The sequence below is a fragment of the Oncorhynchus tshawytscha genome, linkage group LG16 (assembly GCF_018296145.1).
Source record: "Oncorhynchus tshawytscha isolate Ot180627B linkage group LG16, Otsh_v2.0, whole genome shotgun sequence".
NCBI lineage: Eukaryota > Metazoa > Chordata > Actinopteri > Salmoniformes > Salmonidae > Oncorhynchus > Oncorhynchus tshawytscha.
In genome coordinates this window covers 20,994,865-21,240,614 of record NC_056444.1, presented here as the reverse complement: position 1 = coordinate 21,240,614, position 245,750 = coordinate 20,994,865, and the positions used below count along the sequence as shown (strand labels likewise).

The window sequence follows — 245,750 nt, the reverse complement described above, 5'->3', positions numbered from 1 at the left end:
TCAAGGGGCAAAGTATTGACACTTTTTTTTAAATTGAGAGATGAGCTTAAAGGTTTGTTTAACTGACCATGATTTTCACTTGTCGTACTGCTTGCATGAAGATGAATTTCTCACACGACTGGCCTATCTGGTTGATGTTTTTTTCCGCCTGAATGATCTGACTCTGGGATTACAGGGACTCTCCACAACCATGCGGGACAAAATTGAGGCTATGATTAAGAAGTTGGAGCTCTTCTCTGTCTGCATTAACAGGGACAACGCACAGGTCTTTCCATCATTGTATGATTTTTTATGTGCAAATTAACTCAAGCTTACAGACAACGTCAAATGTTATATAGCGAAGCACCTGAGTGAGTTGGGTGCGCAATTACTGGAAACGGATGCACAAACAACTGGATTCGTTATCCCTTTCATGCCCTGCCTCCAGTTCACTTACCGATATCTGAACAAGAGAGCCTCATCGAAATTGCAACAAGTGGTTCTGTGAAAATTGTATTTAATCAGAAGCCACTGCCAGATTTCTTGATTGGGCTGCGCTCAGAGTATTCTGCCTTGGCAAATCGCTCTGTTAAGACATGCCCTATGCAACCACGTACCTATGTGAGAGTGGTATCTCGGCCCTCACTACCATGAAAACTAAATACAGGCACAGACCGTGTGTGGAACATGATTTAAGACTGAGACTCTCTCCAATATAACCCAACACTGAAGAGTTATGTGCATCCTTTGAAGCACACCCTTCTCATTAACCTGTGTTGAGTCATTCACAATTTTCAATGATGTTCGATGTTTAGTGTGTGTGTGTGGCAGGCTGACAACGATGGCAAAAAAACAACATTTGAGAGTGCGCTGACCCTGGTGCTAGGGGGGTACACAGCTGGAGGTTGAATGTTTGAAGGGGTACGGGACTATACAAACTTTGGGAACCACTGGCCTAGACAGACCTGAGGATGAGTTAAAGATGGATTGGACAAAGATGGTGTCATGAAAGAGACAGGGAGCTATAGGATAGCTATAGAGTTCCCACCGTAAATCCACTACAGAATAGATTTACTAAACTGCAGTTTTGCAGACAATCCACCATGTTGGCATGGAATGCTCAATGAGAAAACATTCTAATCAGCATTCTAGAATGGCATATTTGTTGCCAATATGGCAGCAATTCAAAATCTAAATCTCACCCAGATTTTGCTGAGCTTCTGTATATCTGCGGTTCAGGTGTATTCTGTTATACACCTGGGAGACACTGGGTCTATGGAGTTCAATAATTTCCCCTCACTGTGTCTTCCACAGCAGAAATACTTATTGGAGAACCTTGTTGTTTATGACATTATTGTTCCAATCCTTCTTCCTCTGGACCATGGCAGTTAACGTTACACAGGACATTCTGGGTCTCAGATGCTACAGGGACGTCTCCCTCGGCACCGCAGGGACACGGCAAGGCTGGGTAAGCCTGAGAAATCAGCTGCTCTTGGACCCAGTGCAGTGTGGGATGGCTCATTGGGCCCACGCAGGTACAGTAGCAGGGTGAAAGATGACTGCAGAGATTCACAGCTGGTCAGCACTCCTTCCTCCATCCCTCCATTGTTCATTCCTCTCCTCCTTTTTCTTCCTTCCGGGGACTATGCTTGACTGCCTCCATTACCCAATCCTCACCCCCTCTCCATCACCTTTTTTCCCAATCCAATCTGACCCACGGTCCATATACACAGTACCAGTCAAAGGTTTGGAGACACCTTTTTCTATATTTGTACTATTTTCTACATTGTAGAATAATAGTGAAGACATCACAACTAGGAAATAACACATATGGAATCATGTAGTAACCAAAAACATGTTAAACAAATCAAAATGTATTTTATATATTAGATTCTTCAAAGTAGCCACCCTTTGCCTTGATGAAAGCTTTGCACACTCTTGGCATTCTCTCAACCAGTTCATGAGGTAGCCACCTGGAATGCATGTCAATTAATAGGTGTGCCTTGTTAAAAGTTAATTTGTGGAATTTCTTTCCTTCTTAATGCATTTGAGCCAAAAAGATGTGTTGTGACAAGGTAGGGGTGGTGTACAAAAGATAGCCCTATTTGATAAAATACCAAGTCCATATTATGGCAAGAACAGCTCAAATAAGTAAAGAGAAACGACAATCCATCATTATTATAAGACATGAAGGTCAGTCAATCCGGAAAATTTCAAGAACTTTGAAAGTTTCTTTAAGTGCAGTCGCAAAAACCTTCAAACACTATGATGAAACTGGCTCTCACGAGGACCGACACAGGAAAGGAAGACCCAGAGTTACCTCTGCTGCATAGGATAGGTTCATTAGAGTTAACTGCACCTCAGATTGCGACGAAAGGATACCAATAAGAAGAACCGACTTGCTTGGGCCAAGAAACATGAGCAATGGACATTTGACCTGTGGAAATCTGACCTTTGGTCTGATGAGTCCAAATTTGAGATTTTTGGTTCCAACCGCCGTGACTTTGTGAGATGCAGAGTAGGTGAAAGGATGATCTCTGCATGTGTGGTTCCCACTATGAAGCATGGAGGAGGAGGTGTGATGGTGTGGAGGTGCTTTGCTGGGGACACTGTCTGTGATTTATTTAGAATTCAAGGCACACTTAACCAGCATGCCTACCACAGCATTCTGCAGCAATACTCCATCCCAACTGGTTTGTGCTTAGTGGGACTATCATTTGGTTTTGAACACGACAATGACCCAACATACCTCCAGGTTGGGTAAGGGCTATTTGACCAAGAAGGAGAGTGATGGAGTATCAGATGACCTGGCCTTCACAAGGCTCACAAGGCTTCACAAGAACTCCTTCAAGACTGTTGGAAAAGCATTCTAGTTTAAGCTGGTTGAGAGAATGCCAAGAGTGTGCAAAGCTGTCATCAAGGCAAAGGGTGGCTACTTTGAAGAATCTAAAATCTCAAATATATTTTGATTTGTTTAACACTTTTTTGATTACTACATGATTCCATATGTGTTATTTCATAATTTTGATGTGTTCACTATTACAGTTTTTTTCGATTGCTAAACGACAGTGGGCACAACTGGAGTCACATGTGCAAAACTCTAACTACAGTCTGCACTACCAACAGTCACCTGAGCTAAACAGTTCACATCACCTGCAAAACTCATTCCAAGCAACACAACTCTTAACACATGGCTCAAAACACGCTCAGTGCAGCCAAACACAATGCACAACCCTCACTGAGATAACACAGACTGTCACTCAGAACACACAGAGAGTAAAAACACTAGCATCAAACACCAATACAGAAAATACAAACTTTTCATCTTTACAGTTTGAACAATTTCAGTGACTTCATACAAAGTAATATTTTCTTCAAAGAAAAGAGTGACATTCTTTCACATGATTTATTAAAATTTTTAGAACATAACAATTATTTAAGATAAATTAAAATTAGCAGTTTGCTTCAATAGTCTGTAGTAATTTACAGAATTACAGTAATGAGAAAAAAAGGTAGAAACTAAAAGTACATACTGTAATTCGAACAAATAATTGAGGGGCTAATCCTGCCTTTCTCTAGCATCAGGCCACAGGTTTTCTTCAACATCACATCTAATGTTTTCTCTTGCCATGCACCTGGGGAAGAACCTTCTGGAGTGCCTTATCCATCCCTGGCAGTCCTCTGGACCCGTGTCCTCACAAAACCATAAATCTGTGATGTGCTGCAAACCAATCTGTGACAGCTGCAGAGTGGTGAAAAGCAACGTTATCGCAAACTATGACAAAAACTTGGGGTTTCTTACTTGCTCCCCTGTTCTGCTGGCACTAGCTGAGCATAGAGCTGTTCTAGGAAAGCTATAAGCCTTTCTGTGTTGTATGGGCCAATGAGTGGTGTGTTGAGAAGCAAACCATCATTGGCCATTGCAGCACACATGGTGATATTTCCCCCTTTGGCCTGGAACCTCCACAGTGGCCCTTTGACCTATAACATTCCTTCCTCTGCGCCGTGTTTTGGCAAGGTTAAATCCAGCTTCATCAATAAATACAAATGAATGTGGTCTTTCCAGTGCTTCCACCTCCATTACTCTCTGAAAAACAGTAAGTGCACAGTTTTACTGTAGAAATGCTAGTGTTTTTTTACTGTAAATATTTTGTATAGCTGTGTACGTAACCTCAGACGTCTTACCTGGACATATTGGTATCTTTGCTCTTTTACCCGTTCACTGTTTCTCTCGAACGGTACAGTGTATAACTGTTTCATTGTAACTTGGTGTTTCTTTAGGACTCGAGCAATAGTTGTTGTGCTGACAGAATGAACATTTTCAAATATATCATTATCAGCCAGCACTCTATCTTGAATCTCCCGCAGTTTTATTGCATTGTTGACAACAACCATGTCAACAATAGCATTTTCCTGCGCATCTGAAAATATTTTTCCTCTTCCCCTGTTGGGGGCAGCCTTTGGGTCCTGTTGTAAAAATATATTTTACAGTTAAACTTACTGTAATATATATCTGTGTAAATATTCTATAATTGCAATACAAAATAGATTCCTGTAATGTTTTCATTTACTGTAAGGATGTAACTCTCACCTGTTTGCATGATGGAAAATTCGCATTACAGATGCCACTGTGGATCTTTGCAGATTGGGTTGCACCCTCAACCCTGCCTCTCTCAATGAGAGACCATGGTTCACGACATGGTCTATAAGTGTAGCCCTTATTTCATCTGAAATAACAGCTCTTTGTCTTCTTTGTCTTCCTCCATCCGCCCTCTCCCTGCCACCCTTCTCCCTCCACGAACCCATCTTCCTTGTTCCATTTCCAAAATGAGTCTTTTCTGAGCTCTACCTATATATACTGTAATATGTGTGTATGTTCACTAACAAGTCTAAAACAAGACACCTGCTTAGCCTTTCAGCTGAAATTGCAATCAGCAGTGTTTGAAAGGCACAAGGCTGAAATCTATTCCGTTTTGAATGTGTGGTTCACAGTTTTGACAGCAGTATGTTAGCATTTGAACAAAGTGCTGTAAATCCACAGTGTTGTGCAGGTTGTGGTTAAAGTCATGGGATAAGTGTGTAGAGTTTTGAAAACTGTGTTCAAGCAATGAAAAACGAACTAGAGTTTGGTCCACATGAACTGCTGCTGTGCAGACTGTAGTTAGAGTTTTGCACATGTGACTCCAGTTGTGTCCACTGTCGTTTAGCAATCGAAAAAAACTGTATTATACAATGTAGAAACTAGTAAAAATAAAGAAAACCCCTTGAATGAGTAGGTGTATCCAAACTTTATAATGGTACTGTACACAAACATTAAATGTATGCATACACCCGATCTCTGAAGACTGTTTTTTTTCAGGTGATTGAGTCATTGTTGCAGCTGCTGTACACTTGGTGTGTGTGTGTGTGTGTGTGTGTGTGTGTGTGTGTGTGTGTGTGTGTGTGTGTGTGTGTGTGTGTGTGTGTGTGTGTGTGTGTGTGTGTGTGTGTGTGTGCTTGTTGTTTTTAGGGTTCCCAGAGTCCGTCCAGTCCTGAGCTGACCATAGGCTGGGTAACAGTAGCTGTTTGACAGATGGACTGTTTGTTGCTGGAGAGCGATTTGGGAGTTATATAGAGGTTGGGTAGGCAGAGGTAAAGCTCACAAACATGTGCTCCTTCCCACACACACACACACCTTTTCAACAGTAAACACAGTTGGGCCAGGTGAAGGGATGGAGGAAGGGATGGATGGAGAGCGGGATAGAAGAGAGGAAGGGGACTCATGCCTAGCCTAGATTTTTGGTGTGTTGCTTGGCAACTCCAGTTCATTAGAGTGACTGGCACCCAGTGAATATGTGTACTGTTTAGGAGACACACACACGCGTGCACACACACACCACACACCAGAGAGGACTGGGGGACACTTGAATACGTGTGTGTGTGTGTGTGTGTGTGTGTGTGTGTGTGTGTGTGTGTGTGTGTGTGTGTGTGTGTGTGTGTGTGTGTGTGTGTGTGTGTGTGTGTGTGTGTGTGTGTGTGTGTGTGTGTGTGTGTGTGAGTGAATGCTCCCCTCTCCATCCCCCTTCCATGCCCTGATGCACTAACAGCCATCCATCAGCAGGCCCATTTATCTGGGAACTCAGTTAAGAACCACCATTGTCTGGTTAAAGAATCTCACTTAAAGCCAGAAGGGGTTTTGGGGAGTTCTCCGGCTGGAGAGGATTTTGGAAGTTCTCCGGCTGGAGAGGGTTTTTGGGAGTTCTCCGGCTGGAGAGGGTTTTTGGGAGTTCTCTGGCTGGAGAGGGATTTTGTTGGAGTTTAGGCTAGATCCAGATTGAGGCAGAATCAAACAGTAGGTGATATGCTACACATTGGGGGTGAATGTAGTGAGTTACTACTGTACCTCCATATTCTTTAAACCTTGTGCAAGGTGAAATATACATTTAAGTCATTGTACGTTCTATGTTAGAGCGCAGTTGTTGAGTAAATAAGATGTTCTTCGAAACACTTTGACAGCTAGTGAGTAATGTGTACAACTAGATGTCACAGTGGCATTTGTAGGATCAATCAGTGGTTGTAATCCCCCATGTGTCCTGTCTGCTCTTTGTCCTTCCCTGGCATCGAGGCACAAACGCATCATACATCTTGTAGGGCTGCCTTTTCTCAGCCCTGTAAATATGTTAACGTTCTCTGACTACTGCCATTTTGGGTTGGTCGGCATTCTGTGAGAGAGAGAGAATTCAAAAACAAATCCAATTTTGATAAACTCCCACATCTATTGGGTGAAATATCACAGTGTGCCATCACGGGAGCAAGATTTGTGACCTGTTGCCACAAGAAAAGGGCAACCAGTGAAGAACAAACACCATTGTAAATACAACCCATATTTATGTTTATTTATTTTCCCTTTTGTACGTTAACTATTTTCACATTGTTACAACACTGTATATAGACATAATATGACATTTGAAAAGTCTCTATTCCTTTTGAACGTTTTAATGTTACCTGTAAATTTTTTCTTGTTTATTTCACTTTTGTTTATTATCTATTTCACTTTCGTTGGCAATTTAAACGTATATTTCCCATGTCAATAAAGCCCTTTGAATTGGAGCGAGAGCGAGAGAGAAATACCACTTGAAATGTAAATCTCAGCTTTACTTTATCCTCTATTGGGGGAGGTTTGCATTTTTATATGAAATGTTCCTGATTTGAATGTAGATGTGTGGATACAGAGAGCCTATCATACTGTATCTGTATTCACCCAGGCCAGTATATGAAGAGACCGTCTGTGTTTGACTTGAATAAATGCATCTGTCAAAGCAGCAGACGTCGCCTCTCTGTCATAGTGTCAAAAACAGGATGACTGTCACTCGCATTGGCCGTGTGTGTGCATAGCTTGACACATGTTAATTTGGCTGGAGGGATAAACATTACAAGGAAGGTATTGAATTAAAGATGTCACACTCAAGGCATGTACATGTACAGTGGGGCAAAAAAGTATTGTCAGCCACCAATTGTGCAAGTTCTCCCACTTAAAAAGATGAGAGAAGCCTGTAATTTTCATCATAGGTACACTTCAACTATGACAGACAAAATGAGGAAAAAAAATCCAGAAAATCACATTGTAGGATTTTTAATGAATTTATTTGCAAAATATGGTGGAAAATAAGTATTTGGTCAATAACAAAAGTTTATCTCAATACTTTGTTATATACCCTTTGTTGGCAATGACAGAGGTCAAACGTTTTCTGTAAGTCTTCACAAGGTTTTCACACACTGTTGCTGGTATTTTGGCCCATTCCTCCATGCAGATCTCCTCTAGAGCAGTAATGTTTTGGGGCTGTTGCTGGGCAACACGGACTTTCAACTCCCTCCAAAGATTTTCTATGGGGTTGAGATCTGGAGTCTGGCTAGGCCACTCCAGGACCTTGAAATGCTTCTTACGAAGCCACTCCTTCGTTGCCCGGGCGGTGTGTTTGGGACCATTGTCATGCTGAAAGAACCAGCCACGTTTCATCTTCAATGCCCTTGCTGATGGAAGGAGGTTTTCACTCAAAATCTCACGATACATGGCCCTAGCATGACAATGGATCAGTCGTCCTGGTCCCTTTGCAGAAAAACAGCTCCAACACATGATGTTTCCACCCCCATGCTTCACAGTAGGTATGGTGTTCTTTGGATGCAACTCAGCATTCTTTGTCCTTCAAACACGACGAGTTGAGTGTTTACCAAAAAGTTATATTTTGGTTTCATCTGACCATATGACATTCTCCCAATCTTCTTCTGGATCATCCAAATGCTCTCTAGCAAACTTCAGATGGGCCTGGACATGTACTGGCTTAAGCAGGGGGACACGTCTGGCACTGCAGGATTTGAGTCCCTGACGGCATAGTGTGTTACTGATGGTAGGCTTTGTTACTTTGGTCCCAGCTCTCTGCAGGTCATTCACTAGGACCCCCGTGTGGTTCTGGGATTTTTGCTCACTGTTCTTGTGATCATTTTGACCCCACGGGGTGAGATCTTGCGTGGAGCCCCAGATCGAGGGAGATTATCAGTGGTCTTGTATGTCTTCCATTTCCTAATAATTGCTCCCACAGTTGATTTCTTCAAACCAAGCTGCTTAACTATTGCAGATTCAGTCTTCCCAGCCTGGTGCAGGTCTACAATTTTGTTTCTGGTGTCCTTTGACAGCTCTTTGGTCTTGGCCATAGTGGAGTTTGGAGTGTGACTGTTTGAGGTTGTGGACAGGTGTCTTTTAAACTGATAACAAGTTCAAACAGGTGCCATTAATACAGGTAACGAGTGGAGGACAGAGGAGCCTCTTAAAGAAGAAGTTACAGGTCTGTGAGAGCCAGAAATCTTGCTTGTTTGTAGGTGAACAAATACTTATTTTCCACCATAATTTGCAAATCAATTAATAAAAAAATCCTACAATGTGATTTTCTGGAATCCCCCTGGATTTTTTTTCTCATTTTGTCTGTCATAGTTGAAGTGTACCTATGATGAAAATTACAGGCCACTCTCATCTTTTTAAGTGGGAGAACTTGCACAATTGGTGGCTGACTAAATACTTTTTTTGCTCCGCTGTATATGAAGGTGTGGATGTGAGTTAAGATTTGATATGGACCAATGACTTTTGACAGAGTTTTATATGGGTATTTCCTATTCACGAGGAAGCTGCTGTTTCTCTGAAAGGCCGATTAAAAACATGTTGCTGTTCGTATCTGACCTTAATACAATTTGATTTGGACTAGTTGTGATATTAAAAACATTTGCAGACAGTTAACTTAATAGTCAACAAATGTTGGATAGACCAACACTCTTTCAAATTATTAAAGTGCAATTATCCCAATGTTCAACCTCACCCATCTCCAGCAACAAACCAGTATCTTATGTGAAAACAGCACACTTCTATGATCTGTGGTCAAATAGATAAGAGGAATAGTTCTAAAAAATACTCATCTGTGACATCACAGATAGTATTACTACAATTTTGTCAAAACCGGCAGTAGAATACTTTAACTATATTTTTCTTCTACAAAACGTAGATATTTGCCGTTTTCACATGCAGACACAATTGTGTTGGAGATAATGAAAATGAGGTTTAAAAGTGTTGGAATTGCCCTTTAATGTGAAACAAACATAAACCTGAATGCATAAAAGTGCCTCCTAGAAAATGCACTTTGCATAGTCCCCCCAAAACATTGGGATCTCATGGGTCAATGTTCGTTACCCTATTGTATCCGTCTGCAGTACGTAATCTACCTGCAGGACAGCTGTGCGCCGCTGCCTGCCACGTCTTCCAGAACCATGCGAGAATCATGGCCAATTCATCCAGTGTGTGAATGAACGGACGCGGCAAGGGGGGGCGCACTCTTACTTCGGTTCTTTTTTAAATCCTGCGAACCCGATGGCTATCACAGAGCGCTCTCATTGCACGCAGCAAATCACATAACCGCGCGTTCTGCAATGCTCTGTCTGATCTCCCTTCTTGCTACAGTTTTAACAAAGTTTTAAGAGTTCGCGTCACTTGGTTTGCGTCCTTGTCTAGCCGAGGCTATTGTCTGTGAGGTGAAGCGGAGCGCGGCAGTGCAATGCGGTGTAGTGTCCAGTTACAAACAGTGCACTGTGATGCTGCGAAGAGGCACCGCGACAGAAATATATGGCTCTAGAGAGACGGCCGAGAGAGAGAGAGAGAGAGTGAGAGAGGGGGGGGGAGAGAGAGATCTGAGAAAACTGCACAGTAGTCAGAGACTGACCCGGAGTTACTGGATTTTGTTTTAAATAGGAGAACGCAAACTGGGATTACTCCACCTTTACCGTATTTTTCCCCCCTGAGCCACAACAACACTCACCTTCTTCAGACTGGTTGAGACTTGCAGTTGTTCTCCTGCTAGATGAATAGGAGTAGTTGGAGACTTCACTAGGTGAGTGGTTTACACATATTGGCATTTGAAATGCTTTACCATGCCATGTTTTCTTCTTTCCAAATCAGACCTTTCACTGGACATGCTGAACTGGTTAATTTAGCCGTTTTGCAGTCTGAATGCTGTAATCTCTGGAGTAAATTGTATTACTGGTGAAATATTTAACGTTTCCACCTTCTCTTTTCCATTGCTGTGCATAATTCACGACTTCATAGGATACAATAAATACGTATAATACATATAATTATGAAAATAATGTTGACCGTATGATATTATTCACATACTAATATGAATAGCCCGGTGTAGAAGTTTACTACTATGGTTATCTAAAAGGTTTTAGTGCCGCTTGGCGGTGCTAACACTGTGAGTATTCACTCCTATTACACGCACTTAAAAGATTTCTCGCCTCTGCGCTATGCAGATGTATTGCCTTTTACACATGAATTTTAATAACAAAATGTCCACGGGTAGTGATAGTTCGTTCCTCGTGCTGTGCAAGCACTGTATTTTGGTCTGTGTAATTACAGAGGTAGGCTACTGGTCCCGTTCTATACTTACATTGTCAGTTTAACTCTGAAAGCATTTACTTCTTATAATATCTGTTTGTCTCCTGGTCCCATTACATGTAAACAAAACAACAGTAAGTAAGTCAGCTTTAATTGAATGCAGAGTAAGTCACTTACTTTTGGGGTGAAATATGGTTGGATATCTTGGCAATTATTCTAATTGACTTTGTTAATAAGCTATTGCTACCATGTTGGATGGTGTTTACAAATTGAACAGAGAAGGATAGATGTAAGGTTGTATTTTGTTATATCGCTTTATTTGATATATATCGCTTCATTTTTGTTGACTACTTGACAGTGATTTTGATGACATACAGCAGGTGTTAAATTCTTCCATGTCCCTTCTTTTGACTTGTGAATGCACCAGGATTGGCACTTGCAGTGTGGGCAAATTTTTCCTCTCCTCAGTAACAGTAGGCTACAGTACACTGCCATCCATTCTAATTCAACACCACAGATTCTGTCTTGTCAGCCCATTACATATATATTTTTTATTTCACCTTTATTTAGCTAGGCAAGTCAGTTAAGAACAAATTCTTATTTACAATGACAGCCTACCGGGGAACAGTGGGTTAACTGCCTTGTTCAGGGGCAGAACGACAGATTTTTACCTTGTCAGCTCGGGGATTCGATCTTGCAACCTTTCGGGTTATTAGTCCATAGCTCTAACCACTGGGCTACCTGAACTCCCCACATATATAACCTTTAGTTAGTATGAAGGACATTCACATTGAGGCTGGGATTGTTTACAGTAGGCCTGTAGTGCCACATTTGAGACTTCAAGAGAAAACAAAGACAAGGAAATTCAATGCCTTTTTTCAAGACAAACTATTTACTCCAACACCTTGTCTTTCGAAGCAGGCTTTACTCTATAAAATGCACCCCAATGGTGGGACATTTGAAGGGTTTGAGGTAACAATATGCATGTGACCAGTTCAGTGTGTGTGAAACCTCAGAAACATAACTGTCTAGCTCCCGGCATCGGCTCCTAATTGGGAATCCCAACATGTAAGTTATGATTCATCTCAATTGTCTATTTCCATATGCTAAGTGGATTAAAAAATGCATCCCAACGGTGGTTTGTTTAAAAGGGGTTCCGGTAACAGTATGTGTGTGTGACTGTGTGAGTTCACAGTACCTCAGAAACCTCACTGTTTAGCTCCCGGCATCGGCTCCTAATGGGCCTCCATGTCTACATGTGAGTTCTGATGAATCCTGAATGTCTCTTTCCATCATACTGAGTGGGGTATGATGATGAGGTATCCACTGTGGGTTAATACCTTACTTACAGATGCATTTTGCGAGCGTTGAGTGCATTCTGACACCCTCAGACCCTCAGAGAATATGAATGTGGCTGTAAAAATCACAACTACAAAAATATCCCTTTTTATCACAACAGAGTAATCACAACATATGCTGTTTTTATATAACAACTCAACAATATGTCTTAATGCCATTTCCATTATTTGACACAATGATGGATGCTTCAAAGATGTATTAATGTGTTTTTTGGCTTGAAGGAAGTGGCTCTCATGAACACAGCATTACTGTAATCTCAGAGCCTCTCCTTGCTGTGATGCTGTGCACGCGGTACTGTCTCATACTGTGCGCTCCGTGACAAACAGTGACCCCATCCAGATGGTTGAATTACTCTGAGAGTTTGGGCAGAGAGAGTTCCTCGAGTTCACCCCTCAGAAAGGCCTGCTCGGCTCGGACTGCTAAAGTCCCTGAATACATGAGATAAAGTGAGAATGAGAGAGAGAGTGAGAGAGTGTGAGTGAGAGTGTGTGAGAGAGAGAGAGTTACAAAAGGAGGGTGAGAGAGATAGAGAGAGAGAGTTACAAAAGGAGGGTGAGAGAGAGAGAGAGAGAGAGGGAGAGAGAGGGAGAGAGAGAGGAGACTGGGGAAGAGAGAGGGTTGGGGAAAATTGCTGAATCGAGAAATGATCTGATGGGATGCCTCTCGGCAAAGTTACTGGGTTTATATTACAGCTGAGTTTCAACAAGGGAAACTGGACAGAGAAAAAAACAATATATGCTCAAAAACATCCCTCCTCCCTGCTCTTTCCTTTCCCCTCCCAAGCTTCATAACAAAGATAACCACCAGTGTGAACTGTACTTACAGATAAGTACAGAGCAGCTGAGAAGCATCTCTCTCAGCTCTTTCTTTCATTCTCTCTCTCCCCCTCTCTCTCTCCTCCCTCTCTCCCTCTCTCTCTCTCTCTCTCTCTCTCTCTTTCTCTCTTTCTCTCTTTCTCTCTCTCTCTTTTTCTCTCTCTCTCTTTCTCTCTTTCTCTCTTTTCTCTCTCTCTCTCTCTCTCTCTCTCTCTCTCTCTCTCTCTCTCTCTCTCTCTCTCTCTCTTTCTCTCTTTCTCTCTTTCTCTCTTTCTCTCTCTCTTTCTCTCTTTCTCTCTTTCTCTCTCTCTCTTTTCTCGTTGTTTGGTGTGAATAGCAGCATATGATTAGCTGGTGTGATTGATATTTGCGCGGTGCTGGTAATTTGCCCGCTCACTGACACGGAACACCAGCACAAACATAGCAATTAGTCCCTGTTCAGAGAATTCTGGAATGAAAGTGACCTCACGGACCCCTGCGTTCTGTGCGGTCACTATGGAGACAGATTGAGTGACAGTGCCATTGTTGACCGGCTTTGTGATTGGGCACCTCTTTGGGGAAGGGACTTGGGAGCATGGGGCGGAATGCTGTTCAGGATTAAAAGAGACATTGTCATGCGCGTGTAACCTAAACATGCATTACCCTCAGTCCCTCAGTGCTCTTAAAAAGACTTTAGTTACTCATTCAACTGACACAGGCTAGAGCCACTGAAGACTGGCCTTACAGAGACAAACCTCACAATAAGATAATAGATGAGCTTGTATTCATTGGTTTGAAATAGGATTTTAATCTGACGTAAATTCTCTCCGGCATTGATTTACTGCTGGTCAAAGCAAACATTATATCCCAAAGAAAATATATCCTCCCTGTCCCCCACACCTCTAGTGCTCCGTTCTATCATGTCCCCCCTTTAAGTTGAAATATAGATCCACTTCGTCAATATCTCTTCTCTTCCCTGTCCGGTAGCCTCTTCTAGATAAAGTAGAGGTCTTTCTGTAGGCTGGTAACCAGTAGACACACACTGGAGTATCAAAGAGCCGCCCGGCTGAATGGTTTATTACCTTGGCATAGACAGCCTGCCTCTAGGGATCTCGCCCCTAGGGATCACCTTTGTGGATCAGGGTAGACGTTGCCCGTACGCACAGATCGAGCATCAGTTTTCCCACCCCAAAACCTAACCTTAACCATTTGGCCGAGAGACGAGTGTAAGGTTGGAATGACCTGACCTGGTTTAAGCACTATTTCAATTTCAATTGTATTTGTCCCAGAACATTTCTGTCAAAATAAGAAGCATGATTATTTTTCTCATCTCCTCTGTTCATCGCCTTGTTTATTTATCTGTTTATCGAGATGGGCACATTGCCATGTCTACCCCAGGGGTTCGGGGAGGTGATTGCTTTCCGCGGGATACAATGAGAAATGGAAATGTTGACAATATGATAAAACTTGATCATCTGTAGCTGGCTCGCTGTTTAAAGGCCAGCGTTGTTAGGGTGACTGTGTTACCATAGCTACTGGGGAAGAATGCAACATGTTGTTTGCTGAGTGCTTCTATTGTTGAGATCCTGTCTGAATAACATATTGCGTCAACCTGTTTGTTTTGTTCAGCATTTGCGTCAGCTGTCAACACTATAAACGTCTATTGTTGTTATATGCAAGGCACACCATGTGGTTGATTCAAGTCAAGGTCTGACACATAATTATGCTGAAACAAGTGCTACTTAACGAACATCAGCAGCTTATCTGTGAATAGTGGAAGCTATTTAGTGAGATTGTATTCTATTTCTGGCAGTGGATAGGGGACCAGTTTATGCAAAAAAGGTGAGATGGAACACTGTTTGAGGGAAAGAGGAGGGGAAGAGGAGGGAAAGACACATGTATCAATCAGGTACCGGTGTTCCATTTCAGAGGTTTCCTCTAAGGTGACTTGAGTCCTGCATTGTCATGGTTTGGGGCCCCTCGCTCTCTCCTATCTCTTCCCTTCTCTCCCCTCCTGTTCCGTCCTCTCTCTTCCCTCCTCTTCTGTACTCTCTTTCCCCTTCTCTTCCATCCTTTCTCTTCCCTCCTCTCCCCAACTCTTCCCTTCTCTCTCAGCCTCCTCCATCCTCTCTCTTCCCTTCTCTCTCCTCCTCTCCCCAACTCTTACATCCTCTCTCTTCCTTTCTCTCTCCTTCTCTCTCCTCCTCTCTCCAACTTTTCTGTCCTCTCTTCCCTTCTCTCAACTCCTCTTCCCAACTCTTCCGTCCTCTCTTCCCTTCTCTCTCCTCCTCTCTCCAACTCTTCTGTCCTCTCTCTTCCCTTCTCTCTCCTCCTCTCTCCAACTCTTCTGTCCTCTCTCTTCCCTTCTCTCTCCTCCTCTCTCCAACTCTTCTGTCCTCTCTCTTCCCTTCACTAAACTCCTCTTCCCAACTCTTCCGTCCTCTCTCTTCCTTTCTCTCTCCTCCTCTCTCCAACTCTTCCGTCCTCTCTCTTCCCTTCTCTCTCCTCCTCTCTCCAACTCTTCTGTCCTCTCTCTTCCCTTCTCTCTCCTCCTCTCTCCAACTCTTCCGTCCTCTCTCTTCCCTTCTCTCTCCTCCACTCTCCAACTCTTCCGTCCTCTCTCTTCCCTTCTCTCTCCTCCTCTCTCCAACTCTTCCGTCCTCTCTCTTCCCTTCTCTCTCTCCTCCTCTCTCCAACTCTTCCGTCCTCTCTCTTCCCTTCTCTCTCCTCCTCTCTCCAACTCTTCCGTCCTCTCTCTTCCCCTTCTCTCTCTCCTCCTCTCTCCAACTCTTCCGTCCTCTCTCTTCCCTTCTCTCTCCTCCTCTCTCCAACTCTTCTGTCCTCTCTCTTCCCTTCTCTCAACTCCTCTCTCCAACTCTTCCGTCCTCTCTCTTCCCTTCTCTCTCCTCCTCTCTCCAACTCTTCCGTCCTCTCTTCCCTTCTCTCAACTCCTCTTCCCAACTCTTCTGTCCTCTCTCTTCCTTTCTCTCTCCTCCTCTCTCCAACTCTTCTGTCCTCTCTCTTCCCTTCTCTCTCCTCCTCTCTCCAACTCTTCTGTCCTCTCTCTTCCCTTCTCTCAACTCCTCTTCCCAACTCTTCCGTCCTCTCTCTACCCTTCTCTCTCCTCCTCTCTCCAACTCTTCTGTCCTCTCTCTTCCCTTCTCTCTCCTCCTCTCTCCAACTCTTCTGTCCTCTCTCTTCCCTTCTCTCAACTCCTCTTCCCAACTCTTCCGTCCTCTCTCTACCCTTCTCTCTCCTCCGCTCCCCAACTTTTCCGTCCTCTCTCTTCCCTTCTCTCCCCAACTCTTCCGTCCTCTTTCTTCTCTCCTCCTCTTCTGTCCTCTCTCTTCCCTTCTCTCCCCTTCTCTTCCGTCCTCTCTCATCCCTTCTCTCCCCTCCTCTTCCATTCTCTGACTTCCCTTTTCTCTCCTCCTCTTCCGTCCTCTTCTCTCCCCTCCTCTTCTGTCCTCTCTCTTCCTCTGTCCCTTCCTATTTCCTCACTCTACTCAGCTTCAATCTCTCTGACAAGAAATTAGCTACGACTTGCACACACACCGAATGACCGCACGAAAAAGCTACATCATAAACTGTAGCAATTTCACACCGGGTTTTAGTTTGAAATGATTTAAATTCTCACCAGAGAGGTAGAAACAGAGAGAGAGAGAGAGAGAGAGAGAGAGAGAGAGAGATATGTTACTGGCTGTGTGATTATTCTCACCGCTGTTTGGGTTCCTGAATGAGTGAATGGCTGTGGGTTGTATGGAACAGGCCTGACATGTCTACACGTCAAACAGAATTAGAAGCAGCAAACCAGCATTCTATTATCCTCCACTAAAACACGACAGCTAGCTCTGCTTCCTGCACCCAAACCTGAAACCTCACTTTCTTACTGGAGCATGGAAATCTGTGTTGTGTTCTAAATCTGAAACATTGTTAAGAAATCTTAACAATCTTGCCTGTTTTCTCAGGAGGGATCGTGTCAAGGGGTGTTTGTGAATGAGAAGTAAAATAAAAATGGACTTAAATCGTTACTAACAGGGGTCGATTATACAGAATTAGAGGTGCTGTTGATCTGTTCATCTGGAGTCTGTTCTGCTTGTTGGACTTAGAATCTCAGACTGCTGAGAGAGGAAGAGAAAGAAAATCTATTCAATCAATTCAAATGGTATTTGTCACATGCTTCATAAACAACAGGTGTAGACTAACAGTGAAATGCTTACTTCCGGGTCCTTTTTAACAATGCAGAGTTAAATTATAAACAAATATATATAATAATACACCATTATAATAGAAATATTGACAAAAAAAGAGAGAAAAGACCAGAAGAAAATGTAGCAAAAGCAGTTATAAGGAGTAGTGAGTCAGGAGAGAGCAGGTAGAATGATAGACTATTAGAGAGAAAGAGAAGGAGTGGAAGAAAGAGTGAAAAGGCATATTGATTGCCTACCAGTGTATCAGTACAGAGGTTGCCCTTGAAGGAGAGGTAAAGAGAGTCATTATGTCATTGTTTCTGAGTCACTTTCTGTTTCTCTCTCTCAATTCAATTCAAAGGGCTTTATTAGCATGGGAAACATGTTTACAATGCCAAAGCAAGTCAAATAGACTCTATCTATTTCTCTCTCTCTCAATTTAATTTCAGGGCTTTATTGGCATGGGAAACATATGTTTACATTGCCAAAGCAATTTAAATAGATAATAAATAAATGGGAAATAAACTAGAGGTCGACCGATTAATCGCAATGGCCGATTAATTAGGGCCGATTTCAGCGTTTTCATAACAATTAGAAATCGGTATTTTTGGACGCCGATTTAAAAAATATATATTAAAAAAATTACAACTTTATTTAACGAGGCAAGTCAGTTAAGAACACATTCTTATTTTCAATGACGGCCTACCAGGGAACAGTGGGTTAACTGCTTTGTTCAGGGGCAAATTTTACCTTGTCAGCTCTGGGATTCAATCTTGCAACCTTACGGTTAACTAGTCCAACGCTCTAACCACCTGCCTCACTAGGAGACTGCCTGTTACGCGAATGCAATAAGAAGCCAAGGTAAGTTGCTAGCATTAAACTTATCTTATAAAAAACAATCAATCATAATCACTAGTTAACTACACATGGTTGATGATATTACTAGTTTATCTAGCGTGTCCTGCGTTGCATGTAATCGATGCGGTGCGCATTCGCGAAAAAGGACTGTCATTGCTCCAACGTGTACCTAACCATACACATCAATGCCTTTCTTAAAATCAATACACAGAAGTATATATTTTTAAACCTGCATATTTAGCTAAAAGAAGCAGGCAATATTAACCAGGTGAAATTGTGTCAGTTCTCTTGCGTTCATTGCACGCAGAGTCAGGGTATATGCAACAGTTTGGACCGCCTGGCTCATTGTGAACTAATTTGCCAGAATTTTACATAATTATGACATAACATTGAAGGTTGTGCAATGTAACAGCAATATTTAGACTTAGGGATGCCATCCGTTAGATAAAATACGGAACGGTTCCGTATTTCACTGAAAGAATAATCGTTTTGTTTTCGAAATTATAGTTTCCGGATTCGACCATATTAATGACCTAAGGCGCGTATTTCTGTTTGTTATTATGTTATAATTAAGTCTATGATTTTGTAGAGTAGTCTGACTGAGCACCAGCAGGCTCACAAGTATTCATTCAAGCAGCACTTTCGTGCATTTTGCCAGCAGCTCTTCGCAATGCTTCAAGTATTGCGCTGTTTATGACTTCAAGCCTATCAACTCCCGAGATTAGACTGGTGTAACCGAAGTGAAATGGCTAGCTAGTTTGCGGGGTGTGCGCTAATAGCGTTTTAAACGTCACTCGCTCTGAGACTTGGAGTAGTTGTTCCCCTTGCTCTGCATGGGTAACGCTGCTTCGAGGGTGGCTGTTGTCGTTATGTTCCTGGTTCAAGCCCAGGTAGCGGCGAGGAGAGGGATGGAAGCTATACTGTTACACTGGCAATACTAAAGTGCCTATAAGAACATTCAATAGTCAAAGGTACAGTGGGGCAAAAAAGTATTTAGTCAGCCACCAACTGTGCAAGTTCTCCAACTTAAAAAGATGAGAGAGGCCTGTAATTTTCACCATAGGTACACTTCAACTATGACAGACAAAATGAGGGGAAAAAAATCCAGAAAATCACATTGTAGGATTTTTTATGAATTTATTTGCAAATTATGGTGGAAAATAAGTATTTGGTCAATAACAAAAGTTTATCTCAATACTGGGAGAACTTGCACAATTGGTGGCTTACTAAATATTTTTTTGCCCCACTGTATATGAAATACAAATCGTAAAGAGAGAAATAGTCCTATAATTTCTATAATAACTACAACCTAAAACCTCTTACCTGGGAATATTGAAGACTCGTCTTAAAACGAACCACCAGCTTTCATATGTTCTCATGTTCTGAGCAAGGAACTTAAACGTTAGCTTTCGTACATGGCACATATTGCACTTTTACTTTCTTCTCCAACACTTTGTTTTTGCATTATTTAAACCAAAATGATCATGTTTCATTATTTATTTGAGGCTAAACTGATTTTGTTGATTTATTATATTAAGTTAAAATAAGTGTTCATTCAGTATTGTTGTAGTTGTCATTTTCACAAATACATTTTAAAAAGCGACTATCGGCTTTTTTGGGCCTCCAATAATCGGTATCGGTATCGGCGTTGAGAAATCATAATCGGTCGACCTCTAAAATAAACAATAAAAAATGTACAGTAAATATTACACTCACAAAAGTTCCAAAAGAATGAAGAGAATTCAAATGTCATATTATGTCTATATACAGTTTTGTAATGATGTGTACCTATGATTTTCTTCCTAGGTTTCGTCCTAGGTTTTGGCCTTTCTAGGGAGTTTTTCCTAGCCACCGTGCTTCTACACCTGCATTGCTTGCTGTTTGGGGTTTTAGGCTGGGTTTCTGTACAGCACTTTGAGATATCAGCTGATGTACGATGGGCTATATAAATCAATTTGATTTGATGTGCAAATAGTACAAAAGGGAAAATAAATTAAAATAAATATGGGTTGTATTTACAATGGTGTTTGTTCTTCACTGGTTGCCCTTTTCTTGTGGCAACAGGTCACACATATTGCTGCTGTGATTGCACACTGTGTTATTTCACCCAATAGATATGGGAGTTTATCAAAATTGGATTTGTTTTCTAATTCTTTGTGGGTGTGTAATCTGAGGGAAATATGTGTCTAATATGGTCATACATTTGCCTGGAGGTTAGGAAATGCAGCTCAGTTTCCACCTCATTTTGTGGGCAGTGTGCACATAACATGTATTCAAAAATTAAATAGCGCCCCCTATATCCAAGAAGTTAACCCACTGTTCCCCCGGGTGCTGAAGACGTGTATGTCGATTAAGGCAGCCCCCTGCACCTCTCTGATTCAGAGGGGTTGGGTTAAAAACGGAAGACACATTTCAGTTGAATGCATTCAGTTGTACAACTGACTAGGTATCCCCCTTTCCCTTTCTTGCCTTGTCTCTCAGATCGTTGACAGCTTTGTGGGAGTTACCAGTGGCGCTGATGTTAAGGCAGAGGTATGTATCGTTTTTTTGTGTGCTCTAGTGCAACCGTGTCTAGATGAAATTTGTATTCGTGGTCCTGGCAACTGGACCTTTTTTGGAACACCATAATTGTTGTCTTACTGAGATTTACTGTTATGGCACAAGTCTGACAGAATCTGTGCAGAATATCGAGGTGCTGCTGAAGGCCCTCCTTGGTTGGGGACAGAAGCACGAGATCATCCGCAAACAGTAGACCTTTAACTTCAGATTCTAGTTGGGTGAGACCGGTTGCTGCAGACTGTTCTAGTGCCCTCGCCAATTTGTTGATATATATGTCGAAGAGGGTAGGGCTTTAGCTGCATCCCTGTCTCACCTGCCGGCCCTGTGGAAAAAAAAGTGTTTTTTTGCCAATTTTAATTGCACACTTGTTGTTTGTGTAAATTGATTTTTTAATGTTGTATGTTTCTCCCCCAACACCACTTTCCATCAATTTGTATAGCAGGCAATGGTGCCAAATTGAGTCGAAAGCTTTTTTGAAATCAACAAAGCATGAGAAGACTTTGCCTTTGTTTTTGGATTGTTTGTTTGTCTCTCTCTTTTTCTCGCTCTGTCTATTTCTCTCTCTCGCTCTGTTTCTCTCTCTTTTCTCCCTCTCTCGCTCTCTCTACCTCCCTCTCTCCCACTTTCCCTCTCTCCCTCGCTCTCTCTCTCCTCTATTTCTCACTATCTCTCTCTAAGTGAGATGAATTGGAGTCAATGAGAGGATCTTTTCATAGCCTCTTGTAGTCGTATTTCAGTTCTGTCCTGTGTGTTTCGCACAGCAGCCTGTGGCCTGGAGTTTATCCTGAACGTAAGAGACATAGCTTTTGCACCTTCTACAGAGCAGCTCAGTACTGTAGAAATGTCAAACCCATCAGGATTAATTTTATTTCACTTTTATTTAACCAGGTTGGCCAGTTGAGAACAAGTTCTCATTTACAACTGTGACCTGGCCAAGATAAAGCAAAGCGGTGCGACAAAAACAACAACACAGAGTTACACATAAACAAACATACAGTCAATAACACAAAGAAAAAATCTATGTACAGTGTGTGCAAATGTAGAAGAGTAGGGAGATAAGGCAATAAATAGGCCATAGAGGCCTATAATTACAATTTAGCTCTGGAGTGATAGATGTGCAGATGATGATGATGTGCAAGTCGAGATACTGGGGTGCAAAAGAGCAAGAAGATAAATAACAATATGGGGATGAGGTAGTTGGGTGTGCTATTTATAGATTGGCTGCTCTGACAGCTTATGCTTAAAGTTAGAGAGGGAGATACAGTGGGGAGAACAAGTATTTGATACACTGCCGATTTTGCAGGTTTTCCTACTTACAAAGCATGTAGAGGTCTGTAATTTTTATCATAGGTACACTTCAACTGTGAGAGACGGAATCTAAAACAAAAATCCAGAAATTAACATTGTATGATTTTTAAGTAATTAATTAGCATTTTATTGCATGACATAAGTATTTGATACATCAGAAAAGCAGAACCTAATATTTGGTACAGAAACCTTTGTTTGCAATTACAGAGATCATACGTTTCCTGTAGTTCTTGACCAGGTTTGCACACACTGCAGCAGGGATTTTGGCCCACTCCTCCATATTGGAGGAGATCCTTCAGGTTTCGGGGCTGTCGCTGGACAATACGGACTTTCAGCTCCCTCCAAAGATTTTCTATTGGGTTTAGGTCTGGAGACTGGCTAGGCCACTCCAGGACCTTGAGATGCTTCTTACAGAGCCACTCCTTAGTTGCCCTGGCTGTGTGTTTCGGGTCGTTGTCATGCTGGAAGACCCAGCCACGACTCATCTTCAATGCTCTTACTGAGGGAAGGGGGTTGTTGGCCAAGATCTCGCGATACATGGCTCCATCCAACCTCCCCTTAATATGGTGCAGTCGTCCTTTCCCCTTTGCAGAAAAGCATCCCCAAAGAATGATGTTTCCACCTCCATGCTTCACGGCTGGGATGGTGTTCTTGGGGTTGTACTCATCCTTCTTCTTCCTCCAAACACAGCGAGTGGAGTTTAGACCAAAAAGCTCGATTTCTGTCATCAGACCACACAACCTTCTCCCATTCCTCCTCTGGATCATCCAGATGGTCATTGGCAAACTTCAGACGGGCCTGGACATGCGCTGGCTTGAGCAGGGGGACCTTGCGTGCGCTGCAGGATTTTAATCCATGACGTCGTAGTGTGTTACTAATGGTTTTCTTTGAGACTGTGGTCCTAGCTCTCTTCAGGTCATTGACCAGGTCCTGCCGTGTAGTTCTGGGCTGATCCCTCACCTTCCTCATCATCATTGATGCCCCACGGGGTGAGATCTTGCAGGGAGTCATCTTGAACTTCTTCAATTCTTGCGCCAACAGTTGTTGCCTTCTCACCAAGCTGCTTGCCTATTGTCCTGTAGCCCATCCCAGCATTGTGCAGGTCTACAATTTTACCCCTGATGTCCTTACACAGATCTCTGGTCTTGGCCATTGTGGAGAGGTTGGAGTCTTACAGACCTCTACATGCTTTGTAAGTAGGAAAACCTGCAAAATCGGCAGTGTATCAAATACTTGTTCTCTCCACTGTATAAGACTTTTTCTTCAATTCGTTTCAGTCATTGGCAGCAGAGAACTGGAAGGAAAGGCGGACAAAGTAAGCGTTGGGTTTGGGGATGACCAGTGAAATATACTTGCTGGAGCGCGTGCTGCGGGTGGGTGTTGCTATGTTGACCAGTGAGCTGAGATAAGGTGGGACTTTACCTAGCAAAGACTTATAGATGACCTGGAGCCAGTGGGTTTGGCGACTAATATGTAGCGAGTGCCAACCAATGAGAGCTGTGGTGGGTAGTATATAGGATTTGGTGACAAAAGAGATAGACTACATCCAGTTGCTGAGTAAAGTGTTGGAGGCTGTTCTGAAAATTGGCCGAAGTCAAGGATCGGTAGGATGGTCAGTTTTACGAGGGTATGTTTGGCAGCATGAGTGAAGGAGGCTTTGTTGCGAAAAAGGAAACCAATTCTAGATTTAATTTTGGATTAGAGGGCCTCCCGGGTGGCGCAGTGGTCTAGGGCATTGCATCGCAGCGCTAGCTGTGCCACCAGAGACTCTGGGTTCGTGCCCAGGCTCTGTCGGAGCCGGCTGCGACCGGGAGGTCTGTGGGGCGACGCACAATTGGCCTAGCGTCGTCCGGGTTAGGGAGGGTTTGGCCGGTAAGGATATCCTTGTCTCATCGCGCACCAGCGACTCCTGTGGCAGGCCGGGCGCAGTGCACACTAACCAAGGTCACCAGGTGCACAGTGTTTCCTCTGACACATTGGTGTGGCTGGCTTCCGGGTTGGATGAGCGCTGTGTTAAAACCTCTTGGGGCTAGGGGGCAGAATTTTCACTTTTGGATAAATAGTGTGCCCAATTTCAACTTCCTGCTACCCAAGAATATAAGATATGCATATTATTCATTGATTTGGATAGCAAACACTCTGAAGTTTCTAAAACAGTTTGAATCATGTCTGTGAGTATAACAGAACTTATGTAGCAGGCAAACCCCCGAGGACTAACTGTTCAGATTAGTTTTTTTTGCCTCTCTCTGTTCCCTGACGTGTTATTGCCAAGGGATATTTCTTAGGAACCTGTTTTCAGTTCCTTCCGCTTCCACTGGATGTCACCAGTCTTTGAAATTTGGTTGAGGTTATTCCTTTGTGCAACGAAGAAGTAGGCCAACTAGGAAATGGGTACACTTTTGTGAGTTGCGCAAGATGTGAGAAGTGGCGCTGGTTTGTTTTCATTCCTGTATTGAACACAGATTGCCCCGTCTACAATTTGATCGATTATTAACGTTTAAAAATACCTAAAGTTGTATTACAAAAGTAGTTTGAAATATTTTGGCAAAGTTTATAGGCAACTTTTGAAATATTTTGTAGTGACGTTGCGTTTTTTGTAAGCTGTTTTTTTCTGGATCAAACGCGCTTTATAAATGGACACTTTGGATATATATGGACGGAATTAATTGAACAAAATGACCAATTGTGATGTTTATGGGACATATTGGAGTGCCAACAAAAGAAGCTCATCAAAGGTAATGCATGTTTTATATGTTATTTCAGCGTTTTGTGTAGTGCCTGCAGGGTTGAAATATGCTAATTCCTTTGTTTACTGCTGGTGTAGATGGTGCAGGCTATCAGATAATAGCTTCTTATGCTTTCGCCGAAAAGCATTTTTAAAATCTGACATGTTGGCTGGATTCACAACGAGTGTAGCTTTAATTGAGAATCTTACATGTGTGATTTAATGAAAGTTTGAATTTTATAGTATTTTATTTGAATATGGCGCTCTGCATTTTCCCTGGCAATTGGCCAGTTGAGACATTTGCGTCCCGCCTATCCCTAACTAGTTTTAAGAAGCAGTGCGGCTTGGTTGGGTTGTGTTTCGGAGGACGCATGGCTTTCGACGTTCGTCTCTCCCGAGCCCGTACGAGAGTTGTAGCAATGAGACAAGATAGTAATTACTAACAATTTGATACCACGAAATTGGGGAGAAAAAGGGGGTAAAATATGTTTTAAAAAAAATACATATATATTTTTGGGATTGGAGATGCTTAATGTAAGTGTTTGTATTTGGGGTTGTCCACACATTCTATGTCAGAACCGTCCAGAGTAGTGATGCTAGTCGGGCAGGCAGGTGCGGGCAGCAATCGGTTGAAGAGCATACATTTCGTTTTACTAGCATCTAAAAGCAGTTGGAGGCCACGGAAGGAGTGTTGTATGGCATTGAAGCTCGTTTGGAGATTTGTTAGTGACAGTGTCCAAAGAAGGGCCAGATGTATACAGAATGGTGTCGTCTGTAGAAGACTATAGAAACACGGTAAATGTTTTAAATGGATCCTAAATCCTTAGGGATGGTGCATCCTGTGTCATATCTAGATTGTGCGTGTCTTTACGATAAGCAAGCCTTTTCATGCAGCAGCGTTTAAGTCTATGCGAGATTCATTAATCGCGTGGCTGCCTAGCCAGAGCAATGCAGAAGGCAGCTAATTTGATCAGTGGATGAGATTTGAGTACGGAGCCTTCTTTAATCTTTGGCTAATGAAAAAAATGTATCTTAGCTTTGAAATCGTTATGAAAGGGTAATTAAGAAGATATCTTCTGAAAGATTTATCGTTAGTGAAAATGCATTTGGTGAATGGTAATGATATTTAAAAAGATGCGCCAATGGATGACAGAAATAAAAACCTCTCAGCTGAACCTTTGGGGAGATTGTGTGATCATATCAAAAAGAGAATACTGTGCAGAAATAGGAGAGGCCGATTGTCTGAGAAAGATGCACAGAAAGAGGTGAGACCGAATAGGAGGACGATAAAGATTGGAAGAGAATGGTGAGAAAAGGAAACAGAGAAAGAGGTTTCCGGTGCATAGCCTACAGGGAGGGAGATGCAGCTTAATGTAGTGGTTTTTTTCTCCATATGCACTGGACTAGGTGTTCCCAGGGGCCCCAGCTGCTCTCTGTCTGTGGACTCCATATATCACTAACACAGACCTACACAGGTGAGGGAGGGAAGGAGGAAGAGAAGGAGGGATGGAGCGTGAGAGAGGGAGGGAGAGAGAGAAAGTGGGATAGAGAGACAGGGGGAGGGTGGGAGAGAAAGAGGAAGTAGCTCTCTGTCTAGAGATATGAATTAATGAAAGGAGCTGGTACGTGGTCTACCAGTCAGTTCTCCACATGTCTGGCTTTAAATACGGTCTGCTTTTCTAATAAGCACACTCTCAGGGCACACACTCCTTGCGAACACCAGTCCACACAGACGCTCACACACACATGGACACACACACCCCCCATTGTGCTCCCCAAACTGTCTCATACACACACACACACACACACACACACACACACACACACACACACACACACACACACACACACACACACTGCGGCTCCAGACAAGGGCTCCTGTGAGTCAGCCCTTTATTGGTGTGTATGTGTGTGTATGTGTGGGGGGGGGGGCATGCGTGTGTCTGTCCCTACATACACAGTGCTGTCTCTGTCCTAAAGGTGGACCACAGGCAGGATGTGTGGTCTGAAGCGTTGGCTCTGCATAACATGTCTCTATTCTGCCCTGAAAGAACTGCTCAGTCAAAAGGCCATGTGGGCATGGGATGTTTTAACAGTAGAAAACCACAGCTCCGTGTTGAACGCACCTCAGTGATATGATAGTTAGATTAGGGAGCTGCGTTCAAGATAAATAGTTATTTGGAGTTGAATGCTACTGTAGTCTGTTGTATGAGTGCAGGTTTAAAGTTACTCACTTTGTGTGGGGTGAGATTTCCTAACAGTATAGTACAGTATGTATGGTACACTTGCCTATCAATCGTCTAGCCATGTATTGTGTTAACCGACAGCTCATGCACTTGAGACAATGTATAACCCTCGGTTAACCCGAAAGACAATTGAGAAACTTGAGCGTTATCACGAGGAGTGCCCCTTTTTCCAGACACTATTAGTAACCGGTACACCAGTCTGATTTGGCTGGTTGTGAAACAAGAGAGTGTGATGCCTATTCTGGTGTATTTGAAACCTCCTGAGATTTGGAGGCAGGTACATTCGAAAGCTGACTCTGTCCTGTTCTTTTCTGCCTCGTGTGCTGGGGATTGAACAGGGTTGTTTATTAAGGATTCTGTAGGTGGCACAGCATTTTTCCTGACAACTGCTGAAGAGTTTGTTTATACTCTTACACAAGCAGGCAGGTTCATGGACACACACACACACACACACACAGACAGACACACAGAGACACAGAGAGAGAGAGAGGTTGTCTTGGTATCTGACAGGTGGACCAGCACCAAGCCCCTGGGCCACAGAGGAGACCTGACAGGAGAGAGGGAGGAAGGAGGGAGAGAGATAAAGAAAGGGATTGAGAGAGCAAGAGAACAAAGAGATGTGCTCTCTGTTTCTGTGTATACTTTGCTAATAACTATTCAATCCGTATCCAAACATTTGGAGTCCGATAATCCAAATCCGGCAGGACCAAGCATGACTCTGATGCTATCATTAACATCCCTGCTTTTCCATTGCAACAAAGCCCTCCAGACATCGGGTCATTTCCATGTAAAAGGACCCATGAGACACTTTTTTCAACCATTTTCCATCCTAAAACTTAGGAATAAGCAAAGGCCTCTGGTCACAGATGGAAAAGGGGTCTTAAAAAACATTACTAATGTAACGGTTTTCTAGTGGTGATGAAGGAGAGTCGGACCAAACTGCAGCGTGTCGATTGCGATCCATATTTATTAAACAAAACGTAAACACGACTAAACACTAAACACTACAAAACAATAAACGTAATGAAAACCGAAAACAGCCTATCTAGTGCAAACTAACAGAGAGTACAAGTAAGACACTAAGGACAATCACCCACGACAAACTCAAAGAATATGGCTGCCTAAATATGGTTCCCAATCAGAGACAACGATAAGCACCTGCCTCTGATTGAGAACCACTCCAGACAGCCATAGACCTTGCTAGACAACCCACTAAGCTACAATCCCAATACCACCACCAAAACCCCAAGACAAACACACCACAATTGCAAAAACCCCATGCCACACCCTGGCCTGACCAAATACATAAAGATAAACACAAAATACTTTGACCAGGGCGTGACAGAACCCCCTAAGGTGCGGACTCCCGAACGCACCTCAAAACAATAGGGAGGGTCCGGGTGGGCGTCTGTCCATGGTGGCGGCTCCGGCGGGGACGTGGACCCCACTCCTTTAATGTCTTAGTCCCCTCTCCCTTCGTCCCTGGATAGTCCACCCTCGCCGCCGACCATGGCCTAGTAGTCCCCACCCAGAACCCCACTGGACTGAGGAGCAGATCGGGACTGAAGGACAGCTCGGGACTGAGGGGAAGCTCGGGAGTGAGAGAAAGCTCAGGAGTGAGAGAAAGCTCAGGAGTGAGCTCAGGAGAGGAAGCTCAGGAAGCTCAGGAGTGAGAGGAAGCTCAGGAGTGAGAGGAAGCTCAGGAGTGAGGAAGCTCAGGAGTGAGAGGAAGCTCAGGAGTGAGAGGAAGCTCAGGAGTGCTCAGGAGTGAGAGGAAGCTCAGGAGTGAGAGGAAGCTCAGGAGTGAGAGGAAGCTCAGGAGTGAGAGGAAGCTCAGGAGTGGAGCTGAGAGGAAGCTCAGGAGTGAGAGGAAGCTCAGGAGTGAAGCTCAGAGGAAGCTCAGGAGTGAGAGGAAGCTCAGGCAGGTAGATAGATCTACCAGCTCCTGGCTGGCTGGTGGTTTCAGCAGATCCTGGCTGACTGGCAGATCCTGGCTGACTGGCAGATCCTGGCTGACTGGCAGATCTGGAAGAGTCTGGTTGACTGGCAGATCTGGAAGAGTCTGGTTGACTGGCAGATCTGGAAGAGTCTGGTTGACTGGCAGATCTGGAAGAGTCTGGTTGACTGGCAGATCTGGCGGCGCTGGGCAGACTGGCGGCGCTGGGCAGACTGGCGGCGCTGGGCAGACTGGCGATGCTGGGCAGACTGGCGGCGCTGGGCATACTGGCGGTGCTGGGCAGACTGACGACGCTGGGCAGACTGACGACGCTGGGCAGACTGACGACGCTGGGCAGACTGACGACGCTGGGCAGACTGGCGATGCTGGGCAGACTGGCGATGCTGGGCAGACTGACGGCGCTGGGCAGACTGGCGACGCTGGGCAGACTGGGGGCACTGGCGGCGCTGGGCAGACTGGCGGCACTAGCTGCTCCATATAGGCTGACAGCTCTGGCGGCTTCTTACAGACTGACCGCTCTGGCGGCTCCGTGCTGACTGGCAGCTCCTTGCAGACTGGCAGCTCCTTACAGACTGGCAGCTCCGTGCAGACTGACAGCTCCGTGCAGACTGACAGCTCCTTGCAGACTGGCAGCTCCATGCAGACTGGCAGCTCCATGCAGACTGGCAGCTCCATGCAGACTGGCTGCTCCATGCAGACTGGCTGCTCCATGCAGACTGACAGCTCTGGCTGCTTCATGCAGACTGACATCTCTGGCTGCTCCATGTAGACTGGCTGCTTCATGCAGACTGGCAGCTCGGGCTGCTTCATGTAGACTGACAGCTCTGGCTGCTCCATGCGGACTGACAGCTCTGGCTGCTCCATGTAGACTGACTGCTTCATGCAGACTGGCAGCTCGGGCTGCTTCATGTAGACTGACAGCTCTGGCTGCTCCATGCAGACTGACAGCTCTGACTGTTCCATGCAGACTGACAGCTCTGGCTGCTTCATGCAGACTGGCAGCTCTGGCTGCTCCATGTAGACTGGCTGCTTCATGCAGACTGGCAGCTCGGGCTGCTTCATGTAGACTGACAGCTCTGGCTGCTCCTTGCAGACTGGCAGCTCCATGCAGACTGGCAGCTCTGGCTGCTCCATGCAGACTGACAGCTCTGGCTGCTTCATGCAGACTGACAGCTCTGGCTGCTCCATGCAGACTGGCAGCTCTGGCTGCTCCATGCAGACTGACAGCTCTGGCTGCTCCTTGCAGACTGGCAGCTCTGGCTGCTCCATGCAGACTGACAGCTCTGGCTGCTCCATGCAGACTGACATCTCTGGCTGCTCCATGCAGACTGACATCTCTGGCTGCTCCATGCAGACTGACATCTCTGGCTGCTCCATGCAGACTGACATCTCTGGCTGCTCTATGCGGACTGACAGCTCTGGCTGCTCTATGCGGACTGACAGCTCTGGCTGCTCCATGCAGGCTGGCAGCTCTGGCTTCTCCATGCAGGCTGGCAGCTCTGGCTGCGCTGAACAGGCGGGAGACTCCGGCAGCGTAGGAGAGGAGAAAGGCTCTGGCTGCGCTAAACAGGCGGGAGGCTCCGGCAGCGCTGTAGAGGAGGAAGGCTCTGGCTGCGCTGAACAGGCGGGAGGATCCGGCAGCGCTGTAGAGGAGAAAGGCTCTGGCTGCGCTAAACAGGCGGGAGACTCCAGCAGCGCAGGAGAGGAGAAAAGCGCTGGCTGCGCTGAACAGGCAAGGCACACTGAAGGCCTGGTGCATGGTGCTGGAACTGGTGGTACTGGATCGAGGACACGCACAGGAAGCCTGGAGCGGGGAGCTGCTACCGGAGGACTGGAGTGTGGAGGTAGCACAGGATGGGCTAGACCGTGAAGGCGTACTGGAGATCTTGAGAGCAGTGTTGGCACAGGATGTGCAAGGCTAGGGATGTGCACAGGAGGCCTGGTGCGTGAGGCTGGCACCAACTTCACCAGCCGACTAACACGCACCTCAGGACGAGTATGGAGCGCTAACCCAGGTGCCATCAAATCCCCAACACGTTCCGTCGGGCGAATTCCATGCAAAAAGCACCAACACAGCAACTCCCTCATTTCTCTCTCCTCCAATTTCCCCATTAACTCCTTCACAGTCTCTGGTTCTGGTCTCCTCCTTGGCTCCTCACGATAAACAGGGAGAGTTGGCTCAGGTCTGACTCCTGACTCTGCCACACTCTCCCTGAGCCCCCCAAGAAATTTTTGGGGCTGATTCTCAGGCTTCCATCCGCTACGCCGTGCTGCCTCCTCATATCTGCGCCTCTCAGCTTTCGCCGCCTCCAGTTCTTCCTTGGGGCGGCGATATTCTCCAGGCTGAGCCCAGGGTCCTTTACCGTCCAGTTCTTCCTCCCATGTCCATTTCTCCAGGTGGTGCAGCCTCTCCCACTGCAGCTGCTGCTGCTCCTGCTGCTGCTGCCTCTGTTGCCTCTCCTGTGGTTCCTGCCTGTTAACACGCTGCTTGGTCCGTTGGTGGTGGGTGATTCTGTAACGGTTTTCTAGTGGTGATGAAGGAGAGTCGGACCAAACTGCAGCGTGTCGATTGCGATCCATATTTATTAAACAAAACGTAAACACGACTAAACACTAAACACTACAAAACAATAAACGTAATGAAAACCGAAAACAGCCTATCTAGTGCAAACTAACAGAGAGTACAAGTAAGACACTAAGGACAATCACCCACGACAAACTCAAAGAATATGGCTGCCTAAATATGGTTCCCAATCAGAGACAACGATAAGCACCTGCCTCTGATTGAGAACCACTCCAGACAGCCATAGACCTTGCTAGACAACCCACTAAGCTACAATCCCAATACCACCACCAAAACCCCAAGACAAACACACCACAATTGCAAAAACCCCATGCCACACCCTGGCCTGACCAAATACATAAAGATAAACACAAAATACTTTGACCAGGGCGTGACAACTAAAATGTATTAGAAATGCATGAAAACACAATAATGTTTTGCAGAAATTATTTGACTATTGTCTTGTAATTCTGTTACCAAAAAACCCAGATATCTTTCAGATATTTTCTAATTTCTCTCCCTCATGAGGAGGGAGGATTATGAAAGTTCATAGAAGTAACAAGGAAAGGTAGACCTACCAATTAGGTATTGTTTTTTTAAATGAAATATTAAATGATTCAAACATTTCACTCTGTTACCAAATCAGTAACTGATTGACGGCAATTGAATTGGGCAAAATGAGAAATCATAGTAGTCACAAACTACAGTGCAGTAGAGTAAAGTACAGTAGAGTACAGTAGAGCACACATGAGTGTGCTTTTTAAAATAATTGTACCAATATGTTATTTGGCTCATTTCCGGAGGTGAAAAGGACATTTCAAATGGTGTCAGCATAATTTTATTTTCATTCATTTTGGAGTAGAATGTCCTTTTGAAATGTAATCAGAACTGAGCTTCTCAGATCTTCGACCCCCCCGCCCCCTTTGACCTTTCCCACTGCTACATATGTTAAAACTGACCTTTCCCACTGCTACATATGTTAAAATTGACCTTAGATAAGTATAGAGGCGATTTGCTTCCTCCTTCACTGGGCTGAGATTCTTGGAGAGACAAAGCACGTAGAAAGTCAATACCAGATCCGCTCTCTAGAGAGGCTGGTGTCATTTATTTTTCAGGCCTGAAAATGGTTTTCCAGTGCTAAATCTATACCGTACGTTTCTGTGAAATGCATTTAAACTCTAAGTGGGATGACTTTTGAATGAAATAAGAGAAATACTTAGAGCTGATTAAAATTGATTCCCCTAATGATAGTGATGAATCATTGTCCTTGTGCTACGATGAGAATACAAGAGGTCCAAAACAAGCCTGAATCTGGATGTACGGTAGATGATGCAGAATATTTATAGATGGCCTGTTTGTTTCTCATGCTTCTCTGTTTTCAGATATTTTTGCTTTACCAGCCATCCTGAGATCCTGAGGACTCACGGCTGGGTTAGAGAGGTCTCACGGCTGGGTTATTGAGATCTCACAGCTGGGTTAGAGAGATCTCACGGCTGGGTACGAAAGATCTCACGGCTGGGTTAGAGAGGTCTCACGGCTGGGTTAGAGAGATCTCACGGCTGGGTTAGATCTCACGGCTGGGTTAGAAAGATCTCACGGCTGGGTTAGAGAGATCTCACGGCTGGGTTAGAAAGATCTCACGGCTGGGTTAGAGAGGTCTCACGGCTGGGTTAGAGAGGTCTCACGGCTGGGTTAGAGAGGCCGGCGGCTGGGTTAGATAGTTCTGTGGCTGGGTTAGAGAGATCTCACGGCTGGGTTAGAGAGATCTCACGGCTGGGTTAGAGGTCTCACGGCTGGGTTGAGGTCTCACGGCTGGGTTAGAGAGGTCTCACGGCTGGGTTAGAGAGGTCTCACGGCTGGGTTAGAGAGTTCTCGGCTGGGTTAGAGAGTCTCACGGCTGGGTTAGAGAGTCTCACGGCTGGGTTAGAGAGGCTCACGGCTGGCTTAGGGTCTCACGGCTGGGTTAGAGGATCTCACGGCTGGGTTAGAGAGTCTCACGGCTGGGTTAGAGAGTCTCACGGCTGGGTTAGAGAGGTCTCACGGCTGGGTTAGAGAGGTCTCACGGCTGGGTTAGAGAGATCTCACGGCTGGGTTAGAGGTCTCACGGCTGGGTTAGAGAGGTCTCAGGCTGGGTTAGAGAGGCGGCTGGTTAGATAGTGGCTGGGTTAGAGAGAGTTAGAGAGATCTCACGGCTGGGTTAGAAAGGCTGGGTTAGAGATCTCACGGCTGGGTTAGAGAGATCTCACGGCTGGGTCTAGAGAGATCTCACCCTGGGTTAGAGAGATCTCACGGCTGGGTTAGAGAGGTCTCACGGCTGGGTTAGAGAGATCTCACGGCCTTAGAGGGTCTCACGGCTGGGAGAGAGGTCTCACGGCTGGGTTAGAGAGGCTGGGTTAGAGAAGTCTCATGGCTGGGTTAGAGAGTTCTCACGGCTGGGTTAGAGAGATCTCACGGCTGGGTTAGAGATCTCACGGCTGGGTTAAGAGGTCTCACGGCTGGGTTAGAGAGGTCTCACGGCAGGTCTCACGGCTGGGTTAGAGGTCTCACGGCTGGGTTAGAGAGTCTCACGGCTGGGTTAGAGAGGCCGGCGGCTTGGTTAGATAGTCCTGTGGCTGGGTTAGAGAGATCTCACGGCTGGGTTAGAGAGATCTCACAGCTGGGTTAGAAAGATCTCACGGCTGGGTTAGAGAGGTCTCACGGTTGGGTTAGAGAGGTCTCACGGCTATGTTAGAGAGGCCTGCGGCTGGGTTAGAGAGTTCTCACGGCTGAGTTAGAGAGGTCTCACCCCTGGGTTAGAGAGGTCTCACGGCTGGGTTAGAGAGGTCTCACGGCTGGGTTAGAGAGGTCTCACGGCTGGGTTAGAGTCTCACGGCTGGGTTAGAGAGGTCTCATGGCTGGGTTAGAGAGTTCTCACGGCTGGGTTAGAGAGGCCTGCGGCTGGGTTAGAGAGATCTCACGCCTGGGTTAGAGAGATCTCACGCCTGGGTTAGAGAGATCTCACTGCTGGGTTAGAGAGGTCTCACTGCTGGGTTAGAGAGGTCTCACTGCTGGGTTAGAGAGGTCTCACTGCTGGGTTAGAGAGGTCTCACTGCTGGGTTAGAGAGGTCTCACTGCTGGGTTAGAGAGGAGCTGGGTTCACGGCTGGGTTAGAAAGATCTCACGGCTGGGTTAGAGAGGTCTCACAGCTGGGTTAGAGAGATCTCACTGCTGGGTTAGAGAGGTCTCAGGCTGGGTTAGAGAGGTCTCATGTTTCTGGGTTAGAAAGAGGTTAGAGAGGTTCACGGCCAAGATCTCACGGCAAATATGGCTGGTTTCAACAGAGACTGGTGTCACAAATGGTAATGAGATGACAGGACTGGGTTTACCCTTGAGATTATAACTTTCTAGTGTTGAGCATCGAAACATCGGATTCAAATCAGGCAGGGTGGTTGTTTTGCCACACCCCAGCAACTTCCTCCTACCTGTTTTGATTGAATAGTGTAATAACACTAAGTAGCTAAGGAGGGGAGGGGCTATTCAGCGGAACCATATCCTGTTGCACCACACTAAAAATAGCTTCCTGCACCCCTCTGAAGCAAAGTTCACGAGTTGTGGGATTCTCTTTCTCTCTCTTTAATGGCACGGGAAACTTATATTTACTTTGCCAAAGTAAGTGAAAAAGATAATGAACAAAAGGGAAATTAACAAAAAATGAACAGTTAACATTACACATTTTAAATGTCATATTATGGCTATATGCAAATAGTTAAAGTACAAAAGGGAAAATAAATAAACATAAATATAGGTTGTATTTACAATGGTATTTGTTCTTCTTTGGTTTCCCTTTTCTTGTGGCAACAGGTCACACATATTGCTGCTGTGATGTCACACTGTGGTATTTCACTCAATAGGTATTTTTGTCAAAATTGGATTTGTTATCGAATTCTCTCTTTCTCTCTCTCTCTCTCTCTCTCCCTCTATGAGCCTCTTCACACTAGACTTTTCATAACAATACAGTCGGCTACACATATTACTCAAATGTAAACTTGTGTACTTACTAAGTCTCGACTGATACCTCCAGAGGCAGAGCATTACACTCCCCCGATAGTTGCCCGCCTTGAAGCAGGGCAGTGTAAACACAATTGTCTCATTGAGCCAACACTCCTACAGTATAAATGGAAATAGCAGAGCAATGTTATTAAAAAAGCTGATATGTATAGACATTTTTCTAATATTTCAGACTTGTTTTTTTGATTTTTTTGTTTTTTTACCTGAAAAAATATCAGCCTGTTACATACTGAAATTATTTTAGTAGCTGCCGGCTGCACTGAACCAAGTAAAACTACGGAAGCCCATCCTCACCACCAACGGTTGTAAAATGTAGATCATACAAATAGGGGGGGGGGGGATTTTTAACTAGGGCCCAGAGTTTTTCCTGATCTGGTAGTAGGCCAACTTAACTAACTCCCGACCCTGGCTGTAGGGTAGGACATAGTAATGAATCAGCTTTATATGGCCTACGATAGGACCAGATTATTTTTCTTATCAGGTCATATGGTTAAAAAAAACTTCTGGAAAATCTCCTGGCCCTAGGGAGGACGAATACATTCAACCCCTTTACACAGACAAAGAGACAACTGCGATTGGACAATAAAACAAACAGGGCTGAGCTGGCTGTATGCAGGTTGAATGGTGTAGGCCTTTGCATCTGTAATTAAAAATATACTCATACAGTATGTCATCACTATTGTGTTGATTGATTCATTCCAGTCAATAATGTTTGATTAAAAAAGCCTAGGAGGCCTAGCCACCCGAAGTTTGAAAATAAACCACATTAGATCACATTCACATTTTCTCAGAACACAAATAAATAGGCCTATTTTAAACTTTAAATACATATCTTAGGCTATGAAAACATTTCCCCTGGCCCAGATGGGATCAGAGTGCATAGGCTTCTCTAGGTTACCTGCAGCTGTGGTTGTTATCAAAAGGAAGCCGGGTTTGTTGTAATTTCATAAGGTAGGCCTCCCGTACATTAATATTCATATGAGAGGGTTAATTGTTCATTTTTAATAGGCTGATGTTTCTTGATGAAGATAGGCTGTTGCCAACTCTGTGCATTTGTCTTGAAATGAAATGTTTTACAGAGAAAATAAAGCAAAGATGTCATGTGAATTGAATTGAAGGTGAAGTAGATAATATACAAAAGTGAAATGAACAGTAAAATTACACTCACAGAAGTTCCAAAAGAATAAAGACATTTAAAATGTCATATTATGTCTACATACAGTGTTGTAACGATGTGAAAATAGTTAAAGTACAAATGGGAAAATAAATATGGGTTGTATTTACAATGGTGTTTGTTCCTTTTCTTGTGGCGACAGGTCACACACCTCGCTGCTGTGATGGCACACTGTGGTATGTCACATTGAGGGAAATATGTGTCTCTATGGTCATACATTTGGCAGGAGGTTAGGAAGTGCAGCTCAGTTTCCAACTCATTTTGTGGGCAGTGTGTACATAGCCTGTCCTCTCTTTAGAGCCAGGTCTGCCTACGGCGGCCTTTCTCAATAGCAAGGTTATGCTCACTGAGTCTGTACATAGTCAAAGCTTTCCTTAAGTTTGGGTCAGTCACAGTGGTCAGGTATTCTGTCACTGTACCCTATGTTTAGGGCCAAATGGCATTATAGTTTGCTCTGTTTTTTCGTAAGTTCTTTCCAATGTGTCAAGTAATTATCTTCTTGTTTTCTCATGATTTGTTTGGGTCTAATTGTTTTGCTGTTATGGGGTTCTGTGGGGTCTGTTTGTGTTTGTGAACAGAGCCGGTGATGGCTTTGTTATGGAAGGTTTGGGAATCGCCCCCTTTTAGGTGGTTGTAAAATTTAACGGATCTTTTCTGGATGTTGATAATTATCGGGTATCGGTCTAATTCTGCTCTGCATGCATTATTTGATGTTTTACGTTGTACACTGAGGATTTTTTTGCAGAATCTCAATTTGGTGTTTGTTCCATTTTGTGAATTCTTGTTTGGTGGGTGAACCTCAGACCTCACAACCATAAAGGGAAATGTGTTCTATAACTGATTCAAGTATTTTTAGCCAGATCCTAATTGGTATGTCGAATTTTATGTTCCTTTTGATGGCATAGAATGCCTTTCTTGCCTTGTCTCTCAGATCGTTCACAGCTTTGTGGAAGTGACCTGTGGAGCTGATGATTAGGTCAAGCTATAGCATGTCTAGTTTTTTTTTGTGTGCTCTCTCTCTCTCTCCACTCTACTCTCTGTTTTCTGGGAGTGAAAGAAGCCTCCTGGCACCAGTGGTTAAGGGTGGAGACAGAGAGGAAGTGTTTCACTTCACATCTTTGTATTGACTTTGGAAAAACAGTGAGACGGGAAGAAAGTGTTAAGGGTGAGTGAGGTTGAACTCAACTCTGTGTAGCTGTAGGCTATTGATTTCTATAGGTACTGAAATTCCTATTGAGTTAAGTTGAGACTTCCCCTCCCTTGCTTTCTCTCTTTCACACCCTTCATCCCCTTGTACTGCTTAATTGTTTATATTCAAATAAGAGTTTATTCCAAATTGAACAAACACCCCAACCTCTGTCATGGTTTAAACCATATTTTTCCATCTTGCTTCACTTGTCCTCTCTGGACAGTCCTGTATCTCAGTGCCATTTCAGGTGTCCCAACTTTTCTACAAAAAAGGTCATTTTGTCAGCGAGATGCATCAATTCATTCAGGCTACAAGAGTGTAGGCCCAATGACAATCGCTGAATGTCCTTACACTTTATGGTGTTTTGTAACAGCTGTTTCTTTCCATTCATCAAGTGGTGCGAGTGCACAGTGCTCTGTTTGGATGCTCAAATTATTTTGGTGTGGACAGGCATGCACAGGTAGCCTACTTTATACAGTGATTTGTTTGACAATAAGATGAAAACATCAAAACTGATTGTGTTCATGCCAAATTAAAAGTTAATACAAAATAAAAGATCTTTAAATGACATGTCTTTTCGATTAGGCCCATACATGTTTTGGACTGGGCCTAATAGTAAAGACGTTATTTCACGGTAAAAACATGTTTATAACCAAATTAAAATGAGACCTACCGAATGTCACGGTATAATTCACACTGGTGTTAGGTGTTACGAAATACAGAACAGCAAGCCCCAGAACCCATTGCTGTTAGGTCTGTCTCTGATAACTCTCAAAAGTCCACTTGGGTTCTCTCACCTTACCGGAGACAAAAACTCAGACCTGTTATCTGTGGCACTAAATCTCACTCACTCTCTCGCTCTCTCACACACACTCACACTCTCTCACTATCTCACACTCTCTCTCACACACTCACACTCACACTCACACTCTCTCTCTCTCACACTCTCTCTCTCTCTCTCTCTCTCTCTCTCTCTCTCTCTCTCTCTCTCTCTCTCTCTCTCTCTCACTCTCTCACTCTCTCACTCTCTCACACTCTCTCTCTCACACTCACACTCTCTCTCTCTCACACTCACACTCTCTCTCTCTCACACACTCACACTCACACTCTCTCTCACACACTCACACTCACACACATTCACACACTCTCTCTCACACACACTCACACACTCTCTCTCACACACACTCACACACACTCTCTCTCACACACACTCACACACACTCTCTCTCACACACACTCACACTCTCTCTCTCTCACACACACTCGCACTCTCTCTCACACACACACACACGCACACTCTCTCTCTCTCTTTCTCGTTCCCCCTCTCACCTTATTTCTGTCGCTCCCTCCCTCCCCCTCCCCCACTCTCCATCACTGTGCATGTCACAAATATCATCTAAATGATTCCTCATTCACTAAGTCAAATACAGGTTACTTTCTGGCCTGGTCCCATTGAGATATGAAAGAGGTATTCATGACTCACGGTAATTGATAGCTTTGAATGTGTCTGTCTCTGTGTGTGTCATATCATGGGCAGCCAGATAAGATACAAGATAGAATTATGGTCATTTGCAAGTTCACCTTTTCATCTTTTCCACTTGTTTGATTGTGATTTAAAAAAAAAACATGTCTGGCCCCCTCTCCCTTAATCAATCATGAAACTCTATATGAACCGAAAGACCCCTTATACCTTTGTGTGATTGTTGTAGTTGTTAAGAAAAGTCTCTCCTGTAATTGACAGACAGCTTCGTGGTGAGTGGTGACTGAGCCATAGAGAATGTTCTAGTCAAGCTGATGGAGGCATAGCTGATTGTTAAGAAGGGAGATAAGGAATGAGGGAGAGCTAGTGGGGATAAGGGGATAATGAGGGAGGGAGTGGTAGAGGGGGATAATTTATTTATTTTACTAGCCAAGTCAGTTAAGAACAAATTCTTATTTTCAATGACAGCCTAGGTACAGTGGGTTCAGGGGCAGAACAACAGATTTTTACTTTGTCAGCTCGGGGATTCGATCTTGCAACTTTTCGGTTACTAGTTCAACGCTCTAACTACCTAGGCTACCTGCCACCCCATAATGAAGGAGGGAGTGGTAGAGGGGGATAAGGAAGGAGGTAGAGGTAGAGGGGATAAGGAAGGAGGTAGAGGGGATAAGGAAGGAGGTAGAGGGGATAAGGAAGGAGGTAGAGGGGATAAGGAAGGAGGTAGAGGGGATAAGGAAGGAGGTAGAGGGGATAAGGAAGGAGGTAGAGGGGATAAGGAAGGAGGTAGAGGGTGATACGGAAGGAGGGAGAGGTAGAGAGGGATAAGGAAGGAGGGAGAGGGGATAAGGAAGGAGGGAGAGTGGATAAGGAAGGAGCTAGAGGGGGATAAGGAAGGAGGGAGAGGTAGAGGGGGATAAGGAAGGAGGTAGAGGGGGATAAGGAAGGAGGTAGAGGGGGATAAGGAAGGAGGTAGAGGGGGATAAGGAAGGAGGGAGAGGGGATAAGGAAGGAGGGAGAGGGGATAAGGAAGGAGGGAGAGGTAGAGGGGATAAGGAAGGAGGGAGAGGGGATAAGTAAGGAGGTAGAGGGTGATACGGAAGGAGGGAGAGGTAGAGGGGGATAAGGAAGGAGGTAGAGGGGGATAAGGAAGGAGGTAGAGGGGATAAGGAAGGAGGGAGAGGTAGAGGGGATAAGGAAGGAAGGAGGGAGAGGTAGAGGGGGATAAGGAAGGAAGGAAGGAAGGAAGGAAGGAGAGGTAGAGGGGGATAAGGAAGGAGGGAGAGGTAGAGGGGGATAATTGGGGTTAAGTTCACAAACTCTCTTGTACCAACCAGGCCTACAGTGATGGAATGTTCCACAGAAACATTTAGGAAGCATGTTCTGTTATTTCTGCCTGAGTAGTCAAGAGTTAGTTTCAGTGTGTGTGATCTCACATCTGGTCCCCCCCTCATCTCTCGCTCCCACGCACACACACAAAGGAAAGGTGACAAGTTAAGGAGGATATTTAATCGGGACTCGAAAAGAGTAGATTGGAATGTGTGTGTGTGTGCGTTCCGGGAAAAGGGTGTTGTACACCTGGAGACCACATGTAGCCCCCCACACACACACCACTGTGGACTTCAGTCATGAAAGTGAAGGGTGGTGGTGCTCATTAGGACGTTATTTATGAGAGCTCCACTACTTAATCACCTCCAGACACACTCATACAGCACAGTCAGCCCAATACTATACACAAACACACACGCGCACACACAGGGACAGGAACACACATGGTCTCTCTTTCTCTCTCTCACACACACACACACACACACACACACACACACACACACACACACACACACACACACACACACACACACACCATCGACAGAAGGATAACTCAAAGTCTAGAGAAAGGGGTGCCCCCAAGAAAAACTGCTGACATTAACAGTCTAGTCATCAGTGTGAAAGCTCTGCGTTTCTCTGTTGATGGAAACTTTGTGTCTTGTTTTGCACCTGGTTTTATTTGTGTTTTATTTACGAACTGCTTGGAAAATGAACCCCCACTCATTTCCCAAATTAGTCCAATTACACACACACACACACACACACACACTCGCCGAGGAACTTTTACAGGCAATTTCCTCCTTACAAGGGTAGCATGTTTGTCTGATAAACCAGGGTGGAAACAAGGCGAAAACATAGAGACTTTGAATCTCTCCCTCTCACCCAATTTGAGGCTGTTTTATCTGGCTGTTTTTATTAGATTGGAGCTGTTTTCACAGTAAAATTAGCATATTTAGACATTCAAACGTAACAGATACTTTAGGTTTTAACAAGGTGTCTAGTTGGCACAACTTAGAGGGCTCTATTCAATCAGATCCGCTTTAGCCGACTTTGGCATAGTGGTTGTTTTGGCGTTGGAGGTGGAACTGCGTTAGAGCTGTCAAATCCACAAGCGGTTCCTGGCATTGTACTTAAAGTGGACATTGCCTTTGGCTGCACGGAGTCACATTAACCTTCTACAGCACACATTTAGGGTCCTATTTTTAGAAGGTTCTGGCATTATGATAATGTATCAATAACAATACAAATAAAACGTTTACCCCCACCCAGAATTGTTTTTTGTTGTCTCTGAAAATCTGATATTTTCAGAACATTTATGAAGTGAAACATAGTAGAAACAAGTACTCTTTTCATGAGAAAATAAAAGTTGGGCTTATAAAAGAGTATTTCACTGCCTTTCAACCTGATTATTGGGTCCATTCTTCCTAGCTGTCACTGTCCTCAAGTTCACTGTCCTCACTATCAGAGGGTAACTGCCCGATTTGGCTCCTTTCACCCATAGAATGTCCCTGTATCCATTGCCTGTGAATGTCAGTGGATATGGTGGCACAAACATTAACCAAGGCCATCATTTTACAACAAATTACATGTCTTTTAATGAGCATGATATTGCCCTGAAAAGTAGCCTGGAGGCAACAACAAAAAGATTTGCTTAACTGCACAATGTTGCCCTGAGGCAACAAATAGTAATTATTATTTTTAATTATTATTTTTATATATATATATATATATATATATATATATATATATATATATATATATATATATATATATATATATTTAAATACGTTGAAAACCTATCAAATATGGTTCTTAAAAGGTTCCTACACCAGCATTTTTTATCGTCAAGTTATCTCTATTTAAACATTCAAAAGAATGAAATGTATCTTACCCTTTGCTCACACCATGCGCTCACGTTGCTCTGCTTCCTGAAAGAAGGTCCCTCCCCCGTTTGATTATATCATACCAACTTCCACACTGTGTTGAATTTTTTTTTACAGACATGTCATCACATATTGTCATGTCAGGGGCAAAAAGGATTTCTGTTGTCTGAGGGCAACGATGTTTAGTAGAGGGTTAAGAAAAATCCCATTCAGCCTTGTTTACAAATTTGAGCACTGGAATGTGAGATGTAATCTACACCTCGATTAGGCTGATAGAAATCCTCATTATTTAGTTTAATGATTTTCAATTTGAGCGTCATTATTTCTATAGAGCCTACACTTCGTTCTGGACTTCAAACACCAGTGGGACGAGTTTGGATTCGTGACCATGATCAAGAGCAGCGGCTCACCGATTTGACAGCTCCAGCAGTTCCACCTCCGACACGGCCAAAACATCAGCTGTGGGGGTGTCGGCTATCTGTTTGAATCTAGGCCTTAACCTCTTGACCTGGTCTATCCAGTATGATAACATCTAAGCTTAATGGATTTGGGTAACGGTTTTATAAAGGATTCTGACATTTGTAATGTTTTTTCCCTTGATTGGACAAAATACCTATTCTGGCATTCTAGAGTATTTTAGTAGAAATAACAGAAATAAAATGTAATAGTATCTTAAACCGTATACCCTGTAGGTATTTATAACTGTTATGCTTCTGTGTATAGCAAGAGAGAGAGAAAAGGAGCGAGGTAGCTAGCATTATGGCTTCAGGCACTGTAGGTTCAGGCTCGTCCAAATAACCACCGTTTCTCCTGGTGTTTCCGTTCAGTGTAGAAAGTAACTCTTGCTTTTCCAGCTGCGTATGTCCAACTGCCGGTCTGCCTCACCCCCGGTCTGCCTCACCCCCGGTCTGCCTCACCCCCAGTCTGCTGAGATTTACTGTCAGGGCCCAGGTCTGACAGAATCTGTGCAGAAGATCTACGTGCTGCTGTAGGCCTTCCTTAGTTGGGGACAGAAGCACCAGATCATCAACAAACAGTAGATATTTGACTTCAGATTCTAGTTGGGTGAGGCTGAGTGTTGCCGACTGTTCTGGTGCCCTTGCCAATTCGTTGACATGTTTCACCCCACGGCCCCGTGAAAAGAAATGTGTGTGTTTTTGCCAATTTTAACCGCACACTTGTTTTTTGTGTTCATGGATTTTATAATGTTGTATGTTTTCCCCCAACACCACTTTCCATCAATTTGTATAGCAGAGCATGAGAAGACTTTGCCTTTGTTTTGGTTTGTTTGTTTGTCAATTAGGGTGTGCAGTGTGAATACGTGGTCTGTCATAAGGTAATTTGGTAAAAAGCCAATTTGACATTTGCTCAGTACATTGTTTTCACTGAGTCTGCTATTAATGATAATACAGAGGAATTTCCCAAGGTTGCTGTTGACGCATATCCCACGGTAGTTATTGTGGATTGGTGTGATCAGTCCTTGGTTCCAAATATTGGGGAAGATGCCAGAGCTGAGGATGATGATAAAGAGTTTAAGTATAGCCAATTGGAATCTGTGGTCTGTATATTTCATAATTTCCTTTAGGATACCATCAACACTTTTTGGGTTGGAGGGTTTGTATTTTGTCCTATAGGTCCTTCAATATAATTGGAGAATCCAGTGGGTTCTGGTAGTATTTGTCTGTCTGACACACACACACACACACAAAGAGAGAGATCCAAAACAGCCATCTACTAAAATCTAATCCAAGTTTCAGACATATAGCAGGTTTCAGCATGTTAATCATACAGCAGACCTAGACAGGAGATATAAGATATGACACACATACTAATACATCTGGTATACGTCTTTGTCCACATACAGCTCAGCGTTGGTCATGGTTATAAGTATCCTCTTTAGACATCAACCACAGTATGATAATAGAATGATGATGATGATGATGATGAACTTGTGTGTTATCAGCAGAGGGGAGAAGGGGTAAGTCCATACAGGTAGACAACTTTAGACCAGTAAAACTCCACTGTTAAACTGTAACTGCACCCACAGTGACACCGATTCCACACTCCAGTGTGGTTAAACTGACACAAAGACAAAAACACTCTCCTTCTCTAGACAGACATCTGCTCCTACCCTACAATCACACACATGGACTCAGGGGCCCAGGGCTGCTGCTGCTCCACTGTGTTATCCCAGGTGCTCTTTATAGCAAGACACTCTCACCTCTTCACCTCCTGCTCCTCTCTCCCTCTCCTCACCTCTCCTTCCACACTCACCCCTTCACCCCCTGCTCCTCTCTCCCTCTCCTCACCTCTCCATCCACACTCACCCCTTCACCCCGGCTCCTCTCTCCCTCTCCTCACTTCTCCTTCCACACTCACCCCTTCACCCCCTGCTCCTCTCTCCCTCTCCTCACCTCTCCTTCCACACTCACCCCTTCACCCCCTGCTCCTCTCTATATGACGGGTACTTGGAGTTATTTTCCAAATTAATTCATGGCATAATCTAGGGAGATTTAGGTCAGTTGCCAAGGCCAGGAGATAAAGAGAGGGAGAGAGAGAAAGAAAGAGACCGAGAGAATGAGAATGACAAAGACAGAGACAGAAAAGGAGATTAAGAGAAAGGGAGGAGAGAAGAGATATAGTGGGAAAGAGGAAGAGAAGAGTAGAGACTCAGGTGTGTTGTAGTTCGACTATCATGAATATACATTGTTTTTCTCTCTGGCAATATGGGGCATTACATGCTAAAGATAGATGTTGAATGAATACATTGGAGTTAAAGTTGAAAGTGATGGCATCTTCCTTTGAAGGGAAACATAGCATCAAAGGCATCGCTGATTAGGTCGGCTGGGCCGGACTGGAATGTATATTTAGCAGGGAGACAAACTGGGGCTGGAATGTATATTTTGCAAGGAGACCTGACGAAATGGAGACATGCCATACCAACACACATCTTCATTCAGGGTTTGTGTTGATTTAGCTGTGTGTTGTTTTGACAGAGTTGTTCAGTTGTGATGATATATGATGTCTGGTAGACCCCCAAGGTGTGGGAGTGTTTGTTCCAGCCTAACACTAACACACCTGGCTCAACCAATCAGCTAATCATCAAGACCTTGATTGGCTGAATCAAGTGCTGAATCAAAGTATGTTAATGCTGGGTGAGAACAAAAGCCCCCACAGGACTGGGCGTGAAGAAGACTGGGCAGAAGAGGAGTCTTCAGCAGTTGTTGATTTGGGATGTGTTGACGTTTCCCTCTAGTCTCATCAGACAGATATACAAAGCCCTGGGACACTCAAACACCTGGTGTAGTCCGGGTTTAGGATCAGAACACACACACACACACACAGACTGCATGGTTTTGTTGTCTGAATGGCAGGAATGTAAAACACAGATTAACTGCTATGTATAGCAGTAGTTTACAGCCGGGCTAAACGGTTTGATATGTTGTTGGGGTTGATCTGGCCCAGACAGACAGACAGCCTTGTAATCAGTTTTGTAAAGGATTTACAGGGGCTTGTTATCTAGCGTCTCACACATGCAGACAGGATATGTTACACCTATTCACTGAATGAATTTCCTCTTCGTCTTGTCTTTCTTGCTCTCTCTCTTTTTCTCTCTGTTTCTCTCTCTGTTTCTGTCTCGGTCTCTTGCACTTTCTCTCCCTCTCTCCCTTTCTCCTTCTCTCTCATCCCAGTTGAATTGAATGTCTGTGTCTGTCTGTGTAGGGAGGCGTCGCCGACAAATTATCACAGTGCTTTGTAATTCGTACAACATGCATTTAGTTCAATTAGGAGAATGTCCTTTCATGTTGCCTGTATTTTGGAGAAGTGCTGTTGTACCCTGAAGACCTGCTATTAGCTGTCTGCTGTTTAAAAGCGATCAAATATTCACAACATTTAGCCTAATCTTTAAAAGGCTCTATTAATGATATGAGTTGGAAGCCTAAAGTCTGTGATCATGCGAGTGGTGTTCAGCAACCCCACTCCAGGCTCTCGTGTGTGTGTGTGTGTGTGTGTGTGTGTGTGTGTGTGTGTGTGTGTGTGTGTGTGTGTGTGTGATGCAGATGATTCACTACTCTCCAGTACAGTAGATTAAAGGTTTAGTATGTCCTATCTGTCTGTCTGATGTTTCCTGTGTCAGGGGGAGTGTGGGATTGATCAGACAGATCGGAAGTGATGTGTTATAGTGGGTCCTGATTAGATAAGGGTGGGGTGTGAACTGCCTGAAGAGAAAACATTAATAACCCTACCCTCTTAGGAAATCACTTTTGGCTTCATTTTTTCTCTCACTCTAACGTTTGATAGATGCTTTCTGTCCTCAAAATCCTGACAGTGGAAATGGAATTTCTATTGATTGTTTGGTTGTTAACTCTTTGACATTGTATTCTATCAAAGCTTCTTGGATCGGCTCTTGAAACGTGACGTTACATGGCTGTTTACAACAGTGATATCGGTTTTGCCGTTTCTGTAATTACAAGTGGCTGTCTTTACACACACCACAAACATTTTGAAACAAACTCAAATTAGTTGTGTTTAAGGATGATTTATTTTTGACCATCTGTGCTCTCCTGGGGCATTTTCACTCAATTCGGGCACGAACATCACACTCCACTTCACTGGGTCCCCCATCACCTCTCTCCCCAACTTCCCCCAGTCACTTGACCTTCACATTGACATTTACACTGATGTTCCCGCTAGCAAGCTTTCAAAGACAACCTTTCCTCTGTAGCGATGGCTTTGTCGCGCTGGCTAACGAGCTGTGAGAAGGACAAACAGGTACCTCTGATGACCTTAGCGTGTCCGTAACGACTGTCATTGATGTCACAGATATAATGATGGGGACATGAGGGCACAGGGTGTGTGGTCTGAATCTTTTGGACATGATGTCGGCTGAAGTGTAGGTTTTTAACTGTGTAGTGTTAATAGAAGTGTAGGTTTTTAACTGTGTAGTGTTAATAGAAGTGTAGGTTTTTAACTGTGTAGTGTCAATAGAAGTGTAGGTTTTTAACTGTGTAGTGTTAATAGAAGTGTAGGTTTTTAACTGTGTAGTGTCAATAGAAGCGTAGGTTTTTAACTGTGTAGTGTCAATAGAAGTGTAGGTTTTTAACTGTGTAGTGTTAATAGAAGCGTAGGTTTTTAACTGTGTAGTGTCAATAGAAGCGTAGGTTTTTAACTGTGTAGTATTAATAGAAGCGTAGGTTTTTAACTGTGTAGTGTTAATAGAAGCGTAGGTTGTCGAGGTGACTTACACTATTCTGGTGTTGACACTGTGAATACAAGGTGTAGGATGTACTTCCCATCATCAGCTCTATATCTATATGGTTTGGCTGAGATGTAAATGTTTGTGTTCCCATCGCTGGCCACTTTGGTTGCAGCGGTGCAAAGATCAGCATACAGAATACATCTATAAAACAAAGGATGGACAGCATAAACAAAAGTCCGCCTTTGAAGGTTCTCCCTGGAGGAAATGCCATTGGAGATCTTTAAAGCCCAACATGATCGAACATCTACCGGCAGGTGTCAGGAGGTTGTTGCCCGTGAGTGGACCCTAACCATCTCGCTATAAGCGAGTTCTACCAATCTCTTATTAAAGACGGGAGGACCTCTTTTATTGAGATTTATTTTAGGTATTAGTTTTCAACCCATCAGCACCACTCGTTGTAGGCCTACAGTGCTTCATCAGGTTCTACATGATTTACCTATTCAAAAATAGCAGCGCTGCGTTGTCCTTGTTTTTCACCTTAATGTTCTACCGTTTCATGGTTTACCATTCAGCATAGGTATAGGTCTGTGGAAGGATAAATTGGTTTGTTGTGATACTTCAAAAACACTCTGCTTTCTCTCAGGGGAAGAATACATCAGCTCTTAGAAAGGAGGGGAAGAAACACAATTACCATCTCCCTATAGTATCATAATCCCCAAGCCTTGGTGTCCTAAGAAATGTGCTTTTCTAAACGTGTTGAATTTCAAAGACCCTGCAATCGCAAATTATCTGATTTATTTACTCTCCTCTCAGGGATGTAAATGAGCTTATTAGTTAGGAGGCCATTTTGAATCTCTAACTCTACTGTACTTTATTACTGGCTCAGGAGAGAGAGAGAGGTAATCAGTGTGTCATTATTAAGACACATCTTGGAGGACCCAGTAGGGAAGTCATGTGTCATTTACTGTCCATATGTGTCAGACTCCTCGTCCTCATTCTCCTCCCCCTTCCTTCCCTCTTCCTCCTCTCCATCCTCCTCTTTAATTAACTTAATCTAATATACTGCCAGAAGACCAATATGAGGAAGAAGCAGATAAATTACAGAGAGTATATTGGTCAAGATTTCTGTGTTGTTGGTCTAAAGTTTCTGGGCTACTTGTTTAATGGCACATCACATTGTACAGAACCTTTGTCCCTCTTTGTACAGGTTCTCTTAGGACTGTGGTCAAACCTCGGATGCACATTCTCAATTCGAAGACTTCAGTCATTCACTTAAACAATTGACTTTACATATTTTAGCTGCACAAGCTTTACTCAAGATCAAATTCAGGCCTAAATGTGCAATCTGCACCAAAGGAAACCTTTGAGATTTGGGACTCTACAAGTGAGCACGTGACACTGCTCTTACTTTCACTAGCGGTAGTTGAGATTCAGATCTCATTATCTGCACTGTTTCTATCCATCCTAGCAGGGAGCAGAAAGAAGGGAGGGAGCCGAAAAAGAGGGAGGTGGCGCTCAGATCAAAGGCTCTCCTCATTTTTTAGTTGGCCAATTAGGAGTCAAATGCCCAATGCCAGTCCCTATACCCCCTTGGCCCTAGGCACGTCTTCCAGATCTGAGCGGAAGAGATGAGGAATATTGTAATTATTTTGTATGGTAGGCTGGGAGGAATTATTCTCCAGCTTGCTTATGCCTATACTCAATCCTTTCAGATCAAGTTACAAGAAGTGCCTACGGGTTGAGACTAGGGCAGAAGTCAGACACCAAGCTATGATTAGAAAATGTACAATCCTGATTTAACTAAATCCTTGTCTGTGGAAAACAATTCACCAAACTGCTGTCATCCTCTTCCAGATCTCCCAGTCATCAGACAACCCCACGCAGGCAGACATGCAGGCACACACAGACGCACAGACACACACACCAGCTAACAGGAGACAAAAAAAGTCCTCTACATCTGTTTTCCCCGGTCTAGTTGGGACGTGATCAGATCGGATGCCTCTAGGCTCTGTCTCCATTCCTCTCCTTCACGGACTCCTCATGTCCTGAGGAGAACACCCACACGCTCTGCTTAGTCTCTGTCCTGTTCGAATGTCTCTCCAATCCCGTCTGTGACTCTCCCTCCATCTCTCTCCTTCTCATTATCTTTCTCACTCACTCACTCACTCTGCGCTGTTGTGCCAGTCTGTATTTTAACATTTTAACAGGACAAATTATATCCTCTGCGCTTGTGCAAGCGCACACATACACACAGGCACGGGATGATTAATTGGTTCCACTGGTACCAATTGCTTATTTGATTTGACCCTCCACATAGTCTCAGTATCGTGACACATCAGGGCTGCTCAAGGCTTTCAGATGCCTTATGATCCTCATACTGCCAGGCTGTCCTTGTAAATAAGAATGTGTTCACAATTGACCTGTCCGGTCAAATAAAATCCATGTACAGTAAGCCTCATTCACCCTTTCGTGTGGGACTAGTGTGGAGACAGTGAGAGAGTTATGTTTTGGGGAATATAATTATGTTGGATTTGGGGTTTGTCAACTTGTTATTATCTGTATGTGTAGACAAGTGGGCGATTTTGTGTTTTGCAACATATTCTCATGTGCTCTCCCTCTCTCACTCTGATTTGTACTTTAAAAAAGATATATATTTCACCTTTATTTAACCAGGTAGGCCAGTTGAGAACAAGTTGGAAAGCATGGCCAGCCGTAGAATAATGCTTATTGAAATGATCGATTATCGTAGAATGATCAGTGGTGACATTGTTTCCTTAAGTTTCGTCTGGTTACGGGTTTTGCACACATGTTGATTTGGCAGTGTAGCCTAAGTGTCCTCATCACCAGAGATCTATTAGTCCTTAACTCACACCTCTTCTCACCTCTCCTGGCGGTGTCTCTGGAAGATTATTATCTTGGTTTCATTGAACCGGGAAGTTGGTTAACTTTTACTACTCTCTAATTTATGTGTACAGTACTGACAATGAGAAATGTGTTTTTTCAGCTGGCAATTTACAGCGACTTATAGGGTGGCAGGTAGCCTAGCAGTTAAAAGCATTGGGCCTGTAACCAAAAGGTTATCCCCGAGCCGACTAGGTGAAAAGTCTTGAGCAATCCCTAATTCTTCCTGTAAGTCGCTCTGGATAAGAGCGTCTGATAAAATGTCTTGGCTATTGTTTATGCACAGCTGTTGCTTCTGGCTTTGCTGTCATGCGGATTTGAAGAAAGTAACTATTATGGCCTGGTTGAAGTGCTGCTAAGAATAGATTAGATTGCTGTACTTAATATGTCGACTCCCAAAAAGGTCAAACTTTGACAAAGCAATGGTTGAAACATGTTCTGCCATTCTGAAGTCCTTAGAATAACACTTTATTCTAAACTTTAAGGAGACATACAGTAGCACCAGTGGCCAGTCCGGGTAGCACTCCTGTGCTTTTCAATTAAATCCAGTCACCTTAGGCCCTGGTGCTGTGTCCACGCTGTATCTAACAGAAAGAAAAGACAGAATCCTCTTCCTCTCTGCAGCTGGAGACACTGATAGACTGTGTGTGTGCATGTGCGTGTGTATGTGTGTATGACAGTGATAGTGTCATTTCCAGCCAGAGAGCCACTAGGCTCACGTTAGCCAACCATGTAATTAAAGCCTTAAAAATGTCACCATCCCTCGCCAGACAGCTTTATGTCCCTTATCACAGCATTACCAGGTGTGTGTGTGTGTGTGTGTGTGTGTGTGTGTGTGTGTGTGTGTGTGTGTGTGTGTGTGTGTGTGTGTGTGTGTGTGTGTGTGTGTGTGTGTGTGTGTGTGTGTGTGTGTGTGTGTGTGTGTGTGTGTGTGTGTGTGTGTGTGTGTGTGTGTGTGTGTGTGAGATTGGTGAAAGAGTATCATGGTATTGGTCGACCGAGGGCTCACATTTCATTGTCCAAGTTATCAACTCACCACCAGGCAGCAACAATAAAGACCTCTCTAAATTGTATGGGTTGTGACTGAGGCGTTTTAATGTTGTGGTATAGGACACGTTGTCTGTCTTTTAAGGAGAATCTACATTTAGATTATTGACATCAGACTTGCTGATGGTAAGTGTATTTTTGTGTCGGTGTTGTTATTGCTCCAGGCATGGCATTATTCCAAATAAAATGTAAAGTGGAACTGACAGCATTTTAGCAACATAAAATCTTATTAAAATGTGTTCATATACACCCCCTGGAAGAACATGACATTTCATTTTTTTAACGCTTTCTGACAATTGAGCACTTAAGCTGTAGTGGGGCGGGTCGAGACTTGTACCCCCGCACATTGACTCTGTATCTCCTGTGTATAGCCTCATTGTTGTTATTTATATTGTGTTACATTTTGTGTTTGTGTTTTCTACTTTAGTTTATTTAGTAAATATTTTCTTAACTCTATTTTCTTAAAACTGCATTGTTGGTCAAGGGCTTGTAAGTAATCATTTCACAGTAAGGGCAACCTGTTGTATTCGGAGCATGTGACAAATAACATTTGATTTGTTATGGTCATTTTCACGTTTTCATAAATTCTTAGTATACGCAATTCCCAAATATTCTAAGGCATTTGTGAAAATTCTATAGGAATGTAGAGTGGGAAAGCAGCCGTGTGTTTGGACAATTAATATACACTGCAGTAAATAAAACCTAATAAAAACATCTGTCTCGTCCAGGACCGGAGTCTATGCAGACCGGTGCGCTGTAGCCAATCAGAGGCCACAAGGGCCTGCATCATTCAATTTGAACTGGTCTGTGTGTTTACAGGAAGTTGCAGCAGCGTGACTTTAGATCATTAGAACACATTTGGCAAAAGACATAAAATACATTTCTGCAAATATGTAGCTAAATACCACAGGAGTCCTCTTACATTTGTGAACTCTACAGTCCTATTGATTGAACAACCATAAAAATGGAGGCTATTTTCCCCTATTTATACATCAAGACCAACAACTGATGCTAGCCAGAGCAAGATTAGCTCAAATCTAACGAAGGAACATTAGATAAAGTCTCTCAAACTTTTTTTTAGCTTGTTGGCTGTCAGAATTGCACTTATAAACGATGGGGAATAGCCTGCTCGTCCTTCTGCAGCTTGCCTGCCAATGCATCCGTTGTCTCAACCAAGCACCCAAGCTAACTGGTTAAAGTTGGCTAGCTTGCTAGCTAGCTAGCTGCTTCAAGACACAAATAAGAGAACCTCACTCTGACCATTTTACTCACCCTAAGAGAGCTGGTTAGGCTGTTTAGATGTTATCTAGAGCGTTTGTGACTAACTATTACTTTTTTTTAAACGTATGTTTACTGTCACAGGTCATATTCGATGGGTGTGGCGCGTTTTTAAATTCATCAGTTATGCTGTGCTCTGGCACACTCAGACAAGAGTGCCCTGAAATCGGAGTAGGTAGCTAGCCAGAATGAATTTGTGAACACAAGAGATATGCTAACTGGAAAACAGTTGTTCAGCATAGCTAGCTACCAAAGCAATTCACATTTCTTGCTAGCTAACCAAATGCTGAACGACTTATCTCTGGCTGTGTAGCCGCCTTTAAATGATAGGAGTGGAAAAAGTCACTCACCCACTCCTCCAATGACATGATGTCCTCCTGTCAACTAGCTAGCTATCTAGCTAAAGTTAAGCTCTGTGTTTTCAATGAATAGGCTAGCATATTAGCTACGTTATGACTGACTTGCCCGTGCTAGTTTGATCATTGCCCTTGCTAGTTTAATTGTATTGACATTTTTAAAACGTCGTATGAAATTGGTTTTTGTAGCATAAACTGCGAATTTTATATTTTTTACTGATATTATGATTGTCTGTTTGTTTGATATCTGCAAAGTAGTTAAAACGCTGTCAGTTCCACTTTAATAAAATGGCATACACAGATTAGCAGATGCTAAAGCAGGTGCAGCAAAATGCTTGGGTTTCTAGCTGTCCGCGACAGCAAACCTAGAACAAATGAGAACGTTTGTATACTAGAACTGAATATACCAGAACTGAAAAAGAGTATGCGAGCAAGGAGGCCTACAAACCTGACTCAGTTACACCTGCTCTGTCAGGAGGAATGGGCCAACATTTTCCCAACTTATTGTGGGAAGCTTGTGGAAGGCTACCCGAAACGTTTGACCCAAGTTAAACAATTTAAAGGCAATGCTACCAAATACTAATTGAGTGTATGTAACTTCTGACCCACTGGGAATGTGATGAAAGAAATAAATCTGAAATAAATCATTCTCTCTACTATTATTCTGGCATTTCACATTCTTAAAAGAAAGTGGCGATCCTAACTGACCTAAGACAGGGCATTTTTACTAGGCTTGAATGTCAGGAATTGTGAAAAACTGAGTTTAAATGTATTTGGCTAAGGTGTGTGTAAACTTCCGACTTCAACTGTATGTGTGTTGATGTAGACTCCTCTGGGTCTTCATAGTGGCCAGCTCTCTCTCCCTGTCTCTCCCTCTCTCTCTCCTTCTCTCTCTTCCTCTCTCCCTCTCTCTCTCCCCTGATCACCTTCCCGATGACACTCTTCTCCTTTCCAAGTTTCAGTCTATGGACATGTCAGTCTTTGAGGTAATGTGGATCTTTGATGCCGAGGCATTTCCTAAGCATTCTAATGTCTGGAAAACATCAGAGTTTGTGCAGGAAATACTTCAAACTATGTCAGAGATCACTGTGAGCCATCTGTAGACACATTTAAATGCCATTTTAGTTGTTTAAACTAAAGCTTATGTTTACCAATGAGATTGTGTGAAATGTGCATTGTCACTCAAACACAGAAGGAGAGAAAATACTTTGGAAACACAAATAAACATCAGTATATGATTTGACAGCTAAGGAGTCATTTTAAAATCCTCTGGATTGCTGATAAGTTGCGTCCTAAGTTTTTGCTCACCACGTGACCTGAACCAGAAAATGTTTTCCTAGTCAGGTTAAGTGGTCTCTACCATAGACTTTACCTTGGCATCCACTCAGAAAACATTTTCATTACATGTCAGGGTTTCATAGTTTGATTAACTGAAGTTCTCCTTAACTGCGTACACAGCTTTATTTGACCTTGACCTCAACCTACTGTAGTTCTGGAGTCTCTCTCTCTCTCTCTCTCTCTCTCTCTCTCTGTGTGTGTGTGTGTGTGTGTGTTGGAGGTAGAGTCACCTGTTATAAAGCCATGAGGCCAGATCCCCCAAGCATTATTTAATGGGTTTAACTCCCATCTCATTCTGGGATACCTCCAGAAACCACAGGGCAAGGTTACACAGGTAATTGCTTGCTTGTGTGTGTGTGTGTCCAAACATATATCCCCACTGCTACAGGTACCCTTCAACTCTGTATTGTAGGTGAAGGACTGCTCTGTCTAGTGTCAGTCATCAGTCCTCACTGTGATTGTTATCCCCCTTTTCTGACACACACACACACACACACACACACACACACACACACACACACACACACACACACACACACACACACACACACACTGCTGGAGGCTGAGGAGTGATGGGTAAAAATAACATCAGGATTTGGGAACCTCTGAGAGTAAGGGCGGGACACAGCTGAAATTGCTGGGTTTATTGTGATTGCGTGTGCGTGTGTCTGTGTGTGTGTGTGCTTGTGTTAGTGTGTCAGATTTAAATGGGACCAAGGCTGTGGCCAGTCAACTCAGGGTTAGTTCAAGAGTCCTTCGGACCTTTGTACAATACAGTCTGTTACCACAGTGGGTGTGAGAGAGTTTTTCTCCAAAGACAAAGATTTAGTACAGTTAAATACAGTATTTGCGTAGTCATCAGGGTTTCAGTACATTTGGATATTCCAACAGTTGTCATTGAATACGGTTGCTTTTAGTTTTATTAATTTTATTAGTGTTTTAGTTTTTCCTCAACCTTTTGACCTCACCCTCAACCACACACTTGCAACAGCCCCTCTACAGCCCCTCTACAGCCCCTCTTCAGCCCCTCTACAGCCCCTCTTCAGCCCCTCTACAGCCCCTCTACAGCCCCTCTACAGCCCCTCTTCAGCCCCTCTACAGCTCCTCTACAGCTCCTCTACAGCCCCTCTACAGTCCCTCTGCAATTCCTCTGCAAATCCTCTACAGCCCCTCTTCAGCCCCTCTACGGCCCCTCTACAGCCCCTCTACAGTCCCTCTACAGTCCCTCTGCAATTCCTCTGCAATCCCTCTTTAGCCCCTCTACAGCCCCTCTTCAGTCCCTCTACAGTCCCTCTGCAATTCCTCTACAGCCCCTGTTCAGCCCCTGTTCAGCCCCTGTTCAGCCCCTCTTCAGCCCCTCTACAGCCCCTCTACAGCCCCTCTGCAGTCCCTCTGCAATTCCTCTACAGCCCCTGTTCAGCCCCTGTTCAGCCCCTGTTCAGCCCCTCTTCAGCCCCTCTACAGCCCCTCTGCAGTCTCTCTGCAAATGCTCTACAGCCCCTGTTTAGCCCCTCTTCAGCCCCTCTACAGCCCCTCTACAGCCCCTCTTCAGCCCCTCTACAGCCCCTCTGCAATTCCTCTACAGCCCCTCTTCAGCCCCCTACAGCCCCTCTACAGTCCCTCTGCAATTCCTCTGCAAATCCTCTACAGCCCCTCTACAGCCACTCTACAGCCCCTCTACAGCCCCTCTACAGTCCCTCTGTAATTCCTCTACAATCCCTCTTCAGCCCCTCTACAGCCCCTCTTCAGTCCCTCTACAGTCCCTCTACAGTCCCTCTGCAAATCCTCTACAGCCCCTGTTCAGCCCCTCTTCAGCCCCTCTACAGCCCCTCTACAGCCCCTCTTCAGCCCCTCTACAGCCCCTCTACAGCCCCTCTACAGCCCCTCTACAGCCCCTCTTCAGCCCCTCTACAGCCCCTCTACACCCCCTCTGCAATGCCTCTACAGCCCCTCTTCAGCCCCTCTTCAGCCCCTCTACAGTCCCTCTGCAATTCCTCTGCAAATGCTCTACAGCCCCTCTACAATCCCTCTACAGTCCCTCTACAGCCCCTCTACAATCCCTCTACAGTCTCTCTTCCATCCCGCCACAGTCCCTCTAGCCTCTCTTCAGTCCCTCTACAATCCTTATACAGTCCTGTTTACAGCCCCTCTACAGTCCTCCATCCATGTGTTCCATTACTCATGCCTTACACCATCCATCTGTCCACAGCAGAGAACACTCACTGTATAACGTTTCTGTTTTAAAAACCCTCCACTCCAGAGAGTCAGCTACAAACCAAACAGATTGGAATCTCAGTGTGGTTTTCCGAGGGGACGTACATACATACACACACAGCCCACACTCGAGTGTTTATTCCACCGGAATACTGTTTGTGGAACAGATTGGGTAGAAGCAATCCTGAAAGTTAGTAGAGTTAGGTTTGTGATGGGAAATGTTCTAACTCACCGAGGGAAATATCAACATACGCGCACAGCGTTCCGTCTGACTGAGGAGAAATACGCACACACAGCTTTCTATCTGACTGAGGGGAAATATCAACACACACACAGCTTTCTATCTGACTGAGGAGAAATATCAACACACAGCTTTCTGTCTGACTGAGGAGAAATATCAACACACAGCTTTCTGTCTGACTGAGGAGAAATATCAACACACAGCTTTCTATCTGACTGAGGAGAAATATCAACACACACAGCTTTCTATCTGACTGAGGGGAAATATCAACACACACAGCTTTCTATCTGACTGAGGAGAAATATCAACACACAGCTTTCTGTCTGACTGAGGAGAAATATCAACACACAGCTTTCTATCTGACTGAGGAGAAATATCAACACACAGCTTTCTGTCTGACTGAGGAGAAATATCAACACACAGCTTTCTGTCTGACTGAGGAGAAATATCAACACACAGCTTTCTGTCTGACTGAGGAGAAATATCAACACACACAGCTTTCTGTCTGACTGAGGAGAAATATCAACACACACAGCTTTCTGTCTGACTGAGGAGAAATATCAACACACACAGCTTTCTGTCTGACTGAGGAGAAATATCAACACACACAGCTTTCTGTCTGACTGAGGAGAAATATCAACACACACAGCTTTCTGTCTGACTGAGGAGAAATATCAACACACACAGCTTTCTGTCTGACTGAGGGGAAATATCAACACACACAGCTTTCTGTCTGACTGAGGGGAAATATGAGTTTGGGATAAGAAGCTTGAGGTGGTGAAATGCATTATGGGCCTGAAAGCAGTAAATGTTCACACACTGACACACCTGGGGAGAATACACACACACACACACACACACACACACACACACACACACACACACACACACACACACACACACACACACACACACACACACACACACACGCCACCTGGTCTAGAGAACACTGAGCTGTTTGCTCAGCCCTGAATTTCTCTTTACCACTCTCTCTCTCTCTCTGTGTGTGTGTGTGTGTGTGTGTGTGTGTGTGTGTGTGTGTGTGTGTGTGTGTGTGTGTGTGTGTGTGTGTGTGTGTGTGTGTGTGTGTGTGTGTGTGTGTGTAATCCCTGTTCCAACCGCACAGACCAGGCTTTAACAAACAGCTTTCTAATCTGACTGTGATAATAATCTTCCGTTAGAAATGAATCAACATTTATTCAGTGGCTCAACCCTCACATCATTTTGAGAGAGAAAAGCTGAAAAGCCTGCTTACTGACCCAGTGACTTTGATGCTGATATCATCATTCTATTCTTAATCATATTCTTATTCTCATTATTTTACAAACACACTGATTCACACTTCACATCGGACACACAGTTCATATAGTTCATGTATTCTAGACTAACTGACAGACAACCAACCTACCAACTTATTCAAATGACAGAAACACACACACACTTCAGGCCTCTCTTTTTGGTTTTCCTCTAAACTTAGAATGTAATGTGAAGTCTGGGGTTGCTTTATGTGTGTGTGTGTGTGTGTGTGTGTGTGTGTGTGTGTGTGTGTGTGTGTGTGTGTGTGTGTGTGTGTGTGTGTGTGTGTGTGTGTGTGTGTCTGTGTGTGTGTGTGTGTGTGTGTGTGTGTGTGTGTGTGTGTGTGTGTCTGTGTGTCTGTGTCTGTGTCTGTGTCTGGTGTGGAGAGAGGCAGCATCTATCAACATGGTGATGTGACCCCAAGCTAACACCCTACTGTCTGTTTACACAGATGGAACATTAGGGTGTGTGTGTGTGTGAACTCACATGCGTTCGTGTTGACCACTAAGCTGTGGTTCATTTCAGAGGTTATTCATTAACCATGCAATATTGCTACCGTAGACAAACTCAGACATGATCAATATGGGTGTGACAGTATGATTCTCCCTGGTTTTCTGACATATTGATCAGTTCAATTACAACATGTGTAATGGAGCTGGTTTGTAACCACAATCGCAAGATAAGTGACCTTGGCTGAAACATGAAGACTCTCACTGTCCCCCCAAGATATCACCCTGGTTTTAGCCACGCAGGCTTTCACAGTATTGCAACACGCTAGACACCCAGGTTTTAATCCCGATCGGTCTCACAAAGACCTCCCACTCTACAGAATAGTGTGAATGTGTTTCAGTGTGTTTTTCTTTCCCCTGAATTAAAATGTCATTCAATGAGTTTCAGTCCCATAACAACATTTTTACTCTCAAAATGTACATATTTAAAAACAAATAAGTATTCATCTTCCCAACATGTGTTTTTGTATAACTCTTTGAGGGTTGGTGATAGCATTCATCTCCACCATTCTATTTCCATATCTTCTGTAGCTGTCTACATGTTGTAATGGAGATAAATGGTGTGTTGGTCTTAATACAGTCCGTTTGTCTGGGACAACACAGGGTTAAACCCGAGTATTTATGGTCTGTAATGTAAATACATGACCTTGAACACGTGTTCATCTTGTTTAGGGAGGAACACTGTGTGTGGCCTCTAATGCGGTGCTACTCCAGGAGTATTATGCGGAAGATGATGCCATTGAAAAGCAGTGTGCAAGTTATGGTTGTGTGTTTGTGGGAGAGATCAAGAACGGGTTTACACAATCGCCCCTGGATAAAAATGATTTAGACCTGTTTGTATTATTACTGTATACATCTCTTACAATGCTGCTGGTTGATTTATCCGTCCACCCACTGTAACTCATGGCGGCCTCAGCAATGTATAAGGGTGTGTGTGTGTGTGTGTCAGTCGTACTCTGGCCTCCACCTAACAGTTAGCAAAAGCACACGCACACACACGCACGCACACACACACACACACACACACACACACACACACACACACACACACACACACACACACACACACACACACACACACACACACACACACACACACACACACACACACACACACACACACACACACACACACACACACACACATACACACACACACACACACACACACACACATACACACATACACATGTATCAGCACTCAGTCAGCCCAGTAGATCTGACTTGGAATCGTGCAGTCAGTCAATACCATGTCTATGTGCAGATTGTCATGTTGGTGACATTATGAATTCAGGCTTTGAGATAATTGACTGCAGGTTTTCTTTGGAATGTTTAAGTTATGTTTAATGTTTATGTTCAAGTCTTTGGAATGTTTATGACAAATGATGTGCAGCCTGTCAGAAAAGGGGAAAACATCAATCCAGAAATATGCTAGAATGGGTAAATATTACTAAAGTTAAAGGCTTCCTGGCAGTTTCTGATAGAATAGGTAAACCTTCCTTTAGGGAAATTATATTTAGTTTGTCAGATACTGTAGACTAGGCTGTCAAAAGGGGAGGAAAACTTAACTCAAAAAAATTACATTTGGACAGTTTTACTATATAGAGTTGAGGAAATATGCTCACTAAAGGGGAGACAAGCTAAAAGCCATGAGGATATTATTTCTATAGAAAAGGGGAGGAAAGAATTGCTAAATACAGTGGTCTTGACTGGCAGTATTTGACAGGTGATTTACATTAGAAAGTCAAGAGTGCTGTACATTCCACCATCAAGCTTTCCTTCAAAAGAGACATATTTCTCTACACGATGCCAAGACCATGGAGTCGGAATAGCCATGCATGTACCTTTAAACACTTTCATTTTGTGTTTTTATGGGATCCACGTTTCAACGGGCCCCATGAGGAGTAGTGTGTCCCACACGAAGGTCATGTGTACACACACACACGCACGCTCATGCTGTGTGAGGGCATGCAGATCTGATTCATGTGTTAGGGGTCAGAGGTTACAGTTCAGGGGCCATCAGGGTGAATGTGACAGCAGCTGCCTCAGCTCTGACACTAGAACCATATCTCTCTCTTTATCTCCCTTTCTCCGCTCTCCTTTCTCTAGCACTTTCTATCTTCGCTCTCTGCTTTTTCTTTGGTCTTATCTCTCCTCCTTTCTTTTATTCTCCCCTGCTCTCTTTCTGTCTCTTCCTCACTCGTGGTTTATTAAGAGTTCCAATTATTACCAGCTGAAATTCACAGCTCCGTCTTTCTCTCTGCCTCAATAAGACTTTTTTGCAAGCAAACTAAAGGAACTTCTGTTGCTTCTCTCTCTCTACAGGCGTGTCTCTAATGCGATTAGCTCACGGCCCAACAGGAAGTAACCGACGCCCCACCTTCCCATGGCTCCGCCCCCCGTGGGTCGCCTCTCCCTTACCCGGCATGCGGTGCTGCTGCTGCACTGCATGCTGGTCCTGTGGGCTGGGGGCGTGGTTGGCAGGAGAGGGCCGGTGCTGCTGCCTGAGTCGCCCTGTCACCGGGCAGAACACCCCCTCATCTCACACACAGGTAGGTCACACACACACACTCACACACTCACAGTCATGCACACACTCATTCCCTTTCCGTCGTGAAAGTTCATATTTTGTTATTCAGTGTTTCCTGTAATCTAATTTAAAAATATATATTTCCTGCATTAAAGAACATATTTTATGGAGCAGTTCAGCCATAAATAATACTATAAACCTTCACCAGACGAAAACATGGATAGAAATTAATTCAGTTCTCTCCACTCACAACATACCAGCCAAATGCCACTGCGCCCATTCCATCCTAGCAGAGACTGTCAGCTAATCATATAGCTCTCTGTCTAGGGTGTAATTGAGCGAAAGGGCAAGGTCACCACACACTCACACACACACACACTCACACACACACACACACTCACACACACACTCACACATTCACACACTCACACACACACACACTCACACACACACACACACCCACACACATACACACATACACACATACACTCATACACACATACACACATACACACACACACAGACACCATAGTCCTCTGTTAGCTCATGGTTAGTTGGGTTGCCTTCAGCACTCAGTCTATTGAGTGTGAGGACGATGACTAACGGTCTGGCTAATGCTATCTGCTGTCCTCTGTGAGTCTCCGTGGTAGTTGGGGTGACCAACCCGCACACTAGCATTGTCACCTGAGGTCAACAGTTTGCGTTCCCTAATGTTCCAGTCCAAACACACAGTGCCTGCTGCAGTCATGGAAATGCAGTGGTCTTAATAAAGTATGGCAACAGTTTGGTTACTAATCAGATATAAACACTGAACACAGATAAAGAGGAGAAGAGGAGAGGGGTAGAGGAGAAGAGGGGTGGAAGGGAAGAGGGGAGGGGTAGAAGAGAAGAGGGGAGGGGTAGAAGAGAAGAGAAGAGGGGAGGAGAAGAGGGGAGGGGGTAGAGGAGAAGAGGGGAGGGGTAGAGGAGAAGAGGGGAGGGGGTAGAGGAGAAGAGGGAAGGGGGTACATGAGAAGAGGGGAGGGGGTAGAGGAGAAGGGGGAGGGGGTAGAGGAGAAGAGTGGAGTGGGTACATGAGAAGAGGGGAGGGGGTACATGAGAAGGGGGGGGGGTGTAGAGGAGAAGAGGGGAGGGGGTACATGAGAAGAGGGGAGGGCGTAGAGGAGAAAGGGGAGGGGGTACATGAGAAGAGGGGAGGGCGTAGAGGAGAAGAGGGGAGGGGGGGGTAGAGGAGAAGAGGGGAGGGCGTAGAGGAGAAGAGGGGAGGGGGTACATGAGAAGAGGGGAGGGCGTAGAGGAGAAGAGGGGAGGGGGTACATGAGAAGAGGGGAGGGCGTAGAGGAGAAGAGGGGAGGGGGTACATGAGAAGAGGGGAGGGCGTAGAGGAGAAGAGGGGAGGGGGTACATGAGAAGAGGGGAGGGGTAGAGGAGAAGAGGGGAGGGGGTAGAGGAGAAGAGGGGAGGGGGTACATGAGAAGAGGGGAGGGCGTAGAGGAGAAGAGGGGAGGGGGTAGAGGAGAAGAGGGGAGGGGGTACATGAGAAGAGTGGAGGGGGTAGAGGAGAAGAGGGGATGGGGTAGAGGAGAAGAGGGGTGGGGGTACATGAGAAGAGGGGTGGGGGTACATGAGAAGAGGGGAGGGGGTACAGGAGAAGAGGGGAGGGGGTACAGGAGAAGAGGGGAGGGGGTACAGGAGAAGAGGGGAGGGGGTACATGAGAAGAGGGGAGGGGGTACATGAGAAGAGTGGAGGGGGTACAGGAGAAGAGGGGAGGGGGTACATGAGAAGAGTGGAGGGGTAGAGGAGAAGAGGGGAGGGGGTAGAGGAGAAGAGGGGAGGGGGTAGAGAAGAAGAGGAGAGGGGTACATGAGAAGAGGGGAGGGGGTACATGAGAAGAGTGGAGGGGTACATGAGAAGAGGGGAGGGGGTACATGAGAAGAGGGGAGGGGGTACATGAGAAGAGGGGAGGGGGTACATGAGAAGAGGGGAGGGGGTACATGAGAAGAGGGGAGGGGGTAGAGGAGAAGAGGGGTGACTGTAGAGGGGATGGGGAAGAGGAGAATTGGGAGGAAATGTAGTATAATTAAGCAATAAGGCCAGAGGGGGTGTGGTATATGGCCAATATACCACGGTTGACGGCTATTCTTATCCCCGACGCAACGCTGAGTGCCTGGATACAGCCCTTAGCTATGGTATATTGGCCACATACCACACACACCTTATTGCTATTATAAACTGGTTACCAACGTAATTAGAGCAGTAAAAAGTAATGTTTTGTCATACCCAGGGTATACAGTCTGATATACCACGGCTGTCAGCCAATCAGCATTCAGCCTTCCACCCAGTTTATAATATGTAGTATAATAGAACACAGCCACACACACACATACTGCTCTCTATATTCTGTACACGTCATGTCCGGCTGAGTTCTAAAGTTAGGAGGGACATCCCAGGTCCTCCAAAGAGTACGAAGAACTACAAAGACCTCAAACATAAATATGAAAATATATCAATATAATATAAATATAACTCCCTGGAGAGTCAGGTGTTTTCTTAGGGTGGACACACACTGACTGGGCTAGCTGTGGTGGGCCTCGCTATACTCCCATGTCTTCCATGTATCCAAGGGCCATATTCAATCTAAAGCGAAAAACGGATTTCTGGGATTGTTTGAAAATAACTTATCCTGGGAATCTGGTTAGTGGGTTTGATGGAATATGGCACTAAAGCTGTTCCAGTGACACACTGTACTCTACTGTTGTGTTTTGTCTGGTCTGGTGCTTGTGGGTTGCTCAGAGCAGGGTGTGCCACTCTAACACACATGAAAGACTCAACCCTAAAGGGTGGTGATTTTCTGACTTGGCTCTTTGCTCAGCGAAAATAACTGCTACTGTACAGCAATACTCCCTTGTGATATTTTCAAAGGCTGAATTATAGAAATGGTCCATTCCTTTGTCATTCTGGGTGCAGTTTTCATTCCAAGAAAAATGTTTTATAGTGAGAAAGATTTGAAGCTGCGTAGCTCAAAACTGACAGACAGAATTTAGATCTTTGAACTAGTCATAGAACTTCTGATTCTGAAAGGAACCTTTCGGGAATTACTTCTTAATGTCAACCATGATGAAATCAGACTTTAAACAAAAATGTATCCTCTATCAGAAAAACTGTTCTGAAACACAGTTCATTCTTTTGGAACACGTGTGGGTTTATGAGTCAATCAGCAGTCCTAACCTCCAGAGATATATTATTGAAGTTATATGTTTAACGACTGTTCCTTGGCGGATGTTGAAGTTATGGAAGATAGTTAAAACGTGTGCAGTAAACAGTGTCATCTCGCCACCATTCAAGGTCTCGTCTCGGAGGATCTGAGAAGACGTGTCTGTTTAACAGCGGTGTATGGACTTTCACTTTTATCACTCCTCAAAGAGTAACACATTGTTAGAGAGTTGTTGTTGTGTGTGTGTGTGTGTGTGTGTGTGTGTGTGTGTGTGTGTGTGTGTGTGTGTGTGTGTGTGTGTGTGTGTGTTGTGTTGTGTGCTCGCAATCGCCACATCAACGATTGGAGACCAAGACGATTTAATTGGTCCATGGGGAATATTTTTTACAGCCCACTAAGTCCATTGCGAGACCAACTTGCTACATTCTTAAGCATCAGTGCATTCTATTTACGGCCAAACTTCCCACAATGCTGCATTTGAATACTGACACAGGAAATGAAATGTAGTCCACACTGCCTCTACCTTCATGTGTTTTCTTTAAGTCTTAAGTTACAGCTGTGTTTCTTTTTCCCATGTGGCACACAGAGGTCATTAGGTCATCTTGTTAAATGTTCCTTTCTTTCTTCTCTTAAACGGTTTCCCTCTGAAGTGCAGGATGCATTGAAATGTTTTATTGTGGTTTGTCTGTCAGGATTCACCCTCTGCAGTGCATCTTTAAGGTTTTCTTCTCAATTCACAAAATAGTTGTAATTTCACATTTTCCCTTTACCACATGGGACAGCAAACACGCCACAGTCTCCCCAGTTGGACACATCTTGTCAGGCTGAATTCAAATTGAATATAAACGTAGGTACTCCATTTATACCCTCAATGACCCCCGATTTACTCCTAGAAACCTGCAGTATTCTAGTTCCAGTTGTTTCCAAATGTGCCTATTGTTTCAGGTCAGGTTGTTCTTTATACAGTTTGAGCACTCTGAGACTGAACACTGCCCTAGTTTCTGAAGCTAAGGTGTAAATATTTATATAGTCTGTCACTTTGTCATTGTGTGTCAGCCGCTCTGTTTCAAAACCCAGAATAACAAACCTGGAAAGAGTGATGGAGAAGGAAAAAGGCTAAGTTTGGAAAGGGGGATAGAAAGGAGGAAGGGAAGGGGGAGGGGAGTGTGCCGGTTTCGGCTTGGCTCTTTGCCATGGCAGCCCTGGCCGTGTTCTCAGAGTTCTTTTCCCAAACCGTGCACACACACACACACACACACATACACACGTGCACACTGTACGGTTCTGTCTCATCAGCAGCCAAGCCCCCGATGCACCCGGCTGTGGTACAAGCACAGTAATGATTCGATTACATTATCGCACACGCATTAAAAGCATGAAGTAAAAGACTAGAGAAATGCCTGGAGAGAGAGAGCGAGTCGGGGGACCATATTTTAACACTAGAACCGCTAAAGCAATCATTTTGACTGCTCATGATTCCTTTTTTTTACTCTGCCATTTTTAATGTCTTGCAAAGGTATGTCAGTGTGACAAGCAAGTGAAAGTGACAAAAATCCTGTCAATTGCTAGGACAAGGAATAACAGTTAATTGAACTCCAACCAATGCCATGGTGTGAAGATGCACACAAGCACGTAGCTGACAATAATGTTCTGGTTTTGACTGCTGTCATGTCGACACATTCATTGTAATGCAGCTGTTACTTTTGTGCTGATTTTCACTATTTATCAAGGCCACTTGGCACTTATAATGATGTTTTGGCTAATGATGTTTTCATCGTTTGACCACCCGTCTTGCTGACCTCCCGTCTTGCTGACCCACGCGTCTTGGTGGTTGGGGTCTTTATTTCATTTTGTCATTATGAAAAGAAGCTGTTAATGTGTTCCAACACACATGCCTTCTGTTCCATAGTTATTACAAACCCAACCCACAAATAAAATGTATGAAACACTTGAATGTGTTTTTTGTGTTTTATATTTTTACTTATAGCCTAACAATAACAAGCTCATGAAAATGCTATTTAAAAAAAATCATTGTCTTCATAAACACAACCAAATGATTACTTTTTGCGATCGCATATATGAAATGTATTAATTACAGTGTTAGAATGTTGCAGTCAGAATGCTCATTAACTTGAAGGGGGAGGGGTCCCTTGAGGCCCAGACGTTCTACTGTTTAAAGGGGCTATTTAAAAAAAAAACAGATCTTGTTTAGTGAAGAAGTTCTTTAAATCCCATTGGTTCCTTTTGTAGAGGTCAAGGTCAGAGTTAATTTGAGGTTCAACTGTAATATAATGCTCCTAAGGGAGCTATTGCTACTCCCCTAGAGCCTTACAAAACATACCAATGTTATACTGAAGCCCTGAGGTAATCCACCAAATCACTCAATGTTCCATATAACTTTCTAGTATTCTACCAAGATCACTCAACGCTCTACCAAACCGTAATGTCCTGCTGCCATTCTCCAACATTAGTCTGGTCTGTTTCTCATTAGAGCCCAGAGCCCAGGGTAACACATCTGCTCTGGTTATGAATGCTTATCAATGCTTATGAATGTTTATGAGCCCTTCACCTTGTCATAAAACACATAAATCCTCCGTGTGGTGGGCGTTGTATTCACTTAAAAACCCTTCTCTGCCTCCCCCTCTGAGAGGGACCTGAGTGGGGCTATACCCCAGTGGGATCTTAGCATGATTTATGGGGGAAACACAGGGTAACTGAAGCCTTGGTTTCCCTCTGATGGTGTCGCTGCCACATTTGTATGCTCTGAATGCTTCCCCCCGGTATGAAAAACTAGCCTGTCACCGGCACCAGAGAGGCGCATCCCAAACTCCCGTCCCCCTGTAGAATTAGAGGGGAACAAGCCATTAACCACAGCCAAATCTTAGGGCGGAATTTGTCGTGATCTCTCCACAATATTTATTTCACCCAGGCTAATGAAAATGTATTAGCTTTGCGTCTGCGAGTTGAAAGTTCCCTCCTCCCAGTTTAACTGGTGCTCATTCTCATTAATATTTTAGATCCTGGAGAGTGGAAGGAAGAGGAAAGGAATGTCTTTGTTAGCAGTGATGCCATCATGTTAGGCGGAATGAATGTGCTATGATAGTGTTCTGTGCTCCTGCAGTTTGACAAGGAGGTAGAGTCAGTGCTGTATTTTTTAGTATGTAGCTCCTAGCAGTGACTCACAGGAAGGCAGGCCGGCAGGCAGAGATTCCCTGTTGTATTGGGCTGAATGCTTTGGCTTGACAGAAGTAAACAGTGGATTGTTGGTTTGATGCAGTGAAGGGAGACTGTGGTTTCATTTCAAGATGTCTTCTGACAGGTGTTTCACATTTTTGACGCAAAGTTTTTCGAGGTGAGTTTTTTACCTCAACCCGAGCTGTATTCGATCAGTGCCAGGCCCACCCCATATCAGATTTTGTACAGGACAGGTATAGACAGATCACAACATAATATTCACCACAGTAATTGTCCTAAATGGCTTCATTCTCTACCATGCAAAGTGTTTTGAAATCCCTGAGCCACAGTGGCACCAGATATTTAGAAATACTGTATTTAGATGAACATAAGACATACTGCTAGCAGTTTCAAACGGGGATTATTAGAATAGAATACTGTCTAGTATCAGTGTGTAGTGATATGTTATTGTGACTACAGAGCAGGTTATGTGCCGAGTGAGAGGAAACGCCCGGAGAAGAACCTGCCCTAAACCACAGTGTAAGAACTGACGCTGGAGTAGAGAAGCAGGTAGGGAGAAAAGAACATTTCATTTAGCACAGACATGGAACAGGACAGGAACTGCATCAGAACCGGGTAACAAAATGACAAACAACAATTAATGCTGAAGCGGGGAACAGAGCTGGGGAACAGACAGATATAGGGGAGGAAATTACACAGGTGATTGAGTCCAGGTGAGTGCAATGAATTGCTGATGCGCGTGATGAGGGAAGCAGGTGTGTGTAATGATGGTGGCAGGAGTGTGTAGTTCTGGGCAGCCTGGCACCCTCGAGCGCCAGGGTGGGAGAGCGGGAGCAGGCGTGACACACAGACCTAGAATCAGATTATCTTCTCTCCAATGCTTACCTTAGCTATTAGGGGATTGGACTATATCTGACCCAAGACCAGGGATTATGGTACATTTACTCCTAGTCCATATCCTTAACTATTGACTCACTACCTATCAGATTACAGGACAGTAGGGGCCCGACACTAATCGCCCAGCAACCCGACAGGAATATTTGATTCTATTGGTCAAGGGCTAATGGGTTGGGCGCCATGGAGACAGGCGTGTTGAGGGTGATCTGTGTCTGGGGTTTTTGTTGTGTGTGTGTGTGTGTGTGTGTGTGTGTGTGTGTGTGTGTGTGTGTGTGTGTGTGTGTGTGTGTGTGTGTGTGTGTGTGTGTGTGTGATGTACCAATAGGGAATCTCTATCTCTGGGTTCAGGGCCAAGGTCAAGGCACTGACAACCATGAGATGCATCCGTCTCAGATTCACTTTAGAAGGACCTTGGATTCAGACAGGCATGCACATACACACACACACACACACACACACACACACAAACAACCCTCCTCCTCTCACACACGATGTACTGTATGCATTAGTTCCTGCTAGCTGCAGTAATGGTTTAGTAAATGGAGTGGAAGGCATTTGGTTGAAAGCCCAGGTGGGACACTGTACTTCTGTGCCCTTGAGATAGACTACAGCTATCTGGAGACGCACAGGATATAGGGTACATTAGGTCTCCTTGGAAGGCTTTTTTTAACTTAATATTCATTCTACCAGGAACTCCCCTCTGGTTTGAACCTCTTTTGCGAGGGAGTGTGTAACATCACCAGGCAAGAAGCATTCGTTTTCATAAAATCACAATACAGAACGATACACACAAAGACAATATAATATAGGCCTACATCACTTTATTACATACTGTGGCTATTGGCTAATCTCTTTATCCACCCCTTTTTTCTCTGATCTCTTTTCCTCCTGTTTCATTGATTACTGTGTATCTTTCTCTACACTGATTGGCAGATATGGAGCCGTGGATCCACAGGTTCCGGGCTGAGGGCACGGTGGATTACTCCCAGCTAACCTTTGACCCCAGCCAGAACGAACTGATAGTCGGAGCCAGGTAATATGTTTTTTTTTTTTTTTTTCTCTCTCTCTCTCTCTCTCTCTCTCTCTCTCTCTCTCTCTCTCTCTGCTTCTCTCTCGCTCTTTCTGTGTCTATTCCGCAACAAAGCCTCCTTCACTCACGCCACCAAACTTACCCTAGTAAAACTGACTATCCTACTGATCCTCGACTTCAGCGATGTCATCTACAAAATAGCTTCCAATACTCTACTCAGCAAACTGGATGCAGTTTATCACAGTGCCATCCGTTTTGTTACTAAAGCTCCTTATACCACCCACCACTGCGACCTGCATGCTCTAGTCGGCTGGCCCTCGCTACATATTCTTTGCCAGACCCACTGGCTCCAGGTCATCTACAAGTCCATGCTAGGTAAAGCTCCGCCTTATCTCAGTTCACTGGTCACGATGGCAACACCCACCCGTAGCAGGTGTATCTCACTGATCATCCCTAAAGCCAACACCTAATTTGGCCACCTTTCCTTCCAGTTCTCTGCTGCCTGTGACTGGAACGAATTGCAAAAATCGCTGAATTTGGAGACTTTTTTATCTCCCTCACCAACTTTAAACATCTGCTATCTGAGCAGCTAACCGATCGCTGCAGCTGTACATAGTCTATCGGTAAATAGCCCACCCAATTTACCGACCTCATCCCCATACTGTTTTTATTTATTTACTATTCTGCTCTTTTGCGCACCAGCATATCTTCCTGCACATGACCATCTGATCATTTATCACTCCAGTGTTAATCTGCTAAATTGTAATTATTCTCCTACCTCCTCATGCCTTTTGCACACAATGTATATAGACTCTTTTTTTTCCTACTGTGTTATTGACTTGTTTATTGTTGTTGTAAATGAGAACTTGTTTTCAACTAGCCTACCTGGTTAAATAAAGGTGAAATAAAAAATAAATAAAAATAAAATTATCTTTCCCCCTCTCTCTATGCTTCTCCCTCTCTTTCTCTCTGGCTATCCACTCACTTGCCACAGAGTGTTCTCAAGTTAAGCTCATTGTCTCTGTCAAGCACATCATATTTAATCCAGAGTGTCTGTGTTTGTCTGAAGTGTTCTCTGGCCAGCTGAGATTGGGCTTAGATTAACTCTAACTAGAGTGTCTGTGTGTGTTTGTGTGTGAGGGCATTCGTGTGTGTGCCTTACTATGCATGTATTTCACTTCTGCTTATGGCCTAGGTTGTCAATTCAAGCCGTTCTCTCCAGTTTAGCAGATGGCTGAGGAGACAGAGAGCTGGAGGAGCAGGACCAACACAGAGAAGCAGAGCTGGGGGAATAAACTAATGTACTGCATATGGGATACAGGGAAACGGAGAAGTTGGAAAGACCTGCAGGGCCTGACAGATAAGGAGAAGATAGAGTGAGGGAGAGAGAAGAGCTCTTACCCTTTCCTTTCAAACACTAACCTGACTCAGAGGCTTTAGGGTGGTCCTGTCTCTATCTGCAGTTGTCTGGCCTAGTCTGTCTTCACGCTCTCTCTGGAGTCGGCTCAGTAAAAGGGATCTAGGAGAAGTGTCCAGGGCTTGGGGTTGACTTAGGACCAGGCCTCACTGAGTCCTTTCACGCAGGCCATCAGGCCACAGACATACCCTCTCTGGCTAACTACATTTGAGTTTTAGACATTGATGTGAGCCATATTGGCACCAGAAGTTCGAAGGCAATTATACGACTGCTCTAATGTTAAACATCTTGAATTAAACCAACTGTATCCAAAATACAGGTCTAATTGGACTCATGGAAACTCCATGTTAGACAGATTCAACACACAGTGTATTCCGAGCCCATTCACACAGACAGAGAAGCCTAGTACCAAATCAACCCCTAGCTCCTTAAATGCTCAGTGACAGGGATCTAGAATTAAGTGTTTAAGGAGCTAGGGGTTGTCTGTGGCCTGATGGCCAGAGTGAAAGGACTCAGTGATAATGGAGGTAGAGAAGGAGAGGCAGATCGATGTAAATGTCAATATACTGTAAAGAGGTTCTTAGACCACAGCCTGCCCTGTGAGATAGCCACGCTTCAGAAGATGGATCCGTTTGTGTCCGTCTGTGCGTGCGTGCGTCTTCGTGCATGCACCTATGCATATGTGTGTAAGCTATCGAGTCATCTTATGGGAAGAGGTTTCAGCTGATGAATAATATTACAGACTAGATGCATTACTCTGACAAGAGCTAGGAGGGTTGTTATACCTTCATGCACCAAGTTGAACTGAAATAGAAAGATTGATTCTCTGACATTCAAGGCCAAATTTATTTGAAATAAAACGTTTTTTAAAAGGAAACGATAATCTGCTGAAAATGTAATAAAGCTGTTATAACTCAAAAATAAGTACCGAGAACCCGGTAATTATTGTGGGAATAACTTCCGAGGCGAAGCCAAGGGCTGGCAAAACCGCTCTTAGGAGGGTGTTATTCACAATAATTCCTGGTTTTGAGGGCCTTATTGCTTTTATAAAATGGTTGCCAGCATTTCAAAAAAGATGAATGACATGTTTTCATTAAAAACGTTATTTGAATTAGTACATTCGTTTTATGTCATCCTTCCACCATACAATATAGTCTAGTCGTTAGTTCTGAGATTCTGAAGTTCCTAGCCAAATGGGGTGATTGTCCAATCCAATTTCATAGACGTTCTAAGTAAAACATTTTGCTATGGGGCTAGCTACTTCTACTTTGCTAGCTAGCCAGCTAAAGCGAACACACAATCTCATCAAGCAGCTGAAATGACAGCAAGCTATATGCTTTTTTGTTTTACCTTCGTTTTCATTGCCATTTCTTTGGATATATCCATTATACTTATTCTGATAAAATGAATTCGCCTGGTTCAGAGAAGCTGTCAGTTTCATAACGTTCATATGCATGGCACGGTGGAGATCGCCCAAAAAACCTGCAACGTTGTTCCACAGGAAAGGTTTAGACAAACTCCAACTGTTGCAAACCAAATGCTAGGCAAGTAGCATGGGGAAATATTGTATAGACGCTTTTTTCCAGGGGAGATTACGTTTATAAATTGCCTAGCTGGGCTGTGGGACAGTGGCTGCGCATTGATAAATCTAATGGAACAGTTAAATTACCCGGGGATTGTAGTGAATAACTCCCTGCTGTCAAACAATCAGTATCCAGGATCCAGACAATCGTTTTGAAATGATGATTCTGTGATGCAATAATGCTGACTTTACAAAACCATAGTGAGACATTGGTAGTCAATATAGAGACTACTCACTGTCATGTTTCCAAATAAACCGTTTTTTTAGTTGGCTTACAATGGAAACTTCACAATTCAAAAGAGCCTGAGCCAAGGATAGGCTAAAGGTGTTCATTAAAGTGAAGTTTCACTGTTGGGCTTAAGGTTTCTTTCACTGTGGTTTGCACACACACACACACCGCCTCATGGGCCTATGCTCTTTTCAGATTACAGTATATTTTTCTTTAGACCGAGAGAGAAAGATGTACCTGTGAAAGTCTTTATAATCAGACAGCGCCAGAGAGATGCACCTGTGAAAGTCTTTATAATCAGACCAAGATATGTACCCGTGAAAGTCTTTATAATCAGAGCCAGAGAGATGCACCTGTGAAAGTCTATAATCAGACAGAGATGTACCTGTGAAAGTCTATAATCAGACGGAAACAGAGAGATGTACCTGTGAAAGTCTTTATAATCAGACCAAGATATGTACCCGTGAAAGTCTTTATAATCAGACAGAGAGATGTACCAGTTAAAGTCCTTATAATCAGATGGAGACAGAGAGATGTACCTGTGAAAGTCTTTATAATCAGACAGAGAGATGTACCTGTGAAAGTCTTTATAATCAGACCAAGATATGTACCTGTGAAAGTCTTTATAATCAGACAGAGAGATGTACCTGTAAAAGTCTTTATAATCAGACAGAGAGATGTACCTGTGAAAGTCTTTATAATCAGACCAAGATATGTACCCGTGAAAGTCTTTATAATCAGACAGAGAGATGTACCTGTAAAAGTCTTTATAATCAGACAGAGAGATGTACCTGTGAAAGTCTTTATAATCAGACCAAGATATGTACCCGTGAAAGTCTTTATAATCAGACAGAGAGATGTACCTGTGAAAGTCTTTATAATCAGACCGAGACAGAGATGTACCTGTGAAAGTCTTTATAATCAGACAGAGACAGAGAGATGTACCCGTGAAAGTCTTTATAATCAGACAGAGATGTACCTGTGAAAGTCTTTATAATCAGACAGAGATGTACCTGTGAAAGCCTTTATAATCAGAACGAGACAGAGAGATGTACCCGTGAAAGCCTTTATAATCAGACAGAGACAGAGAGATGTACCTTTGAAACACAGTTTCCGTTAGCCGGTAATAGCCGGCTTTTGTCCGATAAAAAAAAATGTGAAAAGGCGATAAATAAAATTGACGCCGGACAATGGTCGGAGAGAAGACGAAAAAATTCCATCCCGAAATAATGCTTTTTAAACTATTAATTGATGGAAATACCAGTTTCTAGGTTATTTTGCCTAATTTAGTGGAAGTAAATTGGCGCATGTGTACAGTATATTTGTTATGTATCTTATTTATCACACACGTACAGAATACAGATAGCCTTTCAGCGGAAAACATGTCTGACAGCGTGAGAGCTGCTGCTACAGCATCTCAAATAGCAAATGCGTAGTCAACGGAAGGCAGGCATCATCAGCGCGTCACACACCACTTTGCAATGAGCTGGAGGCAGTATGCCTTTTAAAAACATATACTTAAATGTCTGAAACCTGAGCGTTTTACTTCATATTATGAGGCATGTCTTACCTTGCTTTAAAGTAGCCTAGACAAAATCAGACCATATCCGTGGAAGAAATGAATTCATATTAACTTTCTTTCTTTGGCCAATAGCCAAAGGCACAATCGTTGTAATAACAGCAATCCGTGCTAGTTGTTGCATATTAGATCTACCTTCTAACGGATATTTTAGTCTCTGTCACGTGAAACCGCTCGTATGTACGGTGTGCTTTTGACAACAGTGTTTTCCCGCTAATTTGCGTTTTGGAAAGAATATTCAAACGTAGCCTGCTGCACATTGCGACTCTTATAATGTGAAATAATAGTAGTTTATCAACATTTTAAGCTAAACGTTGTGATCTGTTGCATCAGACTCATTGCTTTTGAACGTTTTATTTATTTAGTCTAGGCCTATTGGGATCTATCGTCCCACAACTGTCCCATAGTCTGTTTGGAATAGGCTATTTCTTTCTCGACAAGCTGACTAATAGAGTATGTATTCTTTTCACAAAATGTATGAACTCATGTATTAACAGAGACAAATACTCATCAGCAGAGCGGAGAAAAATACTCCTCAAAACTCCCATTCAGTTGGATGAAGTTACCCGTAAAAAATATCTAATGGTTAAGGTTTAGATTTGTCAAGGGTAAGCTGATCCCGCATCTGTGTCTACGGGAAAGTTCTTCCCAGACAAGCGCATATCACTGGGAGAGATGACATAAAGTATGTAATCTTGCAAACTATATTCAGTTCAGTTTTGACTGGGTTTCTATTCAACAAAGATATACCTAGTTTTGGAATGCTATAGCAGCAAAGTAGTCTAATCAAGTGTTCCTATATGTCATTACATCTGAACAGGTGTTTGAAGTGGCCAGGAAACAAGTGTGCTACATCAAAGATGTGTTATTAAGGGAGAGAAAATGACCAAAATAGGGATAAAATAACCCAGAGATATCGTTGGACACCTATTACCAGAAATGCTCTCCTGTCCACTTTTATTTTCTCCGGTGTTGTTCTTTTAGAGAAGATTCTACCTTCATCTCTCCTCCCTCTCTTTTTTCTTTCAGAAACCACCTCTTCAGACTCAATCTGGAGGACCTCTCGTTGATCCAGGTGAGTCTTTACCAGCGTTACCATTATCCCCCCTCTATTTTACTATCTATCGCTCTGTCACTCCCTCTTTCTCCCTCTCAATCCCCTTCCTATATATATATCCCTCTCACTCACTCTTCCATTCACTTCTCTCTTTTCTCATTTTCTCTCTCTTTCTTCTCGTATTCTCTCTCTCTCTCTCTTTGTTCCTCTTCCTTCTTTTCTGCCCCCTCCCTCCCTCCCTCTCCCACCACCTCCCTACTCTCTGCTGGACCACAGTGTCATCTATAAGAAGTCCTGTCTGTCTTGTCTTTGTCTGTAACACAGTTATGCAGTAATTATCGTAACACTTACTGGAACAGCCCAGCTGTCAGGCCCTTAAGAAATGGTCACAAACAAGACACAAATATTGTCATAGCATGCCATGGGAGCTACAGTAATGAAAACCCAGGGAACATTTCAAAGAGTCCAAACGTTTCTCGCTGTTATAGGCTATGCATCTTGACAACATCATTAAGTTAAGTGCTGATAAATGAAGCCAGGATCATTCTTGTTTTGTCAGGAGGTCCTATGGGCTTGGATTGTACCATGGTCTATGTGCAGAGGCCATCTCTAGGCTAAGCTGGATCAGGGATTCAGGAAAGTCCACCAGCCACAGTAGTCAGTCTTAATGCGCCATCTGTCTAACTGTAGTCTTCTTTTCAGTCAGTCTTAATGCGCCATCTGTCTAACTGTAGTCTTCTCTTCAGTCAGTCTTAATGCCCCACCTGTCTAACTCTAGTCTTCTCTTCGGTCAGTCTTAATGCCCCATCTGTCTAACTGTAGTCTTCTCTTCAGTCAGTCTTAATGCCCCACCTGTCTAACTCTAGTCTTCTCTTCAGTCAGTGTTAATGCCCCACCTGTCTAACTGTAGTCTTCTCTTCAGTCAGTCTTAATGCCCCACCTGTCTAACTCTAGTCTTCTCTTCGGTCAGTCTTAATGCCCCATCTGTCTAACTGTAGTCTTCTCTTCAGTCAGTCTTAATGCCCCACCTGTCTAACTCTAGTCTTCTCTTCAGTCAGTGTTAATGCCCCATCTGTCTAACTGTAGTCTTCTCTTCAGTCAGTCTTAACGCCCCATCTGTCTAACTGTAGTCTTCTCTTCAGTCAGTGTTAATGCCCCATCTGTCTAACTGTAGTCTTCTCTTCAGTCAGTCTTAATGCCCCACCTGTCTAACTGTAGTATTCTCTTCAGTCAGTCTTAATGCCCCACCTGTCTAACTGTAGTCTTCTCTGCAGTCAGTGTTAATGCCCCACCTGTCTAACTGTAGTCTTCTCTTCAGTCAGTCTTAATGCCCCACCTGTCTAACTGTAGTCTTCTTTTCAGTCAGTGTTAATGCCCCACCTGTCTAACTGTAGTCTTCTCTTCAGTCAGTGTTAATGCCCCATCTGTCTAACTGTAGTCTTCTTTTCAGTCAGTGTTAATGCCCCACCTGTCTAACTGTAGTCTTCTCTTCAGTCAGTGTTAACGCCCCATCTGTCTAACTGTAGTCTTCTCTTCAGTCAGTGTTAATGCCCCACCTGTCTAACTGTAGTCTTCTTTTCAGTCAGTCTTAATGCCCCACCTGTCTAACTGTAGTATTCTCTTCAGTCAGTCTTAACGCCCCACCTGTCTAACTGTAGTCTTCTCTTCAGTCAGTCTTAATGCCCCATCTGTCTAACTGTAGTCTTCTTTTCTTCAGTCAGTCTTAATGTCTTCTTCAGTCAGTGTTAATGCCCCCCTGTCTAACTGTAGTCTTCTCTTCAGTCAGTATTAATGCCCCATCTGTCTAACTGTAGTCTTCTCTTCAGTCAGTCTTAATGCCCCACCTGTCTAACTGTAGTCTTCTCTTCAGTCAGTCTTAATGCCCCACCTGTCTAACTGTAGTCTTCTCTTCAGTCAGTCTTAATGCCCCACCTGTCTAACTGTAGTCTTCTCTTCAGTCAGTCTTAATGCCCCACCTGTCTAACTGTAGTCTTCTTTTCAGTCAGTCTTAATGCCCCATCTGTCTAACTGTAGTCTTCTCTTCAGTCAGTGTTAATGCCCCACCTGTCTAACTGTAGTCTTCTTTTCAGTCAGTGTTAATGCCCCACCTGTCTAACTGTAGTCTTCTTTTCAGTCAGTCTTAATGCCCCACCTGTCTAACTGTAGTCTTCTCTGCAGTCAGTGTTAATTCCCTATACGTGTATGTCTAACACAGCTCCTAAAACCACGTGTGAAGTTCCTGTGGTCCAGACCCATTCTGTTCTGCTGCATGACGATAGTATTTTTGCAGTTTGCTAAGTTATTTGCACCTTGTGTTCTGCCTGCCAGAGGAAGAAGCACAGATGCTCATTCTCAGATGCTCAATCTCTTCTTAGTTAAGACTGGCAGCACAAAACCAAATCAATTGAATCAAGCAAATTGATTATTTGATTTTTAAAAATGTGTTATTAAAATTATGCTATAAAATAATATCTCTTATCTTTTTTTGTCAACCTTTGATGTTGAAAGCAATAGCATGTGTTTGAGCAGTGCAAAGTGATATTTGTAAACATACTGTACAGTATAATTGTAGCTCTTTCCCTCCCTTCATCCCTTCATCCCACAATGGCATAGTAACCATTACCCCAGCATGCTCCCTCCTTTCTCCTTGATTTCCATGGCTGAAGGCTGTATGTGTGTACTTACCCCCTGTGGGGCTAAGAATCGTGTAGCCCAGTGAGTAACCAGTCAAACATTGACACGTTAGAGGTTTATCTGGATCTCTTCCTGGGGGGAAACAGCAGGCTCCTTTGATGCTCTGGACAGAGGCTAGACACTGGCAGTTTACTGATGCTCTGGACAGAGGATAGACACTGGCTGTTTACACCCTCAAAGACCAGGGGAGAATAGAGAGAATGGGGGAGGGGGGTTGGGGAGAGAGAGAGAGAGAGAACAAAAGACATGAAGAAGACGAGGAGAGGGAAGAATAGAGGAAAAAGAGATCGGAGATCATAATAGACAGAGATGAGAGAAAGAAAGTGAGGTAGAGTGAGACAGAGAGATAAGAAAAGAGATACCCCCCATAGAGAAAGGCAGAGATCCATGGGGAGTCACTCTTTTGTTGGTGCTCACTGGGACAGGGCTGGTTATTAAAGATGCTTCATCCCATCCCTTCTTCTCTCATCCTCCCCCATCCCTTCATCCATCCCTCTTAGCCTTTATCTCATCCCTCACTCAGTGTAGATTCCTCTAGCCCTTATCAACCCTCCTTCGCCCCAGGCAGGCCCCATCTCCAAAGAGAGAAAGCCTTGGTAATCTGGACCACGGGCCAACTGCCAATTTAAACCCCTGACCCTGAGTCTAGAGGCTGCTTTGCATCTGACTGGAACAGGGTTTTAGGCTAGAGAGTTAAGGAGCTACCTATCTAAAAAAAACAGGGCTCAGCTGAAGTGGTCGGAGTGCTATTGTGAGATTTGGTTCTACTTTGGTTGCTACCATCTTCTATTTTTCTCTTCGTCTCTTCTCTCCTTTCTTCTTGTAATTTTCCTCTCCCCCTGTCCTCTTCTCTCTCTCTCTTCTAACTCTCCCCCTCTTCACGTCTCTTCTCCTCTTTCCTGCTCTCCTCTCTTTTCTTATCCTCTCCTCATTTACCTTCTTCTATAATGCCACAGGGCGAGACCCAGATGCAGACACAGGAGGCAGATGGTTTGAGTCTCTGATATTTATTAAACAACAAGGGGCAGGCAAGAGGCAGGTTGAGGACAGGCAAAAGTTCAGTAACCAGGTCAAAGTTCCAAACGGTACAAGGAGGCAGGCAGGCTCAAGGTAAGGGCAGGCTGATTGGTCAGGCAGGCGGGCTGGTGGGCTCAGAGTCAGGGCAGGCAAAAGGTCAAAACCAGGAGGACTAGAAAAACAGAGGCAAGGAAAAAGCAGGAGCACGGACAAACACGCTGGTTGACAAGACAAGACGAACTGGCAACAGACAAACAGAGAACACAGGAACAAATACCCTGGGAATAATGGGGAAAACGGGTGGTGGTGTTGCCATCTGACGGGGGAAGCCCAGTGACAAAATCCAGGGAAATATGGGACCAGGGGCGATGAGGAACAAGGAGTAGGTGAACGAGGCCAGACGGAGCTTGCCGCAGAGTCCTATTTTGAGTAAACACAGTGCATGCGGCGACTAAGGCTGAGACATCAGGAGCCATAGTGGGCTAACAGAAGCGTTGTTGGATGAAAGCCAGGGTATGAGGGGCACCAGGATGACAGGTAAGCCTGGAGGAGTGAGCCCATTCCAGGACCTGAGGCCAGGCTGAATCAGGGACAAACATCCGGTTAGCCCCCCTGGGAATGTTGTGCCTTGCGGACCGGGGTCTCAATACCACAGACAACTGAAGCCGCAAGACATGAGGCAGGGAGGATGGTCTCAGATTCAGAGGGTGTGGCAGCGGAACTGTACAGGCAAGAGAGGGCCTCTGGCTTCACATTTTTGGATCCTGGGCAGTAGGAGATGGTGAAATTGAACCTGGTGAATAACAGGGCCCAACGGGCTTGCCTCGAGTTAAGGTGCTTGGCAGTGGGAAGGTATTCTAAATTCTTATGATCAGTCTACACCCAAAATGGATGGTCGGCCCCTTCCAGCCAGTGTCTCCACTCCTCCAGAGCCATCTTAACAGCCAGGAGTTCCCAGTTCCCAACGTCATAGTTCCTTTCCAAAGAGTTGATACAATGGGACATGAAGGCACCGGTATGAAGCTTTTGGTCCTGGACAGAACGCTGGGAAAGGATGGCCCCCACTCCCACATCGGAAGCGTCAACCTCAACCACAAACTGACGGGTCGGGTCCAGATGGATGAGGAAAGTAGTGAATCGCTGTTTCAGATCCACAAAAGCCCTGTCCACTGCTGGGGACCATGTGAACGGTACCTTGGGAGAGGTGAGCGCAGAGAGGGGAGCCGCTAGGGTGCTGTAGCCCCGAATAAAACGGCGGTAGAAATTAGCAAACCACAGAAACCGTTGTAGCTGCACCCTGGACATGGGTTGGGCCAATCCATCACCGCTCTCAAATTTTCTGGATCCATTTGGACATTCCCTTCAGCGATGACGTATCCCAGAAAGGAGATAGTGGAGCGGAGGAACTCACACTTCTCTACTTTTACGAACAACTGATTCTCCAGGAGGCGCTGAAGGACTTGTCGAACATGGAGAACGTGTTCTTGGGCAGAACAAGAGAGAACCAGGATGTCATAGAGGTAGACAAATACAAAACGATTCAACATGTCCCGGAGCACATTGTTGACCAGGGCTTGGAAGACAGCGGGAACGTACGGCATGATAAGGTACTCATAGTGTCCACTGGCAGTGTTGAAGGCCGTCTTCCACTCGTCTCCTTTGCGTATTCAAACAAGGTGGTAGGCATTCCGAAGGTCCAGTTTGGAAAATATGGTAGCCTCCTGGAGAGGTGCGAAAACCGAGGATAGGAGTGGTAGAGGGTAACGATTCTTGATCGTGATGTCACTGAGGCCCCGGAATTCAATACATGGACGCAGGGTCTTGTCCTTCTTCCCCACAAAGAAGAACCCTGCGCCGGCAGGAGAGGCAGAAGGGTGAATACTCCCAGTAGCCAGAGAGTCCTCAATGTGCTCCCCCATGGCCTTGGTCTCAGGGCCAGACAGGGAATATAGCCAGCCTCGAGGCGGTGTGGTGCCTGGGAGGAGGTCAATAGCACAATCGTAAGAACGGTGTGGAGCAAGGGAGGTAGCATAAGCCTTGCTGAAAACCTCCAGGAGGTCATGGTACTCTGCGGGAACAGCAGAGAGATCCGAGGCTTGGACTTAACCCTGGAGGTGGACGTTCCAGGGTAGGCTTCGTCGCCTTCAAGCAATGTGAATGACAGAACAGGCTCCAACCCAGGAATTAACCAATGGTCCAGTCAATATTGAGGTTGTGCTTCTGGAGCCAAGGAAATCTCAAAACAACAGGGATGTGGGGAGACTCACTGAGGAGACGCTGTATTGACTCATTGTGATTTCCAGATACCCGCAGATTAATGGAAACTGTGCTGTGCGTGACTCTTCCAATGGAGCGGCCGTCCAGTGCCCTGTCATTCTTGGGAACGGAGATGAGTTAAGTGGAGATACCTATTTCGGATACCAGGATAGCGTCCATAAAACTCTCATCTGCCCCAGGGTCAATCAGCACCCGGAGAGATTTAGACTGGTCTCCCCACAGCAGGATCACAAAAAAAAGGAGTTTGGGTAATGGGAATTAGTGAATTCCCAGTCTGGCTCACCAGTGTACTCGTACCTACTAATGAGTCAGGTCTCTTTACTGGGCAGGTGGCTATTTAATTCCTCGCAGCGCCACAATACAGACAACTATTGAAGCTTAGCCTACGTGAACGTTCCCTAGGCGATAATCTAGCTCTGCCCAGTTGCATAGGTTCCAGTGTATCTGACAGACCCATCGCCCATGATTCGAGGGAGCTCGGGTGGCTTCGGATCTTCTCAGAAATGTAGCCTTCGGGGACGTCCGGGTTCCTTCGGAGGTGAGCAAGCAGCAGCAGATGAACGAGTGTTGCCGAGACCTGAGCTCCTCTCATTCCTGAGTTCTGGTAGACGCCCATCAATCCTAATGGTAAGGGCGATGAGGGAATCGAGGTCCAAAGGTAACTCCCGGGCTGCTAGCTCGTCTTTTATCTCCTCTGATAGTCTGTGAAGGTATTGAACAGGACCTCCGGATTCCAGGCACTCTCGGTGGCCAATGTGCGAAAATCTATTGCGTAGTCTGCCACACTATGGAAGTTCTGATTTAATTTCAGTAGTTTTCGGGCCGCCTCCCATGCACAGGAGAATCGAACACCTTCCTCACCTCTGCCATAAAATCCTACAGATAATAGCAAACACCGGATTGTTGCTCCCAAACAGCTGTAGCCCAGGAGAGTGCCCTTCCAGACATTAGCATAATAAGATACGCTATCTTCGACCGATCCAAAAGGAACGAAGATGGCTGTAGCTCAAAAATAAGGGAACACTGGGAAAAAAACGCCCGGCAGGTTCCAGGATCCCCAGTATATCGCTCCGGAGGAGGTATGCGGGGTTCTCGGGGGAAATGGGGTAGGCTGAACAAACCCACCAATGGTAGGTGGGTTACTGAGTGACTGGGAGGTCTCAGATGTGGAATGCTGCCTGTGAGATAATTCACAGACCTGCTCCATTAACGCCTTGAACCCCGTTCTGCCAGAGATTGGAACCATTCCATAAGGTTCTGAAGTAGCTCCTCCCTGCAGGGTTCAAGTCTGCTGGGTCAGTCATGGCCAGTTCGTACTATAACAACACAGGGCGAGACCCAGATTAAGACACAGGAGGCAGATGGTTAGAGTCTCTGATATTTATTAAACAACAAGGGGCAGGCAAGAGGCAGGTCGAGGTCAGGCAAAAGTTCAGTAACCAGGTCAAAGTTCCAAATGGTACAAGGAGGCAGGCAGGCTCAAGGTAAGGGCAGGCTGATTGGTCAGGCTGGTGGGCTCAGAGTCAGGGCAGGCAAAAGGTCAAAACCAGGAGGACTAGAAAAACAGAGGCAAGGAAAAGGCAGGAGCACAGAAAAACACGCTGGTTGACAAGACAAGACGAACTGGCAACAGACAAACAGAGAACACAGGAATAAATACCGTGGGAAAACGGGTGACACCTGGAGGTGGGTGGAGACAATCACAAAGACAGGTGAAACAGATCAGGGCGTGACATCTTCTGCTTTGTCCATCAGCTCCACTACCCTTTACCCCCTCCTCTTGTTTTAATTTCCCCTCTCCTCTCTTTAAAAGATACAATTATTTTCATTGCAATGAGATTTGCATCCTTGGCGTCCTTGGCATGGCTTATATTCTTTCTGTGTTAGGTTTCATTATGAAGGAAGTCTCCCCTGCTGGTGCCTCTCAGCTCATATTAAGAGCATTAAAGATGGATCAAGTTGATTTGTGATGGGAATATTGTTTATGAAACCGCAATACGGGAACTACAGATGAAAATGTACTATCTAGCTAAATCTGGCGCAATGGCATGTTGTACATGGTCCCTAACAAATAAACGAGTAAATAATACATTCCTAGAAAGAATGCACTACCAGAATACTCACAGGTTTAGTTGAATTACTTGTCTACATTGTTGTTGAAAAAATCAAGTAGTCTGCTGTGGGAAATGACCTACAAAACTACACTCTCGTGTCTTGTGTGTCTTGATGAAGCTCAGTGCTGAGAGCTATGCCGTACATGATTTCTTTTTTTTTACAAGAAGAGACGAGGTAGAATTACCATTTGATGTTTAATCAATGCTCAGACGTAATCCTTTATGAACCAAGGAAATATATTTATGAGCATGTCAAAACAGCCAAGGTCATCCTTCAATGTATGAAGGAAAAATAAACCAGCACTCTAGAATGTTTTTCTGGCTTTATTGATTGAAATCTCTCTAATTTTCCCTCAAACTAACCCTCATCACTTAAAATGAAACCTGGAGCATCTTGGCAGTGTTGTGTTGTTTGGAGTTTCAGAGAGCGGTGGCAGTTGATGTGCTGCTAGCCAGCTAACTGCCTTCTGTCTGTCCTGTGGTACTGCAGATATAGAGTTCACCAGGAGATCGATACTGGCTGAGGCCTGCTATCATAATCTCACTGGCCTCTGTTACCTCAGCAAAATGCTCTTCTTCCCTCCCTCCTTCTCTCCCCCTCTCTCTTCCTACTCCCTGGCTGTAATGAACAATAAAGTCAAGGTTTTAGAAAAGCACAAGGGAGAGAAGTGAAGTCCTCTGCTCTGAGAAGAAGGGATAACATTGGAGATGAAGAGAGAGAAAGCGAGAAAGCGAGAAAGCGAGAAAGCGAGAAAGCGAGAAAGCGAGAAAGCGAGAAAGCGAGAAAGCGAGAGAGAGAGAGAGAGAGAGAGAGAGAGAGAGAGAGAGAGAGAGAGAGAGCGAGCGAGAGCGAGAGCGAGAGAACTCTTTTGCAATTTCTGTGTGTCTTTGATTGCATTCCCCATGGATTATCTCTTCAATTGGGGCTATGAACAGGAAGGGTACAGACGACTCAGGCGAGAGATAGTACTTTGTCTGATGAACTGTTTTCGTGTTGTAAACACTCTCAGAATACAAAGCAAAACAATGATTTGAAGTGAAAAGTTTCTGAGAAGTTTCTGATTGCCATCAGATAGAGTGTTTTTACAACACAAACACACACTCAGAATCTGGTTTATATAGAATCTGGCATCAGGTAAAGTAGGCCTACTCTGCAATGACTAGCATGTCTAGTGTGAACAATCCCTATGTCAATACACCACCCCTTACCCCCTTCTACCTCCTAGCCTTACCCCCTACCCTCTCACTGTCCTACACTCACCCCTTGCCAACCCCAGTCAGCAGAGTTAGCCTTGGCACCCTGTACACCCTGTACAGTAGCTGCTGTGGGTTGGACGTAGCACTGCCTTGATGAATTACCTGCTCTCTGTCTGCATTGTGTTCACATCCCATTGTGTTGCTCACGGTGATGGATGATCACCTGGGTTCTAGACCTCAGTGTTCCTTCCTTCCTGTCCTGTTTCTCTCTCTCTTTCTCTTCTCTCTCCCTCTGTTCTATCGTTAATATAATGGCCTTATGAGAGACATGAGAGACTTTAAATCCTTCATTAGTAGGCTATTTCCTCTGACACAGAAAATGTAAACTGGAACACAGAGGCAGTCTAGTTTTTCAGTGTTGTGGATCGAAGCATTAGGCAATTATTGCTGGACAAGTTCTGTAGTAGCAGTAGCATTGTTCACATTCAATGTGGAGTGCAGTATGTGAAATAAATAGCACATATGCCATGAAACATCATTTTTTGCTATAATGAAGACATCTAATGCAAGATGCAAAATAAGTTCCCAGTGTGTTGTATTTCAGCAGCTTCTCTCTTCCCATCACACTTTCTGTCTGAGAGACAATTACCCCTGCTTAGCAAGCACTAACGGAACACCTCTGTTAGCTTCAATAGCACAGCTTCTTTAAATTGGCCAAGTCGGGATAACTCCTCCATTTAAATGCATGGAATAATACAGAGGACTGAGTCAGTGGAATGGGGGCACAGAATAGAGATACACAGCACACTCAATAATAACTTGGACTGGTCCATTAAAGTGGCTGAGAGGGGTGATGGGGTTCGGAAACTAATGGTTTGACCCTGGATGATGGTCAATGTTCACACTGATAGTGACTAATTGACTGTCTGCCCTGTGTATACTGAACACCTTCATATTTGATGTCATACATTAGGGTGAGACGACAGTCTCTGTGGAGTTAGGATGTTTCTCAGTCAATTAAAACATACCCTATTAAGATTTTAAATACCCTACCTGCATGTTGACTGACAGCTCTGCTCTGATGACTGTAACTATCTGGGATTGTTGTGAAACAGACACATATTTTAACATGACTTCAGGGCCAATTTCTTGTCAGAACCTTTCATCAGCTTACATCAGCCAGACATCAGTCAGAATTCTAAATGTCGCGACAACAAAAAAACGGTCAAAAGACATTTCGAACAGATACAGATGTCTCTGCTCTCTGTCTCTCCTCATAATGTCCTAGTCTTACGAAGGAGTCCCTAGACAGTATCTACTCTAGACATAACGTGTGGCTCTCTTTATGCAAAATAGATGCTATCATGTCTGGGTGTCTGGGGAGAAGAACACTTCTCTGTTTTTCTCTCTGTCTTTCCATTCCTCTTCCTTGCTCTCCCTTTTCTCTCTCTGCCTAAGTCCCTGTCCTATGCTATGTTATGTCCCCCCAATATCTCCCCCTCTCTCTCTCTCTCTCTCTCTCTCTCTCTCTCTCTCTCTCTCTCTCTCTCTCTCTCTCTCTCTCTCTCTCTCTCTCACCCGATCTCTTTTTCTGCCACCCTTCTGTTTCTCTCTCCCTCTGTCTGTCCTCTGACCATGCTCTCTCTGTCTCTCTATCTCTCTCTCTCCCTCTCTCTCTCTCTCTCTCTCTCTCTCTCTCTCTCTCACCCAATCTCTTTTTCTGCCACCCTTCTGTTTCTCTCTCCCTCTGTCTGTCCTCTGACCATGCTCTCTCTGTCTCTCCCTAACACCCACCTTAGGGTAACAATGGGCCTCTTAGTAGTAAAGACACACACATGGTCTCTGCACAAAGGCTCATCTCTTGGTTATCAAACAGTACTGAGGACAGTGTAGTGAAGAGAGAGGGTGGGCAGAGAGAACATGCATATCTCCAGATTCAAATCACTTTAAGTCCCAAACACTGAATGCCTGCATGTGATTATGCCCTACAGCTGCTTTCAGACCAGTAGATACTTCTGAAAAGCAGCTTTTCTTTCTAACTAAAAAAGGGCTGTGTATCAGAGACCTAAAGTTGAGAGCTGATAATTAGAATAAATGTCAGCACACTAGAGATTAAATTTCACTTTAAGAGAGCTATTTCGTCTGCAGAGTACAGTGAGGCTAAATAATAGGGTTGTAATGGGTGTTTAATGTTTTAAGATTTTGGTTCTGGACTTTGCATCGATGCACGGCTAGGTATTCTGGCCCATTTGATGTCTTGGCACTGAGGTACTGGGGTGTGGGAGGTGGTAAATGATGCCAATATATTACTGGTTTTTAGGAAAGATGGATAATATTCACTTCATATTTTATTATAGTAGCCGTTTTTGAAAGTGGAATAAGTATGAGTTTTGAATCTCTTCTGAATTTTTCTATTTATATTTGATTATTATAATAAATTTGAATGAGTAATGATTTGTTTTATTGAATCCGTTAGTGCCCACAAAGCTCTTTCGTAATATTATTGATTATGTTACTTCATCATTACTATCTAATACCATATCACAGACGGACCAGTGAAAGTTAGACCAAACTTTTTGGTATTTTCCCTGTAATTTTTGAGAGCACATACTGCACACACACAGCCTACTCATAGGGACAGCCAGTGCTGTGCAAGCTGGGTTGGCATGCTGAGCTGCTAGTGCTTATGTGTGGTTTGTGTCAGAGGAGCACTGTCCCTAAAATAGCTAGCTTTGGCCTGGAATGTCATCTGGCATCCTGACAGATACAGCTGAGTGGTGGCCACGCACACATGCACACACACAATCCACCACCTTCTGCTTCCCTCCACTTTATGCTGGGCCTCTATCCTATTTTCTTTCTCCTTCTCATCCCCCCTTCTCCCGCCTCCTGTTCCCACGTGAACCTGCCAGGTGTGTGGGTAATAATAATAATAATAATTATTAGGGGGGTGCTTATATTTTGTCCTGTTACACACAAGTGTGTTTTTTTCCACATCCCAACTCTCCCTGAGACAGCAACAGATTTTTTCACCTTGCCGGCCCCGGTTTCAAACCAGGAAACTTTGAGTTAATGGCCCAATGCGCTAACCTCTAGGCTACCTGTGCGTGTGCACGTGTGTGTGTGTGCGTGCAATATCTCTACTTCCTGTTACTTCTTTGAGGCCATTGGGACGGTGGAGTTAAGGCTTCCTCATAAAAACCACGGAGGAGAATTTCAGTGCACTGTTCCTGTCTGAGGAGGAAATGAAAGAACGTTTCTGCTGAGGGGTTTCAACTTTACCTCTCTTTCTGTCTGCACGATATACAGCTGATATACAACTTTCAATCCTGAATCAGATGGAAACATTATAATAATGTGTTTGGTATAGTTTAACAGGTTCTTAATGTAAAAGGTGGTTTCAACTCATTAGGCTACCTTCCCCTCATTTCGTCCTTATACAAAGTTGAAATATAGAGTATATTTAAGATGAAAACACGATTTATTTTATATCCTAAAAAAAAAAAGTACCCATACAGTATAAAGTTCCCTCAAGTAGTTTACCATATTGTAAAAATAGAAACTGCTCTCCATGATTTACCTGGCTGAATGAATGATTGGGGAAGGTGGTCTAGAGTTACAGTGAAACATACAATTACAATGGGACTGATAGCTAGCAAGTGGTTCATAAACTCCCGGAGTGGTACATTAAGTTACAGCGGTACAGTAATTATTACAGAAACTTTCAATTCACTCCCTAATCTCTTGGAGGGGCGGTAATGGCTGTTCTCCTCCTCTGTCCATCCATCGTTTCACTGGCTTGACGCCAGCAGTCATTTCATTCCATTACTACAGAACCTTTATCAATGAAAACCCCCTGGAGGACCAGAAGTGAAATTACAGTTGAGGAATCAGAGTGTATTGAATTCTCATCCTTAGAGGACAGGCTTAGGTTTTATCTCCTAAGTCCTCTCTGCTAGTAAAAACGTGAAAAGCATCTCAACATTTCCTCCCATGTAAATCACATTGACATTCAGTTCTGTGCTCGCTCTCTCATGTCTAAGTATCCCTCATTTTCTCCCCTGGTGTAAATCACATTGTCATCCGTCTCTGTGCTCGCTCCCTCGTGTCTGGAATGAGCCCTGGTGGGTGGGCGCGTTAATTGAATTCAGTGTTCATATTTAACGTGCACTGGTACACCGATAGGATGCGGTCTGCTGTGTAGGATGTATTCATTCAGCCTCTGTGTGGGTCGATGAACCACAGCCATATAAATGAATGGGAAAGGGAAAGAGGTTGGTTGTAGTGGCCGATACTATACCACCTGGTCAAACCAACTCAAGACTGGAGGAAATAGTCTACACCGTATTTAAAACTATGTGATGTGGTATACCTGCCTACAGAAAACGGCTATTGTAGAATGTTGTCATTGTTCATTACTAAACTGTTGTCTACTGCTCAAGTATCAGTTTATTGAGTGTTTCTAAAAGCTGATCTTTTTTTTGGTTTACAATGGTGTTAATGAACAGTTCATATTTTTTTGCCCAATGTTTAATTTTCTCTTCGTTTAATGCCTATGTGTTTCCATTGTGCCATGCTGTTTCAGTGTCTGTTTCTAATGCAGTTTAACACCAGTATCTTGTGTTTCTAATGTTATTTTTTGTGTTGACAGGAGGCGGAGTGGCACTGTGATGAGTTCACTAAAGGAGCCTGCTTCAGTCGGGGGAAGTCAGAGGTGAGGCCGTTAACACACTCATCCCAACATGAAACAAACCCACTCATAACTCAGACTTAACTTAGACTTCACTCAAACTGGAGAAAACCCCTCATGGACAACCATGTGTGATTTATGTCTGAAGTAGGTGGATTTATGTCTGAATTTAGTGGGTTTAGTACACACCTTTCATTTAAACTGACTATACACAGACACTGTTTTCCTTTCCTCTGTTTTTGTGTGTGTGTGTGTGTGTGTGTGTGTGTGTGTGTGTGTGTGTGTGTGTGTGTGTGTGTGTGTGTGTGTGTGTGTGTGTGTGTGTGTGTGTGTGTGTGTGTGTGTGTGTGTGTGTGTGTGTGTGTGTGTGTGTGTGTGTTTGTGAGTGAGTGAAGTGTATTTAAATATCACTCCACAATAATATAAAATACAGATTTTTTTAACTACATTGTGGACCGTTCAAATTGAGTTGAGACACTAAACACAATCATGGTCAAACATGGTACATTACATCATCTATACACATGTATGCATAATTATTGTATTTTTATTAAATACAGTGGATGAAAGGACAATTAGGCACTTAAAAGGAAATGTCTCCGTTGGAGGATTTTATTTTATTTAACCTTTATTAAACCGTTGGAGGATAAGATGGCAGGTTTTGGCTCAGACATTCACATGGCTCAGACGTTCACATGGCTCAGACGTTCACATGGCTCAGACATTCACATGGCTCAGACGTTCACATGGCTCAGACATTCACATGGCTCAGACATTCACATGGCTCAGACGTTCACATGGCTCAGACATTCACATGGCTCAGACATTCACATGGCTCAGACGTTCACATGGCTCAGACATTCACATGGCTCAGACATTCACATGGCTCAGACGTTCACATGGCTCAGACGTTCACATGGCTCAGACGTTCACATGGCTCAGACATTCACATGGCTCAGACATTCACATGGCTCAGACATTTACATGGCTCAGACATTCACATGGCTCAGACGTTCACATGGCTCAGACGTTCACATGGCTCAGACGTTCACATGGCTCAGACATTCACATGGCTCAGACATTCACATGGCTCAGACATTCACATGGCTCAGACATTCACATGGCTCAGACGTTCACATGGCTCAGACATTCACATGGCTCAGACATTCACATGGCTCAGACATTCACATGGCTCAGACGTTCACATGGCTCAGACATTCACATGGCTCAGACATTCACATGGCTCAGACATTCACATTCACATTCACATGGCTCAGACATTCACATGGCTCAGACATTCACATGGCTCAGACATTCACATTCACATTCACATGGCTCAGACGTTCACATGGCTCAGACATTCACATTCACATTCACATGGCTCAGACATTCACATTCACATTCACATGGCTCAGACATTCACATTCACATTCACACGGCTCAGACATTCACATGGCTCAGACATTCACATTCACATTCACATGGCTCAGACATTCACATGGCTCAGACATTCACATGGCTCAGACATTCACATGGCTCAGACATTCACATTCACATTCACATGGCTCAGACATTCACATTCACATTCACATGGCTCAGACATTCACATGGCTCAGACATTCACACGGCTCAGACATTCACATTCACATGGCTCAGACATTCACATTCACATTCACATGGCTCAGACATTTACATGGCTCAGACATTCACATGGCTCAGACATTCACATGGCTCAGACATTCACATGGCTCAGACATTCACATGGCTCAGACATTCACATGGCTCAGACATTCACACGGCTCAGACATTCACACGGCTCAGACGTTCACACGGCTCAGACGTTCACACGGCTCAGACGTTCACACGGCTCAGACATTCACACGGCTCAGACATTCACACGGCTCAGACATTCACACGGCTCAGACATTCACACGGCTCAGACATTCACACGGCTCAGACATTCACATGGCTCAGACATTCACATGGCTCAGACATTCACACGGCTCAGACGTTCACACGGCTCAGACGTTCACACGGCTCAGACGTTCACACGGCTCAGACATTCACACGGCTCAGACATTCACACGGCTCAGACATTCACACGGCTCAGACATTCACACGGCTCAGACATTCACACGGCTCAGACATTCACACGGCTCAGACATTCACACGGCTCAGACATTCACATGGCTCAGACATTCACATGGCTCAGACATTCACATGGCTCACAGACATTCACATGGCTCAGACATGGCTCAGACATTCACATGGCTCAGACATTCACATGGCTCAGACATTCACATGGCTCAGACATTCACATGGCTCAGACATTCACATGGCTCAGACATTCACATGGCTCAGACATTCACATGGCTCAGACATTCACATGGCTCAGACATTCACATGGCTCAGACATTCACATGGCTCAGACATTCACATGGCTCAGACATTCACATGGCTCAGACATTCACATGGCTCAGACATTCACATGGCTCAGACAGACATTCACATGGCTCAGACATTCACATGGCTCAGACATTCACATTCACATTCACATGGCTCAGACATTCACATGGCTCAGACATTCACATGGCTCAGACGTTCACATGGCTCAGACATTCACATGGCTCAGACATTCACATGGCTCAGACATTCACATTCACATTCACATGGCTCAGACGTTCACATGGCTCAGACATTCACATGGCTCAGACATTCACATGGCTCAGACATTCACATGGCTCAGACATTCACATGGCTCAGACATTCACATGGCTCAGACGTTCACATGGCTCAGACATTCACATTCACATTCACATGGCTCAGACATTCACATGGCTCAGACATTCACATGGCTCAGACATTCACATGGCTCAGACGTTCACATGGCTCAGACATTCACATGGCTCAGACATTCACATGGCTCAGACGTTCACATGGCTCAGACATTCACACGGCTCAGACATGGCTCAGACATTCACATGGCTCAGACGTTCACATGGCTCAGACATTCACATGGCTCAGACATTCACATGGCTCAGACATTCACATGGCTCAGACGTTCACATGGCTCAGACATTCACATGGCTCAGACATTAACATGGCTCAGACATTCACATGGCTCAGACGTTCACATGGCTCAGACATTCACATTCACATTCACATGGCACATGGCCAGACATTCACATGGCTCAGACGTTCACATGGCTCAGACGTTCACATGGCTCAGACATTCACATGGCTCAGACATTCACATGGCTCAGACATTCACATGGCTCAGACATTCACATGGCTCAGACATTCACACGGCTCAGACATTCACACGGCTCAGACATTCACACGGCTCAGACATTCACATGGCTCAGACATTCACATGGCTCAGACATTCACATGGCTCAGACGTTCACATGGCTCAGACATTCACATGGTTCAGACGTTCACATTCACATTCACATGGCTCAGACATTAACATTCACATGGCTCAGACGTTCACATGGCTCAGACATTCACATGGCTCAGACATTCACATGGCTCAGACGTTCACATTCACATGGCTCAGACATTAACATTCACATGGCTCAGACGTTCACATGGCTCAGACATTCACATGGCTCAGACATTCACATGGCTCAGACGTTCACATGGCTCAGACGTTCACATGGCTCAGACATTCACATGGCTCAGACATTCACATGGCTCAGACATTCACATGGCTCAGACATTCACATGGCTCAGACATTCACATGGCTCAGACATTCACATGGCTCAGACATTCACATGGCTCAGACGTTCACATTCACATGGCTCAGACATTCACATGGCTCAGACATTCACATGGCTCAGACATTCACATGGCTCAGACGTTCACATTCACATGGCTCAGACGTTCACATGGCTCAGACATTCACATGGCTCAGACGTTCACATGGCTCAGACGTTCACATGGCTCAGACGTTCACATGGCTCAGACATTCACATGGCTCAGACATTCACATGGCTCAGACGTTCACATGGCTCAGACATTCACATGGCTCAGACATTCACATGGCTCAGACATTCACATTCACATGGCTCAGACATTCACATGGCTCAGACATTCACATTCACATTCACATGGCTCAGACATTCACATGGCTCAGACATTCACATGGCTCAGACATTCACATGGCTCAGACATTCACATGGCTCAGACATTCACATGGCTCAGACATTCACATGGCTCAGACATTCACATGGCTCAGACATTCACATGGCTCAGACATTCACATGGCTCAGACATTCACATGGCTCAGACGTTCACATTCACATGGCTCAGACATTCACATGGCTCAGACATTCACATTCACATGGCTCAGACATTCACATTCACATGGCTCAGACATTCACATGGCTCAGACATTCACATGGCTCAGACATTCACATGGCTCAGACGTTCACATGGCTCAGACGTTCACATTCACATGGCTCAGACATTCACATGGCTCAGACATTCACATGGCTCAGACATAACATTCACATGGCTCAGACATTCACATGGCTCAGACATTCACATGGCTCAGACATTCACATGGCTCAGACGTTCACATGGCTCAGACATTCACATGGCTCAGACATTCACATGGCTCAGACGTTCACATGGCTCAGACATTCACATGGCTCAGACATTCACATGGCTCAGACATTCACATGGCTCAGACGTTCACATGGCTCAGACGTTCACATGGCTCAGACGTTCACATGGCTCAGACGTTCACATGGCTCAAACATTCACATGGCTCAGACATTCACATGGCTCAGACATTCACATGGCTCAGACATTCACATGGCTCAGACATTCACATGGCTCAGACATTCACATTCACATGGCTCAGACATTCACATGGCTCAGACATTCACATGGCTCAGACATTCACATGGCTCAGACATTCACATGGCTCAGACATTCACATGGCTCAGACATTCACATTCACATGGCTCAGACATTCACATGGCTCAGACATTCACATGGCTCAGACATTCACATGGCTCAGACATTCACATGGCTCAGACATTCACATGGCTCAGACGTTCACATTCACATGGCTCAGACATTCACATGGCTTAGACATTCACATGGCTCAGACATTCACATGGCTCAGACATTCACATGGCTCAGACATTCACATTCACATGGCTCAGACATTCACATGGCTCAGACATTCACATGGCTCAGACATTCACATTCACATGGCTCAGACGTTCACATTCACATGGCTCAGACATTCACATGGCTCAGACATTCACATGGCTCAGACATTCACATGGCTCAGACATTCACATGGCTCAGACATTCACATGGCTCAGACATTCACATGGCTCAGACATTCACATGGCATTCATGGCTCAGACATTCACATGGCTCAGACATGGCTCAGACATTCACATGGCTCAGACATTCACATGGCTCAGACATTCACATGGCTCAGACGTTCACATTCACATGGCTCAGACGTTCACATTCACATGGCTCAGACATTCACATGGCTCAGACATTCACATGGCTCAGACATTCACATGGCTCAGACGTTCACATGGCTCAGACATTCACATGGCTCAGACGTTCACATGGCTCAGACGTTCACATGGCTCAGACATGGCTCGTTCATGGCTCAGACATTCACATGGCTCAGACATTCACATGGCTCAGGCGTTCAGACATTCACATGGCTCAGACGTTCACATGGCTCAGACGTTCACATGGCTCAGACATTCACATGGCTCAGACATTCACATGGCTCAGACATTCACATGGCTCAGACATTCACATGGCTCAGACATTCACATGGCTCAGACATTCACATTCACATGGCTCAGACATTAACATTCACATGGCTCAGACATTAACATTCACATGGCTCAGACATTCACATGGCTCAGACATTCACATGGCTCAGACATTCACATGGCTCAGACATTCACATGGCTCAGACATTCACATGGCTCAGACATTCACATGGCTCAGACATTGGCTCAGACATTCACACACGGCTCAGACGTTCACATGGCTCAGACATTCACATGGCTCAGACATTAACATTCACATGGCTCAGACATTCACATGGCTCAGACATTGGCTCAACATTCACATGGCTCAGACATTCACATTCACATGGCTCAGACATTCACATGGCTCAGACATTAACATTCACATGGCTCAGACATTCACATGGCTCAGACATTCACATTCACATGGCTCAGACATTCACATGGCTCAGACATTAACATTCACACGGCTCAGACATTAACATTCACACGGCTCAGACATTTCATTCACATGGCTCAGACATTAACATTCACACGGCTCAGACATTCACACGGCTCAGACATTCACACGGCTCAGACATTCACACGGCTCAGACATTCACACGGCTCAGACATTCACACGGCTCAGACATTCACACGGCTCAGACATTCACACGGCTCAGACATTAACATTCACACGGCTCAGACATTAACATTCACACGGCTCAGACATTAACATTCACATGGCTCAGACATTCACACGGCTCAGACATTCACATGGCTCAGACATTAACATTCACATGGCTCAGACATTAACATTCACACGGCTCAGACATTCACACGGCTCAGACATTAACATTCACACGGCTCAGACATTAACATTCACACGGCTCAGACATTAACATTCACATGGCTCAGACATTAACATTCACACGGCTCAGACATTAACATTCACGGCTCAGACATTCACATGGCTCAGACATTCACATGGCTCAGACATTCACATTCACACGGCTCAGACATTCACATGGCTCAGACATTAACATTCACATGGCTCAGACATTCACATTCACACGGCTCAGACATTCACACGGCTCAGACATTTAATGGCTCAGACATTCACATGGCTCAGACATTCACATGGCTCAGACATTACGGCTCAGACATTCACATGGCTCAGACATTAACATTCACATGGCTCAGACATTCACATGGCTCAGACATTCACACGGCTCAGACATTCACACGGCTCAGACATTAACATTCACATGGCTCAGACATTAACATTCACATGGCTCAGACATTAACATTCACATGGCTCAGACATTAACATTCACATGGCTCAGACATTCACATGGCTCAGACATTAACATTCACATGGCTCATTCACATGGCTCAGACATTCACATGGCTCAGACATTCACATGGCTCAGACATTAACATTCACATGGCTCAGACATTCACATGGCTCAGACATTAACATTCACATGGCTCAGACATTTAGACATTCACATGGCTCAGACATTAACATTCATGGCTCAGACATTCACACATGGCTCAGACATTAACATTCACATGGCTCAGACATTAACATTCACATGGCTCAGACATTAACATTCACATGGCTCAGACATTAACATTCAGACACATGGCTCAGACATTCACATGGCTCAGACATTAACATTCACATGGCTCAGACATTCACATTCACATGGCTCAGACATTCACATGGCTCAGACATTCACATGGCTCAGACATTAACACATGGCTCAGACATTCACATGGCTCAGACATTCACATGGCTCAGACATTCACATGGCTCAGACATTCACATGGCTCAGACATTCACATTCACATGGCTCAGACATTCACACGGCTCAGACATTCACACGGCTCAGACATTCACACGGCTCAGACATTCACACGGCTCAGACATTCACACGGCTCAGACATTCACACAGGCTCAGACACGGCTCAGACATTCACACGGCTCAGACATTTCAGACATTCACACGGCTCAGACATTCACACGGCTCAGACATTCACACGGCTCAGACATTAACATTCACACGGCTCAGACATTAACATTCACACGGCTCAGACATTAACATTCACATGGCTCAGACATTCACATGGCTCAGACATTAACATTCACATGGCTCAGACATTAACATTCACACGGCTCAGACATTCACATGGCTCAGACATTAACATTCACACGGCTCAGACATTAACATTCACATGGCTCAGACATTCAGACATTCACACATGGCTCAGACATTAACATTCACACGGCTCAGACATTCACATGGCTCAGACATTAACATTCACATGGCTCAGACACATGGCTCAGACATTCACATTCACACGGCTCAGACATTCACATGGCTCAGACATTAACATTCACATGGCTCAGACATTCACATTCACACGGCTCAGACATTCACATGGCTCAGACATTTCAGACATTCACATGGCTCAGACATTCACATGGCTCAGACATTAACATTCACATGGCTCAGACATTAACATTCACATGGCTCAAACATTCACATGGCTCAGACATTCACACGGCTCAGACATTCACACAGACTCAGACATTAACATTCACATGGCTCAGACATTCACATGGCTCAGACATTCACATGGCTCAGACATTAACATTCACATGGCTCAGACATTCACATGGCTCAGACATTAACATTCACATGGCTCAGACATTAACATTCACATGGCTCAGACATTAACAGTCACATGGCTCAGACATTAACATTCACATGGCTCAGACATTCACATGGCTCAGACATTCACATGGCTCAAACATTCACATGGCTCAGACATTCACATGGCTCAGACATTCACACGGCTCAGACATTCACATGGCTCAGACACATTCACACGGCTCAGACATTCACATGGCTCAGACATTAACATTCACATGGCTCAGACATTCACACGGCTCAGACATTCACACGGCTCAGACATTCACACGGCTCAGACATTTACATGGCTCAGACATTTACATGGCTCAGACATTTACATGGCTCAGACATTTACACGGCTCAGACATTCACACAGCTCAGACATTTACACAGCTCAGACATTTTTCTTAATAACATTTCCCATAGTTTATCCAGCAGTAGACATGCACTCCTAATGCAGTATAAGTATAGTTCTAGACACACATAAAGACTCATAATATACCAAAAGTCATAATGCATTGTAAGTATCATCATAATCACTTAGAATATACTGCAACATAGTGCTTCATAATTGCTGATCACTTCTTCCTCAAGGGTCATGCAGCATTATTGACTAATAATGAAGTGATCAGCAATTATGAAGCACTATGTTGCAGTATATTCTAAGTGATTATGATGATACTTATAATGCATTATGACTATTGGTATATGGAATTATGAGTCTTTATGCATGTCTATAACTATACTTATACTGCATCAGGAGTGCATGTCTACTGATGTATAAATGCATTGTCCATGTGGACTTCATAGAAAGTATTACCCAGGTTTGTTAATCACTTGGTACCACCTTAGTTCATTGCTCTCTAAAAGTGATGATTAAAAAGCATTACGGTAATTCCTAGAATACACTATGTCTGCGTGTGTGTGTGTGTGTGTGTGTGTGTGTGTGTGTGTGTGTGTGTGTGTGTGTGTGTGTGTGTTGTGTGTGTGTGTGTGTATATACACGCGCACAACTATGAGGAGTTCAGTAAAGGAGCCTGCTTCAGTCAGGGCAAATCAGAGGTGAGGCCGTTAACACACTAATCCCAACATGAAACAAACCCACTCATAACTCAGACTTAACTTAGACTTCACTCAAACTGGAGAAAACCCCTCATGGACAACAATGTGTGATTCATGTCTGAAGTAGTATTTAGTGGGTTTAGTACACACCTTTTCATTTAAACTGACTATACACAGACACTGTTTTCCTTTCTTCTCTCTGTGTGTGTGTGTGTGTGTGTGTGTGTGTGTGTGTGTGTGTGTGTGTGTGTGTGTGTGTGTGTGTGTGTGTGTGTGTGTGTGTGTGGTTTTCCTGCATACCCTCCTCCAAATAACATGCTTTATTACTGAATGTGACCGTGGGCTGAACTGCAGGGGCCTCGTGGGTATTTCAGTTGTTTGGTTGGAGTCTGAGAGATTTGACTGTTTGTTTATCCCTCTGTGAAAGGTTGTTAGAGGCCTATAACACACACACACACACCTTCTCATGGGCCTATGCTCTTTTCAGATTAGAGTATATTTTTCATAGACCGAGAGAGAAACCTGGGAAAGTCATCATAATTAGACAGCTCCAGAGAGATGCACCTGTGAAAGTCTATAATCAGACAGAGAGAGATGCACCTGTGAAAGTCTTTATAATCAGAGCCAGGAGATGCACCTGTGAAAGTCTATAATCAGACATAATAGGTTTGCAGGGATTGGCCAGTGTATGATTGTCATTCTGAATTACAGACTAAGCTACCTTAGTCCTAAAGACTAGTTTTTCTTGTTGTTGCTTCTGAAGATACACTCCAGTAATGTACAGTAATATTTTGCAGAATGTTTCCCTTCGCTGGCAAATAATGCAGACAGGCAATGCAAAAATAAGCAGGAAGCACACAGGACAATTTTGATTTGAAGCACACGAGACAATGACACAAAGAACAGCATTGAAGACATCATTCTCTGCATATTTCTTTATTTATTTCTCTCTCTTTCTTTCGCTTTCTCTCTCTCTCTGTCTTTCACTCTCTCTCACTCACATTCTCTCTCTTTGTCTCTCACACTCTCTCTCGCTCTCTCACTCTCTCGCTCTCTCGCTCTCTCACTCTCTCACTCTCTCACTCTCTCTCTCACTCTCTTGCTCTCTCACTCTCTCGCCCTCTCACTCTCTCACTCTCTCACTCTCTCACTCTCTCGCCCTCTCACTCTCTCACTCTCTCACTCTCTCGCCCTCTCACTCTCTCACTCTCTCGCTCTCTCACTCTCTCGCTCTCTCACTCTCTCACTCTCTCGCCCTCTCACTCTCTCACTCTCTCACTCTCTCGCCCTCTCACTCTCTCTTCATCTCTCCCTTTTACTTGGCAGAGTTGTTTTTTTTTATTACTTAGTCCGCCGCACAGCAATATACCGTAACTTAAGTTATTTCACAGATACGGTGTCTTTTCCTTGAGTGAATTTACAAGTGATTGTGCTCTTTAAAGCCGGTGTCTGCCTCTCTGAACCGCCTTTGATTTATTTCCACCAGGAGAAGAAAAGGGACTTAAATTGACTTGACGGGAGTCGATCGGCAGCTCTGTCTGGTTTGTCATTCGAGAGCCGTGCATAACAGTCTCCGTGTTACTATAAGGAGCCTGAACGTTTGTCAGGAGGTTTTCAACACTGTGACACAAGACACACATTAAAATCAGCTTTTTATTTGCTGGGGGAACAACCTCCGTGCTGAGTTGAGTTATACACACAGGCAGCCACACTACAAAAGGCAGACACACACACACACACACAGCGAGACACACAAACACACAGCGAGAGAGACACACACATATACAATGTGCTTAGTACAGGAAAATGAATCGATTTACGAGTTAACCTCCATCTTGATAGGGGGAAATAAAATATACCCTACTTCTACCCCTCCCACATACACACATATACTGCTCCCACTAACCCTTCAGCGGTCCCTTGTAACACTCCTAAATCAGGCACCACTGATAGAGAGAGAGGTGGAGGAGAGAGCGAGCGTGAAAGCGAGAGAAAGGAGAAAGAGAAAGGGAGATAGAAGAGCGAGAAAGAGAGGAAAAAAATAGTCAGAGAGGGGCATCTCTAGTACACCAGACAGTCTAATTTACTGGCCCTAAATCTGAACGAGGGCCCTCAGAACCACAAGCTCCAGGTCCCTTCAGACGGACTCAGGGGAACTTACCATACAAGTGGTTTATTTTAAGACTCCAGTCAGACAATGCAAAAACACACATCCACCATGTTCTGACAAGACTTCTCACTGCTAGCATCGTGTTAGTGTTGTGTGTTTTTAACAAAGTCCAATGACTGAGCAGTGTGAATAGTGTTGGGGGAAACAGAGGTCGTGTTGTTACACTGTTTCAATCAATCACATTTTAGTCATTTTTTATTAGTATAGCACTTTTCAACCCAGGCTTTAAGCTAACCCCCAAAGGATTAGCCAAGGCAACAGAGGCAAAGAAAAACTCCCAATACAGATGTAGGGTCTTAATTTGATCACCCTGTTGCAGGAGAACTTTCCTGCAGTGCAGGACATTTAAAACATGAGGTTTAAAAAGGCTTGTGAAGTTTGTAATTTCCACTTTGACATTTTTGACTTGATTTTCCCTTACAAAAAATGTATCAACCCCTACATTTCCTGTTGCTGCAGGATCATTTTACTACTGTAGCAAACTGGCTTGAATTAAGATATTACATCTGTAGGTACTCTAGGGCTGCAGCTTCATTATTCAGAGTTAGTGCAATGTTTGGATGTGACTGGCTAGTATTTACACATATACTTTCTTATCTTGCATATGTAATTATTTGTATTATATGTAATCTTTGTATTTTTTTTATCTTCTTCTACCTTTTTTGAGCTCTCGTTGAAGAGAAATTCCAATGTATGTACTTACAAATGGCAAATACTTGAAACTTGGTTAAGGTGTTTATTCCTGTGTTTGTGTCATTCTATTAGTGCTAATGTCAGCTGTGCTGTTCTGTCCTCTCCACAGGAGGAGTGTCAGAATTACATCAGAGTGCTGCTGGTGAATGGAGATAGACTGTTCACCTGTGGAACCAATGCTTTCACACCCATCTGCACCAACCGCACTGTAAGAATTTATTCATGCCCTCCTCTCCTCTCCCTCTCCTCTCCTCTCCTCTCCCTCTCTCCTCTCCTCTCCTCTCCTCTCCTCTCCTCTCCTCTCCTCTCCTCTCCTCCTCCTCTCCCTCCTCTCCTCTCCTCTCCTCTCCTCCTCCCTCCTCTCCTCTCCCCCTCTCTCCTCTCCTCTCCTCTCCTCTCCTCTCCTCTCCTCTCCTCTCCCTCTCCTCTCCTCTCCCTCTCCTCTCCTCCTCCTCTCCTCCTCCTCCTCCCCCTCCTCTCCTCTCCTCTCCCTCCTCTCCTCCTCCTCCTCCTCCTCCTCCTCTCCTCTCCTCTCCCCTCCCTCTCCTCTCCTCTCCTCTCCTCTCCCCTCCTCTCCTCTCCTCTCCTCTCCTCTCCTCTCCTCTACTTTACTTCCTTATCTGTAACTATCTTCTCTTTTCCTCTCTTCTACTACTCTATGCTCCTCTACTAGTTCTACTCCACCTACTGTATATAAACCTGCAGTTTAATCTGAGGGAAGTGTGTGGGCTGTTGGTTATATTATATGGTGTGTAGGTGGAGGGAAGGACAATGTTTTTATTTTATTTTTAATTTTGTTAGCAGCAAATGCAAAGGTCACCGTCTCATAACGACTACTCCGACAGAAATACATATAGTATAAATGTCAATACATTATTACGATGGTATTTCATCAGCCCTGTTATAGGAGAACACATATTTACTCTGAGTGGGTCTGCTAATATGAAAGATAAGTGCTGCATAGCTATAGAGAGAGGGAGAGCGAGAGAGACAAAAAAATTGAGTGTAACAGAGAGGGAGAGAGAGGGGGGATCGGGAGAGAGGGAAAGAGAAAAGAATTGAGTGTGACAAAGGGAAGGAGAGAGTGGGGGGGATCAGGCGAGAGGTAGAAAGAAAGGGATCGAGAGCGACAGAGAGGTAGAGAGAGGGCAGGAGAGGGAGTGAGGTGGAGGGAGAGAGATAGATTGCGAAGGAGGTAGAGAGAGATCACTAGGGAGGGAGGGAGAGAGATCGAGAGGGAGGGAGGGAGAGAGATCGAGAGGGAGGGAGGGTGAGAGATCGCGAGGGAGGGAGAGAGGGATTGAGTGCGTCAGAGAGGGAAAGGGAGAGTGGGATCAAGTGTGACAGAGAGGGAGAGAGAAAGATCGTGAGGAAGGGAGGTATTGGGTGCGACGGGGGGGTTGTGTGTGACAGAGAAGGAGATTGAGAGGGAGGGCGAAAGAGAGAGGGATCGAGAGCGACAAAGAGGGGGGAAAGAGAGAGAGAAAGATCATGAGGGAGGGAGGTATTGGGTGCGACGGGGGGGGTATGTGACAGAGAAGGAGATTGAGAGGGAGGGAGAGGGAGAGAGAGAGGGATCGAGAGCGACAAAGAGGGGGAGAGAGAGAGAAAGATCATGAGGGAGGGAGGTATTGGGTGCGACGGGGTGGGTTGTGTGTGACAGAGAAGGAGATTGAGAGGGAGGGAGAGGGAGAGAGAGAGGGATCGAGAGCGACAAAGGGGGGGAAAGAGAGAGAGAAAGATTCCAAGGGAGGGAGAGAGAGCGAGAGAGAGGAGAAGGAAATAAATATGCGTTTAGTTATCATAATGTGTGTACATAACCACAGATTAATATCCCGTTAATGACCCATTCACTGTCTTTACAGGCATTTACTGAAATTAATTCTGTCCAAATGTCCTCATTCATGACAATATATTAATTAATTTCAAGACCTTATCAATATTTATGGCCTTGAATGGCAGGATTATTTTTGCCCACTATGGATTTGTCAGAAATTAGAGAATGCAATCCTCTAGTCATGCTTTTGATAATGGCGATGATGATATTGCTACTGATGATGAGTATGATGACGGTGATGATGATGTGATGATGATGAGTATGATGATGAGTGTGATGATGAGTATGATGATGATGAGTGTGATAATGATGAGAAAGGAGGATGATGATGATGATGATGAGAATGAGGAGGATGAAGATGAGAATGAGTATGATGATGATGAGGATGATAATGATGAGTATGACGATGAGTATGGTGGTCATGATGATGAGGATGATCATGATGATGATTTTGATAATGATAATGATGATGAGTAAAATGATGATTATATAGAACTTATTATTGCTGCCCCAATGTCCTCTTTGCTGCCCTGTAGACAGCTATGAATCATCAGACACCTAACACCTGCTTGGCTGTCTCTTTCTGTGTCTGATAACATTTATGAGACGGCTGCAAGGAAATGTAACATGGCAACTGACCAGGAAGGAAGGGAGAGAAAGAGAGATGATCTGAAAGCCAAGTCAACAGCACTGAGTGTGTCTCAAATGATTGGCTATTAGAGGTGTGAAAGTGACCCGTTTCCCCAGCCAGTCCACCCAACAACAGCTGCTGTGTGTCCTGAAGAGAGAACTCATTCACTCCATTGCTTTAATATGCATGATAGATGCAGCCTCTATCTATACTCTATCCCCATTCCACCTGTCTTACAGACCCAGCTCGACCCAAACACTTCCCTCAACACACAGAATCAACTCCATCAATACCCCCTTTCATCGCAGACTTCAGGCCCAGACACAGTGACACTTGTTGGGTCAAGCTGGGTCAGACCGGAGGCCCGGAGCGGAGGTAGTTTGTGTTGACGGAACCAACGGTGGTCCAAATCAACCCACTCTAATAAATCTATACAAAGTGACCCGCTCTTAGGCTGTTTTATTAATGAGCATCACGTACTTTAAGGAAGTGGAAAGTCCATCTCTCATTGATTAATCAGAAACCCAAGCCAGCATTAGAGAGAAGCTTCAGTGTGTCAGTTGGACAAAGCTTGTGTTCTGTATAGTTAGACATCTTCTGCCCGTCAGGCAGGATGTGCAGTTAAGAACACACCTGGGTCGATGTGAGTAATGTGTAGCGTTGCCTCATAGCTTAATGCGATGGTTAGTGGGGAGGGGAAAAGAAACTATAGTGGCCCTAGAATTGACCATTGCAGAACCCCATTTGCAGAATTAGTAAGCATTTAAAGTTTATTGGATGGGTTTCCATTGAAACAAAGATACATTTCTACAACAGTATGTGGTTAACCATAAATGCGAAGTACGGAATGATGGTTTATATAAATAATGTATAAAAATACATCACGGTTTAGATTGATAGGAATGGAGGTGGAAGTCTTGCCCTAAGCATCTCTCCTTCACGGTTACACCATGAGTTTAATTTTCATATTGGCAAATAAAACACTGTGTACATTCCAGCTCTTAAACATATCCAAGGCTTTTGCCTCAGTTTATGTTGGGTGGGTTTTTATTGGTGTACAAGTGTAGGTCGTACTGTAGAGTATTTTTAAACACTGAGAGCTGGATTTGGCCTCGCTTTCAAAGGCAGACAAACCAAACGTCTGAGCTCTGAGCTTCGCATGGAGCTGCTTGTGAAAACGGAGAGGCTTTCCCTAAGTCACTGATGTGGTTTAATAATGCTTTATCAAGGAAAACAGATGTATGTCCGCTAGTCATCAGAACAACCAAACCAGGAGGAATAAAATGTACAGTAACTTCTCCAGGAAGTACAGTGAAGATAGAGGTTTTCTATTAGCATTGGTCCTGTTCCAGATGTTGTGTTCTTGTTCTTAGAGTGTGGTTTTGGATAGGTTAAGCTGATTATAAAAGGCTGTGGGAAGAGTCATATTCTTGCCTAAAAAGATGCTATAGCTAATTACCAGCAATACCCACCCACATAGATATGGCCATAAGAGCTCTGTGCTGGGAACTGCGTAGGTTGAATGTAGGTTGCCTCTATTTTACCTCAGTTGATTCTCCAGCTATTGGTTTTGTATCCAAACTTGATAGCTAAAGGTAGGATTTTAGCTATGGTTCTGAAAATGGTCTTACCGTAACAATAAGAGACAGGCTTCTTCCTAGAGGAGAAACAGCAGTTTCACAGGCATTATTGTTTATTGTTCCATATCCTTCTTTCTAATCTGAGGTCTGTCCAAATGAACTTTATTTCCCAAACACTATATCCACCAATTTTTCACATTTGTGTTTTTTCATCAGAAGTGATTGTTTATGGGTACCTTCATGTGTGTGTAAAATATTACTGTTCTCAGATTTGTTTGCAAAACTATATATGTACATTGTTTCGCTGGAATGGAAGGTTCGTATCCTGTTTATTTGACTGTGATATGTGTTTGTCTCACCTAGCTATCTTAAGATGAATGCACTTACTATAAGTCTCTCTGGATAAGAGCATCTGCTAAATGACTAAAATATCAAATGTAAATGTATTACATACAGATCTCATATTACTGTATTGCATTTTTTTATATTGATGTCACAAATGTACAGTATAATTTCTAAATGTCTTTATAAAAAATGTAGTTATTTGTTGCATTTGACTGTTTAATAAGGATCTGACCTTTTTTTACATTTTCACCTAAAATGACATACCCAAATCTAACTATCTATAGCTCAGGCATTGAAGCAAGGATATGCATATTCTTGATACCATTTGAAAGGAAAAACTTTGACGTTTGTGAAAATGTCAAATGAATGTAGGATAACATAGCGCATTAGATCTGGTAAAAGAAAATACAAAGAAAAAAACAAACATTTTTTAATATTTTTTTTGTCCCATGATCTTTGAAATGCAAGAAAAAGACCATAATGTATTATTCCAGCCCAGGCGCAATTTATATTTTGGCCACTAGATGGTGACAGTGTATGTGTAACGTTTTAGACTGATCCAATTAAGCATTGCATTTCTGTTCAAACTTTTGGGTCAAGACTGCCCAAATGTGCCTGATTGGTAGTAACTTCTCAAGTTCATAACTGTGCACTCTCCTCAATCAATAGCATGGTATTTTTTCACTGTAATAGCTACTGTAAATTCGACAGTGCAGTTAGATTAACAAGAATTTACGCTTTCTGCCAATATCAGATATGTCTATGTCCTGCGAAATGTTCTTGTTATTTACAGCTTCATGCTAATCGCATTAGCCTACGTTAGCTCAACTGTCCCGTGGGGGACCCACCGATCCTGAAGAAGTTTTAAAACCTAATATAGCAGTACTAGTTATTTCTCTGAGAGTGAGGCGGATATATAGCATTTAGCAAAAAAAAATATTTGTCTCTCTGAATTGATACCACCAAGTGATAGATTTTAAACAAGAAACATGTCTGTCATTGAACAACCCCATGCCATCATGATGAGAAAAAACACAATCAACTTTTACTATCATAATCAATTATTCAAGTCAAACTCCAAATCTCTCCCTTGGTTCTGTGGTAACCAAGCAACGTGCTCAATGTTTAGCCTTGTCTCATTGTGTGATCATTCTGCTAAAACTCACAGTATTTGAGAACAATCAATGTTTGTATGGGAGTGACAAATTCCAGTCAAGGAGAGGGGAGTTAAAAATCATGTGATGTGTGCTCACACTCATCTACCCCTCATCTCCTCCCCCTCTCCACCCTCTCTTCCCCATCCCCTCTAGCTGACCAACCTGACAGAGATCCATGACCAGATCAGTGGGATGGCCCGTTGTCCCTACAACCCTCTCCATAACTCCACAGCCCTGATCACCTCCAGCGGAGAGCTCTATGCTGCCACCGCCATGGACTTCTCTGGCAGAGACCCAGCTATATATCGCAGTCTGGGGGGGCTGCCGCCTCTACGCACTGCACAGTACAACTCCAAATGGCTCAATGGTAGGATGGGGTAGAGGTAGGGGTAGAGAAGCAAGCGGTAGGAGATAGGCGGATGCTGCCAATACTGCACTGCTTAGTACAACTCCAAATTGCTCAATGGTAGGCTGGGAAATGGAAGGTGGTTAGGGGGCAGGGGAATATGCAGTAAAGATATAGAGAGGAGGAAAAGTAGTTCATATAGAAGGAGAAAAGGGGTGGATGAGGGGGAAAGGGTAGAAGTTGGTGGTGTTTACAGGAAGTTGGTGGTGTTTACAGGAAGTTGGTGGTGTTTACAGGAAGTTGGTGGTGTTTACAGGACGTGTCAAAATGTCAGTGATACGGACGTCTGTCACTGCCATGCAGTATATTGATGACAAAGAACATATCCACACTTTTTAGCTTCTTTTACAATATATATATATATTTATTTAAAATATTTTGTTCTTTCCTTTTGAAGGATATAAAAGTGACATTTCCATCTGGTACTGAAACAATGAAATCAGTGTGTCGTTCTGAAGAGCTCAGTGGATCGCAGTTCAACAGCACACCCCACCTGGAACAGGGCAGCTGATTGAATACGCTGCTTCAGTCGTTCACTTGCTCTAAAAGAGCAGGTCAATCGCTATCTTGTCAGGATTTTATCTGATTCACATTAAAGCCAGATTGAAAAAATAAATTAAAAGCCACCACATATATAGCGCCGCGACAACCTTTGAGAAAAGGTTTAATAACTAATTTTATGGCAAATTGATTTTTTCTCCCTTTTCTCCTGTGATGCTGTGCAAAGGTGCAGAGGAGAGGAGGGGCTGAAAGAGCAAACAAGGGAAAAAAACTCTTTCATTTAAAAGTGAATTAAATCACTGTCAGAGAGGATAAAGCGTGCGGTTAAGGTCCAATAATGTCATACATAAAAATGAACAGCTCATCAATGAGCGCTCTAGGAAGGTCAGCAGTTGTAGATGGGTTGACAACTATTACACCATTGTTTTGGTCATACCTCATCCTAACCTTTAGGGTTTCCCTGGATAAATAATTAATTTTGAAACACAAAGTCATTAATAACAATGTCATAATTTATTAAGACTAATCCCCTCAACCTCACATTCCTATGGAACCCTAGTCAATCACTCAGAACTCATTGTCATATACAGTGCATTCAGAAAGTATTCAGACCCATTGACTTTTTCCACATTTTGTTACGTTACAGCCTTATTTAAAAAATAATTTTCCTCATCAATCTACGCACAATACTCCATAATGAGATAGTGAAAACAGATTTTTTTTTTAAATGTATAAAATTTAAAAAAACAGAAATAGCTTATTTTGCTATAAGACTTGAAATTGAGCTCAGGTGCATCCTGTTTCCATAGGTCATCCTGTTTCTGTGACTTGATTGGAGTCCACCTGTGGTAAATTCAATTGATTGGACATGATTTGGAAAAGCACACACCTGTCTATATAAGTTGACAGTTGACAATGCATGTCAGAGCAAAAACCAAGCGACGAGGTCGAAGAAATTGTCCTTAGAGCTCTGAGACAGGATTGTGTCGAAGCACAGATCTGGGGAAGGGTACCAAAAATGTCTGCAGCATTGAAGGTCCCCAAGAACACAGTGGCCTCCATTCTTAAATTGAAGACGTTTGGAACATCCAAGAATCTTCCTAGAGCTGGCAGCCTGGCCAAACGGAGCAATCGGGGGAGAAGGGCCTTGGTCGGGGAAGTGACCAAGAACCTGATGGTCACTCTGACAGAGCTCCAGAGTTCTTCTGTGGAGATGAGAGAACCTTCCAGAAGGACAACCATCTCTGCAGCACTCCATCAATCAGGCCTTTATGGTAGAGTGGCCAGACGGAAGCCACTCCTCAGTAAAAGGCACATGTCCGCCCGCTTGGAGTTTGCCAAAATGCACCTAAATACTTTCAGACCATGAGAAACAAGATTCTCTGGTCAGATGAAACCAAGATTGAACTCTTGGCTTGAAAACCAAGCGTCACATCTGGAGGAAACCTGGCACCATCCCTATAGTGATGCATGGCGCTGGCAACATGCTCGGCAATGTTTTTCAGCAACAGGGACTTGGAGTCTAGTCAGGATCGAGGGAAAGATGAACGGAGCCAAGTACAGACATACTTGATGAAAACCTGCTCCAGTGAACTCAGGACCTCAGACTGGGGAGAAGGTAAACCTTTCAACAGGACAACAATCCTAAACACACAGCCAAGACAACACAGGAGTGGCTTCGGGAAAAGTCTCTGAATGTTCTTGAGTGGCCCAGCCAGAGCCCGGACTTGAACCCGATCGAACATCTCTGGAGAGACCTGAAAATAGCTGTAAAGCGACACTCCCCATCCAACCTGGCAGAGCTTCAGTGGAGAATGGGAGAAACTCAGAGAAGAATGGGAGAAACTCCCCAAATACAGGTGTGACAAGATTGTAGCGTCATTATGGGGTAGTGTGTAGATTGATGAGGGAAAAAACAATTTAATACATTTTAGAATAAGGCTGTAATGTAACAAAATGTAGAAAAAGTCAAGGGGTCTGAATAGTTTGTCTCCTCCTTTAACAGAACCTAACTTTGTCTCCTTCTACAATATAACCTAACTTTGTGTCCTCCTTCAACAGAACCTAACTTTGTCTCCTCCTACGACATTGGGAACTTCACCTACTTCTTCTTCAGAGAGAACGCAGTGGAACACGACTGCGGTCGGACCGTGTTCTCTCGCGCTGCCCGGGTCTGTAAGAACGACATTGGGGGCCGCTTCCTATTGGAGGACACCTGGACCACGTTCATGAAGGCGCGGTTGAACTGTTCTCGACCAGGGGAGATACCGTTCAACTATAATGAACTACAGGGGACGTTCTACCTACCAGAGCTAGAACTGCTCTATGGGATCTTCACTACTAATGTGTAAGTGTGAGATGCATACTATACTATATGCACACACACGCGCACACACACACACACACACACACACACACACACACACACACACACACACACACACACACACACAAAGAGGGTATATTCTGCCTGTATTATTAAGCAATGATGCCCGAGGGGGTATGGTATATGGCCAATATACAACGGTTCGTGCAGTAAAAATAAATGGTGTGTCATACCCGTCTGATATACCACGGCTGTCAGCCAATCAGCATTCAGCGCTTGAACCACCCAGTTTATAATGTATGATAAACCTTGAAGTTGCCAAAACACTGAAGTATACTTCAGGTACAGCTTAAAATGAACAGTCATGTTATACATACTATCGTCATTCACACACGTTTAGTTTCACAGTTTGACTTTAAACTCATTTCTTTCATTTTCAATTTTCTCACCTCTTAGAAGAGACATGCTTTTGTGGAAAGTGACAGTTTGAAAAGTCAAAGCTATTTGTCAGGCCCGATCCATACACTTAGCCACAGAGGCAGAACATTTTAAATGAAGCCTGGTGTTAAATTTATAGTCACCTTACACCATCACTCACAGTAGGATCTGAGTCTGTGTAGGGACAGATGTGTAGGTATATTTAGAGGACAAAAACACAGACTGGACATTAACAGTCAGCAGACAAAATCCTAACCATATACAGTGCCTTCAGAAAGTATTCACACTCCTTGACTTTTTCCACATTCTAGCCTACACACAATACCCCATAATGTAAAGTGGAATTCTGTTTTTGTTTTTTTCCAAATTAAGTAAAAATGAAAGCTGAAATGTCTTGAGTAAATAAGTAATCAACCCCTTTGTTATGGCAAGCCGGAATAAGTACAGGAGTAAAAACAAAAGTCACATAACAAGTCATATAGTAAGTTGGATTGACTCACTCTGTGTGCAATTTTAGTGTTTAACATGATTTCTGTACCCCACACGTACAATTATCTCTAAGGTCAGTCAGTCGAGCTGTAAATTTCAAACACAGATTCAACCACAAAGACCAGGGAGGTTTTCCAAAGCCTCGCAAAAAAATAACCTATTAGTAGGTGGGTAAAATAAATTAAAAAGCAGACATTGTATATCTCTTTGAGCATGGTGAAGTTATTCATTCAACTTTGGATGGTGTATCAATACACCCAGTCACTTCAAAGATCCAGACATCCTTCCTAAATCATTTTCCGGAGAGGAAAGAAACCACTCAGGGATTTCACCATGAGGCCAATGGTGACTTTTAAACAGTTAGAGAGTTTAATGGCTGTAATAGGAGAAAACTGAGGATGGATCAACAACATTGTAGTTACTCCACAATACTAACCTAACTGACAGAGTGAAAAGAAGGAAGCCTGTACAGAATAAAAAATATTCCAAAACATGCATCCTGTTTGCAACAATGCACTAAAGTAATAATGCAAAAAATGTGGCAAAAAAATGTGGCAAAGCAATTAACTTTTTATCCTGACTTCAAGGTGTATTGTTTGGGGCAAATACAATACAATACATTATTGAGTACCACTATCCACATTTTCAAGCATAGTGGTGGCTGCATCATGTTATGGGTATGCTTGTAATCATTAAGGGGAGTTTTTCAGGATAAAAAAAACCCAGAATCTAAGCACAGGCAAAATCCTAGAGGAAAACCTAGTTGTCTGCTTTCCATCAGACACTGGAAGATGAATTCACCTTTCAACAGGACAATAAACTAAAACACAAGGCCGAATTTACACTGGAGTTGGTTACCAAGAAGACAATGAAAGTTCCAGAGTCTCACAGTTACAGTTGTGACTTAAATCTGCTTGAAAATTGTTGGTTAGACCTTAAAATGGTTGTCTAGCGATAAACAACAACCAATTTGACAGAGCTCGAAGAATTTAGAAAATAATAATTGGCAAATATTGTACAGTCCAGGTGTGCAAAGCTCTTAGAGTCTTACCAAGACTCACAGCTGTAATCACTGCCAAAGGTGATTCTAACTTGTATTGACTTAGGGAGTTGAATCAAGATATATTATTGTTTTATTTCAAGATATATTATTGTTTTATTTTTCATATTTATTTTTTTCAAATGTAATGTCAAGGTGAAAGAAAATCCACTTTGACATTAGAGTATTTTGTATAGATAGTTGACAAAAAATGACAACTAAAAAATGTTAATCCCACTTCCTAATACAACAAAATGTGTGAAAAGTCAAGTGGTGTGAATACTTTCTGAAGGCACTGTATATTTATCGCTATCCCTCTCTTCCCCCTTCAGGAACAGCATAGCAGCGTCTGCAGTGTGTGCCTTCAACCTCAGTGCCATCACCCAGGTGTTTGGAGGTCCCTTCAAGTACCAGGAGAACTCTCGCTCCGCCTGGCTACCCTACCCTAACCCTAACCCTGACTTCCAGGTAAATACTCACCTACCCCAACCTGGAAGACTGGTTTGCAGTTGGTCGATCAACATGTCTGTAGACAGTTGTCGCAGTGACATCGTGACCATTCTATTATCATCCGACATCAAACTTATCGTCTTCGTTATGAAAATGTATAAATACAAAACGACAGCCTCTGCATGGCATTTTTATTAGATTTTTTATTTCACCTTTATTTAACCAGGTAGGCCAGTTGAGAACAAGTTCTCATTTACAACTGCAACCTGGCCAAGATAAAGCAAAGCAGTGCGACAAAAACAACACAAAGTTACACATGGGATAAACAAACGTACAGTCAATAACGCAATAGAAAAATCTGCATACAGTGTGTGCAAAGGAAGTAAGGAGGTAAGGCAATAAACAGGCCAATAGTGGCAAAGTAATTACAATTTAGCAATTTACACTGGAGTGATATGTGCAGATGAGGATGTGCAAGTAGAAATACTGGTGTGCAAAAGAGCAGAAAAACTAAAACAAATATGGGGATGAGGTAGGTAGTTGATTGGATGGGCTATTTACAGATGGGCTATTTACAGATGGGCTGTGTACAGCTGCAGCAATCGGTAAGCGGCTCTGACAGATGACGCTTAAAGTTAGTGAGGGAGATATAAGTCTCCAACCTCAGTAATTTTTGCAATTTGTTCCTGTCAATGGCAGCAGAGAACTGTAAGGAAAGGCGGCCAAAGTAGGTGTTGGCTTTGGGGATGACCAGTGAAATATTCCTACTGGAGTGTGTGCTACGGGTGGGTGGTACCTAGCAAAGACTTATAGATGACCTGGAGCCAGTGGGTTTGGCGACGAATATGTAGCGAGGACCAGCCATTGAGAGCATACAGGTTGCAGTGGTGGGTAGTATATGGGGCTTTGGTGACAAAACGGAAGGCACTGTGATAAACTGCATCCAATTTCATGTGTTGGAGGCACTCTCTTGTAAATGACATCGCTGAAGTCGAGGATTGGTAGGATAGTCAGTTTTACGGCGGTATGTTTGGCAGCATGAGTGAAGGAGGCTTTGTTGCAAAATAGGTAGCATATTCTAGATTTCACTTTGGATTGGAGATGCTTAATGTGAGTCTGGAAGGAGAGTTTACAGTCTAGCCAGACACCTAGGTATTTATAGTTGTCCACATATTCTAAGTCAGAACCTTCCAGAGTAGTGATGCTAGTCGGGCGGGCAGCGATCGGTTGAAGAGCATGTATTTAGTTTTACTAGAATTTAAAAGCAGTTGGAGGCCACGGAAGGAGTGTTCTATGGCGTTGAAGCTCGTTTGGAGGTTTGTTAAAACACAGTGTCCAAAGAAAGGCCAGATGTATACAGAATGGTGTCGTCTGCGTAGAGGTGGATCAAAGAATCAGCTGCAGCAAGAGTGACATAATTGATATATACAGAGAAAAGAGTCGGCCCGAGAATTTAACCCTGTGGCACCCCCATAGAGACTGCCAGAGGTCGGGTCAACAGGCCCTCCGATTTGATACACTGAACTCTATCTGAGAAGTAGTTGGTGAACCATGCGAGGCAGCCAGTAGAGAAACCAAGGCTGTTGAGCCTGCCGATAAGAATATGGTGATTGACGGAGTCGAAAGCCTTGGCCAGGTCGATGAAGATGGCTGCACGTTACTGTCTTTTATCGATGGCGGTTATGATATCATTTAGGACTTGGGGGTGCCTGAGGTGCACCCGTGACCAGCTCGGAAATCAGATTGCATAGCGGACAAGGTATGGTGGGATTCGAAATGGTCGGACGATCTGTTTGTTTACTTGGATTTCGAAGACCATAGAAAGGCAGGGCAGGATGGATATAGGTCTGTAACAGTTTGGGTCTAGAGTGTCTCCCCTTTGAAGAGCGGGATGAACCCAGCTGCTTTCCAGTCTTTAGGAATCTCAGACGATACGAAAGAGAGGTTGAACAGACTAGTAATAAGGGTTGCAACAAAGGTGGCAGATAATTTTAGGAAGAGAGGGTCCAGATTGTCTAAACCAGCTAATTTGTAAGGATCCAGATTTTGCACCTCTATCAGAACGTCAGCTGTCTGGATTTGGGTGAAGGAGAAGTGGGGGGCTTGGGCCAGTTGCAACGGGGGGTGCAGAGCTGTTGGCCGGAGTAGGGGTAGCCAGGTGGAAAGCATGGCCAGCCGTAGAGAAATGCTTATTGAAATTCTCAATTATCGTGGATTTATCAGTGGTGACAGTGTTTCCTAGTCTCAGTGCAGTGTGCAGCTGGGAGGAGGTATTCTCCATGGACTTTACAGTGTCCCAAAAATTTTTGGAATTAGTGCTGCAGGATGCAAATTTCTGTTTGAAAAAGCTAGCCTTTGCTTTCCTAACTGACTGTGTGTATTGGTTCCTGACTTCCCTAAAAAGTTGCATATCGCGGGGACTATTCGAAGCTAGTGCAGTATGCCACAGGGTGTCATAGGTCAGTCTAGCCTGGAGTTAACCACGGGCTATATCTGTTCTTGGTTCTACAATTTTTGAAAGGGGCATGCTTATTTGAGATGTTGAAGAAAGCACTTTTAAAGAATAACCAGGCATTCTCTACTGACGGGATGAGGTCGATATCCTTCCAGGATACCCAGGCCAGGTCAATTAGAAAGGCCTGCTCGCAGGTGTCTGGCTAGACTGGTCAGGATGATATCTATGAGGGTGCCCATGTTTACGGATTTGGGGTTGTAACTGGTAGGTTCCTTGATCATTTGTGTGAGATTAAGGGCACCTAACTTAGATTGTAGGACGACCGGGGTGTTAAGCATATCCCAATTTAGGTCAACTAGCAGTACGAACTCTGACGATAAATGGGGGGGGGGGCAATCAATTCACATATGGTGTCCAGGGCACAGCTGGGAGCGGAGGGGGCTCTATGACAAGCAGCAACAGTGAGGGACTTATTTTTGGAGAGATGGAACTTTAAAAGTATAAACTCGAACTTTGGGCATAGACCTGGATAGTCTGACAGAACTCTGCAGGTTATCTCTACAGTAGATTGCAATTCCACCCCCTTTAGCAGTTCTGTCTTGACGGAAAATGTTGTAGTTGGGGATGGAAGTTTCAGAATTTTTGGTGGCCTTCCTAAGCCAGGATTCAGACACGGCTAGGGCATCAGGGTCAGTGGAGTGTGCTAAAGCAGTGAATAAAGGACACTTAGTGAATAAAGCAAACTGATGTTAACATGCATGAACCCAAGGCACTGGGCTTCAGCAGCCCAGTGCTCCAAATAGCATACTTGCTCTATTTGAACACCTATAAACCCATCCATTTAAAAATTAACTTGGTAAATGTCAATCTAGCAAGCAAGGCAACTAAAAGCAACTTTCTAAACAATGTTTTGGTTCGTTAGTAGCTTGTTAGCTAGCTAACTAGCAGGCTAACCAGTTCAAATAATGACCGGAGTATAGCTGCCAACACCGTAACTTTATCTACTTTTTATTCATTATTAAAGGAAAATAAACCCACCACAACAACATAATTAATTACAAGGTAATGATGGCAAGTTTTTAGAAATGAGCTTTTGGTTTTGTGTATGACAAGATAAAAGTAGGTCATTCTATATGAGAATTTTAGAACTACTGCACTGTCTTGTCACAGTGGATTTGGTCTTGTTGCTGTAGCAGCCCAGTAACCACGACAACGGGCATTGCGAAGTTTGCAGAGACATTAATTGTTTTCATGTCTGTGCAACAAGGAAACAGTCACAGCGCCTGTCGACAGACATTCCACCAAAGTATAAATTAAATGTTGTTTTGACCAGCGACACTGGTCAGTATGGCCGCCGACACAGCTCACAGGAAAATCTTCTATCTCTATTGTAGAAACAAGGCCTTGAGCCATGAGCTCAGCTAGGTGTTATTCTATCAGGGTTAAGCCAGGCACAGGATCAGATTGGGATATGTTTTGGGAGAGATGAGCCTGAATCAGTTTTTAAAGTTGAATATGACCAATTGAATATAACAAATCAGGCTAATAGCTACTACCATAGTGTGACAAGACAGATGTATGACTCAGGTCAGTGCCTTACAGATGTAGGATCTTAATTTGAGCCAGTTTGCTACAGCAGGAGATATAATTAATGGACGTTTTTGTAGGGGTTGATACATTTTTGTTAAGGCAAATTAAGTAGTTTTTTAAAATTGGAAATTATACACTTTAGAGGTGTTTTAAAAACTCAAATACACTAAGTTTGCATTTCCTGCTGTGCAGGAATTTTGTCAGCAACAAAAGAGTGATCAAATTAAGATCTTACATCTGAGATGGCGACGGACGACCGTGCCTGTGTCTGTTTCCCATGGACAGTCAGCTCTGGTGGACATCTAGCCGTCATGGACACAGATTTTCACCTGGTTATAAGATCTTACATCTGAGATGGCGACGGATGACCGCGCCTGTGTCTGTTTCCCATGGACAGTCAGTTCTGGTGGACATCTAGCCGTCATGGACACAGGTTTTCACCTGGTTATTCTGAGAGATTTTATCACCTCAACAACTCTGTCCAGTTAACCAACACACACAAACATAATCGCATACAACAGAAAGTGTGTGTGTGCATGTGGTTATGTGTATGGGTGGGTATGCGTTTGTGTGTGTGTTTTGTTTGTGTGCGTGTGCGTGTGCGTGTGCGTGTGCGTGTGTGTGTGTGTGTGTGTGTGTGTGTGTGTGTGTGTGTGTGTGTGTGTGTGTGTGTGTGTGTGTGTGTGTGCTTGTGTGTAGGGCTGATGAGCAAGCCTCAGAGTCCCTGTACACTCCCTCTCATTAAATCATTCTCTCTCACTCTCTCTCTTTCAATCTCCTCACAAACCTGTTAATAATGACGACCTCGCATTATAAAACTCACTGATGTGAAATTTACAACATCCCAATCGCACCACTACAGTACTTTCCCTGGAGCCGGAAGAAGTTGCCCCTAACCACTGACCCAGGACCAGGTGTTATTACATCTCCCTTATAGTTTAAGGTTAGGAGTGGGTTGAGAGTAATCTGATCCTAGATCTGTGTTAAAGGGCAACTTCTACCTATCACGAATGGCACTTCATTCTCTGAAGCCTCTCTGACCCATAGCCAAGGAAATTTGTTTGGGGGTGGGGGTGCTGTGATTTTCTTTGCATATTGGGGGATGCAGAATTATTATTTTTTGCCCAAGCTGAAGATGTCTTTATCTGTCCACTAATACAGGACTAGTAAAGGCTCTGAAATGAACTGAAATGGTCTATTCATTCCTTTTCAGTAGACACTCTTATCCAAACCAACTTACAGTAGTGAGTACATACATTTGCATGCTTTTTCAAACCCACAACCCTAGTATTGCAAGCGCCATGCTCTACCAACTCAGCCACATCATCACAAACCACTTGATGTCTCAATGTACTCAATTACTCTACTGTACATTGTTTTTCTTCATGGTGATGGAAAGTCTAGTTACAATCCTAGATGACCAGCTTGTGTACAATACAGTAATGTACATTATGTGGTTTGTAACGATGGTAAATTAATACTGCACAAAAAGTCGTTGTTTTCCATGTTATTTGATCAAGAAAAATATTTTATTTGAAGTGGATGTTTTGTTTTCTTTGCCTATAACTTTGCACTTTTTGATGTAAATGTCAGAGCACAGGGTTTTGTTCTTCGTGGATTCCATTCAAATGACAATCAAAGAGAAAGGGACAGGGCAACGACTCTTACAACTCCAACTATTGAGTCATGTTCTTAATTATACAACTACCTTTTTTTGCCAAAGTGGAGATGCTGAAAACACGCTACACGCTACAGACGTCGATGTCGCTCAACTAATACTACAATGAACGAAAATAGGAATGCAAAATGCGACAATTTCCAAGATTTTACAGAGTTACAGTTCATATCAGTCGATTTCAATAAACGAGGCCCTAATCGATGGATTTCACATGATTGGGAATACAGATATGCATATGTTGCTCATAGATACCTTAACAAAAAGGTAGGGGGGTGGATCAGAAAACCAGTCAGTAGCTGGTGTGACCACCATTTGCCTCATGCAGCGTGACATATCTCCTTTGTATTAAGTTGCCAATTGTACACTCCCTCAAAAGTTGAGACATCCGTGGCATTGTGTTGTGTGACAAAACTGCACATTTTAGAGTGTCCTTTTATTGTTCACCGTGCAAGGTAATGTACAAGGTAATGATCTTGCTGTTTAATCAGCTTCTTGATATGCCACACCTTTCAGGTGGATGGATTAATTTGACCAAGCAGAAATGCTCACTAACAGTGATGTGAACAAATTTGAGCACAAAATTTGATAGAAATAAGCTTTTTGTGCATATGGAAAATTTCAGGGATCTTTTTTTTCAGCTCATGAAACATAGGAGCAACACTTTAAATGTTTATGACACGTTTATAACACGTTTATATTATTGTTCCGCGTATTAAAGGTCCAGTGCACTACTCTTTTAAAATGTTGTTTAATTTTATTTATAAATGTAAAAAATCAGGGGTGCTGCAGTACCTTCAGTACGTTTATACTACTTCCCACGGCTAGGCTCTGACCCCATAGGGCTTTGGAACAGAGGGAGGATTTGGAAGCCTTTGCCTGTGCTTTTTAGACATGACACAGAGAGAATGGTGTATGGCTGGAAGGGCTAGCAGTTCTCAGGGCTAGCAGCTCTCAGGGCTATCAGTTCTCAGGGCTAGCAGTTCTCAGGGCTAGCACCTCTCAGGGCTAGCACCTCTCAGGGCTAGCAGCTCTCAGGGCTAGCAGCTCTCAGGGCTAGCAGTTCTCAGAGCTAGCAGCTCTCAGGGCTAGCAGCTCTCAGGGCTAGCAGCTCTCAGGGCTAGCAGCTCTCAGGGCTAGCAGTTCTCAGGGCTAGCAGTTCTCAGGGCTAGCAGTTCTCAGGGCTAGCAGTTCTCAGGGCTAGCAGTTCTCAGGGCTAGCAGTTCTCAGGGCTAGCAGTTCTCAGGGCTAGCAGTTCTCAGGGCTAGCAGTTCTCAGGGCTAGCAGTTCTCAGGGCTAGCAGTTCTCAGGGCTAGCAGCTCTCAGGGCTAGCAGTTCTCAGGGCTAGCAGTTCTCAGGGCTAGCAGCTCTCAGGGCTAGCAGCTCTCAGGGCTAGCAGCTCTCAGGGCTAGCAGGCTTAGCATATGACCTAATCTACACACAGCAGTCTGAATGTGATTTCATTTTCTCAGGGGTTGGGGGAGCCACACACACACACACACACACACACACACACACACACACATGTTCCATATCACTCATGTAACCAAAAGCCTAGGGTGAACTTGGTCAGCAAGTTTTACGCTTGATAGACACACATATTTGCACATGAAGAAACGCACACACACACAGATTCCAGTCACTTGAGGCTAGGAGAAATTGCCTGGATGGAAACCAATTTCCTCTGGCTTGTAGTATCTGACCAAAGCCTTTCCCTGCCCACTGTGGCTGTTTAGGTCTGCACAGGGCCCTGTTAGAGAGGATAAAGTGTGTGTGTGCGTGTGTGTGTGTGTGTGTGTGTGTGTGTGTGTGTGTGTGTGTGTGTGCGTGTGTGTGTAAACCAGCCTTTTCCAAGCTACGGGGGAATTGCTCTGAGCTGCACCATTTGACACACGCACGCACACACATACATACACATGCATACACACACACACACACACACACACACACATTTCACTGTTGGAGCACAGCACACTTTATCTAGGTTGGGGTGACATCTTCATCAAGTATTTGTCAATGTTGGAGGATTCGATTTACGAGCTTTGGATTTATGGCAGCCCTGCATTGATGTAAAATGGCCTACCCATATATCTAGCACCCTACACACACACACACACACACACAGAGTGAGAGAGAGACACATACACACATACATACACACCGCAATGTGGATCTTTCCCCAACTTCCTGTGAAATCATTACTCACACACACCCTGGCCATTGATTGAATTGTTAATGATCTATCTGTCTAGAGAAATATCTCCCTCTTCTCTTAAACTGTATGAATTGATCCAGTAGTCATAGATCATGGTGAATCATGTTGCTGTGTATTAACAGTTAATATACCATCAGACTGGGGTGGGTGTGTCTGAGTGCAGATAGTCATCTCTCACTTTTAAATGCAAAATGAATTCATTGTTTAACTCATTGTCAGAGAGAGATTGATGTGTTTTGCACAAAACTCTTATTGATGATTTCCCAATGGTTGTTATAATACATTTTACATGCATATCTCACTATATTATACAGTTAGTACCAGATCTGGGTAGAAAATAGTTATGTTTTGTAGTTCAATTGAAAATACTACCTTTTCAAAAACTCAAGGTCGTCAAATATAGGGTATGACATTTCAACTAAAAGGCAAATATTTTCTTTAATATTCAAGTACAGGTCTCAGAAAAACAACATAATATTAAAGTATTGGAATATCTCTCAGAAAACCCCAAAATATTTTAAGATATTTTAATAAAAGCAATTATTTAAAAGCAAAAAAATGTATTTTTGATGGCTGCCAAAAAGCTACAACAGTTAGTTCAATTAGTCTAAATATATGATCATAAGCATGTGGTTTAGGGGGCTCTTAGATATTCGTCTTAATATAGTTTATAGTCTAGAATGAAATATATGAGGGACATGGAATCACCTCAACATTAGAGTAGACCACTTTTGCAGCTTCAAAATGGCTAACAAATATATTTTCACAATGAGTGAGACATAAGGTAATACAGTAAAACCTGGCATCAAGTTCTTGTGTAGTAACTTTGTGATTATTACAATAGCAACATTGTTGTTACATAGGACTTGCATGATAATGGAGTTATTACATAAGTAGAATAAGGAATAGTCACTATTCCTCTTGTGTGCAGTAGTTACAAAAAACTCTCAGCTCATTTCTATGCAATTAAAATGCAGTTGCATAAGTATTATGTAACAACATGCTAATAAAATGTTGGCCCAAAAGTAATTCGTTTTATTACTTAGGCACAAGAACAGTAGAATGTTAAACTGAGAGCGCTAACCGTAACAAATGATGGCTATTGAGTGTCAAAAGGAAACTAAATATCCCAAAACTGCCCTCATGAATCAACTGCAGCCAAGGTAGGTGGAAAATCTTTTGTTTTAGTCTGAGTAAACTATCCCTTTAAAGATGGTCAAGTGTGTGTTCGTTAACAAGAACATTTACCCTCAGATGGACAAAGAGGTTCAAAGTTGTTTTTGCTAAGCAACCAACCTGCTGTTTCCAATGTTTGCAAATGGATTTGAATTACTCTGCAGTATTTTCAGGTATCATACAATTAATTGCAGCTTTCAAACTTTTCAGTGGCATGTTGGAAGAGTCCGTAGTTGAGCATCACAACTTATTTATACTTTTGTGTACAAAATTCATTGGTTTGATTTGATTGTACAACTGGGGCAATGGATATTCAGGAGAATGAACATTTACAAAATGTTCAGAAATAAACGTATTGTGTAGATCCAATAAGACTCTCAGATAGATTGGAATAGTACAGGAGATTGTGTGTGCTCTATTCATTATATTTCTATCTTCAACGTGCAGTTCCAGATACAGCCCTGCCATTAGTTGAAGACAGCCAATCCAATAGTTTCAGAAAAGCAGTCACTTCCTCAGATCTGTAAACTGTCATCAAGGCAGAGGGTGGCTACTTTGTAGAATCTCAAATATAAAATATATTTGGATTTGTTTAACAGTTTTTTGGTTACTACATGATAGAAAAACCCTGGAATGAGTAGGTGTGTCCAAACATTTTGACTGGTACTGTATATATTGCATTAAAATACAAAAACACAGTCATGGGAAGCACAAATAAATGATCTCTGTCCCTCTCTTTCTCCCTCGAGTGTGGTACCATAGACTACGGCTCCTACGTGAATCTGACAGAGAGGAACCTGCAGGATGCCCAGAAGTTCCTGCTGATGAATGAGGTGGTTCAGCCGGTCCAGCCTGTCCCTTACTTTATGGAGGATAATATCCGCTTCTCCCATGTAGCTGTGGACGTGGTACAGGGCAAAGACATGCTGTTCCATATCATCTACCTGGCCACAGGTACATTTTGTGTGTGTGTGTGTGTGTGTGTGTGTGTGTGTGTGTGTGTGTGTGTGTGTGTGTGTGTGTGTGTGTGTGTGTGTGTGTGTGTGTGTGTGTGTGTGTGTGTGTGTGTGTGTGTGTGTGTGTGTGTGTGTGTGTGTGTGTGTGTGTGACTATCTGATTCCTAGCCCTATGACTCTGCACATGGTGGAGTGGTTCAGGAAGGTGAATGAAGGCATTAGATGTGAAGCTCTGAGGAGACATCAAAGCTTTCATTCAGCTGACATTAATGGGATCGCAATGAACTGCCATGTGTCCTCCATATGCATATGCAGCAGTACATACACACACACACACACACACACACGCACACAACCTTGCACATCCAGCAGACTCACCCCCCCGCCCCAGACACACACAACATCCTTTTCCCCACACTCAATCCCTCACTGAGAGATGTTAAACACCATGAAATTGCAACCAGTCGCCTGTCAAGGGGAAGCATGGCGGTAATAAGAAAAACACAGGTACCATATGTAACACAGCAACCAGACAGAGGACAGGAAGTATGTAACACAGCAACCAGACTGGAAGGCTTAACCTCCTCTTACACTGCTGGATTATACAGCCATGCTCTGTCTCATTCTGTGCCCCTGTTATTTCTGGATCCCTCCTCCACCTGTTCTGCATCACTAGCCCTGGGGCATTTCTGTCTGTCTGACGGTCCTGCTAACAAAACATTGCTCCCATTGTGGTTGTGTGTATTCGTATGTGCATGAGTGAGTGAGTGAGTGTGTGTATCTCCACTCTCATTGTGTGTGGATGTGTGCTTATACGTGCGTGAGTGTGTCTGTGTGATCAATGCGGCAATGAGATCGGTGGGTTCACACAGAGCAAACAAGTTTCTGGATGCTAACCAGACCCTAATGAAAACATCTGAACCAGTGTCAGGCCATTAGCAATGGCTAGCAGACATACAGTGGGGCAAAAAAGTATTTAGTCAGCCACCAATTGTGCAAGTTCTCCCACTTAAGAAGATGAGAGAGGCCTGTAATTTCCATCATAGGTACACTTCAACTATGACAGACAAAATGAGAAAAAAAATCCAGAAAATCACATTGTAGGATTTTTAATGAATTTATTTGCAAGTGATGGTGGAAAATAAGTATTTGGTCACCTACAAACAAGCAAGATTTCTGGCTCTCACAGACCTGTAAGAGGCTCCTCTGTCCTCCACTCGTTACCTGTATTAATGGCACCTGTTTGAATGTGTTATCAGTATAAAAGACACCTGTCCACAACCTCAAACAGTCACACTCCAAACTCCACTATGGCCAAGACCAAAGAGCTGGCAAAGGACACCAGAAACAAAATTGTAGACCTGCACCAGGCTGGGAACACTGAATCTGCAATAGGTAGGCAGCTTGGTTTGAAGAAATCAACTGTGGGAGCAATTATTAGGAAATGGAAGACATACAAGACCACTGATAATCTCCCTCGATCTGGGGCTCCACGCAAGATCTCACCCCGTGGGGTCAAAATGATCACAAGAACGGTGAGCAAAAATCCCAGAACCACACGGGGGGACCTAGTGAATGACCTGCAGAGAGCTGCGACCAAAGTAACAAAGCCTACCATCAGTAACACATTACGCCGCCAGGGAGTCAAATCCCGCAGTGCCAGACGTGTCCCCCTGCTTAAGCCAGTACATGTCCAGGCCCGTCTGAAGTTTGGGAAGATTGGGAGAATGTCATATGGTCAGATGAAACCAAAATATAACTTTTTGGTAAAAACTCAACTCGTCGTGTTTGGAGGACAAAGAATGCTGAGTTGCATCCAAAGAACACCATACCTACTGTGAAGCATGGGGGTGGAAACATCATGCTTTGGGGCTGTTTTCCTGCAAAGGGACCAGGACGACTGATCCGTGTAAAGGAAGGAATGAATGGGGCCATGTATCATGAGATTTTGAGTGAAAACCTCCTTCCATCAACAAGGGCATTGAAGATGAAACGTGGCTGGGTCTTTTAGCATGACAATGATCCCTAACACACCGCCCGGGCAACAAAGGAGTGGCTTCGTAAGAAGCATTTCAAGGTCCTGGAGTGGCCTAGCCAGTCTCCAGATCTCAACCCCATAGAAAATCTTTGGAGGGAGTTGAAAGTCCGTTTTGCCCAGCAACAGCCCCAAAACAGCACTGCTCTAGAGGAGATCAGCATGGAGCAATGGGCCAAAATACCAGCAACAGTGTGTGAAAACCTTGTGAAGACTTACAGAAAACGTTTGACCTCTGTCATTGCCAACAAAGGGTATATGACAAAGTTTTGAGATAAACTTTTGTTGGTGACCAAACACTTATTTTCCACCATCATTTGCAAATAAATTCATAAAAAAATCCTACATTGTGATTTTCTGGATTTTTTTTCTTCTCATTTTGTCTGTCATAGTTGAAGTGTACCTATGATGAAAATTACAGGCCTCTCTCATCTTTTTAAGTGGGAGAACTTGCACAATTGGTGGCTGACTAAATACTTTTTTTGCCCCACTGTAGCTCATCACTGGCTATTAGCGCTCTAGTGCACTGCTCTGATTGGGACCATGCTCTGGTACCTGATTGTTTTACTAGAGGGCCGAACAACTAGGTAGTGGCATACAATTTTTTTTCCAACTTTTGGCTTTGTAAACCACACAAATCCTCTTTAATTCCTGTTTGTATAAAATAGACAAAACAAACTGTTTTTTAGGCAGGATCAAGCCATGAACGTTGTAGCATGTTGAACCAAACTATTTCCAACATTTCTTTGCTTGTAGCTTTTAGTCAAGTGTAGTTTCCCTACAGATCTATAAAACATCCATTGCTGCCGCAGTGAAAAACTACTTCGGGGCAGGACTGTACTTTTGTATTTTACCACCTTGAAGCTTTGTGTTCGGGAATAGGAATTCAACTTTCTTAGATCTAATTACATTCCCCTCCCCACAGGGAATACATGTATAATTGACGATGTTTGCTTGAGTTGCCTCCAAATTCTGTATCTTATGCAATCACATGGGATGTTCCCATTCGTGCCAAGAATAAATGGAATTGAATGGAGGCAATCTGCATGAAACATTACAGTATTGGACCACAGAGGTCATCTGTTAAATGCTGACCTAATCTGTAAATCAAGACATCCTATGATGGCAGTTTAGCACGTCTAAAAACACTTTAAATTAGTGGATTAGGCTATTTCAGTCACATCCGTTGTTGACAGGTGTATAAAATCGAGCACACAGCCATGCATTCTCCATAGACAAAAATTGGCAGTAGAAGGACCTGATCAGCTCAGTAACTTTCAACATGGCACCGTCATAGGATGCCATCTTTCCAACAAGTCAGTTAGACTAATTTCAGCCCTTCTAGAGCTGCCCCAGTCAACTGTAAGTGCTGATATTGTGAAGTGGAAATGTTTAGGAGCAACAACGGTACAGCCGCGAAGTGATAAGCCACACAAGCTCACAGAACAGGACCCCTGAGTGCTGAAGCGCGTAGCCTGTAAAAAAATATTTTGTTCTCGGTTGCAACACTCACTACCGAGTTCCAAACTTCCTATGGAAGCAATGTCAGCACAAGAACTGTTCATCGGGAGCTTCATGAAATGGGTTTCCATGGCCGAGCAGCCTAATACACAAGCCTAATATCACCATACGCAATGCCAAGTGTCGGCTGGAGTGGTGTAAAGCTCGCCGCCATTGGACTCTGGAGAAGTGGAAATTAGTTATCTGGAGTGCTGAATCACGCTTTGCCATCTGGCAGTCCGATGGACGAATCTGAGTTTGGCGGATGCCAGGAGAACGCTACCTGTCCAAATGCACAGTACCAACTGTTTGTTAGGGGAGGAATTATAGTCTGGGGCTGTTTTTCATGGTTAGGGCTAGGCCCCTTAGTTCCAGTGAAGGGAAATCACTACAGCATACAATGACATTCTGGATGATTCTGTGCATCCAACTTTGTGGCAACAGTTTGGGGAAGGCCCTTTCCTGTTTCAGCATGACAATGCCCCAATGCACAAAGCGAGGTCCATACAGAAATGGTTTGTCCAGATCAGTGTGGAAGAGCTTGACTGGCCTGCAAAAAGCCCTGACCTCAACCCCACCGAACACCTTTTGGATGAATTGGAATGCCGAGTGCGAGCCAGGCCTAATTGCCCAACATCAGTGCCCGACCTCACTAATGCTCTTGTGGCTGAATGGAAGAAAGTCCAGGCAGCAATGTTCCATCATGTAGTGGAATGCCTTCCCAGAAGAGTGGAGGCTGTTATAGCAGTTAAGGAAGGACCAACCCATATTAATGCCGATGATTTTGGAATGAGATGTTTGACGAGCAGGTTTCCACATACTTTTGGTCATGTAGTGTACTTTTCCAGTGGGAGTAAGCTATTGTAGTTGATTGGGGATGTTGCAACTTTGCCAAATGTGGAGTCAATGGTGACTTCCTCTCCCTCATCCACTCCCTTTGAAAAAGAAGAACACTGTTTAATACATGAGACAGAAATGTTCCCTCTTTTTTTATCTACATCCTTCTGCTACTCTCTCCTCTCCAGATTATGGAACCATCCGTAAGGTCCTGTCTCCTCTGAACCAGTCCATGGGCAGCTGTCTATTGGATGAGATTGAGTTGTTTCCGCCCAGGAGGAGACAACCAATCAGAAGCCTCCTGATCCTTCACAGCAGCAGTGAGCTGTATGTCGGGGTCAGAGACCAGGTCATCAAGATACCACTGATGAGATGCAACTTCCACAAGACCAGAGAGTGAGTAGTACACACAGACGTGTACACACACACACACACACACACACACACACACACACACACACACACACACACACACACACACACACACACAACCTCCTAAGTATCAAAGCTGTGCAATCCAGGTGACCAAGAATATGTTAGCCAACTGAGCTAAAGTCTAGACATTATTTTATGGAGCTAAAACAAGTCTTCAGGTTTCAGATAATCTTGGTAACCCAGAAGTAAAATTATTTGTAATTTCCTGTTTTTCTTCTGGGGTGTATGCCGTTAACAATTGTGATTCCATTTGTTCAAAGGAAGGAAGCGAAGTGTCCTCCTGTGGAAATGGAAACTCTCAGCAAAACCCTTCCACTAATTTCACCTGTGTGTCAAACAGCACATTATCGTTTTGATGAATTTTTACAATATAGCCAATTTTGACTTTGTTGCTGTGGAATCTAGTGGAAACCGTTCATCACAGGCTTGAATAACATTGCACCAGCTTAAGCACCACCTTTGCTCAATCCTGATTCATCCAAATAATCAATCACAAAAACCCAAAACCAGAAACTACTGCTGCTCGTAATCACATAATTATATGTGTGCCTTGACAGATTCTCAACGTTTCATCTGTCCATGAGAATCTGTCCACCAAAGATTAGGTTTCAGACAAAGACCCACCCACATACACTACTTCTCCACAACTGCATGTAGTTTCATAGTTGTTACAAGCTAATTACTTGTTAATTAATCCAATTATAGTGGGCCTGGCATGATGCCAATGTAATATAGTGTTGGTCTGCCTTCTTGTCCCCTCAGCTGCCGTGGCTATTGTAGTGGGAGTATGTTAATGAGACATATTGAGTTTCTGACAGAGGCACCAGATCGTTCAGAGCAGAGGCCTGGATATGAACACTGTGCCAAGGATAACAGTAGACACGTGATTCACAGAGACGTACTGTGTATTAAATGGCACCCTATTCCCTATTTAGGGCACTACTTTTTGATAGGGCTCTGGTCAAAAGTAGTGCACTATATAGGGAACAGGGTGCCATTTTGAGTGCAATGCATGATTTACAAAGACAGACTCCAATGAAGAGATTTGGAGAAACCACAGCAAATAGGTGAAAACCAATCTACAATTTTCATCTCACATAGACATACGTTATTCTCTGGTTTAGATTTAGAGATGGAGGGTAACACCTGGGTCAGTAACACCTGAGTAGATTATAAACTGTTATTTTTTTCTCTTCTAACAGATGAGCGAGTGTGTGTCAGTACACAATCTATCACTATTATATTCGACAGACTATTACTATAGCTAATACCATCTGTCTGTGTCTCAGAGATGAGTGTAGGTTGTAACACGGCTCTCTTATTTGCATGACAGAAGAGAGACATCAGGTACTTTATTGTGCTGGAAACCTCTATGCCTCCTAAACAGAGACCTGGAAAAGTGAGAAGGGGTTGGTATTAGACTGGTCCCATTACAAATCTGTACTGTGATAATAGTTTGTGATAGTCTTGCTTATTCCTAAAAAGTTTACAGATCAGAACATGACTGAGGACTAACCTTTTCACACCCTCTCGCCTTTTCTCTCATTAATTAATATATGAATCAATTAATCAGTCAGTATGTCTCCTCTCTGTCAGGGCGTGTGTGGGGGCGAGGGACCCGTATTGTGGCTGGGACCTGGTGTTGAGGAAGTGCACCACACTGGAGGAGAGCGTCAGCATGAGCCAATGGGAACAGAGCATCACTAAGTGCCCTGTGAGTACCCAGAATGCACTGTACCCCACACACACACACACACACACACACACACACACACACACACACAAAGAGAAATGCATTCTCTCCCCAGCAAAGCCTCAATCAATCTCCTCTGTGTTCGCAATCATTAGCTAACTCGCAACAGTTCGCCCCATTCATTCTGTCCACTCCCAATTCCGGGGGATTGATTTCACGGCGACCCCGCTTAATGAAAAGGTAATTGACGTGTATCTGACAGACATCCATTCTGGGGCAGTGACCATTGGCAGTGTTGAGTGCTGGTCTAGTCTTGTATGTGGTTTCCCTGTTCAACAGGTTATTTGGCACTACTAGACAGCCCACTGCATTTGTTGGCAAACACCTACACACACACACACACACACACACACACACACACACACACACACACACACACCAAAGCATTACTTATTCAGAATCTTTAAAGTTCACCGACAGACCTAAGGGGCACTCTCTACTGATCAGAGAACACTGGCTGTCTCCTTCTGATGACATAATAGTCAACTAAAAGACAGTGAAGGTTACAGACACTATTACAGGTGTCGTCGCCTGTGCTCTGGTGTCGTGGCCTGTGCTCTGGTGTCGTGGCCTGTGCTCTGGTGTCGTGGCCTGTGCTCTGGTGTCGTGGCCTGTGCTCTGGTGTCGTGACCTGTGCTCTGGTGTCGTCGCCTGTGCTCTGGTGTCGTCGCCTGTGCTCTGGTGTCGTGGCCTGTGCTCTGGTGTCGTCGCCTGTGCTCTCGTCGCCTGTGCTCTGGTGTCGCCTGTGCTCTGGTGTCGTCGCCTGTGCTCTGGTGTCGTCGCCTGTGCTCTGGTGTCGCGGCCTGTGCTCTGGTGTCGCCGCCTGTGCTCTGGTGTCGTCGCCTGTGCTCTGGCTATTCTTAGCGCCTGTTATTTGCTCAGACACAACTGCCAAAGACAAGAAGGGAGCGTGTATTTGCTTATGTAACCTTTATGTAGCCAGTTAAATCATTGGAAATGAGAATGAATTCTGTTCCAATAACGACCTGCTGGCCAGCGGAACAATGGAGTCCTGTGTTGCCCAGACAAACTGTGATCCATTTGGTTATTATTGTAGGACTTCCATGGCTATTACAACAGACTGACGTCTGGCAGTCCAAATGCACGTAACTGTTGGACAGGACTGGAATATTGGGGACAAAATGACTGCAAAGGCAATGACGCTTTTGTGAAGCTGCGTAGATTTATTTCTCATACATTACTATAATCGGCTTTTGGGATTAACATGGTTTTCTTCAACATGGAACTGAACTTTCAAAGAACTTAGAGGAGGGATGAAGTCATACTGTATTTTACATGTTTTTGTGGTTAAGATTTGGATAGGATCTTGTTCCAAGGTGTAATGTGTACCACAGTGAGTTGGTAGAAAGGAGACAGCTCTACCAACCTATTCACAAAACCATCTGGTGTTTGGGACTGGACTCCCTGTGGAAATAAACAATATTGAAAAGAGGTGTGTTTTTGGTGAAGTAAAATAAATCTTAGTCACCATGCTCACCGAATGTGTCTTTTAGGCATTAAAAGTACAAATGGAACTGAAATAGAATGGAAGCATTCTGTTCCTTCCCCATCTACAGCACATTTCAAACCCAAGAACAAAACAATGCACTTCATCTCATCAGTGAGAAACAATAGAAATGTCTGCTGATATACAATTCCACTGAGGCCATGAAATGATACATTATTATTGATGTGATGTTCCCCAGTGTATGTTCCCCACTTTTTTCACAGACAATTGTTTTATCTAGCTCCCCTTGCCACAGCAGCTAAATATCACTCTTTTGTCCATCCCTCTATTCTAACCTTTAATTTCATTAGCAGATTACACACTTCTTTATCAGCCCTACAATAAAGGAGGATGTTAATATCTTCTAATAGATATGCAATATAGCTCTCTCTCTCTCTCTCTCTCTCTCTGCCTTTCTCAATTCAATTGAAGGGTTTTATTGGCAGGGGAAACATTAGTTAACATTGCCAAAGCAAGTGAAATAGATAGTAGACAAAGGTGAAATAAACCATAAAAATGAACAGTAACCATTACACTCACAAAAGTTCCAAAAGAATAAAGACATTTCAAATATCATATCATAACTATGTACAATGTTATAATGATGTGCAAATAGTTAAAGTACAAAAGGGAAAATAAATAAACATAAATATAGGTTGTATTTAGAATGATGTTTGTTCTTCACCGGTTGCCCGTTTCTTGAGTTTGTACACCTTTCAAAGATTTCCTTCCTTTTGGGTCAGTCACGGTGGTCATGTATTCTACCACTGTGTACTCTCTGTTTAGGGCCAAATAGCATTCTAGTTTGCTCTGTTTTTTTCCCCGTAGATTCTTTCCAATGTGTCAAGTAATTATCTTTTTTATTTTCTAATGATTTGGTTGGGTCTAATTGTGTTGCTGTCCTGGGGTTCTGTGGGGTGTGTTTGTGAATAGAGCCCCAGGACCAGCTTGCTTAAGGGGCTCTTCTCCAGGTGAATTTCTTTGAAGGTGATGGCTTTGTTGTTGTCCTTTTAGGTGGTTGTAGAATTTAACGTCTCTTTTCTGGATTTTGATAATTAGCGGGTATCGGCCTAATTCTGCTCTACATGCATTAGTCGTTGTTTTACGTTGTACACAGAGGATATTTTTGCAGAATTCTGCATACTTTCTCTCAATTTGGCGTTTGTCCCATTTTGTGAATTATTGGTTGATGAGTGGACCCCAGACTTCACAACCATAAAGGACAATGGATTCTATTACTGATTCAAGTATTTTTAGCCAGCTCCTAATTGGTATGTAGAATTTTATGTTGCTTTTTATGGCATAGAAGGCCCTTCTTGCCTTGTCTCTCAAATTGTTCACAGCTTTGTGGAAGTTACCTATGGTGTTTAGGTTGAGGTATGTATAGTGTCTTGTGTGCTCTAGGGCAACAGTGTCTAGATGGAATTTGTATTCGTGGTCCTGGGAACTGGACCTTTTTTGGAACACCATTATTTTTGTCTAACATAATCTGTCCAGAAGATCTAGGTGCTGCTGTAGGCCCTCCTTGGTTGGGGACAGAAGCACTAGATCATCAGCAAACAGTAGGCATTTTCTTGATTCTTTCCTTGGTCTTTTCTTTACATTTTTATTTTCTATGGTGGAGGGTTAGCGCACGGTTAGTTTAGTACCCATTGTTTGTTTTTTTTAAGTTAGGGAAGAAGAGGACAGAGCTTTAGTTTCCTGGGGTTTTGAACGGTGTGGTGTACGCGATGGCTTCGCAGCCTAGCTCGGAAGAAACACTGTTGTTACAGCATGGATTCAAGTGTGTTCCTGAGATTGGAGTTAAGATGGAGGTTCTGCTCATGGTCGGCGAAAAGGTAGGAGCTGAATTTATACATTCCGCATCCAGAATGAACAAAGAGGTGGTTGTGTTCATAAAAATAGTACATTTGTTGGGTATGCTGATTGCTAGTGGAATATTTGTAAGAGATGTGTTGGTGCCGATTTCTCCTCTTTCGACTCCTTCAACTAGGGTGGTAGTTGCGAATCTGCCTCAGTATATTACGGATGATCAGATACGGAAAGAGCCGAGTTGGTTTGATAAGTTTGCTAGCATTTTTTGTGTACTGTTGGCAGGTTTTCAGAAGATGCCCTTAAGCATGTTGTTTCGTTCCAGAGGCAAGTGTTCATGTTTCTGACTAACAATTAGCAACATTTAAATGTGCATTTAAAGTGAGGCATGGGGAGGGGCTCTACGCGGGGTTTGCCAGCACAGATAGTCTACGGTGCTTTGAGTGTGGGGATTTGGGACATAAGAGCGCCCACATAAAGGCCATAGACATGGTGAGGGTACAACCACCAGTGGGGGAAATCGAGGTCAACGTGCAGGGGCCATGAGACGCAGGCAGTAGAGGCTGGGCCTAGTCATGCTATAGATCAGGGGTGGGCAATTCCAGTCCTCGAGGGCTTGATTGGTGTCACAGTTTTGCCCCAGCACCAGCTAACACAAATGTCATATTATGACTATGTACAATGTTATAATGATGTGCAAATAGTTAAAGTACAAAGGGGAAAATAAATAAACATAAATATAGGTTGTATTTAGAATGATGTTTGTTCTTCACCGGTTGCCCATTTCTTGTGCAAGGCTATGCTCACTGAGTTTGTACACCTTTCAAATATTTCTTTTCTTTTGGGTCAGACACTGTGGTCATGTATTCATGTATACCTGACTCCAATAATGACCTAATCCTGGTCTTCAGTTTAGAATGCAATTTGATTAATCAGCTGTGTTTGCTAGAGATAGAGTAAAAGTGTAACACCAATCATCAGGCCCTCGAGGACTGGAGTTGCCCACCCCTGCTATAGATGGTGGTGTGGATTCGGCTGGGCCTAGTCATGCTAGAAATGGTGTAGATGAGGATGGGTCTAGTCAGGTTATAGATGGTGTTGTAGATGAGGCTGGGCCTAGTCAGGTTATAGATGGTGGTGTAGATGAGGCTGGTACTAGTCAGGCTATGGATGGTGGTGTAGCTGAGGCTGGGTCTAGTCAAGTCATGGATGGTGTTGTAGATGAGGATGGGCCTAGTCAGGTTATGTCGAGTGGATGAGGAGAGTAAAGTGGGGAAGGGCAAGTGGCTAGGGGTGGTGGAGGAGGTTGTCAAGTGTAAGAGGAAAAGGGGGAGAAGAAAGGAGGTGGGGGGGAGGGGATAGGCTGGTGTGTTCAAAGGCACTAAGGATCCTTTGCCTGGTGTTAGGAGGAGGCTCCGAATTTAGATAAAGGGCAGCTGGTCAGGATGGGAGATGGAGATGAGGAGGAGGAAGATGAGTCTGAGGAAGAGGACAATGGGGAGGCTTTCTTTTCAGACTCCTCAACAATGGGTCCAGAGCTGACAGCCAGTCGGGGTCAAAGTGCACAGTGAGGGAACTGCCAAGGTTCCTGAATGAGACTAAAGGGGAAAAGGTTCATCTTGAAGCTTTTTTTGCGATCCGGGAAAGTTTTGTAAGATCAGTACAACATGCTATGAAAAATGAGGGGCATGGTGTCCTCTCACCCAGCAAACGTTTTAGCTTGAGGAAGTGGGTCACAACCATGCGTAAGGGTCTACCTTCAGATGCTTTTTAGATGAATAGTTCTTATCTGGCACTGGGATTTTTTTAGCTTTACAATTGGTCTCTGTCTTTACTGGCTTTTCTCCCACTTCTTATGGAGACTCGTCGGGTAGGCTCGCTCAATATAAATGGCGCCAAAGATGCGGGAAAGAGGAGTGTGTTGGGTGAATATGTAAAACAAAAATAGTACAGGTTTTGTTTCTGTCGGAGACGCGGGACACCCATGGCGCAGCGGTCTAAGGCACTGCATCTCAGTGCTAGAGGTGTCACTACAGACACCCTGGTGCAAATCCAGGCTGTATCACAACCAGCTGTGATTGGGAGTCCCATAGGGCGGAGCACAATTGGCCCAGTGTCATCCGGGTTTGGCCGGTGTATGCCATCATTGTAAATAAGAATATGTTCTTAACTGACTTGCCTAGTTAAATAAAGGTAAAATAAATAAAAAATGTTGTGAATGAAGTCAATTGGGGGCTCTGATGGAAAGGGGCAAGTGTGCTGAGCCATGGAAAAAATGTTAGTGCAGGGGTGGCAGTCCTGTTTGCACCGGATCTGACTGTAAAAATGTGTTCCTCGAAGGAGGTGTGTAGGGGGTAGACTACTTGTAGTAGAAGCAGAAATTAAAAACAGGGGTTTTGTCCTAATAAATGTGCATGTGCCTCACAAAGGGAGCGAGAGGGTGTCGTTTGGGTGTCTTAGAAAGGAAGTCTCACAGGTAGCGCATGAGGAGATACTGGTGGTCGGCGGGGACTGGAATTGTACGATAGATTTTACGAAAGATAGAAATGGGGAGGAACATCATTCAGGCTCAGTGGGGGTGATAAGCAACATCATTAAGCAGTTCGACCTGGTGGATGTTTGGAGATCTAGACATCACAAGACAGCATACATGGGTGAAGGTCTTTGGGACTAGGGTGAAAGTAGCCAGACAGAGCAATAGGCTGTTGGGCGCTACCATTCTCCCGGTGTGTTTTTCGGATCACCACATAACCGTGGCTCAGCTGTCTATTTAACCAGGGCCTCTGTAGGCATCCTATTGGAAGTTTAATGTAAAGCTTTTACAAGATGGCAGTTTTTGCTCAGGTTTCCAGACTTTTTGGGAAAGTTGTGGGCAGCACAGAGAGGAGTCTGAGTCAATTTTGGGATGCGGGAAAAGTCCAAATTCAGCTTTTCTGTCAACAGTATACAGCTCTCTCATCCTCAGAGGCTAGGAGAGTATTGGGGGAACTTGAGCGTAGTATCAGTGAAGTGGAAGTAGAGCTGGTGTGGGTGGCAAGGCAATGTAGGCCTCCAGGCTAATTTAGCTGAATTATGTAGGGACCTTGGCAGTTTTTTTCAAGGTTAAAGCAAAGGGAGCACTTGTAAGAGCTAGGTTCTCCATGCTCAAGGAGATGGATGCTCCCAGCTCCTTCTTCTTTGGTTTGGAAAGACAGAGCGATGAAGCCAAGGGTATGCATTGTCTACGGCTGTCTGATGGGCGGGTGACCTCTGTGGTGGGGAGATGCCGGAGCAGACTGTGGAGTTTTATACTGAGTTGTATAGGGCAGAATTGTGTGATCCTATGTGTGGTCAGGTTTTGTTTGCAGAACTCTGTAAGCTCTCTCTGGCACTGATGGATGAAATGGACATTCCTCTGTTGTCCCATGAACTGGCAGAGGCCATAACCCAGATGTCCCCCAGCCGAGCACCGGGGGTCGAAGGACTTCCAGAGGAGTTTTATTTTAAAAATTCTGGACAATAATAAAGACTCTATAGTACACAAGGACCAGACTTTTGCGTACCGGGTCACTCAATCGCAGACAACTTGTCCTTAATAAGGGACATGTTAGACTTATCAAGAGTTTCTAATGTGAACTCTGACTGGTCTCTTTAGACCAAGAGAAGGCTTTTGATAGAGTGGACCATGATAATCTGTTTAATGTGATGTTTGGGGAAAGGTTTTTGGTTATTGTGTGAAGATGTTGTATGCTGGGGCGTCATGTATGGTCAAGGTGGGAGTGGGGCTCAGTAGGCCAGTCTGAGTTAGACGGGGCATCAGACAATGATTCCCATCTATCGGGGCAGTTATATACACTAGCCATTGAGCCTTTTTTGGGCCTCCTATGCAGGAGACTGCAGGGAATGTGCTGGACAGACATATCAATGTTGGCGTATGCAGATGACGTTTCTGTGATGGGCAGGGATGGGCAGGATATGCAGCTACTAGAGACTAGTCTGAATGTATACGAGGGAGCTTTGTCAGCTAAGGTGACCTAGGGCAAGAGAAAGCCCTGTTATGTGGGGCATGGAGGGATAGCCCCCCCCTCTGCTTCCAGGGGTTTGCAGTGGGGTTGTGAAGGGCTTAACATTTTGGGGGTGTACCTGGGCTCACAGAGGTGGGTCAAGAAGAACTGGGAGTGGCTGTCACAGGCAGTGGTGTCAAGACTGGCCAGGTGGCTCCTGTCCCAAGTGTCATATAGCGGGAGGGTGCTGATAATCAACAACCTGGCAGCATCCTCCCTGTGGTATAAACTGGCCGTCCTCAACCCCCCCTGCCGGTCTGATCGAAGACCTGCAACGCAAGTTGGCAGATTTTTTTCTGGCACTCCACGAAAGAGGACAGGGCCTGGTGGAATTGGAGAGCAGGGTGGCTGCATTCCGACTATAGGCATCGCAGAGACTGCTGTACCATACTGAGGTCGGCTGGAGAGAACCAGCATGCGTGCTGCTGAGGAGAGCTGGTGGATTAGGGTTGGACTGGCAGATCTTCCTCATGAGGCTGGAGAGGCTGAGTACAGGAGGTCTCTCTGATTTTTTTCTCTGCAGTTCTGAGGGCCTTGCAGCTGCTAAGGGCTGTCGGTGTGGGAGGAGCCTATCTTCCACAATTCAGTCATACTTTTGAGATCGGTTCAATCGGCCACCCTGCAGAAGCGACTGATGGCAGCGGGTTTACAAAGGCTGGGTGACCTGCGGCTGCTGGGGGAGGAGGAGTGGAAAGGAAGTTCTGGCACAACAAAAATGACTACCATCTCTTAGGCTGTAGATATTCCAGACCACGTATTCACCCTGCACACCCTAATTGACAAACAAACAAACCAAAACAAAGGCAAAGTTTTCTCATGCTTTGTTGATTTCAAAAAAGCCTTTGAGTCAATGAGGGTCTGCTATACAAATTATTTGAAAGTGGTGTTGGGGGAAAAACATACAACATTATAAAATCCATGTACACACACACACATTTCTTTCCACAGGGCCATGTGGTGAGACAGGGATGCAGCTTAAGCCCCACCCTCTTCAACATACAGTATATATCAACGAATTGGCGAGGGAACTATAACAGTCTGCAGCACCTGGCCTCACCCTACTAGAATCTGAAGTCAAATGTCTACTGTTTGCTGATGATCTGGTGCTTCTGTCACCAACCAATGAGGGCTCACAGCAGCACCTAGATCTTCTGCACAGATTCTGCCAGACCTGGGCCCTGACAGTAAATCTCAGTAAGACAAAAATAATGTTGTTCCAAAAAGATCCAGTCGCCAGGACCAGAAACACAAATTCCATCTAGACACCGTTGCCCTAGAGCACACAACACACTATACATACCTCGACCTAAACATCAGTGCCACAGGTAACTTCCACAAAGCTGTGAACAATCTGAGACACAAGTCTGCTCACCAACCAATAATACACAAAATGGGACAAATACCAAATTGAGACTCTGCATGCAGAATTCTGTAAGAATATCCTCCGTGTACAATGTAAAACACCAACTAATGCATGCAGAGTAGTTTTAGGCCTATACCCGCTAATGATCAAAATCCAGAAAAGAGACGTTATAAATTCCACAACCACCTAAAAGGAAGCAATTTCCAAACCTTCCATAACAAAGCCATTACCTACAGAGAAATGAACCTGAAGAAAAGTCCCCTAAGCAAACATAAACAGACCCCACAGAGCCCCAGGACAGCAACACAATTACTCAACTAATCATGAGAAAACAAAAATATTACTTGACACATTAGAAAGAAAAAAACTGAGCAAACTAGAATGCTATTTGGCCCTAAACAGAGAGTACATTGTGGCAGAATACCTGACCACTGACTGACCCAATCTTTTTTTTGAAAACTCTGTTTATTACGTTTTACACACACACACACACACACACACACACACACACACACACACACACACACACACACACACACACACACACACACACACACACACACACACACACACACACACACACACACACACACAGACAAGACAAGACAAGACAACACAAAGCAATATAAATAATATACTCAACTAGAAAAAATACAAATAATACATTTAAAAAAAAAATAGCTTTAAAGATACCATACTTTAGACAAGTTAAACACACCAGGCCGAAGGCTACAAAGGTTAAAGGGCAATCTATAGTACAGGGACAGAGCAAACACCTCACCATTGTTCCTGTAAACAGTCAAGGGATAGGGGAGAAATGCAACCACTCACAGACAGTCATGGCCACAGACCGACCATCCACTGGACCAAAAATAAAACGTTTGCAATGCTTTAAAATAAAAAAAGGAATAATAATAATTTTATCTAGACGTGAACAAAATGTAAAAATATTTTTTTTTAAACAAGGAAAAACAAGCTCACATTTTAGCAAGATGAACAAGGCATCCGCAGGTCACAATCAATAAGCACATCAACCTTAATGCCCCCCCCCCAGAAAAAAAAACACAAAGAAAGGCTCATCCAACCCTTAAGTCACAGGGGGGTCAAATACAGACTTATTTTGGTTTTAATAGGAATGCCATCAGAGGATGGACTGTTTAACGTAAGACCGGAATGGAGCCCAAGCCTCATTAAACAGTTTGGGGTTCCCACGTGAATCTGATAGAATTTTTTCTAGTTTCAGAGAGCACAACACATCTCTCACCCAATATTTATAAGATGGGGGAGCTGCCATCTTCCAGTTCTGTAGTATTAGCCGTCTAGCTAAAAGAGTTGTATAAGCAACAGTGTCCGACTGGATTCTTGACAGGGGGGTACTTATGGGCAGTACTCCAAAAAGGGCTGTAAGGGGAGACGGATCTATAACAGTGTCATATATATCAGAGAAACATTTAAATATTCATTCCCAGAAACCTGACAGTTTATGACAGCTCCAAAACATATGCAACAGTGTGGCTGGTTCCATTTTATATCTGACACAGGTAGGATCAAAATCAGAGAATATTCTTCCAACTTTGGCCCCAGACCAGTGGATACGGTGAACCACCTTGAATTGAATGAGGCTGTGTCTAGTGCTAAAAGAGGACGAATGCACCCTGTGAAGCACAGATTCCCAGGTGTCTTCCCCAAGTTCCTCCCCCAAATCCTTTTGCCATCGAGTCTTTAAAGGCACCAAAGAAGGGTTCTGTAAGTCATGAATGATTGGATATACATCTGAAATTGCACCCCTAGGAAGCTTGTTCAGCTCCAAGATGGTCTCTATAGCTGTATTCGCAGGCCTATGGGGAAATTCAGGTGTGTTAGCTCTGACAAAGTTCCTAGTCTGGAGAAAAAGTGGGATTGGGGGAGGTTGAACTTTTCCTGTAGCTGAGCAAAAGAGGCAAATGTATCATCAAAGAATAACTGGGCTAGTGAGGAGAGGCCTAGTGAGTGCCAGATGGCAAAAGCTCCATCATTCAGAGATGGAGGAAATAAAATGTTATGATTAATTGGGCCTTATAGAGAAAAGCCTTGGAGGCTAAAGGCTGAACGGAACTGATTCCAAATTTTAAGAGACTGCTTTACAATTGGGTTGAATTGGGTTGACACACATTTTTCCTCGGGACACTGGGAGAGACGAGCACAACACAGAAGAAAGTGCAGCAGGTTTACACGATTCAGACTCCATCTGGACCCAGAGTGGTCTAGGGCCAGTAGGATCAGTCTGCAGCCAGTACAGAAGCGCTCTGAAATTTGCAGCCCAATAGTATGTCTGAAAATTTGGTAGAGCTAAACCCCCAATGACTTAGGCTTCTGTAAATGTTTGCTACCAATCGGTGGTACCTTGCCATCCCAAATAAAATGCATGAATGTTTGATCCAGTGAAATAAATCCAGTGACATTAATCCTTCCATTAAGAGAATGAGTAAAAGATTGTTTCAAACTGTGCTAGAGCAACAAAGATTTCCTGAATTTTTTTTAAATATTTCCTTGTCACTTTAACTCCCAAGTAGGTGAATTGATCCCGGACAATCCTAAACTGAGAACTTGTAAAAGAGCACTTTAAAGCACCCTTGTTTACAGGAAAAAGCTCACTCTTGCCTAGATTCAGCTTGTATCCTGAGATTGTTCAAAACTTTTTATGAACAGATAAGGCACGTGGCAATGAGGTATCAGGGTTAGAGATAAACTAAAGGAGGTCATCAGCATATAGCGAGACTTTCTGCTCTAAGCCAGTCCTGATTATTCCTTGAATGGCATCATTAGAGCATAGTGCAATGGCGAGAGGCTCGATTGCCAAAGCAAACAACAAGATGGAGAGTGGACAACCCTGTCTGTATCCGCGGTGCAAGGGAAAATAGGACAAGTTGTTACTCCGTACTGAAGCCAAGGGGGAAAAATAAAGAATCTTTATCCACGCAATGAATTTGGGGCCAAAGCCAAATCTCTAAAGGGCAGCTGTTAGGTAATCCCACTCAACGCGGTCAAACGCTTTTTCCGCATCAAGTGAGACCACCACCTCCGGGTCCTCCGACGCTGGGGAGTACAGTATATTCATAAGGCGCATAATATTGAAAAACAAATGCCTATTTCTCACAAAGCCAGTCTGGTCAGAGTGTATTACTTGGTGCAGCGAGCCTTCCATACGGATGGCTAAAAGCTTGGCTAGGATTTTGTAATCACAGTTTAAAAGCGAGATTGGGCGATAGGATCCACATTCCAGGGGGTCTTTGTTTTTCTTTAATAGTAATGAAATTGAAGCCTGATAAAGACTAGGCGGTAGCTTTGAGGTATTAAGGCACTCTGCAAATAGTCGAGACAAGAATGGCCAAAGCAGACCAGAAAACGTCCTGTAAAAACTCTGCAAATAGTCGAGACAAAAATGGCCAAAGCAAACCAGAAAACGTCCTGTAAAATTCTGTTGGAAAACCGTCCGGAGCCGGTGATTTACCACTTTTCATTGCGGACACTGCTTTTGCAATCTCCTCAGGTGTAAATTCTTCTTCTAGACAGTCATGGGAGTCTGTATCAATTGAAGGCATATTCAAGCCATTAAAGAAGGAATCAATCAGCAAAGGGTCTTGAGGGGATTCAGAGGTGTATAGGGCAGAGTAAAATTGTTTGAATTGATCATTGATCTCTTTATGTATAACTGTGGTGGCACCAGACGGGGTCCTTATTTGTGGGATTAAACGTGAGGCCTCAGATTTACGGATCTGATGTGCAAGGAGTTTACTGGCCTTGTCGCCTTGTTCATACACTCTGTACCGAGCTCGCAAGAGTAACTGTTCAGCTTGCCTGGTAGAAAGCTCATCAAATTCAGATTGGAGTAGTTGGCGCTGTTTATGCAGATCAGAGGAAGGATCTGTAGGATACTTCTCATCCAATGTGGCTATGGACTCGCTCAGGTCCTGAAGTCGCTGAGAGCGAACTCTGTTTTGGTTGGCTGTATAAGAAATAATTTGGCCATGTAGGTATGCTTTGAGAGACTCCCATATGGTAGAGCAGGACATACCTGGTGTTGAATTAGTTTCTAGGAATAAGGTGATTTCAGAATAAATGAAATTGACAAACTCCTTATCTGAGAGTAAAATGGGGTTAAGACGCCATTGATAACACATAGGAGGTCGCTGGGGAAACTCTAGTTCAAACACTAATGGTGAATGGTCAGAAATAACAAAACTCTCGTAAGTAGACTGCCGAAGGTTAGGCAGAAGTTTTTTGTCCAAAAATAAGTCATCAATCCGGGAGTTTGTTTGATGAACATGAGAATAAAAGGAATACTGTCTATCTGTAGGATGTAGGAAATGCCAGGCCTCAAACATTGAAGAAAGGATCATCTGAAGAAAGAATTAAATAAGTAGGGCACATTTAGATGGGCCTGTAGTTGCTCGTGAGGACTTGTCAAGAACTGGGGACATTTTACAGTTGAAATCCCCCCCGAAAATCAACAATTGAGAATCTAAATTGGGTATAGCAGACAAAAAGGAAGAAATGAAACTTGTGTCATCCCAATTAGGAGCATAAACACTAGCCAAATCAAGAGGGGTAGAAAACAGTTTACCGGTTACTATGACGTATCGTCCCTTAGGATCAGCAATAACCTCAAAAGCTACAAAGGGAGTAGCTTTATCAACCAAAATGGCAGCACCTCCTGATTTACTATGAAAGTTAGAGTGGAACACTTGACCAACCCAGTCCCTACGCATCCTAAAATGCTCACCAGTCCTCAAGTGAGTCTCTTGTATAAATGCAACATTTGCATTCAAACCCTTTAAGTGTGTCAACACCCTCTTACGCTTCACCGGGTTATTAACCCCTTTGATGTTCCACGAAATGTACTTGATCGCATTATTTCGCCCCCCCTGGGCATTCCAGTTATACAACCCTGTCATTAGAGCATAGAATGGAAAAGCAATGAGTGCCCAAAAACCCCAGAATAACTTGTCTCAGAGTAATAATGTACGGTGGAAAATGTTTGGAAAAAGTACAGAAAAAAACCCTAAAAAGACAGAATGACAACATTATAACTGAACAATACAACCGGTAATGGGGGTGTTGTGAGACGGTAATGGGGGTGTTTGAGCGGCCAAAGGGGGAGGGGCCACCAATGTTTCCGCCACTGAAGGTGACGGCAGAGACTGGGGACTGGCAAGGGGGATGGAGGACTTGTTGGATTTTAACACTCCGAGCCTCTGAGGGGGTGGGAGGCAAAGCCTTCTACAAGCTCTGCATTAAGGTGAGGAACATTAGGAGCCTAACAGGAGTAAAGGCACATCAGTGGCAGGGAGTATGTGGGGTGGAGAGTATGGTGGGTTTTAGATGGAGGGGGCTCTACAAACTCCCAGTACCAAAGAGGTCAGGGGACCTCCAGTGGAGGGTTCTACATGGAGCCTGGCCACTAGTAGCTGGTTGGCAAATGTGGGTTGTTGAATTTTCTGTTTGCTCAGGCAAAGTTGGCTATTTGGCTAACAAGGAGGAGCAGGGTCAACGGTGGGGGGATAACAGACCCTTTACTACCCTTTACTATAATGGGATGGTCTCTGCACGCCTTAGGGTGGAATTTGAGTTCTATAAAATTATTAAAAAGTGTGGAGATGTTTCAGAAGATATAGTGTGTTTAGCTGGGGAAGATGGGTTGGATATATGATTGTAGAAGTAGTTAGGTTTTGATTATTGAGATGTATGCTGTTGTTTTGTATCGTGGGGTAGAGGGCAAGGTGAATATACAGCACCAGGGATATTTGTTTTTTGAAGGTGGGTGGGGGTGGTGGGGGTGGTGAGGTTTTAATGAAATGAGGATGTATCCTTAAAGAAAGACAAAAAGTCAAGTCTCTCTCTCTCTCCCCCTTCTTTCTCTCTCTCTCTTTCTTCCTATCTGCTCCTATCTGCTCCCCACCCCCCCCCTCTCTCTCTCTCTCTCTCCCTGCTCCCCCCCTCTCTCTCTCTCTCTCTCTGCTCCCCCCCTCTCTCTCTCTCTCTCTCTGCTCCCCCCCCCCTCTCTCTCTCTCCCTCTCTCTCTCTCCCTCTCTCTGCCCCCTCCCCCTCTCTCTATCTTTCTCTGCTCCCCCTCTCTCTCTCTCTCTGCTCCCCCCCTCTCTCTCTCTCCATTCACCAGAGTATTTCTCTCATTGAGATGTCTTCCAATTTAGACCGTCGACTGGGTTCAGTTACCAATAAGAGAAGGGCAGATGCTATTTCAGTTCCCGCCAAAGCAGTGACACATCAAGCCTTCTCTCTCCTGTTGTTAAAATGCTCTTAGCATTTTTTAAATTAGCCGGAAATGTAACCATTACATGGCTCATATCACCTGTGGTTTTGAATGTCACATCATTTCTTTCCAGTTAGCCCGTACGGCCGGGCCGTCATTTGTAATACATTGCTATCGAAATTCTGCACTGTTTTTTATACAAATGGACATTTGTATATGAGTAACTATGTGTGTGTATGTGAATATTTATTTCTCTCTCTCATCATTCATCATCCATTTCCCAGCTAAAGTATGTGTTTTGTCCCTTGTGGATTATACTTTTAAAAAATCATACTGTCTTTTTATTTATATATCTCCTTATTTGGATCTCAGAGTGTCCATATCTACATATCTATAGTGACTACATTATTATTTATTACCCTTGTGGATATACCGTACATGAGTATATGGTTTAGTCAAACTTCGTGTTTGTGTATAGTTATCTCTCCCTCCATCCGCCTCAACTTTCTCCCCCCTATTCAAACTCCCTCCCTGTATTCCATCTCTCTCGATCTCTCTCCTCCTCTATCCTTCGTTCTTTTCTATTTACCTCCAACATAGTTCTAAGTATTTTCTTCCTCCTCTCTGTATTTTCCCCAGGTGCGTAATGTGACGGTGGATGGAGGGTTTGGGTCCTGGTCAGGCTGGGGGGCCTGTAGCAATACTGATGGAGGCAGTGCTGGGTCCTGTCTGTGTCGGACCAGGGCGTGTGATAACCCCACACCCCAGTGTGGGGGTCAGTCCTGTCATGGACTCAACGTGGAGGTGGCCAACTGCTCCAGGTATCTATCTATCTATCTATCTATCTATCTATCTATCTATCTATCTATCTATCTATCTATCTGTCTATCTGTCTATCTGTCTATCTGTCTATCTGTCTATCTATCTGTCTATCTGTCTATCTGTCTATCTGTCTATCTGTCTATCTATCTATCTATCTGTCTGTCTGTCTGTCTGTCTGTCTGTCTGTCTGTCTGTCTGTCTGTCTGTCTGTCTGTCTGTCTGTCTGTCTGTCTGTCTGTCTGTCTGTCTGTCTGTCTGTCTGTCTGTCTGTCTGTCTGTCTGTCTGTCTGTCTGTCTGTCTGTCTGTCTGTCTGTCTGTCTGTCTGTCTGTCTGTCTGTCTGTCTGTCTGTCTGTCTGTCTGTCTGTCTGTCTGTCTGTCTGTCTGTCTGTCTGTCTGTCTGTCTGTCTGTCTGTCTGTCTGTCTGTCTGTCTGTCTGTCTGTCTGTCTGTCTGTCTGTCTGTCTGTCTGTCTGTCTGTCTGTCTGTCTGTCTGTCTGTCTGTCTTTTCATTTGTATTTGTCAATCTGCCCTTTTCTCACAAAGACACCACAAGCTTACAGTTCATGTTATGGATAATACATGAAATAGAGTATATATTTCATTCGACAACAGAAAGATTTTCCCAATAGCAAGCATTCTATCTTTCTCCAGCGCCTCTCTCGTTGTGTGGGTAACCCTGTGGTCTGTGTTTCTCTATAGGAATGGAGCGTGGACCCCCTGGACTCTGTGGGCTCCCTGCAGTACCAGTTGTGGCATTGGCTTCCAGGTCCGCCAGAGGTCCTGCAGCAACCCCACCCCGCGCCACGGAGGACGTGTGTGTGTGGGGCAGAACCGAGAGGAGAGGTACAGGACTCACACACATAAATTCATACACATGTACACACGCACATAGCCACTTATACTCAACCGTAAATCCACACAAGATCACCTCATACGGTCCCCTTGCTGGTGTGAGTGTCACAGAAGTCTTGAGTCCTTCATCTAGCCAGTCATACATTATAATGTAAAATGTATGGCTGGAAGAAATTACTCGCTGTTGTCATAATCACTTCTGTCCGACTCTGACAGCCAATTAAGAGAGAGAGGGATGTTTCAGAGCCTGGTAATTATCTGAGCTCCACACAGACGAGGGAAGCTGCATTCCTTCTGAAGCTCTGGATCCTCTGCTTTGGTCTGGAATAATCACCTCCAAAAAATATGTTTTGAAGGTTTCTAAGCAACCGATGTGGCCCTCTGAAATATGGGATTTGCAGAGAAAGAAAGTGAGAGAAGAAAAATAAAAGTGAGAGAACATGAAACAGTGCAGGTAGAGAAGGTCAACACTTCTACAGGTTGTTTGAAGTGAAACTTCTTTACCTGAAACTTTACAACAAAGTAAATAATAATATGAGAATAACTTCAGACAGATTCCTTAGTGTCTGGGTACTTTGTTCCTCTATATGTCATTTATACATGGTCCATTTCATCATAGTGAAACATGGGGGACTTGGGCATTATTTACAGTGCCTTGCGAAAGTATTCGGCCCCCTTGAACTTTGCGACCTTTTGCCACATTTCAGGCTTCAAACATAAAGGTATAAAACTGTATTTTTTTGTGAAGAATCAACAACAAGTGGGACACAATCATGAAGTGGAACGACATTTATTGGATATTTCAAACTTTTTTAACAAATCAAAAACTGAAAAATTGGGCGTGCAAAATTATTCAGCCCCTTTACTTTCAGTGCAGCAAACTCTCTCCAGAAGTTCAGTGAGGATCTCTGAATGATCTAATGTTGACCTAAATGACTAATGATGATAAATACAATCCACCTGTGTGTAATCAAGTCTCCGTATAAATGCACCTGCACTGTGATAGTCTCAGAGGTCCGTTAAAAGCGCAGAGAGCATCATGAAGAACAAGGAACACACCAGGCAGGTCCGAGATACTGTTGTGAAGAAGTTTAAAGCCGGATTTGGATACAAAAAGATTTCCCAAGCTTTAAACATCCCAAGGAGCACTGTGCAAGCGATAATATTGAAATGGAAGGAGTATCAGACCACTGCAAATCTACCAAGACCTGGCCGTCCCTCAAAACTTTCAGCTCATACAAGGAGAAGACTGATCAGAGATGCAGCCAAGAGGCCCATGATCACTCTGGATGAACTGCAGAGATCTACAGCTGAGGTGGGAGACTCTGTCCATAGGACAACAATCAGTCGTATATTGCACAAATCTGGCCTTTATGGAAGAGTGGCAAGAAGAAAGCCATTTCTTAAAGATATCCATAAAAAGTGTTGTTTAAAGTTTGCCACAAGCCACCTGGGAGACACACCAAACATGTGGAAGAAGGTGCTCTGGTCAGATGAAACCAAAATTGAACTTTTTGGCAACAATGCAAAACGTTATGTTTGGCGTAAAAGCAACACAGCTCATCACCCTGAACACACCATCCCCACTGTCAAACATGGTGGTGGCAGCATCATGGTTTGGGCCTGCTTTTCTTCAGCAGGGACAGGGAAGATGGTTAAAATTGATGGGAAGATGGATGGAGCCAAATACAGGACCAATCTGGAAGAAAACCTGATGGAGTCTGCAAAAGACCTGAGACTGGGACGGAGATTTGTCTTCCAACAAGACAATGATCCAAAACATAAAGCAAAATCTACAATGGAATGGTTCAAAAATAAACATATCCAGGTGTTAGAATGGCCAAGTCAAAGTCCAGACCTGAATCCAATCGAGAATCTATGGAAAGAACTGAAAACTGCTGTTCACAAATGCTCTCCATCCAACCTCACTGAGCTCGAGCTGTTTTGCAAGGAGGAATGGGAAAAAATGTCAGTCTCTCGATGTGCAAAACTGATAGAGACATACCCCAAGCGACTTACAGCTGTAATCGCAGCAAAAGGTGGCGCTACTTTCGCAAGGCACTGTATATGAGACTCCAGCTTCTTTTAGCTACCCAGACATCATGCTGCTAATTTCATTGACCACCTCTGGAGGGAGGTAAAGAGGGAGGGGGATAGATAGCGAGAGAGAGCGACACACACACCGAGAGCATGAGCTCCTGAGTTCTCCTGAAAAAAATATAGAATTAGAGTTGGATAAATGTAGATAAACCTGAATTTTTTTTGCAAGGACTAATACAGGATACTAACCTCAACATCAAAACCTTCAATCCAAATCACAATTCCACACCAAAAACCTTGATTTAAGACAAAATGACCTGAATGGACTATTACTACCAAGGACTATCAAGAAAAAAACTTCTAACAAACCAAAACCTGCAGAAGAAACACAGCGGAACCTGGAAATTCCATCTGCAACAACACTGAGTGAGTAAAGTTCAGTCTGAACTTACTTCTGAAGGCTAAAAGAAAAAGACAATAATCTGGAGGGAATTGTGTTATGTAAATAAGGCTAAAGTACCAAGCTGCTAGGAAAGAAACTGAACTGATCAATTATCACTTAAGTGTGAAGTGAGAGGAGTGAAAACTCTTGAGCCTAACAATGGCAGGAGAGTTCCCCAGCTCCCCCATCCACCTAAATGTAGAGGTTTTTGAAGCCCCCATTGCTTATCCCTGTCCAGAGGTTATTAGAATACAGTACCCCATGGATATTAAAAATACACTGCAAGGAATAAGTACAAAAAAAGCTCCTCAAGAACAATCCAGAGGCACTATTTGCTGACTGCTACAAAGAGGGGAACATAAGCAACTTAATTTTCCACACAGACCCTCCCCTGGCATGGCACAGTGCTACAAAGGCACACTAGCCCTATGTCAAGAGACGGCAGTCTTAGAGAGCTGGCTGCTCTACTGAGGTGAGAGAACTTAGAGGCACACATGACACTGAATGAAGAAGTGAACGCTGAGGTGTGACAGAGAGCAGGACACTCCCACAGAGAAGCCAGACTCCGACTCCAACACAAAAATGGGACAGACAACACAACCACCAACCCCTCCTAACAGCCCCCCTGTCAGCTCCCCTGATTGCTGTCTTGACAACCCCAACACGTCCACTGAGAACATACAAAAGCCAGAGATTGTGCTCCTCATTGACTCAAATGGCAAATACATTCAAGAGGGTCAACTTTTTCACAAACACACAGTTGCTAAACTCTGGTGACCAAACACTAGGCATGCCCTGGAGCTGTTGTCAGGGGACAGACTAGGGTCCCCAGCCACATCATAATTCACATGGGCACAAATGACCTGAGGACGCAGCAGGAAAGGATGGCCACAGCACTCAAGGGAGTGATTGAAAAAACATCTTCCACTTTCCCCAAAGCACAAGTGGTTATCTCCACCCTGCTACCACAAAAATACTTTCACCCTGCCACCATACAGCAGGTGAATGCAAGCATTTCACAAGACTGTGCCTCAAAACCTAATGTATACCTGGCCCACCACTCTACCCTGGACTTTACAACCAGGTCTACCTCTACAAGGCAGCCATCCCATTGTTTGCCAGGACCCTGAAGGACCCTCAACCGTAGCTCCAGCCCCTCACACAGGAGCAACAGAGAATGGACACCCCTCCGAGACCAGCGAGACACCCTCCCAGACCTGCAAGACCCCCACCTGAAGGACCTGCCCTGAGACAACCCATGCCAAGAGGAACTACACCCAGACCACAGCATCACCAGCCACACCCCAACCAGCTAAGACCACCCCAAGCAAACCTTGGCCACACTCTATATAGGCCCCCACATATCAGACTTATGCCCCTTCTGTCCACCCCATGCCCCATGCCCCTGCGACAAGGACCTCAACATGACAGCTGGACATATGCCCAAGCCGTGAGCAGAGCAACAGGCCCAAACCACAATATTACACCCGCCCATATCTCATTCTGCGACCTAAGAGGTATGTATCAGATGCTCAACATGCTCTGCTCACACCTACTGTGATGGTCTGGGCCTAAACCACACAAAAACAACACTAGACACTACGGAACACAAAGCTTTTACTATCTCATCCTGGAATATACAAGGTCTAAGGTCATCTGTCTTTGGCCTAAAGAGCAGGAACACAGACTTCATCAAAGAAATTGGAAAAACAGACATTGTCATCCTACAAGACACATGGTACAGAGAAGATGGACCCACTGATTGCCATCTAGGTTACAGAGAGCTGGTAGTCCCTTCCACCAAACTACCAGGTGTGAAACAGGAAAGATATTCAGGGGATATGCTAATTTGGTATAGAGCAGACCTAACCCACTCTATTAAATTAGTCAAAACAGGAAAATTTTGCATCTGGCAAGAAATTAAAAAGGGTATTATCTAATCAGAGAAAAATTTCCTCATGTATGCTATGTATATACCCCCAATAGAATCCCCATACTTTAACGATGACAGCTTCTCCATCCTAGAGGGGGAGATCAACCATTTCCAGGCCCAGGGACATGTACTAGTCTGTGGTGACCTAAATGCCAGAACTGGACAAGAACCTGACACCCTCAGCACACGAGGACAAACACCTACCTGGATGTGACATTTCCTCCCCCATATACCCACTAGATGTAACGGATGTGAAATGGCTAGCTTAGTTAGCGGTGGTGCGCGCTAAATAGCGTTTCAATCGGTGACATCACATGCTCTGAGACCTTGAAGTAGTAGTTCCCCTTGCTCTGCAAGGGCCGCGGCTTTTGTGGAGCGATGGGTAACGATGCTTCGTGGGTGACTGTTGTTGATGTGTGCAGAGGTTCCCTGGTTCGCGCCCGGGTATGGGCGAGGGGACGGTCTAAAGTTATACTGTTACATAGACACAACTACGACAACATAACCAACAAAAACTGGTCACAACTCCTGCAGCTCTGTCTGACTGGGTATGTTCATAGTCAATGGTAGGCTTCAAGGGGGCTCCTATGGCAAACATAATGATGGTCATTATGGCCAAACAGTTCTATTTTTGTTTCATCAGACCAGAGGACATTTCTCCAAAAAGTACGATCTTAGTCCCCATGTGCAGTTGCAAACCGTAGTCTGGCTTTTTTTATGGCGGTTTTGGAGCAGTGGCTTCTTCCTTGTTGACCGGCCTTTCAGGTTATGTCGATCTAGGACTTGTTGTACTGTGGATATAGATACCTCTGTACCTGTTTCCTCCAGCATCTTCACAAGGTCCTTTGCTGTTGTTCTGGGATTCATTCCTTTACACTTGTGTGTATAAGGTAGTTGTTGTGGAATTGTTAGGTTATATTACATGTTAGATATTACTGCATGGTCGGAACTAGAAGCACAAGCATTTTGCTACACTTGCATTAACATCTGCTAACCATGTGTATGTGACAAATAAAATTTGATTTGATATGCACTTTTCGCACCAAAGTAGGTTCAAACGTCTCCTTCCTGAGCGGTATCACGGCTGCGTGGTCCCATGGTGTTTATACTTGCATACCATTGTTTGTACAGATAAACATGATACCTTCAGGCATTTGGAAATTGCTCCCAAGGATAAAACAGGCTTGTGGAGGTCTACAATTTGATTTCAGAGGTCTTGGCTGATTTATTTTCTTTTCCCCTTGATGTCAAGCAAAGAGGCACTGAGTTTGAAGGTAGGCCTTGAAATACATCCACAGGTACACCTCCAATTGACTCAAATTATGTCAATTAGCCTATCAGAAGCTTCTAAAGCCATTACATTTTTCTAAGCTGTTTAAAGGCACAGTCAACTTAGTGTATGTAATCTTCTGATCTACTGGAATTGTGATGCAGTGAATTATAAGTGAAATAATCTGTCTGTAAACAATTGTTGGATAAATGACTTGTGTCATGCACAAAGTAGATGTCCTAACCAACTTGCCAAAACTATAGTTTGTTAACAAGAAATGTATGGAGTGGTTGAAAATGAGTTTTAATGACTCCAACCTAAGTGTATGTAGACTTCTGACTTCACCTGTAGCTCATCTCTTGGCAGTAGTAATGTAGACTACTTTATCACTGATCTCAACCCAGAGTCTCTTAGAGTGTTCACAGTCCACTGACACCCCTATCAGATCATAGCAAAATCACACACGACTTGATAGAGTTTTGCTCGGTCATGAGGCATCAAAGACAAAGGAACTGAATAATATTAAGAAATGCTAAACTGTAGATGGAAGGAGAGTAGTGTGGAAATCTACCAAAAAACAATTAGGCATCAACGAATTCAATCCCTTCTAGACTATTTCCTCGACAGAATGTTTCACTATAATAGTGAAGGTGTAAACCTGACAGTAGAAAACCAAAACAGTATATTTGACCTCTCAGCTTCCCTATTAAATCTAAAACTTTCAAGCAGACAACCTAAGAAAATGAAACAACAATTACAAATAGTTTGATGAAGAATGCGAAAACCTAAGAAAGAAATTGAGAAACGTATCCTTCCAAAAATATAGAGACCCAGACAACCTGCGCCTACGGCTTCACTATGTTGAATCACTAAAACAATACAGAAATACACTACGGAAAAAGAAGGAACAGCACGTTAGAAATCAGCTCAATGTAATTGAAGAATCCATAGAATCTAACCACTTCTGGGAAAATTGGAAAACTCTAAACAAACAACAACACGAAGAGTTATCTATCCAAAACGGAGATGTATGGATAAACCACTTCTCCAATCTTTTTGGCTCTATGACAACGAACAAACAGCAAAAACATATACATGATCAAATACAAATCTTATAATCAACTATTAAAGACTTCCAGAACCCACTGTATTCCCCAATTTACATTGAATGAACTACAGGACAAAATACAAATCCTCCAACCCAGAAGGCCTGTGGTGTTGATGGTATCTTAAACGAAATTATAAAATATTCAGACCACAAATTCCAATTGGCGACACTTATCTCTTTACCACATCCTCAGCTCTGGCAACTTCCCCAATATTTGGAACCAAGGACTGATCACCCCAATCTACAAAAGTGGAGACATATTTGACCCTAATAACTACCATGTGATATGCGCTAACAGCAACTGTGGGACAATCCGCTGCATTATCATTAACAGCAGACTCGTACATTTCCTCAGCGAAAACAATGTACTGAGCAAATGTCCAATTAACTTTTTACCATGTTACCGTACAACAGACCATGTATTCACCCTGCACACCTTAATTGACAAACAAAACAAAACAAAGGCAAAGTCTTGATTTCAAAAAAGCTTTAGACTCAATTTGGCACGAGGGCCTGCTATACAAATTGATGGAAAGTGGTGTTGGGGGAAAAGCGTACGACATTATAAAATCCATGTAGACAAACAACAAGTGTGCGGTTAAAATGAGCAAAAAACACACGTATTTCTTTCCACTGGGCCAGAGGGTGAGACAGGGATGCCTCTTAAGCCCCACCCTCTTCAACATACATTGGCGAGGGCACTAGAACAGTCTGCATCAGCCGGCCTCACCCAACTAGAATCTGAAGTCAAATGTCTACTGTTTGCTGATGATCTGGTGCTTCTGTCCCCAACCAAGGAGGGCCTACAGCAGCACCTAGATCTTCTGCACGGATTCTGTCAGACCTGTGCCCTGAATGTAAATCTCAGTAAGACAAAAATAATGGTATTCCAAAAAAAGGTCCAGTTCCCATGACCGCGAATACAAATTCCATCTAAACACTGTTGCCCTAGAGCACACAAAAAATGTAACATACCTTGGCCTAAACACCAGCTCCATGGGTCACTTCCACAAAGCTGTGTGCAATCTGAGAGACAAGGCAAGAAGGGCCTTCTATACCATTAAAAGGAACATAAGATTCGACATACCAATTAGGATCTGGCTATAATTACTTGAATCAGTTATAGAACCCATTTCCCTTTATGGTTGTGAGGTCGTGGGTCCACTCACCAACCAATAATTCACAAAATGGAACAAACACCAAATTGAGATGAATTCAGAATTCTGCTAAAATTTTGTAAAACACCAAATAATACATGCAGAGCAGAATTAGGCCGATGCCCGCTAATTATCAAAATCCAGAAAAGAGACGTTAAATTCTACAACCACCATATCATATCAAAGCCATCACCTACAGAGAAATGAACCTGGAGAAGAGCCCCCTAAGCAAGCTGGTCCTGGGGTCTGTTCACAAACAGACCCCATAAAACCCCAGGACAGCAACACAATTAGACCTATCCAAATCATGAGAAAACAAAAAGATAATTACTCAACCTATTGGAAAGAATTTTGTCAGTGAAAATGTATGGATTAAAAAGTACATTATTTTCTTTAGGAATGTAGTACAAGTAAAAGTTGTCAAAAATATAAATAGTCAAAAAACATCTTAAGTAGTACTTTAAATAATCTTTACTTAAGTACTTTACACCATTGATAACAGGATTGGCTGTTGCATGCAATTTGAATTGCGTTTGAATTGCCTCATGTATCAGCAAAGGTGCTTTAGATGATGTCACTTGGAACTTGCATCTGCAACAGAAATTGTGTCCAAATTGCTTTGTGTGACACAGGCTTAAGGCATTTGTGTATGAGATAGTAGAACAATTTGTTCTCAGTCAACTTACCTGGTAAAATAAAAAAATAAAAAAATAATTTAAAAAATGTGACTGTGAGAAAAATGGAAAGAAAGTGTGAAAAAAACAGAGCTGTAAATGACTGAAGAGTTTCCATGGTGACTGAAGCAAGTTTTCAAGGTGAAAAAGAGACTGTAGATGTATCATTTGTTCGAGTGCACTCATAACTATGACTACCCTGCCCCCTCCATCTCTCTCTCTCCCTCAGTCTTTCACTCCTTGACCCTCTCTCCATCTCTGTTTCTTTCATACTACCTGCTCAGCCAATAAAACACCTTGAACAGTAGAGCTGTGAGAATGAGAGAATCCATCAGGGTCCTATAGTAGGGCTTGGTGGCTTTACACACTGTGGAGGGAGACACGTGTTAATTGATGAAATATGCTGTATCACTCTGATCTTGCAGGGGAGAAGGGTCTGTCTGTTCCAAAAGAGTAGGTTTTCTTGATTCTGCTCATGCTCTGTCTGCTCTCTCTCCCTCTCTCTCTCTCTCTCTCTCTCAATTCAATTCAAGGGGCTTTATTGGCATGGGAAATGTGTTAACATTGTCTCTCTCTCTTACTGTCCTCTCTCTCATTCTGTCTGCTCTATCTATCTATCTATCTATCTATCTATCTATCTATCTATCTATCTATCTATCTATCTATCTATCTATCTATCTATCTATCTATCTATCTATCTATCTATCTCCTCTCATTTCTGTCCTAATTGAAAGGCAAACTGTTTTGACTTGTTAAAGGCATGTAGTGATTCCCACCGAATGCAAATACAGATGTACAGAACAAATGGTGTGGAATGTAGACTCAGCTATACGTTGGACCTCTTTGATTTTGGCAGTGCGCTCTCCCTTTAATGCTAGGAATAGGGTGGAGGGTTTTTCTGCTGTGGCCGTAGAGCCTCCTTTAATAGATATTCATCTCAGATGTACAGGCACACTTTATTTATAAAGCCTGATGGCTGTAGTTAGAGCTTAAGTGTAGCGTCAAAATACGGTGCAGAGCGTTCGGTTTTCTTGCTGGGGGGGCAGGGAGACCCCCAGCTCCTCTAAAACTATTGACAACTCTGTGCTGTTTTCAAGGGATTGTTTAATAAATGTTAACACTATTTGGTTTTAATATCATCACCTCTTGAAGAGCATAGTCAGAACTAGACATTTCCCATTTTTCCATGCAAAACAATTGCACACAGTTAGCTTTATCATCAGTTACACAGCAAGTAACTACATGCTTTTCATAATCAGTAAGCATCAGTTGATATCTCTCAATATTGGCCACCATTAATTGAATATTTGAGTGATATAAAATAAACGTTAACTATACCTGACAAGTATGAGTGGTTTAGGTTAATTTCCCATCCTTTGTGGGCTCTGTCTGTCAAGCAACGAAGAACGTATTTGCCAATGTACCATTAGCTGATGTTTACTTTGCAAGCTACCGGCAGAAGCTTTGTACAGTTGGCTAAAAATAGTGATAAGTAGAGGTAATGTACTTTTTTCTCCAACCCAGCGAAGTTAGCGAACAATAAAATGATCCTGTTTTCAACATTGTTTTTAAGAGTATTTAATGGTGATTGCACTTTGTCATCATAGGGTATTGTGTGTTATAGAGTATTGTAAAAAATGTATTCAGGCTTTAACACAACAAAAATGTGGAATAAGTCAAGGGGTATGAATACTTTCTGAAGGTGTGAAGCTCGCCGACATTGGACTCTGGAGCAGTGGAAACGCGTTCCCTGGAGTGATGAATCACACCGAATCTGGGTTTGGCACATAACAGGAGAGCACTACCTGCCCAATGTATAGTGCCAACTGTCAAGTTTGGTGGGGGTGGAATATTAGTCTGGGGCTGTTTTTCACGCTTCGTGCTAGGCCCCTTAGTTCCAGTGAACTACAGCGTACAATGACATTCTAGACAATAACATTCTAGACAATTCTGTGCTTCCAACTTTGTGGCAACAGTTTGGGGAAGGCCCTTTGCTGTTTCAGCATGACAGTGCCCCCATGCATAAAGGTCCATACACAAACTGTGCTTCCAACTTTGTGGCAACAGTTTGGGGAAGGCCCTTTGCTGTTTCAGCATGACAGTGCCCTCATGCATAAAGGTCCATACACAAATGGTTTGTCGAGATCAGTGTGGAAGAACTTGACTGGCCTGCACAAAGCCCTGACCTCAACCCCATCGAACCCCTTTGGGATGAACTCCATATTAATGCCCATGATTTTGGAATGAGATGTTTGAAAAGCAGGTGTCCACATACTTTTGGTCATGTAGTGTATATATCAATGATGAAAAGTCACTCTTTTCACACCCAACTGTCTGAGTACCTGACCAGGGGCATCCCAGCAGTTTGTCCTTGTTTGCTGGCTGTAGGAAGAGAAACCGTTATAAAAACCAATCAGTCAATGCCATGGGGCAGAAGTCTGGCTGGCTAATGCTCAGGTTTATGTACCTTATGCTAGCATCCCCCTCAGCACATGTCCACTGTATTCCCCTGCTTACTCAGCTCCTATAGGCAAATTATTAGTACCATTTTCTTCTTGACTTCCTCCCCAGTTTTACTGAGGGAGAAGGAGGGAGGGGGAGGCCGTTGCATTTTACAAAGGCTAATCTAATCAGTGAGCAGAACAATTTGCATGGCTGGATTGACGATGAGTTTAGCGAAGCTCTAAATCTATTTACTATGGATCTGGCTTAGGTCTGACTCTTCCATTCTGAGGCTCATCAGGGGACCCTGCAGATCAATGCTAATATCGCTACCATTTGCATTATATCCCATCCCTTTCACCCCCTCTCTTTCTTTCGCTTTCTCGTTTTTCCTGCAATCGGTGCTTCCCTCCCTCTCCCGTTCTACCTTCCTCTCGCTCTCTTTTTCTTTCTCGCTCTGTCATCTCTTGCTCTATCTCTCTCTCTTTCTCCCCTTTCCTCAGCCGAATCTCAGGCACTTTCATGTAAATAGGTTTATAGAAAAACAGAGTAATGCACCAATGTTTTCCTATTTCAACTTTTCATTGCGCTCCAGAAAGCAACATAATATACACTAAGTATAGCAAACATTAGGAACCTCCCCAGCCTGAATTCATTGGGGCATGGACTCTGCTAGGTGGCCCATTTTAACTCCAATGCTTCCCACAGTTGTGTCGTTGGCTGCATGTCCTTTGGGTGGTGGACCATTCTTAATACTCACAGGGAACTGTTGAGTGTGAAAAACCAAGCAGCGTTGCAGTTCATGACACAAACTGGTGTGCCTGGTACCTACTACCATACCCCGTTTTCTTTTGTGTGGCACGTTTCAATTGTCTCAAGGCTTAAAAATCGTTCTTTAACCGGTCTCATCCCCTTCATCTACACTGATTGAAGTGGATTTAACAAGTGACATCAATAAGAGATCATAGCTTTCACCTGGATTCACCTTGCAGGTCTATGTCATGGAAAGAGCAGATCTTCATGTTTTGTACACAGTGTGTGTTATCTGTTATATGTATAAGCAGATATAACAAGGCCTATCTCTTTCTCTCGGAGTCAAATCTCAGACACGATGAGGTAAGGGAAATCTGCGTGAGTCACCATCACTAAAGTTTTTATCCAACATAAAATGTTTTTCATGGTTACACAAACACTGCTGAAGTTGTAGTTTGTGTAAGTATATAGGCAATAATTAGACTATCAATAGCATCACATTTTTGGGTAATGAACTCCACTAATTAACCTATGGAACAGTACAGTAATAATTAAATATTGTAATTAAACATGATTCATGAGTCTATGTGGCTTTTTCAAAGGCAGCACCATTAAAATATGTGAGATATGCATGTAGACTCATTAAGATATAACTTTCATGAAGGCACATTACATGCATGTTTAAGTCTGAATTTCAGAGGAATATCAAAATGGGTTACCACATACATGGTGCATTTGCAGGCTTTGTTCAATTCTAGTAATTCTAGTTTAATAGTGTGTCATTTCTCTGTCGTTGATGGCGACATAAAAGCAATAAACTTCGGTCTGTAAAAGATCTTTGTTTTAATGGAGTTAACTTGTTAACATTTGTCTGTAAGTCTGTCTGTCGGTCTGTCTGTCTTTGGACTGTACAGAAGTGCTCTATAGTCATTGTTGTCTTGTGGCATCAGTAGCTCCAACTCCTTAAAAGCTATGTTGGTTCGCTGCCTTAGCTTGCGGTCTAAAATATGGTAAGGTTTCAGAAGCCCAGTGTCCCTCTTTTATAATTGTACTGTTGTGTATCATGTAAAAAATACCACTTATTTACAACCAACCATTCCAAAGACAGACTTACTCAGGGATACTATTGGACAAAGTAAAGACCTCAGATTGCACATGGCCCCCAGCACTCCCATAGCCTCTCTGTGTGTACTCGTATTCTCACACACACACACACACACACACACACACACACACACACACACACACACACACACACACACACACACACACACACACACACACACACACACACACTCATCCGCTGTGGTCTTTGTCCTTCCTAGGTATTGTAACGAGCACCTGCCCTGCCCGCCTCATGTCTATTGGTCGGCCTGGTCGGCATGGGAACGCTGCACAGTGCCCTGCGGAGGCGGCATCCAATCACGTCGCAGGACCTGCGAGAACGGAAACGAGTGCCCTGGGTGTGCCCAGGTATGTCACACACACACACACACACACACACACACACACACACACACACACAAACAGATCTGGGCTGCACTTCCATAGCAGCCTGACCTTGAACTTCTTAACCATCTAAACTGTAACATTGAACTTTAAGGGTCATCCCCTCCAAAATCCCCTAGTATTTATATTCAGCCATGGCACTTCTTAACATGTTGTTAAGAACAGCAGAAACATGACCAATGCTAACCATTAACATGTAACACTAAATCACCCCCCTATAGGGTCTTACACTATATTCCCTCAACTGAATACACATATTAAAATACACAAGTACATGTTAGATTGCTAATCACTTTTATTAGTCTATCTACTGTATGCTGACAACAAATGAATATAAAAAATATATGATTTTATTGTATTTTTGCCACCATCTATAAATGTTACCTACTGCATATGATATCCTAGTGCTGAGTAATGAAGTCCAAGGCTGGGTGATGCAGGAGGGATGAAATGGCACGTTGTGTATGTCAGCTTCGCTGGTGTCCTCTTGGGTGTCAGGAGGATGATGAGACTGTCATGTTATTTTAACACTATTTTCAAGCCCACTCCTCCCTCTGTCCACGGGCCTGGTAGAAATAGAAAGGAAGACACGTGACCATGAGATTCCTTTACAGTTGAAATGGATTAGTGAGTAGGGGTCAGAGAGAGTCACATGATAACCAGTAACAGATGTACAGTATAAGTGTGTGAGGGTCAGATGTACTGACTATAGACACTTTTATAAAGATAGCACCATGGTCTCTATATGGGTCAAATGATTAGAGAGTTACAGCTTATAAATGTTTCACTGTGCACTGGCAACCCATTTCAGAGCTATATAAATATATACTGTTGCATTATAGCATTCCATAGCAACCATATCTACTGTTGCATTCCATAGCAACCACATTAGGAGCTGGTAATGACGCATGACTAATGTAATATTGCTGGCAAGCTGAAAGTAGCAACTTACAACCCACAGCAAAGTAGTAACATATCTGATAATGTTCTGTGATTAACCTAACTAAGCACAGATAACCCTTTAACAACTGAGAGAGCTGACCTCCCATACCTTAACAGTCTAACTGTAATGAAGCATGACTGATACCCCATAAAACAACTGAGAGAACGGCACGGCCACACACACTTATACAGAAGCACTATCTTTTCACTACCCTGGTGGGTGTCTGTTCACACACACACACTCTTAGTCCATCGATGTTGATGATGAAGAATGCTCCTCTTGTGGATGGGGGGTAGGGGTAGGTTAGCGCAATTGCCGCTTGTGCCACTTCATGTGGTTGTGGGGGCCGATGTGGGAGCTGAGAAACGTGTGTTGGGAGTCGGATGGCGTTGTCCCAGCTGCACGTTGGTGTCTTTGGCTGCATCTCTCGCATCTCCTATGTAAGATGCTGTCTTCTAGGTTTTTCAGGATAGAGGGATGGATGTTACAGTGCTTCAGCAGGTCCTCTGACCTCCAGCAGAGCGCTTGTCTGCACTTAGCTGGCCTTAGAGATATCGGCGGGGGAGGCAGTGTTCAGGCATTCGGATCACGTGGCCGAGCCAACAGAGGAGTCGGTCAACTTGGTGTTGGTAAGGATATCGTTATGGGGTACTCTGTCCTCCCAGGTTAGCCCTAAGATGCGTTGTAGGCATCTGATTTGAAAGGTTTCCAAGATGTTTATGTGTTGCCTATATGGGGTCCAGGTTTCTGAGCCATAAAGCAGGTGGAGACACATTGTATACTGCCCCTTTGGTGTGGGTCTTGAGGTTTCTGATGTGAAATGCTTCCAAGATGTTTATGTGTTGCCTATATGGGGTCCAGGTTTCTGAGCCATAAAGCAGGTGGAGACACATTCTATACTGCCACTTTGGTATTGGTCTTGAGGTTTACATTTTCCAAAACCCTGGCCCCGAGTCATCCGATGGAAGCAGAGACTTGTTCCTCTATGGAGCACGCCAGAGAGAGGACAGCGCCAAGGTAGGTGAAATGGGGTACATCTTTGAGGAGAACACCACCAGTGATGAAAGAATGGAGTGGGGGGGATGTGGATTAGAGTTGTGCAATTATTTCTGTGTTTTGTGTATTGTCTTGGAGGTCGACAGGTGGAAGAGACCAGGTTGAAGGTGTGTTGTATGGATTCTGGGGTATGAGCCAGACTGAATTCAAAGATCTGTTTGGGTTCTGTTTTTTGTGTGGTCTTGAAGAGGTTTCCATACAGATGGTACTGTAGCTGGATTCCGTCGGTTGAGCCAAGGGAGTTGTTTGACAGGCTTGTAACTGCAGAAATGGAACATGTTAAAAACGACCTGGAGCCAGAACACAGCCTTGCTTGACCCCAACCTCTACGCTAAAGGGCTCTGATTGATGCCCACCAAGCACCACTCTGGCGTGCATTCCTTCATGGAATTGTTTTAAGACACTCAGAAACTTGGGAGGCAACTCAAGTTTGGTGAGCTGCTGCCAGAGCATCTCACGTTTGATGGTGTCAAAGGCTTTGACGAGGTTTATCAAAGCCATGTAGAGGTCTTGGTTTTGTTCCTGGCACTTTTCTTGCATTTGTTTGGCCACAAAAAATCATGTCGGTGGTGCTCCTGCCTTTCCTGAAGCTGCGCTGTGATTTTGGGAGGAAGTTTTCAGATAGGTGCTACATGAGTAGATAGCACATTATCCTTGCAATGACCTTGGGCTCCCGAGTGGTGCAGTGCTTTGACCTCTCTAGGGTACGTGGGATGCTAACATCCCACCTGACCAACATCCAGTGAAAGTGCAAGGCACCAAATTCAAACAACAGAAATCTCATAATTTAAATTCCTCAAACATACATGTGTTATACACCATTTTAAAGATAAGCTTGTTGTTAATCCCAACACAGTGTCCGATTTCAAAAAGGCTTTACGACAAAAGCATACCATGCGATTATGTTAGGTCTGCACCTAGTCACAAAAAAACACAGACATTTTTCCAGCCAAAGAGAGGAGTCACAAAAAGCAGAAATAGAGATAAAATGAATCACTAACCTTTGATGATCTCCATCAGATGGCACTCATAGGACTTCATGTAACACAATACATGTATGTAAAGTTCATATTTATATCCAAACATCTCTGTTTACATTGGCGCTTTGTTATGTTTTGCCTCCAAAACATCTGGTGAAAGTGCAGAGAGCCACGTCAATTTACAGAAATACAAATCATAAATGTTGATGAAAATACAACTGTTATGCATGGAATTAAAGATATACTTCTCCTTAATGCAACCGCTGTGTCAGATTTCAAAAAAGCTTTACGACAAAAGCACAGCATGGAATAATTATAAATTATAAATATTCACTTACCTTTGATGATCCTCTTCAGAATGCACTCCCAGGAATCCCAGTTCCATAATAAATGTTAGTTTTGTTCGATAAAGTCCATCATTTATGTCCAAATACCTCCTTTTTGTTCGCGCATTTAGTACAGTAATCCAAATGCGCAGGCACTAGGTCCAGACAAAGTCAAAAAAGTTATATTACAGTTCGTAGAAACATCTCAAACGATGTACAGTGGGGCAAAAATGTATTTAGTCAGCCACCAATTGTGCAAGTTCTCCCACTTAAAATAGGTACACTTCAACTATGACAGACAAAATGAGAATTTTTTTTCTCCAGAAAATCACATTGTAGGATTTTTAATGAATTTATTTGCAAATTATGGTGGATTTCGGGCTCTCACAGACCTGTAACTTCTTTAAGAGGCTCCTCTGTCCTCCACTCGTTCCCTGTATTAATGGCACCTGTTTGAACTTGTTATCAGTATAAAAAATGACTTAATCAGCTCTCATTCTCTCCCACTTCACAGTAGAAGCCTGAAACAAGGTTCTAAAGACAGTTGACATCTACTGGAAGCCTTAGGAAGTGCAATATGACCCCACAGACACTGTATATTGGATAGGCTAAGACTTGGAAACCTACAAACCTCAGATTTCCCGCTTCCTGGTTGGATTTTTTCTCAGGATTTTGCCTGACATATGAGTTCTGTTATACTCAGACATTCAAACAGTTTTAGAAACTTCAGTGTTTTCTATCCAAATCTACTAATAATATGCATAACCTAGCATCTGGGCCTGAGTAGCAGGCAGTTTACTCTGGGCACGCTTTTCATCCGGACATGAAAATACTGCCCCCTACCTCAAAGAAGTTAAGACACTGCATCTCAGTGCAAGGGGCATCACTGCAGTACCTGGTTCAAATCCAGGCTGCATCACATCCGGCCGTGATTGGGAATCCCACAGGGCGGCACACAATTGGCCCAGCGTTGGCCGGGTTTGGCCCGGGGTAGGCCGTCATTGTAAATAAGAATTTGTTCTTAACTGACTTGCCTAGTTAAATAAAGGTTAAGCAAAGGTTAAATAAAAAAATTAAAAAACCTTCCTTCTCACTGAAAGAAGGGAGATGCCTCTGCTGTTACCACAAGCTGCTTTGTCACCCTTCTTGTACATGACTACAATATCGTCATCCTTCCGTTCCTGTGGGTTGGTTCAGACAGCCAGATGGCTTTGGTGAGGAGGTGGAATTTGGCACAAGAGGAGATATTGCTTAAGGATTTCAGCTGGGATGCCGTCTGGTCCAGCACCTTTCTTATCTTTTAGGATTTTAATCGTCTGGTGGACCTCAGAAAACTGTAGTGGGGTGTCGAGTTCATGAATGGTTGGGATGTGGGAGTGTGTACAGGATGAGCAGGTTTGTTGAGTTAGTGTGGTTAAGGAGGTTTCCAAAGTGCTCTAACCATCTCTCTGAGATCCTCTGGTGGTCTTGAAAAGTGTGTTTCCATGGGCAGACCTGACTGAAGTGATGACTTGTTTTTGAGGGCCGTAGAGGGCTTTAATGGCAGCATAGAACCCTTGGGTGTTGTTTTTGTCTGTTATACTTTTGATTTCATCAGATGTTTTGACCCTGGGAGAGGGAGGATTGGAAAGTGGGGGTGTCTGGGTTGGACGGGAGGGCTTTGTGGGCTTGGCGTTTGTTTTGTAGGAGTGTGTGAATGTCAGAAGCGTTCTCATCAATCCGAGAGGGTTGGGGGGAGTTTGGTGTAGAGGAGACGGCCCAAGTGATTATGGTGGAAGGGTTTTTAAGGGCATTACTGTTGAGTCGCTTATTCAAGGCCTTCCTTGGGTGGCGTGGGCAAATCTCAATTCGGAGCTTGGACCTAATCAAGCGGTGGTCAGTTCAGCATGGGTCAGTTCACTTAGTACCTGCTTTTGGTTGCACTGATGGACAATAATGTAGTCTAGGACGTGCCAGTGTTTGGACCACACAAACAAACACACACACAATCTGAGCTGCAGCTGCCTTAACTCTGTCACCACTGTTCTGCCATTATCCCATTATTTTGTAAATACCACTCCGGCCCTGAAGGCTTCCTTCCCAGAACCCCCTTCCAAGACCCCATTCCTAGACGGAAACTAAGTCTGTCCCGGTCTCCCTATCCGTGTGGTAAACCTCTCTGAACCTAATTTCAAGATGTGAACCCTGTCTGTGGTGGGTGAGGTGTGTTTCCAGTTTGGGGTTAGGGTTAGTAGCAGGGTGAGGAGGGGAGATGTAAGGAACTGTTTTTATCAGTGTTGGGCAAAGCAAAGCCCACGGAAGATTGGAGACCATGAAGTAACAAATTCGAAAGGTGGGAAAGAGGGCGGAGAGGTCAGTGTCTTATGTTCTCTCTCTCTCTCTCTCTCTCTCTCTCTCTCTCTCTCTCTCTCTCTCTCGCTGTCTTTCACTTTCTGTCTCACACACATTCTCTCTATTTAAAGTGATCAAAGAAAACCCTTTCTTTAATTAAAATATATCACATTTTATCGGTCACTTACACATATTTAGAAGATGTTATTGCGGGTGTAGCGAAATACTTGTGTTCCTAGCTCCAACAGTGCAGTAATATCTAACAATACACACAAATCTAAAAAAGTAAAAGAGTGGAATTAAGAAATATTGAAATATTAGGATGACAATGCATACAGTATGATGTATAGACATTATGTATAGACATTATGGACAGTATATGGATATAATATGTAGTACATCTGAAGAATACGTAGAATAAAATATATTATGTACAGCAATAGTTAAATAGGATAGGCCTTGACTAGAATACTATCCATACGAATTAAATGGGCAAAACAGTATGTAAACATTATTAAAGTTACCAGTGTTCTGTTATTAAAGTGACCAGTGTTCCATGTCTATGTACATATGCAATAGCCTCTAAGGTGCAGGGTTGAGTAATTGGGTGGTAGCCGACTAGTGACAGTGAATAAAGTTCAGTGCACGGTACTGGGCGGAGGCCGGCTAGTGGTGACTATTTAACAGTCTGATTGCCTGGAGATGTTTTTCAGTCTCTCGGTCCCAGCTTTGATGCACCTGTACTGACCTCGCCTTCTGGATGGTAGCGAGGTGAACAGGCCGTGGCTCGGGTGGCTGAGGTCCTTGATGATCTTTCTGGCCTTCCTGTGACACCCTCTGCTGTAGATGTCCTGGAGGGCAGGCAGTGTGCCCCCGATGATGCGTTGGGCAGAGCTCACCACCCTCTGGAGAGCCCTACGGTTATGGATGGTGCAGTTGCCGTACCAGGCGGTGATTCAGCCCAACAGGATGCCAATGGTGCATCTGTAAAGGTTTGTGAGATTCTTAGGGGTCAAGACACATTTATTCAGCCTCCTGTCTGTGTTGGTGGACCATTTCAGATAGTCAGTGATGTGTGCACTGAGGAACTTGAAGCTTTTCACCTCCACTGCGGCCTCGTCGATGTGGATGGTGGCGTGCTCCCCCTGCTGTATCCTGAAGTCCACAATCAACTTTTTTGTTTTGTTGACGTTGAGGAGAGGTTATTTTCCTGCCACCACTCCACCAGGGCCCTCACCTCTTCCCTGTAGGTTGTCTCGTCGTTGTTGGTAATCAGGCCTACCTCTGTTATGTCGTCTGCAAAGTTGGTGATTGTCTTGGAGACATGTGTGGCCACATAGTCATGGGTGAATAGGAAATACAGGAGAGGGCTGAGCACACACCCTTGTCGGGGCCTGATGTTGAGGATCAGCGTAGTGGAGGTGCTGTTGCTTACCTTCACCGCCCGTTACGAAGTCCAAGGCCCAGTTGCACAGGGCGGGTTTCAGACCCAGGGCCCCGAGCTTTATGATGAGCTTGGGTACTATGTGGTTGAAGGCTGAGCTGTAGTCAATGAACAGCATTATTACATAGGTATTCCTCTTGTCCAGATGGGATAGGGCAGTGTGCAGTGCTATGGCAATTGCGCCGTCCATGGATCTATTGGGATGGTATGCAAATTGAAGTGGGTCTAGGGTGTTAGGTAAGGTGGAGGTGATATGGTCCTTAACTAGCCTCTCAAAGCACTTCATGATGACAGAAGTGAGTGCTACGGGGCGATAGTAATTTAGTTCAGTTATCTTTGCTTTCTTGGGTACAGGAACAATGGTGGACATCTTGAAGCAACTGTAATCAGATAGTCACCCATAGTTGTGATACATGTAAAGGCTACCGATAAGTGATGTTACTCACAACTCCTTCATCATTGCTCCCGTTATGCCAGACGTAGACTACAAGTTGTAAAATCTTCCCAGATAAATCAACACATCCTTGCGTCTATTCTGCTATTTGTCCCCACCATGCAAAGACGGAGAATGATGAGAATATTTATTTCAGCGCAGGAAAGGAAGCGTAAACCGGGAAGAGGTATGTTTTTATGAGCCATCTGTCCTCTCTCCCCAGGATACTAGAGGCTGCTATTAATGAAGACAGACAGGCAGACAGACAGACAGCAGTATGTCCCACACACACACACACACACTGCTTCTCTTCTCACAGCAGATATCATAGCTGTTCTGAGTTACAGTAAGCAGGCACCTGGGAGATGGATGGATAGTTAGCAGCAGGGCTGGCTGGGCTGGCTAACAGAACGGGTAGTGTCAGGAACCGCAGGGCCAGAGGTACACACACACCGTCACACATGTCTCTTAGTGCAGTGATATAAACACGACTGACTGTAATGATGTTTAGGAGGCTCCAGAGACAAAGATCCCTATTACTCACCGTCAACACACACACATACTCACACACCCACAATCATACACACACGTACACACACACACACATGCACACGCACACGTACACGTACAGACACATACACGTAACGTATGTCCCCCATCTGCCTCCCTTCACACACACCCTCCAGACAGACACATTGATAAAACAACGGAGGAGAGGCTTAGGGGCAAGGGTTTAGGTAATGCTTTCACAAGCCACACAAATGGCCCCCTGACACCCCCCATTTTCCTCTGTCATCCCCCTCTCTCATCACCCTCTGTCGCCCCTCTCCCGGCTCTCTGCTTTTAACACCTAGAAAAATAACCAGGAGAGTCTAGGATGGAGAATGAATGAGACAGGAGATGCCTGAGTCCATTACTCAACTATAGGCCTACACACACACACACACACACACACGCACGCAGACACACAGGCACACAGACAGAGAGACTGGACAGAGACATACACACTGTATGTGCTGGACAGAAAGCCCAACAGCTTGTGTGTCTGAAGCAATAAAGAACATATCCAACATCCTTATACTCTCAGCCGAACGCTGAACTGGCTGCGGTACGCATTATTCTATTAGTAGCCTCTGGGCAGCTGTCTGTTAGAGGGGTTGTGAATTATAATGTACCTCAGCACATCCCGTTCCCCTCCCCTTTTTTCCTCTGCTCTTGTCCTCTCCATAATGCATATGAATGGTCCCAGCAGGAATGAGGCACTAATTGAATCCAATTTAGCGTTCCACATGCCACTCTACACGTTCCGATGATTTCTGCTGCGTTTTCAGTTTCCCTTAATTTTTTCCGGAAGAGAGGCGTTTGCGAGTGGAGTGATGTGTGACGGGGGTGTAGAGGAAGAGATACAGGCAATGATTCCTATTTTCTTCATCACTAATGTAATTTTATTAGTGTGCCCGGCTCGCCCTAAAATCATCTGGTGTAAAATGTCATTACAATACACAGGAGAACATTTGTCTGAACGTTTTAGGGGTAAATCAACATTTATTTGGGATATTTCCCACCTATTGAACCTGTTTATTTCGTGGCCCTCGGTCCATTTCTAATACATTCTCACACACTCACACTCATTACAAATTCACACTGTTTGAGGACAACTCACAACAACAAACATCCCCTTCCTGTTTACTGTTGCATGCTGAGTATTGTTTTTGTCATCCTTGGGGAGAGACTGAAAGAGGTTAAATGAGTCTTCCCCAGTCCTATATGGCTATAAGTAGACTATGAAGAATAGGTTATCATTCCAGACTGGGCCCGTTGGCTCATCTTTGGCTAGGTTTATTGGATCATGTTAAATATTGGCGAGCCATTGCTGAGAAGGAGGAAGTTCTATTGAAGACAGAGGTGGTTTGTTATGGCTGGGGCTGGGCCAGGTCCTCCTGATGCTTGATGGTGTTTAATATTAATGTGTGGCAGGCTGATGGTTACTGATCTAGACGGTGTGAAGTCAGAAAGGTGACGGGGATGACACTCTCATTCATCATCTCCATAACGTAACCCAATCTGGATCCTCCTACTGTCTTTAACCTTGGACTCCTGTTCCTGGGCCCACGCTGGGAGAGAGATGGAAAGAGAGGGCAAGAGATATAGAGGGAAAGATATATATATATATATATATATATATGAGAGAGAGAGAGAGTGAGAGAGTGAGAGAGAGAGAAAGAGAGAGAGAGAGAGAGAGAGAGACAGAGAGAGAGAGAGAGAGAGAGAGAGAGAGAGAGAGAGAGAGAGAGAGAGAGAGAGAGAGAGAGAGAGAGAGAGAGAGAGAGAGAGAGAGAGCTATGGTGAATCACTAAAACAATACAGAAATACACTACGGAAAAAGAAGGAACAGCATGTCAGAAATCAGCTCAATGCAATTGAAGAATCCATAGACTCTAACCACTTCTGGGAAAATTGGAAAACACTAAACAAACAACAACACGAAGAATTATCTATCCAAAATGGAGATGTATGGGTAAACCACTTCTCCAATCTTTTTGGCTCTATAACAAAGAATAAAGAGCAAAAACATATACATGATCAAACACAGATCTTAGAATCAACTATTAAAGACTACCAGAACCCACTGGATTCTCCAATTACATTGAAAGAGTTACAGGACAAAATAAAAACCCTCCAACCCAAAAAGGCCTGTGGTGGTGATGGTATCCTCAATGAAATGATCAAATATACAGACAACAAATTCCAATTGGCTATACTAAAACTCTTTAACATCATACTTAGCTCTGGCATCTTCCCAATATTTGGAACCAAGGACTGATCACCCCAATCCACAAAAGTGGAGACAAATTTGACCCCAATAACTACCGTGGAATATGTGTCAACAGTAACCTTGGGAAAATCCTCTGCATTATTATTAACAGCAGACTCGTACATTTCCTCAATGAAAACAATGTACTGAGCAAATGTCAAATTGGCTTTTTACCAAATTACCGTACAACAGACCATGTATTCACCCTGCACACCCTAATTGACAATCAAACAAACCAAAACAAAGGCAAAGTCTTCTCATGCTTTGTTGATTTCAAAAAGCCTTCGACTCAATCTGGCATTAGGGTCTGCTATACAAACTGATGGAAAGTGGTGTTGGGGGTAAAACATACGACATTATAAAATCCATGTACACAAACAACAAGTGTGCGGTTAAAATTGGCAAAAAACACACACATTTCTTCACACAGGGTCGTGGGGTTAGACAGGGATGCAGCTTAAGCCCCACCCTCTTCAACATATATATCAACGAATTGGCGAGGGCACTAGAAAAGTCTGCAGCACCCGGCCTCCCCTGCTAGAATCCGAAGTCAAATGTCTGCTGTTTGCTGATGATCTGGTGCTTCTGTCACCAACCAAGGAGGGCCTACAGCAGCACCTAGATCTTATGCACAGATTCTGTCAGACCTGGGCCCTGACAGTAAATCTCAGTAAGACCAAAATAATGGTGTTCCAAAAAGGTCCAGTCACCAGGACCACAAATACAAATTCCATCTAGACACTGTTGCCCTAGAGCACACAAAAAACTATACATACCTTGGCCTAAACATCAGCACCACAGGTAACTTCCACAAAGCTGTGAACGATCTGAGAGACAAGGCAAGAAGGGCATTCTATGCCATCAAAAGAAACATAAATTTCAACATACCAATTAGGATCTGGCTAAAAATACTTGAATCAGTCATAGAGCCCATTGCCCTTTATGGTTGTGAGGTCTGGGGTCCGCTCACCAACCAAGACTTCACAAAATGGGACAAACACCAAATTGAGACTCTGCACGCAGAATTCTGCAAAAATATCCTCCGTGTACAACGTAGAACACCAAATAATGCATGCAGAGCAGAATTAGGCCGATACCCACTAATTATCAAAATCCAGAAAAGAGCTGTTAAATTCTACAACCACCTAAAAGGAAGCGATTCACAAACCTTCCATAACAAAGCCATCACCTACAGAGAGATGAACCTGGAGAAGAGTCCCCTAAGCAAGCTGGTCCTGGGGCTCTGTTCACAAACACAAACACACACTACAGAGCCCCAGGACAGCAGCGCAATTAGACCCAACCAAATCATGAGAAAACAAAAAGATAACTACTTAACACATTGGAAAGAATTAACAAAAAAACAGAGCAAACTAGAATGCTATTTGGCCCTACACAGAGAGTACACAGCGGCAGAATACCTGACCACTGTGACTGACCCAAAATTAAGGAAAGCCTTGACTATGTACAGACTCAGTGAGCATAGCCTTGCTATTGAGAAAGGCCGCCGTAGGCAGACATGGCGCTCAAGAGAAGACAGGCTATGTGCTCACTGCCCACAAAATGAGGTGGAAACTGAGCTGCACTTCCTAACCTCCTGCCCAATGTATGACCATATTAGAGAGACATATTTCCCTCAGATTACACAGATCCACAAAGAATTCGAAAACAAATCCAATTTTGAAAAACTCCCATATCTACTGGGTGAAATTCCACAGTGTGCCATCACAGCAGCAAGATTTGTGACCTGTTGCCACGAGAAAAGGGCAGCCAGTGAAGAACAAACACTATTGTAAATACAACCCATATTTATGCTTATTTATTTTATCTTGTGTCCTTTAGCCATTTGTACATTGTTAGAACACTGTATATATATATAATATGACATTTGTAATGTCTTTACTGTTTTGAAACTTCTGTATGTGTAATGTTTACTGTTAATTTTTGTTGTTTTTCACTTTATCACTTTGTATGTTGTCTACCTCACTTGCTTTGGCAATGTTAACACATGTTTCCCATGCCAATAAAGCCCTTGAATTGAAATTGAGAGAGAGAGAGAGAGAGAGAGAGAGAGAGAGAGAGAGAGAGAGAGAGAGAGAGAGAGAGAGAGAGAGAGAGAGAGAGAGAGAGAGAGAGAGAGAGAGAGAGAGAGAGAGAGAGAGAGAGAGAGAGAGAGAGAGAGAGAGAGAGAGAGAGAGAGAGAGAGAGAGAGAGAGAGAGAGAGAGAGAGAGAGAGAGAGAGAGAGAGAGAGAGAGAGAGAGAGAGAGAGAGAGAGAGAGAGAGAGAGAGAGAGAGAGAGAGAGAGAGAGAGAGAGAGAGAGAGAGAGAGAATCACTGTGACAACCTGATGGATGAACAAAAGAGACTTTTATCTTATTTGGTCAAGGTCTGGCAGTCACTCAACTCAAGGCCTCACTCAGCATGAATAAGTAAGGAACTGGGAGAATGGCCGTCATATCAACTTCCACCCTCTAAACGACGCTGAGACGAAGACGATAGTGTAATTTAGTCCCCCAGTATCACTGCATCACCCTATCACTCCCTCCCACCTCTGCTCTCCTCTCGTTTTTATTCATCTGACTTGTCGTTATAAGCAGGTGCCGCTTGGAGCAGGTGCCGCAATATGTCGTTAGACATACTGAGGCTGCATGCACATCGGTATGTCATCATCACTAGCAGTGCCCTGGAAAGCATGTATTTATGGCTTCCTGGGAGAAGGACCAGAGAGAGTGAGGGAAAGGAGAAATGAAAGGAGAGGGGGAAAACGGAGGAGAAAGCATGCAACAATGGTTCTCTATTAGAGAGAGACACATTAGATAGTTAGACAACAAGGATGGAAAGGGGCTTTGTTGTGTGGGTCTGGGGTTTTCACTTTAACTATTGTAACAAACAGCCAGAGAGGAAGGCAGAGACCGACATCGCTCCTACTGCAGGTGGAGTGAACGTCAAATGGAAATGTCACTCAAAGTTGTGTATCATGTTTTTCCCATTTTCATACCCTCACATGTCCCGCCTCCTTCTTTTCCCCCACCATCCTTCCCTTCATCCATCCATCTTCCCTTCATCCATCCTTCTTCCCTTCCCCACCATCCTTCCCTTCATCCATCCTTCCCTTCCACACCATCCTTCCTTCCCTTCATCCATCCTTCTTCCCTTCCCCACCATCCTTCCTTCCCTTCAACCATCCTCCTTCCCTTCCCCACCATCATTCCCTTCATCCATCCTCTTTCCCTTCCCCACCATCCTTCCCTTCATCCATCCTCCTTCCCTTCCCCACCATCCTTCCCTTCATCTATCCTTCTTCCCTTCCCCACCATCCTTCCCTTTCATCATCCTTCCCTTCATCCTTCTTCCCTTCCCCACCATCCTTCCCTTCATCCATCCTTCTTCCCTTCCCCACCATCCTTCCCTTCATCCATCCTTCTTCCCTTCCCCACCATCCTTCCCTTCATCCATCCTCTTTCCCTTCCCCACCATCCTTCCCTTCATCCATCCTTCTTCCCTTCCCCACCATCCTTCCCTTCATCCATCCTTCTTCCCTTCCCCACCATCCTTCCCTTCATCTATCCTTCTTCCCTTCCCCACCATCCTTCCCTTCATCCATCCTTCTTCCCTTCCCCACCATCCTTCCCTTCATCCATCCTTCTTCCCTTCCCCACCTCCCTCCCCCTCTGTTTTAAATCACATCTGATCAATGACCTTTTCTTCCTGTTTGCCACTTGCCACGTTCAGCACGTGGGTCTAATGGGACTGTTTCATAGTTCATATGTGATACCTGCTGCCCGTCAGCAGACATTATGCTTGGCACAAACACCACGGGGTAAAGTCATCGTAGAATGTTAATAGGAATATACATTCATCTACTTCTAAATCTATGAGTTTTGCTCTTTCCTCTCTGTTCTCCACGGGAATATCAAATTCAAATTCAGATTGTTTTATTGGCATGAAATGCAATTTGTAGATATGTTATTGTGGTACAGCATTTCAGTTAATGTTAATGTTATGAAATGTTAATGTTAATACTAGTACATATAATAATGTATTCATGTACAACACTACTGTGGTTGTATTGTGTTATCTTCGGTCAAAACATTTAATTACATAAAAATAAAATGATAAAAAAGAAAAAAGAAAGGTTGTTCAATAAATAAACAACAACATGTACATGGATGATGGTTCCACTATGTATTACTAGTAAGTTATATACAATGTAAATCATTCAGCAAATTAATGTTCATGGGATGTCCCTCAGACTATGGCAATCATATCTGGCAGTAATATTTGCAGTTTCTCCCTCACCCAGAATATTTCCCAGCTTCATGTCATTAGTAAATGCACAGAAGATGGGAATTGATTGAGATATTTTCTTTAAAAAGATGATCTTATTTGGGAGTATTCCTCACAGTAGAGGAAATGGTGCATCTCTGTCTCTACCTCCCCTGTCGTGCAGTGACCACATAGACGCTCCTCTTTGCGTAGCCATGTCTTTTTGTGATTCCCCTTTTCTATAGCCAATTGGTGGTCACTGCGCCTGTACTTGGTCAGGATCTGTCTCTGTTTTGTATCTCTGACAGAGTGCACTCTTAGATAAAAAGGTGCAATCTAGAATAGGGTTGTGGAGGTCACAAACTTTTGTCAGCCGGTGATTGTCAAGCAAATAACTGTTGGTCTCACGGTAATTTAGTGTTAATTAATATTAACACATTTCAAATCAAATCAAATCAAATTTATTTGTCACATACACATGGTTAGCAGATGTTAATGTGAGTGTAGCGAAATGCTTGTGCTTCTAGTTCCGACAATGCAGTAATAACCAACAAGTAATCTAACTAACAATTCCAAAACTACTACCTTATACACACAAGTGTAAAGGGATAAAGAATATGTACATAAAGATATATGAATGAGTGATGGTACAGAGCGGCATAGGCAAGATACAGTAGATGGTATCGAGTACAGTATATACATATGAGATGAGTATGTAAACAAAGTGGCATAGTTTAAAGTGGCTAGTGATACATGTATTACATAAAGATGCAGTAGATGATATAGAGTACAGTATATACGTATACATATGAGATGATTAATGTAGGGTAAGTAAACATTATATTAAGTAGCATTGTTTAAAGTGGCTAGTGATATATTTTACATCAATTCCCATAATTAAAGGGCCCTCACCTCCTCCCTGTAGGCCGTCTCGTCGTTGTTGGTAATCAAGCCTACCACTGTTGTGTCGTCCGCAAACCTGATGATTGAGTTGGAGGCGTGCGTGGCCACGTAGTCGTGGGTGAACAGGGAGTACAGGAGAGGGCTCAGACCGCACCCTTGTGGGGGATCAGCGGGGAGGAGATGTTGTTACCTACCCTCACCACCTGGGGCGGCCCGTCAGGAAGTCCAGTACCCAGTTGCACAGGGCGGGGTCGAGACCCAGGGTCTCGAGCTTGATGACGAGTTTGGAGGGTACTATGGTGTTAAATGCTGAGCTGTAGTCGATGAACAGCATTCTCACATAGGTATTCCTCTTGTCCAGATGGGTTAGGGCAGTGTGCAGTGTGGTTGAGATTGCATCGTCTCTGGACCTATTTGGGCGGTAAGCAAATTGGAGTGGGTCTAGGGTGTCAGGTAGGGTGGAGGTGATATGGTCCTTGACTAGTCTCTCAAAGCACTTCATGATGACGGAAGTGAGTGCTACGGGGCGGTAGTCGTTTAGCTCAGTTACCTTAGCTTTCTTGGGAACAGGGACAATGGTGGCCCTCTTGAAGCATGTGGGAACAGCAGACTGGGATAAGGCTTGATTGAATATGTCCGTAAACACACCAGCCAGCTGGTCTGTGCATGCTCTGAGGGCGCGGCTGGGGATGCCGTCTGGGCCTGCAGCCTTGCGAGGGTTAACACGTTTAAATGTTTTACTCACCTCGGTTGCAGTGAAGGAGAGTCCGCATGTTTTGGTTGCGGGCCGTGTCAGTGGCACTGTATTGTCCTCAAAGCGGGCAAAAAAGTTATTTAGTCTGCCTGGGAGCAAGACATCCTGGTCCGTGACTGGGCTGGTTTTCTTTTTGTAATCCGTGATTGACTGTAGACCCTGCCACATACCTCTTGTGTCTGAGCCGTTGAATTGCGATTCTACTTTGTCTCTATACTGACGCTTAGCTTGTTTGATTGCCTTGCTGAGGGAATAGCTACACTGTTTGTATTCGGTCATGTTTCCGGTCACCTTGCCCTGATTAAAAGCAGTGGTTCGCGCTTTCAGTTTCACGCGAATGCTGCCATCAATCCACGGTTTCTGGTTTGGGAATGTTTTAATCGTTGCTATGGGAACGACATCTTCAACGCACGTTCTAATGAACTCGCTCACCGAATCAGCGTATTCGTCAATGTTGTTGTTTGACGCAATACGGAACATATCCCAGTCCACGTGATGGAAGCAGTCTTGGAGCGTGGAATCAGATTGGTCGGACCAGCATTGAACAGACCTCAGCGCGGGAGCTTCTTGTTTTAGCTTCTGTCTGTAGGCAGGGAGCAACAAAATGGAGTCGTGGTCAGCTTTTCCGAAATTGAGGGCGGGGGAGGGCCTTATATGCGTTGCGGAAGTTAGAATACCAATGATCCAAGGTTTTACCAGCCCTGGTTGCGCAATCGATATGCTGATACAATTTAGGGAGTCTTGTTTTCAGATTAGCCTTGTTAAAATCCCCAGCTAAATCAAATCAAATCAAATGTATTTATATAGCCTTCGTACATCAGCTGATATCTCAAAGTGCTGTACAGAAACCCAGCCTAAAACCCCAAACAGCAAGCAATGCAGGTGTAGAAGCACGTGAATGAATGCAGCCTCAGGATATGTGGATTCCAGTTTGCAAAGAGTCAAATAAAGTTTGTTCAGAGCCATCGATGTGTCTGCTTGGGGGGGAATATATACGGCTGTGATTATAATCGAAGAGAATTCCCTTGGTAGATAATGCGGTCGACATTTGATTGTGAGGAATTCTAAATCAGGTGAACAGAAGGACTTGAGTTCCTGTATGTTGTTGTAACCACACCACGTCTCATTAACCATAAAGCATATGCCCCCGCCCCTCTTCTTACCAGAAAGATGTTTGTTTCTGTCGGCGCGATGTGTGGAGAAACCAGCTGGCTGCACCGACTCCGATAGCGTCTCTCGAGTGAGCCATGTTTCCGTGAAGCAAAGAACGTTACAGTCTCTGATGTCCCTCTGGAATGCTACCCTTGCTCGGATTTCATCAACCTTGTTGTCAAGAGACTGGACATTGGTGAGAAGTATGCTAGGGAGTGGTGCGCGATGTGCCCGTCTCCGGAGTCTGACCAGAAGACCGCTTCGTTTCCCTCTTTTATGAAGTCGTTTTTTTGGGTCGCCGGCTGGGATCCATTCCGTTGTCCTGGGTGAAAGGCAGAACACAGGATCCGCTTCGCGAAAGTTATATTCTTGGTCGTACTGATGGTGAGTTGACGCTGCTCTTATATTCAGTAGTTCTTCTCGACTGTATTTAATGAAACCTAAGATGACCTGGGGTACCAATGTAAGAAATAACACGTAAAAATAAAATAAAAACTGCATCGTTTCCTAGGAATGCGAAGCGAGGCGGCCATCTCTGTCGGCGCCGGAAGTATCTCCTGGCTTCCACACAAGTCACTGATGCAGACCTTTGGAACATATACATTTTAACAAGTCTAATAAATCCATGTAATATAGTCTACACCTTCACAATAAATCCATTATTTATTTTAGACAGGTCTAAAGAAGCATGATTAGAAACTGTAGTCTATTTCAGAAGAACAGAGTAGCATACTCTGAGTGGTCCTTATCTTAGGTCCTGATCTGGCTATGCCAAATGGCTGTGGACTATACTAGTTCATTTAGCAGACAAGATTTGCTTAGAATTGTGTGTAGTTATTCCGACCCTCTCTGCCTAGTCATCGCCATTTTACCTGCTGTTGTTGTGTTAGCTGATTAGCTGTTGTTGTCTCACCTGTTGTTTTAGCTAGCTCTCCCAATCAACACCTGCGATTACTTTATGCCTCGCTGTATGTCTCTCTCAAATGTCAATATGCCTTGTATACTGTTGTTCAGGTTAGTTATCATTGTTTTAGTTTACATGTCATCTACAAAATAGCTTCCAATACTCTACTCAACAAACTGGATGCAGTTTATCACAGTGCCATCCGTTTTGTTACTAAAGCACATTATACCACCCACCACTGTGACCTGTATGCTCTAGTCGGCTGGCCCTCGCTACATATTCGTCGCCAGACCCACTGGCTCCAGGTCATCTACAAGTCCATGCTAGGTAAAGCTCCGCCTTATCTCAGTTCACTGGTCATGATGGCAACACCCACCCGTAGCACGAGCTCAAGCAGGTGTATCTCACTGATCATCCCTAAAGCCAACACCTCATTTGGCCGCCTTTCCTTCCAGTTCTCTGCTGCCTGTGACTGGAACAATTTGCAAAAATCACTGAAGTTGGAGACTTTTATCTCCCTCACCAACTTTAAACTAACTCGGTTAGCTGCTATCTGAGCAGCTAACCGATCGCTGCAGCTGTACATAGTCCATCAGTAAATAGCCCACCCAATTTACCTACCTCATCCCCATACTGTTTTTATTTATTTACTTTTCTGCTCTTTTGCACACCAGTATCTCTACCTACACATGACCATCTGATCATTTATCACTCCAGTGTTAATCGGCAAAATTGTAATTATTCGCCTACCTCCTCATGCCTTTTGCACACAATGTATATAGACTCTTTTTTTCTTTTTTTCTACTGTGTTATTGACTTGTTTATTGTTTACTCCATGTGTAACTCTGTGTTGTTGTCTGTTCACACTGCTATGCTTTATCTTGGCCAGGTCGCAGTTGTAAATGAGAACTTGTTCTCAACTAGCCTACCTGGTTAAATAAAGGTGAAATAAATAAAAAATATCCGTTCTCATAATTATAATTCTATGTCTGTCCATCTGCCTCTCTCCCTCTCCCTCTCTCACTCTCTCCAGGAGTACCAGTCGTGTAACACCCTCCCGTGTCCAGACCTGAAGAAGACCACCCCTTGGACCCCCTGGACGCCGGTCAACATCTCGGACAACGGCGGTCACTACGAGCAGCGGTTCCGGTACACCTGTAAGGCCCGCGTCCCGGACCCTGCCCTGCTAGAGGTGGGCCGACAGAGGATAGAAATGAGGTACTGCTCCAGTGATGGCTCCACTGGATGCTCTACTGACGGTGAGTGGAACACTTCATAGTCAACAGAATAAATAAATGGGGGGGGATATTCTGTCAGGTAGTGACGGAACTCCCAGCTGACACTAGTTCTTCAACTGAACCTGCACACTCTTTTACTTCTCTCTGACTACTCTCTTTACCCTCACTTCACCTCCAGTCTGTTCTCTCTCACTCACTATCTCTCCATTTATCGCCATCCCTCTTCATCCTTCTCTCTGTCCCTCTAGGCATGTTAGTCGGCTTTCACTCTCACAATCTCTCCCTCTCTCTCTCTCTCTCTCTCTCTCTCTCTCTCTCTCTCTCTCTCTCTCTCTCTCTCTGTCTCTTAGTAGTGTTATCTTAATCGGCTGAAGTGTTTTCAGTCCCGGGATGATTCCTTCAACGCTTCCAAACTTCAAACGTGTTAATGAACTTCCACAATGAAAATTCACAGAGCTACTTAACAGTTTGGGGCTGCTAATTTTAGCATCCTCGCATCAGCGCCATTATGGATCCAACTCCCCACTCTCTCCCCCTCTCACTTCTCCCTGACACAAGCACCATTGTGGCTCCAATTCCCCAGGTTCTCACTCATTCGCCTCGGCTGATACCACAGAGTCTGACTCTTCCATCTCAGATTTGAGAGTCGTAAACACCAACAGGCTGCTAATTGACATGTTGTTGATGTTGTTTAGGAGGGGTCCAACCATTAAAGGGAGAGAGGGAGGAAAAGGAGGGAGGGAGGGAAAGGGAGGGAGGGAAGGAGGGACAGCAGAGCAATATAGAGGCTTGGGTTACAGATGTACCAGTTAAAGTTTGTTTATTGAGTTGCTCGCAGCCCCATTGGGAGGAGGATCTCTTTTTAAAGCTTTAGCGCTTTGCACACACACACACTCGCACACACACTCGCACACATACCGCAAGTTCATCAATGGGTGGGCACCGGAAAGAAAGCTAAGACTTACTAACTTTAGTCTCTCTCTCTTTACTCTGATTGCCTTCTGAAGTTAATGACTGTGGAGGTTTTAATGAACTGACAGTGTTAACGTTGATTCACAGCCTCATGAGGAGCAACAGACAGACATCTAACAGGTTTTATCAACAAAGAGCCATGTGTTAATGGTCTGTCATCGTTCTAATTTAAAAGTGGAGGTGACAACATGTGATTCAGTCAAGCAGAATAGTCTTTGCTTTCTGAACGCATTCAGTGTAAATGAAGAATCCATAGAATCTAACCACTTCTGGGAAAATTGGAAAACTAAACAAACAACATCACAAAGAGTTATCTATCCAAAATGGAGATGTATGGATAAACCACTTCTCCAATCTTTTTGGCTCTATAACAAATAACAAACAGCAAAAACATTACATGATCGTATACAAATCGTAGAATCAACTATTTAACACTGGATTCCCCAATTACATTGAATGAACTACAGGACATAATACAAACCCTCCAACCCAAAAAGGCCTGTGGAATTGATGGTATCTTAAATGAAATTATAAAATATACAGACCTCAAATTCCAATTGGTTATACTTAAACATCCTCCTCAGCTCTGGCATATTTCCCAATATTTGGAAACAAGGACTGATCACCCCAATCTTCAAAAGTGGAGACAAATTTGACCCGATTAACTGCTGTGGGATATGCGTCAACAGCAACCGTGGGAATATCCTCTGCATTATCATTAACAGCAGACTTGTACATTTCCTCAGCGAAAACAATGTACTGAGCAAATGTCAAATTTGCTTTTTTCCAAATTACCGTACGTCAGACCACGTATTCACCCTGCACACCCTAATTGACAAATAAACAAACCAAAACAAAGGCAAAGTCTCCTCATGCTTTGCTTATTTCAAAAAAGCTTTTGACTCAATTTGGCATGAGGGCATGCTATACAAATTGATGGAAAGTGGTGTTGGGGGAGAAACATACACCATTATAAAATCCATTTACATAAACAACAAGTGTGGGGTTAAAATTGGCAAAAAACACACACATTTCTTTCCACAGGTCTGGGGGTTGAGACAGGAATGCAGCTTAATCCTCAACCTCTTCAACATATATTGGCGAGGGCACTAGAACAGTCTGCAGCAGCCGGCCTCACCCAACTAGAATCTGAAGTCAAATGTCTACTGTTTGCTGATGATCTGGTGCTTCTGTCCCCAACCAAGGAGTGCCTACAGCAGCACCTAGATCTTCTGCACGGATTCTGTCAGACTTGGGCCCTGACAGTAAATCTCAGTAAGACAAAAATAATGGTGTTCCAAAAAAGGTCCAGTTGCCAGGACCACAAATACGAATTCCATCTGGACACCGTTCCCCTAGAGCACACAAAAAACTATACATACCTCGACCTAAACATCAGCGCCACAGGTAACTTCCACAAAGCTGTGAACGATCTGAGAGACAAGGCAAGAAGGGCCTTGTATATCATCAAACAGGACATATTATTTGACATACCAATTAGGATCTGGATAAAAATGCTTGAATCAGTTATAGAACCCATTGCCCTTTATGGTTGTGAGGTCAGGGGTCCGGTCACCAACCAAAAATTCACAAAATGGGACAAATACCGAATTGAGACTCTGCATTCTGCAAAAATATCCTCTGTGTACAATGTAAACACCAAATAATGCATGCAGAGCAGAATTAGGCCGATACTCTCTAATTTTCCAAATCTAGAAAAGCGCTGTTAAATTCTACAACCACCTAAAAGGAAACAATTCCCAAACCTTCCATAACAAGGCCATCACCTACAGAGAAATGAACCTGGAGAAGAGCCCCGAAGCAAGCTGGCTCTGGGGCTGGGCTGTTCACAATTAGTCCCAACCAAATCATGAGAAAACAAGAAGATAATTACTTGACACATTGGAAAGAATTTACAAAAAAACAGAGTGCGCAGTGGCAGAATACCTGACCCAAATATAAGGAAATATTTGACTATGTACAGACTCAGTGAGCATGGCCTTGCTATTGAGAAAGGCTGCCGAAGCCTGTCTTCTCTTGAGAGCCAGGTCTGACTATGTGCACACTGCCCACAAAATGAGGTGGTAACTGAGCTGCATTTCCTAACCATTTCCTAAGAGACACAGAGAGAGAGACACAGAGAGAGAGACACAGAGAGAGAGAGAGAGAGAGAGAGAGAGAGAGAGAGAGAGAGAGACAGAGAGAGAGACACAGAGAGAGAGACACAAAGAGAGAGACACAAAGAGAGAAACACAAAGAGAGAGACAGAGAGAGAGAGAGAGACATAGACAGAGAGAGAGAGACAGACAGAGAGAGAGAGTTACAAAAGGAGGGTGAGAGACAGACAGAAAGAGAGACAGAGAGAGATACAGAGAGACAGAGAGAGAGAGAGACGCTGAGAGAGAGAGAGAGACGCTGAGAGAGAGATGCTGAGAGAGAGACGCTGAGAGAGAGACACTGAGAGACATAGACAGAGTGAGAGAGAGAGAGACAGACAGAGAGAGAGAGACAAAAGGAGGGTGAGAGACAGAGAGAGAGACAGAGAAACAGAGAGAGAGAGAGAGAGAGAGAGAGAGAGAGTTACAAAAGGAGGGTGCGAGAGAGAGAGAGTTACAAAATGAGGGTGAGAGAGACAAAAGGAGGGCGAGAAAGAGAGACAAAAGGAGGGTGAGAGAGAGAGACAAAAGGAGGGCGAGAGCAAGAGACAAAAGGAGGGCTAGAGAGAGACAAAGGGAGGGCGAGAGAGAGACAAAAGGAGGGTGACAGATTCAGTGCTTTGGCAGTGAGGAGGATGGATTCAATGACCCACTTCCTCATTATCACACTCCACATCCATCCATCCAAAGAGTGCACAGTGTGTGTGACAGATAGTGTGTGTGTGCATGTGATCATCCATACGTAGCCCGATCATCCCAATGACATATTCCTTTTGACCCAGGGTCAGTAGTTATCATACAAGGAGCCCGTCCTGAAGTAATCACCTCCATACTGAAGCTGTGTATTGATGTCTGCCACGGTGTGTGTGTGATGAAGCCACAAAGCCAAAGATCCCTCAGTCCCCCTCTATCCTCCAGAGATGATGAGAGCCCAGTGGGAATGGACCGTACTGTCACCCAATGAAGATTTACAGTTAGCAGCGGGCTATTCGCTATCGATTTGAGTCCACACGCACACACAAACACATCCTAGCCGGTTATAAGAGGACGGTGATAAAGCAGGCTGATAAAGTGTGTGTGTGTGTGTGTGTGTGCCTACATTTGTGCATTTACTGTGTGTGTGTGTGTGTTTTATGAAATACAGAAGCATCTAGACATGATCACAGTAGATAGTAAACCTCAGAGACAGATAGCGTGTCGCCATACGTAGCCAGACACTGAGACTGTGATTTATATTCCAATGAAACACATGGCACGTTATCATACACATAAAACGAGTGGTTGGAAAGAAGAAACTCCAGTCGTCAACAGTGAATAAAGACTGCTACACACACACTACCTACATGTATAACTACATCATTATAGGACCAGGAGGTTTACCTGTGACAAGTCCAGGAAAAACTCTGGCCTCTATCTATACATTATACTGTACTAACAGGCCTAGAGGGACAGAGATAAGGATTGAGAGGGAGGGAGAGGGAGGGAGGGTGAACAGGAGAGAATTAACTGGAGGTGAGGAGAGTAGAGGGATCAAGCTACTACAGAAACAGGAGCTTGTTCGGATAAGGCTTACTGGCTTCTGCCATATGGGCCGTTGTGGCTCGGACAAGGCTTACTGGCTTCTGCCCTATGGGCCGTTGTGGCTCGGACAAGGCTTACTGGCTTCTGCCCTATGGGCCGTTGTGGCTCGGACAAGGCTTACTGGCTTCTGCCCTATGGGTCTTTCTTGCTCAGACAAGGCTCACTGGCTCTTACCCTATGGGCCGTCGGACAAGGCTACGGACAAGGCTTACTGGCTTCTGCCCTATGGGCCGTTGTGGCTCGGACAAGGCTTACTGGCTTCTGCCCTATGGGCCGTTGTGGCTCGGACAAGGCTTACTGGCTTCTGCCCTATGGGTCTTTCTTGCTCAGACAAGGCTCACTGGCTCTTACCCTATGGGCCGTTTTGGCTCCGGCAAGGCTTACTTACTGTACACAGGGTTGGGGAGTAACAAATTACATAACTTACTGTTTATTATCTATACATAGTCACTTTACCCCTACCTACATGTACAAATTACCTCGACCTCCCGGTCGCGGCCAGCTGCGACAGAGCCTGAGCTCGAACCCAGAGTCTCTGGTGGAACAACTAGCGCTGCGATGCAGTGCCCTAGACCACTGCGCCACCCGGGAGGCCCGCATAGTTGTATTTAAACCCAATAATTGTTCAATTGAATAAGTGTAGGCTAAGCTGCCGATCAATCATTGTTTATGCGATCCGTGGACAGCAGTTGAAAAATGTGCTCTTGCAACAGATAAACGTTTGAGGGAGTTGCTCCCTTGTAAATTCTTCTGTGGTATTGTGCTCCACACATACTGTCAAAAAACGAGTTTCATTTAAGAAGACCCCAAGTAGGAATTTTATTTCTTAATCTAATTCATGCCAATTCTTTTTAAGTCTGAAGGCCATGATACATGCCTGATAATAGATAGACTTCCTTTGATAGACTTCAACAGCTGCAAATGATCGAGATATCAAAGTGTCACCAATAGAGATCCTATTAAATTAACAAAGTATTCTAATTCCTAATTCTATAGTGTCACCAACAAAGACGCAAACAATAGGTTTTTAGCAAATTCCATTTTTTTTTACAAATTATTAAAAAATGAACATTTGAAATGTCTTAAGTATAAGTCAATAACTATTCAACCCCTTTGTTATGACAAGCCTAAATAAATTAATAATTTGCTTAACAAGTCACATAATAAGTTGCATGGACTCACTCTGTGTGCAATAATAGTGTTTAACATGATTTTGAAATGACTACCTCATCTCTGTACCCTACACATACAATTATCTGTAAAGTCCCTCAGTCAAGCAGTGGATTGCTAACACAGATTCAACCACAAAGACCATGGAGGTTTTCTAATGCCTCGCTACTATTGGTAGATGGGTAAAAAATAAAAAATAAAGCAGACATTGAATATCCCTTTGAGCATGGTGAAGTTATTAATTACATTTTGGATGGTGTATCAACACACCCAGTCACTACAAAGATACAGGCGTCCTTCCTAACTCAGTTGCCAGAGAGGAAGGAAACCGCTCAGGAATTTCACCATGAGGCCAATGGTGACTTTAAAACAGTTACAGGGTTTAAATTGTCTGTAATGGGAGAAACTGAGGATGGATCAACAACATTGGGACACTGGGAGATTAATTCACCTTTCAGCAGGACAATAATCTAAAACACTTGGCCAAATCTAAACTGGAGTTGCTTACCAAGAAGACAGTGAATGTTCCTGAGTGGCCGAGTTACAGTTTTGACTTAAATCTACTTGAAAATCTATGGTAAGACCATAGCAATGATCAACAACCAATAGACAGAGCTTGAAGAATGTTGAAAAGAATAATGGATAAATGTAGCACAATCCAGGGGTTGAAAGCTCTTAGAGACTTAACCAGAAAGACTCACAGCTGTAATCGCTGCCAAATGTGATTCTAACATGTATTGACTCAGGAGGTTGAATACTTTTCTAATCAAGATATATTATTGTTTTTAAAATTTTGTTTATTCTCCAAATATTCAAATTTCTCTTCCACTTTGACATTACAGAGTATTTTGTGTAGATCGTTGACAAAAAAAGACAATTACAAACATTTTAATTTCACTTTGTAACACAACAAAATGTGGAAAAACTCAAGAGGCGTGAATACTTTCTAAAGGGACTGTAATTAATTGTAAGGCCTGGAAATCTGATTTTTAATGTAAAACTACAGCCTAATCATTGTATTCTCTGTATTGAAGTAGAAAGCAATGGGTCAGAAGCCTACATAACCCATAAAGTAAAATGCAGCATCCGTTTATGGCCAGCTATGTAAACTCTAACATTTATGTTGCAATAATGTCACTTCATTTGTTAATATACATTTTTGTTTTCTTCAAATGCCCCTTAAAGGGAAATTATCTGAAAGTAACTGAAAGTAATGAGATTACATCACTGAATTTGGGTAAACCAAATGTTACGTGACTGAAAAAGAATGTGGGCAGGTAACTAGTAACTGTAACTGATTACATTAAGAAAGTAACCGACTCCTCTTTTGGAGATGAGCCGCCCTTTAATATGCAGGGGACTCCCTGGCAGTCACCAATATGACATCTGTTTTATCAGGCCTTTTGAGGTGTGGGCCTCCCTCCCTTTTTTTTGAATGTCATCATGTTTGTCATGGAAGGATCAGAGGAATAAGGGCTATCAGAAATGACAGACATTTGTCGATTTCAGCTCCATTTGAAGAAACATATTTTAAACCAGACACAAGTTCCAACTACAATATGGCGCTACGAAAGGCTAGATCAGTTTTCTCTGGAAATAATTGAAAATATTACATATTATGAGGTTTCATCTCTTGTTTCTATCTATCTAAATTAGATGGAATAGATAAAGCGTGTAAGATTAAGCCAAGCAATCCGTATGTGTTTTCTTAGGCATACTGAGGCATACTGTGTTTTCTTAGGCATACTTGTACCCGCGATCAAGACTTACTGGTTATCAGTTACTAACTTAAGATATGAATTGATTACTAGATATTTCTCATTGCATCTACTCTGTGATTTTTAATGTAATGTGTTAGCCTTTCTTGTCGCTCTGTAATGATATTCATTATATGAATCGTATACTATATATCATATTTCAGTTGCTGTATTCAACACAATCGACACAAAGTTCCATGTAATCCATCACACATTTTTGATAGAACGGTTTTATTCTGTGCTTATATACAGTACATCGGGACACCTGCTTGTCAAATATCTTATTACAAAATCATCTGCATTAATATGGAGTTGGTCCCCCCCTGTGCTGCTATAACAGCCTCCACTCTTCTGTAAAGGCTTTCCACTAGATGTTGGAACATTACTGCGTGGACTTGCTTCCAGTCAGCCACAGGGGCATTGTTGAGGTCGGGCACTGATGTTGGTAGATTAGGACTGGCTCGCAGTTGGTGTTCCAATTCAAATCAAATCAAATTGTATTTGTCACATGCGCCGAATACAGCAGGTGTAGACCTTACAGTAAAATGATTACTTACAAACCCTTAACCAACAATGCAGTTTTAAGAAGAAAAAAATGAAAAAAATAAAAAAATTAAAGTAACAAATAATTAAAGAGCAGCAGTAAAATAACAATAGTGAGGCTCTTTACCGTCCTTTGGATGGGATGTTAAACAGATGTCCTGACTCTCTGTGGTCACTAAAGATCCCGGTGTCGTGGCTAAATTCCCAATCTTGTCTTCATACCATCATGCCCACCTACTCATCTCCAGTTTACAATTGGCTCTTTTATCCCCCCTCCTCTCCCATGTAACTATTCCCCAGGTCGTTACTGTAAATGAGAATGTGTTCTAAGTCAACTTACCTGGTAAAATAAGGGTAAAATATTTATTTTTTTATAAAATAAATACAGGCGGTACCGGTACAAAGTCAATGTACGGGGGCACCTGTTAGTATGTACATGTAGGTGGAGTTATTGAAGGGACTATGCATAGATAATAACAGAGAGTAGCAGTGGTGTAAAAAGGGGGAGAGGGGCAATGCAAATAGTCTGGGTAGCCATTTAATTAGATGTTCAGGAGTCTTATGGCTTGGGGGTAGAAGCTGTTTAGAAGCCTCTCGGACCTAGACTTGGCACTCCGGTACCGCTTACCTTGGCATTGCCAAGGTAACAGTCTATGACTAGGGTGGCTGGAGTCTTTGACAATTTTTAGGGCCTTCCTCTGACACCGCCTGGTATAGAGGTCCCGGATGGCAGGAAGCTTGGCCACAGTGATGTACTGGGCCGCACGCAATACCCTCTGTAGTGCCTTGCGGTCGGAGGCTGAGCAGTTGCCATACCAGGCAATTATGCAACCAGTCAAGATGCTCTCAGTGGTGCAGCTGTAGAAACTTTTGAGGATATTTTTATTTTTATCACGTTTCAGGTAAGACCCAAATGCAGACTGTGTCGAAGAAACAATGTTTATCACAGAAACAGATGGCAGGCAAACAACAGGTCAAGGAAGGCAGGGGCTGATGATCCAGGGTAGTGGGGCAAAGGTACAGGATGGCAGGCAGGCTCAGGGTCAGGGCGGGCAGAAAAGGTCAAACCTGTGAAAAATAATAAAGAGACAGGAACAGAGGGGAAAACGCTGGTAGGCTTGATGAAACAAAACAAACTGGCAACAGACAAACAGAGAACACAGGTATAAATACACAGGGGATAGTGGGGAAGATGGGTGACACATGGAGGGGGGTGGAGACAAGCACAAAGACAGGTGAAACAGATCAGGGCGTGACAACTGTATTTATTTAACTAGGCAAGTCGGTAAAGAACAAATTCTTATTTACAATGACGGCCTACTCTGGCCAAACCCTGACGATGTTGGGCCAATTGTGATCTGCCCTATGGGACTCCCAATCCCCGCCGGATGTGATTCAGCCTGGATTCGAACTAGATGCAGTGCCTTAGCTAAGCTGTAGTCAATGAATAGCATTCTCACATAGGTGTTCCTTTTGTCCAGATGTGAAAGGGCAGAGTGGAGTTCAATTGAGATTGCATCATTTGTGGATCTGTGGGGGTGGTATGCAAATTGGAGTGGGTCTAGGATTTCTGGGATAATGGTTTTGATGTGAGCCATGACCAACATTTCAAAGCATTTCATGGCTTCAGACATGAGTACTACGGGTCCGTAGTCATTTAGGCAGGTTAGCTTAGTGTTCTTGGGTACAGGGACTATGGTGGTCTGCTTGAAACATGTTGGCATTACAGACTCAGACAGGGAGAGGTTGAAAATGTCAGTGAAGACAATTGCCAGTTGGTCAGCGCATGCTCAGAGTACATGTTCTGGTAATCCACCTGGCCCTGTGGCCTTGTGAATGTTGACCTGTTTCAAGGTCTTACTGACATCGGCTGCAGAGAGAGTGATCACACAGTCTTCCGGAACAGCTGATACTGTCATGCATGTTTAGTTTTACTTGCCTCGAAGCAAGCATGGAAGTCATTTAGCTCGTCCGGTAGGCTTGTGTCACTGGGCAACTCTCGGCAGTGCTTCCCTTTGTAGTCTGTAATAGTTTGCAAGCCCTGCCACATCCGACGAGAGTCGGAGCCGGTGTAGTACAATTCGATCTTAGTCCTGTATTGATGCTTTGCCTGTTTGATGGTTTGTCGGAGGAAATAGGAGGTATTTCTTATAAGCTTCTGGGTTAGAGTCCCGCTCCTTGAAAGTGGCAGCTCTACCTTATAGCTCAGTGCGGATGTTACCTGTAATACATGGCTTCTGGTTCACCCCAAAGGTGATTCATCACTTCAGAGAACGCGTTTCCAGAGTCCAATGGTGGCGAGCTTTACACCACTCCAGCCAACGCTTGGCATATCTTCCTCACTAGCTTGAAGCACCGACTGTCAGAGCAGCTCACAGATCACTGCATCTGTACATAGCCCATCTGTAAAAAGCCCATCCAACTACCTCACCCCCATACTGTATTTATTTATGTATCTTGCTCCTTTGCACCCCAGTATCTCTACTTGCACATTCATCTTCTGCACATCTACCATTCCAGTGTTTAATTGCTATATTGTAATTACTTCGCCACCATGGCCTATTTATTGCCTTACCTCCCTTATCCTACCTCATTTGCACACACTGTATATAGACATTTCCTACTGTATTATTGACGGTATGTTTATTTATTCCATGTGTAACTCTGTTGTTGTATGTGTCGAACTGCTTTGCTTTATCTTGTCCAGGTCGCAGTTGTAAATGAGAACTTGTTCTCAACTAGCTTACCTGGTTAAATAAAGCTGAAATAAAAAAATAAAAATTTAAATGAGCATTGTGATCTTAAGCTTGTGTGGGGCTGCTCAGCCATGGAAAACCATTTCATGAAGCTCCAGATTAACAGTTCTTGTGCTGGCGTTGCTTCCAGAAGCAGTTTGGACAGTCCCGTTCTGTGAGCTTGTGTGGCCTGCCACTTCGCAGCTGAGCCGTTGTTTCTCCTCAACGTTTCCACTTCACAATAACAGCACTTACAGTTGCTCGGGGCAGCTCTAGCAGGGCAGAAATTTGACAAACTCACTTGTTGGAAAGGTGGCATCCTATGACAGTGCCGCATTGAAAGTCCCTGAGCTCTTCAGTATGGACCATTCTACTGCTAATGTTTGTTTTTGGAGATTGCATGGATGTGTGTTCAGTTTTATACACCTGTCAGCAATGGGTGTGGCTGGAATAGCCGAATCCACAAAATTACACAGAGAGACATACTGGACAGAACACACATAAGAAAGATTTTTCTTTGAAAGGTTGCTGGTTAGAGTCCCTGAGCCGACTAGGTGAAAAACCTGTCAATGTGACCCTAAGCAAAGCGCTTAACCCTAATTGCTCCTGTAAGTCGCTCTGGATATTACTAAAATGGAAATGTGTGTGATGTTTTTCAGTTCAGATGCTCTAAGGCCAGTTCCTTTCTGAGACAATAGATTAGTCTCATCTGCCCACAGACATCACTAGCCGACAAGGAGACCATAGAAAGATTAATTCTCCCTGTGCTCAGACAATAGGACACTGACCAGTGGGATTTTTTATTATTTTTAAAGCACCTCTCTTTTTCTCTTTCTCTCTCTCTCTTTGTCTACTGTGCTACCCCTCTCACCCTCTCTCTCTTTATTTTTTCTACTGTGCTACCCCTCTCTCTCTCTCTTTCTACGGTGCTATCCCTCTCACCCTCTTTCTCTCTCTCTTTTTCTACTGTGCTACCCCGCTCACCCTCTCTCTCTCTCTCTCTGTCTACCGTGCTAACCCTCTTACCCTCTTTCTCTCTCTCTCTCTCTGTCTACCGTGCTAACCCTCTCACCCACTTTCGCTCTCTCTCTCATCCTACCGTGCTAACCCTTTCAAACTGCTCTCTCTCTCTTTCTACTGTGCTACCCCTCTCACCCTTTCTCTCTCTCTCTTTCTACCACGCCAGCTCTTTCACCCCCTCTGTTTCTCTCCGGCTACACTTGACTATTGGGACTTCAATCCCTTAATCGTATGTACACTAAACCAGGATTACATGTTAAATAACTCACACATCTACAATTGATCTGAGATAAAGCAGAAGTCTTTCATTAGCACACTCCATCTCAGCAGATGGATAATAGATCTGTTAACCTCTTTACAAAAAACTCTTTACAAAGTCACGTCCTTGTATCTGTCGTACCTCTGTCGACCTCAGACAAAAGTAAATACAAAGTCCCCTGGTAATTAGCCCTCATCACAGGGTGTTAGTTATAGTTGTGTGTGTGTGTGTGTGTGTGTGTGTGTGTGTGTGTGTGTGTGTGTGTGTGTGTGTGTGTGTGTGTGTGTGTGTGTGTGTGTGTGTGTGTGTGTGTGTGTGTGTGTGTGTGTGTGTGTGTGTGTGTGTGTGTGTTTGTGTGTGTGTGCATACGTATGTGTCTCTTCTCTCTGATCCCCTTTCCCTTCAGGGTGGGAGTTTTAATTGCCCTCTCACTAACTTTTAATAAGCGATGTAAGAACACACACACACACACACACACTAAGCAGCTCTCGAATCTCTCCCTAAGGCGAGTATTTGACAAACCAGATGACAGCTCTGGGAAAACTGTAACAGCGCTGTGGCGTAACTCTGTAATCCACCAGAGCTGCTCATTTTCTGATTTACACACTCACACACCCAGATGCATACACACACACACACACACACACACACACACACACAGACACACACACAGATGCATCCACACACACACGCACACACACGCACACACACACACAATGTGAATGTGTGTGGGACACTCAGTATTTGTACTTTTACAGTCTAAAGACATCATGTTGCTAACTCTATTCTTCTGTCCTGGTCTGTAAGCTGATAGGGGTTTGTATTGCACGGTACCCCTGCATTCTGAGAGAGTGGCTTCTAATTATCTCCACTGTACATGGTGGATACAGAGATCAATGGAACTACAGTACTCTCCTCATTTAAAAGGGAAGACAGGCCTCTGTTTTGTTTTAGCAACTGGAGGGACTGGGATTTCTGATCTCACCTCAAGTGTGTGTGTGTGCGTGTTGTGTGTTGTGTGTTATGTGTGGTTGTGTGTGTGCATGTGTGAGCGAGTGTGTGTGTACCTCTACCCGACCGAGCGGAGGGCTTGATAAAGAGTGCAGGTCACTGTGGCAGGCAGGGCTGTCCGTGCCACTACCTGTTCAGAATCAATAAAAAGCAGGGGCCCTCAGAGGACCTGTCAGTGCTCCTGCCAACTCAGGGTGAGGTAGAGAGAGTGTTTGTGCGCGTGTGTCTGTGTATGTGTGTCTGCGCGCATGCATGTGTGTGAGTGCGGACATGTTGACTCCCAAGGTTGTGTGTAGTTATGAAGAGGTCAGGACTGTACGTGTGATAGGTAAACACTCTAGTCTCTCTACTAAAGGGCTGCAGGGAGAATACAAAGCACCCAACAGCAGGGGAACTGGATGGTCAATCAGAAAAATAGAGGGAGAGAAATAGAGGCAAAGGACATTTCCAAGACGCAGAGATAAAGAGACAAAGGAAGGTCACAGAGAGAAAAGAGAAAAGGGCAGGAAAAGAGAGAGAAATGGTTTCATTGTTGTGGCTCAGACGGTTGATAATAGCAGGGTGGGTTGATTGAGTGAATCATCACTGGAGTGTTTGGGAGCGAACGCTGTAATTTAGTTTCGAGTGATTATCATTCACACAAAGACCTGATCTCACTCCTCTGTCTCGCACAAAGAGCAGCCAGACAGACTCACTCTGAAAGGGACATTTTCACAGCCTCTGATGATGAATGAATGCGGTAATTGAAGCTTAATAGAAATTATAGTTTCATATTTCATTTAGATTTCTCCGTTAACTCATGTCAGATGAGGGATCATACAGTAGTCAAATGCTCATAGAGTTGCATGAATTAGAGGATCTCAGTAGCTCTCAGCAAGCATGTTGTGAACGTGCTCAACTAAAGAGCTGTAGAGGTCAAGGTAACTTTTTTAGGGGACCTGCTGTAGCTTGAGTGTGTGTGAGTGTGTGAGTGTGTGAGTGTGTGAGTGTGTGAGTGAGTGTGTGAGTGAGTGTGTGAGTGAGTGTGTGAGTGTGTGTGTGAGTGTGTGTGTGTGTGAGTGTGTGAGTGTGTGAGTGTGTGAGTGTGTGTGTGTGTGTGTGTGTGTGCGTGTGTGCGTGTGCGCGTGTGCGTGCGTGTGCGTGCGTGTGTGCGTGCGTGCGTGCGTGCGTGCGCAGCACAGACTGAGGCTGGTGTACTTTAAGCTCCAGTGGCACAAACGGAGATTGGTAGCTCCTTTTGCGTAGACTTTGAAATCACTGTGGAGAGCTCTTTAGTCTCTCCGTCTTGTAGCCTATGTATGAGTCATGTAGATGTCTTGCTCCAGGGATTCAGTTTTTCTTGGTCACCAAAAACTCTTGGTTCTATTATTATAAATTCTTAGCTTCAATACATATTCCAAATGGACAAAATATGATGTATTCTCAGTAAGTAAGTCCATTTGTCCCACCCAGCTCCATCCTGACCCCCCTCTCTCGTCTCGCTCTCCACCAGGAGAGCTGCTGCTGTCGGGTAAAATCTCCGGCCACACTGTGAACGGAGGCTGGACATCCTGGAGCTCCTGGTCTCAGTGCAGTAGAGACTGCAGCCGAGGGATACGTAGCCGTAAACGGACCTGTACCTCCCCTGAACCACGCCATGGGGGACAGACCTGCCTGGGACCTGCTCAGGAGTACCAGGAGTGTAATGTCACACCCTGCCCAGGTGAGATCTAGAGATACACGCGCGAACATACAGGTAACTGCAAAAATAAAGGCAACACCAACATAGTGTCTTAATAGTGTTGGGCCACCACGAGACAGAACAGCATCAATGCACCTTGGCATCAATTCTACACGTGCCTGGAACTCTATTGGAGGGATGCAACACCAGAAATTCCATAATTTGGTGTTTTGTTGATGGTTGTGGAAAACGCTGTCTCATGCAATGCTCCAGGATCTCCCATAAGTCTTCAACTGGGTTGAGATCTGGTGACTGATAAACACGCACGCACACACACACACACACACACATACACACACACCCTTTAACAGTAGAACTGCCGGGCATAGACGATCCCTCTTCAAGCTACTATTAGTTCATTACATTCCTAAAGAAAATAATGTACTTTTAACTCCATACATTTTCCCTGTCACCCAAAAGTACATTCGTAATACTTAGCAGGACAGTAAAACGGTCCAATTCACACACTTATCAAGAGAACATTGCTTATTTGAAAATGAAATCATCTGAAAAATGTTTTTAAAAGAAGCCATAGAAAGTTGGTTGCAATTTCATTTGAATCCACCAGAAACCATGTTAGAATAAGGGTGTAACGTAATAAAAAACTGTATATGGGGGTTGGAAAGGATGCAGACAATTACATTGATGGAAGCTACAGTCTATCTGCCATATTAAAGCTGATCTTAAAGATCATCCCTGGTCATCCCTACTGCTTCTGATCTGGCGGACTCACTAAACACTCGTTTGTAAATGATGTTGGAGTGTTGTAGTGTTGGGGTGTTGGAGTGTTGTAGTGTTGGAGTGTTGTAGTGCTGGAATGTGCTCCTGGCTAGTCGTTAAAAATCGAATCAAATAATAAAATGGTGCTGTCTGGTTTGCTTACTATAAGGAATTTGATATGATTTATACTTTTATTTAACTAGGCAAGTCAGTTAAGAACAGATTCTTATTTTCATTGACAGCCTAGGAACGGTAGGTTAACTGCCTTGTGCAGGAGCAGAACTACAGATTTGACCTTGTCAGCTCGGGGATTCAATCTTGCAAGCTTTCGTTTCCTAGTCCAATGCTGTAACCACTTGGCTACCTGCTGCCCCAATACTTAAGTTAAGTTTAGCAATTACATTTACTTGGGATACTAAAATATATTAACCAAATACTTTTAGATTTTTACTCGAGTCGTATTTTACTGGGTGATTTTCACTTTTACTTGAGTCATTTTCTATTAAGGTATCTTGACTTTTACTCACGTGTGACAATTGGGTACCACCACTAATTCTGACTGCAACATTCTAACATTGTAATTGATACATTCATATATGCTATCACAAAATTAATAATTAGGTTGTGTTCATGGACTTGGGTAATTGTATTTCAAATAACACCATAGCATTTTCATTAGCTTGTTATTGTAGGCTATATGTATAAAAAAAAATAAACACAAAACACCAATTCAAGTGTTCAATACATTTAATTTGTGGAGTGCCTTTGTTACAACTATGAAACAAAAGGCATGTGTGTTGGAACACATTAACAACTTCTTGATAAATAGTGAAACTCAGCACATAAGCGTTAATGGCATTATAATGAATATAAGCAGTGGCGATTTTAGCATGTAAATCTTGGTGGGGCAAACTCAAAAAAACATTCCTAGATGAATGCCAGCAAAGACACTCAACAATACATTCATTGCACTATAACGGCGACAAACAGTGCCCACAAACTGTTAGGGCCGACATAAAGCTGTCCCAATAGCAGAGCTTTCTTTTCAGCACCATAAAGTGAATCCTTACCACCGCTACACCTGGCTATCAGCGACGCCTTGTCTAGCAGTGAAACAGTTAATTCAGCCTCGTTTACTGCCTTTTTCAAAAACATAGCTGATTTGGCTGACTTGCTTAAACAAATGTGGTTTCCTACTGACAATTGAGAAGTACAAACTATGGCATAAGGGAACGATGAGCGGATAAGAGGCATTCCGTAATTTCGATTAATGAGTGAGCGACGATGGACGTAGTCGTAGGAATGTACAACGATAGAATACAGAACATGGGCTGCTCTTACAGTATTTTCCCTGTACATCAAGTCAGAACCGTAGGATAAAGGGGGCATATAAGCAGACAATGAAACCTCATAGTATTAGATGACATTTCTCAAAAACAGGTTACCCCAAGCATACTTCCAAAGTTGTGGTAAATTGGCTTAAGGACAACAAAGTCAAGGTACTGGAGTGGCCATCACAAAGCCCTGACCTCAATCCTATAGAAAAATTGTTTGCAGAACTGAAAAAGCGTGTGCGTGCAAGGAGACCTACAAACCTGACTCTGTTACACCAGCTCTGTCAGGAGGAATGGGCCAAAATCCACCCAACGTATTGTGGGAAGCTTGTGGAAGGCTACTCAAAACATTTAACCCAAGTTAAACAATTTAAAGGCAAAGCTACCAAATACTAATTGAGTGTATGTAAACTTCTGACCCACTGGGAATGTGATGAAAGAAATAAAAGTGGAAATAAATCATTCTCTCTACTATTATTCTGACATTTCACATTCTTAAAATAAAGTGGTGATCATAACTGATCCTAATAATAATATGTTTTGTTGTGTTATTTGTTTTGTCTTTTCTGGTGGATTAAACTGAAATTGCAACTAATCACGGCCAACCTAAGAAATATATTTAACAATAGAATTCTCCCCCTACCCTCTATTGTCCAGCTACCTGCTAATAGCCATGATGGTGCTATACAATGTAACCATGTGTGTTTGAAAGAGTATTTTCCAGTAAGCAACTATTTGTTTCCCTTCATTAGACAACTTTGTTCCAATATTTCTGTAATTCAGTGATATTTATTCCCATAGTAATTTGTTAGGGATCCATAACTAATTTAACATCGGCATTTTGAAAGAGTATTTGTATCATTATTTTATTAAATAAGTCATAAAGATGCTGATGAAGAAATACAGTATTGTACTTTTACATTTGGATAATAAAGCATTTAAAGCATTTTGAAGATATACGTTTATTAGGCTATAGCAGAACAGCATAACGGTTCGGGCGGCCCTTGCTGTGCCTGGTGAGCAGTTGGTCAAGTTCTGTTGTCAGAGAGGAATGGAAATGTCAGGGTGAACCGACGACCTGATGAACCCAGCAGGTATGTTGACTCTGCCTGTCGGAGGTGTACCTGAGGTGTACCTGGCATGGATTGTGACTCCATCTCGTTCCTCGCCCTCTTCAACGCGTCATTCTCCGCCTGACTCTCCACCAATGCCACCTGGCTCCAATACATCAGCTGTCGCCCGTATCTCTGCCCTCAGATAATGTTTCTCTTTCTGCTGGTCTGCCTTCAATGACTTGATCTCGGTCTTCAAAGTTTGAATCTGATCCATGTGCACCTTCATCAGATGAGCAGAATGGTACTGCCCTGAGTCCTCATCGATTACAGTGGCCTATGATAGAAACTGTAGATCAATTAAGAATTAAAAGTGACTCCAATACACAAATACTGTGTACAAAACACATTCACGTTTTTGGTACACAATCATTTTTAGATTTTTCATTTTTATTTAACCTTTATTTAATTATTGAATGTATTACATAGTATGCCTACACATTGATAGGCAATATATATACTGTAAATATATTAAAGAAAATGCACTGAAGGCAAAATACCTTTCGTGGTCCTCTCGTGGTTACGGCCCTAACCCTGGAACGGGTAGCACCATAGAAAGAAGCTGGCTTGATGAAAACAATGTCCCTTTTGTTTCACTCTTTGGTCGCAATGTCATTTTTTGCAGGTAGGGGGATGTTCACACCTACAGTAGCTGGGCTATAAAGTGTCTATTGTCCTGCTAATCAGGCTACAAGTGTTTGAAAACATGTTTTCAAAATGCCCCCAGCTGTCCATCACTACTGTAAATATAAACACAACATCTTGTTTCCATCTTGTTTCCATTCTTTATTGTAACCACAGTGTCAAACTATTTGTATCTACCTTTCCAATTACTTTTAGAGATCGGGATTAATTTGATTAATATTATGGTGTTTCTATTCCAAGAATAATGAAAAACCCTCTGGGTTTCCGTTAGGTTGGAATGGAAAATATGTTGCTGTCCAATGTGACAGTTGAGAGTACAGTACTGAGCTCTTTAGCTAAAGAATCCCCATGTCGTGCGGGCACGCGGGAGACCGGGTTCAATCCCCTGACGGTGAGGAAGGAGTAGGCTGTCATTGTAAATAAGAATTTGTTCTTAACTGACTTGCCTTGTTAAATAAAGGTTACACTAAGAACATAACATGTCTACACCCTAATTGTATAATTGTAGTCTAACCAATACCCAAACGGAGATTCAGTCAAAATAAAAAATCACATTGATTTATCAAGACCAGTCCCCATGCTTGTCTCAGAGCAAAGCAGAATAGTTAGAAACTATTGCTTCTAGACATGGTAGCCCAAATGATGGGCAACTGGGCATTTTTACACATGGCCCTAAACATGATGGGATGTTAATTGCTTAATTAACTCAGGAACCACACCTGTGTGGAAGCACCTGCTTTCAATATACTTAGTATCCTTCATTTGATCAAGTGTTTCCTTTATTTTGGCAGTTACCTGTACATACACACACGACTCTGGTTCCAGGTGAGACACAGTACACACTTACTCTACATCCACACACACAACCCTATAATAATATGAATAATTACAATAATAAATTGCATTTGTAGAGTGCTTTTCATTTACACACAGAGTGAAAACACGAATGCTTCAGTAATATGACATCCATGAGAAATTAATAAAGAAATAAAGAAATTAGAATAAATATCCTCATAATGAGTATAATGAAGCACAAAACTACACAATAGGAATGTGTTTAAGTCAGGAGGTGTGACGAAGACACAAATTTACAGCTGGAATCAGAGACACAATCCCCACAGCGTGTAAGACTGTAATTACATTTCAAGGCAATTATACCGCTAGCTACGGGGAGCTGTGTGCGTGTGTGCATGCACATGCACTCTTGCATGCACTAACTTGTGCGTTTGTGTGCGAGTCTCAATCTCTGTTGTGAACAGCCAAAGAAGACAATGCGTCTGTTTCTCCAGTCTTCTACCTGAGGGGGGAACGGAAAGGAAGCAATTGTAATTAAATTAGTGTTCATAGTGACTGTAGAAGGAAATGTGCTATCTAAATGGAAATCCTCCTGCTTAGCTTCTTAATTAAAGAGAACACATGGCATCACACACACACACACACACACACACACACACACACACACACACACACACACACACACACACACACACACACACACACACACACACACACACACACACACACACACACACACACACACACACACAGACACAAAAACACACAACAAGGAGTTTGTTTCAAATCATTATTAATCAGTCTTATTTGAAAGGAGTGCAAAGTTAGCATCTCGCTAACAGCCTGACCGGTGTCTGATAACGCCTTCAACAACAACTATCCATCATAATACTGTATGTGCTGACACAGAACCAAAGCTGGGATTTTAGCTGTTAATTTATTCACTGGAGAGAACCTGTCTGTCTCATCATGAATGAGGCTATGAATGGGGAGCATTGAGTTGCTGACCTACCACATTCTCACTGATGCTCTTTGAGTTGATCGAAGATCCATCATCCCAGTTACCTTGAGGGTTTAACTGCTAATGCTACGGTGCCTTCAGAATGTATTCATACCACTTGACTTATTGCACAATTTGATGTGTTACAGCCAGAATTCAAAATGTATTAAATAGATGTCTCATCCATATACACACAATACCCCATAATGACAAAGTGGAAACATGTTTTTAGGACTTTTGCTAATGTATCTCAAATGAAATACAAAAATATCTAATTTACATAAGTATTCACACACCCTTAGTCAATATGTTGTCGAAGCACCTTTAGCAGCAATTGTAACTGTGAGTCTTTCTGGGTAAGTCTCTAAGAGCTTTTCACACCTGGATTACGCTACATTTTCCAATGTATTATTTTCTAAATTCTTCGAGCTCTGTCAAATTGGTTGTTGATCATTGTTAGACAACCATTTTCAGGTCTTCCAATATATTTTTAAGAAGATTTCATTCAAAACTGTAACATTCACTGTCATTCACTGTCAACATTCACTGTCTTCTTGGTAGGCAACTCCAGTGTAGATTAGGCCTTGTGTTTTAGGTTGTCTGACAGAAAGCAGACTGAATCAGGTTTTCCTCTAGGATTGTGCCTGTGCCTAACTCCATTCCGTTTATTTTTTATCCTGTAAAACTCCCAAGGCCTTAACGTTTACAAGCATACCCATAACATGATGCAGCCACCACTATACTTGAAAATATGGAGAGTGGTACTCAATAATGTGTTGTATTGGATTTGCCTGTATCTTTGTAGTGACTGGGTGTATTGATACACCATCCAAAGGGCAATTAATAACTTCAACAATCTCAAAGGGATATTCAATGTCATCTTTTTTTCTTCTTCCCATCTGCCAATAGGTGCCCTTCTTTGCTAGGCATGCCAAAACCTCCCTGGTCTTTGTGGTTGAATCTGTGTTTAAAATTCACAGAGTGTATGTGTGGGGTACAGATATGAGGTAGTCGTTCAAAAATCATGTTGAACTATTATTGCACATTCAGTCCATGCAACTTATGTGACTTGTTAAGCACATTTTTAGTACTGAACCTATTTAGGCTTGCCATAACAAAGGGGTTGACTCACGACAATTGAGCTTTTCTTTCTTAACTAATTTGTAAACATTTAGAAAAACATTCCACTTTCACATTATGGGGTATTGTGTGTATGGAAGTGACAAAAAAATCTGAATTTAATACATTTAAAATGCAGGCTGTAACACAACAAAATGTGGGGAAAAATCACGGGGTGTGAATACTTTCTGAAGGCCCTGTAGCTCTTAGCTTTCCCCTTTGACACTTACTCACCTGGAGTGAACTGCCGGGTTACTTCAGGATAAGCCCTGTGTGTTCCGTGTGGCTCACTTGGTAGAGCATGGCACTTGCAGTGCCAGGATTGAGTCTTCGATTCCCATTTATGCACTCACTACTGTAAGTTCTTCTGGTTAAGAATGTCTGCTAAAATGTCAAAAAATGGAATGATTTACTATAGCTCTAAGCTAGCAAACTAAACATACAGCTATTCTGTGGGCTTGAATTGCAGGAGCAGCAGTCACCCTCCAGTTCTATTGATGCAGACAATGGAGACTTATCAAGTCACCTGAATCGAAGAGATTTCATAGGAATGGTGCAACTTTGCATAGTGTGAATAATAATGAATAGTAATTTAGTTTAAATTAGCCCTCGTCTGGAAGTGTGATAATATTTTCGACGTAGGCCACGCCTCAAGACATAATCCATCCGCTGGTTAATCCAGGGCCTTTGAGAGAAAGGGGGAGAGAGAGAGGGGGGAGAGAGAGAGGGAGGGGGAGGGGGAGAGAGAGAGGGAGGGGGGAGAGAGAGGGGAGAGAGAGAGAGAGAGGGAGAGAGAGGGAGAGAGAGGGAGAGGGGGGGAGAGGGGAGAGGGAGAGGGAGAGGGAGAGAGGGAGAGATGTCTGAAGTCCATCTGGTTTAGAAACAAATGAATCTTTCCTAGTTTTCTGCAGCGGCTGATGGAGATGAGACTATCCATCATGTGCAGGCAAGAATCGACTGATGTGTCATTTTACCATAGAGAAATTACACAGAGATGACAAAGACCAAGGGAACTTCAATTACCACACAGCCAGTGCCTTACAGGTTGAGCTGTTTAAAACCAATTCTGAAATGGTCCTGAAAATAGATTTTTCTCCTCAGATGAAGTGAAAGGATTTTGTTCTCAGTCTTTACTGAGAGGCCTTTTTTCGTTTGACGTTTTGTCCTTCCCTGACATGTCGTCGAAGACGAAGGACAGTTCTAGGACAAAGCAAGAACAGCACAATGAGATTTTGCGTTTGCCCTGACGTCGAGACATTACAGTATTCTTTAAAGTTGTGTTTGTCTGTTTGGTCTCTTGTTTGATTCCTGGTGACGTTTTCTGTTACCATGTTTACACTGGTTTAATTAGCAGAAGGACCTCTCCTCCTTCCTCTGTCTGTCACACTGTGTGTGTGTGTGTGTGTGTGTGTGTGTGTGTGTGTGTGTGTGTGTGTGTGTGTGTGTGTGTGTGTGTGTGTGTGTGTGTGTGTGTGTGTGTGTGTGTGTGTGTGTGTGTGCGTGTTAACGTGTTTGGATCTAGTTCAGTTGTGACAGCTAGCAGGTTTTGTTTCATCCAACTACTCAAACCAACCCCCTCATCTCCTCTCCCCCTCCATACTCTCCACTAATTAACGAAGGGAAATTAACCATCAAGTCCTTCTTGTTTTTCCTCCCTTCGTGTGATGCCAAGCACTAGACGTCACACACACAGGAACACACACACACTCATACACTGTACAGTACACACATGGACTCTAATTCTCAACAACTTAACAACAAGTACTTGCCTCAACACCCCCCTCCCGCTATCTCCTCCTGTGTAGTGGACGGTAGCTGGTCGTGCTGGTCTGGCTGGTCTAAGTGTTCAGTGACATGTGGAGGGGGACACTATATGAGGACGCGCACCTGCAACAACCCCCCACCAGCCTACGGAGGAGATATCTGTCTGGGACTGCACACTGAAGAGGCTCTCTGTAACACACAATCATGTCCAGGTACACACACACATACACACACGTAGGCATGCACACACACACACAATCACACAGACCATCAGTTTTCTCTTTGACTCTTGGCATGTGTATTCAGCAGCCCAGTAATCTGATGTGGTTATGTTTTGTCTCCAGAGAGTTGGTCTAACTGGTCTGAATGGTCCCAGTGTGACAGTGCTGGCTCCCAGCTGCGTGTCCGTCACTGTGACATCCTGTTCCCTACTGGAAACCAGTGTTCAGGAAACCACACTGAGACCAGGGCCTGCCCACCTGACTCCAACTTTATACCAGGTAATACACACATGTACTGATAAACACACACACGCACACATTTATGCATGCACACACACACATACACACACATTCACACAAATACACGCACACACACACACATGCATAGACCAGATAGTGTTTATGTGTATCCAGACAGGGGTCTCCCTTATTGACAGTGTGTAATGTGAGACACACCAGAACATTGATTTCTACTGCACCAGTGGATAATTAGACCTCTTTCTCTCTCTCTGAGTTCTGAGGCTCAGTCAAACACACCCATTGATGTCTTCAACAATGATGTGTTCTACATAGTATCAATGGACACAATGCTACTCGAGCTACCAGAGCCGGATAGATTTTATACCGCAGAATGCTTTAGACTAACTAACACTTAGCAACCAATAAAACATGATTATTTCTTCAAAACTGCTCCAGTGATATGACAGTAGCCTATGCTAGGTGATAAGTGTGAGTACACTCTTAGAAAAAAAGGGTTCCAAAAGAGTTCTACCTGGAACCAAAAAGGTTTCTATCTGGAACCAAAAAGGGTTCTCTTATGGGGGCAGCCAAAGAACCCTTTTTGGTTCCAGATAGAAACCTTTTAGGTTCCAGGTAGAATTCTTTTGGGTTCCATGTAGAACCCTTTACACAGAGGAACCCCAAATAGTTCTACCTCGAACTCAAAAGGGACTCTACCTGGAACAAAAAAAGGGTTCTTCAAATGGTTCTCATATGGGGACAGCTGATGAACCCTTTTAGGTTCTAGATAGCATCTTTTTTTCTAAGAGTGTACACTTTATCTTTCTGAAACACCAGTTTGTCTTTAGTTCCTTATCACTCATCTGTTTTAATGGGAATGCCACTCGATTAAGTGTCGTTAGTAGGGTTGTGTACTTCATTTCCCGTAATGAGGCCAGATACACTAATTATCATACAGTACTTATCATAAAACTCTTCAGGTGTCTAGTGATGGGCTTTATCATCCTCTGGTTCATTCTCAATATAATGTTCAAAGACCTCAACATTATCTATACCGTTTTGTCAAGGGAACAAGTGTGTTCTTCTGTTCAGCATCTCTTTTAATTTTCTCTTTTACAGAAGTCTCCATTGCTCGTTCAAGTCAGGAGGAGAGAAGATGCGGAGGTATGAGTGTGTATGGGTTTAATGTAGTGTGATAATGTAGTGTGATAGTGTAATAATGTAGTGTGATAGTGTGATAATGTAGTGTGATAGTGTAATAATGTAGTGTGATATTTAGTGTAGTATGAAAGTGTGATAATGTAGTCTGGTAATGCAATAATCTAGTGTGATAATGTAGTGTGCTAGTGTAATGTAGTGTGACATTTAATGTAGTGTGAAAGTATGATAATGTAGTGTGGCCGTGTGATAATGTAGTGTGATAGTGTAGTGTGTTCGCGTGATAATGTAGTGTGATCGTGTATTAATGTCATGTGGTAGTGTGATAATGTGGTGTGCTAGTGTGTTAATGTAGTTTGATATTTGATGTAGTGTGAAGGTGTGATATAGTGTGGCCGTGTGATAATGTAGTGTGATCGTGTAATAATGTCGTGTGGTAGTGGGATAATGTGGTGTGCTAGTGTGTTAATGTAGTTTGATATTTGATGTAGTGTGAAGGTGTGATAATATAGTGTGCTATTTGTTGGTATCAATAATGAATTCATCCACACTTATTAACGTGACATCAATCATTGCGCAGTCAACTTATTTTGACCATTGAAAACATTTTTCTCTCTCTTTTTCCCTTCTCCAGATTTCAACCTGTTCCATATGATTGCTGTAGGCCTGAGTAGTTCTATCATGGGTTGTTTGGTCACTTTACTAGTGTACACCTACTGCCAGCGCTACCAGCAGCAGTCTCACGATGCTACGGTCATCCACCCCATCTCAGCAGCACCACTCAACACCTCCATCACCAACCACATCAACAAACTGGACAAATATGACTCGGTGGAGGCCATTAAGGTTTGTATACTATCACACTCTGTGGCCTTCTAGAACATTCCAGGCTCACCTATACCTCTGGGCTGGTCTATAGTACTGTAGCTTTTTGTACTTGTGTGTGTGTGGTCCTGCGTCTACTCTGTGTGACTGCACTGTTCTGTGTCTATAGCCATATATAGCCATACACTGCTTTCTCATAAGTTACTAACAACATACATCACAATATACATACTGTAAGTTACTTATATGTAGTGAATAGGTTCCAGGTCTTCATTCTAAAAGAGTTGTTTAATATCAGTGGATCATCCTGGTTTAACTCAATAATAAATCAATAATATTAGTTAGTTATATTATCTCTGAGATTACTCTTGACACAAGGCTTGGTTTTGGAAAGACTTAGTTTAGAATTCTATGAAGTCAGGGGGTTAAGCAGTTGAGACACTATTTTATGTGAGTTAGCATATCGTGTGGACAGAGAGCTAGCTTTCAGAAGAGTATTCATCTCCTATAAATGACTGAACAGACACGCCATCTAAAGTGAATGGAGTCTCTGACGCAGATCTAGAATGCAGTTTCCATAGCAGAATAAAGATTTGAAAAGTATCCATCTATCATGTAATTAGTGTCTGGTGTGTGAGCATAATCTAGTTTGCAGTTACGGATAGAGGATAATATGAATATGGACAATGCTCGTTTGGCTAAGTGAAAAACTCTAAAAGAGCCATTTAAAAAAAATTCAAAGCGTATTATTCCTCAGTCTTTACTCTTGTTTTAATGGCTGGGTTGTACAGCTGAATATACATATTCTAAAAGTGAGAAGAGTGATTCTGTCATTTCATTTTGTATTGTAGGAGAAAGAAGAACACCTGACACTATAATTCCTAAAGCTTCGTTCTTTGTTTGATTAAAATAATATCTTTATCATCCAGGTGAGCTCGGAAAGATTTTGCTCTAGAGCGCCGTTGAGACAAAGGCAGTGAGTGTAGCTGAAAGAATGCCACTTTTGATGATTCAGTAGTGTGCCCTTTCTTATGGAGGGCATAGAATGACCATGTAGTCCCCTGCACCTACAGTAGCACAGACCACCTGTCTTCCTCAATGGGTACATTAGAACTTAGTCGTCGATTGTGGCTCCAGTGAGGATGACTGTTGCCCGTTCCTCTGCTCCCGCAGCCCGATGTGTCCGTACTCTTGACCCTGGACGAACCTGGCATGCGTCAGCCTCTGTCTGCTAACATGGCCGTGTCCATGCGTGGCCTGGAGATTTTCTACTAACTTTCTACTGACCTCTGACCTCTACAACATCCCGCCTCTTGACTCTCCTCCTAGCCTATCAGCAACCTCCTTCCTCTTCCTCCCCACCGCGCCCCCACTTCCTGTGGCGCTTCTGTGTGCGGCAGGTTGGGGTAGACTCAGTTTCTCTCTCATTGCTCGGAAATCCCATTATTTCATATTCATCCCATAGGGCAAGAGGAAGGCAACTGCGGTCTTCAAGAGCCGTAATGTCTGCTGGTTTTCTCTTCTCTCTTTGGCACTTAATCAGTTAGTCAGTAGCTCTGGTGCTTTTAGGGATAGGTCATCCCTCTTCTATCACTCTTCACTTTGGTCAGGTTCTTAATTGATCAATTGGTTGATTGATCAGAGAGTGCACTCGCCTGGTCTCTCAGGTCTCGATCAGAAGGAAATGATGAAAACAAGCAGACATTGAGGCTCCTGAGGACCAGATTTGCCCCCCACCCTGCCATAGGACTACCCATAGACTTGTGAGAAGGCAGTGTATTTTCCACTCATCTCTTTCCGTTCTAAAACGTCCACCATGTTCTGACTCTTCTCATTTGCATGTGTTTGTTTTTCCCTTTTCTGTCTTTCTCTGTCTTATTAGCTCTGTTTGGCTTTCTAATGATGGGTTACCATGGAGAAAAGGGAACTCGTAACTCCTTCTGTTTTCTCCGTAGCTGTCCTCTTTCTTTTTTATCTCTAATGCCACCCCACTGTTCAACAGATTTTGTTTACTCCACTAAAAACACTCCCTAATCACTCTTTAGCCAATTAAGCACAGTTAAGGAAGAAAGGCAGAGTAGACGAAGTCTGAGAACAGCTGGTTAATGGTTGAGGGCAGCCATGGGGCCACTGGCAGAGATACAAGAAATGACTGTTTCAGACAGATTTCGACTTTTGAGAATGTATATTTTGTTCCATTTTAGACATGGAAATTGACTTTAGACTCAACCAATAACACATGATTCGATCTTTAAGTTATGTTTGTCGCCTCTGTGTGCAAGCCATTTAAATGTGATCGAGACAGAGTAATATTATGTGTGTTTGTGCTCAGCACTCACAACCCTATCAGGTGATATACGGATCCATCAATCAAGAACAAACGCAGCATCATCAAGTGCTGAATTATGTCGCCTCCAGGGGCTTTCAGAATGCACTTAGCCAAGACAATAAGACAGAGGGGCGCACGCACATCAATTTAGCAAACTGCTGAGGTTGTACTGAGCGCAGGGTGCTTAACTCACAGAAATGTATGGTATCTCCATAGAACCACAGAGAAGGGTACTACAGAGATACCCTGTGGCCCTTCCTTATTTTCTGACCACTTTTTCTTCTTCATCTTTTTTCTTTGATTAATATTTTTTTAAATTGAACTCGTCCTCAGGGATTTGGAGATGTGAAAGCCATGAAAGCTGCTGATGTAGAGACATTAGAGAGGAGATCAATGGACATATGGTTTCTCATCATAATACACCAGCTCAGTGGTTATCATTTTGCCAGCCTGTTGTTGTTAGTGCTTTGGCCTTGCTCATTGAAATGCTTTATTCATGTAGGGACCTCCTGTTGATTTGTATATTGTCGTCTCATAAACGCTACCAAGGTTTATTTTTCTGTTTGACGTATTCCTTTTACCTTGCACTCTCCCATCTAGACTGAATCATTATTTGATCCTTACAATACAGTTGACACTGACACATCTCTCTCTTCCTCTCTCCATCTCCCCTCTCTTGCTCTCGCTCTCTTCCTATTCTCTCTCTGTCCTTCACAGGCTTTCAATAAGAACAACCTGATTCTGGAGGAAAGAAATAAGTACTTCAACCCCCAGCTAGCTGGGAAAACATACACCAACGCATACTTCACGGACCTTAACACTTACGATGACTATTAACCCTTCGTTGGGCTACAGCACCGGGGATACACACCCTTGTGCAGACAACAACCCCACTCCACTCGCTTTGACTATGTCATATTTTTTTCTGCTTTGTGGTTTCTAATGTAATTTGTGACATTTTATGTGGGACCCTCCTACTCTGGGACACTTAGGCAGCTGCCATTCAATCAAATTACAGACGGACAGTGATGTCATCAAAGGGACATGCCCAATTTACTTTCCTTCGGGTGCTCTGATGGGGTTCACTGGGAATGTTCAACTTCGGAAAAACAAAAAACAACAAGATCCTGACTTGACTCTCAAACATGGAGACAACTGGAATTTCGTTTTTTTCATGGAAGGAAAAATAAAATAAAAATATATATTAAAAAAACATATATATATATAAATATATATATATATAAACTTAAAGAGCTGTCTGAATGGGATGGATCCCTCTATGATTTCCTGTGAATTATCTGATTCCAGAACTGTGTCTGTTCTGGGGGAAGAAAACCACCTAACTGCTTTGCATGAATTCATCTGACGTGTTTTTTCTGTCGCTCTGTTCAGTTCTGCATGGTTGGTCACATTCCACTCCACTGGTCTGTAGTCCAATAACTGCTCCGTCTAGAGAGAGGCTATACGGACATACCTGGTGCCGTGTTGACGTATGTCGCTCAGCTGAGAGCCGAGTGAAGACAAATGGATTCAGTTCAGTCAGTTGTCCTGATGAGCCCTTCCCAGCTAGCTAGTTTGCTTGTGGCTAGAAACTTCAGCAAGAATTTAAAACTTGTCTGCCGAAGTTGGGATTTGGGAGTGTTCAGAATCATTCAGTTTTTATAATAATAATAAATAAATAATGGAGACGTAATGCTGTAACTGTAGATTTACGGTGCTTTAGCTGTCATCCTGGCTTGATATTAGCTACACTATCTAGCTACTTCCTCCTCCTAACTGCGGCAAGCGGGAGCGAAGAACACTGCCCCGTGTTGTGTTGCCGGCTTGTAGCGCAAACTCTCCCAAATGAGCAGTGGACTGTATCACTGTGACATCCAGATGGTTACTACCAATATTAGTAGGACGCTATCCCACTCAAAATAAAAATCAAGTGGCATGGTTAGGGTCATTTGCACCGGCTCGTCATTATGTTACCTAATTGGCATGTCATTGGCATGACATACAGATGGTGACCAATAGCCTACAACTACTTTCTCCCTCGCCCATCAAAATAAACACAGCTTTCTTTTACAAGTTGTAACTAGCGCCATGCTGCTGCTGCTAGCTAGCCAGCATAAACTATCTAACGGGGAAGGGCTCATCGGGATGACTGACTGAACCGAAATCATTAGTCTCCACTGGACTCTCAGCTGCACAATATATGTCATCAATTTGGGCCAGATGTGTCTGTATAGCCACTCCCCTTCATCTGCTGTGCTAGGGTCCTACAGCGTACCCCAAATGGGGTGGCCTTAGTGATGCCTGATGAATTGACCCAACTACTATGCTCAACGTTAGATAGTCACGTGCTTAGCGTACCCAGGGTAGCTGTCACTCAATAGCTACCCAATTTTAGACTTTTGTTAAACCGATCTAGTGCTTTTAACCATCTACCTGTGACAGCTATCGATCAGAATGTAGATATTTTAGAGATGTGACCATATTTCTTTCTTTTACAGGGCTGGCGTCAGTTTAGCAGTTAGCAATGGTTGAGATATCAGTGTACAATCTTTTTTGCTTTTTGTTGATGTTATTGTACAGTGAGCTCATTTAGAAGCATATATATATGTCTCTGTAGCTTTTATAGGTCCATTTACTCAATGTCAGTGTTAAAAATAATAATTTTCTTTGTTTTTGCGAAGAAGTAATGAGTTCATGCAAGTAGATTGGATAAATTTGAAAGGAAAGAATGGTCAGGAATATGTAACTAGATCATGCTTAAGCTGTCGTCATAGAGGAGAGCGGGGGCAATTGTAACACTTTTTATATTTTCATCTATTGCTCAGAGACAACCTGAGCTAGGCCAGTCATTTTTATATATCAGAAACTAACATTTGTCTCCTAATCATTCATACCATTTATATGTCTGTACATAAGATGGTCAGATCCCAATATAGATTTTAATCAGAAAAGTCCTGTGTCAGGGGTCAAATGTAACACCTAAAAAAGAACCCAAATAACATGATAAATTATCGTATTATCACAGACATATATAATGATTTTGCAATAAATATACATATTCTATGTAAGTAATCAATATTTACAGTAACACCCTGTGCATGGCCATTCAGTTCATCTCCAAACCTCTTGAATAGTCTGATAGTGCCCAGATTATATATTTTTACAACTTATATGGCACTCTACATAGGATCCAATGTTAGTTACTATTTGTAATAATAATTTTAAAGGTTGAGTAAGTAAGACTTTTCTCCACAAATGTACCAACATGTATATTATGCCGTATGTAAATAGTTTATGATTAGTGAATGCCATAATGTAGTTACTTTGTTAGATGCTTCTCCCTATTAGCTGCAATCTTCTTTTTTTTCAAAGCCATTTTAGCGATCACCCTAGCTGTTCGGTCTGAAAACATTTACACGTCATGGGAATTTGTCACACTATGATGTCGACTCCTTCCGAGGCACGTGTTGATAGGCAACACCACTGCACTTGCCATGGCAGGCCTGCTCACCTCCATGCTCAAAGCCAGTGTGAGAAACATGCAGCATTTGTGCAATGAAACTAAACAAATACGTCACTCAAAACAAATGCAAAACGTATTTGCTAAAATCCAAGATAGTGATGTTGGACAAAGCAAGGAGGATGAACTTCAAAACGTAATATAGTTTCATTGGAATTTGCAGCTGTTGTTGGTAAGTAATGAATCTGCTTCCTTTGACATGACTTACCTTATCCAAGTTAAAATCACTTGTTTTCATAAGTTGTCTTCTTGGCTCATGGTAATTTTAACATTGCATTGCAATTACCCCAAAAACCCTAGCAGCCATGACAAAACCTCATGTGCCTAACAAAAGACAACAATAGTGGCACATGTCAATCATGTCAATGGTGAGCCAACATATAGTAATGCAAATGATGCTAGTTTGAATTCTTGGACATTAATGCTCAGGACAGTATAAGAAAAATACAGCTGCTGGAAAACAAATACTTTCACCCCTAAACAAACATTTGCCAATAAAGTGTGAAAATAGTAGGGAGAGAACCTAAATGGACATGTGCTGAGGGATTTTGAATCATTCTAGCTGATTTCTGTGTGGAGGAATTCAAGGTGTTACAGTTGCCACTGTTCTCCCCTACTTTGTATAGTTTTTATAATTTTGGAATTCATAATTTTGAAACTGTTTGTTCACAATTGTTGATTTGGCCGTGTGGCTTAATGAATTGATTCTGTCTGGGGTTGTAGTAACAGACATGGAGATAGTGCTTTACAAACATCCTTCTCCAGAACCTGAAGTGGTACTTTTCAAGGTGTAATATCTCTGTTTTGTTTAATGATGATGTACATCTATAACTGAGTGAAATATTCAGTATGTTGGTTTCTTCAATGTTTTCAATTGTAACTAACTCTTTTTTTATATGTTTGCTTGTTTTATTGTGCATAAATTAAAAACCGCTTGGTACACTTCAGGGTTGTCATAGTCTACACTAACTAACAGAAACACACTCTAACATCAAAGAAAAATACTTACTGTTGGGAGAGCTACGTGAATCACTCAAGACTACGGTAACAGACTCTTTTAGCCTTTACAAGAGTCTGTTAACAAGTCCATAGTGATGAATGGCATCAGTAGCAATGGAAGGATACATGAAGGATACAGATGCAGAGAGGGGGTGGTTAGGTCTAATGGATCTATATGACGTAGCGAAGCACAGCAGTGTTATTCTCCATCAACCTTCAACCTGACGGGCCATCTGTGTGCAAAGGGTAATGGAGTGTGTGTGCATGTGCGTGTGTGCATGTGCGTGTAGGTCCGTGTGTGAGTCTGTTATTAATCATCACCGTCAGTGGGCCCAAAAGGGTGAGAGTGCTGATCCAGCCAGAATGGAAGGATTCTGGCCCAGGAGAATCAATCTCAGTTTACCTTGACTCCACTTTACCTCAGAGAGAGATGGAGCTGGGGACCTGGGGGCCCTACAGAACTCTGGCTGCACTTTTCGGGTGTCTGGAGGATTGCTAAGTGTGTGTGTGTGTGTGTGTGTGTGTGTGTGTGTGTGTGTGTGTGTGTGTGTGTGTGTGTGTGTGTGTGTGTGTGTGTGTGTGTGTGTGTGTGTGTGTGTGTGTGTGTTTGAGTTGTATAGACATCCTTGCTTCTCATGAAACTGCAGAGCTACACCCACTCTCTCAAATACACTGGTGGGCTGCCGAGTGCATGTTGTAATTAGCTATGGCTATTTGCCCCCTACATCAACCTTGATCAGTGTTATTACTTGATGCAGAAACATACAAACACGCACACACACAGATCTACAGGTACAAGAACACTGTTGGAGCTTTCCTCAGCAATTCCATTTCTCACAATAGCCTGCCTTCTCCCTTGGCTCTTGGACGGTATGATCTATGTTGCACTTAGTCATTCAGACACATGTGGCATTCCCCCTCTCAGCCACTGACATTAGCCCTTGGGACAATGGATGACTTACCCACACTGACATTTGGCTATGTCTCACTCAGAGAGAACTTCACACAAGTCTCTGCCTCATATTGTGCCTTACTACATACATCAGACCATGCAAAAGAGGATACCAATAAACACCATACTCTTCTATGTCTGTCTCTATCTCAACTTTTTCAGCAACACTAAATACACGAGACGGTAGGTACTCTGTTAGATGGATTACACACCGTTCGCCTGTATCCCTTACGTCTCATTTAGCCAGTTTAGCACTTTTAGAATGTATTATTGTCTGCCACAGAGAAGTGTGTGTGCGTGTGCGCACATGTCTGCTTGCTGTGTCATGTTACACTCTGTAATCTGCCAATTAGTGTGTCTACAGAGGCCGGTGAGTGACAAACAGGGCAAGTGAGTGACATTGTTCCTGTCACAGACTGACAGAGCGTGGATGTTCCATTAAGCCCTACTCCTCCCTTGGGAGTTCTTCTCTCTCATTCACATTTACATCAGAACAGTCCGGAACACCTCCTCAAACACTCTTTCCTTTCCACCGGCCCATTCATTCTAACAGGACCAATAAGAATGTTTCACTTCAAAGTTCCGTAGCAACAAAAGGGTTGGTTCTAATTGGGGCGGCAGGTAGCCTAGTGGTTAGAGCGTTGGGCCAGTAACCAAAAGGTTGCTGGATTGATTCCCTGATCTGACAAGGTGAAAATCTGTTGTTCTACCCCTGAACAAGGCAGTTAACCCACTGTTCCCCGGGAGGTTATCATTGTAAATAAGAATTTGTTTGTAACTGACTTGCCTAGTTAAATAAATAATAACTAATGTTGCAATAGTTGACCTGTCAAATTGGAGAGCAAATGTAGGAGCCTTTTGAAGCTGTATTTGAGTGGGGAAAAGACAGGCTGTTATTTTGTTGCAGATCAGATGGAGTCTCAGAGCCGGGTAAGAGTAAGTGTAACCATGTGGGTCTGATTCTGGTGATGCCCACATCATTCAACCTGGAGAGAAAACAGGACCGTCTCACTCTAGAGTAAACACACACACACACACCCACACACCACACACACCAGACTGTCTGCATCCCAGAAATCCAGACCACATGTCAGCCACATGTCCACCAGAGTCTGCAAGAGCCTTCTTCTCCCTACAAGAGCCCTCTTATCTTTCTCTCTCTCTCCCCACCCTCTCTCGCACACACACACACACACACACAAACACACACACCTTACTTAGATTTTTTTTTAAACATGTTATCTCATTATACATACAGCCACATTAGCAGTTCAGCATGCAGACAGCCTGAGAAGTCAAAGGGTCATACGTGACAGAATTAGAGTCGTATTAGAGGGATGTGCTTTTGCATCTGAAACAGACACTGTGGGCATAGCAACATTAGACTGTGCTTCACCCCGCTGAGGATATCCATGAATATTTATTCATGTGAAGTGGGTACTCTTCCTAAATTGCATGGCTTATCTATAGCTGCTATCACTGTGACACAGTGCCAATGTTAGACCCTACTAATTCACCTAGAAATTCATGTGAGTGTAGGAGGGTGAGGGGGTTGACAAAACACTTGATTTTAGGACTCTATCAAACTGCGATCGTTCTGAATACAGATGAGGGCTAGGTTATGCAATGAAATAGTCCTACTGTTTTGCTTCTGTTACTGTGTGGATACTGTTGCCTGTTTCCATAAAGGGGTTAGCTGACAACGTCACAAAAAAATGATGTGTGCTCTTCAAATGGGTGTTGTTGTGATTCTGGATGGTCAGATAGCTAGCAACAATGATAAGAAGCTACCATGTGGTTATTCGTGGTGGCTCGTTTCAGCTCATTTGATCTTGTTCTTGATACCATGTTTGGTTTTGAGTTGTTTTGACTGGGACATCATTCTAATATGGCTAAATGTTGCTAGCTAGTTAGCTAATCAACAACTGTAACAATGTATTTGAGAGAAAAGTGTAAATTGTACCACTTCATATATGTTTTCAATAAACATTGGAGAAGAAATACAGTTTACATGTTATCAACAATCTAAGCTAACCTGTCTGTTTTGCCCCATAGTTGCACAGACATTGGTTTTCGTTACTAAACAACCAGCCCGTCTACAGTGGTGTAAAGTACTTAAGTAAAAATACTTGAAAGTACTACTTAAGTAGTTTTTTGGGGTATCTGGACTTGACTTTACTATTTATAATTTTGAAAACTTTTACTTTTACTTCACTACATTCCTAAAGAAAATAAGGTACTTTTTACTCCATACATTTTCCCTGATACCCAAAAGTACTCGTTACTTTTTGAATGCTTAACAGGATAGGAAAATGGTCCAATTCACACACTTATCAAGAGAACATCCCTGGTCATACCTACTGCCTCTGATCTGGCGGATTCACTAAACACACATGCTTTATTTGTAATGATGTCTGAGTGTTGGAGTGTGCTCCTGGCAATCCGTAAATAAATAAAAAACAAGAAAATGATGCCGTCTGGTTTTCTTTATATAAGGAATTTGAAATTATTATACTTTTGCTTTTGATACTTCAGTATATTTTAGCAATTACATTTACTTTTGATACTTAAGTATATTTCAAACCAAATACTTTTAGAATTTTACTCATGTAGTATTTTACTGGGTGACCTTCACTTTTACTTGAGTAATATTCTATTACGGTATCTTGATTTTTTACTCAAGTAGGATAATTGGGTACTGTTTCCACCACTGCCCGTCTACCATCCCCCCGAAGATAGGCTGTATGCCAGTCTCTGGACAATATCTCCTGAGTTCACTCAAGCAACAGCTGTTTGAGTCTCTCTGGAAAGAGGGTAAAAGGTAGAGAGAAGGGGGTGAAAGAGAGAGAGCTTGTCCAACTCCAACTTCACCACACTGACAGCTGTTACCAATGTCCCTTACCAAGATGGTGGATATGACTGTGGTCCAGTTTCCTGTGACCTTCATAGAAAGACCTCTATCCCCAGCGACAACTCCCTCCTCCCACTTCCTCTCTGTCCAATGGGGAGCAACAAAAAGGGTCTGGTCGGCCAGCAGAGCTAAGGGAGATCTGGGTAGGGAGATAGACAGGGCCCTGGCTGTATCTTAACGGGTTCTCTCTGTCAACTGGGAATAGATGTCACCATAGATGTTCTACGCCAGCTGGGGGATTGATCAGCACCATGGAAATCTTTGCCAATCGGAGGATACACATTGCCAACTGGAGGATAGGATTGACAGATATTACCATAGAAATCCATGCCAGTTGGAGGATAGGATAGATGCCACCATAGATGTCAACCCAAGACATCTGGTCCTCCAGGTGCCTCCACAGTTCCAGAGTACAGCTGCAGGAAGGCACAGGATGCAGAGGGGGTGCAATTTCCTCCGTAACACCCCCCAGTTAAAAATGTATTAACCTTATCAGGTACAACAACACTCCCCTTAGAAACCCAGCTCATTCAACTCGTTGAAAGCTGCTACTGATGTGACTTGCCAAGATGGCTGATGCCACTGGGGTCCAGGTTTCTGTGACCTTCAATGGGAGTCCTCTATCTAACTTACTCACCCTCACTATCACTCCTTTCTTTCTCTTCTATCCTCTCTTCTATCTGCTCTCCTCCCTTGCCAGAAGTTTTACCTTTATAGGAAGACCTCTATCATCTACCTTACTTTCAAGTCTCCCTCTCTCCCTCTCATCCTCTCCCTCTCCCTTTCTCCTCTCTGTGCCAGATTCCCCACAAAAAGGTTCTGATTCTATTCATCTTCACCAGCTGCACTGGGCCTATTCCCCTCATTCATATTCCCCTTTCCCTCTCTGTGTCAGAGCAGGGAGATATGGCTTACAACAGTTCAGATTCAGAAAAACTTTCATGTCCTCAGAGGCAATTCATCTAGCAGCAGTCATAAAACATATCACATCTAAAAATGTCAAATAAATAGCAAAGGATATTTACAAGCAAATAGGCAGAGTAAGTGCAGTTTCATAGTGCAAGTGCTAAGTGCAATTAGTCCAACATTTTGTTAAGTTGCAGAATTACATTTGGAATAAAAGAGTACTTGGTACTTTTAACCTTAGGTAGTCTGTACCTACGTCCAGAGGGAAGGAGCTGGAATTCATGGTGGAGTGGATGGGAAGAGTCAACCGCTATTTTATTCTCCTTAAGGAGGTCTCTGCCCAGGTAGAGAGATTATATTTTTCCACAAGTCCTGACTATCTTGCCCAACCTATTTTCCTGCAACCTTGATATTCCCAAACCAGCAGGTCAAGCAGTAGGACAGAATGCTCTCAAAGAATGCTTTATAAAAGAGAATGGGGATCCATAATAAATACAAATACGAAAGTATACAGTATGTATAGTACTGGTGAAAGAACACTGCCCGGTGGCGTTCCAACTGAAGTAGTGCGCACCTCAGAGAGTGTGCTGCCAACTCGTACCTGCTGAGACCTATCAGTTAGGAAGTTGGTGATCCATGTGATAAGCATAGCATCAAGTCCGAAGTCTCCTCTCAGTCTGTCTGCGAGGACCAACGGATTGATTGTGTTAAATGCAGAGGAGAAATCTGCAAACATGATACGCACATGGGTTTCACTGCCCTCCAAATGCATGTACACCAGATGTAAGAGCGAAAGGATGGCATCATCTGTCCCTCTCTCTGACCGGTATGCAAATTGGAGGGGGTTAGGAAGGTGTCTGGTGGTGTTGATTATGTATGCCTTGATGAACTTTTCAAGAGATTTCATCAAGAGAGAGTTAAGAGCGACAGGTCTGTAATCATTTGATACAGATGGATGAGAGGTTTTTGGGACAGGTACAACAGTAGATTGTTTCCATAGAGATGGAATTTCCAATGTATCCAGGGACCGCTGAAAGAGAGAGCAAATCAAATCAAATCAAATCAGATTTTATTTGTCACATACACATGGTTAGCAGATGTTAATGCGAGTGTAGCGAAATGCTTGTGCTTCTAGTTCCGACAATGCAGTAATAACGAACAAGTAATCTTACTAACAATTCCAAAAAAACTACTGTCTTATACACAGTGTAAGGGGATAAAGAATATGTACATAAGGATATATGAATGAGTGATGGTACAGAGCAGCATAGGCAAGATACAGTAGATGATATCGAGTACAGTATATACATATGAGATGAGTATGTAAACCAAGTGGCATAGTTAAAGTGGCTAGTGATACATGTATTACATAAGGATGCAGTCGATGATATAGAGTACAGTATCTACGTATGCATATGAGATGAATAATGTAGGGTAAGTAACATTATATAAGGTAGCATTGTTTAAAGTGGCTAGTGATATATTTACATCATTTCCCATCAATTCCCATTATTAAAGTGGCTGGAGTAGAGTCAGTGTCATTGACAGTGTGTTGGCAGTAGCCACTCAATGTTAGTGGTGGCTGTTTAACAGTCTGATGGCCTTGAGATAGAAGCTGTTTTTCAGTCTCTCGGTCCCAGCTTTGATGCACCTGTACTGACCTCGCCTTCTGGATGACAGCGGGGTGAACAGGCAGTGGCTCGGGTGGGTGATGTCCTTGATGATCTTTATGGCCTTCCTGTAGCATCGGGTGGTGTAGGTGTCCTGGAGGGCAGGTAGTTTGCCCCCGGTGATGCGTTGTGCAGACCTCACTACCCTCTGGAGAGCCTTACGGTTGAGGGCGGTGCAGTTGCCATACCAGGCGGTGATACAGCCCGCCAGGATGCTCTCGATTGTGCATCTGTAGAAGTTTGTGAGTGCTTTTGGTGACAAGCCAAATTTCTTCAGCCTCCTGAGGTTGAAGAGGCGCTGCTGCGCCTTCCTCACGATGCTGTCTGTGTGAGTGGACCAATTCAGTTTGTCTGTGATGTGTATGCCGAGGAACTTAAAACTTGCTACCCTCTCCACTACTGTTCCATCGATGTGGATGGGGGGTGTTCCCTCTGCTGTTTCCTGAAGTCCACAATCATCTCCTTAGTTTTGTTGACGTTGAGTGTGAGGTTATTTTCCTGACACCACACTCCGAGGGCCCTCACCTCCTCCCTGTAGGCCGTCTCGTCGTTGTTGGTAATCAAGCCTACCACTGTTGTGTCGTCCGCAAACTTGATGATTGAGTTGGAGGCGTGCGTGGCCACGCAGTCGTGGGTGAACAGGGAGTACAGGAGAGGGCTCAGAACGCACCCTTGTGGGGCCCCAGTGTTGAGGATCAGCGGGGAGGAGATGTTGTTGCCTACCCTCACCACCTGGGGGCGGCCCGTCAGGAAGTCCAGTACCCAGTTGCACAGGGCGGGGTCGAGACCCAAAGACACCTGAGTGGAACAGCGTTTCAAGACACATGTTATCAGGCCCCGGTCTCTTTCGATTTCCTCATCGATGACAAGAACGCTCTTGGTTGCCATGACATCCTCCTCCAGACAGGCCAGGGGAGCGGGGGAGACGACTGTTTCAAAGAGGGTGAAGCACTTGTTTAGTTCATTGGCTGTAGAGAGGCACACCCTCTCGTCCAGGCAGGGATCGATACGTTGCCTACCTTTGAAGGGGGTGTTTGCCATATTCTTAACGTCCAACCTGGCAGACCGAGAGTCTCCCTGTAAACATTATCTGTTGCACCTTACCCTTGTTCTGGCATCTTTTCAGTCTCCTGAGGGGGGAAAGGCGTTGTTGTGCCCTCTTCACTACTTTCTTGGTGTGTTTGGACCACTCAGACTCACCTTATGCAGTAGTGTAACGGGCTTTGCTGCTTGGGCTTTGCTGCTTGGGCTTTGCTGCTTGGGCTTTGCTGCTTGGGCTTTGCTGCTTGGGCGTGCTCTGAATAAATTGAATTCAACCGCTGAAAACCCTCCCACTTGCTGGCCAACCGATTTTCTTGTGGAGTTTTTATTCAATAGGATTTTCAGTACATCATTCTTTAGCCATCCTTTTATAAACGGTATCATTTGAATTTTGTTGGCAAACTCACTGGGCTACATCGAGAGAACAGGATATTCAAAATATTAGCCTGATAAAGGTTGTAGAATTATTAGGGAATTAAGTCGAGGTCAGAATACACTGGCTTGCAGGGTACCTTGCTGACACTGGCTTGTCCCCATGACTAAGTTCAAGGTCAGAATATGCATAGAGAGAAAAGTGCATAAAAAGATAATAAAATTATATATATGCGGGTGTAACTTGGGTCTGAATAAACCCCCTAGTGAGAGAGGACTGTGTTTGGCTAGCAATGTTTCTGCAGACTACCACGATGGCAGAGTTTGTTAAACAAATCCCGACCCGTTTGGCCGGAGGAAGGAGTCTGGGGAGACAGGCAAATCCTCTGTAGGGATTGTGCCAGGTTTCATTTAGGTGTCGTTTGGCAAACTCCACGCAGGCCTTTACTTCCTTCTAGTCACTCTACCATAAAGGCCTGATTGGTAGAGTGCTGCAGAGATGGTTGTCCTTCTGGAAGGTTCTCCCATCTCCACAGAGGACCTCTGAAGCTCTGTCAGAAGGACCATTGGGTTCTTTTTGCAAATAAATTCATAAAAAATCCTACAATGTGATTTTCTGGATTTTTTTTCTTCATTTTGTCTGTCATAGTGTACCAAGTGTACCTATGATGAAAATTACAGGCCTCTCTGAACTTGCACAATTGGTGGCTGACTAAATGCTGTTTATCGTTGTCTCTGATTGGGAACCATTTTTAGGTAGCCATATTCCTTGGTTTATCTGTGGGTTATTGTCTATGTGTAGTTGCATGTCAGCACTCATTGTATTAGCTTCACGTTCGTTTTGTATAGTTTGTTAAGTGTTCTTCATTTATTAAAAGAAGATGTATTCATAACACGCTCCACCTTGGTCTCCTCGTTACGACGAACGTGACAGACCCACTGGGAATGTGATGAAATAAAGAAATGCTGGAATAAATCATTATCTCTACTTATTATTCTGACATTTCACATTCTTAAAATAAAGTGGTGATCCTAACTGACCTAAGACACAGAATTTGTACTTGGATTAAATGTCAGGAATTGTGAAATACTGAGTTTAAATGTATTTGGCTGAGGTGTATGTCAACTTCCGACTTCAACTGGACACGGAACACATACTTGTTTAAACGGTCTATTATGCAGGAATTAAAGCTTCCATTTAGAAATATGAAGAAAGGCATTTGTAGTTTCAGAAGCAGTATTTTCAGTATGCGCCATAGAGAATAGTCCTCTCTGAGTCATGGTTTGTCTGGGTGATTAATGGCAGCACTCAAAGTGGGCACTTAAACACCACAGGGATTGGTGCCCATAAGAAAATGGATTACCTTAAAGATGAGAAAGATGGAGACAGAGACTATCATAACGATGGGGAATCTGTTTAACTCTGCAATCATTACGCTACAGAAAAGTAATCATTGCACTTGGTAGGACTGAACACAGCACTATTAATGTCCCATTTAAGTGATTGTGAAAAGTTCTAAGTAAAGTACAGGTTTTGTTCATTTTCTAAAACGCCCCCAACCTCTGGTGCATCTGATTAGATAACATGTGCAATTTGGTAATGAGAAAATTACAGAATTACGCAGTCTTGTGAATTACCCTGTTATAATTATGTATGGGATCCATTAATTACTGTAATGTTGGTCAAATATACAGTAGAGTTGGATTTAATAACACACCATTCATTCTCCCGTAAGCTCTCATTCTTGTCTATCAAGGCTTGTTCCTGTTGTTTTCCAGAGCATTTATACCAGATATTGGTTGTACTTGTTGTTTGGTATGACAACAACAAAGGAGTCGACTAAAACTAAAGCAGAAACACACTGGTATCCAGGCTAATGCCAAAGAAGGGGAGATGTGACTGTCATTGTTGTCTTTAAAGTTAAATCCGGAATGTTTATGTTTCAACATTCTGCGTGTTACCCTTCTATTTCCCGCTCACTAATAACCTCTGTAACCCCGTGATGATCCAAACATCATCTGTGACAAATGATCCCAATCTGCCTGCATTAAAACTACTGGCAGGCAAGTGTAACATAAAACCACCGTCTGCTGCGTTCAAACTGCCAGATTAATATAAAGGTCAAATGCAGAATCGCTAACCTTCCCAAATGAGTGTTATTACCCCTCGACAACAGGTGATAGTTTGTCAACATGCCCCTCCACACAGCCATTACAAATGGTGCCTTTCACCTCCAAAAACTTAAACCAAACTCAACAAATATCAGCTATGAAACTAAATTTCTCACAACGGCGTATAGAAATCAGTTTGTCCTGCTTTGCAAGGGGAAACTCCTTCTCAATGAGCTATCTTTTATTATTTTATTAGTTAATGTCCTGGTGTGGAGAGAGGGCTCAGATAGAGGAGGGTGTGAGTGATGGGGGTAATTAAGATAAGGGTTGTCCTATCTCACCCTGCGCTTCAACCTTCACCACACCTTTAAGGACTCTTCGTCAGAGGGCAAACTGAGACAGATTAATGCTTAAAGATGTTAAATAGTCAGCCCTTTGTGATTACTCATAATATGGCTTTATTCATGGGTTTGGGGATTCAGGGTTTTACAAATGGCAGAGAAAGGATGAAGGAAGTTTATACTGTACGTTAATAATTTGGGGTTAATTGATTAGCAGCAAACTGCCCACCATGTAAGCACCAAACATATATTTTTTTAAATGTTGCTGAGAATATGTTGCCAAGTTGTATACACGGCTCTGGGTAGGAGTAATGTGTTCTTCCTCACAGGAAAAATACATCTTGATAGTCTGGAGTTAATAGTCATTTCTTGTTCACTGAATCAAATGTTTGTACATCCTTCAATGATTATGTTCTTTCTCCATCAGATGTGTGGGTTGTTCACTGTGTGTGTTTCCTGCTGGTCTTAGAGATGTGCACGGCAGTAGAATCTGATACCTCACTGAACAGAGACAGAAAACCCTCAGCGAGATGAGATTTTATACCTGCTGTGTCTCAAACCAGGGTTAGATCTAACTACAGGGTAGACAGCACTAACTACAGGGTAGACAGGCACCAATGACACGTGTATGTACACACACCCACTCGCGCACACACGCGGCAGTGTAGCCTAGTGGTTAGAGCGTTGGACTAGTTACCAAAAGGTTGCAAGATCGAATCCCCGAGCTGACAAGGTGCAAATCTGTCGTTCTCCCCCTGAACAAGGCAGTTAACCCACTGTTCCTAGGCCGTCATTGAAAATAAGAATTTGTTCTTAACTGACTTGCCTAGTTAAATAAATAAATAAAATAAAGGTACGCACATTACACACACACGCAGCACTCCTGCAATGTTCAGCAAGAGTGGTGGCCTCAAACAGATGTAAGAAACCATTTAGTGCTGACTCAACTAGTCTATTCACAGACCTACGATGGGCATTTATACATGTACTGTATATGGAAAAAAGAAATGTTCATGTGGGTATATGTGTGTGTTTGTGGTGCCCGTACACTGTTCTGACAGAGGTGGGAGGTCTAACATAGGTGTGCTAAGCAACAGCAGGAAGTGAAATCTTGTTCAGACTGAGGGGAGAGAAGAGGACTGAGAGAGAAAGATTATTCTGGGGTTTTAGACAAGTAAACACCTCTGAAAACCAGCCGGGGGTCCTGTGAGTTCATTAGATTGATGCTCTGAAGCCTTCCTCTCTCGCTCTCATTTTCTCTCTTTTTCTCTCTCTCTGTCCTCCTACATTGACTAACTGTGTTTTGGGGTCGGGCAGGTCCAGGGGGGTTGAAAATAATTTTGGTTCAGATGAGATTAAGTTTGTCTCTGCTTGCCGTCACCAGGACCGGCCCCAGGCATAAGCGACATAAGCGACTACTTAGGGCCCCGTGACCTCTAGGGTTTGATGCACCCGTACTGACCTCGCCTTCTGGATGATAGCGGGGTGAACAGGCTGTGGCTCGGGTGTTTGATGTCCTTGATGATCTTTTTGGCCTTCCTGTGACATCGGGTGCAGTAGATGTCCTGGATGGCAGGCAGTGTGCCCCTGGTGATGCTTTGGGCAGACCGCACCACCCTCTGGAGAGCCCTGCGGTTGCAGGCAGGGCAGTTGCTGTACCAGAATGCTCTCAATTGTACATCTTGGAGAGCCCTGCGGTTGCGGGCAGGGCAGTTGCTGTACCAGAATGTTCTCAATTGTACATCTGTAAAAGTTGTAGGGGCCAAGCCAAATTTCTTCAGTCTCCTGAGGGTGAAGAGGCGCTGTTGCGCCTTCTTCCCCCCACTGTGTGTGTGGGTGGACCATTTCAGATGGTCAGTAATGTGTATGCAGAGGAACATGCAGTCCCATCAATGTGAATAGGGCCGTGCTCTCTCTGTTGTCTTCTGAAGTCTACAATCAGCTCCTTCTTTTTGTTGACGTTGAGGGAGCGGTTATTTTCCTGGCACCACTCCGCCAGGGACCTCACCTCCTCCCTGTATGCTGTCTCGTCATTGTTGGTAATCTGACCTACTACTGTGTCGTCTGCAAACTTGATGATTGAGTTGGAGGTGTGTGTGGCCACGCAGTCATGGGTGAACAGGGAGTACAGGAGGGGGCTGAGCATGCACCCTTGTCGGGCCCCTGTGTTGAGGATCAGCGTAGTGGAGGTGTTGTTTCCTACCTTCACCACCTGGGGTCAGCCCATCAGGAAGTTCACGACCCAGTTGCACAGGGCTGGGTTCATTGTTTATTTACTAACTAACTAAATGATAACACAGGGTACACACAGTATAGGTTATTGATTAGAAACGTAATACGATGAAATCAGTTCCCTAGTGGACTAACTACAACATGACTGCTTGTTTATCAAAAGAGGGAGGAAGGAGAAAGGGGGGAAGAAAGAGAGATAACACTTATACACTTGTAACTATGCTCACAGTAATCCTAATACTTTGCGTCGAATACTTCCTGTTTGAGTTTCAGCCTATAGGAAGGGAGGAGTGGAGTCGTTATCTGATTTTCCCGAAGGGAGGGTGGGGAGGGTCTTGTAGCCATCCCGAAAGGGAAAGTAACAATGGTTGAGAGTTCTTGTAGTGAAAGTACTACAGGCAATGTGTTGATAGAACTTTGGTAACAAAGTCCAGTGCAGTTCCTTGAGGGCCGTCTTGGTATTGGCTTGAGGGGAAATATACACGGATGTGACTATAACTGAAGATAATATTCTTGGGAGGTATCTCATTTGATTGTGAGATATTCTAGGTCGGGTGAACAAAGGACTTGAGTTTCTGTATGATATCACAATCACACCATGAGTAGTTAATCATGAAACATACACCACCACCTTTCTTCTTCCCAGAGAGTTCTTTATTCCTGTCTGCGCAATGTACTGAGAACCCAGCTGGCTGTATGGACGGGGACAGGATATCCGGAGAGAACCATGATTCTGTGAAACATATGCATGTTACAGTCCCTGATGTCTCTCTGGAAGGAGATCCTCGTACTGAGCTTGTCTACTTTATTGTCCAAGGTATTAACATTAGCGAGTAAAATACCCGGAAGTGGTGGATGGTGTGCACGCTTCCTGAGTCGGACTAGAAGTCCATTCCGAATACCTCTTCTCCGCCGGCAGCATCTTGGACCAGCCTCTGGGATAAGTTCAACTGCCCTGGGGGTACAAACAAAGGATCCAATTTGGGAAAGTCCTATTCCTGGTCGAAATGCTGGTGTGTTACCGCCGCTCAAATATCCCAAAGTTATTTCCGGCTGAATGTAATAACATAACTTCAATGTTTTCAGGCTCTGACTCAGAATGATCAACGGAGGAGGGAGAGAGGCGATGGGGGTACCGATGCACCTGAAACAGGTTATCCAGACAGATGCCGATTGTGATGAGGGCGTCCAAGGATAGGTTGTCGCCTCGGCACGCTAACTTTATCTGGACCTCTTCGCCCAATCCTCTTCTGAATAGGGTGTGGAGCGTCGGCTCATTCCTGCCCCTGTCCGAAAGATGAGCACGTACTCCGCCGCGGTCCGGCCATCCTGCCATAGTTGGAGTAGGCACTCACCCCCCCTCTCTGCTCTCCGGTGGATGGTCGAAGTCCCCAATGAATAGAGCCATGAACCCCTCATAGGAACCCAGCTCCTCCTCTCCTCTCTCCCAGATGGCCGTGGCCCACTCCAACGCCTGTCCGGTCAGCAGAGAAATAACCGTGGCAACCTTGGACCTCTCGGTGGTGGGGGCTCCCATTTAATGAGTGAAATAGAGGGAGCACTGGAGTAGGAAGCCTCGGCATTTCAATGGAGTCCTGTCATATTTGTTCGGGAGGGACAATCGGGCATCGCTGACTAGAACGGACTGCTGGATGGGCTGGGGTATTGGCTCACTGGGTCAACTTGTGGTAGAGAATCCTCTGAACACAGAGGACCTCATCCATAGCCGTCCCCAAATGTGCCTGCTGGTCGTGATGTTGACTAAGTAGGTGTCCCTATTCGCTGACCATCTGGGAGATGTCTTGATTAACTGCTGCTTCCATTTGTTGAGGTAGTATTCAGTGCAAAAATCACTGAAGTGGGAGACTTATATCTCCCTCACTAACTTCAAGCATCGGCTGTCAGAGCAGATCGCTGCAGCTGTACACAGCCCATTTGTAAATAGCCCATCCAACCAACTACCTACCTCATCCCCATTTGTTTTTTTCTGCTCTTTTGCACACCAGTATTTCTACTTGCACATCCTCATCTGCACATATCACTCCAGTGTTAATTGATAAATTGTAATTACTTCGCCACTATTGGCCTGTTTATTGCCTTACCTCCTTACTTCCTTTGCACACACTGTATGCAGACTTTCTATTGCGTTATTGACTGTACGTTTGTTTATCCCATGTGTAACTTTGTGTTGTTTTTTTCACACTGCTTTGCTTTATCTTGGCCAGGTAGCAGTTGTAAATGAGAACTTGTTCTCAACTGGCCTACCTGGTTAAATAAAGGTGAAATAAAAAAATAAAAAAATAACAGATGCAGGGTCAGGAAGCAGGTGCAGTTAGTGATAATGATAAGCAACATGGAACGATACAAAACAAGAGAAGCGTCTGACATGGAAACACAAACAATACTACCCGATGACTGACTAAACAGTGCTAGATAAATGGTAAGTAATGAAGGTAGTAATGAAGTCCAGGTGTGACTGATGATAGGGCACAAGTGTGCGTAAAGATGGGTTGCCAGGACTGGTGGTTAGTAGACCGGTGACGTCGAGGGCCGGAGTAGGAGAGCGGGAGTAGACGTAATGCTCAGACACAAATCTAGGATCAGCTACCCTTCCTAGGTCCTAAACTTAACCATTAGGGAGCAAATTGCAAAACTGACCTTACATCAGCATCCAAGGGGACAATCATAGTGCACTGTCTGCTGTTACAGTGTTTACTGGTCGTATGAGTAACGCAGAGGATATCATGATGAGAAATGGACACATTTATAGAATGTGCACAGCAGTATGTCACATAATTTATGCTTACGGTCGACTTGCGATGTGTAGACTCTTTTTTTTCCCTCTCCTCCTTTGGGTTTCATATAAATTTGTCATCATTTTGTATACTATCCCTTATGGAGTGAAAGATGAGAAGCAAGGGATGGAGAGGAGAGGAAGAGAGGAGGTGAAGAGAGCGGAGAGAAGGAGAGGAGAGAAGGGAGGAGAAGAAAGCCGAAAGGAGACATGAGTGGTGAGAGTATAGTTAGGGGGAAGAGAGGAGGGAAGACAGAGAGCCAGAGGCAGTGGAATGATGAGGGGCAGAGTGCAGAGAGGAAGAGGAGACAGTGAATGGAGAGGAGGCAGAGGGGAAGAGAGGAGACAGTGAATGGAGAGGAGGCAGAGGGGAAGAGAGGAAGAGGAGACAGTGAATGGAGAGGAGGCAGAGGGGAAGAGAGGAAGAGGAGACAGTGAATGGAGAGGAGGCAGAGGGGAAGAGAGGAGACCGGAAAAGACAGGAGGCAGAGGGCGAGACGGGGGCGATCAGGTGCACAGGCCAGGAGAAGAAGAGGAGAGAGGTGAAAAACAGGAGGTAGAGGGCTAGACAGACGGGCGATGAGAGAGACAGTAGGAGACAGGGGAGGAGAGGAGAAAGTCTGGGTCTCTCTCTCCTAGCGTCAGAGGAAGAGTGTCTGGCACGGAACAAAATGCCAACTAAATGAGGACGGATCGGGAAGCCGGGTATAAGCTGCCCTGAGCCCCCATTATTGAGGGGACAAGATGGATGGGACTATTCCTCCTGAGAGAGGAATACACACAAAACGTCACACACACACACAATGTCACACACACACACAGTAATACTTTATTCATCTAATATTTATACAGTTGATCCCATTGAGATTAAAATCTCTCTTTCCCAGGAGGCCTGTGTCAATAGAGCCGTATACACACAGACATTGTTATGTTATTCACAATATCCTGACACACAATACACTGTAGACACACACGCACACACACACACACACACACACACACACAGAGATCAAATACACCCAGGTTTTTTTTATTCTTGAATATATTCATTTTTTATATTCGATATGGATATTTCCATATGTTCATATATTCAAAATATTAACATTAATGTCAAAATAAATCAAGAGGTGTTACCTTCTGTAACAGAGTTACGATTATGTTCTCTATGAGCCTCTTTATGTCCATCTAAGGCGTCAAGCAGTTCCTTTTATTAAAAGCAGACTAATAATTTTCTCCCTACATCCCTTAATGGCAATAAAGCTGAAGTTTATGGAGCGAAACTAAAGCACTTTTTATGAATGTCTCTGGTCAATGGCTGACATCAATAACAGAACAAGCTGGAGGACGTGATCAGTTAGAGGAAATGAGATTTGAACAGAGGCAGGCTATAGGTGAGTCGCAAATAACACCCTATTCCCTATATAGTGCACTACTTTTGACCAGAGCCGTATGGGCCCTGGTCAAAAGTAGTGCACTGTATTTGAGACTTTTACATAGATTATGTCCAGAGGTACCACTAGAAATGGACTATTTTACAATGACTGAGCTAAATTCAAAAGGCACTCTGAGCTATCTGTGCTACACTCTGAGCTACATCTGAGCTATCTTTGTTGCAGGTGCATGGCAACATTTGAATAAAATGAAAGAAAAGAGAAACCCGCACACCGCTCTTGCTAGTATCACTGTTCTTTAAGATACTAGTATCATTCTTAAAGAACAGTGATACTAGCAAGAGCAGTGTCACAGTTTACCAAATTCATTCAGTATTTCCATAATTCACAACTGAATGGGTTTCCATGTAATCCATGCTAGCATGACTTCTGATAGAATAGAGGTTTCTTTCTCTACAGTTCTTTACACCATGTTTACACATACAAATGACATTACAAGCATTTTGCTACACCCGCAATAACATCTGCTAAACACGTGTATGTCACCAATAAAATATTATTTGATTTGGTAGGTACAGCGTAGTTAAAATGTAGATACACATTGATACATACAAATGTGGGATCTTAATTTGGGCCCGTTTGCTACAGTAGGAAAATAATCCTGTGGCAACAGGAAATGTGAATTATTATGTGGCTTATAATTAATGGACATTTTTTGTAGAGGTTGATACATTTTTCGTTAGCGCAAATCAACTCTGACATTTTAAAGTGGAAATTACACACTTTAGAAGTCATTTGAAACCTTGAATACACTACAAGTTTGTATTTCCTGCAGTGCAGGAAAATTCTCAGCAACAAAAGCCAAACTAAATTAAGATCCTACATCTGTAGTACTAAAACAGTTCTTACAGTACCAATAATTACACTGCATCTGCCTTAGTACTAAGCCATATGAGACAGAATCACAAATCACTGGCTGGGTTCCTCACAGATATAAATAATTTATAAATTATATATTTTATTTCCCTTTTAAGGCAGGAAAATAAGGGCAACCTATTTCAGAGGGTCGTTAGCATGATCAATTAGTGTGGATAACATGTAAGATAGGGTGTTATTTTGGTATTCAAGCTTTGATTCGCATGCAGGCATATTGGGTGGGGTGGTGTGTGTATGAGTGTGTGTGCGTATGTGTGTGTGCAGGTATGCAATGAGATGGAGAGAGGAAGAGAGAGAGATTGAAGGAGAAAGAGAGGGGAAGAGAGAGTGTAAGAGAGAGAGAGAGAGAGAGAGAGAGAGAGAGAGAGAGAGAGACAGTGGCTGAAAAAGAGAGAGAAAGAAATGGGAAGAGAAAGAGTGAGATGGAGAGAGATAGAGAGGATAAAGCCTTCCCTTAATAACCTCTCTATTGGTCCCAGTGGGACTGGCTCCTGCAATGTTTATACTATAGATGTAGTTCAATTAGACCTAATCAGGCTCCGAGAAACAAACATGATCTGATTTGGTCTCTTCACACAGGGAGATGTAATCAGGTTTTACTCCCAAATATGATTTGGACCACAGTTGGAGGACAAACTATATCCTAGGGGACATCCTTTAAGGTATGACACCTCATTGACTTACAGTAGTATTTCTGAAAAGTTTATTTACATTGTAGCACACTTAAATCCTTGTGAGTTTATTGTGACCTACTAAATTAATAAAGTCAGTGCTTTTAGTCTCAACCCAGTCTTTGGGCTACCAAGAACTTGGTTGTGGAGTACCTGGCCATTTTCTAGATCTGGAGTGCTTCAGTTTTACGTTAATGTTCTGGTGCATAAATTCTTAGTCTTAGTAGAAACAGGGGATTTGTGTCCTGAGGACAGTTTCCTAAAACACCAAACTTCCTGTGGAGGTGACTCTGAATGACTCTTAACATACTACAAGAGTTATCTTTCCCCAAACTGCTTGATGCTGCCTCAGTTTACCTACAGTCAGATATGCGGGCCGATGCGACAGGCGTGGACTGCATAATGCCTGAGGGTGTGAGCACCAGTCTGATGTTTAACACTCACCTTGGTCTGATGCTGTGATAGCTGGGACACCTCACATCTGCTATCTAATGAGTTTGTAGTACTGCTGCAGAGCCAACCACGCATCAAGGGCGTCACTGTCACACACAGCTAAGCACCCGCATCAGGACTAGCTGCAGACGCATACAAGACAAAAAATATGAATTAGCCCAAGGCAGCACAACTGAGGGCCTTGAGTTCCAGCTGGTATAGGACCAGCTGACAGTGCACATTGATACCCCATGTAATCATACAGGGCCTGTACAGTGTGTGGTGAAGGATGTCAGTTGCCCTGAAGCATAGAGATAGATAGAGGACACAACATTGTATCTGTCCCATTATGGCGTCTGGGAGAGCATGGGCAGTGCCACTGAGGCCATCTACATTTTCAAGTAGTCCACTTTTTCTAGTACTTCTAGGAGTTGATAAACAAACTGAAAGGGTGCATACTGCCACATGAAGTGGGTTGATTGAACAGGTATAAAGTCCTTGTTGGTGATTTACTACCACCTGCAGATATGGAATGTTTGCTCAAGTATAATTCATTGGCTGAACCCTCCTGTTGACCTGGGTAAATTATGTGATCCATTCTTAACCCATAGGAAGTCCCACCCAATTGACTGCTTCAAAATGGTGAAAGTCCTCAATCACACTGTCCATGCTAATACAGGATTTGGGGCACTAGAGTCATCTATCTATCTCTATGGCCTGAACGGTCTCTGATGTCTTCTTCTATGGTGATTAGATATGTTGAACCAGGGTTCATGTGGCGTCGCGGGGCCACCTAGAGGCCACTGTCATATTTCAGCTCCTTAATCAGCCAGCCTGCAACAGCGTCTCTTAACTTTTCCAATTGCCACACTGCTCTAATTACTGGAGTCCTATTACTGAGAACAAGAGACAGCATATTACTCTCACTCTCTCATTATGATTCTAAGGGACACCATTCAGCCATCAGATTTGTCAACGATGATCCTTATAGGACACATCACTGCACTCTATACTCCTCTGTAAACTGGTCATCTCTGTATACCTGTCGCAAGACACACTGGCTGATGCTTATTTATAAAACCCGCATAGGCCTCACTCTCCACTATGTGAGATATCTACTGCAGCCCTCGCTCGTCTTTTCAGTTCACTGCAGCTAGCGACTGGAACGAGCTGCAACAAACACTCAAACTGGACAGTTTTATCTCAATCTCTTCATTCAAAGACTCTTTCATGGACACTTACTGACAGTTGTGGCTGCTTTGCGTGATGTATTGTTGTCTCTACCTTCTTGTCTTTTGTGCTGTTGTCTGTGGCCAATAATGTTTGTACACTGTTTTGTGCTGCTACCATGTTGTGTTTTTACCATGTTGTTGTCATGTTGTGTTGCGACATTCCTGTGTTGTCATGTGTTGCTGCCTTGCTATGTTGTTGTCTCTCTATGTAGTGTTGTGTTTTCTCTCTTGTCGTGATGTGTGTTTTGTCCTATATTTTTTTTTTTTTTTTTTTTTTTTTAAATCCCAGTCCCCCGTCCCCACAGGAGGCCTTTTGTCTTTTGGTAGGCCGTCATTGTAAATAAGAATTTGTTCTTAACTGACTTGCCTAGGTAAATCAAGGTTAAATAAAAAATAAAAATGCTGCATTTAGACATGTAGAGTTGGAAGGAATGAAGTACAGTAGAATGGAATTGATGCACATACACATACATGCACACACACACTTATACGAACACAAGCACTCAATTTGCTTTTATATTTGCACACCCACTGTTCCAATAAACCCCATCCCGCCCAATTCCCACAACAATATTAAAACAAATTAGAAGTAAAATGAACATCAATTTATCAAGCTCCAGTTGATCCACTGGTGGGCCTCCCTGTCATTCAGGCTCCAGTCAATTACCCATGGAGTCCAATGAGCCCATGGTGAGCAGTACAGAACAGCACAGGAGAGGGGAGGTAGGTAACATTCTACATTAGCAAAGAGAACAGAACACACCATCCTGGCCTCAGGGCAATTTGTAGGATTTGGTAGTATGATATATTACGCTACATTAAGTAATGTTATGAATGGAATAGCGGTCGCACAATATCTTGTGTGAATTAGAGGATGTTTAGTATCTTACATCTTACCCGGTGGCATAATAATTTAAGTTGCTGTTTAGGAGAACTAACGACAAAGGTTAGGACAATTTACGTAGCAGGTTAGGTGAATTAGGTTAAGGTTAGGAAAGGGTTAGGTGAAGAGTTCACCAAAATGTTACAGTTGTCCCCAACGCAACTCGAACCTGCAATCTTTGGATTGCTAGTCGGTTGTGGAAAACGCCCACCCATACTCCCCGACCAACCTTTCCCTAAAAATTGCATACTTGGTCACCTATGTGCAGATATGTGCACTGGAGTCCTGCATGGGTCAGTTTTTTGGAGCCTCACCCACCCCACGCCGGCCATATCAATTCTGAGCCCCACCCAATATCCGGATATCCCAATATCCGAACCCGACCCATCCGCACAGAATTGTTCTAAGAGCTGACAAATAACATAGATTTATGTAATTGCTTTAATGACTCCAGTGTAGTACACTATTATTCCCCTTCCTGCAATAATTAATTTGTCTGCATGTGTATTCAACATTTGGATAAAAGGAAACCATGCCATGAATTAAGAACAATATTTTATATGACAACACAAATCCACGTTGAAAAGTTTTCATTCCAACCTTGTACCTGATTGATGAATTAAGGTCCATAATTAGTAAGGAACTCCCCTCACATGGTTGTCTAGGCCTTAAATGAAAGGAAAAAACAAAAACCGGCAGACACTCGGCCCTCCATGGAATGATTTTGACACCCCTGGTCTAAATTAACAAAAGCCTGGATTAATGTAATACTTAGCTGAAAATAAACTGAATTAGCGTATCACAAACAAATACCTGCTTCAACTTTTTGCTGGCTGTGTATCCATCTACTGGATTGTTGTCCTTGTCCGCAATGACTCCAAAATCGTTCCAATTCAAACCAGGGTTTTCAGTCGCGCAGCATCTGTTTCTACGATGGTATATTTCATGACTGTTCTTTTTATTTCTTAGGCCTACATCAGGCCTAGGTTTGCCATTTTGCATGAGCTAGGCTAGCCAGGGAAAGTACATTTGGCAACATATTCTCACATGGGGGGATGATACATCAGTTTCAGAACCACATAAATAATGGAAAGTTCCCTGGTCCACTGCGTGCATGGCTGGTAGCCTAGAGTATATGTTTGCCTCACCGATAACCGAATGGAACACAATAAGCTCCTGGGTTTGTAAAAAACTATTATCTTGATTTAAAATTTTCTGACCCGCAATATAATTGTTCTGAACCGCGAGCCGACCCGTAGGTTGAAATAATACTTAATTCCACCCGGCAGCAATTTTTTTGTCAGGTCAACCGTAGGGAACTGTGGGTATCGTACCTGATGCAGGACTTTAATATGCATCACCTAAGATGGTGCCGGAGAGGAAGGTAGACGTTTTATGTGTTCCCAACCTATTGTGTTTTTTTTCTTGTTTATTTGCTTTGTTTGTAACTTCTTTTTTTAACTTATTTTGTACATAATGTTACCGCTACTGTCTCTTAAATGGTCTGGTTAGCCATTTGATTAGATGTTCAGGAGTCTTACGGCTTAGGGGTAGAAGTTGTTTAGAAGCCTCTTGGACCTAGACTTGGCACTCCAGTACCGTTTGCTATGCGGTAGCAAAGTGAACAGTCTATGACTAGGGTGGCTGGAGTGTTTGACCATTTTTAGGGCCTTCCTCTGACAGGGAGTACAGGAGGGGACTGAGCACACACCCCTGAGGGGGCCCTGTGTTGAGGATCAGCGTGGCAGATGTGTTGCTACCTACCCTCACCACCTGGGGGCGACCCGTCAGGAAGTCCAGGATCCAGTTGCAGAGGGAGGTGTTTAGTCCCAGGATCCTTAGCTTAGTGATGAGCTTTGAGGGTACTATGGTGTTGAACGCTGAGCTGTAGTCAATGAATAGCATTCTCACATAGGTGTTCCTTTTGTCCAGGTGGGAAAGGGCAGTGTGGAGTGCAATAGAGATTGCATCATCTGTGGATCTGTTTGGGCGGTATGCAAATTGGAGTGGGGTCTAGGGTTTCTGGGATAATGGTGTTGATGTGAGCCATTACCAACCTTTCAAAGCACTTCATGGCTACAGACGTGAGTGCTTGGGCACATGGATTAGGGTGGTCTGCTTGAAACATGTTGGTATTACAGACTCAATCAGGGACATGTTGAAAATGTCAGTGAAGACACCTGCCAGTTGGAGGGCACATGCCCGGAGCACACGTCCTGGTAATCCATTTGGCCCTGCGGCCTTGTGAATGTTGACCTGGTTCTAAAGGTCGGCTACGGAGAGCGTGATCACACAGTCGTCCAGAACAGCTGATGCTCTCGTGCATGCCTCAATGTTGCTTGACTCGAAGCGATCATAGAAGTGATGGTAGGCTTGTCTGGTATAGGCTCGTGTCACTGGGCAGCTCGCAGCCCAGTTTACAAGCCCTGCCACATCCGATGAGCGTTGGATCCGGTGAAGTATGATTCAATCTTAGCCCTGTATTGATGCTTTGCCTGTTTGATGGTTCGTTGCAGGGCATAGCAGGATTTCTTGTAAGCTTCCGTGTTAGAGTCCCGCACCTTGAAAGCGGCAGCCTTGCCCTTTAGCTCAGTGCGAATGTTGATCAAGCCAGTGACTGATGTGGTGTACTTCTCAATGCCATCGGAAGAATCCCGGAACATGTTCCAGTATGTGATAGCATAACAGTCCTGTAGTTTAGCATCTGCTTCATCTGACCACATTTTTATAGACCGAGTCACTGGTGCTTCCTGCTTTAATTTTAGCTTGTAAGCAGCAATCAGGAGGACGGAGTTGTGGTCAGATTCACCAAATGGAGGGCGAGGGAGAGATTTGTACGAGGCTCTGTGTGTGGAGTACAGGTGATCTGGATTTTTTCCCCCTCTGATTGCACATTTAACATGTTGATGGAAATTTGGTCAAACTGATTTAAGTTTCCCTGCATTGAAGCCTCCGGCCACTAGGAGCGCCTCTGGGTGAGTGGTTTCCTGTTTGCTTATTTCCTTATACAGCTGACATAGAGTGTGATCTTAGTGCCAGCATCCGTCTGTGGTGGTAAATAAACAGCCACAAAAAGTATAGCTGAAAACTCTCTAGGCATGTAGTGTGGCCTGCAATTTATCACAATATACTCTACTTCAGGCGAGCAAAATCTAGAGACTTCCTTAGATTTCGTGCTGTTGTTTACAAATATGCACAGACAGCCCCCCTCATCTTACTGTGCTGTTCTATCCTGCCGGTGCAGCGTGTATCCCGCTAGCTGAAAATCCATGTCATCATTCAGCCACGATTCTGTGAAACATAGGATATTACAGTTTATGATGTCCTGTTGGTAGGATATTCGTGATCGTACCTTGTCTAGTTTATTGTCCAATGATTTCATGTTGGTGAGTAGTATTGATGGTAGCGGCAGCTTTGACACTCGCCTTTTCCGGGTCCTGACCAGGCATCTGGCTCTTTGTCCTCTTTACCTGCGTCGCTTCCTCTTACAAATAACGGGGATGTTGGCCGAGTCGGGTGTCTGGAGAATGTCCTGTGCGTCTTGCTTGTTGAAGAAAAAATCTTTGTCTAATCAGAGGTGAGTGATCGCTGTCCTGATGTCCAGAAGCTTTTTTGCCGTAAGATATGGTTGCAGAAACGTTATGTACAAAATAAGTTACAAATAACGCGAAAAACCCCCACATAATAGCACAATTAGTTGGGCGCCCGTAAAACTGCTGCCATTTCTTCCTGCTCCATTTTGTCCAGCACCATAGGGGACATTTATACTGAGGGGTTGGTGGGACTTTTAAATACAGTACATTCCTGTAATCGTCATGACTATAAATAAAAATACAGGCTTTGTTGCCCGCGATACCTTTCAGATACAGTTGCAGCCGAATATATTGACAGCCTTGTGGACAAATATATTGGCACACTGATTTCTAAGACATTCTAAGGTTTACGGTATATCATTCACAACTAAAGTTGGCATGTAACTCTAAATCTAGCACATAGGACCTGTTTCAAATTATTACTTTTACGCTCAACATAGCCACTTCGTATGCGCACTCGCTTTGGAATGGAAAATGTTTTCCTTTCTATTTTATTCAGCTAAGAATAAAAAAATATATACTTTAAAAAAAAGTTGAATTATATTCTTCATCTATAAAATCATATATTATAAAATAATGGCACTGGACTTATAAGCAGATCTTATCTGTTAAATTAACTAGCCTATGGCATGGCGCATAGCCTGATAAAACACTAGGCCGACTCATATTCTATTATTTTGAAATACATTTGTCACATCATGTTTCTTTAGTCCTGCCTGAAACAAATAATGGATGTATTGTGATGGTGTATATTAAATGGATTTATTAGGCTTTTTAAAATGTAGATGTTCCAAATTCGCGCATCAGCAGCTTGTATGCATGGAATCCTGGAGATGCTAAATGCGTTTATCCCTCAAACATTGAAGAATTAGAACAGTTTGCTGCTGAAGAGTGGGCTAAATTGCAACTAGAAATGTACAGCAAGCTCATTGATGGCTATAAGAAGCATTTGTGGGCAGCTATCTTGGCCAAAGGCTGTGCAACCAAGTACTAGCTACGGGGTGTTATTAATTTTGTATTAAAAAATCTAATTTGTGCAATGTTGAAAATCCAATAACGTGTGTGTTTAAAAAAAATCATTTTCAATTTAATTAAAAAATAATAATTTAAGAAAAGTGCAAGGGTGCCAATATATTTGACCACAACTGTATATACCTGTCATGTTTGTCGTAATAAAAAATAATGGTCGGACCAAGCTGCAGCGTTATATGATTTCCACATAATTGATTAAAGTGAAAAAACCTAGAACAAAACAAATAAAGAAACAAACAACGAACCGTGACTAATGAGATGTTACGTGCACTAACTCAAAACATAAACAATATCCCATAACCCACAGGAGGACAAAGTGCCACTTAAGTATGATCCCCAATTAGAGACAACGATTACCAGCTGCCTCTAATTGGGAATCATACAAATCACCAACATCGAAAATATACCTTTTATTTTATTTTTTATTTTACCTTTATTTAACCAGGTAGGCAAGTTGAGAACAAGTTCTCATTTACAATTGCGACCTGGCCAAGATAAAGCAAAGCAGTTTGACAGATACAACGACACAGAGTTACACATGGAGTAAAACAAACATACAGTCAATCATACAGTATAAACAAGTCTATATACAATGTGAGCAAATGAGGTGAGAAGGGAGATAAAGGCAAAAAAGGCCATGGTGGCAAAGTAAATACAATATAGCAAGTAAAACACTGGAATGGTAGTTTTGCAATGGAAGAATGTGCAAAGTAGAAATAAAAATAATGGGGTGCAAAGGAGCAAAATAAATAAATAAATAAAAATTAAATAAGGTTGGGAAAGAGGTAGTTGTTTGGGCTAAATTATAGGTGGGCTATGTACAGGTGCAGTAATCTGTGAGCTGCTCTGACAGTTGGTGCTTAAAGCTAGTGAGGGAGATGTGTTTCCAGTTTCAGAGATTTTTGTAGTTCGTTCCAGTCATTGGCAGCAGAGAACTGGAAGGAGAGGCGGCCAAAGAAAGAATTGTTTTGGGGGTGACTAGAGAGATATACCTGCTGGAGCGTGTGCTACAGGTGGGAGATGCTATGGTGACCAGCGAGCTGAGATAAGGGGGACTTTACCTAGCAGGGTCTTGTAGATGACATGGAGCCAGTGGGTTTGGCGACGAGTATGAAGCGAGGGCCAGCCAACGAGAGCGTACAGGTCGCAATGGTGGGTAGTATATGGGGCTTTGGAGACAAAACGGATTGCACTGTGATAGACTGCATCCAATTTGTTGAGTAGGGTATTGGAGGCTATTTTGTAAATGACATCGCCAAAGTCGAGGATTGGTAGGATGGTCAGTTTTACAAGGGTATGTTTGGCAGCATGAGTGAAGGATGCTTTGTTGCGAAATAGGAAGCCAATTCTAGATTTAACTTTGGATTGGAGATGTTTGATATGGGTCTGGAAGGAGAGTTTACAGTCTAACCAGACACCTAAGTATTTGTAGTTGTCCACGTATTCTAAGTCAGAGCCATCCAGAGTAGTGATGTTGTTGGACAGGCGGGTAGGTGCAGGTAGCGATCGGTTGAAGAGCATGCATTTAGTTTTACTTGTATTTAAGAGCAATTGGAGGCCACGGAAGGAGAGTTGTATGGCATTGAAGCTTGCCTGGAGGGTTGTTAACACAGTGTCCAAAGAAGGGCCGGAAGTATACAGAATGGTGTCGTCTGCGTAGAGGTGGATCAGAGACTCACCAGCAGCAAGAGCGACCTCATTGATGTATACAGAGAAGAGAGTCGGTCCAAGAATTGAACCCTGTGGCACCCCCATAGAGACTGCCAGAGGTCCGGACAGCAGACCCTCCGATTTGACACACTGAACTCTATCAGAGAAGTAGTTGGTGAACCAGGCGAGGCAATCATTTGAGAAACCAAGGCTGTCGAGTCTGCCGATGAGGATGTGGTGATTGACAGAGTCGAAAGCCTTGGCCAGATCAATGAATACGGCTGCACAGTAATGTTTCTTATCGATGGCGGTTAAGATACCGTTTAGGACCTTGAGCGTGGCTGAGGTGCACCCATGACCAGCTCTGAAACCAGATTGCATAGCAGAGAAGGTATGGTGAGATTTGAAATGGTCGGTAATCTGTTTGTTGACTTGGCTTTCGAAGACCTTAGAAAGGCACGTTAGGATAGATATAGGTCTGTAGCAGTTTGGGTCAAGAGTGTCCCCCCCCTTTGAAGAGGGGGATGACCGCAGCTGCTTTCCAATCTATGGGAATCTCAGACGACACGAAAGAGAGGTTGAACAGGCTAGTAATAGGGGTGGCAACAATTTCAGCAGATAATTTTTGAAAGAAAGGGTCCAGATTGTCTAGCCCGGCTGATTTGTAGGGGTCCAGATTTTGCAGCTCTTTCAAAACATCAGCTGAATGGATTTCGGAGAAGGAGAAATGGGGAAGGCTTGGGCGAGTTGCTGTTGGGGGTGCAGTGCTGTTGACCGGGGTAGGAGTAGCCAGGTGGAAAGCATGGCCAGCCGTAGAAAAATGCTTATTGAAATTCTCAATTATGGTGGATTTATCAGTGGTGACAGTGTTTCCTATCTTCAGTGCAGTGGGCAGCTGGGAGGAGGTGTTCTTATTCTCCATGGACTTTACAGTGTCCCAGAACTTTTTTGAGTTAGTGTTGCAGGAAGCAAATTTCTGCTTGAAAAAGCTAGCCTTGGCTTTTCTAACTGCCTGTGTATAATGGTTTCTAGCTTCCCTGAACAGCTGCATATCAAGGGGGCTGTTCGATGCTAATGCAGAACGCCATAGGATGTTTTGTGTTGGTTAAGGGCAGTCAGGTCTGGGGAGAACCAAGGGCTATATCTGTTCCTGGTTCTAAATTTCTTGAATGGGGCATGTTTATTTAAGATGGTTAGGAAGGCATTTAAAAAAAATATCCAGGCATCCTCTACGGACGGGATGAGATCAATATCCTTCCAGGATACCCCGGCCAGGTCGATTAGAAAGGCCTGCTCGCAGAAGTGTTTCAGGGAGCGTTTTACAGTGATGAGTGGAGGTCGTTTGACCGCTGACCCATTACAGATGCAGGCAATGAGGCAGTGATCGCTGAGATCTTGGTTGAAGACAGCAGAGGTGTATTTAGAGGGGAAGTTGGTTAGGATGATATCTATGAGGGTGCCCGTGTTTAAGGCTTTGGGGAGGTACCTGGTAGGTTCATTGATAATTTGTGTGAGATTGAGGGCATCAAGTTTAGATTGTAGGATGGCTGGGGTGTTAAGCATGTTCCAGTTTAGGTCGCCTAGCAGCACGAACTCTGAAGATAGATGGGGGCAATCAGTTCACATATGGTGTCCAGAGCACAGCTGGGGGCAGAGGGTGGTCTATAGCAGGCGGCAACGGTGAGAGACTTGTTTTTAGAGAGGTGGATTTTTAAAAGTAGAAGTTCAAATTGTTTGGGTACAGACCTGGATAGTAGGACAGAACTCTGCAGACTATCTTTGCAGTAGATTGCAACACCGCCCCCTTTGGCAGTTCTATCTTGTCCGAAAATGTTGTAGTTTGGAATTAAAATTTCTGAATTTTTGGTGGTCTTCCTAAGCCAGGATTCAGACACAGCTAGAACATCCGGGTTGGCAGAGTGTGCTAAAGCAGTGAATAGAACAAACTTAGGGAGGAGGCTTCTAATGTTAACATGCATGAAACCAAGGCTATTACGGTTACAGAAGTCGTCAAAAGAGAGCGCCTGGGGAATAGGAGTGGAGCTAGGCACTGCAGGGCCTGGATTCACCTCTACATCGCCAGAGGAACATAGGAGGAGTAGAATAAGGGTACGGCTAAAAGCTATGAGAATTGGTCGTCTAGAACATCTGGAACATAGAGTAAAAGGAGGTTTCTGGGGGCGGTAAAATAGCATCAAGGTATAATGTACAGACAAAGGTATGGTAGTATGTGAATACAGTGGAGGTAAACCTAGGTATTGAGTGATGAAGAGAGAGATATAAGGTAGAACAACCCCTAGTCACACCCTGACCTACTCTACCATAGAAAATAAATGCTCTCTATGGTCAGGACGTGACAATACAAGATGTTTTTCCGTGAAATTTACCATTGGCCAACTTTTTGCCACCTTTTCTTTATATCTGATACGAATAGTGGGCTGGCAGTTGTGTTACAAATCACCTAGCAACTACACAAAGTCTGTTTAATTAGCTACTTGCTACAGACACTTAGTGTGCAGGCTAACTCAAATGAGCTGTTAACGTAATGTTTGCTAGTTAGCTAAGTTTACATGCTGTATAGCTAGATAGCTATGTGAATTAAATATCACCAACTTGCTAACTTCATATTAGCTAGTTGGCTATCTTTTTGTATTTATCGTTTAACTCCAAATGCATTAGTAGCTAGGTAGGTAGCTAACAGCCATGGAAGAGGGTGAAAGGATTAGCTAGCACTTCCAGCTGTCAGAGAAGGGAGAGCAGGCTACTCTGGATAGGGCAGGTAACTTTGTGGGAGGACATTATGAAACTATTCTCCAGTTCCAGTCCCTAGTGAGAAAAACTGGAGGACAGAGAGGTATATAGTAGCAACATAATATTCAGGGCTGTCTAACTTGAGTATAATTTGGCATGTTTCTTTGTGATGTTCTGTCCTCAGCTATAGAGAGCCGTCAAACCCTATCTGCAGATGAAGAGGTCCCAATGAATGTCCCAAGAGAATAAGGGTACATCCTTGTATACGATGGATTGATTATATGTTAGCAAATTCTGTGACAGAAAAATACATTTTAAAAGTCACACAATGTATAAACCTATTACAACTAGAGCAGGCCAACCCTGCTGGGTGTGCAGGCATCTTTCCATCCCAGCACTAACACACCTGACTCAATGTATCACATCTAATTAGTTAATAATCAATGTGCTATTGCTGGGCAGGAACAGAAGTCTGCTCACCCAGTAGATTAGGGATCAGTGGAGCATGGTTGGCCACCTCTGTATGTTGGTCCTTTGAAGTTAACAATTAAAACCAGTTTAAACACTTAACTATTATTCAAGATTGACTAGTGTTGATTCATCACAGATCACAATCCAGCAATAAAGAAGGGAACGTGTCTCTAATTTGTCTGTGTTTCTGAGTTGTATTCTCAAATGAACCTTAGCTTTATGTTCAGTCATAAGCTCTCCAATTAGTTTTATTTGATTGTCACCATTTTGTTTTCAGGATATCAGCCTTGTGAACCAGTTTTGCAGCAGATAATGGCATGCAATGCTAATGCAGCCATAGGCCTACAGCAGTGGTTCCCAACTCCAGTCCTCCAGTTCCCCCAACAGCACACTTTTGTTGTAGCCCCGGACAAACATACTTGATTCAACTCATTGAGGGACTGATGATTAGTTGACAAGTTGAATCGGGTGTGTTTGTCTGCGGCTACAATAAAACTGTACTGTTGGGAGGCACTCGAGGATTGGAGTTGGGAACCACTGGCCTACAGTATGATGGCGTTAGAGCCAATATATGCTTGATCCAGAATTGTGGTCGGAGGCACCGTATCGATGGTGTGACGCGATTGCGGAGCCTCCGGATTCACGTAGAAGCCAAATAATTATTGGAGCTCCGTACCGCAACTCCGTATGCCTCTCAAATTTTGTAACAATGCTGAGGTCTCCCTATACTGTAGCTCCGCATTGACATGATTGGTTGACAGTAGGTGGGGGCAGGAGGTCCTGTATAAAACAAACTCACTTCCTTGACAACTTCCTTCACAACAGCTCTGCACTGCTCTGCGAAGTGCTATGAATATGAATGCCCTGACTTCTGCAGAGGCCATATCACCGTAAATGCTGCACGACCAAAGCAGACGTCAGATTGACCATACAGCGACCATACAGGTTTATGGGCATTTGCAATGCACCCCTTGACATTGTGCATCTGAAGCAGATAGTAGCTTAACTCACACACTGTTTACATATTGTTCAGCTATTTGTTCTCAATTTAAAAACCATAGCGGTGGACAATGTATATGAGGCTAATAATTATATTGGATTTTGTACATGCCTTTACATGACATTTTTGGTGCAAATACAACCCTTGTAATCTAGGTGCTGAAAATGTCTGGAAGCAGGAGATGGGATCTTAAAACATACACACAACTACCACTACCACGTTCACTGTCAGATACTTTTCTCCAAGGTCTGAGTGGCACTTGGATACGCCACTGTGATAATGAAGATGTTTTGCCCAAGACTACTAGAACAATTACATTGTCTATGGTAAATGTGTTTAAATTGTAAAGAAAGAAAATAATTGGGCTATAAGAAATAAGTTTTATTCAATGGGGCTTGGCAAAGCAGAGATTACAAAATACTTTTAATTTCATCCATACAACAATATAGACTATTATTAAAGTACATAATGTATACAATATCATTTACATTTACATTGAAACCAGGAGATGTCATCGCATGTGTGGGTGGTGGAACCAATAGGTTGGATAAGGTATAGTGAGCAAGACTAGAGGCTCTACAGTGAAATAAGCCAATAAACACTAACCAGATCAGCAATGGACAAGGCATATTGACATTAAGGAGAAGCATGCTTAGTCGAGTGATCAAAAGGGTCCAGTGAGTAGTGAGGTTGGTTGGGGTCACGGCGATTCAGACAGCTAGCCGGGCCATCGGTAGCATGCTAGCACAGGATGGAGGTCTGTTTTTAGCCACCTCATGCGTTTCCGTCTGTAGGATTAGTGGGGTTCCGTGTGGTAGAGGGGATCAATCCAATTCGCAAAAAAATAGATATAGTTATAGAGGCCCAAGAAAGAAAAAAAAATGTCCGATAGATCTATTCAGATAGCAGCCGATAAGACAGCTAGCGATTAGCGGACCGCAGATGGGCGTTCAGGTAACATCGCGATGGAGGAGCCAGCTGGATAACTCCCTCGGGCAGATAACGTCGGTAGTCCAGTTGTGAAGGCCCGGTGGGGCTCCGCGTTGGCAGTAAAACGGGTCCGGATAGGTGATTGTAGCCCAGGAGTGACTGATGGAACTCTTCAGCTGGCTAGCTCCGGAATAATTGATGTTTGCTCCGGGACCGACGTAAGCTGATAGTCACACGGATAGCAGTTAGCTAGCTGCGAGATCCAGGTATAAATGTCCAGAGCTTGCGGTTGAAATCCGGGGACATGGAGAGAAAAATAGGTCCGGTATGTTCCGGTCCGAGCCGCGCCGTACAAAACTGGCGATATTTTCGAGCTAAAGGATAGCTGATGACCACAAACCGTGGTTAGCTCAATACTAACGATTAGCCAGTAAAGAAGCTAACTAGCTTCTGGCTAGCTTCTGGCTAGCTTCTGATTAGCTTCTGGTTAGCTTCTATGGAGGATTACAGATTTGAGGTAAATAATACTTTCTTTTTTTAAATATAAATTGGTGAGGCAGGTTGCAGGAGAATGTTTTGAAGATGAGTTTATGGAAAAGAAAAAAATATATATAAAAAGGTATGCAAAGAAAGTTGTAAATATATATATACACGGGACATGACAAGACGAGGACAAAAGACGTCTGACTGCTATGCCATCTTGGTATAGCAGTATAAGTATAATAAGGGAGCACTTTTGTCATGATGACAAGGTGAAGGTGCTCTACTCAAAATGCACAGCAGATAACAACCATCTTGTATAATTGAGGGATGTCTCCTTTCATATCTGGAAAATGACAAAGTGGTAGAAGTAGAAACGGATCAAATCAAACTTTATTTGTCACATGTAACAAATACAACCACTTTGTAATTTTCCTTACTGTGAAATGCTTACTTACAAGCCCTTAACCAACAGTGCAGTTCAAGAAGATGCTGCAGCAGCATTGCTCATCTTCACAGTGCGAATCCAGTTGACATGGATGTCTTGATAGAGGTCTGCTGGTGAACCTACAGTTGTACATAAATAAATGAAAAGCACAACTGATGTTAGAATATCACTTCTTCAGGTCAGCTATACCATCAGGGCTCTTAACTGTTTGGTTGTGTTTGATTCATTCAGGTGTTTTATTGTCATATAAAGAATAAATATATTGTTGGGCTTGAACAACCAATAGTCAGCACAGCAGGTTGTCCTATTGAGGCCTTTGTCCTATGCTGTAATATCCATACATTGTCCCTCCTCTTATGAAAAAAGTTCTCAACAAATTATCATTGGGTTATCATATGAATATCATA

The 245,750-nt window shown here is 43.6% G+C and overlaps 1 protein-coding gene across 3 annotated transcripts; it reads left to right on the top strand.

Annotated features, from left to right (window-relative positions):
- The first annotated feature begins 9,850 nt into the window (after window positions 1-9,850).
- On the top strand, window positions 9,851-212,058 carry sema5a (sema domain, seven thrombospondin repeats (type 1 and type 1-like), transmembrane domain (TM) and short cytoplasmic domain, (semaphorin) 5A). Of its 3 annotated transcripts, XM_042298965.1 has the most exons (24): window positions 9,851-10,385; window positions 20,574-20,624; window positions 61,255-61,481; window positions 69,700-69,799; window positions 75,633-75,678; window positions 89,611-89,673; window positions 102,167-102,265; window positions 107,761-107,974; window positions 110,576-110,861; window positions 113,139-113,274; window positions 123,117-123,321; window positions 127,884-128,091; window positions 129,727-129,844; window positions 145,498-145,679; window positions 146,381-146,524; window positions 159,678-159,825; window positions 179,203-179,428; window positions 194,104-194,313; window positions 202,862-203,032; window positions 203,165-203,320; window positions 204,401-204,445; window positions 205,074-205,285; window positions 206,438-206,664; window positions 208,311-208,397. In XM_042298965.1, exons 3-23 carry the CDS (start codon window positions 61,316-61,318, stop codon window positions 206,537-206,539), a joined length of 3,237 nt encoding a protein of 1,078 aa, XP_042154899.1. In that variant the 5' UTR covers window positions 9,851-10,385; window positions 20,574-20,624; window positions 61,255-61,315; the 3' UTR covers window positions 206,540-206,664; window positions 208,311-208,397. The 3 variants fall into 3 exon arrangements, with proteins under 3 accessions (XP_042154899.1, XP_042154897.1, XP_042154898.1); XM_042298963.1 differs by lacking the exon at window positions 206,438-206,664 and having other exon boundaries at window positions 9,854-10,385; window positions 208,311-212,058; XM_042298964.1 differs by lacking the exons at window positions 20,574-20,624; window positions 206,438-206,664 and having other exon boundaries at window positions 9,854-10,385; window positions 208,311-212,058.
- The last annotated feature ends 33,692 nt before the right edge of the window (window positions 212,059-245,750 follow it).

Bases quoted from the DNA above. Each gene is read 5' to 3' on its own strand.
- sema5a (XM_042298964.1), top strand. From the start codon at position 61,316: ATGGCTCCGCCCCCCGTGGGTCGCCTCTCCCTTACCCGGCATGCGGTG. The intron at 129,845-145,497 runs GTGAGTACCCAG...TATTTTCCCCAG, and splicing joins AGAGCATCACTAAGTGCCCT to GTGCGTAATGTGACGGTGGA. The intron at 204,446-205,073 runs GTATGAGTGTGT...TCCCTTCTCCAG, and splicing joins GGAGGAGAGAAGATGCGGAG to ATTTCAACCTGTTCCATATG.